Raw genomic sequence first — 288,358 nt, forward strand, 5'->3', positions numbered from 1 at the left:
AGCAGCGCACTCTTTGAACAAAAAGCCAGCAGCGCACGATAAAAAATAAAAGAACGATCCAGGCTTTTTTAGCGCCAGCAATACATCCAATCGGTTGATTGGAGCCTGGCTAAAGAAAAGTTTTTTTTTGGCCTTTCCCACTCTCTACATCTGCATTGTCGGCTTCGGCTTGGTTTAACTAACGTGAGTTTTTTAAATAAAAAAAACACCGAGTACATGCGTATAGAAATCAAGTCGTCTACAAGGCTGTTGAAGTATGCATCTTACAAAAGGATTCTGAATTTATTCATTACAGAGTCCGTATAAATAAAAAAAATACTGAAAAAAGGAGCCCATGTACAACTCGCACGCCATCATGGATATATATATAGCTTAGCTGCGACGGGAATGATCATCGATGTTGTTTTGTCTCCCGATCCCTCCAAGATGCGATGCCGCGCTCGGCTCCATAGCCGTCACATGAGATGTAGATGTTGCTCCTCGTGAGATGTAGAAATCGCCGGGGGACATCCAAGCATGAGGTGGATGGCCAAATCACTGGAGAAGATTACAATGTCGTATCAGGATTTTTTTTTCAATTACAATGAATTCATTTTTATAAGGGGCGAAAATAGTTAGGGGTGTGCAAGGATTTATTTCTTCCGTTGCAACGCACACACATATTTGTTTTATATATATATATATATATATATATATATATTAAAATTTGTGAATATTTTTTTAATCAACTAATCTTTTTTAAAATTTGTAAAATTTTTTTTAAAAAAATTTTGTGAACTTTTTTAGTACTCCCTCCATTTTTGTATACAAGGTCACCCGCAAACTAATAATAGTTTGTATACAAGGCCACAAACCCATATTACAGGTACCAAGGCAAAAGTAAATGTGTGCTTAAGCCAATATTGCAAGCTAGCTTGTCTCCTTGTTTGTCGTGTTAATTAATGCATATTTTTCTGTCCCACCAACAACAAGCCAATGCTCTCACTCCTTTTGGTTGATTAATGAGGGGCACGCAAGCCAAACTTCTCACACCCACATGCATGCAAGGGATAATTAATGTCCTTCTTTGCTAGTACGAGACAAATACCATCAATTTTATCTCGATTAGTGTTTGTGGCCTTGTATAGTTGCAAATTGTAATTTTGATTGTGGTAAAAATGGAGGAATATTTGTTAATATTTTTTAAAATCTATAAATTTTTTCAACAATATTTTCAAAAGTAACAGAAAAAACTGATAGGTTTCTTTCTTGAAATGAAAGACCATCAGCAAAAAACACAAGCAAGAAACCCAGCAAACAACCGGGCGCGCGGAGATAGCAAGTGAGCGAGCGAATAGACGGGGCAAGATTAGTGGGTCGTGGTTCATCGGCGACGCCTATGCCCTATAGGGGCAATCAAACGCTAAAGAGGAGTTCTCATCGTTCGGCTATCGAATCCGTGGCGACTGTCTGACCCTCTTTTCTAGCCCCAAGCATGAGCGATTATCTCCACCACACAAGGTCATCAGATACATTGGTTTTTATTCCAGTTAGCTAGAACATAATCGAACTAACCAACTTAATTAATTTACTTAAATATATTCTCAAATATTTTATAGTTGCAATAACATTCTATATGCATTCAGTTTTGTAGGGTTACACATGCACCATATGCAGATGAGATGATGGTGATGTAAGCATTACAAAGTTGGTGCAGGGAAGGGCTCACGAATGCAACAAGCTAGAGTGTAATGACAAAGTTCATCGTGCTAGGATTGATCACATTCATCGTGAATAGATGGAGAACATGACCACCAATTATGATGATGGCGAATAGAAAAGGTGGCAACATGAATGTCTGCTAGGGTGCGTGGATATTTTTTTTTCCGTTGCAACGCACATGCATATTTGCTAGTCCTTCTCAAGCTTGGCATCGGCAGGTTTCGACTCCGATCTTGGTCCCATGTTCCACGCCTCCACTTTGTGGCATGTTGGGGACGGTTGCTCCTGTCGGTCCTGGACTGATCACTAGATGAATGGCTAACCCTTGAGATCGCACCTCTCATTCTCTCATTTATGCCCTCGTCAAGCTCTCCTTGTTGCACGAGGGTTTGTATTGTTTATCGTGATTTGAAGGCATTCGATGGTCCAGTACGCCAACCTTTGACACCATCTTTGGCCTCTCCCTCTCTCTCTCTCTCTGAGTTCTATTGGTCAACAAGCCACCAAGTCTTTCGATGCGACACTTTTCTTGAGCTCTATCCCGAATTCCTACCTATGTCTCATCTGCAAAACATGGGTGTTGTTGCACATCAAGATTTTCCTCTGGCTCGCCCTCTAGAATAGGTGTTGGACGGCCAACCGCCTGGCTCCACGAGGTCGGCCGCATTGTTCCGTATGAGACCAGGAGTTAGATAACATGCAACACCTGTTGGTTGGATGCTCATTCTCTAGGTAGCTATGGCATGAAATCCTCTCCTGGTGCAGATCCACTATTATTGCCTATCCAAGACTTCCCCTTGAAGTTGTGGTGGGTGGGCCCCTTTCATCAGACATCGGATGCCCATTGCAAGGGATTCGCCTCCATCATGGTGCTTACGGCCTGCTAGCTTTAGAAGCACAGAAACAACTACAACTTCCATGACAAGCGCCCTTTGTGAGGCACCTGATCCTAACCATTCAAGAGGATGTGCACCTTTGGGAAGCCAAGGGTTCAGATATGATCCTACCAGCGAGGTAGCTATGGTTCTGTGGGGCCGAGCATCCCTCTTTTGTTCTGTTCATGCGATCACATCATGTTGTCTTTTGTGTACGTGGATTTGCGCATTTTCCTGCCTATGTTTTCTCATACTCCTATCAACGGAATGATACACAAGTTTTGCATATTCGCAGCGGGCATCGGGTCAGGCACGACGATGGACAAGGTGGGCGCGCTCCAGTGGATCCATCGTAGTGGCGGCGGAAGGTGGAAAGAGCGTGGGTCGCTGCTTCAGGGGTTGACTTGACAAAGCGTCAAAAACTTGCATGGGAAAAGAGAGGGTGGATTGCGAAATCGCGAGGGCATCAACTGGTTTTTTTTGAATTTTCACGGGGGGGGGGGGGGATTTCCTCACCTGAATGGTATTCATTTGCCTACAGGGCTTTGCAGCCCATCGCAAGATAGGGTCCAAGTGGACCAGAATTACAGGGGGCACAGGGAGAAGAGATGAGAAAAAAGACACACACCAACATTACACAGAGCAGGGGAGAACAAGAGGGAAAGCACAACGATGAGCACCGCCAGTGTGATCTAATGGCATCGGGCAACCAAGACTAAACCCAGACACTACACCGTCGACGCAATCGAAAGGCCCCATACATCCGAGACTGCACAACGCCGCGACACCACCTGTGTCGTGGGGCACATTCGAAGGGACACATGAGTCCAATATGGCGCCACGGCACCTCTGTGCCATCGGTGTAGTCGAAGGGCATCGCTAGGAAAACCAGCCCATGACACTGCACCGTCGACGCAATCGAAAGCCACCACGCAACCGAGACTGCACAACGCCACGACACCACTTGTGTCGGGGGTACATTCGAAAGGTTGCGTGAGGCCAAGACGACGCCACGGCCCCTGTGTGCCATCGGCATAGTCGCTGGGCACCGCCTAGCAGAGACACACCAAGGAGCACTCAAGCACGACACACACCACCGTCGACTCCAGACCGGCCACACCACCGCCACCATCCACACCAACCCACAACCACCAACCTCAAGCCGGCAAAACACCATCCCAGACCTTAGGCGAGCAACATGGAGCAGCGCCTCCAAGACAGACGCCACCAAGGTGGTAACAACATCGAGGATGCCGCCGTCGTTCGATCCAGGAGCTGGATCAAAGGCTTTCACCCGGAGAATGAACAGAGTAGGCGAGGAACCAATGCACGACACAACTGCACCTCCAAGGAGGGATCGACACCACAGGGCGCCGCTGCCGCCGGTGCCGATCAAAGCCGACATAGGGCTTTCGCCCTTTTGCGTTGCCCTCGCCACCCAGGCTGAACCACGTCATAATCGAGACCGGAGGCAGCACCGCACGGGGCTGCCAACCCCTGTGACAACAGCCACCGAGCGCCCGCAGGTCCAACACCAGGCCACCGAAGCAGGCACAAACGGATGGAACTAAGCAAGGCACGCCGGAGGTGTCAGATCCGCGGGAGGCCGCGGCAGCCAGGAGATACCTTTGCCGCCCGACTTGGATCTGTCCAGAAGAGAGGGAGTGGCTGGGCATGCTACCTCTTGAGCACTGCGTTGGTTTTCCCCGAAGAGGAAGGGATGATGCAGCAAAGTAGCGTAAGTATTTCCGTCAGTTTTTGAGAACCAAGGTATCAATCCAGTAGGAGGCTACGCGCGAGTCCCTCGTACCTGCACAAAACAAATAAATCCTCGCAACCAACGCAAATAGGGGTTGTCAATCCCTATAAGGCCACTTACAAGAGTGAGATCTGATAGATATGATAAGATAATATTTTTGGTATTTTTATGATAAAGATGCAAAGTAAAATAAAGGCAAAGTAAATAGCAAAGGAAATAACTAAGTAGTAGGAGATTAATATGATGAAGATAGACCTGGGGGCCATAGGTTTCACTAGTGGCTTCTCTCGAGAGCATAAGTATTCTACGGTGGGTGAACACAAATTACTGTTGAGCAATTGACAGAATTGAGCATAGTTATGAGAATATCTAGGTATGATCATGTATATAGGCATCACGTCCGAGACAAGTAGACCGACTCCTGCCTGCATCTACTACTATTACTCCACTCATCGACCGCTATCCAGCATGCATCTAGAGTTTTAAGTTAAAAACAGAGTAACGCCTTAAGCAAGATGACATGATGTAGAGGGATAGACTCATGCAATATGAAGAAAACCCCATCTTGTTATCCTCGATCGCAATAATACAATACGTGCCTTGCTGCCCCTACTGTCTCTGGGAAAGGACACCGCAAGATTGAACCCAAAGCTAAGCACTTCTCCCATTGCAAGAAAGATCAATCTAGTAGGCCAAACCAAACTGATAATTCGAAGAGACTTGCAAAGATAACCAATCATATATAAAAGAATTTAGAGAAGATTCAAATATTGTTCATAGATAGACTTGATCATAAACCCACAATTCATCGGTCTCAGCAAACACACCGCAAAAAGAAGATTACATCGAATAGTTCTCCACAAGAGAGGGGGAGAACATTGTATTGAGATCCAAAAAGAGAGAAGAAGCCATCTAGCTACTAACTATGGACCCGTAGGTCTGAGGTAAACTACTCACACTTCATCGGAGGGGCTATGGTGTTGATGTAGAAGCCCTCCGTGATCGATGCCCCCTCCGGCTGGCTCCGAAACAGGCCCCAAGATGGGATCTCGTGGATACAGAAAGTTGCGGTGGTGGAATTAGGTTTTTGGCTCCGTATCTAATCGTTTGGGGGTACGTAGGTATATATAGGAGGAAGGAGTACGTCGGTGGAGCAACAGGGGGCCCACGAGGGTGGAGGGCGCGCCTGGGGTAGGCAGGCACGCCCCCCTACCTCGTGGCCTCCTATTTTCTTTCTTGACGTAGGGTCCAAGTCTCCCGGGTCTTGTTCGTTGAGAAAATCACGTTCCCGAAGGTTTCATTCCGTTTGGACTCCGTTTGATATTCCTTTTCTTTGAAACCCTAAAATAGGCAAAAAAACAACAATTCTGGGCTGGGCCTCCGGTTAATAGGTTAGTCCCAAAAAATAATATAAAAGTGGATAATAAAGCCCAATAATGTCCAAAACAGTAGATAATATAGCATGGAGCAATCAAAAATTATAGATACGTTGGAGACGTATCAAGCATCCCCAAACTTAATTCCTGCTCGTCCTCAAGTAGGTAAATGATAAAAACAGAATTTTTGATGCGAAGTGTGTTGGAAATATGCCCTAGAGGCAATAATAAATTGGTTATTATTATATTTCCTTGTTCATGATAATCGTTTATTATCCATGCTAGAATTGTATTGATAGGAAACTCAGATACATGTGTGGATACATAGACAACACCATGTCCCTAGTAAGCCTCTAGTTGACTAGCTCGTTGATCAATAGATGGTTACGGTTTCCTAACCATGGACACTGGATATCATTGATAACGGGATCACATCATTAGGAGAATGATGTGATGGACAAGACCCAATCCTAAGCCTAGCACAAGATCATGTAGTTCGTATGCTAAAGCTTTTCTAATGTCAAGTATCATTTCCTTAGACCATGAGATTGTGCAACTCCCGGATACCGTAGGAGTGCTTTGGGTGTGCCAAACGTCACAACGTAACTGGGTGGCTATAAAGGTACACTACAGGTATCTCCGAAAGTGTCTGTTGGGTTGGCACGAATCGAGACTGGGATTTGTCACTCCGTGTAAACAGAGAGGTATCTCTGGGCCCACTCGGTAGGACATCATCATAATGTGCACAATGTGACCAAGGAGTTGATCACGGGATGATGTGTTATGAAACGAGTAAAGAGACTTGCCGGTAACGAGATTGAACAAGGTATCGGGATACCGACGATCGAATCTCGGGCAAGTATCGTACCGCTAGACAAAGGGAATTGTATACGGGATTGATTAAGTCCTTGACATCGTGGTTCATCCGATGAGATCATCGTGGAACATGTGGGAGCCAACATGGGTATCCAGATCCCGCTGCTGGTTATTGACCGGAGAGTCATCTCGGTCATGTCTGCATGTCTCCCGAACCCGTAGGGTCTACACACTTAAGGTTCGGTGACGCTAGGGTTATAGAGATATTAGTATGCGGTAACCCGAATGTTTTTCGGAGTCCCGGATGAGATCCCGGATGTCACGAGGAGTTCCGGAATGGTCCGGAGGTAAAGAATTATATATAGGAAGTGCTATTTTGGGCATCGGGACAAGTTTCGGGGTCACCGGTATTGTACCGGGACCACCGGAAGGGTCCCGGGGGTCCACCGGGTGGGGCCACCTGCCCCCGGGGCCACATGGGCTGTAGGGGGTGCGCCTTGGCCTATATGGGCCAAGGGCACCAGCCCCAAGAGGCCCATGTGCCAAGAGAAGAGGGAAAGGAAGAGTCCTAAAGGGGGAAGGCACCTCCGAGGTGCCTTGGGGAGGAGGGACTCCTCCCCTGGCCGCACCCTTCCTTGGAGGAAGGGCCAAGGCTGCGCCTCCCCCCTCTCCCTTGGCCCTATATATTGTGGGGGGAAGGGAGGGCAACCATACCTAAGCCCTGGCGCCTCCCTCTCCCTCCCATGACACATCTCCCTCCTCCCGCAGCGCTTGGCGAAGCCCTATTGGAATCCCGCTACTTCCACCACCACGCCGTCGTGCTGCTGGATCTCCATCAACCTCTCCTCCCCCCTTGCTGGATCAAGAAGGAGGAGACGTCGCTGCTCCGTACGTGTGTTGAGCGCGGAGGTGCCGTCCGTTCGGCGCTAGGATCATCGGTGATTTGGATCACGACGAGTACGACTCCATCAACCCCGTTCTCTTGAACGCTTCCGCGCGCGATCTACAAGGGTATGTAGATCCACTCCTCCCTCGTTGCTAGATGACTCCATAGATAGATCTTGGTTACACGTAGGAAAATTTTGAATTTATGCTACGTTCCCCAACAAAGTGCTACTTGGCATAATTTTAATGTAATTCTTCTTAATTGTGGTATCAATATTCAGATTCAAAAGATTCAAGACAAAAGTTCATATTGACATAAAAATAATAATACTTCAAGCATACTAACTAAGCAATTATGTCTTCTTAAAATAACATGGCCAAAGAAAGTTCATCCCTACAAAATCATATAGTTTAGTCATGTTTCATTTTCGTCACACAAGAATGCTCTCATCATGCACAACCCCGATGATAAGCCAAGCAATTGTTTCATACTTTAGTAATCTCAAACCTATAAACTTTCACGCAATATATGAGCGCGAGCCATGGACATAGCACTATGGGTGAAATAGAATATAATGAGGGGGGTTATGTGGAGAAGACAAAAAAGGAGAAAGTTTCACATTAACGAGGCTAATCAATGGGCTATGGAGATGCCCATCGATTGATGTTAATGCAAGGAGTAGGGATTGCCATGCAACGGATGCACTAGAGCTATAAATGTATGAAAGCACAACAAAAGAAAACTAAGTGGGTGTGCATCCAACTTGCTTGCTCACGAAGACCTAGGGCACTTGAGGAGGCCCATTGTTGGAATATACAAGCCAAGTTCTATAACGAAAACTCCCACTAGTATATGAAAGTGACAAAACAAGAGACTCTCTATCATGAAGATTAAGGTGCTACTTTGAAGCAAAAGTGTGGCAAAGGATAGTAACATTGTCCCTTCTCTCTTTTTCTCTCATTTTTTTTTCTTTTTTGGGACTTCTCCTTTTTTTATGGCCTTTCTCTTTTTTTTTATTCCTCACTTGGGACAATGCTCTAGAAAATGATGATCATCACACTTCTATTTATTTACAACTCAATGATTACAACTCGATACTAGAACAAAGATGACTCTATATGAATGCCTCCGGCGGTGTACCGGGATATGCAATGGACCAAGAGTGACATGTTTGAAAGAATTATGAATGATGGCTTTGCCACAAATACTATGTCAACTACATGATCATGCTAAGCAATATGACAATAATGAATGTGTCATGATGAACGGAATGATGGAAAGTTGCATGGCAATATATCTCGGAATGGCTATGGAAATGCCATAATAGGTAGGTATGGTGGCTGTTTTGAGGAAGATATAAGGAGGTTTATGTGTGAAAGAGCGTATCATATCACGGGGTTTGGATGCACCGGCGAAGTTTGCGCCAACTCTCAATGTGAGAAAGGGCAATGCACGGTACCGAAGAGGCTAGCAAGGATGGAAGGGTGAGAGTGTGTATAATCCATGGACTGAACATTAGTCATAAAGAACTCACATACTTATTGCAAAAATATACAAGTAATCAAAAACCTCGGCACTACGCGCATGCTCCTAGGGGGATAGATTGGTAGGAAAAGACCATCGCTCGTCCCTGACCAAACTCATAAGGAAGACAATCAAATAACACCTCATGTTTAAAATTTGTTGCATAACGTTTACCATACGTGCATGCTACGGGACTTGCAAACTTCAACACAAGTATTTCTCAATTTCACAACTATTCAACTAACATGACTTTGATATTATTACCTCCATATCTCAAAACAATCATCAAGCATCAAACTTCTCTTAGTATTCAAAACACTCTTAAGAAAATTTTACTAACTTTGAATAACTAGAATATTAGGATTTTAAGCAAATTACCATGCTATTAAGACTCTCAAAATAATGTAAGTGAAGCATGAGAGATTAATAGTTTCTATAAAACAAATCTACCACTGTGCTCTAAAAGATATAAGTGAAGTACTAGAGCAAAACTATATAACTCAAAAGATATAAGCGAAGCACATAGAGTATTCTAACAAATTCCAAATCATGTATGGCTCTCTCAAAAGGTGTGTACAGAAAGGATGATTGTGGTAAACTAAAAAGCAAAGACTCAAATAATACAAGACGCTCCAAGAAAAACACATATCATGTGGCGAATAAAAATATAGCTCCAAGTAAAGTTACCGATAGAAGTAGACGAAAGAGGGGATGCCTTCCGGGGCATCCCCAAGCTTTGGCTTTTAGGTGTCCTTAGATTATCTTGGTGGTGCCATGGGCATCCCCAAGCTCAGGCTCTTGCCACTCCTTGTTCCATAATCCATCAGATCTTTACCCAAAACTTGAAAACTACACAACACAAAACTTAAAGTAGAAAATCTCATGAGCTCCGTTAACGAAAGAAAATAAAAGACCACTTCAAGGTATTGTAATGAACTCATTATTTATTTATATTGTTGTTATAACTACTGCATTCCAACTTCTCTATGGTTTATAAACTATTTTACTAGCCATAGATTCATCAAAATAAGCAAACAACACACGAAAAACAGAATCTGTCAAAAACAAAACAGTCTGTAGTAATCTGTAGCTAGCGCAAGATCTGGAACACCAAAAATTCTAAAATAAATTTCTGGACGTGATGAATTTATCTCTTAATCATCTGAAAAATAATTAACTAAATAGCACTTTCCAAATAAAAATGACGGCAGTTCTCGTGAGCGCTAAAGTTTCTGTTTTTACAGCAAGTTTAACAAGACTTTCCCCAAGTCTTCCCAACGGTTCTACTTGGCACAAACACTAATTAAACACAAAAAACACAACCAAAACATAGGCTAGATAAATTATTTACTACTAAACAGGAGCAAAAATTAAGGAATGAAAATAAAATTGGGTTGCCTCCGAACAAGCGCTATCGTTTAACGCCCTAGCTAGGCATAACAAGCAAGAATAGATTTAGGTATTGCCATAATAGTAAGATAGATTATTAAAACTCATTTCATATTCTCTACGTTTGGCAGCAAGTTTTCTTTGAGGCAAGCAAAATTAATCAAAAGGGCTAAATTTAATGGGACAAAAGTCCCCAAGATCAACCTTGGGAGGTATAGGTTCCTCCTTTGGTCCTTCATATTGCACAACCAATTCATCATTATAAGCATTCTTTTGACAGAACTTTGTGAGCCTATATTCAAGAGAATATCCTAGTTCATTATTTCTAATAGCCAAATCATCATTAAGTTCAGAAATTTTATCAACTAAAACATTGGTTGGAACCCTTTTTCTAAGATTTTCATTGAAAGCAACACAGTCTAGAGATTGAAAACACATTATTTCTTCTTGATCAAAGAGGATAGCCTCTATGGGAGGACGGCAAGCGTCCACCCTATAATGTGAAAAGATTTCTTTGGCCTCTTTTATTATGAATCTAAACTCATGAGCCAAAAATATAGTAGCGGCACGCTTAACAGAAGAATGCTCAATATTAGAAAATTCCAGAAAAATCCTTTGTATGGAAGGATGCATGTGCATGAATTGTCTTTCAAGTTCAACTACAAGCATGGCAATAGCGTCCGCAAGACTACTAGTTCTATAAAGGATAGAACTACCCATAGAAGGTAAAGCACCAGCACAAGTAAAGAAATCTTGAATAACTCCTTTTCCAATAATATTACCACTACCAACACGGAAACTTTTTGTATGTAAGATGGTGGGTTCTTTAGTAGGAGCATCAGAATTTTTCATGATATTATTATCGATAATAGTTTCCCCAATTTCAGACATAGAGGCAGAAGGTAAAGGACTAGCCATAACAACAAGCAAACAAACTAACACACAAGCAAACAAAAAGCAAGCGGGCAAAAAGAGGCAAATAGAGAAAGAGAGGGAGGATAGAGAGAGAGAGGGCGAATAAAACGGCAAGGGTGAAGTGGGGGAGAGGAAAACGAGAGGCAAATGGCAAATAATGTAATGTGGGAGATAAGGGTATGTGATGGGTACTTGGTATGTTGACTTTTGCGTAGACCTCCCCGGCAACGGCGCCGGAAATCCTTCTTGCTACCTCTTGAGCACTGCGTTGGTTTTCCCCGAAGAGGAAGGGATGATGCAGCAAAGTAGCATAAGTATTTCCCTCAGTTTTTGAGAACCAAGGTATCAATCCAGTAGGAGGCTACGCGCGAGTCCCTCGTACCTGCACAAAACAAATAAATCCTCGCAACCAACGTAAATAGGGGTTGTCAATCAGTATAAGGCCACTTACGAGAGTGAGATTTGATAGATATGATAAGATAATATTTTTGGTATTTTTATGATAAATATGCAAAGTAAAATAAAGGCAAAGTAAATAGAAAAGGAAATAACTAAGTAGTAGGAGATTAATATGATGAAGATAGACCCGGGGGCCATAGGTTTCACTAGTGGCTACTCTCGAGAGCATAAGTATTCTACGGTGGGTGAACAAATTACTGTTGAGCAATTGACAGAATTGAGCATATTTATGAGAATATCTAGGTATGATCATGTATATAGGCATCACGTCCGAGACAAGTAGACCGACTCCTGCTTGCATCTACTACTGTTACTCCACTCATCGACCACTATCCAACATGCATCTAGAGTATTAAGTTAAAAACAAAGTAACGCCTTAAGCAAGATGACATGATGTAGAGGGATAGACTCATGCAATATGAAGAAAACCCCATCTTGTTATCCTCAATGGCAACAATACAATACGTGCCTTGCTGCCCCTACTGTCACTAGGAAAGGACACCACAAGATTGAACCCAAAGCTAAGCACTTCTCCCATTGCAAGAAAGATCAATCTAGTAGGCCAAACCAAACTGATAATTCGAAGAGACTTGCAAATATAACCAATCATACATAAAAGAATTCAGAGAAGATTCAAATATTGTTCATAGATAGACTTGATCATAAACCCACAATTCATCGATCTCAACAAACACACCGCAAAAAGAAGATTACATCGAATAGTTCTCCACAAGAGAGGGGGAGAACATTGTATTGAGATCCAAAAAGAGAGAAGAAGCCATCTAGCTACTAACTATGGACCCGTAGGTCTGAGGTAAACTACTCACACTTCATCGGAGGGGCTATGGTGTTGATGTAGAAGCCCTCCGTGATCGATGCCCCCTCCGGCGGAGCTCCGGAATAGGCCCCAAGATGGGATCTCGTGGATACAGAAAGTTGCGGCGGTGGAATTAGGTTTTTGGCTCCGTATCTGATCATTTGGGGGTACGTAGGTATATATAGGAGGAAGGAGTACGCCGGTGGAGCAACAGGGGGCCCACGAGGGTGGAGGGCGCGCCTGGGGTAGGCAGGCACGCCCCCTACCTCGTGGCCTCCTCTTTTCTTTCTTGACGTAGGGTCCAAGTCTCCCGGGTCTTGTTCGTTGAGAAAATCACGTTCCCGAAGGTTTCATTCCGTTTGGAATCCGTTTGATATTCCTTTTCTTCGAAACCCTAAAATAGGCAAAAAAATAGTGGGCTGGGCCTCCGGTTAACAGGTTAGTCCCCCCCAAAAAATAAAAGTGGATAATAAAGCCCAACAATGTCCAAAACAATAGATAATATAGCATGGAGCAATCAAAAATTATAGATACGTTGGAGACGTATCAGGGCACCACCCACGCCCCGCCCCCACGCCGCCCGAGCAGCCGCAGAAGGCATGGGCACCTTGCCGAGGCCCGAGACAGCAGCCCCCACGCCACAACCAGCCACGACCTAGATCCGGCGCGCCGGCCAGATCCGCCGCCGGGGGGCCGCCCGCGTGCGCCACGACCATGCGCCAGAGAGCATGGCCCGCGCCACTGCGACGCCACCCAGCATCCCCGAGCACACACTGCTCGCCCTCGACGCGGAGCTAGGCAGAAGCCGCACCTGAGATGACCCCGGTGAACCAGCCACCCACGCGTCCACCGTGGGCTGTCCCCAAGGCACCTTCAGAGCGAGGGGGCGCAAGGGAGGGGGCCGGCGACGGCGCCTGAACTGTTCCCCGAGTCGCCCAAGCGGAGCGACGCAGGGTCAATATTTTGGTGTTCTACTTCATCAGCTGGGTTTTCGATGGGTCCAAACAGTTGGAGCTCCCAGTCCACTCAACTTCTCTGCTCCGTTCTCGTCTTCTCCACTTCTCCGAATCTCTGTGCTCCTCCACCATGGCCAAGTCCGGCGATGAGTCCGGCAGCGAGTCAAATCCCATGGACCGGGACGATCTCGTGAAAGAGGAGGACTTTGGTTCTGGCAGGGATGCGCCCGACGACGCGGAGCTCATGCTCCACCTCGCTGTTGAGCAGTCGCGGCTCGACATCGGTGGAAGCTTGAGCTCAGTGGCTTCCACCGCCAGCCCCTCCAGGCCGTTCCCTTCTCCCTTCTCCCTCTGCCCCGCTCCAGATTCGGAGCAGGGCGGCCCCTCCCTTCCCCTCCGGTTCTGACACCGCCCGGGAAGCACTTGGTGATCGTGCCCGTGGCTCCGGTGCACATGCGCATACTGGATTCGAAGGTGAAGGCCTCCCGGCATGAGCGGCAGTGGGCGGTGGCCACGGTGGAGCTCGGCTTCTCCGGGCAGCGCGCACCCTCCATGCTGGTGGATCCGGAGGAGGCGCTCCTCCGCAAGGTTATGCGACGCTTGCTCACCACGGCGGAGACTGACGCGAAGAGCCTTCGGTGGTAGAACACAAAGCGCTCCACCTCGGACTAGAGGCTTCAGAGCACCTCGCGAGGCAGAAGGAGAGCGCCAAGGCGAAGGCGGCATGCCATGCCCGGGATTAGAGCCACGCCATTTGTTGTCTTGCGAGATACATCTCCTCTGCGTCGGAGAGCGGCACCACTAGCTCGGACGACTACGACAACAACGATCCTCTCACTGCGGACGCATATACACGGAGGAGATGGACCACCGTGCCGCCGACCGCAAGGGCAAGGGCCCGGCCATGAAGTGGTGATCTCGCCCTCCGCATACTCCTTTTTTATTTCGAGTTTAATCCAGTGAACTTTGTCTATTTTGGGTCTGATTAGTCACACAAGACAAGGATTTAGACAGCTTCGGGCCCCGGGAAACATCATCCGATAATAGCCCTACATGCTGTTTGTGGCTAGGTCTTATTATGCTCATGAGGGAGACGCCGCATAAGCCGGCTCCCCTTTAGTTGTGTCTAGCCTTAATGATTATTTTATCCTCTCCCCTCTTGGGGTGCCCTGCCCCTCCTTATATATGTTGAAGGGGCGGGTTACATGACTAGTCCTAGTAGGATTAGGATTACTCTATTACAAGTGGAGTCCTAGTCTTGCTTCCTTTGTAGGAGAATATTCCTTATGCCTTTCCTCTTAAGCCGGCCCACCTTCATATGAACCGGCATACTGGGTGAGGGAGTCCTGGATTAGGGGGTCTCCGGACAGCCGGACTATATCCTTTGGCCGGACTGTTGGACTATGAAGATACAAGATTGAGGACTTCGTCCCGTGTCCGGATGGGACTTTCCTTGGCGTGGAAGGCAAGCTTGGCAATACGGATATGTAGATCTCCTCCCTTGTAACCGACTCTGTGTAACCCTAGCCCCCTTCGGTGTCTATATAAACCGGAGGGTTTAGTCCGTAGGACAAGATACAATCATACCATAGACTAGCTTCTAGGGTTTAGCCTCTACGATCTCGTGGTAGATCAACTCTTGTAATACCCATATCATCAAGAACAATCAAGCAGGACATAGGGTATTACCTCCATCAAGAGGGCCCGAACCTGGGTAAAACATCGTGCCCCCTGCCTCCTGTTACCATCCGCCTTAGATGCACAGTTCGGGACCCCCTACCCGAGATCCGTCGGTTTTGACACCGACATTGGTGCTTTCATTGAGAGTTCCACTGTGCCGTCACCATAAGGCTCGATGGCCCCTTCGATTATCGATAACAATGCGGTCCAGGGTGAGATTTTCCCCCCGGACAGATCTTCGTATTCGGCATCTTCGCACTGCGGGCCAATTCACATGGCCATCTGGAGCAGATCGAGAACTACGCCCCTGGCCATCAGGTCAGGGGTGGAAACTTAAACTATACTGCCGACATCCGCGGAGACTTGATCTTCGATGGACTCGAGCCCATGTCAGGTGCGCCACATAATCACGACGAGCATGACGTAACTCTACCGTCAGACAGTGTTCGGGAGATCGCATCTGCAACTACTCCGGCCATCGACCTGGAGTAAATCGCGCCATCCGAGAGCGGAGGGATAGACCCCGCCATGGAGGCCGCACTCTCAGTGGCGATAGAGTCAGATACTGACTTCACCCCTTACGAGAGCCGTGTCGCTGAACCACTGGATTCATATCCGGCCACGGACTCCTAGCCGCTTGCATCTGTGCCCATCGAATGCGGCTGGGCGCCGATCATGGAGTTCACCTCCGCGGATATTTTTCAGCACTCGCCTTTCTGCGATGTGCTAAATTCATTAAGGTCTCTCTCCTTGTCAGGAGAACCTTGGCCGAACTATGTCCGGCTAGAATGGGATGCGGAGGACGGAGAGATTCGCTGCCCACCCACCACCCAATTAGTAGCCACTGTCGATGATTTAACCGACATGCTCGACTTTGATTCCGAAGACATCGACGGTATGGACGACGATGCAGGAACCACCGCCCACAGGGCGCTGGACCGCTACCTCATCATATGATATATACATGGTGGACACCCCCAAAGAAGGCAATGGCGACGAGACAGCGGAGGATGACCCCTCCAAGAAGCAACTCAAGCGCTGACGTCAGCGGCGCCGCTCTAAGTCCCGCCACAGCAAAAGTAGTGATACCGGCACAGGAGACAATAACACTCTGGATAGTGCCGAAGACAACCACAATCCCCTCTAGCATGATGTAGAGCCGGAGGATGAACAAGCTAGCCCTCCAGAGCAGGCAACAGATGGAGAACTGGAGGAGGATAATTACATGCCTCTCTCTGAAGACGAGGCAAGCCTCGGCGACGAAGAATTTATCATGCCCGAGGATCCCGTCGAGCAGGAGCACTTCAAGCGCCAGCTTATAGCCACAGCAATTCGCCTGAAGAAAATGCAACAATAGCTTCAAGCTGATCAAGACTTGCTAGCAGACAGATGGACCGAAGTGCTTGCAACCGAGGAATTCGAACTTGAGCACCACTCCAAGAGTTACCCAAAACGCAGGTTGCTACCTCACCTCGAGAAGGAAGCATTGAAACCTCCATCACCAGTGTACGATGCGGCTGACCGGCCATGGCGTGGCCAAGCCGGAGAGGCGTTTCATCCCAAAGTTCAGCCCGCACCCCGCCGCCACTCAACCAAAAATACCTAGGCCCGGGGCAACACACGGGACCTGGACAGTAAGGCAAAACTCGCGAGGTCAATATACGGGTCATGGGCACGTGCGCCAACGCGGGACGATGATTGTCGCGCCGGATACACCAAAGGTAAATCCGGCCGGGCCGAATACATCACACAAGACTCATATGAACTGCGTCGTGATATAGCCCGGCATAGAGGCACCGCACACCCCCTATGCTTCATTGATGAAGTTATGGATCACGAATTCCCGGAGGGTTTTAAACCGGTAAATATCGAATCATATGATTGTACAACAGATCCCGCTGTATGGATTAAGGATTTCCTCCTTCACATCCACATGGCTCGCGGTGATGATCTACATGCCATCAAATACCTCCCACTAAAACTCAAAGGACCAGCTCGGCATTGGCTGAATAGCTTGCTAGCAGACTCCGTCGGCAGTTGGGAGGACTTGGAAGACACATTCCTTGACAACTTCCAGGGCACTTATGTGCGACCACCGAATGCTGATGACTTGAGCCATATAACTCAACAACCAGGGGAATCGGGCAAACAATTCTGGACGCGGTTCCTGACTAAGAAAAACCAAATTGTCGACTGTCCGGACGCAGAGGCCCTAGCGGCATTCAAGCACAACATCCATGACGAGTGGCTTGCCCGCCACCTCGGCCAAGAGAAGCCGAAGTCTATGGCAGCCCTCAGGATAATCATGAACCGCTTTTGCGCAGGCGAGGATAGCTGGCTGGCTCGAAGCAACAACACATCAAGGAATCCGGGCACTTCGGATACCAAAGATGCCAATGGCAGACCACGTCATAACAGACCAAAGCGCCGCAATAACGGCGATAACACCGAGGATACGACAGTCAATGCCGGATTCAGAGGCACTAGATCCGGTCAGCGGAAAAAGCCATTTAAAAGAAGTACTCTGGCTCCGTCCAGTTTGGATCACATACTGGATCGCTCATGTCAAATCCACGACACCCCTGACAAGCCAGCCAATCACACCAATAGAGAATGCTGGGTGTTCAAGCAGGCCAGCAAGTTAAATGCCGAAAACAAGGACAAGGGGCTGCATAGTAATGACAAGGAGGAGCCCCGGCCGCTGAACACGGGAGGACAGAAGGGGTCCCCCCTACAAGTGAAGACGGTGAACATGATATAAGCAACCCACATTCCCAAAAGGGAGTGGAAGCGTGCACTAAGGGACATCTATGCGATGGAGCCCGTCGCCCCAAAGTTTAACCCATGGTCCGCTTGCCCGATCACCTTTGGTCGTAGGGACCACCCCACTTGTATCCATCATGGCGGATCCGCCGCACTGGTCCTAGACCCCATCATCGACGGATTTCACCTCACCTGAGTCCTTATGGACGGCGGCAATAGCCTGAACCTGCTCTATCAGGATACAGTGCGAAAAATGGGTATAGATCCCTCGAGGATCAAACCCACCAAAACCACCTTTAGGGGCATCATCCCAGGTGTAGAGGCCTATTGCACGGGCTCAATCACACTGGAAGTGGTCTTCGGATCTCCGGATAACTTCCGAAGTGAGGAGTTAATCTTCGATATCATCCCGTTTCGCAGTGGCTATCACACACTGCTCGGGCGAACTGCATTTGCAAAATTCAATGCAGTACCGCATTACGCATAGCTCAAGCTCAAGATGCCAGGACCTAGGGGGGTCATAACAGTGAATGGAAACACAGAACGCTTGCTCCGCACGGAAGAGCACACTGGGACCCTTGCAGCAGAAGCACAAAGCAACCTTTTAAGGCAAACCACTAATTTGGCGATACAACCCCCGGACACCTTCAAGCGAGTTCGGAGTAAACTGCAACAGGATCGCCTGGCACGTTCAGAGCTCGCCTAGCAATTCGGCCCCCATCCCAGTCCCAGTCAAGCGACGAAATCCGTATCACGCGTACATAATTACGCACCGAAAATACCATGGACATAGGCGGGGGCATGATCAGGGCACGTCCCGCAATGCGGCTTAACCGCCCAAGGGGCTGTATACCTTTATCATTTTTTCTCTTTCAGGATATAACTCTCTGGAAGCACTGTCCGGCAGTACGATGGCCGGACACACTACATGAAGGAAAAACCAAGGAGGCAATAAGCTAAGATGTACACGGGAACCCTCAGGTGGTCTCTAATAATAATCGATATACCCGGTTTCTACTATCTATACGCAGCTTGCCCTTGGATAGGCCATGTAAAATATTCCTACTGTTTGCTTATTGCATCACTTGTACCAATACGCTTTGGCGTATTATTTAAATAACAATGCATAGCATTAGTCTATTATTGCATTATTCATCCTTTTTTTCTTATATGTTCATTTACGACAATCCGTACCCGTACATTTGGGTACGGTTAGTATGCCAGGGCCTTTTGCTTCTCCATAATACGGCGTAAGAAGTCTGAACACTTTCGACAGTGCGGCACCCCGAACTTATAGCATTATATGCATCAGCTCCGAGTCATGTCTTTGGTCAAATGTTGGGTTTGCCCGGCTCCCATGGTTTGGTACCTTACGTTCTGCTATATCGGCTAAGGTAGCGGTGGGAGAACTATTGCGATTGTGTCCCGGTTCTTCCGGACGAACACCTCAGTAGAGAAAGCCGAAAACTGACTGTCATGATAAGGCGAGAGCTGGTCGCTGTTCGAGAGGTCTCAAGTCCTTAACGACTTTTTCCGCTTCGGGCGAGGAGTCAGCCTTGTCCGGCTTAGGCGTGTATAGCGCCCCAAATTCGGCCTTCTGAATACTAGGGGCTTCGCCAAAATTTAAAATTGTAGACTTCTATGGCTAAGTGAGAGTGATAAAGCCCTATAGTCCGATTTCCTGGTTCGTTGGGCTGAACACCTCCCTTGAAGGACCCAAAATTGGGGTAAAGAGTGCTCAGGTTTATCCCGAACACCCCAGTACTAGTTACATGGGGGGCAGAAGCCGACGACTGGCCAACTCTCAGATTTTATAAACGGCCGCACAGAAGGTAATATTTTAAATTAAAAAAGCGTCGCATGTCGCCTATGAACTCGTTTCATATTACAGGATGACATGAGCATGTTCATTCAAAAATTACATCCCTGGCACATTCATCCGCCACAAGGCGGGAACCCTTCAGGACACTCTCATAATACATTTCGGGGCAGCGATGCTACTTGCCCTCTGGCAGCCCCTCCTTCACCAGCTTCACGGCGTCCAGCTTCGCCCAGTGCACCTTCGCCCAGGAAAAAGCCATGCGCGCACCCTCGATGTAGACGGACTACTTTAGAACTTCAAGCCGTTGGCAGGCATCCCCAAGCCACCTCACCAGACCGAAGTAGCTGCCATGCAGGGGCTCGCCAGGCCACATCCGGACTATAAGGCCCCTCACGGCCCGTTCGGCCGCCTTGTGAAGCTCGACCAATTGCTTCAGCTGGTCGCTCAAGGGCACGTGGTGTTCGGTCCGAGTATACTGAGACCAGAACAAATTTCCGTCGAGCTCCCCTCCTAAGCTCGGTAAAACTCCGCGGTATCCAGTACACAGTGGGGAAGATCTGTGAACGCCCATGGAGAGCTCCAAACTCGGGTAAGTAAAAGGAAAGTTTCCTCCACATGCTTGCTTTGCATAATGAATGCCTTACCCGCTGCTATCTTCTTCACCGCATCAATCTCCTGGAGGGCCTTGTGGGCTTCAGCCTTGGCGCTCCGGGCACTTTTAAGCGCCTGCGCGAGCTCGGACTCTCGCATCTTAGAGTCAAGCTCCAAGGACTCATGCTTTTTGGCGAGAGCCTCGAGCTCTTGCTGCACCTCGCCTACTCAGCACTACTAGGAAAACGCCTACTAGTGGCGCACCAGTTTTTCCTACTAATGGCGCACTACTGGTGCGCCACTAGTACCACGCCACTAGTATTATATACTAATGGCGCACCACGGGTGCGCCATTGGTATCTGGTATACTAATGGCGCACCACGCCGTGCGCCATTAGTATACACGAACATGCGCCATTAGTATGCCTCCCAGGGGGCCATATTTACCCATGTGCTTTGGCATACTAATGGCGCACTGTGGGGTGATGCACCATTAGTATCCTTTGGCATACTAATGGCGCACTGTGTAGTGATGCGCCATTAGTATCCTTCGGCATACTAATGGCGCACTTTCAGATGATGCGCCATTAGTATGAATATTAGGTTTTTTTACTTTTCTGATTTTTGCACAGGTTACAAAATATATTATTGGACAGAATATAGACAGCACCACACAGCAACAGCAGATTCATCGAATACAATAGAAGCTTAGTCTCCGAATACAATTCATCATATTAGTCTCCGAATTCAAAAGACCGAACAAAGATAGAACATTACAAGTCTCCAGCCTGTGAGTAGCGAGTTTGTCTTCACATTACAAGTCGATATCGATCATCTAAACTACCATCACATAGAAGGGAGCTGCGGTCATCACGATGAGCATCATCGCAATGAAACTGGTCTTCATCTGGTTCCTCCAACGCTCCCTCCTCTCTCTCGCTAGATAGCGAGCATATCTAGATTCCGCCTCCGCCCTAGTGGTGTACCCTTTGTAACTGTTACCGCTGAAACGGTGAACCTGTCTCTGACACTCCTCCCAGTCATCGTAGACTTCGGGAACCTTACCCTTGTACACGACATACGACGACATCTCTATGCACAAGCCAAACAACAGACAATACATGAGCAATATATAAGTATGCAACAAAAGGATTGGAAGAGAAAAGCAAGACATTAATAGCATGATTCATGGTCCTACTAATAAGTAGCATCGATTACATCTAAGTTGAACGACTATCCAAACGAAAGAGACATACAATTCATTAAAGTTTAATTACAACATGAGCCAATCAATGTTTCAGAACTACACATAGCATCACTACTTTCGACTCGACTCATGGGACCGGAGCGTGGATGAAGCTGCCATCTGTCGTGATGGTCATGAAATCGCGGGCGTTGTCAGCCTGCATTTGTAGCGTTGTGTCTATCTCACTATTTGGACGGTTGATATCTGAGGTAGAACTGCCCCGAGGTATGAAGGACATCTTGATGGATGATTTTCGCAAACTCCGACTGGATGCGAAAGAATTCTTGTCTGATGTCCGCGTCCTGGATTGCCGACAAGCTCGCGGCCCAATCTTTGAGATTATCTGGTAGCAGAAGGTGATGATGGTCCCGTACGATCGCCCGCATGTGATGGAGGGCATAGTAGTCATCCTTCTGACCGCCAGGCGGCTGCTTGACGCAGCAGAACTTAGTATTGTGGGCGAACACGTGCCTGCCGTACCTACGAACTGGCCTGGTGAAGGTGCCTCCAGATTTGGCGTAGCCGGGGAGAACATCATCAAGAACTTTCTTGATATTTGTATAGTCTATCTTGGAGTCACGGTCCGGGTCGAAATACGTGGCCATGGAATATTTCGGGCTTAAGAGGATGAGTGTGCAATGTGTGTCACTGCACAGAACACGGAATGTTAGAAAAAAACGATTGAAATCTAAGAAATGATATGTTACGGGGTGGTTAAGGGATGACTTACTCGGGAAAGTAAGACACGAGGAAGTTATCCTTATCTTGGTTTGCTAGAATGATGCCTTTGAGGTGTGAATTCGCGACTTGGCGGTCCCCAGCGCTGCCCAAGAGCTTGGCACGCATGTAGAAGGGGTCGACTATCACGATCTTTGGGGTCTTGTCTCTAATGATCCGCATCTCCATACTCAGCGAAAACAGCCGAACGAAGGTGTAGTGCAGCGGATGAAGGTTAAACATAGCAAAGATGTCATCAAACCGTAGGACGATCGTACCCCCGATGGCGCCATCCACAAAGCCCTTGCCCTATGACACATTGGCCACGAAACCGGGTATGCCACATCATTCTCTCTGAGACGCCGCTTCTCCAAAGAAAGAACACCGTCATGCAGACTCCGCATAGCACCGGTTGCAGCATTGAGCATATTTGTCGGTAGCATCGCCCTACTCGCCACGTGCACCCTCCTCGAGATATCCTTAGGTGAAGGTGGCCCTTCCTGAGCACGGATCGTACTCGGTGCTGGCTGGCTCGCACCAGCGTCCTTTTTAGCCTTTCGTTTCCGTCCCTTCTTCTTGATCTGCTATAATGGGACCGAGTTCTGCTCATAGACCGCCTTCTTGAGCATGTTGGGGCTGATAATATTTCACACCTCAGCTATCTGAGGCTCGGTGAAGGCGGCAGCTGGAGGCGTCTCCTGATAACTGAACGCCAGACGACGCCTGTTGCAATTGGGTTTCTCCGCCGTACCAGCTAGCTCACGGTCGTCTTGGTTGGGTTCTTGAGAAGGAGGCCCGCAGAACTCGTCACCGTACCCATGTTCTGCAAAGTACTTATCGACGTTTGTAAATGTACTATCGTCGTTGTCATCGTCGTCCGGATCCTGTGCCATATGCATGTCCGGATCCTGTGCCATAGGGATGCCCGGCATGTCCGGTAGTGTTGCGGCGTTCTTGCCATGGCTTGGCGCCGGCACGACTGGCGGTCTTGTCTGTGGGGTGGTGTCCCCTACCCCCAAACGAATCTGGCTCTTCGGCCAAAGCAGGGCCAGCTTACGTAGGCGCTGAGGGCCATCTCATCTTCTTCGTCGGCCCCAGCGGGTCGAATCGAAGGTAACAGCTCGTCGCAGCCTGGCAGCACCCGAACCACTGTTGGGTTTCGTAGTAATTTCAAAAAATTTCCTACGCACACGCAAGATCATGTGATGCATAGCAACGAGAGGGCAGAGTGTTGTCTACGTACCCAACGCAGACCGACTACGGAAGAGCTGACACGACGTAGAGGAAGTAGTCGTACGTCTTCACGATCCAACCGATCAAGCACCGAAACTACGGCACCTCCGAGTTCGAGCACACGTTCAGCTCGATGACGATCCCCGGACTCCGATCCAGCAAAGTGTCGGGGAAGAGTTCCGTCAGCACGACGGTGTGGTGACGATCTTGATGAACTATAGCACAAGGCTTCGCCTAAACTCCGCTAAGTATTATCGAGGAATATGGTGGCAGGGGACACCGCACACGGCTAAGGAATAGATCACGTGGATCAACTTGTGTGTCTAGAGGTGCCCCCTGCCTCCGTATATAAAGGAGCCAAGGGGGAGAGGTGCGCCGGCCAGGAGGAGGGAGCAGGAGGAGTCCTCCTCCTACCGGGAGTAGGACTCCCCCCCAATCCTATTCCAACTAGGATTCCCAAGGGGGAAAGAGGGAGAGGGGTGGCCGGCCACCTCTCCTAGTCCTAATAGGACTAGGGGAGGGGGGGGGGGAGGCGCGCAGCCCTTATGGGCAGCCCTTTCACCTTTCCACTAAGGCCCACTAAGGCCCATATGATTCCCGGGGGGTTCCGGTAACCTCCCGGTACTCCGGTAAAATCCCGATTTCACCCGGAACACTTCCGATATCCAAACATAGGCTTCCAATATATTAATCTTTACGTCTCAACCATTTCGAGACTCCTCGTCATGTCTGTGTTCACATCCGGGACTCCGAACAACCTTCGGTACATCAAAATGCATAAACTCATAATATAACTGTCATCGTAACCTTAAGCGTGCGGACCCTACGGGTTCGAGAACAATGTAGACATTACCGAGACACGTCTCCGGTCAATAACCAACAGCGGGACCTGGATGCCCATATTGGCTCCTACATATTCTACGAAGATCTTTATCGGTCAGACCGCATAACAACATACGTTGTTCCCTTTGTCATCGGTATGTTACTTGCCCGAGATTCGATCGTCGGTATCCAATACCTAGTTCAATCTCGTTACCGGCAAGTCTCTTTACTCGTTCCGTAATACATCATCTCACAACTAACATATTAGTTGTAATGCTTGCAAGGCTTATGTGATGTGTATTACCGAGAGGGCCCAGAGATACCTCTCCGACAATGGGAGTGACAAATCCTAATCTCGAAATACGCCAACCCAACATCTACCTTTGGAGACACCTGTAATGCTCCTTTATAATCACCCAGTTACGTTGTGACGTTTGGTAGCACCCAAAGTGTTCCTCCGGCAAACGGGAGTTGCATAATCTCATAGTCATAGGAACATGTATAAGTCATGAAGAAAGCAATAGCAACATACTAAACGATCGGGTGCTAAGCTAATGGAATGGGTCATGTCAATCAGATCATTCAACTAATGATGTGACCTCGTTAATCAAATAACAACTCATTGTTCATGGTCAGGAAACATAACCATCTTTGATTAACGAGCTAGTCAAGTTTAGGCATACTTAGTGACACTTTGTTTGTCTATGTATTCACACATGTATTATGTTTCCGGTTAATACAATTCCAGCATGAATAATAAACATTTATCATGATTATAAGGAAATAAATAATAACTTTATTATTGCCTCTAGGGCATATTTCCTTCAGTCTCCCACTTGCACTAGAGTCAATAATCTAGATTACAATGTAATGATTCTAACACCCACGGAGCCTTGGTGCTGATCATGTTTTGCTCGTGGAAGAGGCTTAGTCAACGGGTCTGCAACATTCAGATCCATATGTATCTTGCAAATCTCTACGTCTCCCACCTGGACTAGATCCCGGATGGAGTTGAAGCGTCTCTTGATGTGTTTGGTCCTTTTGTGAAATCTGGATTCCTTTGCCAAGGCAATTGCACCAGTATTGTCACAAAAGATTTTCATTGGACCCGATGCATTAGGTATGACACCTAGATCGGATATGAACTCCTTCATCCAGACTCCTTCGTTCACTGCTTCCGAAGTAGCTATGTACTCCGCTTCACATGTAGATCCCGCTACGACGCTTTGTTTAGAACTGCACCAACTGACAGCTCCACCGTTTAATGTAAACATGTATCCGGTTTGCGATTTAGAATCGTCCGGATCAGTGTCAAAGCTTGCATCAACGTAACCTTTTACGGTGAGTTCTTTGTCACCTCCATATACGAGAAACATATCCTTAGTCCTTTTCAGGTATTTCAGGATGTTCTTGACCGCTGTCCAGTGATCCACTCCTGGATTACTTTGGTACCTCCCTGCTAAACTTATAGCAAGGCACACATCAGGTCTGGTACACAGCATTGCATACATGATAGATCCTATGGCTGATGCATAGGGAACATCTTTCATATTCTCTCTACCTTCTGCAGTGGTCGGGCATTGAGTCTTACTCAACTTCACACCTTGTAACACAGGCAAGAACCCTTTCTTTGCTTGATCCATTTTGAACTTCTTCAAAATTTTGTCAAGGTATGTGCTTTGTGAAAGTCCAATTAAGCGTCTAGATCTATCTCTATAGATCTTAATGCCTAATATGTAAGCAGCTTCACCGAGGTCTTTCATTGAAAAACTTTTATTCAAGTATCCCTTTATGCTATCCAGAAATTCTATATCATTTCCAATCAGCAATATGTCATCCACATATAATATCAGAAATGCTACAGAGCTCCCACTCACTTTCTTGTAAATACAGGCTTCTCTGAAAGTCTGTATAAAACCAAATGCTTTGATCACACTATCAAAACGTTTATTCCAACTCCGAGAGGCTTGCACCAGTCCATAAATGGATCGCTGGAGCTTGCACACTTTGTTAGCTCCCTTTGGATCGACAAAACCTTCCGGTTGCATCATATACAACTCTTCTTCCAGAAATCCATTCAGGAATGCAGTTTTGACATCCATCTGCCAAATTTCATAATCATAAAATGCGGCAATCGCTAACATGATTCGGACGGACTTAAGCATCACTACGGGTGAGAAGGTCTCATCGTAGTCAATCCCTTGAACTTGCCGAAAACCTTTTGCGACAAGTCGAGCTTTGTAGACAGTAACATTACCATCAGCGTCAGTCTTCTTCTTAAAGATCCATTTATTCTCAATTTCTTGCCGATCATCGGGCAAGTCAACCAAAGTCCATACTTTGTTCTCATACATGGATCCCATCTCAGATTTCATGGCTTCAAGCCACTTTGCGGAATCTGGGCTCACCATCGCTTCTTCATAGTTCGTAGGTTCATCATGATCTAGTAGCATGACTTCCAGAACAGGATTACCGTACCACTCTGGTGTGGATCTTACTCTGGTTGATCTACGAGGTTCGGTAGTATCTTGATCTGAAGTTTCATGATCATTATCCTTGGCTTCCTCACTAACTGGTGTAGGTGTCACTGAAACAGTTTTCTGTGATGAATTACTTTCCAGTAAGGGAGCAGGTACAGTTACCTCGTCAAGTTCTACTTTCCTCCCACTCACTTCTTTCGAGAGAAACTCCTTCTCTAGAAAGGATCCATTCTTAGCAACGAATGTCTTGCCTTCGGATCTGTGATAGAAGGTGTACCCAACAGTTTCCTTTGGGTATCCTATGAAGACACATTTCTCCGATTTGGGTTCGAGCTTATCAGGTTGAAGCTTTTTCACATAAGCATCGCAGCCCCAAACTTTAAGAAACGACAACTTTGGTTTCTTGCCAAACCACAGTTCATAAGGCGTCGTCTCAACCGATTTTGATGGTGCCCTATTTAACGTGAATGCAGCCGTCTCTAGAGCATAACCCCAAAACGATAGCGGTAAATCAATAAGAGACATCATAGATCGCAGCATATCTAGTAAAGTACGATTACGACGTTCGGACACACCATTACGCTGTGGTGTTCCGGGTGGCGTGAGTTGCGAAACTATTCCACAGTTTTTCAAATGTACACCAAACTCGTAACTCAAATATTCTCCTCCACGATCAGATCGTAGAAACTTTATTTTCTTGTTACGATGATTTTCAACTTCACTCTGAAATTCTTTGAACTTTTCAAATGTTTCAGACTTATGTTTCATTAAGTAGATATATCCATATCTGCTTAAATCATCTGTGAAGGTGAGAAAATAACGATATCCGCCATGAGCCTCAATATTCATCGGACCACATACATCGGTATGTACGATTTCCAACAAATCTGTTGCTCTCTCCATAGTACCGGAGAACGGTGTTTTAGTCATCTTGCCCATGAGGCACAGTTCGCAAGTACCAAGTGATTCATAATCAAGTGGTTCCAAAAGTCCATCAGTATGGAGTTTCTTCATGCGCTTTACACCGATATGACCTAAACGACAGTGCCACAAATAAGTTGCACTTTCATTATCAACTCTGCATCTTTTGGCTTCAACATTATGAATATGTGTATTACTACTATCGAGATTCAAAAAATAGACCACTCTTCAAGGGTGCATGACCATAAAAGATATTACTCATATAAATAGAACAACCATTATTCTCTGATTTAAATGAATAACCGTCTCGCATTAAACAAGATCCAGATATAATGTTCATGCTCAACGCTGGCACCAAATAACAATTATTTAGGTCTAATATTAATCCCGAAGGTAGATGTAGAGGTAGCGTGCCGACCGCGATCACATCGACTTTGGAACCGTTTCCCACACGCATCGTCACCTCGTCCTTTGCCAGTGCCCGCTTATTCCGTAGTCCCTGTTTCGAGTTGCAAATATTAGCAACAGAACCAGTATCAAATACCCAGGTGCTACTGTGAGCTCTAGTAAGGTACACATCAATAACATGTATATCACATATACCTTTGTTCACCTTGCCATCCTTCTTATCCGCCAAATACTTGGGGCAGTTCCGCTTCCAGTGACCAGTCTGCTTGCAGTAGAAGCACTCAGTTTCAGGCTTAGGTCTAGACTTGGGTTTCTTCTCCTGAGCAGCAACTTGCTTGCCGTTCTTCTTGAAGTTCCCCTTCTTCTTCCCTTTGCCCTTTTTCTTGAAACTAGTGGTCTTGTTAACCATCAACACTTGATGCTCCTTCTTGATTTCTACCTCCGCAGCTTTCAGCATCGCGAAGAGCTTGGGAATAGTCTTGTTCATCCCTTGCATATTATAGTTCATCACGAAGCTCTTGTAGCTTGGTGGCAGTGATTGGAGAATTCTGTCAATGACGCAATCATCCGGAAGATTAACTCCCAATTGAATCAAGTGATTATTATACCCAGACATTTTGAGTATATGCTCACTGACAGAACTGTTCTCCTCCATCTTGCAGCTATAGAACTTATTGGAGACTTCATATCTCTCAATCCGGGCATTTGCTTGAAATATTAACTTCAACTCCTGGAACATCTCATATGCTCCATGACGTTCAAAACGTCGTTGAAGTCCCGATTCTAAGCCGTAAAGCATGGCACACTGAACTATCGAGTAGTCATCAGCTTTGCTCTGCCAGACGTTCATAACATCTGGTGTTGCACCAGCAGCAGGCCTGGCACCCAGCGGTGCTTCCAGGACGTAATTCTTCTGAGCAGCAATGAGGATAATCCTCAAGTTACGGACCCAGTCCGTGTAATTGCTACCATCATCTTTCAACTTTGCTTTCTCAAGGAACGCATTAAAATTCAACGGAACAACAGCATGAGCCATGTATCTACAATCAACATAAACAAGCAAGATACTATCAGGGACTAAGTTAATGATAAATTTAAGTTCAATTAATCATATTACTAAAGAACTCCCACTTAGATAGACATCCCTCTAATCTTCTAAGTGATTACGTGATCCAAATCAACTAAACCATAACCGATCATCACGTGAGATGGAGTAGTTTTCAATGGTGAACATCGTTTATGTTGATCATATCTACTATATGATTCACGCTCGACCTTTCGGTCTCCGTGTTCCGAGGCCATATCTGCATATGCTAGGCTCGTCAAGTTTAACCTGAGTATTCTGCTTGTGCAAAAACTGGCTTGCACCCGTTGTAGATGGACGTAGAGATTATCACACCCGATCATCACGTGGTGTCTGGGCACGACGAACTTTGGCAACGGTGCATACTCAGGGAGAACACTTCTTGATAATTTAGTGAGAGATCATCTTATAATGCTACCGTCAATCAAAGCAGGATAAGATGCATAAAAAGATAAACATCACATGCAATCAATTTAAGTGATATGATATGGCCATCATCATCTTGTGCTTGTGATCTCCATCTCCGAAGCACCGTCATGATCACCATCGTCACCGGCGCGACACCTTGATCTCCATCGTAGCATCGTTGTCGTCTCGCCAATCTTATGCTTCCATGACTATCACTACCGTTTAGTAATAAAGTAAAGCATTACATCGCGATTGTATTGCATACAATAAAGCGACAACCATATGGCTCCTGCCAGTTGCCGATAACTCGGTTACAAAACATGATCATCTCATACAATAAAATTCAGCATCATGCCTTGACCATATCACATCACAACATGCCCTGCAAAAACAAGTTAGACGTCCTCTACTTTGTTGTTGCAAGTTTTACGTGGCTGCTACGGGCTTAAGTAAGAACCAATCTCACCTACGCATCAAAACCACAACGATAGTTTGTCAAATAGACTCCATTTTAACCTTTGCAAGGACCGGGCGTAGCCATACTTGGTTCAACTAAAGTTGGAGAGACAGTCGCCCGCAAGCCACCTGTGTGCAAAGCACGTCGGGGGAACCGGTCTCGCGTAAGCGTACGCGTAAGGTTGGTCCGGGTTGTCTCGTCCAACAATGCCGCCGAACCAAAGTATGACATGCTGGTAGGTAGTATGACTTATATCGCCCACAACTCACTTGTGTTCTACTCGTGCATATAACATCAACATAGATAACCTGGCTCGGATGCCATTGTTGGGTTTCGTAGTAATTTCAAAAATTTTCCTATGCACACGCAAGATCATGTGATGCATAGCAACGAGAGGGGAGAGTGTTGTCTACATACCCAACGTAGACCGACTGCGGAAGCGCTGACACGACGTAGAGGAATTAGTCGTACGTCTTCACGATCCAACCGATCAAGCACCGAAACTACGACACCTCCGAGTTCGAGCACACGTTCAGCTCGATGACGATCCCCGGACTCCGATCCAGCAAAGTGTCGGGGAAGAGTTCCGTCAGCACGACGACGTGGTGACGATCTTGATGAACTACAGCAGCAGGGCTTCGCCTAAACTCCGCTACAGTATTATCGAGGAATATGGTGGCAGGGGACACCGCACACGGCTAAGGAATAGATCACGTGGATCAACTTGTGTGTCTAGAGGTGCCCCCTGCCTCCGTATATAAAGGAGCCAAGGGGGAGAGGTGCGCCGGCCAGGAGGAGGGCGCAGGAGGAGTCCTACTCCTACCGGGAGTAGGACTCCCCCCCAATCCTATTCCAACTAGGATTCCCAAGGGGGAAAGAGGGAGAGGGGTGGCCGGCCACCTCTCCTAGTCCTAATAGGACTAGGGGAGGGGGAGGCGCGCAGCCCTTATGGGCAGCCCTTTCACCTTTCCACTAAGGCCCACTAAGGCCCATATGATTCCCGAGGGGTTCCGGTAACCTCCCGGTACTCCGGTAAAATCCCGATTTCACCCGGAACACTTCCGATATCCAAACATAGGCTTCCAATACATCAATCTTTACGTCTCGACCATTTCGAGACTCCCCGTCATGTCCGTGATCACATCCGGGACTCCGAACAACCTTCGGTACATCAAAATGCATAAACTCATAATATAACTGTCATCGTAACCTTAAGCGTGCGGACCCTACGGGTTCGAGAACAATGTAGACATGACTGAGACACGTCTCCGGTCAATAACCAACAGCGGGACCTGGATGCCCATATTGGCTCCTACATATTCTACGAAGATCTTTATCGGTCAGACCGCATAACAACATACGTTGTTCCCTTTGTCATCGGTATGTTACTTGCCCGAGATTCGATCGTCGGTAACCAATACCTAGTTCAATCTCGTTACCGGCAAGTCTCTTTACTCGTTCCGTAATACATCATCTCACAACTAACATATTAGTTGTAATGCTTGCAAGGCTTATGTGATGTGTATTACCGAGAGGGCCTAGAGATACCTCTCCGACAATGGGAGTGACAAATCCTAATCTCGAAATACGCCAACCCAACATCTACCTTTGGAGACACCTGTAATGCTCCTTTATAATCACCCAGTTACATTGTGACGTTTGGTAGCACCCAAAGTGTTCCTCCGGCAAACGGGAGTTGCATAATCTCATAGTCATAGGAACATGTATAAGTCATGAAGAAAGCAATAGCAACATACTAAACGATCGGGTGCTAAGCTAATGGAATGGGTCATGTCAATCAGATCATTCAACTAATGATGTGACCTCGTTAATCAAATAACAACTCATTATACATGGTCAGGAAACATAACCATCTTTGATTAACGAGCTAGTCAAGTAGAGGCATACTTAGTGACACTTTGTTTGTCTATGTATTCACACATGTATTATGTTTCCGGTTAATACAATTCCAGCATGAATAATAAAAATTTATCATGATTATAAGGAAATAAATAATAACTTTATTATTGCAACCATATGGAGCTAATTACGCGGGGGATGTATTCCTTACCAGAACAAGCTCAAGCGCCCTGGTCTTTGGATCCGTGGTAAGCTCCTTTGTTACTGGGCCCCCCTTGTACCGGGCCCTGAGAAAGTTCCTGGTCTGCTTGTCATGGTAATTCTTGAAGCGGGGCGGTAGGCCTTGCTCGGCACGCTCCACGTCCTCCTTGTCCCATATAGGCTCCGCCACTCTGTAACCGCCGGGACCGAGTTGGTGGACCTCTAAGTTCAACTTCCGCATTTCTTTCCCCAATCACTTGATTCAGTGGTTGCGCTGCTCTCGCACTTCATCTTGAACTCCTTGTAGTCATCTTCTCTCATCAAAGGATATTTCGCCTTGATCTTCTCATAACTATCACCTTTTTCAATCATTGCCTTCACTGTCCTTTTCCAAGTAGACAGGGCCGTGCTCATCCTCGTGAGGGCGGCACCGTTCACTTTATTACCTGAGAGGCGTGTGTTTGCAAACTCAGCGGGGAACTTGTATCGTTCGTGCAGCTTCGTGAAGAGGAGGCTGCGCAAATTCCCTCGGTCCTTATGCCTTAGGTTCTCGGTGTTGATCGAGACGGTGCTCCAGAGAATGCACCCGAGCTGAACCGAGTACCCCTTGATTACTTGTTTGGGCGCCGTCGGATGCCCGTCGGAGTTCACTTCAGTAAATTCCTCCCTGACGGTGCCGAGCATGCTCGGGCGCCGGTCCTTCCGTTGCCTCTTCAGTTGGCTGCCATCTGTGCATGCGCCGCCATCATCAGTGGTGGCATCTGCAGCGCCATCATCAATGGTGTCATCCCCGACGCCGCTAGGGGTCGTGTAGTCAGGATCGGTGTCTTCCGCGGTGTCCTCATAGCGGTGAGGTTCTTCCTCCAACTCCTGGGACAGCTCCCAAAATTGCTTGCTGCCCGAACCGCCGACCTTGTCGTTGTGGGCCATGTTTCGCTCTAAATAGGAAAAAAGTTTGGTCAAAAAGTTGGTTATTGTCAAGGAACAAGATCATGGTCTCATCATTTAGGGTTTGTCGACACCGAGGCATCCTAAAAGCTAAGCTTTTATCATTTATGGTTTGTCGACGCCGAGGCACCCTAAAAGCCTAAGCGTACATCATTTAGGTTCTCGTCGCGACATCGAGGCACCCTAAAAGCTAAGTTGGGCCTAATCATTTGGCTCTATTGCCACCTATGGTTTAATGCAGCAAGAATAAAGGGGCAGTTGATCCTACTTAATTAAGTACTAAGATACCCCGACCCATGCATTAGTAGCAAGTACCCCATATGTCCGATTTTTAGCAAAGTCATGCTAAAATTCACGGAAAATTTCAGCATGACCTTTGCTGAAAATAGGACATATGGAGTACCCGAATTTGCCGGAACGGAAGTTAATCGACATTCCGGCAAACTCAAGGGCCTCTCGGGGTACCTGCAAAATCATCATGACACGAAGGTCGGAGACAAAACCTAGCAAACTAGCACCACAATGTGCCTCTACTTTCATATGGATGAAAAGGCCACAGACCATATGGTCCTCTGCTTTCATATGGACAAAAATCAGGTCAACTTGGACCATGGCAATTTACTTTCATGGAGCATGTGCATTGAGTCTAGAAGCAAAGACTCTACAGTGAAATGAAGAAAAACCTTGGAAATATATTTATGATAACTCTGAATGGATCAGAAGGTGCAGATGCACTTGTAAAAAAAGGTATGCATTTGCAGCAGCTTTGTTCTGATGATGACACCATTCTGTTAATAAGGCAAGATACACATACATACAGGTAGGAGCTGCAGCTATCAATTGCAATCTGACCACCATTATAATATGTGCCTCCAAAACCTAGTACTGAAAGGTGGAAGCAGGGCAAGAAAAAAGTGTTGCTGATGAAGCAGAGATGGCTGGCTCCATTGACGCACACATCAATGGGCCTCCCAAATTAAACTGGCCACCCAGCCAGCTAGCTAATGATACTAGCCCATGATTATGCCCTGTTTTTACCCATGCACAACTCTCTTTTCTTTTTTGTAGCCCAAGGTATCCACCAAATAAGATCCAATTAAAAAGAAAAAAGTTGAGTTGTCTGCTTCAAAAAAATATGTTGTCCCAGTGTTGAAAGATGGACCAACTGTATGAAATACCACCAGAGATTATAGTTGGTAGCGATAATCAGTATCAAGTTATTCAGAGAAAAGAACATTTTGGGGAGCTTTTTTAGCATATTTGTTATGGTTCCTGTGGAAACTCTCATCTTTGATATTCTAATGATACATGGCCATTGTCATTGAAGATGTCATGAATCATCTCTAGAGAAGTTCAATCACCTAGTACTAACAAAACATCCATACATTACTAATGAATTTTGTTTCCAGGTGACAATTAAAACCTAGTACTGAATTTACTAATGAACTGATGATGCAGAGAAGCGTAGGAACAAAACCTAGTACTGAATCAGACTGGACAGATCAAATGTGCTCTTGAGATTGAACGAGATCGATCTAGGGTTTGAGCGAGGCTCACCAGGAGACGGCGAAGACGGCGAAGCAGAGGCAGCGGGTGACGCCGGAGACCAGCAGCTGCGCGAGGAGGAGCACGAAGAAGGCGCAGACGCCATAGACGGTGGAGGCGTCGGTGTCATAGAGGCAGTAGGAGCGCTCGTCGTACTCGTCCGGCACCACCTTGCCCTGCGAGACAGAGAAGGGGCCGTCAGCCCCGGCGCAGGCGGGGGGCAAGGGAAGGAGGAGGGGTGGGAGGGTCGGGGGGGGGGGGGCGTACGGTGCTGCGTCGCTGCTCGGCGCCGATGGCGAGGAGGAAGGCAAAGATGTTGAGGAAGATGAGAAAGCCGCAGAGCGCGAGGGAGGCCGGCGGGGGTCGGGGCGGTGGGGGTGGGGGCACGGGGGTCGGGGGTGGAGTCCGGCGGGGGTCGGGGCGGCGGCGTCGTGGGTCGGGGCAGCGCGCGGGTGGATCTGGCGAGGGAGAGAGGGACGAAGGGGATCTGTCGAGGGAGAGGGAGGAATTAGCTAGGGGGGAAGCTTACTAATGGCGCACCCCCCGTCGGTGCGCCATTAGTAATCTTTTTTATATAGCAATGGCGCACCAGCAGGAGGTGCGCCATTAGTAAACTTTTTTTATATAGCAATGGCGCACCAGCCAGAGGTGCGCCATAAGTAAATTTTTTTGTTGCATCTAATAATTTTTAAGAAAATGAATATGAATATGAAACCGTAATAATTTTTATAAAAACAGTAATATTTTTTTAAAAAATATCATCAAATTTGTTATTTGAAAATATTTATGAATATGAAAAAATATCATCAAATTTATTATTTGAAAATATCATCAAATTTGTTATTTGAAAATATAATCAAATTTGTTTTTTTGGATTTTTAGTTGCATTCATTTGTGACGGTGGAGCGGGGAGGGTGCGGTGGGTCGGCTGCGGCGGTGGAGTGGGGGAGGGTGCGGGGGGTCGTCGGCGGCGGTGGAGCGGGGGAGGGTCCGGTGGGTCGTCGGCGGCGGTGGAGCGGGGGGTGCTCGGCGGCGGTGGAGCGGGCCGGGGAGGGTGCGGTTGGTCGGCGGCAGCGGTGGAGCGGGGGAGGGTGCGGTGGGTCGTCGGAGGCGGTGGAGCTAGCGGGGGAGGGTGCGGGGGGGGGGGGGGGTCGAGATCGAGATGGAGGGGGATAGCGATCGAGATGGATGGGGATAGCGATCGAGATGGAGGGGGATCGAGATCGAGTGTCCTCATGAATATTCAATATTTTTTTCATATTGAATATGAAAAAATATCATCAAATATGAAAAAATATTCATGAATTCAAAAAGTGCCCATGAAATTTAAAAATATTCATGAGTTCAAAAAGTGTCCATGTAATACAATCAAGAAATGAAGACTATGATTTAAATACAACCGATCTTAGCTAGCTATCTGTTCACAATCTTCTTGCCCTTATTTTTCGTAAATGGAGTTCTTCTCTTGAACGAACGTCCTTTAGGTAGGTGGTCCTGCTTCTTCTTGTGGTGTATGCTGCTACTTCATCGTCGTCGTCATGTTCGATCTTCAGGTCGCCGTACTTGTCGAAGTCTTGCTCATCTGCCACTCCATCCATTCCAATGATCTTCCTTTTGCCTCTCCTCACGACAACATGACTGGGCTTTGACGGGTCGGTAATGAAGAAGCATTGATCCACTTGGGAAGCCAGTACCCATGGCTCATTTTTCGCGGTGACGTTTGCGCCCGCGGTCTTGGATTTGGCTTCGGGTATAACCATGGTGGTGAAATACCGGTCTTCTTTTAGGACGCTCTTGGCCCATCTGACACGGAACATCGGGACCTTCTCTCCAGTGTAGCTCAGCTCCCAGATCTCCTCGATCCTTCCGTAGTATCTGTCCTTGTCATTACCGGTGTAGGATTCCATCGTTACCCCGGAGTTCTGATAACCATCGCTCTTCATGTCCTTGTCCTCAGTGTAGAATGTGTAGCCGTTGATATCGTACGCCTCATAGGTCATCAGGTTGTGCTCGGCGCCCTGTGACAAGGCGAATATGAGTTGTTCTTCTGCGGAAGAATCCTCATGTAAATGGTACGACAGAAGCTTCTGCTTGAACCAACGCGTGAAACATGAGTTGTGCTCTTTGATTATATCTCTATCCGTCCTCTATTGGCCTCGGTCATTGTACGTCTTCTCAATAAAGGTTTTGTGCTCTACCACCCAAGGATCGACCACGTCTATGTGTTGTAGCGCGACTAGGTTTGCTCTTTCAAAGTCGGCGAGTCGACCCTCGAAGTCGACATGCATTTCGCGGCGACCCTCACGGTGACCCCATCCAGCAAGCCTGCTGAGGTGCCTGTTGACGGGCAGACCAACGGGGTTCTCGATGCCTAGATAATTCGTGCAGTAGGAGATGCACTCTTCGGTCAGAAAGCCCCTGGCTATGCTTCCCTCTGGACGTGACATGTTGCGAACATATCCTTTGATGACACCATTCATCCATTCGAATGGCATCATGCTGTGCAGGAACGTCGGCCCGAGTTGGATGATATCCTCCATGATATAGACCAGCAGATGCACCATAACGTCGAAGAATGCGGGCGGGAAGTACATCTCAAGCTCGCATAGTATCACCACGATCTCTTCCTGTAGCCTTCTGAGTTGCCTCACGCCAACCGACTTCCGAGAGATGACGTCGAAAAAGTTGCATAGGCCAAATAGCGTTTCACGGACGTGCGCGTCCATGATCCCACAGATTGCAACTGGAAGTATCTGCGTCATCAGCACGTGACAGTCGTGAGACTTCATCCGCTGAACTTCTGCTTCGCTGGGTCTAGGTATCTTCTTATCTTCCCCGCGTAACCGTAAAGAAGTTTTACTCCTACGAGACAGGTGAAAAACTGCTCGATCTCCTCCTGAATTAGAGTGAAGCACGCGGGAGGGTAGTCATTTCCGGTCTTCTTGGCCTTTTTGCCTTTGTGACGACTTTCTGTGTTCTGCTTCGCCTCATCATCATCATCATCATCATCATCATTAGCGTGAAGCTCCTGCCTGATGCCCATTGATTTCAAGTCTGCCCTTGCTTTTGGCCCATCTTTGGTCCTCTCTGGCATGTTGAGCAGGGTACCAAGCAGACTCTCGCACACGTTCTTCTTGATATGCATGACATCAAGGCTGTGAGGCACACGGTGGATCTTCCAGTACGGCAAGTCCCAGAAAACAGACCTTGTTTTCCATACCTTCAGCAGCGGCTCTGGCGCCTTTCACTTGTTTCCCAGCTCTGGCGCCTTTTGCTTCTTTCCCGGCAGTGGGCAATCTTTCCAATTTTTCAACAGCTCATCTATTTCCTCGCCGCTCCTCGTACGCGGGCGTCTTCGGGGTTCGGTTTCACCATCGAACAGATCCTTGCATTTCCTCCATGGGTCATCGTCGCGAAGCCACCCTCGATGTCCCATGAACACGGTTTTCAAAGACCCGGGATCTCTATCTAGCTAGCGATACGTTGTGTCATCCATGCACCTGACGCATCCAGAAAATCCATGGACCACCTGCCCTGCAAGATATCCGTAACCGAGATAGTCGTGCACCGTCGTGAGCAGTGCGGCTCTCATAGAGAAATATTCTTTCTCTGCGGCGTCCCACGTATTGGCTGGCGTTTTCCACAGCGTGTCTAGCTCCTCTTTCAGCAGCCCCAGATACAGATTGATCTCGTTCCCTGGTTGTTTTGGCCCTTCAATTAGCATACTCATGTGAATGTACTTCCTCTTCATGCACAACCAGGGGGGAGGTTATACATCCACACAAACACAGGCTAGGTGCTATGTGTGCTTCTTTGGCTGCCAAACGGACTCCATCGGTGCTCATGCCCAGCACGATGTTCCTTGGATCGTTCCCAAATTCTGGGTCTTCGAAGTTCAACGCTTGCCACTGGCTCGCATCCTTAGGGTGACTCAGCATCTTGTCTTTTTTATTTATCTTCGGATCATTTCCGTCATCTTCCCGCTTCTTCTCCTCCCTATCCCATGCCAACGCAGGAGCTTTGCTACCTTAGGGTCCGTGAAATACCGCTACAGACGAGGAGTGATCGGAAAGTACCACACCACTTTGCGAGGAGCTTTCTTCCTCTTCTTGTATCGAGTGACGCTGCACACCGGACATATGGTAGACTTTGCGTGCTCGTCCCGATAAATGATGCAATTGTTCATGCACACATGGTATATCACATGCGGTAAATCTAGAGGACACACTATTTTCTTCGCCTCCTCGAAACTGGTCGGGCACTTGTTCCCCTTGGGAAGATGTTCGTGCCAGAATGACATGTTCTCGTCGGAGCATGCGTCGGTCATTTTGTGTTTTACCTTCATCTCCAGAGCCATGAGCGTTACTTTCAGGCGGGTATCCTCGGGCCTGCATCCTTCATACAATGGAGTAACCGCGTCTATCTCCAGTTGATCCAGCTTGGCTTTCTCTCGGGCGGCAGCTCTTGCGTTATCTGTCTGCTTGAGAAGCAGCTCTTGAATATGAGGGTCCTGCACCCAGCCTCCATCATCGTCTGCTCCGGCATCTTCATCTTCATGATCATGCCCTTCGTCTTGATCTTCCTCATCATCATGTGCGGCATCTTCTACATGATGATTGTGTATAGCATCACCGTTGTGATCATGTCCTGGAGATTCTTCGTCTTCTCGCCCGCCTGAGCCGTGGTGGTTGTCTTGCTGCCCTTCCTCATTTCTTGCCCAGCCCCCATGGACGACTTCATAGTCATATTCATCACCTTCCCACCGATAGCCATCCATGAAACCACACAAGAGTAGGTGGTCCCGCACCTGCCCGGAATCCGGGTCCGCAATAAGGCTCTTCATCTTGCATCTTCGACACAGACATCTTATCTCCGTCTCGTTCTTTTGAAGCATCTCGGCCTTCGCGGAGCTCAAAAACCGATTCACGATGCCTTCAGTCATCGTGCGGACCATGGTCGCCTGCGGGGTAGAGCAAAACAATATTTTAGAACCAAGAAATTTTTTGGCATGACTTTCCCTAAAAATAGGACCAAAAAGAATGCATAGTGCCAAAATTCTCACCGAAACCGAAATGAATCAACATTCTGGCAAAATATTGGCAACTATCGCATTTCAAATACCGGTACCTGCAAACACAAACATATATGCAACACCACAAACATATGCAACACCACAAACATACATAGATCTAGCTAGGCCACAAAAAGTGCGTGTGCACGTTGTTGGAGCGAGCTAGGGAGAAAAAAGTAGATCTACAACATAGAGATAGCTTTCCCCTTACTTACCTATCAAAAAAAGGTAACTTAACCACTTAAATTTTGATGAATCTATGGTGCAAATGAGGTGAGGAGGAGGAGGAGGCAGCCGACACAAGCTTGGAGAAGGAGATGGAGGGAATGAAGTGGGAAAGTGAGTGTGTAGGTGTGGTTGTCCAAAATATCTAGCTGGTCCGAGTTTACTAATGGCACACCACCCACTCATGTGCCATTAGTAACCCTACATACTAATGGCGCACCTGCTGGTGGTGCGCCATTAGTAGGTTTGCAAAAAAATAATAAAAAATATATATACTAATGGCGCACCGTGGCAGAGTGCGCCATTACTAGTTTAAACTAGTAATGGCGCACTATGCCACGGTGCGCCATTATTAGTTTTGCAAAAAAAAAGAACAAAAAAATACAGTAGTGGCGCACTTGGTTGTTGGTGCGCCATTACTAGTTAGAACTAGTAATGGCGCACTGTGCCTGGATGCACCATTAATATGTTTGGAAAAATGGAAAAAGAGTTTTTGTTACTAGTGGCGCATCATGTGTCTGGTGCGCCATTAGTGTCTTCCACACTAATGGCGCACCAGCACATGGTGCGCCATTGGTATATAGTAGTGGCGCACCACGTGTCTGGTGCACCATTAGTGTCAATTTCATCTATAGCCCTTTTCCTAGTAGTGCGGGCTTCTTGCTTCTCCCGCTCAATGCGCTCCTTGGCCGCTTTGTGTTCGGCCTCGGACAGTGCCTTCTTCAGGGTCTCCACCTCGGTCGTGGCCCCTGGCAAATCTATGATGATGCTATTACTTTACACCAGAACTTCCTTTTAAATATATAGACAAAGGTATTTCTTAGCTTTGCTCTCCTCGAGCTGCCTCTTGGTAAGGCCGAGCTTTTCCTCGGTCCGCTCCAGGTCCTGCTTCAGTGCAGAGACCTCCACAGTACGTGCGGCAGCGGCTAGCAGTGAAGCCTGCACATACACATTGACATATTCTGATTAGACTCATGAGTTATCATTTGATCCTCTATTTGGCCTTTCTTCGCGAACGCCAAACAGAGCATCAGGGGTTACTGTCTATACGTTAATATTTTCCTATACTTTTATTACTTACCTCAAAGCCTGTTAGGAGGCTGGCACAAGCTTCGGTCAGTCTGTTTTTGGCGGACTGAACTTCCTCAATCACCGCACTCATGATAGTGCGGTGCTCTTCGTCGATGGAAGCGCCGCGAAGCGCTTCCGGCAAGTTGTCCGGTGCCTCTGGGTGAACAGAGGCCACCGGCATGGGTGGCTTGCCCCTCTTAATGAGGGGACGCCTGCTGGAGTCCGGAACCACCAAAGGTTCCGACGCAGTGTTCGCCTGGGAGCCGAACTTGGAGCCCGTGGGGACTTTGCTCCCTTTGCGCCCAGGGTCCGGAAGGTCGCCTCGAGGCACCCCCAGGACTACCTCCCTTTGGACCCGTGCCTATTGAGACAACACCTTGACGTTGTCCGTAGGGCAAGGGGTGGAGGCGGTCGGAAGTGAACCACTTTTCATATCCGACGAGTCCAAAGAACCGTCTCACGAAGATACGTCGATACGGGCTAGGGACGGGCTGCACGATCATATTCAGCATAAGTAGAAGCAGAGTAATGAAACTTTCCATGAATTACTATGGTATCCGGATACTTACGACTTCGCCTGGGGCTTGTCCCTGGGGAACCACTCGTCGTCACTATGGGCGGCCGTAGTGGAGCAGTCCGGACGGACGGTCCATCCCTTCTTGGACCCTTTGGCCTCCCCGGTGGGGTCGACCTTCCTTTTCTTGTCTCCCCCGGCTGGGGGGGGGGAGAACTTTCCTCCTCCTCCTCCTCGTCTTCGTGGGAGGAGTGCGCGTCGGAGTCATCGGACGATGAGTCCGATACAACCTTATGCCGGAGACCCTTTCGGGTCCCCATGGCCTTCTTCTTGGTCTTCTTCACCGGCACCTCGTAAGGTGCTGGAGTCAGCATCTCCATTAGGAGAGCGTCTGCATGATCTTCGGGCAGGGGGTCTGGGCAATCTAGCTGCTCCGCTCTCTTTATCCAGTCCTATTAATGACATGGAAGCTTAGATCCTGCACATGACTTAACTGGGGCAAATAAATACCCTGTGAGATATAAAAAACTTACCGGATTGGCGCGGCGCTTTGCGCTGAGTCTGCGGTCCTTGGTGAGGGAAGGAGGTACCTCAGCGCCCTTGAATAGCACCCTCTAGACGTCCCCGTGAATCATGCCATAGAGCTCTCGCAGCGTCTGGTGCTTGGCCGGGTCGAACTCCCACAAATTGAATGCCCGTCGTTGACGCGGGGGGATCCGGCGGAAGAGCATGACCTGGACCATGTTGACGAGCTTGATTTTCTTGCTCTTCATGTTCTTGATGCAGGTCTGGCCCAGGACAGGCCCTTCTCTTTCCAGGAGGTGAGCCGTGTGGGGATTTCGGATCGAAATCTGGGGGCCGCCACCCAGTTGGAGTCGCGCGGCTCGGTGATGTAGAACCACCCCGATCGCCACCCCTTTATGGTATCCACATAGGTGCCCTTGAGCCAGGTGACATTAGGCATTTTGCCCACCATGGTGCCTCCGCAATCTGCTTGCTGGCCAACCACCACCTTCGGTTTGACATTGAAGGTCTTCAGCCATAGGCCGAAGTGGGGCCTGATGCGGAGGAAGGCCTCGCACACGACGATAAACGCCGAGATGTTGAGGATGAAATTGGGGGCCAGATCATGAAAATCCAACCCGTAGTAAAACATGAGCCCGCGGACAAACGGGTGGAGGGAAATCCCAGTCCACGGACGAAGTGGGTAATAAAAACTACCCTCTCATAAGGTTCGGGCGTAGGGATGACCTGCCCTGCATCTGGCAGCCGGTGCGCGATATCCTCAGCCAGATATCCGGCTGCCCATAACTTTGCAATGTGCTCCTCCATGATGGAGGAGACCATCCACTTGCCTCCTGCTCCGGACATGCTTGGAGTGGTTTGAGAAGAAGAACGCGAGCTTGGGCGCTGGAGCTTGACTGCGTGAGAATGGATAAGCAAGGGGGTAGAAGGCGTGGGTAAAAGGGGTGAAACCTTGTCCTTTTATAAGGGCGGAAGAGGCGATGCGCCTCCCCACTTGCCTGATAAAATCGTTTATTCCCCAGGCGCCGTAATTGATGGTGCGGTTGGGTTACCCACGTCCGTATTGATGAGAATCCCGTAATAAGGGGGACACGATCCCTGCTTTGACAAGACGTGTCAAGAAAACCGCCCCGCGTTATGTGCGGTGCTGGTTGTGAAAAACGGTTCGAATAATGACCAGGCCATGGCATGATGTCATGCTGTCAAACGTGTCAGCAGATTGGATTTGTGGAAATATTATTCTCTCTACGGTGGTATGTGGAACTTGTTTCGCAGAGCCGGACACTATCCTTGTGTTCAAAACCTTCTATGGAGTATTCAGAGGAGGAACCCGCCTTGCAATGCTGAAGAAAAAAACTGTGCACCGGATTCATCGTCATTGAAGCCTGGTTCAGGGGCTACTGAGGGAGTCCTAGATTAGGGGTTCTCCGGACAGACGGACTATATCCTTTGGCCGGACTGTTGGACTATGAAGATACAAGATTGAAGACTTCGTCCCGTGTCCGGATGGGACTTTCCTTGGCGTGGAAGGCAAGCTTGGCAACACGGATATGTAGATCTCCTCCCTTGTAACCGACTCTGTGTAACCCTAGCCCCCTCTGGTGTCTATATAAACCGGAGGGTTTAGTCCGTAGGACAAGATACAATCATACCATATGCTAGCTTCTAGGGTTTAGCCTCTACGATCTCGTGGTAGATCAACTCTTGTAATACTCATATCATTAAGAACAATCAAGCAGGACGTGGGGTATTACCTCCATCAAGAGGGCCCGAACCTGGGTAAAACATCGTGTCCCCTGCCTCCTGTTACCATCTGCCTTAGACGCACAGTTCGGGACCCCCTACCCAAGATCCGCCGGTTTTGACACCGACACTGGGCCTTGGGCCTTGTCGTCCATCTGACCCACCCGCCAGGTTACTAATGAGTCGCCAAGATTGGGCGGGTTACCCGTGAGTCGCCAAGCTCCGGGCGGGTCACCAGTGAGTCGCCAAGATCCATCCGGGTCATACATCCAGCCGGGTTACACCGCGGGGTATATCCCCGATATTATCCCCCAGTTTAATTTGGATTTATCCATGTTAAACTAATCTGCAATATAAACACAAGAACAAATTTGACAGGTTGTGCTCTGGGTTAAATATTTTGTAAGCCGGCACCTGATCATCCTTAAATCCTTGTCATTTCCTCCTTCTAGAAAATCCGGGTCAATAGACCAGTTTCATAATCAATTTGCTTGTAGAAGAAATATTGTAAATAAAGAATCCATTTGATTCAGCCTTCAATGCTCCGACTTGACAAAAATCACTAGTAGAAAACAGGGCTTTGGTCCAGGCCGGGTCAGCCCATTAGTCCCGGTTCAGTCCAGAACCGGGACCAATGGGGGCATTAGACCTGGTTCGTGAGCCCAGGGGGCCGGCCGGGCCACGTCGGCCATTGGTCCCGGTTCATCTGGACCTTTTGGTCCCGGTTGGTGGGACGAACCGGGACCAATGGGCCTCGCTCTTGGCCCACCACCATTGGTCCCGGTTGATGGCTTGAACCGGGACCAAAGTCTCCCCTTTATTCCCGGTTCATGCCACCAACCTGGACCAATGAGGTGCCTATATATACCCCCTCGCGTAAGAGCAGAGCACACTGCTCTGTTTTTTTCTGGCCGAGGGGGAGAGGGCTTGGTGGTGCTCTAGCTCACCTCCTATGCACACAAGGTGTTCGATGGAATGCCCGAGCCACACTACTTAAGCTTTCTCCTCTCCAAGCTCGACCTCCAAGCTCCATTTTCCTCAATATTTGTCTAGATTTAGCGGTCCGTCACGCCCCGTCCCCGTCTTCACCGCCGTCGATCACCCGCGCCGAGCTCATCGCCGGCACCACCGTGGTGAGCCTCTTGTTCTTATCTTCTTTCTGAAAGGAAAAATATTCTTACTTGTATGTTTACATAGATACTTGTATTATTTTCTTACTTTTATTATTGCATCTTATATAGTGCGATGGTTTTGGTATCCGCCCCCGTCGGCCCTCGTCCTGTCTATGATTCGGATGTGGTATATATATTATCATTATAACTATTGGTTCATTTATTGTTTATGAAAATTATGCCGACCAACGTGACATAGATTTTATTTATGTAGGATGTATGTGAATCGGAAATGCCAACCGACCCTATTGTTGAGAGGTTAAATTTAGTTGAAGAAGAAAACAATTTGTTGAAGGAAAAAATAAAAAAATTGAGGAGGAGAAGATGATATTGGAGTTGCATGGTGCGGAAGTCGTCGATGATCACTAGTTCAAGATGGATGCAATGCGCTTGAAGATTAGAAAGATTAGAAAATATGCCACTCATACCGAGGCTTGGTATCATTATGCCGTTGGGTCAATTGTTACCTTGGTTGCGATTATGATCGCATTTGTTTTCGCATTGAAATGTTTTACATAGTTTCAATGTATGGTTTAATTAATTAGATGCTCTGGAGAGCTATATGTTGTTAGATGAGAACTATGTATGCACTTTGGTTTTAATGTGATGATGAACTTCTATTAATTTGGACACTTAGTTATATATAATGCACGCATATGAACCAGCAATGGATGTACGGTGACAGACACACCTCCGAGTACATTAAGGGCGTGCATGAGTTTCTCGATGCGGCTGAGGCAAACAAGCAGAATGGTTTTATGTGTTTTCCATGCACTGAATGTGGGAATACGAGGTCTTACTCTAACCGGAAAATCCTTCACTCCCACCTGCTTTACAAGGGTTTCATGCCACACTATAATGTTTGGACGAGGCACGGAGAAATAGGGGTTATGATGGAAGACGGCGAAGAAGAAGAGTACGATGACAACTATGTGCCCCCTGAATACGGTGATGCTGCAACAGGGGGAGCTGGTGAAGATCAAGAGGAACCAAACGATGTGCCCAATGATGCTGCAACGGGTGAAGCTGCTGAAGATCAAGAGGAACCAGACGATGTGCCCGATGATGATGATCTCCGCCGGGTCATTGTCGATGCAAGGACGCAATGCGAAAGTCAAAAGGAGAAGCTGAAGTTCGATCGCATGTTAGAGGATCACAAAAAAGGGTTGTACCCCAATTGTGAAGATGGCAACACAAAGCTCGGTACCGTACTGGAATTGCTGCAGTGGAAGGCAGAGAATGCTGTGGCTGATAAAGGATTTGAGAAGCTACTGAAAATATTGAAGAAGAAGCTTCCAAAGGATAACGAATTGCCCGACAGTACATAAGCAGCAAAGAAGGTCGTATGCCCTCTAGGATTGGAGGTGGAGAAGATACATGCATGCCCTAATGACTGCATCCTCTACCACGGTGCATACAAGGATCTGAACACATGCCCGGTATGCGGTGCATTGCGGTATAAGATCAGACGAGATGACCCTGGTGATGTTGACGGCGAGCCCCCAGGAAGAGGGTTCCTGCGAAGGTGATGTGGTATGCTCCTATAATACCACGGTTGAAACGTCTGTTCAGAAACGAAGAGCATGCCAAGTTGATGCGATGGCACAGTGAGAACCGGAAGAAATATGGGAAGTTGAGAGCACCCGCTGACGGATCGCAGTGGAGAAAAATTGAGAGAAAGTACTGGGATGAGTTTGCAAAGGACCCAAGGAATGTATAGTTTGCTTTAAGCGCGGATGGCATTAATCCTTTCGGGGAGCAGAGCAGCAATCACAGCACCTGGCCCGTGACTCTATGTATGTATAACCTTCCTCCTTGGATGTGCATGAAGCGGAAGTTCATTATGATGCCAGTTCTCATCCAAGGCCCTAAGCAACCCGGCAACGACATTGATGTGTACCTAAGGCCATTAGTTGAAGAAATTTTACAGCCGTGGAATGGAAACGGTGTACATACGTGGGATGAGCACACACATGAGGAATTTAACCTAAAGGCGTTGCTGTTCGTGACCATCAACGATTGGCCCGCTCTCAGTAACCTTTCAGGACAGACAAACAAAGGATACCACGCATGCACGCACTGTTTAGATGACACTGAAAGTATATACCTGGACAAATGCAGGAAGAATGTGTACCTGGGCCATCGTCAATTTCTTCCAACCAACCATCAATGTCGAAAGAAAGGCAAGCATTTCAAAGGCGAGGCAGATCACCGGAAGAAGCCCGCCATGTGTACCGGTGATCACATACTTGCTATGGTCAATGATTTACATGCAATCTTTGGAAAGGGTCCCGGCGGACTAGCTGTTCCGAATGACGCTGAGGGACACGCACCCATGTGGAAGAAGAAATCTATATTTTGGGACCTACCCTACTGGAAAGACCTAGAGGTCCGCTCTTCAATCGACGTGATGCACGTGAGAAGAACCTTTGCGTGAACCTGCTAGGCTTCTTGGGCGTGTATGGGAAGACAATAGATACACCTGAGGCACGGGAGGACCTGCAACGTTTGCACGAAAAAGACGGCATGCCTCCGAAGCAGTATAAAGGTCCTGCCAGCTATGCTCTTACGAAAGAAGAGAAACAAATCTTCTTTGAATGCCTGCTCAGTATGAAGGTCACTACTGGCTTCTCGTCGAATATAAAGGGAATAATAAATATGCCAAAGAAAAATTTTCAGAACCTAAAGTCTCATGACTGCCACGTGATTATGACGCAACTGCTTCCGGTTGCATTGAGGGGGCTTCTACCGGAAAACGTCTGGTTAGCCATTGTGAAGCTATGTGCATTCCTCAATGCAATCTCTCAGAAGGTGATCGATCCAGAAATCGTACCAAGGCTAAGGAGTGATGTGGCGCAATATCCTGTCAGTTTCAAGCTGGTGTTCCCACCATCCTTCTTCAATATCATGACGCACGTCCTAGTTCATCTAGTCGATGAGATTGTCATCCTGGGGCCCGTATTTCTACACAATATGTTCCCCTTTGAGAGGTTCATGGGAGTCCTAAAGAAATATGTTCGTAACCGCGCTAGGCCAGAAGGAAGCATCTCCATGGGCCATCAAACAGAGGATGTTATCGGGGTTTGTGTTGACTTCATTCCCGGCCTTAAGAAGATAGGTCTCCCTAAATCGCGGTATGAGGGGAGACTGACTGGAAAAGGCACTCTTGGAAGTGACTCAATAATATGCAGGGACGGATATTCTTGGTCTCAAGCACACTACATAGTTCTACAGAACTCTACCTTGGTGACCCCGTATGTCGATGAACACAAGAACAGTCTGCGCTCCAAACACCCGGAGCAGTGCGACGACTGGATTACATGTGAACACATCAGGACTTTCAATAGTTGGTTGGAAACACGTCTCAGAGGTGACAAAACTGTTTGTGATGAGTTGTACTTGTTGTCCAGGGACCATCTTTGACTGTATTGACTTACAAAGGATACGAGATAAATGGGAATACATTTTACACGATCGCCCAAGATCAAAAGAGCACCAACCAAAACAGCGGTGTCCGCTTTGATGTAGCAACCGAGAGCAGAAAGGACACATATTATGGTTACATAGTGGACATATGGGAACTTGACTACGGACATGATTTTAAGGTCCCTTTGTTTAAGTGCAAATGGGTCAATCTGTCAGGCGGTGGGGTACAGGTAGACCCACAGTACGGAATGACAATAGTGGATCTGAAAAATCTTGGGTACACTGACGAACCGTTCGTCCTAGCCAATGATGTGGCACATGTTATCTATGTGAAGGACATGTCTACCAAACCGAGAAAAAGAAAAGATAAGGAAGCGAATACATCATACGATGAGCCAAAGCGCCACATAGTTCTTTCAGGAAAAAGGGACATCCTGGGAGTGGACGGCAAGACAGACATGTCTGAAGATTATGAAAAGTTTCATGAAATTCCTCCCTTCAATGTCAAGGCTGACCCAAGCATCCTGATAAACGATGAAGATTATCCATGGTTACGGCGCAATAAGCAAGTGACACAAGCGAAGAAAAAGTGAAGACTTTCTCCCGCAACTATTATGATGATACCATGCCAACTTTGTAACACACGAGTATGCTATGCCAACTTTTTCAGAGTTCATTTGAAAACTATGAATTTAGGTCGAATTTTCTCTATAGGTGCATCTATGTTCATTTTTTAGTAAAGTTAATCACAAACTTGTGATTCACACAAATTTCAAAGAATTCAAATTTTAACTATTCAAATTTGAAAACTAATGGCACTAATAGAAAGTTTATAATTTTTCTAAAACTAATGACACTAACAGAAAGTTTATAATTTTGCTGACCTAAAAGCAAAAAGAAATAAAAAATAAAGCAAAAAACAAAAGAAAATAAATAATGTAGAAAACAAAACAAAAAATCTGGAAAACAAAAAAATAGCAACAATAAGTATTTTTTTGTAAATAGAAACAAAATAAAATAAATAAAGCAACAAAGAAAACAAAAAAACTAAAAAAATGTTTTCAAATTTGAAAACTAATGGCACTAACAGAAAGTTTATAATTTTTCTAAAACTAAAAGCAAAAAGAATAAAAAATAAAGCAAAAAACAAAAGAAAATAAATAATGCAGAAAACAAAACAAAAAAACTGGAAAAAATAGCAACAATAAGTATTTTGTTGTAAGTAGAAACAAAATAAAATAAATAAAGCAACAAAGAAAACTAAAAAACTAAAAAAATGTTTTCAAATTTGAAAACTAATGGCACTAACAGAAAATTCATAATTTTTCTAAAACTAAAAGCAAAAAGAATTAAAATATAAAGCAAAAAAAAGAAAATAAATAATGCAAAAAACAAAACAAAAAACTAGAAAAAAATAGCAACAATAAGTATTTTGTTGTAAGTAGAAACAAAATAAAATAAATAAAGCAACAAAGAAAAAAAGTGCCACCTACTGGGCCCCCACGGCCCGAATACGACTAGAAACCCTACCATGGCTAGGATTCAGGCCCGCAGGAGGCCCAGTAGGCCCACAAGCACAGAGCGCAGGGTTAGGCCCGAAAGCCTGCATTTGAGAGGAGCTCGAGAGGGAAGGCGCAGTAGCGCTTATAAACCACTCTCGAGCTCTCTCAGCTAGCGAGGTGGGACTAAAGTTTTGGCGCGGGGCAGCACAAGGCCTTTGGTCCCGGTTGGTGCCAGCAACCGGGACTAAAGGGGGCATTGGTCACGGTTCGTGGCACAAACCGTGATCAGTGCCCCCTTTAGTCCCGGTTGGTGCTAGGCCTTTGGTCCCGGTTGGTAGCACCAACCGGGACTAAAGGGGGGCATTGATCACGGTTTGTGCTACGAACCGTGACCAATGCCTTCGGTATATAACCAGGACTTGTGAAATTTTCAGATTTCCCTCGCCAGTTGCCCCTGACGTCACTGACCTCCTCGACGCCGCCAGGCTGCCCCGACCCCGCACGGCGCCCCCGCCGTCACTCGCGCCCATTGTCGCCGTCGCCCGGACCCTCGCCGGCCGTCGCCCGCGCCCGTCGTCACCGTCGCCCGCGCCCTCGCCCGCAACCTCGTCGCCCGCGCCCGTCGTCGCCGTCCCCCGCGCCCGTCGTCGCCGTCCCCCGCGCCCTCGCCGGCCGTCCCTTGCCCCGACGCGTCGCCGCCTCTGTGAGCACCGCGCCTCTGCCGCCCCCGTGCATTTTTTTAATTATACATGTTTTTACATGTTTTTAGGTTTTCATATATATATATATGTATATATGTATCTTTTAGATATATGTTTTTGTATTTATGTTCATATATGTTTTTTTATGTATGTTCATATAGGTATATATGTATGTATTTTTTCAATTGTAATGATGTTTTAAAAATACATATATGCAAAAGTTACATTTTTTATTAGAAACATTTTATCTATATATGTTCTCTGATTTAGTACATTTTAGGTTAGTTTCATTTTAAAAAAAGTTATATATATTTAGGAAGAAGGAATAGAAGGAAGAAGAATGAAGAAAATGTTTTATATATGAGGGTCGAGAGGGGGTCGACGGTCGAGAGGGGGTCGATGGTCGAGAGGGGGTCGTCGAACATGAGAGGAAGAAAAGGATAAAAAAAGAAGAGGAAGAAGAAAAAAAAAGAGGAGAAGAAAAAAAAGAGGAGAAGAAAGAATAGAGGAGATCTTCTCCTCTATTCTTTCTTCTCCTTTTTTTTCTTCTTCTTCTCCTCTATTCTTTCTTCTCCTCTTTTTTTTCTTCTTCTTCCTCTTTTTTTATCAGGAACGAGGGTCGTCGAGGGTCGCCGAACATGAGAGGAAGAAGAGAATAAAAAAAGAAGAGGAAAAAGAAAAAAAAAGAGGAGAAGAAAGAATAGAGGAGTTCTTACTTGCTATTTAGGGTTTCCTCTACCGTTTGGCGACCCTCGACGACCCTCGTTTCCGATAAAAAAAGAGGAAGAAGAAGAAAAAAAGAGGAGAAGAAATCTTTCTTCTTCTCTTTTTTTTTCTTCTTCTTCCTCTTTATTTTATCGGGAACGAGGGTCGTCGAGGGTTTTTCTTCTCCTCTTTTTTTTCTTCTTCTTCCTCTTTTTTTATCGGAAACGAGGGTCGTCGAGGGTCAGGGTCGCCGAGCGGTAGAGGAAACCCTAAATAGCAAGTATCGTCGCTGTGAGATACATGTGGCCATCGGTGTCGGACACTACATCCACGTCCCACAAGTGACGCGGGCTTCGACACCCATGTCACTTGTGGGACGTGGATGTAGTGTCCGACACCGACGTCCACATGTATCTCACACCCACGATACTTGCTATTTAGGGTTTCCTCTACCACTCGGTGACCCTCGTTCTTGATAAAAAAAAGAGGAAGAAGAAGAAAAAAGAGGAGAAGAAAGAATAGAGGAGTTCTTACTCCTCTATTCTTTCTTCTCCTCTTTTTTTTGTTCTTCCTCTTCTTTTTTTATCCTTGAAGCGTTGTCAAGGCCACCCCAAACCCTAGAGAAGCAGCGTCGAGGCCACCCCAAACCCTAGAGAAGCAGCATCGAGGCCACTAATTAATATTAGTTCTACGTCTGCCACTAATATATCCATCTATCATGTTTGAATAATAATTGCCATGTTGTAAATATTTGTAGAAACTATGGACACCGCCCGAGACGAAGTACAAGAAGAGTTGTTGGGGGACATAATTGCACGAGGAAGTGATGCCGTCTTCTCGTTGTTTCTCAACGACACCGATGGTCTGGAAGTAGCTGGCTATGATTATGATGGCTCCGGTGACCTAATGCCGGTGCAAGAAGGAGACCGTGAGGACAGCTCCGGTGACCCAATGCCGGTGCAAGAAGGAGACCGTGATGACGTCTCCGGTGACCAAACCGAGTCCGGCCAGGTATATATATTAGTTAAGCTTCTGCTGACTAGCTAATTGATGCATTCATTATTTTGGTATGTACACATATTAATTAAGTCTTTGTTCTTTTTTCTAGCCCTCCGGATCGAGCACAACTTCGGTAAAGAGACGAGGCCCGAAGAAAAAGTTGAGCTCGGATGAAAAGTTTGAGATCACAGCAATCGCGCCCGATGGCCAACCGATTGAACCCCTCCGGACAAAGAGCGCATTTGTTGCTCAGTGCGGGGTTTTTGGTTAGGGACAAGATCCCGATCAGCATCCAACAATGGTTAAAGCCGGCTACAGAAGACCCTGAGGTGTCTTATGTCAATGATATGCAGAAAAATGATCTTTGGACTGAGCTGAAGTCAAATTTCACCCTACCGCAAGAGGATGATCCGGAGAAGCCAGTTAAAGAGCAATTAACCAAGTCTTTTGCTCTTAAGAGGATGGCAGAACTATTCAGGAGGTGGAAGAAAGAGCTGAATAAGTTTGTCGAAAATAAAGAGACACCAGAATTCAAGGGCAGATATGAGAAGATGAGAGATCACTGGCCCGCATTTGTGGCCCATAAGACATCAGAAAAGAGTAAGAAGATGTCGGCGACAAACAAGCAAAATACTACAAAGAAGAAGCATCACCATCGCACGGGGTCAGGTGGCTACCTCGTAGCCCGGCCTAAGTGGGCCAAGACTGAGAATGATCTGGCTGATAAAGGGATCGAACCAGAGACAATTAACTGGCCAGACCGTTGCCGGACTTGGTTCTTCGGGGCTGGCGGAACCTTGGACCCTGTATCAGGGAAGTGCATTTGGACGAATGATCAAATGGACATACCAGTCAAGAAGCTTCAGCAGTATATCGAAGCAGCGCAGCAAGGGACGCTCGTTCCAGACAGAGAGAACGACGAGCTCACAATGGCCCTCGGGAATCCTGAGCACCCTGGACAGACACGAGGCACGCCAGGCTCCATTCCGTGGAAGGTTGGGTTTTCGGACGCAGGCGGTTACAAATGCCAGGAGAGGAGGAAAAAAGTGCAGCAGCCCCAAATGCAGGCGCTGCAAGCAAGGGTACAAGCGAAAGAGGAACGAGAAGCAAATCGCAGCAAACGAACTGCCGAAGCTTCCCCCGAAGCTACCCCGCCATCTCAGCGGAGAAGCAGCGTGGCTTCCACCGAGCTGCTTCAGCCGGAGCATGTCTTGATGGCTCCTGCCAGCTATCCCGTGGATGCTATCACGGAGTCTCAAAATTGCCACCTTATGACGCAATGGATTAATATGAAGGTCAAGGCGGCTGTTGGCTCTGTTTTTCCTACCGAACCCGGCACAACTTTTCACTGCCGGCCGATTCCAGAAGGATATGCTAGGGTGATGGTGGATGAAATAACGGAGGGATTTGAGGACCTCCAGCTTGACCACCCTACCGGTGAAGGGGAGACTCGGCTGGGTTCTGCTCTGAAGACTCCATGCCTATGGCGGAAGGAGCTCATCAACCTTCCGAACTGGACGCCTTCGCCTCCTCCTCCTCCGGTGAGTCAGGGCACTCCGCCTCCTCCACCACCTCCTCCTCCGGCGAGTGACGATCAGGGCACTCGGCCGGCTCCTTCTCCGGCGCGTGGCGGCACTCCGCCTCCTTCTTCGCCTGCGCCGGTGCGCCCGAGCAGCCAGCCTCCTCCTTCTCCACCTCGTTAGCAAGGGCGGAAGAGACATTCCGCCGCTCCGGCTGCTCCGGCACGTCGTAGTCCTTCTCCTCCGCCTCGTAAGAAAGTAAAGAAGACAACCACTCCGTCTGTTCTGCCGGCGTCTAGCAGTAGAGCCAGAGGCGGGAGGACATACAGATTCGGTCCTTCTCTGAAGACTCCAGAGAAGTTACCATACAAGAGGACCCTAGAGGAGAACGCCGAGATCGCGCGAGAAGAAGTGAGGAACTTCTTTGAATGGGTGAAAGCAAAGAAACATTCACCTCCAGAGGAGAAGGTAGATCCGGTGAAAGCGAAGCGCACTCTGCTTGCCCTGACAAAACCACCCAAGTCTCCGCCGAAAGGAAACTATGAGCGCATTATTGGAAAGGAAGTTGCCGAAGCGGAGTGGTCGGGAAGTACTGTCAGTGATCAAAGGCTGAAAGAACGACGAGTTGGGAAACAAATTGCACAGCTCGGCGAACAAGCGAAGCAATCGTGCCCCCCGCTCAAGGTGCCTAGCGACATCGTCGCTAATGATCAGAGGATGGTGCCCGGTTATAGCAATCTTGGAGATTACCTGCCCGATGATGTACATTATGATTTCATGGAGGTGTGGATACAAAGATACGAGTATGGGAAGCCTCTCGTCAAAGATGAAAGATCTCTATCAACGATGATGCGAAGATTGCATGATTGGTACTTGAAAATTTGCAAAGAGTCTGGGGGGAGGAGTACTTTGTATGTGAGAGTTAAAAAGGAGCATGACCTCGTTGGAATTGATCTCTTGCCTGTTCCATTTGAGGAGTTCTTTCAGTTTTTCAATCAATTGGCCCTCGATAAAGCAACGGTCACCTGCTACTGTCTGTAAGTAGTACTACTTCTGTCATTAAGTCTCTCTATATATCTCAGCTCTTTCATTGCATGTATTTATAATTATCCTCAGTATATTATGCAGATTGAAGATTGTCGAATTGAAGAAACGACAAATCGGTGATATTGGGTTCATTAACACAAATATCATATATGCAACTCAGGTTAAATTTCATGCCACAGATACCGAGGCCAACTTGCTACGATCATTGGTAATAAATGAAAACAAAGATATAATACTCTTTCCTTACAACTTCAAGTGAGTGTTACTGTCTTGTGCGTATTCGGTTTCCCTTATATATTAGTCAAGGTTATAGTAATGTAATTGATGAGTTATGCATGCGTGTGCAGTTTCCACTATATTCTCCTAGAGATTAAGCTTGAGCAGGGACTAGTAACTGTCTTAGACTCAAGACGAAAAGATCCCCAGGACTATGCGGACATGACTCAAATGCTCGAGAAGTAAGTTAAATCGATCATTATCCACCATATCAGCAACTTTGTTCATTTCCTGATATATCAAGTAATTGTTTTCTTTGTCTGGCAGGGTTTGGAAAAAATTCACCAAAAAAGCTCCGGGGCTCCCGAAGAAGCTGCAATTTAGACACCCGAAAGTAAGTACTATAGTAGCATGTTCCGCGCATCTCCTATTGATTCAAGCGCTAGTTTCATCAATACCATTTGGCATTCTTGCTTATCAGTTTGATTGACCTCTATTTCTTATAAAGTGGTTGTGGCAGGAACAAGGGAATGATTTCTGTGGATACTACGTTTACGAGTCCATCCGCCACACGATCTGTGAGCGGGGCTACTCTGACGAACAATATGAAGTGCGTAAATAACAACATTCACAATTTTATTTTATTACCATCATTTGTGTTGAGTTTCATTCATTCATATATATATATATATATATATATATATATGTATTGACCCCCTTCTTCAAATTAGATGTTTCGGAAGCGGGATGAACTCCTAGCACCAGCTCGCATGCGAGCAATTCAAGAGGAATTGGCGGCATTCTTTCTTGACCACATGATCGCTGAAGATGGAGAATACTATGTGGACCATGAGTCCGTATGTTAGGAGATTATATTTGTAAGAGATAATTATTGTATATATGTAGCCGGTAGTGTCGGATAGATATACGAGAACTTGTTGTTCGACCAATCTCTCGGAGAAGGAGAGGTGGTCGATATCACTTCTCTCTGTATGCATATATGTTCATGACGATCTTCTATTTCCTTCGTTTGCTTACTAGCTAGCTAGCGTGTCTAGTCCTCTCTATACATATGTATAGTACGTAGCATCGACCAAGCACGGACATAAGAGAGGACACTTCTCTCTATTAATTATAGCTAGCTAACACAATATATGAAACACCTAAATTAACCCCCCAAAACCACCAAACCCCCCCTTCAAAAAAAACAAAAACCCCAGCCACAGAAATGCTGACGCGTGGATGCCTATTGGTCCCGGTTGGTGCCACCAACCGGGACCAAAGGCTCTCCTGCCTGGGCTCCGCACACAGGCCACGTGGAGGCCCATCTATCCCGGTTCTGGATTGAACCGGGACTAAAGGGACAGGGCATTAGTACCGACCCTTTAGTCCCGGTTCAGGAACCGGGACAAAAGGCCCTTACGAACCGGGACAACAGGGCCCTTTTTCTACTAGTGAATATTGGTCTTCAAATCTTCAACTGATATTCAGCCGGCTTGAAAATATAGACCTTGCCGAGCTATGATTTTCAAAATCGTCAGGTTATAAAAACTGATAATTCCAGGTCATGATTGTTCCCAATGCTAGTTCATGATTGTTGCCAATGCTGGTTCATGATTATTGATGACGCCGGGTTGTGATTGTTGCAGACACCGGGTCATAATGATTGGTGACGCCGGGTCAATCTGGTTTGCTCAAAACTGAGAATTTGAGAATATTTCTCCCTTATATCCGTGTTACCTGTAGCCCCCAAGTCTTGAGTAGAGTAAAGTGATGACTTAAGACTTGCTTCAATATAAATACTGCCACTTTGAAGAAATCCATGTTGTTCATCTTAGTCACTAGTAAAGACTGAATACTCCATATATGTAGCCCCCAAGTGCCGGGTTGTCATGCTTGCAGGAACCCGGGACTTGAATTTTTGCGAGGAGCAATTGGTAGCCCCTAAGGGCCGTCTTTTTACAATGTGATGAGTCGGGTCTTCAATAAGGTGAGCAAAAAATGACTTTGGATTAGCCCCCAAGTGCCATGGTGCATGCTGGCAGTGACATGGGACTTGTATATTTGATGTAATCTTAACTTGAATAATGTAGCCCCCAAGTGTCGGGTCATAAGCCTGCAGCGACTCCAGACTATTCATTCCATTGTAGAATAAATTATATCCATTGATAAAATAATATCCATTGCGCTGAAGCGGCTTTGAAAACCTCAATCATAATATTGGTTATTGATAACCATAATAAAAATCCAGCCATGTTGGCTATTCAAGATTTGAATAATATAATCCGTCGAGGGCATTGACCCGTAGGCATGCAATAGCATGATTTTGATTGCTCAAGGCAAATATATCCTGTCAACTTAACACCCTTTATCAGGACGGGTTATCAAAACCCCAAATATGCTCAAATATGAGTCATAAAGATTAAGGCTACATGGCCTGAATTGTTTTAAACAAGGATGAACTCAAAATGTTCAAATAGAAATAATAAATCAGAAAAAACAAGGCTTTCATAGGCCGCCGAGCCTAAATATCAAGTGCTTTCAAGGGCCGCATAACCACTGAGTTAAACCTTCATGCAAACCTTATAAGCCGGACCTCACACAACCAATCGTCGTTTTAACTTTGACTAGTTTAGGGTCTGTATAAGATTGACTTGTGAAAAGTATGGCAGGCCCTTCCACGATTACCTGGGCGGAGTGGCAGACTTAAAAAGGCAGGATAACCAGGGGTTTTAGGTGAATACACCTGGCTTCCAAGCCTCGCTTTTAAGCCTATTACAAGGGTCATAAAAACTCTTGTCCTTTAGAACAAAGAGCCCCAAGCAATATTTTTGAGCTGTGCTCAATGGAAACCTATGTTTGAGTTGTGCTTTTGCAACAGACTCTCTTTGGTCCCTTTAACCTGGGTAGCAAGCCCCCAAGTGTTTTGTAAGCATGGCGTATAAGCCGGATCAAAGGGTAATCAGGAAACTCCCATGTGACCATAATAAGATAAGCCCATAAGGCAGGATACCTATGTTTGAACCGCGCATCATGGCAATAGGTTTTCTTTGGCAACCTTTAATTTTTATGAGAACTCGAACTTGCAAGAGATGAATTTCTTTTTCAACCGGAGTTTTAAACCAGATATTAAGAGCTTCAAAGCTTTGTGAAAGACAGGTTTCTCTTGAACCGGATTTTAAACCGACATTCTTCATTTTGAGCCAGAAATTTTCTGACGGCCTTTAAGTTTTTATCAATATGGTAGTAGCTTCCGGGACCGGGTTATTTTTCCCTCCAATTGACCCGGGGTTCTTGAATTGGCTGAAACTGGTAAAATTTGCAAAATTTACCGAGTCATGTCTGTGTAGGCCCCAAGTCTTAAGACGGCTCAAGGAGTTGGCTTGAGATTCCCCATACTTGACCGTGATATAAATCGGCATATAGTTGGACAGCGAAATGCTGAAATGTGTTGAAGCTGAAGGCGAGTTAATGATATGCGCAACACTCATTGCATATCTTTAGCGTTGATAACGCGATGTAAATCCATAGAAAATTGAGGTTGACCTCAGCGGGTTATAAATGATCCCATATGAGCTGTGTCAGTAACTCGGCCAATGGTTCATCCCTGCTGGTTGTTGAAGTTAACCAAACTGCAGTGGCGGCGACTTGTGTGCCTGTCCATTGAACCATCTGATGTAGATAGAGGCTGACAATATATTGTGACTTGCTCCAGAATTGTTGGAATAGACCGGACCACGGGGCGGTGGCTTGCACATATTCATTGGGCAGCTTGCATGAACAGGGTGTGACCCTGATATATTGATACAGATTGGTCGACAATGGCGGCAATTTGAGCTCGTTCATTAAGCAGTACAGAACATCCGTGCAGAATGATGTTGTCGTGAACTCATATCCGGTATAACAGCACTTCGGAGTGAATAATTCGCACGACAAAAGACCTCACCATGTTTGCCATAAACTTGGAACAATTTGTCTTGCGCATAAAAATACTAAAGGTAGAATAATTGTTCTTGTAGGAATTAAAGTATAATGATGAAATAAATAAGGCGGATAGCACCTGGTATTTTTATCGGATGAACGCAGACTGAGCAAATAATCCCTTGTTCTCCTGGTGTCCATGTCCGTAGATTTATTCCAGGTGGATGTAAGAGCATTACTAGGAGAACCCTTAAACTCTCAAACCCTCACTAGCGTTTTAATGGTCTAAAAATGATCTTTTTGTGCACTTTTACGGGTTGAAAAACAGGGGCAAAGATTAGAACCCTCAAACCCAACCCTTATAACGGAATATTCCCCATGAACGACATTGTCGTTGCGCGCGGGAGGTCGACGGGGCGACCGCCGGCGACGGAGGCGACTAACAGTGGCGGTCGCGGGCGTGGGCGCGGGAGTTGGGAGGATTTTTCCCTCCCGCACGAGTATAACCGTCAAATGAGGGTTGGGGTAGGTTTTGCCCCCCAACCTTTACTTTTGAGGATTGGGAAAGGGTTTGAGGGTTGGACTTTTAAAAAAATTTGAGGATTTGAGGATTAAGGGGTTCTAGTTTACGGCTTTTTTTGACAAAAACTGTAAAAAAACAGTTATTTTTAGGGGTTTGAAGATTTGAGGGCTCTACTAGAAATGCTCTAACAGTTGTGCTGACACTGACACTGGACTAGTACTGATAGCAATTTCTCCAACTGATGCCCTCCACGTACTATGAAGTGCCACCTTAGAAGCAGTCAAACCAATGGAGTTTGAACTTTTCTTCCGGCCCCGTTGGGCAGTCAACACGCGATAGCCATATAGCCACTCAGCCGCCGGGGGGGGGGGGGGGGGGGGGGGGCGGGGCTGCGAAGACAGGATCCCGCGAAAACAAGCAGGGTCGGCTCGCGGCGATTGACCGCACCAGCGGGGATGCAATGGTGACTTAAGGTGAAGTCTTAGCCGAGGAGCGGTGAGGTAGAGGCGAGGCAGCGCCCGAAGGCGGCAGAGAGGGAGGCAGCCAGGCAACGGCGGCTCACAACGGCCGGCGGCGGGTGATGCAAGCTGGATGACTCAGTAGACGGGTTGAAGCAGACCGCGGCAACAACAGTGGTGGAGGCGAGATAGTAGTCAGCGGCCGCGGCAGAGATGAAGAAAATCAGGTAGGCCAAGTCATTGAATCGTCCCGTAAGATGTCACGTAGCGTACAGCTAGCGGCTTGATGAATTTCCTCCCTTTTTGGAAGCTCCATGTAATGTGCATGTAGTGCGAAAGCATGCCAGTATCTAATTTTTTTTGTCTTTGCGTAGTAGTGCTATCCTTCATGTGCGTGTATGTAATGAATCTCCTCACACCATAGAGTAACAGCACACCTTTGGATTGATGGGAAGCAGCAGCAGCCGGACGGACGCATCGACTCGAGGTCCTCGCAGAGCGAATGCAGATTTTGTGAGTTTATGCACCCGGGCCTCACTATCCTAGCACTTCAATGTTGCTTTAAGATCTGTGCTACAGAACTATCTTATTACATGAAATTTTTTCCTTTCTGTTCCTCTCATATAAAACATGTCTTGAATTTCAAACTTTGCAGTACAACCTAACTTTGTAACTAGAATGTGAGATAAAACTTGTAGATTTTTTTGTCCGACATAAATATGAAAAATAAGATTTTTTTAATCAAACAAATCTCATTTTGTATATTTATGTTGGACCAAAAAATCTGTAAGTTTTATCCCACATTCTACATAGAAAGCTTTGTTGTGCTGCAAAGTTGAAGTACAAATACATGTTCTATACGTATGAGAGAAACAAAAAAGAGAAAATTATTTGCACGAATCGTGATGCAGGAATGAGTGGTTGGATAAGGAATACCCGGATGCATAGGCTCTAAAACATGTTTTCGCTCGCAGAGCGGCTCAAAGGACAAAGGCGGCCGGAGGGTTACGCGCGAGAGAGGAAAAAAACGGATGGCTTGATACGCCAGAGGTGAAGCGAGCAGGCGCGTGGAGGCAGGTCGCCGCAAGGAGAAGCTCGAGGTGGTGGCGAGATGCAGCGAGGATGAACGGGCGGCTCGTCGACGCAGGGCCACGGGCCCAGCTCTGGCGGTGTTGACTTAGAGGCGCCGCTATAGAGGCGGCGCCCTCGAGGCCGGCGGATCGACGGAGGTGCATCCTAGCAGCAGGAGTTCTCGAGGTCACTCGGCGAAAATGACGACTTGGCAGGAGATTCATGGTGCCTCGAGACCACCGCGCGGGTGGCGGCTGAATGAGGCCGGGGGCGACCTGCCAGCGACTTAGCGAAGGTGGCTTGAGGTCGGGGTGGCCCGGGCGGCAACTCTGGCGGCGAGGCAACGAGGCAGGCAGGCGCGCTCGAAACGGGCGTGAATCCAGCGAGACGGGTCAATAGGTGCGACCAGCTGGTCTCCGTACTGGCGGCGAGTTTTCTTGGCGACTTGACAAGTCTGAGTAATGACTACATCAGTTTCCGGGTTATCTCTGCTTTCCGGGTCGTGGCTATATCTATTCGGATTTGCTATTTTACAATCGACTGTTTTTTAATTTGTTGACATTCAAATCTCTGTCCGTTTGTTCTTGCGCAGAGATTCACGCTGGGAGGTGTGGTTTTCGGGCCGGTTTTCTGTTTGTCGGGCACGGTTTTTATTTCGTCCCAACCCATTAAGGCCGCCCCGATCCTTCACCATCATGTTTTTCCCTTTTTTGATTTTTCTCTGTGTCTTTTTCCATTTTCATTTGGGCGGCCGCGTGAAAAGAAGGCAGAGAGGAGGGTGAGAGAGGAAGAGGCGCTCGACGGCTTGAGCGGCGGAGGAGCGGAGGCGATTCCTGTGGTTCATGTCGATTCCGAGATCCTCTTCCGCTCGAGCTTGATTACTCTTCCCTTTCTCTTCGTTCCTCGGCTGCCCCGGTTGTTTTTTCTCGTCTCTCTCTCTTCCCTGTGTGATCTAGGTCTCTTCTCTGTTTCTGCTAGTGTAGCTTCGAGATCTATGTGTGTTCTGGTGTTGGATTGATGGATGGTGTATGTTGCTGCCCGTGTTTGGTGTAGGTTTCGTTGCTCTTGTAGATTTCCCCATGGCTACTGATGTGTTTGTGTAAGATCTATGTAATCGATGTGATTCCTCTATTTAGGCCTTTAGCTATTTCTTGTTTGAATCCCCTCTGGTGTAGGCGCTGGTAGGTGTTTCGCTTCATGTAGTCGTTGGTAGGTGTCTAGATTTATGGATTTTGTTGGGGGTTTTCTTGTGGTTAGGGTTGGTGATTTTGCTCTGGTAAGGGGGCCTTTGTATTGCTTCGTGTGGCTCGTCCTTTGGATTATCCCTTGTATCCTCTTGATTTTTTGTTCTAGATGTATGTAATTTGGGGTAGGTTAGATGTAGGTGTTTGTTTCTCTGGTTTAGGATTTCCTCAGTGTATCATAATTTTAGAGATTAGTACTACTATATTTTCTTTGGCAGTATGATTCTTCAGTGGATGTCCCTGATTGTGTTTTTTCGCTAATCCCCTGTGTTCTAGCCCTGCTATTGCCCTTATGTTGTTAGTCTTAGACCCCTCCAGTGCATTTTTTCAATTTCCTTTGTATTAGAGTGCAAGCTTAGATATTAATGTGTACTTTCAGTAGTATTTTCGTCGGTAAATCCTATGCACTTAGTCATTGGCAGCATTTTTCATGTGCTTACAACGTAGTTCATGTTCTTGCCCTGAATTTTTGTGTAGGGTTTTCATTACACTGTAATATTCATCTGATTTTGCAGTGTAATTCCCATGGTTAGTCAGTGTATTTTGTAGATATATTACAATGTCATTTACCCCTGAATTACACTGTAATTCCCATGAATTTCCTCTTTATTTTCATTTTTCTTAGGCTACTTCTTTTACACTGTAATATTCATGTGATTTGTAGTGTAATTCCCATGCTTACTCACTGTATTCTTTAGTTATATTACAATGTAATTTACCCCAGAATTCCACTGTAATCCCCATGAATTTCATGTAGGTTTTCATTTCTTAGGCTTCTTCATCACACTAAGTGTAATTTTCAGAACTATGGTCCCTCTAGGCTACTAGGTTTGATGTGTATTGCATCCATTTTTAGAACTTTTTTTTGGTCTGCTGCTTAACTTGCAATTTCACAGCAAGTGTAATTTCAGGGGCAATGAATACTGTAAATTCAGGTCAATTACAATGAAATCAGTGTAATTTCAGTGCACTTGCACTGTAATTTGAGGTGTACTCATGTCAATTACTAATTTATAGTGGTATAATCTACAGTTCTTACAGTCGTTATATGCAGCAGATTTTTTCATAATTTTCAAGGTGTACTCATGTTAATTACAGTGCTATTTTTGTTCTACTATTGATCTACATTGTTTTCATGTACACCCCCCCCCCCCCTCATTGTTCTGGTGGTTTGGCAACGGGTCTAGTTGAGTGCAACCCGTTTGGCCAATGTAATATTTACACAGTATTTTCTTAAAAGTCCTAGTAGTAATGCCATTGTAATATTTACACAGTATCAGTGAAGTTCTGTGTAAATACAATCACCGATTATCTATAAGTTCCTATCATAATGTCACTGTAATGTTCAAACAGTGTGTATGTAAGTACTGTGTAAATACACGGTAATTTTTAAGAAGTTTCAGTGCTAATTTTGACTTAAGTTGTGTGTATCTAGATTGTAGCTCTTAAGATACACTGCAAGTAGATTCTAAGTAGACTATAATGACAGTGTAATTATCACTGTAATTTTCTCTCTCTCAAATGACAGTGTAAGTTCTGTGTGAATCCACTATGATCATTGTTTTCATATTTTTTGTAAGTTCCAGTCATAATGTCACTGTAATAATCACACGGTACGAGTGTAAGTTCTGTGTAAATGCACTGTAATTCTGGAAGTTCCGGTGCTAATTTGACTTGCAAATTTTGTCTATTAAGACTTCAACTCTAAGTAGACTGCAAGTTACCAGCAGATTGTAATGGCGATCTAATTATCACTGCAATTTTCTCCCAAATGACTGTAACTGGATTGTATGTTGACGCCACTGATGCCAGACCTACAAACAGTAGGTTGATGGATCTGTAGGGCTTTTTTGGGCTGTGGTAGCGCGATAGTTGTAGCTTACATTTGTTTGAAACCGGGTCCAGTTCCAACCCGGTCAGGATTGGTCTTTTAGCATTGACATGCACATAGCGGAGATACACAAAAAGGAGACGCACAAATATGTACAAGTGTCATCCTATTATTGGTTGGAAAACTTGACTGATGCCCAAATGATTTTCAGTCAAACGTCAAATAGACACCTATATCTATTTGTCTTTGACTTGCATGGCAGCCGCTGTAGCAAATACCAATTTGTCTTCGGATTCGAGTCCCCGGGTCATGTTTTCTGTTGCGCTCGGAGGTCAGCGGAGGAGGCCAGGCACAGCGGCGGGTCAGCATCTGAGCCGGGGGAGGCTGACTCTTGGGTGGCGGCTCGCGCATTGAAAACAGCGACTCAGAGGTGTCGTCTTGAGGTGGACAGCAGCTTGAGGTGCAAGCGGCGGAGGTGGGAATCACAACCGCGATTTGTTCAAGGTACAAACTCGTCGACGGCCCGGCGATTGGCAGCAACAGAGACGACGACTCACGGCGCCGGCGGTTTAAAAGCTGGGGCGTGACCCGGAGCAGACGACAACTCGACACAAAGTTGATTCAATGTAGGCGGCGCTTGCAGCGACGAACCGGCGGCAGTGGCTCCGAGGCGGAAACAGGTTGAAGTGCGTCAGCAACGGCTCGGGGACGCGCTCCGGCGACCATGGTGGCGGTGACTCTCCGGAATAGCGCGCGAATCAGATGGCAGATTAAGGCGACATCAGTGATGGAGGTGGCTCGCTGGCACGGCCACGGCAGAAGCATGCCGACGCGTGATGAGGCAGAGGGCAACTCAGAGTGGAGTCGCAGAGTCGAAGGCGACTCAGATCGGACTGGCTCCTTGGTGAGTTAGGCGAAGACCGCGGCGTTTTGGAGTAGTAACTTGGAGCAGAGGTCACGGCAATGGAAGCAGGCTGATGCGGAGTCGAAGCCTCAAGGCTGTACCCGCAGCCACGGGCTGTTCGCGGCGGCGGGGGCCAGCCACCAGCTGGACACGAGGCAAGGTTGAGAACGGGGCGGGTGAACGGAGGAGCCCAAGTCTGAGCACAATTTGATCCCGGGTCGTGGCCCTTTTCCTTATAGCATCTCCAACAGCCGCACAATGCGCGGTGCTTAAAAAACAGGTTTACAACGCGTAAGTAAATTTTTTAGAGCGCTAGAAGACGTTTGCTCCAACAAGCGCTGCAAAATATGCTGCGCGCGCGAGTCCAACGGTCCCAATCAAGCGGTCCCATCTGCAGCAGCTCAGAGTTTGCAGCGCGCGCGACCGGGCGCACCAAATATGCTGCGCGCGATGCCTTTTTGATGCGTGCGCTGCATTATTATAGCGCACGCGCGCTTTTTATGCGTCTGTTGGAGATTACAAACCGGGTCCGCGCGCGCTAAAAACAATTTTTATATCGCGCGGCGCTCATATAGCGCTTCTGTTGGAAATGCTCTTAGTTCTTTTTTTTTCTCTTTTTGCTTGATCTTCACGTGGGTACATGGGTCTCTGACTCTCTGACTCTCTGTACATAGGCTGTTTTTTCTTCTTTTTTTTTTGTAAACCGGACAAGTAGCACCAGTTGATTTACGCCAATTAGTCTTGGATTAACCCCAGCAGCAAACATCTATCTGTTCGTTTGACCGATCACCACAGACACGTGCGGCAGCGCATAAGCTGAAACCCTAGCTTCTCTTGTATCTGAATTTTGTATATGCCGCCGTTGAAAAGTTCTTTGATCTTGATGGATGAACTTGTAGTTGATGTGAATCCTTCCATGCTGAATCTTTCTTCATTCAAAAATTTGCGAACTGTTTGTTCTCCCCTTCTATCAATGGAATGATATGCTCCGCGCGTATTCGCGAATTTTTTGGCGAACTTCTCGATCCCTCGAAATGTCCCTCCAAGAACTCAACACCACCGTGCGCAGGCCCCACGGTGGGCGCCAACTGTCGTGGAATTGTCACGGCAGATGTCCTAGTGTGAGGACTTGTCGTGAGGCCAACGCATATATGCGGTAGCTTGAAGGGGTTGGTCGGAATCGAGAGACGCAAGGCGGATCAACACATAAGACAAGGATTTAGACAGCTTCGGGCCCTGGGAAACATCATCCGGTAATAGCCCTACATGCTGTTTGTGGCTAGGTCTCATTATCATCACGAGGGAGTCGTCGTAAACGGGCTCTCCTAGTTATGTCTAGCCCTAAGATTATTTCTCCCTCCCCCCTTATATAAGTTGAAGGGGCAGGTTGCATGTAGATTCCAACTCGGATTAAGACTTAAACTATTCTGACTTCTCTTCATGAGCTTCTTAACGTCCTGGGCTTCATAACGTCTCGGGCTTATTAACCCCAGGCGACTCTGTCTGCCGGGTTATGACTGTCTGTCGGGTTATGATTGTTTGCCGGGTTATGACTGTCTCCCGGGTTATGATTGTCTGCCGGGTTATGATTGGCTTAACCCTTGCCGGGTTATCATCTGACCGAACACCTGTCAGGTTATCATCTGACTTAACTCCTGTCGGGTTATCATCTGACTTAACACCTGTCGGGTTATCATATGACTTAACATCTGCCGGGTTATCATCTGACTTAACTGTCAGCCGTTTACCACCTGCCGGTTTACCGTCTGTCTTAGCCATCTGCCTTAACTGTCTGTCTTAACTGTCTGCCGGTTCACCATCCGCCGGTTTACCAAGTCCCAGCCGGGTTATGACTCCGGCCGGGTCATACCGCGGGGTATATCCCCGACATTATCAATTTGGATTTATCCATGTTAAACTGATCCAGATCATCCTTATGTCCTTGTCATTTCCTTCTTCTAGAAAATCCGGGTTAATAGGCCATTGTGAAGAATAATTCATTTGACTCAGCTCCCAATGCTTAACAAAAATATTGGTCCTTGAAATCCTCATCTGAGCTTCAGTCGGCTTAAGGATGTAGAACATGCCGGTTTATACATATTGATGGCACCAGGTCATAATTATAGTTAACATCAAGCTTGAAAATATACCTCTTATATGCCTATCACTTGTAGCCCCCAAGTCTTAAGAAGGTAGCGTAGCATCAACTTAAGACTTGCTTAGAAATATATATGTCACAATCTTGAAGACATCCGATTTGTTCATCTCAGTCACGAGCCATAAACTGAATATTCCCATGTATGTAGCCCCCAAGTGTCGGATTGTCATGCTTGCAGCAACCTAGGACTTGAAATTGCCTTATGCTCATGAAAACTTCAACCAGTATAGCCCCCAAGGGCCGGATCATTATGTAATAATGAGCAGGGACTTTGATATATACTTCAATGAAAATAACATCTTATAATATAGCCTCCATCGTAGGGCTTGAACCCAGGCCCACAAGGTTTAAGAGCTTTGTGCTTTATCAACTGAGCAATGGACCCTTCAATATAATGGATTTAACTTGTGTACCTTGAATTGTTGATAGGAGCAATTGGTAGTCCCCAAGGGCCGGCTCATTATGATGTGATGAGTCGGGTCTTCAATAAGGCCAGTAAAAATGACTTTGCATTAGCCCCCAAGTGCCATGGTGCATGCTGACAGTGACATGGGACTTGCACATTTGATGAAATCTCAATTTGAATAATGTAGCCCCCAAGTGCCGTGTCGTAAGCCTGCTTCGGACTATTCCCTCCATTGTAGAATAAATCATATCCATTGATAACATAATAGCCATTGCGCTAAAGTGACTTTAAAAACCTCAATCATAATACTGGTTATTGATAACCATTATAAAAATCCAGCCATGTTGGCTATTAAAGATTTGAATAATATAACCTGGTTTGAAAACCGGTTCCTGCCATATTAACCGGTATATCCATGCACATATGATACATGCTATGATGATGCAATGTATAATGCAATATATGATGATGTATGTGTATGATCAAGAGGGTTTAAGCTATGGTTCATATACGACCAGAGCCCCCAAATAGTCATAATTGTGGCATTGCGCCGATCAAGAGGTGTAGCTATGGTTCGAATACGACCAAGCCCCCAAGTGATTTCCATGGTGGCCTTACGCCGATCAAGAGGTGTAGCTATGGTTCGAATACGACCAAGCCCCCAAGTGATTTCCCTAGTGGCCTTACGCCAATCAAGAGGTGTAGCTATGGTTCGAATACGACCAAGCCCCCAAGTGATTATGTGGGCTGTGCCCAAGGGGTACCTATGTTTCAGCTGTGCTGTTCAACAGACTCTCTCTGGTCCCTTTAATCCAGTCATTAAGCCTCCAAGTAAACCAGAGCCATGCTCATATGAAGTTATAATATTGGCTTGATAGCCGGATTACCAAGGTAATTAGAGCTATGCTCTTATAATATGGGCTTGATAGCCGGATTACCGAAGTAACCAGAGCTGTGCTCTTATAATATGGGCTTGATAGCCGGATTACCGAAGTAACCAGAGCTGTGCTCTTATGATATGGGCTTGATAGCCGAATTACCAAGATAACCAGAGCTGTGCTCTTATGAAATTATCATATTGGCTTGATAGCCGAATTACCATATTGGCTTGATAGCTGGAATTAGGAGGGTAGTAACGCTCTGTTCTCTTTGGTGAATACACCTATGTTTGAACAGGAAGCCCCCAAATGACATATAATGAGCCTCAAAACTTTGTGGGAGATAAATTTCCCTTGAACCGGAATTTGAAACGGAATCTTTCCTTATAAACCGGAACTCTTTCTTTGAGCTGGAACCTTCAGATTACTCGGCACTGTTTAAGCCGGAAATTGTCTGACGACCTTCAAATTTGCACCAATATGGCGGTTTTATGGTCCTGATATGTCAGGACAGTTAATATCCACCGTGGGGTTGATGATCAGCATGGTGAAGCTAAAATCAATCATGGCCGAGTCGGCCACGGCAGTAGGTAGATGAGCCGACCGCAGTAATGTAAGCCGAGATTTTGTGATTGTCATATACTTTTTAAGCCGGAATTTTTCTGACGACCTTTAAACTTTTATCAATATAACAGTAGCCTCTGGGACCGGGTTATCTTTCCCTTCAACGTCCTGGGGCACTTGAATTTGCTGAAACTGAAAATACTTGCTGAGTCATATCATTGTAGGCCCCGAGTCTTAAGACGACTCGAGAAGTTGGCTTGAGACTCTCTGTCGGTGTCAAAACTGGCGGATCTCGGTACGGGGTCCCGAACTGTGCGTCTAGGCCGGATGGTAACAGGAGGCAAGGGACACGAAGTTTTACTCAGGTTCGGGCCCTCTCGATGGAGGTAAAACCCTACGTCCTGCTTGATTAATATTGATGATATGGGTAGTACAAGAGTAGATCTACCACGAGATCGGAGAGGCTAAACCCTAGAAGCTAGCCTATGGTATGATTGTTGTTCTGTATGTTGTCCTACGGACTAAAACCCTCTGGTTTGTATAGACATCGGAGAGGGTTAGGGTTACACAAAGTCGGTTACAATGGTTGGAGTTCTGAAGGTATAGTCCGGCCATCCGGACACCCCCTAATCCAGGACTATACCTTCATCCAGACTCCTGGACTATGAAGATACAAGATTGAAGACTTTGTCCCGTGTTCGGAAGGGACTTTCCTTGGCGTGGAAGGCAAGCTTGGCGATACGGATATGCAGATCTCCTACCATTGTAACCGACTTTGTGTAACCCTAACCCTCTCCGGTGTCTATATAAACCGGAGGGTTTTAGTCCGTAGAACAACATACACAACAACAATCATACCATAGGATAGCTTCTAGGGTTTAGCCTCTCCGATCTCGTGGTAGATCTACTCTTGTGCTACCCATATCATCAATATTAATCAAGCATGACGTAGGGTTTTACCTCCATCGAGAGGGCCCGAACCTGGGAAAAATTTCATGTCCCTTGACTCCTGTTACCATCCGGCCTAGACGCACAGTTCGGGAACCCCTACCCGAGATCCGCCGGTTTTGACACCGACATTGGTGCTTTCATTGAGAGTTCCTCTGTGTCGTCGCCGTCAGGCTTGATGGCTCCTACGATCATCGATAGTGATGCGGTCCAGGGTGAAACTTGTCATCCCGGACAGATCTCTGTCTTCGGCGGCTTTGCACTGCGGGCCAATTCACTTGCCCATCTGGAGCAGATCGAAAGCTATGCCCCTGGCCGTCAGGTCAGATTTGGAAGTTTAAACTACACGACTGACATCCGTGGGGACTTGATCTTCGACGGATTCGAGCCACTTCCGAGCGCGCAGCACTGCCACGACGAGCATGATCTAGCTCTGCCACCTAACAGTGCCCTGAAGGCCGCACCCACATCGGCTTCGACCCTTAATTCAGAGCCAACTGCGCCGATCGAGGATGGGTGGATGGACGCCGCCTCGGGGGCTGCGATCCTAGCGGCGATCGAGCCGAACACCAGCCCCGCACTCCACGAGACTCGTGATTCCAAGGAGCCGGACTCCTCTCTGGACTCCAAAACATTCGCGCCTCTGCCGATCGAATCCGATTGGGCGCTGATCATGGAGTTTACTGCCGCGGACATCTTTCAGCACTCGCCCTTTGGCGATATTATGAAATCACTAAAGTCTCTCTCTTTATCAGGAGAGCCCTGGCCGGACTACGCTCAGCGAGATTGGGTTACGGACGATGAAGAAATTCAAAGCCCACCCACCACCCACTTTGTAGCCACTGTCGACGATTTAACCGACATGCTCGACTTCGACTCCGAAGACATCGACGGTATGGACGCCGATGAAGGAGACGATGAAGAACCAGCGCCTATTGGGCCCTGGAACGCCACCTCGTCATATGATGTATACATGGTGGACGCACCAAAAGATGACGACGAGGAGCGGAAGGAAGCACCGAAGGCTTGTTCCCTCGAAAAGCAGTCAAAGCGGCGATGCAAGCGCCGCCTCAAATCCCGCCTCGACAGAAATAGCGATCACACAGACCCAGCACTGGAGCAGGGCGAACCGCTGCCGGACAACGGCAATCAGGATAATCAAACCGAACAAACAAATCCTATCAAGGATAATGGCCCGGACGACATAACGCCGGACAGGCACCTGGAGCAGCAGACTGCCCGTAAAAGGCTTGTTGCCATCGCGAGGAGTCTGAAAATGCAGAAGCAAAGGCTCAAGGCCGCGCAAGACACACTCCAAATCAGATGGAGTAAAATACTCAACACAACAGCAAGGTACGGCGACAATCGCCCCTCCAAAAGCTACCCAAAGCAGAAGCTGCTACCCGAATTCGATGAGGAGGCCTCAGACCCCCCACAACCAAATATCAAAGCAGCCACCTGGTCGGATAGACGACCCCTCTACCAACACAGAGCGGCATACAACGCCGCTCACAATACAACACGCGACCCATGCGAGGGCTCGCACCCCAAGGACGGTGCAACAAGATCCATCTATGAACCACACAAGCGCGCCCCAGCATACAATGCAACACAACAAACATCCGAACAACGCGGTACACCCAGCTACAGGGGTGCCGCACACCCCCTATGTTTCACCGATGAGGTGCTGGACCATGAATTTCCAGAGGGATTCAAGCCCGTAAACATAGAGGCATACGATGGAACAACAGACCCTGGGGTCTGGATTGAGGACTACATCCTCCATATCCATATGGCTCGAGGAGATGATCTCCACGCCATCAAGTACTTACCCCTCAAGCTCAAAGGGCCAGCTCGGCACTGGCTCAAAGGCCTCCCTGAAAGCTCCATTGGAAGTTGGGAAGAGCTCAAAGACGCCTTTTGGGCAAATTTTCAAGGGACTTATGTCCGACCTCCGGATGCGGACGATTTGAGTCATATAACTCAACAGCCCGGAGAGTCAGCCCGAAAGCTTTGGAACAGGTTTCTTACTAAAAAGAATCAGATTGTCGACTGTCCGGATGCCGAAGCCTTGGCAGCTTTCAAGCATAGTGTCCGTGACGAATGGCTCGCCAGACACCTCGGCCAAAATAAGCCGAGAACGATGGCCGCATTAACAAACCTCATGACCCACTTTTGTGCGGGTGAGGACAACTGGCTAGCCCGATGCAGCACCAGCGACCCCAGTACATCTGAAGTTAGAGATGGAAATGGGAAATCATGGCGCAACAGCAAAAACAAACGCCGGAATAAAGAAGACATCACGAAGGGCACGGCAGTAAATGCCGGATTCAAAAGCTCTCGGCCAGGTCAAAAGCCGCCCCCTAAAGGCACAAGGGATTTACTGTCCAGCCTCAACAAAATTCTGGACCAAGTATGTCAGATCCATGGTACCCCTGGTAAACCTGCTAATCATACCCACAGAGAATGTTGGGTCTTCAAGCAGTCCGGCAAGCTCAACGCCGTACATAAGGGGGAGGATACACCAAGTGAAGATGAGGACGAGCCTCCCAAGCAAGACACGGCGGAACAAAAGAAATTTCCACCAGAAGTCAAAACAGTAAACGTGTTACACAAGATCAAGGGAAAAAACAACACGGCACTCCCAGGAAAATATACCCAAGTGCCTGTCACCACGAAGTCCTGCCACAGGTTGTCTCAACCAATCACTTTCGACTATCGCAATTACTCAGCAAGTATCCGACACGCAGGATGGGCTGCCCTGGTATTAGACCCAGTAATTGGCAGATATCACTTCACACGAGTCTTGATGGACGGCGACAGCAGCCTAAACTTAATATATCAGGATACAATCCGCGGGATGGGGTTAGACACCACACAAGTTCGCCATAGCAATACTACCTTTAAAGGAGTAACGCCAGGCCCAAGGGCTCATTGTACGGGCTCCCTCCTACTACAGGTTATATTCGGCTCCCCCGATAACTTCTGTCACGAGCATTTAACCTTCCACATCGCTCCGTTTCAAAGTGGCTATCAAGCACTGCTCGGACGCGAAGCTTTCGCTCGCTTTAATGCAATACCACACTACGCCTCCCTCACACTCAAGATGCCCAGTCCACGTGGCATCATTTCAGTGAACGGAAATATCAAGCGATCTCTGCGCGCCGAAGAGAGTGAGGCTGCCTTAGCAGCCGCACACTAAAGGCGCCCGGACCAGTGAAAGCATCCAAATAGGTCATCAAGACCTCAGACACAACTAATCAAGTCCGGCGCCGCTATTTATACCGAATAAGTGGTCACACCCCTATTTGTCAATACAAGGGGCTCAACGCGCGCAGATAAGTGGTAATTTCTTATCATCTTGAATTATACATGATTTCTTTCAAACCTATCTTTTTGCATGACAAGTTTTTCACTTAACTTCCTCTCTTTTACAGACGATCATCGTGCTACACCCGTCCAGGATACGGCACAACGGAGACACAGGCGTAGACGTGCAGCAGGGACCCGCTCCAAGGATTCTTTTTAGATTAAGACCCTGCGTAAACCTTTTTTACTGTCTCTTGTTGATACATATCCACCGTTGAGAAGGATGCCGACGTCTTGGCATGTGGCCACGCCAGAACAATGCACGTACCTGGACACAAGGGGCTTCTTACAAAGGCCATTATTTAGGCCCGGTTTATACCACAAAGACCGAATACCTTAGGGAGTGTTCGGCGTCGCGAGTTTGGCCCTATATGCATCAGCTCTGAATCATTATCTTTGGTCAAATGTTGGGTTCGCCCGGCTCCTGTGTTTTGGTGCCTTATGTTCCACTTTACTGGCTAAGGTAGTACCAGGAGAACTACTGCGACTATGCCCTGGTTCATCAGGACAAGCACCTCAGTAGAGAAAGCCGAAAACTGACTGTCATGATAGAGTGTGAGACTGGTTAACCACTCGATGACCTATGGGAATGTTAGAATTCCTCTGCCTTAACGAAGGGCCGTTTTCCAGCCAGGCATGTATGCACCCCGGAATCGGGAGAGTGCGGAGCCACCAGGGGCTATCTAGTAGCCCCACTGTCAAACTCCTATGGCAAAGTGAAAGTGCTAAAGCATTATAGTCCGGTTGCCTCGCTCGCTCCGCTATCACCTCCTTAATAGGACCAAGACGTTGGGTTAAGTGTGAACGTGTGTTTTTGCGAGCACCTCCGCATTATATGCGTGGGGGTTGAAACCGACGACTGCAATCTTTCAGGTTATACACATGTATACATAAACGGCCGCCCAGGAGGCATCATATTACTTTCAGGCAAAAGTATAAAATAGCCTTATAAAAATTTAAAAAAGCATTTCGCTTACAATGAGATTACATATCACTCAAACATAATATTTTTTGAGCACTGGGTCTCTATCAAACGGGCACCCTCAAGAACTTCTTCAAAGTAGTGCTCAGCAGCCTTTCGACCTATAGCCGACTCCCGCGCTGCAACATTGGTAGCATCCATCTCCGCCCAGTATGCCTTAACACGGGCAAAGGCCATCCGTGCGCCCTCTATGCACGCCGACCTCTTCATCGCATTAATGCGTGGCACCACGTCAAGGAACTGCTGCACCAAGTTGAAATAGCTGTTCGGTTTTGACCTTTCCGGCCATAGCTGATCCACAACAGACCTCATGGAGAGTCCGGACAACCTATTTAGTTCGGCCCATTCGGCTAATTGGTCAGTCAATGAAAGTGGACGCTCGGGAGAATGGAATTGTCTCCAAAACAGCTGGTCTTCTTCACGGTCCGTCTGACCCTGGAAGTACGTGGCCGCATCGGCAGCGCTCGCCGCCAAATGCATATACACATCCTCCGAACTCCACAGCCGATCCAGAGGGGCATACCGTGGATCTCCGAACTTCCACCGCAACATAAAGGATTTCCCAGCTACAATATCCCCGGCTTCCCGCAGCTCCTCCTTCTTTGCCCTCATAGCAGAGCGGAGGTCTTTTATCGTCGCAGCAGCCTTCTCAAGGTCCGATGGATTCGCTTGGTTTTCCTTTTCAAGAACCCGGCAACGGTCGGCGACGGCTTTTAATTCTATGGCCATCTTGGCCATCTTGTCTCGGCTCTCGCCATGCGCGGCCTTCTCGGCTTGCAACTCTTCGGCCGCCTTCAAAGCAGCCGCATTACCCAACCTCGCTTGTTCCTTGGCTCGGGCAAGTTCTGCCTGCAAGGCTTCAACAGTTGCAGCTCCATCTGCAGTCACAACATATTAAAGATGCTGGCATCATGCGGCTCTTCCTATTGTGGCATTTACCAGATAATGACACTCACCCTGTGCCTCGTCAAGCCTTTTGTTAACAAGCTCGATGTCAGCGTCTGCCGCATCCAACTGCCGTTCTAAATGGGCAAACTCGCTAGTCTGGCTAGCCACCGGAGCTTCCATCACCTGCACATAGAGGCAGTATGGTTATTACCTGGGAATATGATCCTCTGTTCATCGTCGTTTCCGACGACAACCAGAGTCTCAGGGGCTACTATCTGCACAGGGCACACCTAGCATGTGCAGGACTATCATACATTCTTTTACGTACCTCAAAGCCTGTCAGTAGACTCATAAAAGCTTCATGCAATCCGCTTTCAGCGGACGATATTCTCTCCATCACCGTATTCATCAGCACACAGTGTTCATCTGAGATGGACGCTCGCCCCACCAACTCCCTCAGAACATTCGATCGCACACTAGACGGTGCCGGACTCTTTTGTCTGCTCTCTTCGGGAGCCGGACACTGGGAGCTTTGGGGGTCAATGGGATTATCTTCCGGCCTCACCGGACTCGGAGAGGCCCTCCGCGACGACACTTCAGGGTCACCCGCTTCCGGAGCGGAGGAGTCTGGAGGAGGCATTTTGCTCTCCATCATCTCTGGAAGAAGATCCCCCGAAGACGAGCTCATTTGAGAGGGGCTAAGGCCCGAACAGCAAAAATATATGCGGTCGTTATTCCCTCAGAAGAAAAAGATGGCATATCTGTACTATTAAAGTATTTCGGGTCACTTACGACTCGCGGGAGAATTGATCCCCCCACGGACTTTGTGCGGAAACAGCGCCCCCCAAGGTAGGACCCTCTGTGGGAGACTTCTTCTCCCGTTTGGAAGCTTCGGCTTCTGAATCCCCGGGCGCAGTCCTTTTCCTCTTCTGGTCGTCTTCCTTCATGGAGACGCTCGCTCCCTCGGTTAGAATGGGCAGCGTTGGGGGCCCGTGTCCGCCAGTATTATCCTCCACAATATCTTCCTTCAAGGGCTCCGGGCAAGGTGCGGTCTGGAGCATCTTTTCCAATACCGGATTTTCCAAACCCTCAGGGAGGGGGGCCGAACACCGAATCAACTTCGCCTTTGTTAGCCAGTCCTGGTCAAAAAGAGAACTCTCAGAAATAACTTCGTAACAAAGGAGAGATAGTATGTTCGGCCGGAAGATGCCTTACCTGTTCGGCGGCGCGGTTACTACTCAGGCCCACGTCCTCGGTGATTTCCGGCACTCCACCTGAGGTCCGAAGAATGACTTGTAAATCTCCTCATGCGTCAGGCCGAGAAAATTTTGAATGACACGCATTCCCTTGGGATTGAACTCCCACAGGCGAAGAGGCTGGTGTTTGCAAGGCTGGACTTGACGAACCAGCATAACTTGTATTACCGCAACCAAACTGAAATCTCCATTGAAGAGATCTCGAATGCGGCTTTGCAGTATAGGCACGTCATTGGCTGGACCCCAGCTCAGACCTCTGCTGATCCATGACATCAGTTGTGGTAGAGGGCCTGAGCATAAAACAGGGGCGACCGCCCACTTGGCACTCCTAGGAGCCGTGATGTAGAACCACTCCTGTTGCCACAATTCAGACACCTCTGGGATGGAACCTTTGGGCCACGGAGCTCCCGTCATCTTGCGTATTGAGGCACCTCCACACGCTGCATGTTGCCCCTCGATCGTCTTCGGCTTTACTTCAAAGGTCTTGAGACATAGGCCAAAGTGAGGGGTAACTCGGAGGAAGGCCTCGCACACGACAATAAATGTCGTGATATGAAGAAAGGAGTCCGGAGCTAGATCATGGAAGTCTAGCCCGTAATAAAACATCAAACCCCTGACGAAAGGATCCAGAGCAAGGCCTAGACCTCAGAGGAAGTGGGAGACGAACACGACGTTCTCGTTGGGTTCAGGGGTGGGGATGGCCTGCCCTCGGGGAGGCAGCCGATGCAAAATCTCGGCGGTCAGATATCTGGCCTCCCTGAACTTTTTGATGTCTTCTTCCATGACGGAGGAAGGCACCCATCGGCCTTGAAGGCTAGATCCGGACATGACTGAAGGTTCGGAGCACCTGACCTGAACTTTGGGTGCTTGAGCTTGAGGTGGGGGAAGGATTTGATTGAGCACGGGAGGGAAAAAATAAAAGCCTTGTCCCTTTATAAAGAGGGTGAATATCAAGCGTCCTCTCCGTGTTCGTTTGGACTTTCCTATAATCTGGGAGTCCTAGAAGCGGTTGGGTTACCCATGCCCGTACTGATGAGAATCCCAGAATAAGGGGACACGATCTCTGCTTTAACAAGACGTGCCAAGGAAACCGCCTCACATGACGCGCTGAGGAGGGATAATGAAACGACTCGGATAAAGGCTTGGCCGTGGTGTGTCACACTACGGAATACGTCAGCAGATTAGATTTGTGTAAATATTATTCTCTCTATGGCAATATGTGGAAACTTATTTTGCAGAGCCGGACACTATCTTTGTGTTAAAAATCTTCTATGAAGTACTTGGAGGAGGAACCCGCCTTGCAATGCCGAAGACAATCTGCGCGCCGGACTCGTCGTCATTGAAGCCTGGTTCAGGGGCTACTGAGGGAGTCCTGGATTAGGGGGTGTCCGGATGGCCAGACTATACCTTCAGCTGGACTCCTGGACTATGAAGATACAAGATTGAAGACTTTGTCCCGTGTCCGGAAGGGACTTTCCTTGGCGTGGAAGGCAAGCTTGGCGATATGGATATGCAGATCTCCTACCATTGTAACCGACTTTGTGTAACCCTAACCCTCTCCGGTGTCTATATAAACCGGATGGTTTTAGTCCATAGGACAACATACACAACAACAATCATACCATAGGCTAGCTTCTAGGGTTTAGCCTCTCCGATCTCGTGGTAGATCTACTCTTGTACTACCCATATCATCAATATTAATCAAGGAGGACGTAGGGTTTTACCTCCATCGAGAGGGCCCGAACCTGGGTAAAACTTCGTGTCCCTTGCCTCCTGTTACCATCCGGCCTAGATGCACAGTTCGGGACCCCCTACCCGAGATCCGCCTGTTTTGACACTGACAACGGGCCTTCAATCTGTGGGAGTTCAACCCGGCGCAGCACCAAACTCTGAACAGGCTCTTCGACACGACGTACGAAGATGTCTGGAAGGTGCTTTTCAAGGGCGCCGAGGCTCCCGCATCTACTACCGAGGATCACGTATTCAGCGTGCAGCGTCACGCCAGCGCGGTATGTTATTTGTGCCTTTTACAGGGTGTTAGTTTTTCATAGTTTAACTCTTTGCGGGATCTAAACTCCCTTACCTTTGACAGGTTTGGCAGGCGAAGTCCGGACAGATCGACTGTCCGGCTCCTTTGCCCGAAGACCCAACCGATGCCCGCTTGGCGAAACTGCTGGTTCCGGCACCCCATGTGGTGCCGGAGAAGAAGGCCAAGAAGAAGGCCACGGGGACCCGAAAGAGTGCCCGGCGCCCGGAGGTGTCGGATTCATCATCCGACGACTCCAAGATGTACTCCTCCCACGAAGACGAGGAGGAGGAAGAAGAGACCTCTCCCCTTCCAGCGGGGGAAGGGAAGAAAAGGAAGGCCGCCCCAACTGGGGAGGCCGAAGGGTCCAAGTAGGGGAAAACCCTTCATCCGGACTACTCCACCAACGCCGACGACGGCGAAGAGGAGTGGCCGCTCAGGGCCAAGCCCATGGCGAAATCGGAAGTATCCGAATACCAGAGTAATTATAGTATTCCTTTATTGCACAACTTTCCCTTATGTCGAATATGATTATGCAGCCCACCCAAAGACCGGCTCGACGCGTCGTCGAGCGGTTCACTGGACTCGTCGGATGTGAATTCGCTTCCGACGGCTTCCTCCCCCCGCCCTATGAACGACGCCAAAGTGTTGTCCCAACAGGTTCCAAGCCGGGAGGAGGTGGTCCTGGAGGCGCCGCAGGGCGACCACCCGGACTCCAGGAGTAAAGGGGATAAAACCCCCCAGTGCTCCAAGTCCGGCTCTAGGCCGGACACCACTCCGGAACCTTCAAAGGTTCCAGAGTCCGGCGGGCGACCTCCTTCCAAGAGGAGCAAGCCCTCCATGCCAGTGACCCCCGTCCAACCGGAGGCGCCGGACAGTCTGTTGGAGGTGCTCGAAGGCGCCTCCATCAACGAGGAGCACCGCACCATTATGAGTGCGGTGGTCCAGAAGGTTCAGTCTGCCAAGAGCGGACTGACTGAAGCTTGTAATAATCTTTTAACAGGCTTTGAGGTAAGTAAAGAATATGTAAATAATATTACCGCATAGACAGTAGCCCCTGATGCTCTGTTTGGCGTTCGGGAGGAAAAGCCGAATAAAGGATCAAATAAAATTCGCAGGAGTCTAACAAAAAGGAGTCAATATGCGTATGCAGGCTTCTCTGCTGGCGTCCGCCGCACTGACAGCGGAAGTGGACATGCTAAAGCAGAACCTCGAGCAGTCCGAGCAAGAGCTCGGGCGTGCCAAGAAGCAGCTCGAGGACAAGGAAGGTAAGAAAAACCTTGTTTAAATATATATAAAAAAAGGTGCAATTGCAAAAAATGACAGGATTATCATGGCTATTGTAGGGGCCACATCTGAGGTGGCGACCCTTAAGCGAGCGCTGCTCGAGGTCGAGAAGAGGGCGGCCATGGAGCGCACCGAGCGGGAGAAGTATGAGGCCGAGGTTGGCAAGGTGCGGCAGGAGCTCCAGGCTCTCATGGAAAAACATGAGAGTTTGGAGCTTGACTCAAAGACGCGAGCCTCCGAGGTCGCGGTGGCTATTGAAAATGCCAAGGCTGCCAAGGCCGAATCCCAGAAGACCCTCCAGGAGTTGGATGAGGTGAAAAAGATAGCAGCGGGTAAGGCATTCTTTATGCAAAGTATACACGTAAACGTAAGTAACTCGTTACTTACCTGAATCCGGAGCTCTCCAGGAGCATTCGCAGATCTGCCCCGTAGCGTGTCCGATGCCGCCGCATTCTATCGAGCCGAGGAAGGCAGCTCGACAGAGAAGGTTTCTTGTCTCAGTATGCTGAGGCCGGACACCCTGTGCCCCTGAGCGACCAGCTGAAGCAACTGGTCGAGTTCCACAAGGCGGCCGAACAGGCCATGAAGGGCCTCATAGTTCGGCTGTGTCCTGGAGAGGCTCTGCCTGGGAGCTATTTCGGGCTGGTGCGGCGGCTGATGGGGGCTTGTCCAAGGCTCGAAATCATCAAGCGCTCCGGCTGCATTGGAGGCGCCCGTAGGGCCCTTGCCCGTGCTAAGGTGCATTGGGGCAAGCTGGATGCTGAGAAGCTTGTGAAGGACCGGCCACCGCCGGGGAAGGAGCATCGCAAGCCCGAGAATTATTATAAGGATGTTCTGAAGGGTGCCTGCCTTATGGTGGATGAATGTTCCAGGGATGTAATTTTTGAGTAAAACTCGCTCGTTTTATCCTGTGCGCTGAAAACTTGTTCATATGTGCTAAGCAATGCTGTTTGAATTTAAAATATTACCTTCTGTGCGGCTGTTTATCAATTCTGAGAGATGGCGAGTCGTCGGCTTCTGTCCCCGTGCGGCTAGTGTTGGGGTGTTCGGGGATAAACCTGAGCGCTCTTTTTCCCATGTTTGGGTCCTTCGACGGAGGCGCTCAGCACAACGAACGAGGCAATCGGACTATAATGCATGAACACTCTCACTTAGCCATAGAATTCAATAATTTTAAATTTCGGCGAAGCCCCTGGTATTCGGAAGACCGAGTTCGGGGCGCTATCCACGCCTTGGCCGGACAGAGCCGACTCCTCGCTCTAAGCGGCATAAGTCTTTAGGGACTCAAAAAACCTCTCGAACAGCGACCAGCTCTCGCTTCATCATGACAGTCAGTTTTAGCTTTCTCTACTGAGGTGCTCGACCCAGCTCAACTGGGGCACAATCGCAGTAGTTCTCCTAGTGCTACCTTAGCCGATATAGCGGAACGTAAGGCACCAAAACATAGGAGCCGAGCAAACCCAACTATTGACCCAAGACATGATTCGGAGCCGATGCATATAATGCTATAAGTTCGGGGTGCCGCACTTGTTAAAGTGTTCGGACTTCTCACACCATATTGAGGGGGTACTAAAGCCCCTGGCGTATTTTGGCCGTACCAAAGTGTACGGGTGCAACATGTCGTTAAGGAACATATATTTGTAAAAAAAGGTAATGCAAAAATAGACAAAAGCTATGCATTGTTTATTAAAAAGGGCTGCGATCAAAGCAGAACGATACAAATAATGCGATAAGCAAAAGTTGGACTATTTAACATGTTCGTTCCAGGGGCAGGCTGCGGAATGGTATGCGAAACAGGTATACTGTTCGTGATAGAGACCACCTGGGAGTTCCGTAATGCGGCATGGCTTGTCTGCTTCCCTGGTTCTTGCATCATTTGTGCGGCAATTGAACTGCCGAACAGGTCTTCCGAAGAGTGGAGTCCTGAAAGTAAGAGAAAATTTAAAAAATTGGCAGCCCCTGGTGCGGTTTAAGCCGTGTTTCGGGCGTGCCGTGATGGTGCCCCTCCCCCTGTACCCATGGTATTTCTAGAGCGTAGTTATGTACGCGAAGCACTGGTGTCTCATTTTTGCAAGGGCTGGGGTTGGGGCCGCATTGCTACGCCTGCTCGGAACGTGCCAGGCGGTCTTGTTGTAGGTTACTCCGGGCGCGCTTGACGGTGTCCGAACGTTTAATGGCCGGACTGGAGAACTGCCTGTTGAGGCTGCTTTGTACTTCTGCTGCAAGGGCCGCCGTGTGCTCCTCCGTTCGGAGGGAGCGTTCGGTATTTCCATTGACCGTAATTACTCCTCGAGGGCCTGGCATCTTGAGCTTAAGGTATGCGTAGTGCGGTACCGCATTGAACTTGGCGAATGCGGTTCGCCCGAGCAGTGCGTGATAGCCACTGCGAAATGGGACTATGTCGAAGATTAACTCCTCACTTCGGAAATTATCCGAAGATCCGAAGACCACATCAAGTGTGACTGAGCCTGTACAGTTGGCCTCTACACCTGGTATTACGCCTTTAAAGGTCGTTTTGGTGGGCTTAATCCTCGAGGGATCTATGCCCATTTTCCGCACTTTATCCTGGTAAAGCAGGTTCAGACTGCTGCCACCTCCATAAGGACTCTAGTGAGATGAAATCCGTCAATAATTGGGTCTAGAACCAATGCGGCGAATCCGCCATGACGGGTGCTAGTGGGATGGTCCCTTCGATCAAAGGTGATCGGGCAGGGGGACCATGAGTTGAACTTTGGGGCGACTGGCTCTACCGCATATACGTCCCTTAACGCGCGCTTCCGCTCCCTCTTGGGGATGTGGGTTGCGATTATCATGTTCACCGTCCGCACTTGTGGGGGAAAACCCTTCTATCCACTGTTGTTCAGCGGCCGGGGCTCTTCGCCGTCATCGCTATCCAGCCCCTTGTTAGTATTTTCGGCATTTAACTTGCCTGCCTGCTTGAACACCCAACAATCCCTGTTGGTGTGATTGGCCAGCTTTTCGGGGGTGCCGTGTATCTGGCACAAGCGGTCGAGTATTCAGTCCAAACTGGACGGCCCCCTAGGATTTCTTTTGAATGGCTTTTTCCGCTGACCGGATTTATAGCCTCTGAATCCGGCGTTAACTACCATATCCACAGGGTTGTCGCCGTTAATGTGGCGCTTCTTCTTGTTGCAAGGCGACCTGCCACTATTGTCCCTGGTATCCGAATTACCAGGGTTCTTGGTCATGTTGTTGCTACGAGCAAGCCAGCTGTCTTCTCCCGCGAAAAGCGGGTGATGAGTCCAGATGGCAACGGGGACGAAACCCATCGGGTTTTGCCTTCCCAAACCCATCCCCACGAGAAAATCGCAATCCCGTCCCCGTCCCCATCACTGTGCACGGGGCTAGTTTTCCGCCCGTCCCCTAAACCCATCGGGTTTCGGGGAACCCGCGGGGAACCCACGAGAAAATCAAAATATTTAAACAAACATAGTGGCGACAAAGAATAACATTTCAACAGCAAAATAAGCACATTTCAGCAGCATAACTAGAGCAAATTTCAAAAAAAAACAACCCGACTTGGGATGTGAAGAGGCCACCATTGAGTTCGTCACCGGTGGCGACGCCCTTTCTCCAGATCAGACCGGCGGCAGGGGAGAAGACGTGGAGGGAGGAGGCTCGCCGGCGCAGATCGTGGTCGGCGGATCTTGCGAGATGGGATCGAGCCAGGCGGCGCCTGGGGTCCTAGGTTTAGGGTTAGGTATTATGTGGGAGAGAGAGATGAGGGCTCGAGCGAGGGGGAAATGAGCGAGGGGGAAAGGAGCGGGCGATACTGGCTGTTTGGCCTTCGACACTAGGGGGTGGGGGGCTCGGTAGTTTTGGGTTGGGCCGTGCAGGAGCACTGGTTGGTAAAAAATGTATTTTGCCGGGTTTGCCAGGTTTCGGGTCGGGGACTACCGAAACGGGTGCAAACCCACGAAACGTGTCGGGTTGTATAATGTGCCCAACAACAGCCCCGTGGGGATGAAAAGACGCCCATCCCCGTCCCCTAATAGGGTAAAAACCCACGGGGACGCGGGTTTCGGGGCCCTGTTGCCATCTTAAGTCATGAGTGTCGTGAGTGCTGCCATAGATTTCGGCTTTTCCTGTCCAAGGTGCCGGGCAAGCCACTCGTCATGGATATTGTGTTTGAAGGCTGCTAGGGCCTCTGCGTCCGGACAGTCAACTATTTGATTTTTCTTTGTTAGGAACCGTGTCCAGAATTGCCTGGCCGATTCCTCTGGCTGCTGAATTACGTGGCTTAGGTCATCGACGTCTGGTGGTCGCACATAAGTGCCCTGGAAATTATCGAGGAATGCGGCTTCCAGGTCCTCCCAACAACCGATTGATTCTGCTGGCAAGCTGTTAAGCCAATGCTGAGCTGGTCCTTTAAGCTTGAGTGGGAGGTATTTGATGGCGTGGAGATCATCGCCGCGGGCCATGTGGATATGAAGGAGATAATCCTCGATCCATACCGCAGGATCTGTTGTGCCATCATATGATTCGATGTTTACGGGTTTGAAACCCTCGAGGATTTGATGATGCATTACTTCGTCTGTGAAGCATAGTGGGTGTGCGGCGCCTCTATACTGGGCTATATCACGACGGATTTGTCTACTGTGTTCGGCCCTGTCGGATTTGTGTCCGGCGTGACGGTTACCGTCTTGAGTCGTGGGGCGCCCACGCGATCCATAGATCGATCTTGTTTGCCTTGCCTTGTCCTCCAACATATCTCGCAGGTCAGGCGCATTTTCCCATGCCTTGGTACGGGGTGCGGCTTGAGTGGAGGGCCGAGAGGCCTCTCTGTCGCGGCCACGAGGTGGCCGGTCGGCCGTATCAAGTGCTAGTGATGTAGGTTTAAGTGCTTCCTCCTCTAATCGGGGTAGCAACCTGCGCTTTGGGTAGCTCTTGGAGGGGCGTTCGAGTTCATGCTCTTCGGCCACAAGGACTTCAGTCCATCTGTCGACTAGCAAATCTTGATCAGCTCTAAGCTGTTGCTATTTTTTCTTGAGGCTTCTTGCCGTGGCCGTAAGCCTGTGTTGAAAACGCTCTTGCTCGACGGGATCCTCTGGCACGACGAATTCGTCGTCGTCAAGGCTTGCCTCGTCCTCAGAGGGAGGCGTATAATTATCGTCCTCGACCTCTGTGTCTGCCGCTCTCTCGTGAGGGCTGGCTTCTCTATCCTCCTGTGCTGAATCTTGCTGGAGGGGGTTTTCTTCGGCACTCTCCGGAGTATTATTATCTCCCGTGCCGGAATCACCGTGTTTGCTTTGGCGGGATTTTGAGCGGCGCCGCTGACGTCGGCGCTTAGGCTGTTTCTTGGAGGGGTCATCCTCTGCTATTCCATCGCCATCTCCTTCTTTTGGGGTGTCCACCATGTATATGTCGTATGACGAGGTGGCTTTCCGGGGCCCAATAGGCGCTGGTTCTTCATCGTCTCCTGCATCGGCGTCCATACCGTCGATGTCTTCGAAGTCGAAGTCGAGCATGTCGGTTAAATCGTCGACAGTGGCTACAAAGTGGGTGGTGGGTGGGCTTTGAATTTCTTCATCGTCCGTATCCCAACCTTGCTGACCGTAGTCCGGCCAGGGCTCTCCTGATAAAGAGAGAGACTTTAGCGTCTTCAGAATATCGCCGAAAGGCGAGTGCTGAAAGATGTCTGTGGCAGTAAACTCCATGATCGGCGCCCCAATCGGATTCGATCGGCAGGGGCGCGGAGGGTTCGGAGTCCGGAGAGGAGTCCGGCTCCTTGGAGTCACGAGTCTCGCGGAGTGCAGGGCTGGTGTTCGGCTCGATCAACGTTGGGATCGCAGCCCCCAAGGCGGCGTCCAACCACCCATCCTCGATCGACGCAGTTGGCTCCGAATTAAGGGTCAAAGCCGATGCGGGTGCGGCCTCCAGGGCACTGTTCGGCGGCAGAGGTAGATCATGCTCGTCGTGACAGTGCGGCGCGCTCGGTAGTGGCTCGAATCCGTCGAGGATCAAGTCCCCGTGGATGTCAGCCATGTAGTTTAAACTTCCAAATCTGACCTGACGGCCAGGGGCATAGCTTTTGATCTGCTCCAGATGGCCAAGTGAATTGGCTCGCAGTGCGAAGCCGCGGAAGATGAAGATCTGTCCAGGGAGGAAGGTCTCACCCTGGACTGCATCGCTATTGATGATCGTAGGAGCCATCAAGCCTAACGGCGATGACACAGAGGAACTCTCAATGAAAGCACCAATGTCGGTGTCAAAACCGGTGGATCTCGGGTAGGGGGTCCCGAACTGTGCGTCTAGGCCGGATGGTAACAGGAGGCAAGGGACACGAAGTTTTACCCAAGTTCGGGCCCTCTTGGTGGAGGTAAAACCCTACGTCCTGCTTGATTAATATTGATGATATGTGTAGTACAAGAGTAGATCTACCATGAGATCGGAGAGGCTAAATCCTAGAAGCTAGCCTATGGTATGATTGTTGTTCTGTATGTTGTCCTACGGACTAAAATCCTCCGGTTTATATAGACACCGGAGAGGGTTAGGGTTACACAAAGTCGGTTACAATGGTAGGAGATCTGCATATCCGTATCGCCAAGCTTGCCTTCCACGCCAAGGAAAGTCCCTTTCGGACACGGGATGAAGTCTTCAATCTTGTATCTTTATAGTCCAGGAGTCCGACTGAAGGTATAGTCCGGCCATCTGGACACCCCTTAATCCAGGACTCCCTCACTCTCCATGCTTGACCATGATGTACACCAACATATAGTAGAACGGCGAAACGCTGTAATATGTTAAAGCCAGAGGCAAGGTAGTGAGTTGATGATCTTTGCAGCACTCATTGTATATCTTTAGCGTTAATAACGTGATATGAATCCACAGAAGGTTGAAGTCGATCATGGCGGATTATAAATGATCCCATTGGAATTGTGTCAGTAACCCGGCCAGTGGGTCATCCACGCTGATTGTTGAAATTACCCAAACTGCAGCGGCAATGATTTGTACTCCAATTCATTGAGCCATCCGGTGGAAGCTGATAATATATTATGATCTGCTCCAGATTTGTTGAAACAGACCGGGCCGCAGGAGTGTTACTTGCTTGCGCTCATTAAGCAGCTCATGCAGATGGGTGCAGTTCCGGTGTGTTGATGTAGACTAGACCACAAGGGCGGCAGCGTAAGTGCTTCTCGGCCGCGGCCGGCTCATCTGCCTGCTGCCGCGGCTGAGAGGAAGCTGCTCGCGGTGCAGTCGGAGAAGCGCCGGCGAGTCGAACGACGAGGGCGTGACGACTCTGTTTCCGGGTCGTGGCTCTACTCATATCCATGTCGTGATCGTAACCAGTTAAGAAAAGTCAAACGCTCGTGTACCAGTCCGGCTTATTGTGTGCTACGTGGGATTCGATCCCTAATTTTTTTTAGTCTTGAGTAGAAACAAGAATAGAGCAAGCACTCATGGCACGACCATGCAGCAGCTGATCGGACGTGTCTTCTTCAGAATCTTGTAGGAACCAATGACTCGAATAATCAGATGGATTGCATGAAGGCGGCGGTAGGCGACTCCTTGACAGTGCTGGCTCACTAGGAGACCACGGGTGGCTTGAGTCCGCGCTGGCAGAGGTGGCGGTTTAAGCGGGCGGCGTTTCATCGCGATGTTGGCAGGCCGCAGTAGCAGGTGCAGCCGAGGAGCAATGGCTCGGGGCCGCGGCAACACGCAACAGAAGGCGATGTCTCTAGGCCATGGGTTGCCGTGGCGGTTATCATCATAGCATGATGTAGTGGCGGCTCAAGGTATGGCGCAGTGCACGACGGCAAATCGGAGGAGCGGCGAGGCACGACGGCGACTCGGGCGAGTGACGAAGCGCGGCGGCGACTCGGGCGTGAGGCCAGGCGCGTCCCGTGGTGGCCGAAGAGACCGGGTTGTATTGGGGAGACGACTGTACAGCGACTCGCAGGGCTCGGCGGCCTAACGCGGCGGCTCTATGATTACTTAGGGTCAACCACGGCGGGTCGTTGAACGGGCGAAAAGTACAGAACAATAGTAAACCGGACATCAGTCAAAGCAGGTCAACATTGTTTTATGAGTCCTTATAGAGATCCACTTCCGGGTCGTAGCTGGTTTGTCCCTCCATGATGCCATATTCTCTGTGAATAGCAGTCAGCCGGGTCTTTTCTCGATAATCAGGTCATCTAATAGATGTTTCGTTTGTTGACTGTAGCATAGAACAAATGTCTCCGGATTTTGACGGATCGTCGGGTTACGTTTATCCACGTGTAACCTTAATTTTCTCTTGGACCTCAAATCTCAAAGATGGCAAATCCAAACTGATGAATTTGAATCTGACATAGATCCCTCTAAACTGGCTCCTCTTTATACGGAAAATTGCAAACTTCTCAATCCCTGTGAGAGATCCCTCCAAGAACTCAACACCACCGTGCGCGGGCCCCACGATGGGCGCCAACTGTCGTGGAATTGTCATGGCAGATGTCCTAGTGTGAGGACTTAGTCGTGATGCCAATGCTTCTATGTAGTAGCTTGAGAGGGGTTGAGCGGAATCGAGAAACGCAACATAAGACAAGGGTTTAGACAGCTTCGGCCCCCGGGAAACATCATCCGGTAATAGCCCTACATGCTGTTTGTGGCTAGGTCTCATTATCATCACGAGGGAGTCGCCGTAAACCTACTCTGCTAGTTATGTCTAGCCCTAAGAGATTATTTCTCTCTCCCCCTTGGAGTGCGCTGCCCCTCCTTATATAAGTTGAAGGGGCAGGTTACATGTAGAGTCCAACTCGGATTAAGACTTAAACTATTCTGACTTCTCTTCATGGGCTTCTTAACGTCCTGGGCTTCATAACTTCTTGGGCTTATTAACCCCACATGACTCTGTATGCCGGGTTATGACTGTCTGTCGGGTTATGACTGTCTGTCGGGTTATGAGTGTCTGTCGGGTATAATTGTCTGCCGGGTTATGATTGTTTTAACCCCTGCCGGGTTATCATCTGACTGAACACATGTCGGGTTATCATCTGACTTAACTCCTGTCGGGTTATCATCTGACTTAACACCTACAGGGTTATCATCTGAATTAACATCTGCCAGGTTATCATCTGACTTAACTTTCAACCGGTTTACCACCTTCCGGTTTACCGTCTGTGTTAGCCATCTGCCTTAACTGTCTGTCTTAACTGTCTGCCAGTTTACCATCCACCGGTTTACCAAGTCCCAGCCGTGTTATGACTCCGGCAGGGTCATACCGCGGGGTATATCCCAACAATTTCCTCATGGAAGAATCGCTAGCCTTGCTAAAAAGGAAACTATAATAATAGGTGAGCAGGTGTGTTAGGATGACATCACCTTATCGGGTTAAAGGCCAATGTCAGATCTGATTGGCGTTAGGATACCTCAGACTCTTGTTTCCTGAGAAGAAAAGGTGCAACACAAATTGACGAGATGACATTGCAAGATTCTCGGGAAATGAACTATGGAAGCAAGTTCTGAGTCATGAGTTCGTCATTAAACCAAGGAGAGGATGAGGAGGTGGCTGATGAACTTAGCGACAATTCATTGAGATTTCCAAAAGATGGATTTCCACAATGATGTGAACAAGGAGATAACATTTTTCTGGTCAAAATATATAATGAGGTATGCTCGAGGAAAACATACACAATTAAACATTGGTTGAAAAGTGCACTCGAAATATGGGCTTAGGTAGCATGATCAATCTTTAGAATGGTGATTCGATAACCAATGGTCTAAGAATGAAATGTCGACCATTAGCTTCAAAGCAATAGGGTCGCTAGAAGTTTTGAATTTGTACATCCAAGTTCAATTGTCAGTTTCTCGGTTGAAAACAACACGGGGACCAAGAAGGAATGATGATGGTGAGAAGTATGACTTGTATCAAGAATTCTCAAGAGGTGGTAAAATTCCCGCGACATTCTTGACATAAAAGGTGGTAATATTCTAAGGTAAAGAAGAACAAATGCTGGATAGCAAGGAACTCAAGGTATAACACAAAACAAAAACAAGTTTGTGTTGGAGGGAAGGCAATAAAGTGGAAGATGAAAACACAAATCATCAAGGGAAAGGATGGCATTTCTCATCATGAATTCGATTGATATCCTGGAAGAGCTCATAAGGTTGATGATGATCACGACACATTTGTCGAGAGATTTCATGAAGATGTAATCGATCGGCGACGACATCAAGTCAAAGGAATGATGAAGCGAAGGGTTATTGGAACCATGGGTATGACACAAACTCGGAAATCAAGTTTGTGGTTCAAGGTGAAATGATAAGACAAGGAAATCGACGTAAGCTTAGCTTATTGTTGAAAATTATGCTCCGGGAAGAAGGACCAGGTAGCACAGTTAAAAGGATTAGGCTAGAAATGACGTGATCGAGTACAAACTCGTCAGTAAAGAGGATTACTAATAGTTGTTTAATCGCGATGCGGACTCGATTCAGTTATCGGTGTCCTTGAGTGTCTAATGACTCGGAGCCCGTGAAAAATTGGAACCAGTGAGAATGTAGTACTTGATGGAGAACTCATAAGAAGTTATGCAGTTCCGTGATAATCTCGAGATACCAGGGTGTAGTACTTGATGAAAGATCAAAGTAAAGGTTGGACTGGTGTATTGATCCATAGAAGACAAGTGCTTAAACTTGCCTGAGAAATGGGATCAAAGAAGAACATATGGTTGGAACCACAATTGCAAAGGATCAATTCGCCGATACCAATGGATATTATATCAAGGAAATAGTTATTATTACAAGAAGCTTCCATGATAGGATCTACATCATGTCCATGGGCATGAACACAAGTTCAAGGTCGACTCCCACTTCTTCAATGCATGGCCATTCATTCACTGCTCTATTAAAAATGATTTGAGTGTGAAAGCGTAACTAGTGAATTATCAAAGGAGTATGACCCGTGAAAACTTTCGGGTTGACACAGATTAGGGAAGGCATTGGTTCAACCCATCGGGGCATCTTATGAACATATACCACAAACTTCGGAGTAAATAATACAAGCTCGAAAGTAGAGTATGGTAATCAAAGCAGAGGATACAAATTACCAAAGACATTATATACCCATGGAAAGACTCACAAGGTTATTGAATATGAAGTACACTGTCGGATAATAATCCAACAAAGGATCTGACGGTCCATAATGGAGCTGATGTGAGCATTGGCACACAACCAGTGGAAGAAACAATGCAAAGGCATTGAATTATAGAAACATCTGACTAAATCAAAGCTCAGGAGCAATAGGCTGTTGAGGATTTTGAGAAAACCGAATAATATTCCAAAGAATTTTGTGAAACACATGAACAACTGAGGGTGAGCGAATCTTCGATAAGTGTGAGGAATTATTCGTAGAGGTATTCATGCGGCAAAGACCCATAGGGATATATCGGTGGTACGAGATTGCAAAAGCCACGGGCACATAGTCTCGAGAGAACTTCAGAGAGTATCTTCGGAATCTTCTGGTGCAGCAAGCGATCACCTGGAGTGAGGGCCTCTCTGGAAGAAAGTATTTTCGAGAACCTAAAGTTAGTTCTTTTTGCAAAATCATTTAACCTGAATAGAAGAGAGATCAGACACTACTAGAAAAAGGGCTATAGATGGGATTGACACTAATGGCGCACCAGACAAGCGGTGCGCCATTAGTATATACTAATGGCGCACCACCTTCTGATACGCCATTAGAGTTGAAACTACTAATGGCGCACCTGGCCCAGGGTGCGCCATTAGTATCAATCTTTTTTAACTAGTGCGCCTGTCCAAACATACTAATGGCGCATCCAGACACAGTGCGCCATTACTAGTTGTAACTAGTAATGGCGCACCTGCCGGAAAGTGCGCCACTAATGTTGTTTTTTCTATTATATTTTTTATTCCCTTTTTTGCAAAACTACTAATGGCGCACTGTTACACCGTGCGCCATTACTAGTTTAAACTAGTAATGGCGCACTGTGGAACAATGCGCCATTAGTATGTTTTTTTTTTGCAAAACTACTAATGGGGCACCACCAGAAGGTGCGCCATTAGTAACCTGGATTACTAATGGCGCATTTGGAGTTGGTGCGCCATTAGTAAGTGGGCAGCAACAAGATATTTTGGACAGCCTCTCCTACCCACACTCACTTTCTCCCCACTTCATTCTCTCCACCTCCTCCTTGTCTCGGGTGCCTCCTCTTTTTCACCTCATTTCCACCATAGATTCATTCAATTTAAGTGGTTAAATTACCTTGTTTTGATAGGTAAGTAAAGGGGGAAGCTATATTTATGTTGTTCTCCCTACAACAATGTGCACATGCACGTTTTATGGCCTAGCTAGATCTATGTATGTTCGTGGTGTTGCATATGTTTGTGGTGTTGCATATGTGTTTGTGTTTGGAGGTGTACCGGTATTTGAAATGCGATAGTTGCCAATATTTTGCCGGAATGTTGATTCATTTCCGTTTCGGCGAGAATTTTGGCATTAAGCATTCTTTTTGGTCCTATTTTTAGGGAAAGTCATGCCAAATTTTTTCTTGGTTCTAAAATATCGTTTTGCTCTAACCCGCAGGCGACCATGGTCCGCATGATGACCGAAGGCATCGTGAATAGGTTTTTGAGGTCCGCGAAGGCCGAGATGCTTCAAAAGAACGAGACAGAGATAAGATGTCCGTGTCGAAGATGCAAGCCGAAGAGCCTTATTGCGGACCCGGAATCCGGGCAGGTGCGGGACCACCTGCTCTTGCGTGGTTTCATGGATGGCTATCGGTGGCAAGGTGATGAAGATGACTATGAAGTCGTCCATGGGGGCCGGGTAAGAAATGAGGAAGGGCAGCAAGACAACCACCGCGGCTCGGGTGGGCGAGAAGACGAAGAATCCCCAGGAGATGATCATGACGGTGATGCTGTACACAGTCATCATGTAGAAGATGCAGGACATGATGATGAGGAAGATGCCGGAGCAGACGACGGGCATGATCATGAAGATGATGATGCCGGCGGAGCAGACGATGCTGGACCATCGATGGGCTGGGTGCAGAACCCTCATATTCAAGAGCTGCTTCTCAAGCAGACGGATAACGCAAGAGCTGCCGCCCGAGAGAAAGCCAAGATGGATCAACTTGAGTTAGACGCGGTTACTCCATTGTATGAAGGATGCAGGCCCGAGGATACCCGCCTGAAAGTAACGCTCATGGCTCTGGAGATGAAGGTAAAACACAAAATGACCGACGCATGCTTCGATGAGAACATGTTATTCTGGCACGAACGTCTTCCCAAGGGGAACAAGTGCCCGACCAGTTTGGAGGAGGCGAAGAAAATCGTGTGTCCTCTGGATTTACCGCACGTGAAATACCATGTGTGCATGAACAATTGCATCATTTATCGGGACGAGCACACGGAGTCTACCATATGTCCGGTGTGCGGCGTCACTCGATACAAGAAGAGGAAGAAAGCTCCTCGAAAAGTGGTGTGGTACTTTCCGATCACTCCTCGTCTGCAGCGGTATTTCGCGGACCCTAAGGTAGCAAAGCTCCTGCGTTGGCACGCGGATAGGGAGGAGAAGAAGCGAGAAGATGACGCAAATGATCCGGAGATAGATAAAAAGACAAGATGCTGATTCACCCTAAGGATGCGAGCCAGTGGCAAGCGTTGAACTTCGAAGACCTAGAATTTGGGAACGATCCAAGGAACATCGTGCTGGGCGCGAGCACCAATGGAGTCAATCCGTTTGGCAGCCAGAGAAGCACACATAGCACCTGGCCTGTGTTTGTGTGGATGTACAACCTTCCCCCTGGTTGTGCATGAAAAGGAAGTACATTCACATGAGTATGCTAATTGAAGGACAGAAACAACCAGGGAACGACATCAATCTGTATCTGGGGCTGCTGAAAGAGGAGCTTGACACGCTGTGGAAAACGCCAGCCAATACGTGGGATGCCATAGAGAAAGAATATTTCCCTATGAGAGCCGCGCTGCTCACGATGGTGCACGACTATCTCGGTTACGGATATGGCGCGGGGCAGGTGGTCCATGGATTTTCTGGATGCGTCAGGTGCATGGATGACACAACGTATCGCCAGCTAGATAGAGATCCCGGGTCTTCGAAAACAGTGTTCATGGGACATAGAAGGTGGCTTCGCGATGATGACCCGTGGAGAAAACGCAAGGATCTATTCGATGGTGAAACCGAACCCCGAGGACGCCCGCGTACGAGGAGCGGCGAGGAAATAGACGAGCTGTTAAAAAATTGGAAAGACTGCCCACTGCTGGGAAAGAAGCAAAAGGCGCCAGAGCCGGGAAAGAAGCGAAAGGCGCCAGAGCCGCTGCTGAAGGTATGGAAAACGAGGTCTGTTTTCTGGGACTTGCCGTACTGGAAGATCCACCGTGTGCCTCACAGCCTTGATGTCATGCATATCACGAAGAACGTGTGCGAGAGTCTGCTTGGTACCCTGCTCAACATGCCAGAGAGGACCAAAGATGGGCCGAAAGCAAGGGCAGACTTGAAATCAATGGGTATCAGGCAGGAGCTTCACGCTATATATATATGATGATGATGATGATGATGATGATGATGATGATGAGGCGAAGCAGGACACGGAAAGTCGTCGCAAAGGCAAAAAGGCCAAGAAGACCGGAAATGACTACCCTCCCGCGTGCTTCACTCTAAGTCAGGAGGAGATCGAGCAGTTTTTCACCTGCCTCATAGGAGTAAAACTTCCTTACGGTTACGCGGGGAAGATAAGCAGATACCTAGACCCAGCGAAGCAGAAGTTTAGCGGGATGAAGTCTCCCGACTGTCACGTGCTGATGACGCAGATACTTCCAGTTGCAATCCGTGGGATCATGGACACGCACGTCCGTGAAACCCTATTTGGCCTATGCAACTTTTTCGACGTCATCTCTCGGAAGTCTGTTGGCGTGAGGCAACTCAGAAGGCTACAGGAAGAGATCGTGGTGATACTATGCGAGCTTGAGATGTACTTCCCGCCCGCATTCTTCGACGTTATGGTGCATCTGCTGGTCCATATCATGGACGATATCATCCAACTCGGGCCGACGTTCCTGCACAGCATGATGCCGTTCGAAAGGATGAATGGTGTCATCAAAGGATACGTTCGCAACATGTCACGTCCAGAGGGAAGCATAGCCAGGGGCTTTCTGACCGAAGAGTGCATCTCCTACTGCACGAATTATCTAGGCATCGAGAACCCCGTTGGTCTGCCCGTCAACAGGCACCTCGGCAGGCTCGCTGGATGGGGTCACCGTGAGGGTCGTCGCGAAATGCATGTCGACTTCGAGGGTCGACTCGCCGACTTTGAAAGAGCAAACCTAGTCGCGCTACAACACATAGACGTGGTCGATCCTTGGGTGGTAGAGCACAAAACCTTTATTAAGAAGACGTACAATGACCGAGGCCAACAGAGGACGGACGGAGATATACTCAAAGAGCACAACTCATGTTTCACGCGTTGGTTCAAGCAGAAGCTTCTGTCGTACCCTTTACATGAGGATTCTTCCGCGGAAGAACAACTCATATTCGCCTTGTCACAGGGCGCCGAGCACAACCTGATGACCTATGAGGCGTACGATATCAACGGCTACACATTCTACACCGAGGCCAAGGACATGAAGAGCGATGGTTATCAGAACTCCGGGGTAACGATGGAATCCTACACTGGTAACGACAAGGACAGATACTACGGAAGGATCGAGGAGATCTGGGAGCTGAGCTACGCTGGAGAGAAGGTCCCGATGTTCCGTGTCAGATGGGCCAAGAGCGTCCTAAAAGAAGACCGGTATTTCACCACCATGGTTATACCCGAAGCCAAATCCAAGACCGCGGGCGCAAATGTCACCGCGAAAAATGAGCCATGGGTACTGGCTTCCCAAGTGGACCAATGCTTCTTCATTACCGACCCGTCAAAGCCCAGTCGTGTTGTCGTGAGGAGAGGCAAAAGGAAGATCATCGGAATGGATGGAGTAGCCAATGAGCAAGACTTCGACAAGTACGGCGACCCGACGATCGAACATGACGACGAAGATGAAGTAGCAGCATACACCACAAGAAGAAGCAGGACCACCCTACCTAAAGGACGTCCGTTCCACAGAAGAACTCCATTTGCGAAAAAGAAGGGCAAGAAGATTGTGAACACATAGCTAGCTAAGATCGATTGTATTTAAATCGTAGCCTTCATTTCTCGATTGTATTTCATGGGCACTTTTTGAACTATCATGAATATTTTTAAATTTCATGGACACTCGATCTCGATCCCCCTCCATCTTGATCGCTATCCCACCTCGCCAGATCCGGTCCCCCTCGCCGCCGAGCACCCCCCGGTCCACCGGCCGCCGCCGCCGACCCCCCGCACCCTCGATTCCCCTACTCAACCACCGCCGCCGACCCCCCGCACCCCTCCCCTACTCAACCACCGCCGCCGACCCCCCCGCACCCTGCGCACCCTCCCCCGCTCCACCAGCATTACTGTTTGATGATATTTTTAAAAAAATTATTACTGTCTTATAAAAAAATATTACTGTTACTATCTTATAAAAAAATATTACTGTTATGATTTAAACAAGTTTAAAAAACTATTACCATCTTATAAAAAAAATACTAATGGCGCACCACGGTGAGGTGCGCCATTAGTATGGATGTACTTATGGCGCACCGAGGGGTGGTGCGCCATTAGTATTGTGCCATTGCTATAAGAAAAAAAACTACTATCGGACAAGGAGTTTTTAGCTAGGCGACGAGTAAAAATTTCTGTAGCTTGGCGACGAGTCTAGAGTCCCAGAGTATAGACGAGGAATAAAAGATCCTAATACCATCCAGTGGCGACGTGGGCACGTAAGCCACAGAGCCATGTTAGTAAACGTTTCCATGACTAGACTCGACTTCGGACAAGTAGTTTGGAAGGGCGATTCCTACAGGCAGTCGGCTCTGATACCAACTTATGATGCCCCTGATTCAATCGTACACTAATCATACATGCAAACGTGTAGGATCAAGATCAGGGACTCACGAGAAGATATCACAACACAACTCTAAAAATAAAATAAGTCATACAAGCATCATATTACAAGCCAGGGGCCTCGAGGGCTCGAATACAAGAGCTCGATCATAGACGAGTTAGCGGAATCCACAATATCTGAGTACAGACATAAGTTAAACAAATTGCCATAAGATGGCTAGCACAAACTGGGATACATATCTAAAGAGGCACAGGCCTCCTACCTAGGATCCTCCTAAACTACTCCTGGTCATCGTTGGTGGACTGAACATAGTAGTAGGCACCTCTAGTGTAGTAGGAGTCGTTGTCGACGGTGGTGTCTCACTCCTGGGCTCCAGCATCTGGTTGCGACAACCAGGTATAGAAAGGGGAAAAAGGGGAGGAAAGCAACCGTGAGTACTCATCCAAAGTACTCGCAAGAAAGGATCTACACTACATATGCATTGATATCAATGAGATGGATAGTATCTATGGACTGAACTACACAATGCCAGAATAAGAGGCGGGTAGCTATTCCTATCAAAGACTATGCTTCTGGCAGCCTCCTTCTTGAAACAGTAGAAGAGAGTAGATGGTAAGTTCACCAAGTAGCATCGTATAGCATAATCCTACCCGGTGATCCTCTCCTCGTCGCCCTGTTAGAGAGTGATCACCGGGTTATATCTGGCACTTGAAAGGGTGTATTTATTAAGTATCTGGTTCTACTTGTCATAAGGTCAAGGTACAACTCCAGGTCGTTCTTTTAACAAGGGGCCCGGCTATTCGAATAGATAAACTTCCCTGCAGGGGTGCACCACATAGCCCAACACGCTCGATCCCCTTTGGCCGGACACACTTTTCTGGATCATGCCCGGCCTCAGAAGATCAACACGTCACAGCCCCACCTAGGCACAACAGAGAGGTCAGCACGCCGGTCTAAATCCTATGGCGCAGGGGTCTGGGCCCATCGCCCATTGCACACCTGCACGTTGCGTGGGTAGCCGGAAGCAGACCTATCGTCCCTAATACAAGAGCAGGCATTCCAGTCCAATCCAGCGCGCGCCACTCAGTCGCTGATGTCAAGAAGGCTTCGGCCGATACCACGACGTTGAGTGCTCATAACTGTTCCCGTGTATTGGGTTAGTGCGTATAGGCCATTGGCCAGACTCAGATCAAATACCAAGATCTTGTTAAGCGTGTTAATTGATGTAACCGCGGATGCCGACCAGGGCCAGGCCCACCTCTCACCTAGGTGGTCTCAACCTGCCATGTCGCTCCGCCACAAAGTAATAGTCTGGGGCCGTTCGGAACCCAGGCCCACCACTATCGGGATGGAAGCACCTGTCCTTTCAGCCCCCATATCCAAATCACTTGCGGGTACTCAACGAGCCGACCCGACTTTAGTCACAACATGTGTCATATGTAAACATGTATAGTATATACCCGTGATCACCACCCGATGTGATCACGACCCGATAGTATAGCATAGCACACGGACAAGAGTGTAGGTCCACTGATGGAATACTAGCATCCTATACTAAGCATTTAGGATTGTAGGTAAGGATAACAACTGTAGCAACAATGACATGCTATGTAGCAGAATAAGATTAACCGAAAGCAGTAACATGCTACACTAATCCATTGCAAGTAGTAGAGAGAAGAATTAGGTGATATCGGGTTGATCAAGGGGGGGGGGCTTGCCTGGTTGCTCTGGCAAGAAGGAGGGGTCGTCGTCGATGTAGTCGATAACAGGGGTATCGGCAAAAGTCTCAGGGTCTACCAGAAAGAAGTAACAGAGGGGGAACACAATAAATAACAAAGCAATCGAAGCATCACAAAGCATAACATGGCAATGCGCGGTGCTAGGTGTGCCCAAACGCGGCAGTAGGTGATACCGACAAAGGGCGGAAACATCCGAGATAGTATTCCCGGTGTTTGACGTTTTCGAACAGATGAACCGAAGGGGGAAAGTTGCGTGTTTGCTATGATAGGGGTGTGTGGCGGACGAATGGGCTGCGCATCCAAATTCATCTCGTCGTTTTGAGCAACTTTCATGTACAAAGTTTTTCCATCCGAGCTACAGTTTATTTTATATTAATTGAAAAATATTTAATCATTTTTGTACGTATTTATCTAATTAATTCTAACATTATCCAGAATAGTGTATGCTGATGTCAACATGATGCAATGCTGAGGTCATCAGTCAATAGTGCGGTTGACTTGGTTAACTAACGTGTGGGTCCCGGTTGTCATAGACTGTTAGCTAATTAACCTAGTTAATTAGTTTAATCTAAACAGATTAATTAGGTTAAGTTAAATAAATAAGTTAAATAATTCATTCATTTATTAATTAACTTAATTACTATTTACTTTTTTCTAATTCTTCTTTTCTTTTTTTTCTAAAAGGGGCTGGGCCCCTTTGGTCATTGACCCAGCGCAACCGGGGCGGGTAAACGGGTGCTGTGCGGCGTGTTCTCAGACTAAGCCCCAGGGGTGCAGGTGTGGCCAGAGTGGAGCCCCGGGGCGCTGGAAGCCGGAGATTGCGGGGAGCGGCGAGCTGGGAGGCGGTCTCGCGGGCGTGGACGGCCGGTGAGGGAGTCCTGGATTAGGGGGTGTTCGGACAGCCGAACTATACCTTCAAGCCGGACTCCTGGACTATGAAGATACAAGATTGAAGACTTTGTCCCGTGTCCCGAAGGGACTTTCCTTGGCGTGGAAGGCAAGCTTGGCGATACGGATGTTCAAATCTCCTACCATTGTAACCGACTCTATGTAACCCTAACCCTATCCGGTGTCTATATAAACCGGAGGGTTTTAGTCCGTAGGACGACATACCCACACCATCGATATTAATCAAGCAAGACGTAGGGTTTTACCTCCATCGAGAGGGCCCGAACCTGGGTAAAACTTCGTGTCCCCTGCCTCCTGTTACCATCTGGCCTAGACGCACAGTTCGGGACCCCCTACCTGAGATCCGCCGGTTTTGACAGCGACATTGGTGCTTTCATTGAGAGTTCCTCTGTGCCGTCGCCATCAGGCCCGATGGCTCCTACGATCGTCAATGGCGATGCGGTCCAGGGTGAGACCTTCCTCCCCGGACAGATCTTCGTCTTTGGCGGCTTTGCACTGCGGGCAGATTCACTTGGCCATCTAGAGCAGATCGACAGCTACGCCCCTGGCCGTCAGGTCAGATTCGGAAGTTTAAACTACACGGCCGACATCCGCGGGGAATTGATCTTCGAAGGATTCAAACCACTTCCGAGCGCGCCGCACTATCACGACAAGCATGATCTAGCTCTGCCGCCGAACAGTGCCCTGGAGGCCGCACCTGAATCGGCTCCGGCCCCTGGTTTGGAGCCGACCGCGCCGATCGAGGATGGGCGGTTGGACGCCGCCTCGGGGGCTGCGATCCCAATGGCGGTTGAGCCGAACACCAGCCCCGTACTCTGCAAGACTCGTGATTCCATGGATCCGGATTCTTCTCCGGACTCCGAACCCTCCGCGCCCCTGCCGAGCGAATCCGATTGGGTGCCGATCATGGAGTTCACGGCCGCGGACGTCTTTCAGCACTCGCCTTTCGGCGATATCCTGAAGTCACTAAAATCTCTCTCTTTATCAGGAGAACCCTGGCCAGACTACGGTCAGCAAGGTTGGGATTCGGATAATGAAGAAATTCAAAACCCACCCACCACCCACTTGGTAGCCACCTTCGACGATTTAAGCGACATGCTCGACTTCAACTGCGACGACATCGACGGTATGGACGCCGATGAAGGAGACGATGAAGAATCAGCGCCTATCGAGCCCTGGAACGCCACCTCGTCATATGACGTATACATGGTGGACGCACCCAAAGATGACGGCGAGGAACGGAAGGACGCACCGAAGGATTGTTCCCTCGAAAAGTAGTCAAAGCAGCGATGCAAGTGCCGCCCCAAATCCCGCCTCGACAGAAATAGCAATCACACTGATCCAGCGCTGGAGCAGGGCGAACCGCTGCCAGACAACGGCAATCCGGATAATCAAACCGAACAAACAAACCCTATCAATGATAATGGTCCAGATGACACAACGCCGGACAGGCACTCGGAGCAGCAGACTGCCCGTAAAAGGCTCGTCGCCACCGCAAGGAGCCTCAAAAAGCAGAAGCGAAGGCTCAAGGCTGCGCAAAACACGCTCCAGTTCAGATGGAGCAAAATACTCAACACTGCAGCAAGGTACGGCGACAATCGTCCCTCCAAGAGCTACCCAAAGCGGAAGTTGCTACCCGAATTCAATGAGGAGGCCTCAGACCCCCCAAACCAAATATCAAAGCAGCCACCTGGTCGGATAGACGACCCCTATACCACCACAGAACGGCATTCAACGCCACTCACAATACAACACGCGATCCATGCGAGGGCTCGCACCCAAAGGACGGCGCAACAAGATCCATCTATGGACCACGCAAGCGCGCCCCAGCATACAATGCAACACAACAAGCATCCGAACAACGCGGCACACCCAACTATAGGGGTGCCGCACACCCCCTATGTTTCACTGATGAGGTGCTGGACCACGAATTCCCAGAGGGATTCAAGCCCGTAAACATAGAGGCATACGACGGAACAACCGACCCTGGGGTCTGGATTGAGGACTATATCCTTCATATACATATGGCTCGAGGGGATGATCTCCATGCCATCAAGTACTTACCTCTCAAACTCAAAGGGCCAGCTCGTCACTGGCTCAAAGGCCTCCCCGAAAGCTCCATTGGAAGTTGGGAAGAGCTCGAAGACGCCTTTCAGGCAAACTTTCAAGGGACTTATGTCCGACCTCCGGATGCGGACGACTTGAGTCATATAACTCAACAGCCCGGAGAGTCAGCCCGAAAACTTTGGAACAGGTTCCTTACTAAAAAGAACCAGATTGTTGATTGTCCAGACGCCGAAGCCTTAGAGGCTTTCAAGCACAGCGTCTGCGACGAATGGCTCGCCAGGCACCTCGGCCAAAATAAGCCGAGAACGATGGCTGCATTAACAAACCTCATGACTCGCTTCTGCGCGGTGAGGACAGCTGGCTAGCCAGATGCAGCACCAGCGACCCCAACACATCTGAAGTTAGAGATGGAAACGGGAAATCACGGTGCAACAGCAATAACAAACGCCGGAATAAAGAAGACAGCATGAAGGGCACGGCAGTAAATGCCGGATTCAAAGTCCCTCGGCCAAACCAAAAGCCGCCCTCCAAAGGCACCAGAGATGAACTGTCCAGCCTCAACAAAATTCTGGACCAAGTATGTCAGATCCATAGTACCCCTAGCAAACCTGCTAATCATACCCACAGAGAATGTTGGGTCTTCAAGCAGTCCGGCAAGCTTAACGCCATACACAAAGGGGAAGATACACCAAGTGAAGACGAGGACGAGCCTCCCAATCAAGACAAGGGGGAACAAAAGAAATTTCCACCCGACGTCAAAACAGTAAACGTGTTACACATGATCAAGAGAAAAAACAATGCGTCACTCCCCGAAAAATATACCCAAGTGCCCATCACCGCGAAGTCCCGCCACTGGTCGTCTCAACTGATCACCTTCGACCACCGTGATTACGCATCAAGTATCCGACACGCAGGATGGGCTGCACTGGTATTAGACCCAGTAATTGGCGGATACCACTTGACATGAGTCCTGATGGATGGCGGTAGTAGCCTAAACCTAATATATCAGGATACAATCCGCGGGATGGGGTTAGACCCAACACAAATTCGCCATAGCAATACTACCTTGAAAGGAGTAACGCCAGGCCCAGGGGCTCGTTGTACGGGCTCCCTCCTACTACAAGTTATATTCGGCTCCCCTGATAACTTCCGTCACGACCATTTAACTTTTCACATCGCTCCGTTTAAAAGTGGCTATCAAGCACTACTTGGACGCGAAGCTTTCGCTCGCTTTAATGCAATACCACACTACGCCTACCTAACACTCAAGATGCCCGGTCCACGTGGCATCATTTTAGTGCACGGAAGTATCAAGCGATCTCTGCGCGCCGAAGAGAGTGAGGATGCCTTAGCAGCCGCACACTAAAGGCGCCCGGATCAGCAAAAGCATCCCATAGGTCGTCAATACCTCAGAGACAACTAACCAAATCCGGCGCCGTTACTCATATCAAATAAACGGTCACACCCCTATCTTTCAAAAGTACAAGGGGCTCAACGCACGCAGACGAGTGGTGATTTCTTCTTATCTTGAATTATACTTGGTTTCTTTAGAAAAATATCCTTTTGCACGACAACCTTTTTACCTAAATTCCTCTCTTTTACAGATAGTCATCGTGCTACACCCGTCCAGGACACGGCACAACGGAGACACAGGCGCAGACGTGCAGCAGGGACCCGACCCAAGGATTGTTTTTAGATTAAGACCCTGTGTAAACCTTTTTTACTGTCTCTTGTTGATACATATCCACCGTTGAGAGGGATGCTAACGTTTTGGCATGTGGCCACGCTAGAACAATGCATGTACCTGGACACAAGGTGCTTCTTACAAAGGCCATTCCTCAGGCCCGGTTTATACCACAAAGACCGAATACCTTAGGGAGTATTCGGCGTCGCGAGTTTGGCCCCATATGCATCAGCTCCGAATCATTGTCTTTGGTCAAATGTTGGGTTTGCGCGGCTCCTGTGTTTTGGTGCCTTACGTTCCGCTTTACCGGCTAAGGTAACACCAGGAGAACTACTGCGATTGTGCCCTGGTTCATCCGGACGAGCACCTCAGTAGAGAAAGCCGAAAACTGACTGTCTTGATCTAGCGTGAGACTGGTCAACCACTCGATGACCCATGGGAATGTTAAAATTCCTCCACCTTAACGAAGGGCCACTTTCCGGCCAGGCATATACGCACCCCAGGATCGGGAGAGTGCGGAGCCACCAGGGGCTATCTAGTAGCCCCACTGTCAAACTCCTATGGCTAAGTGAAAGTGTTAAAGCATTATAGTTCGGTAGCCTCGCTTGCTCCGCTATCACCTCCTTAAAAGGACCAAGACGTTGGGTTAAGTGTGAACGTGTGTTTCTGCGAACACCTCCGCATTATATGCGTGGGGGTTGAAGCCGACGACTGCAATCTTTCAGGTTATACACATGTATACATAAATGGCCACCCAGGAGGCATCACATTACTTTCAGGCAAAAGTATAAAAGTAGCCTCATAAAAATTTAAAAAGCATTTCGCTTACAATGAGATTACATGTCAATCAAACATAATATTTTTTGAGCACTGGGTCTCTATCAAACGAGCACCCTCAAGAACTTCCTCAAAGTAGTGCTCAGCAGCCCTTCGACCTACGGCCGAATCATGCGCTGCAACAGCGGTAGCATCCATCTCTGCCCAGTATGCTTTAGCACGGGCAAAGGCCATCCGTGCGCCTTCTATGCATGCCGACCTCTTCATCGCATTTATGCGCGGCACCACATCGAGGACCTGCTGCACCAAGCTGAAATAGCTGCTCGGTTTTAACCTTCCGGGCCATAGTTGATCCACAACAGACCTCATGGAGAGTCCGGATAACCTATTTAGTTCGGCCCATCCAGCTAATTGGTCCGTCAATGAAAGCGGACGCTCGGGAGAAAGGAATTGCTTCCAAAACAGCTGGTCTACTTCACGGTCCGTCTGACTCTGGAAGTACTTGGCCGCATCGGCAGCGCTCGCCGCCAAATCCATATACGCATCCTCCGAACTCCACAGCCGATCCAGAGGCGCATACCGTGGATCTCCGTACTTCCTCTGCAGCATAAAGGACTTTCCAGCTACAATATCCCCGGCTTCCCGCAGCTCCTCCTTCTTTGCCCTCATAGCAGAGCGGAGGTCTTTTCCCGTTACAACAGCCTTCTCAAGGTCCGATACCTTCGCCTGGTTTTCCTTTTCAAGAGCCCGGCAACGGTCTACGGCGGCTTTTAATTCTATGGCCATATTAGCCATATTCTTCCTGCTCTCGCCATGTGCGGCCTTCTCGGCTCGCAACTCTTCGGCCGCCTTCAAAGCAGCCGCATTACCCAATCTTGCTTGTTCCTTGGCTCGGGCAAGTTCCACCCGCAAGGCTTCAACAGTGGCTGCTCCATCTGCATTCATAACATGTTAAAAACACTGGCATCATACTCTTCCTATTTGGCGTTTACCAGACAAGGATCCTTACCCTGCGCCTCGTCAAGCCTTCTGTTAACAAGCTCGATGTCGGCATCTGCTGCATCCAACCTCCGTTCTAAACGGGCAAACTGGCTAGTCCGGCTGGCCACCGGAGCTTCCATCTCCTGCACATAAAGGCATTATGGTTATTACTTGGGAATATGATCCTCCATTCATCATCGTTTCCGACGACAACCAGAGACTCAGGGGCTATTATCTACACAGGGCACACCTAGCATGTGCAGGACTATTACACATCCCTTTTCACGTACCTCAAAGCCTGTCAGTAGACTCATAAAAGCTTCATGCAATCTGCTTTCGGCGGACGATATCCTCTCCATCACCATATTCATCAGCACACGGTGATCATCTGAGATGGCCGCTCGCCCCACCAACTCCCTCAAAACGTCCGATCGCACACTAGACGGCACCGGACTCTTTTGTCTACCCTCTTCGGGAGCCGGACACTGGGAGCCTCGAGGATCGATTGGATCACCTTCTGGCCTCTCCGCACTCGGAGAGGCCCTCCGTGACGACACTTCAGGGTCGCCCGCTTCCGGAGCGGAGGAGTCTGGAGGAGGCGTCTCGCTCTCCATCATCTCTGGAAGAAGATCCCCCGAAGACGAACGCATTTCAGAGGGGCTAAGGCCCGAACTGCACAAATACATGCGGTGGTTATTTTCTCAGAAGAAAAAATATGGCATATCTGTACCACTAAAGTTTTCGGGTCACTTACGAATCCCGGGAGAATTGATCCCCCCGCGGACTTTGTGCGGCAGCACCGCCCCCCGAGGTAGGGCCCCCGGTAGAAGATTTCTTCTCCCGTTTGGAAGCTTCGGCTTCCGAATTCCCGGGCGCAGTCCTTTTCCTTTTCAGGTCGTCTTCCTTCATGGAGACGCTCGCTCCCTAGGTTAGAATAGGCAGCATTGGGGGCCCGCATCTGCCCGCGTCACCCTCCACAGTCTCTTCCTTCAAGGGATCCGGGCAAGGTGCGATCTGGAGCATCTTTTCCAATACCGGATTCTCCAAGCCTTCAGGGAGGGGGGCCAAACACCGAATCAATTTCGCCTTTGTTAGCCAGTCCTGGTCGGAAAAGCAAACTCTCAATAACTTCACAACGAAGGAACGATAATGCGTTTGGCCAGAAGATTCTTTACCTGTTCGGCGGCGCGGTTACTGCTCAGGCCCACGTCCTCGGTGATTTCCGGACACTCTACTTGATGTCCGAAGAATGACTTATACATATCCTCGTGCGTCAGGCCGAGAAAATTTTGAATGGCACGCGGACCCTCGGGATTGAACTCCCACAAGCGAAGGGGCCGACGTTTGCAGGGCTGGACTTGACAAACCAGCATAACTTGTATTACCGCGACCAAGCTGAGGTCTCCGTTGAAGAGATCTCGAATGCAGCTTTGCAGTAAAGGCACGTCCTTGGCTGGACCCCAGCCTAGTCCTCTGCTGATCCATGACATCAGTCGTGGTGAAGGGCCCGAGCGAAAAACGGGGGCGGCCGCCCACTTGGCACTTCTAGGAGTCGTGACGTAGAACCACTCATGTTGCCACAATGCAGACACCTCTGGGATGGAACCTTTGGCCCACGAAGCTCCCGTCATCTTGCGTATTGAGGCGCCTCCACACTCTGCATGTTACCCTTCGATCACCATCGGCTTTACTTCAAAGGTCTTGAGCCATAAGCAGAAGTGGGGGGTAACCCGGAGGAAGGCCTCGCATACGACAACAAAAGTCATGATATGTAGGAAGGAGTCTGGAGCTAGATCATGGAAATCTAGCCTGTAATAAAACATCAAGCCCCTGACGAAAGGATCCAGTGCAAAACCTAGACCCCGGAGGAAGTGGAGGACGAACACAACGCTCTCGTTGGGTTTGGGAGAGGGGATGGCCTGCCCCCGGAGAGGCAGCCGATGCGATATTTCGGCGGTTAGATACCTGGCCTCCTTAAACTTTTTGATGTCTTCTTCTGTGACGGAGGAGGGCATCCATCGGCCTTGAAGGCTGGATCCGGACATGACTGAAGGTTCGGAGCACCTAACCTGAGCTTTGGGCGTTTGAGCTTGAGGCGGGGGAAGGATTCGATTGAGCACGGGAGGGAAAAGTAAAAGCTTTGCCCTTTTATAGAGAGGGTGGATATCAAGCGTCCTCCCCGTGTCCGTTTGGACTTGCCTATGATCTAGGAATCCTAGAAGCGGTTGGGTTACCCACGCCCATATTGATGATAATCCCGTAATGAGGGGACACGATCTCTGCTTTGACAAGACGTGCCAAGGAAACCGCCTCGCATAACGGGCTGAGGTGGGATAGTGAAACGATTTGGATAAAGGATTGGCCGTGGCGTGTCACACCACGGAACACGTCAGCAGATTAGATTTGTGTTAATATTATTATTGTCTCTATGGCAATATGTGGAAACTTATTTTTCAGAGCCGGACACTATCTTTGTGTTCAAGATCTTTTATGAAGTATTTGGAGGAGGAACCCGCCTTGCAATGCCGAAGACAATTTGCACGCGGACTCGTCGTCATTGAAGCCTGGTTCAGGGGCTACTGAGGGAGTCCTGGATTAGGGGCTGTTCGGATAGTCGAACTATACCTTCAAGCCGGACTCCTGGACTATGAAGATACAAGATTGAAGACTTTGTCCCGTGTCCGGAAGGGACTTTCCTTGGCGTGGAAGGCAAGCTTGGCGATACGGATGTTCAGATCTCCTACCATTGTAACCGACTCTATGTAACCCTAACCCTATCCGGTGTCTATATAAACCGGAGGGTTTTAGTCCGTAGGATGACATACACATCAACAATCATACCATAGGCTAGCTTCTACGGTTTAGCCTCTCTGATCTCGTGGTAGATCAACTCTTGTAATACCCACACCATCAATATTAATCAAGCAGGATGTAGGGTTTTACCTCCATCGAGGGGGCCCGAACCTGGGTAAAACTTCGTGTCTCCTGCCTCCCGTTACCATCTGGCCTAGACGCACAGTTCGGGACCCCCTACCCGAGATCCGCCAGTTTTGACACCGACAGCCGGCACGGCCGCGATGTGGCGGGCGAGCTAGAGCAGGGAGCTGCTCGGGGCAGGGCATGCCAACGGGCCCCGGGTGCAGGCGCGCCCGGCAGGGCAGGTGCTACCTCTTGAGCATGCGTTGGTTTTCCCTTGAAGAGGAAAGGGTGATGCAGCAAAGCAGCGTAATTATTTTCCTCAATTTTTTAGAACAAAGGTATCAATAAAGTAGGAGACCACGCGCGAGTCACCTCGTACCTACACAAACAAATAAGAACCTCGCAACCAACGCGATAAAGGGGTTGTCAATCCCTTCACGGCCACTTGCAAGAGTGAGATCTGATAGATATAATAATAGTAAGATAAATAGTTTTAGTATTTTTATGATATAGACTGGAAGTAAAGATTGCAAAATAAAATAGATTGGAAACTTATATGATGGAAAATAGACCCGGGGGCCATAGGTTTCACTAGTGGCTTCTCTCACGATAGCATAAGTATTACGGTGGGTGAACAAATTACTGACGAGCAATTGATATAATTGAGCATAGTTATGAGAATATCTAAGCATGATCATGTATATAGGCATCACGTCCGCGACAAGTGGACCGAAACGATTCTGCATCTACTACTATTACTCCACACATCGACCGCTATCCAGCATGCATCTAGAGTATTAAGTTCATAAGAACAGAGTAACGCATTAGGTAAGATGACATGATGTAGAGGGATAAACTTAAGCAATATGATATAAACCCCATCTTGTTATCCTCGATGGCAACAATACAATATGTGTCTTTTCCCCTACTGTCACTAGGATCGAGCACCGCAAGATTGAAGCCAAAGCTAAGCACTTCTCCCATTGCAAGAAAGATCAATCTAGTAGGCCAAACCAAACTGATAATTCAAAGAGACTTGCAAAGATAACCAATCATACATAAAAGAATTCAGAGAAGATTCAAATATTGTTCATAGATAATCTTGATCATAAACCCACAATTCATCGGATCTTGACAAACACACCGCAAAAAGAGTTACATCGAATAGATCTCCAAGAGAATCGAGGAGAACTTTGTATTGAGATCCAAAGAGAGAGAGAAGAAGCCATCTAGCTACTAACTATGGACCCGAAGGTCTGAGGTAAACTACTCACACATCATCGGAGAGGCTATGGTGTTGATGTAGAAACCCTCTGTGCTCAATGCCCCCTACGGCGGAGCGCCGGAAAAGGCCCCAAGATGGGATCTCACGGGTACAGAAGGTTGCGGCGGTGGAATTAGGTTTTCGTGGTGCTCCTGGATGTTTTTGGGGTACGTAGATATATATAGGAGGAAGAAGTAGGTCGGTGGAGCAACAAGGGGCCCACAAGGGTGGAGGGCGTGTCCAGGGGGGGCGCACCCCCTGCCTCGTGGCCGCCTTGTTGATTGTTTGACATCCACTCCAAGTCCACTGGATCACGTTTGTTCCAAAAATCACGTTCCGGAAGGTTTCATTCCGTTTGGACTCCGTTTGATATTCTTTTTCCGCGAAACACTGAAATAGGCAAGAAAACAACAATTTGGGCCGGGCCTCCAGTTAATAGGTTAGTCCCAAAAATAATATAAAAGTGTATAAATAAGCCCATTAAACACCCAAAACAGAATATATAATAGCATGGGGCAATCAAAATTATAGATACATTGGAGACATATCAGCAGGACGCGGCGTCGAGCGCGCGCGTGCGAGGCGGAATGATGCAGGGCCGCGGTCGTGCGGCATAGGCGACGAGCGAGGAAGGATGGGGTGGGGCGCGGCGGTCGGTCGGAGCGGGGCGGTGAGGCTACATGTGGGTTAGGCGTGGCGTCGACGAGCGCAGCGGTTGGCCGAGATGGCAGGGGCGCGAGCGGGGCGCCGTGGTGGTGAAGTAGTGCGGGGCCGGTGGCCATTAGGGACAGCAGCAGGGCCATGGCGCAGACGACGGGCACGGTTGGATCTGGAAACGGGAGCGGAGGGGGAGAGGAGAGGGGCGATGCTCATGGGCGGTGCAGAGGATCGGGCGGCGAGGCGCGATGAAGCGACTCGGGGAGGAGGCGAGGACGAGCAGTCCGGCGAGGAGGAGGATGTGGTCAGCGACAAACACGACGGGGTCGAGGTGGTGGTGGTCGGCAACGGCAGCTGGCACTGGGTGGTGCATTGGCCTCGGGCGCGATCGATGACGAGCGGCGATGGGGTCGGGGCACCGCGTCCCCGATCTAGATCCAAGGGAGGAGAAGGAGTGCGAGGGGGGTCATTGGGGACGAGGACGGCGCAGTGCTGTCGACATCAAGCAGTGAGGCGAGGTGAGGGGCGCCCGATCCAGATCCAAAATGGGGGAGACGGAAGAGTGGCGTCAGGAGGGGTTAGGGTTTGGACGAGGCAGGCCATATAGGCCAGTGGGGTTTGCGGGGTGGGTTGGCTGCCTGCAGCCGAGGCCTAGTTGGTCGGGGGGGGGGGGATCTGCTGTTTATTTCTTTTGTTTTATTTTTTTACGTTTTCTTTTCTGTTTCTTTATTTCTCCTCCGATTTGCCTTTAGTTTAGGTAGCAAATGAATTTTGGTGAACATGAAACTTGGCACATAAGTATTGGGTCATATAATTTCCTTGCACACAAAGTTTCAAATCATTTTAAAAAGGATTCATATTTGTTTACTTTTAAAAGGTTAATTTAAATGTTGTTTGTTCCGGTTTTAATTATCTGAGAGGCATATAAACATTCCCAAAATGTTGTTTGATGTTTGTTAATTTGTTAGTGAATATTTACAACCTTTTGAACATTTTTAATTCACTGTTTTATGGAATTATAATTTGACTTGTTATTTGAATTTGAATTTGATCTTAGTTTGAAATAGGTGCAGTTTAGCAAAATTTTAATCATGATGACCTGGCATCATTAACAGGGGTTTACTGTAGCTTAACTATCGGGGTGTCACAGGCCGGATCCACCGGATCTTGACCGGATCTAGCGTCCCCCGCCTCCCTCGGCTTGTCCTGGACCTCGCCCCGCCGCCGACCCCGCCATGGCTAGAGATCGAGCTGGGAAGCTCGTCCCGCTCCCCTCACTCGCCTTCCGTGTGGGCCCCGCAAGCCCAGGCTCAGCCGCGGCCAGCAATCGGCCTAGCCGGCTTTGCTCGGCCAGGCCTCCTCCTCACCGACCTGGGCCAGGCCCAGCTAGGTGAGCGCCCATTCTCCCCTATCCTGCGCCCTGTGTGTTGAATAACTATCCAACGCTCATTTCTGACTTAGCCTTTTCTTTTTCATTAAGTCCCTGTTTCTGTTATATCATATATGCATCTTGTGAGGCTCGTAACTTTGTGCATGTTGTTCCTATGGTGATGTTCTTTATATGAAAATGATCTGCTCAGAGTTCTGTTCATGATGGTGTGCTTTGCATTCATATTAGAGTTCATCTTTCCATGTTAATCTTCGTTGCAAAAGTGCTATATGCTGTAAACTACTGAAAACTGTCATAACTTGCCCTTTTGTCATTTTCGAGTGATTTAATGCATGCATCATATGAGCATTTTGTCAACATGAGTTTAGTGCATTTTTATGTCCTCTTTCTTGTGGTATTTAGCTAATGCCATGATAAGCCCTGTGATGACTAGCACAAGCTTGTGAAGTAGGGTTGTGACTCCCCGAGACCATTGCGCCAGGTGTCTTCCAGTTATTCGTTGTCATTGCCATGTCATTCGCTTGCGTGTTGCATCTTGCCATGTCATCATGTGCATTGCATCATAATATTTTTCAAACCTTGCATTCGTCCGGGTTTCTTAGTTCTTTCCGTTGCCCGTTCTGAGCCCAGACACACTTGCACGCGCCCGCAGCACGTCCGAAATATTATTTTATAGGTGGCCGGAAAATGTTCTCGGAATGGGTTGAAAGTTGGCGTGTGGTCTTATTATAGTGTAGATAGACCGCCTGTCAAGTTTCATCGCATTTGGAGTCTGTTTGATGCCCCAACGAATTACTATAGCGGCAGTATAGCCGGTCTTTTCGTCGGACGTTTTCGGTCTCCGGAAACTGTGTTGGGCTGCATCTCTGCCCTCTTCTCTCAGACCAACCCGCTCTCCATAGTCAACATGGCCCATGCCTACGCCTCTTCACGTCCGGAGCCGTCCAATGTGATCGCACGGTCCGGAAACAACTCTTTGCTCAGTGCACAAACCCCCTCGCGCGCGTGTCTGAAACTTCCCCGAACGCAACCCGGACAGTCGTCACCGTTGGGTCCGGATCATCCCCAAACATCTACAAAATGTCTCTGTTTTCTTATTTGGACTCCTCTAACCTTTTATTCTCGATCGTACGATTATGATCGAAGGGATCTGATAGCCCCTAAATTAATACACCTGCTATATATACACAAGGTCCAACCCTAAAAATTAGGAACCTTGTCCCATCCTCCCAGCCGCCGCCGCCGCCGCTCCAAGATCTTCCTCAGGATCCCAGCGCAGCCAAGCCTCCACCTTCTCCAAATTCCCACGCCATCGCCACTCTCTTCCTCTGTGGATTTCAGCACTAGCCACCTCCTCCTTTGGGATCTTCCCCGATCCATCCAGCGCCTCCACCAAATCACAGAGACCAACCAGCCCCCTCTCGATCCCGTAGGAGCCCGAGCTCCTCTGCCCAACAGCGCCCGAGCTAGTCCTCGAGCACGACACCGCCCCTACCGAGCACGAGCGACCAGCCAGGAACTCCCCTGCCGTCTCTGTTTTCTCTCCTCCTCCTCTTTGTTCCTCCCTCCGTGGCGCCATCGCCGCCGGTGAACCCAACACCAGGACCTCCCCAGCCCTCCTTCTCTTGCTTGGCCCGAACCTCACTGCTGGTGACCTCGTTCCTCTACCTTCCCAGTTTTTCTTTCAATTCCCCTCGTTCCTCTCCCTCACCCCGCAGCCATGGTGCTTCGAAGGTCCCATCCATGGCCGCCCGATGGAGTTCAGCGCCGCCGACCGCAAGACTCGGCTGCCTCATCTTCGTCTACGACCGGATCCGCCATCCTCGCACGTATCCGCGCCGCCTGCAGCCGCGCCAACACACCGCCGCTGCTCTGCTTCTTCTTGAGCAGAGGAGCGCCCGCAAACCTGTCCCTCGCCCCCTCATCTGCCCGCGTTGACCGCGTCTGCGCCCTGTCAACCCGTGGACCCAACCTCTTGCCGCTCCAGGCCGCCGCACCTGTAGTCCCTCGCCTTGCCGCCTCTTTGCCCCACTCACCGGAGTTCTGCTCCCAGCCGCCGCGCCCCTGCTTCCTCTACAGTGAAGACGAGCAGGTTGACTCCCTCTAGTTTGACCGAGCGGCCTCCCTACTCGCGTGGGCTACACTCTTCCAGCAAGGCCCGTGGCCCAATGTGAGCAGTCGTCCCTCTAAGCACTATCGGGCCAGCCAGATTCGGCCCGCGTGTTTTTTCCAGATCTGTGAATTTTGCGATTATCCGGTGTTTGCCAGTTTTGCAGTCTCGCCCTCAAACATCATGCATATCATAACTTAATAACCGTGCATCGGTTTAAAATGAATTATATATGAAACTTGACTAGAATTTCTATCTAGTTTAATAATATCGAACTTTCAATCATGTTTGACATGTTTATTTTGCTGTTTGATTAAATTTGCTCTAATAACATGCTAAAATGATTTAATTCATAACTAATTAACCGTAGCTCCGAATTTAATAAACTTTATATGTAAATGGGGTAGTGATACGTCTCCAACGTATCTATAATTTTTGATTGCTCCATGCTATATTATCTACTGTTTTGGACTATATTGGGCTTTATTTTCCACTTTTATATTATTTTTTGGACTAACCTATTAACCGGAGGTCCAGCCCAGAATTGTTGTTTTTTTGCCTATTTCAGTGTTTCGAAGAAACAGAATATCAGACGGAGTCCAAACGGAATAAAATCTTTGGGAACGTGATTTTCTCACTGAACGTGTTCCAGGAGACTTGGACCCTGCTCCAAGGAACAAAAGAGGCGGACACGAGGGTGGGGGGCGCCCCCCCTAGGGCGCGCCCCCTGCATCGTGGGCCCCTCGGTGCTCCTCCGGCGTACTTCTTCCTCCTATATATACACACGTACCCCCAAACGATCAGAACAGGAGCCAAAAACCTAATTCCACCGCCGCAATTTTCTGTATCCACGAGATCCCATCTTGGGGCCTGTTCCGGAGCTCCGCCGGAAGAGGGCCGTCATCACGGAGGGCTTCTACATCATCCTAGCCTCTCCGATGAAGTGTGAGTAGTTTACCTCAGACCTTTGGGTCGATAGTTAGTAGCTAGATGGCTTCTTCTCTCTTTTTGGATCTCAATACAATGTTCTCCCCCTCTCTTGTGGAGATCTATTTGATGTAATCTTCTTCTTTTGCGGTGTGTTTGTTGAGATCGATGAATTGTGGGTTTATGATCAAGTCTATTTATGAACAATATTTGAATCTTCTCTGAATTCTTTTATGTATGATTGGTTATCTTTGCAAGTCTCTTCGAATTATCCGTTTGGTTTGGCCAACTAGATTGGTAGTTCTTGCCATGGGAGAAGTGCTTAGCTTTGGGTTCGATCTTGCGGTGTTCTTTCCCAGTGACAGAAGGGGCAGCAAGACACGTATTGTATCGTTGCCATCGAGGATAACAAGATGAGGTTTATTTCATATTGCATGAATTTATCTCTCTACATCATGTCATCTTGCTTAAAGCACTACTCTGTTTTTAACTTAATACTCTAGATGCATGCTAGATAGCGGTCGATGAGTGGAGTAATAGTAGAGTAGATGCAGAATCGTTTCGATCTACTTGTCACGGACGTGATGCCTATATACATGATCATGCCTAGATATTCTCATAACTATGCTCAATTCTGTCAATTGCTCAACAGTAATTTGTTCACCCACCGTAGAAAACTTATGCTCTCGAGAGAAGCCACTAGTGAAACCTATGGCCCCCGGGTCTATTCTCAACATATCAATCTCCATCACTTTAATCTTGTTTTGTTTTTTACTTTGCCTTTTACTTTTCACTTTGTGTTGTGTAGGTACGAGGGACTTGCGCGTGGCCTCCTACTGGATTGATACCTTGGTTCTCAAAAACTGAGGGAAATACTTACGCTACTCTGTTGCATCATCCCTTCCTCTTCGGGGAAAACCAACGCAAGCTCAAGACATAGCAAGAAAGATTTCTAGCGCCGTTGCCAGGGAGTCTACGCAAAAAGTCAACATAACAAGTACCCATCACAATCCTTATCTCCCGCATTACATTATTTGCCATTTTCCTCTCGTTTTCCTCTCCCCCCAATTCACCCTTGTCGTTTTATTCGCCCTCTCTCTCCCTATCCTCCCTCTCTATTTGCTTCTTTTTGCCCATTTGCTTTTGTTTGCTCGTGTGTTAGATTGCTTGTTTGTCGTGATGGCTCAAGATACTACCAGATTGTGTGACTTCACCAATACCAACAATAATGATTTTCTTAGCACTCTGATTGCTCCTCTTGCCAATACTAAATCTTGTGAAATCAATACTGCTTTGTTGAATCTTGTTATGAAAGATCAATTCGTCGGCCTTCCTAGTGAAGATGCCGCTACTCATCTGAATAGCTTCATTGATTTATGTGATATGCAAAAGAAAAAAGATGTCGATAATGATGTCGTTAAATTGAAGCTAGTTCCTTTTTTGCTTAGAGATCGTGCTAAAGCTTGGTTTTCATCTTTGCCTAAAAATAGTATTTTCCCTCCCGCTAAGATCATCTCTCTTAGAAACGATATTATGAATTTTAAGCAACTTGATCATGAAAATGTTGCACAAGCTTGGGAGAGAATGAAATTAATGATATGTAATTTCCCTACTCATGGTTTAAATTTGTGGATGATTATACAAAAATTTTATGGCGGATTGAATTTTGCTTCTAGAAATCTTTTAGACTCGGCCGCGGGAGGCACTTTTATAGAAATCACTTTAGGAGATGCTACTAAACTCCTAGATAATATTATGGTTAATTATTCTCAATGGCATACTGAAAGATCTTCTAATAAAAAATTGCATGCGATAGAAGAAATCAATGTTTTGAGTGGAAAGATGGATGAACTTATGAAATTATTTTCTACTAAGGGTGTTTCTTCTAATCCTAATGATATGCCTTTGTCTACCTTCATTGATAATAACAATGAATCTATGGATGTGAATTTTGTTGGTAGGAATAATTTTGGTAACAACGCTTATAGAGGGAATTTTAATCCTAGGCCTTATCCTAGTAATCCTTCTAATAATTATTGGAATTCCTACAACAACTCTTATGGAAATTATAATAAGATGCCCTCTGATTTTGAATCTAATATTAAATAATTTATTTCTTCGCAAAACAATTTTAATGCTATGATTGAAGAAAAATTGCTTAAGATTGATGATTTGGCTAGGAACGTTGATAGAATTGCTCTTGATGTTGATGCTTTGAAACTTAGATCTATTCCACCTAAGCATGATATTAATGAGTCTCTAAAAGCCATGAGAATTTCAGTTGATGAGTGTAAAGAAAGAACCGCTAGGATGCGTGCTTCCAAAGATGCCTTTATTAAAGCGTGTTCTTCAAATTCTTATGAAAATCAAGATGAAGATCTAAAAGTTATTGATGTCTCCCTTATCAAATATTTGTTTTAAAATATGAATCTTGATGAAACTGAATATGATCTTCCTTTACCTAGAAGGCGTTCCAAAAATTCGGAGTATTTAGATCTTTATGATGAAATTGACGAAAGTGGGATTGAAAGAAATAAAAATTTACATGTTGCTAAACCCACTATATTGGATTTCAAGGAATTTAATTATGAAAGTTGGTCTTTGATTGATTGTATTTCCTTGTTGCAATCCGTGCTAAATTCTCCGCATGCTTATAGTCAAAAGAAAGCCTTCACCGAACATATTGTTGATGCCTTGATGCAATCTTATGAAGAAAAACTTGAGTTGAAAGTCTCTATCCCTAGAAAACTCTATGATGAGTGAGAACCAACTATCAAAATTAAAATTAAAAATCATGATTTTTATGCTTTGTTTGATTTGGGTGCTAGTGTCTCCACTATCCCCAAAACTTTGTGTGATTTGCTAGATTTCCGCGATCTTGATGATTGCTCCCTAAACTTGCATCTTGAGGATTCCACTATTAAGAAACCTATGGGAAGAATTAATGATGTTCTTATTGCTGCAAATAGGAATTATGTTCCCGTAGATTTCATTGTTCTGGATATAGATTGCAATCTTTCTTGCCCTATTATTCTTGGTAGACCTTTCGTTAGAACGGTTGGTGCGATTATTGATATGAAGGAAGGGAATATTAGATTCTAATTTCCATTAAAAAAGGGCATGGAACACTTTCCAAGTAAGAAAATAAAATTGCCATATGAAACCATCATGAGAGCCACTTATGGATTGCCTTCCAAAGATGGCAATACCTAGATCTATCCTCGCTTTTATGCCTAGCTAGGGGGGTTAAACGATAGCGCTTGTTGGGAGGCAACCCAATTTTATTTTTTTTGTTTTTTGTGTTTTTCTTCTGTTAGGGAATAAATAACCCATCTACCCTCTGTTTGGATGTGGTTTTGTGTTTTAATTAGTGTTTGTGCCAAGCTAGACCTATTGGATCTTCTTGGATGATAGTTATTTGATCTTGCTGTAATTTCCAGAAACTTTGCGTTCAGTGCCCGAATTACTAAAAATCATCAGAACGTGATAAAATACTAATTCCAATTGCTTATGATCAATAAACTAATTATCTAGGTCTTCTAATTTTGGTAGATTTTTTGGAGTTCCAGAAGTTTGCGTTAGTTATAGATTACTATAGACTGTTCTGTTTTTGACAGTTCTGTTTTTCGTGTGTTGTTTGCTTATTTTGATGAATCTATGGTTAGTAAAATAGTTTATAATCCATAGAGAAGTTGGAATACAGTAGGTTTAACACAAAAATGAATAAATAATGAGTTCGTCACAGTACCTTGAAGTGGTTTTATGTTTTCTTTCTCTAACGGAGCTCACGAGATTTCTATTGAGTTTTGTGTTGTGAAGTTTTCAAGTTTTGGGTGACTTCTTTTGATGGACTATGGAACAAGGAGTGGCAAGAGCCTAAGCTTGGGGATGCCCATGGCACCCCAAAGATAATCCAAGGACACCAAAAAGTCAAAGCTTGGGGATGCCCCGGAAGGCATCCCCTCTTTCGTCCACTTCCATCGGTAATTTACTTGGAGCTATATTTTTATTCACCAACATGATATGTGTTTTGCTTGGAGCGTCTTGTATTATATGTGTCTTTGTTTGTTAGTTTGCCACAATCATCCTTGCTGTACACACCTTTTTAGAGAGCCATACTTGAATTGAAATTTGATAGAATACTCTATGTGCTTCACTTAAATCTTTTGAGCTATGTAGTTTTGCTCTATGCACTTCACTTATATCTTTTGAGCGTTATAATTTTGCTCTATGTGCTTCACTTAGATCTTTTAGAGCACGGTGGTGGTTTGTTTTAAAGAAACTATTGATCTCTCATGCCTCACTTAAATTATTTTGAGAGTCTTAATAGCATGGTAATTTTCTTAATATAAATATGCTTGGTGTTCAAGATATGTGAAATTTTCTTTTGAATGCATTGAATACTAAGAGAAGATTGAAGCATGATAATTGTTTAGAGTTACAGAGGTGATAATATTAGAGATATGCTAGTTTAGTAGTTGTGAATTTAAAGAATACTTGTGTTAAAGTTTGTGATTCCCGTAGCATGCACGTATGGTGAACCGTTATGTGATGAAGTCGGAGCATAATTTATTTATTGATTGTATTCCTTATGAGTGGTGGTCGGGGATGAGCGATGGTCTTTTCCTACCAATCTATCCCCCTAGGAGCATGCGCGTAATACTTTTCTTTGATAACTTCTAGATTTTTGCAATAAGTATATGAGTTCTTTATGATTAATGTTGAGTCCATGGATTATATGCACTTTTTCCCATCCTTCCACCCTTGCTAGCCTCTCTAATACCGCGCACCTTTCGCCGGTATCATACACCCACCATATACCTTCCTCAAAATAGCCACCATACCTACCTATCATGGCATTTACATAGCCATTCCGAGATATATTGCCATGCAACTTTCCACCTTTCCGTTTATTATGACACGCTCCATCATTGTCATATTGCTATCATGATCATGTAGTTGACATCGTATTTGTGGCAAAGCCACCATTCATAATTCTTTCATACATGTCACTCTTGATTCATTGCATATCCCTGTACTCTGCCGGAGGCATTCATATAGAGTCATATTTGTTCTAAGTATCGAGTTGTAATTGTTGAGTTGTAAGAAAAATAAAAGTGTGATGATCATCATTTTCTAGAGCATTGTCCCAAGTGAGGAAAGGATGATGGAGACTATGATTCCCCCATAAGTCGGGATGAGACTCCGGACGAAAAAAAGAGGCCATAAAAAAAGATAAAAGGCCCAAATAAAAAATGAGAGAAAAGGAGAGAAGGGACAATGTTACTATCCTTTTACCACACTTGTGCTTCAAAGTAGCACCATGATCTTCATGATAGAGAGTCTCTCGTTATGTCACTTTCATATACTAGTGGGAATTTTTCATTATAGAACTTGGCTTGTATATTCCAATGATGGGCTTCCTCAAATTGCCCTAGGACTTCGTGAGCAAGCGAGTTGGATGCACACCCACTTAGTTTCTTTTGATGAGCTTTCATATACTTATAGCTCTAGTGCATCCGTTGCATGGAAATCCCTACTCACTCATATTGATATCTATTGATGGGCCTCTCCATAGCCCGTTGATATGCCTAGTTGATGTGAGACTATCTTCCCCTCTTTTTTTCTTCTCCACAACCACCATTCTATTCCACATAGTGCTATGTCCATGGCTCACGCTCATGTATTGCGTGAAGATTGAAAAAGTTTTGAAAAATTTAGAGTATGAAACAATTGCTTGGCTTGTCATCGGGGTTGTGCATGATTTAAATACTTTGTGTGGTGAAGATAGAGCATAGCCAGACTATATGATTTTGTAGGGATAACTTTCTTTGGCCATGTTATTTTGAGAAGACATAATTACTTTATTAGTATGCTTGAAGTGTTATTATTCTTTATGTCAATATGAACTTTTGTCTTGAATCTTTCTAATCTGAATATCCATACCACAATTAAGAAATTTTGCATTGAAATTATGCCAAGTAGCATTCCGCATCAAAAATTCTCTTTTTATCATTTACCGACTCGAGGACGAGCAGGAATTAAGCTTGGGGATGCCTGATACGTCTCCAACGTATCTATAATTTTTGATTGCTCCATGCTATATTATCTAATATTTTGGATTATATTGGGCTTTATTTTCCACTTCTATATTATTTTTGGGACTAACCTATTAACCGGAGGCCCAGCCCAGAATTGCTGTTTTTTTGCCTATTTCAGTGTTTCGAAGAAACAGAATATCAGACGGAGTCCAAACGGAATAAAATCTTGGGGAACATGATTTTCTCACCGAACGTGATCCAGGAGAGTTGGACCCTGCTCCAAGGAACAAAAGAGGCGGTCACGAGGGTGCGGTGGGCCCCTCGGTGCTCCTCCGGCGTACTTCTTCCTCCTATATATACACACGTACCCCCAAACGATCAGAACAGGAGCCAAAAACCTAATTCCACCGCCGCAACTTTCTGTATCCACGAGATCCCGTCTTGGGGCCTGTTCCGGAGCTCCGCCGGAAGAGGGCCGTCATCACGGAGTGCTTCTACATCATCCTAGCCTCTCCGATGAAGTGTGAGTAGTTTACCTCAGACCTTCGGGTCCATAGTTAGTAGCTAGATGGCTTCTTCTCTCTTTTTGGATCTCAATACAATGTTCTCCCCCTCTCTTATGGAGATCTATTCGATGTAATCTTCTTCTTTTGCGGTGTGTTTGTTGAGACCGATGAATTGTGGATTTATGATCAAGTCTATCTATGAACAATATTTGAATCTTCTCTGAATTCTTTTATGTATGATTGGTTATCTTTGCAAGTCTTTTTGAATTATCCGTTTGGTTTGGCCAACTAGATTGGTAGTTCTTGCCATGGGAGAAGTGCTTAGCTTTGGGTTCGATCTTGCGGTGTTCTTTCCCAGTGACAGAAGGGGCAGCAAGACACGTATTGTATCGTTGCCATCGAGGATAACAAGATGGGGTTTAATTCATATTGCATGAATTTATCTCTCTACATCATGTCATCTTGCTTAAAGCGTTACTCTGTTTTTAACTTAATACTCTAGATGCATGCTGGATATCGGTCGATGAGTGGAGTAATAGTAGTAGATGCAGAATCATTTCGATCTACTTGTCACGGACATGATGCCTATATACACGATCATGCCTAGATATTCTCATAACTACGCTCAATTCTGTCAATTGCTCAACCGTAATTTGTTCACCCACCGTAGAAAACTTATGCTCTCGAGAGAAGCCACTAGTGAAACCTATGGCCCCCGGGTCTATTCTCATCATATCAATCTCCATCACTTTAATCTTGTTTTGTTTTTTACTTTGCCTTTTACTTTTCACTTTGTATCTTTATATCAAAAATACCAAAAATATTATCTATTGGATCTCACTTCCGTAAGTGACCGTGAAGGGATTGACAACCCCTAATCGCGCTGGTTGCGTTGAGCTCTTTGTGTCGTGTAGGTACGAGGGACTTGCGCGTGGCCTCCTACTGGATTGATACCTTGGTTCTCAAAAACTGAGGGAAATACTTACGCTACTCTGCTGCATCATCCCTTCCTCTTCGGGGAAAACCAACGCAAGCTCAAGACATAGCAGGTAGAAAAATGCCTAGTTTAACATGGTGGTTTTACTTTGCATGTTTAACAACTCTAAAATATGGTTTAGGGTAGAACAGTACCAAATCCATTAATATGCACATGAGGATTTTCCAGACTTGTTGCTTGTTGTTCCGGCCTCATCTAAACTTGCCTAGATAGGTGGTTTTACTTTGCTTCACTGCTTGCCATGCTAAAAAACATTTAATACTGTTGAGTACATAAACGAGATCGAACTAAATAAGTCATGTGGTGTTTCGTCAATATGCAACTCGTTGCATATTGAGCTCCACTTAATTTGTAGGATTGTTTGTGCATTTTTCCATGCCATGCCCTGATTAAACCGGACATGCATCATACTTGGTTGTGCATCATGCCATGATTATGTGTTGGTTGTTTATTATGTTGTTTGCTTCTTTCCGGGTTGCTTCTCGCGTTAGCTTCGGTTTCGTTCCGGAGTTGTGTGGATCCGTTCGACAACGTCCGTTCGTCTTCTTCCTTGCGGGATCTCAGGCAAGATGACCATACCTTCGAAATCACTTCTATCTTTGCTTGCTAGTTGCTCGCTCTATTTCTATGCCGCGATACCTACCACTTGTTTATGAAGCCTCCCAAATTGCCATGATAGCCTCTAACCTTTTTCAACCATCCTAGCAAACCGTTGTTTGGCTATGTTACCGCTTTTGCTCAGCCCCTCTTATAGCGTTGCTAGTTGCAGGTGAAGATGAAGTTTGTTCCATGTTGGAACATGGATATGTTGGGATATCACAATATCTCTTATTTGATTAATGCATCTATATACTTGGTAAAGGGTGGAAGGCTCGGCCTTATGCCTGGTGTTTTGTTCCACTCTTGCCGCCCTAGTTTCCGTCATACCGGTGTTATTGTTGGGTTTCGTAGTAATTTCAAAAAATTTCCTACATACACGCAAGATCATGTGATGCATAGCAACGAGAGGGGAGAGTGTTGTCTACGTACCCAACGCAGACCGACTGCGGAAGCGCTGACATGACGTAGAGGAAGTAGTCGTACGTCTTCACGATCCAACCGATCAAAAACCGAAACTACGGCACCTCTGAGTTCGAGCACACGTTCAGCTTGATGACGATCCCCGAACTCCGATCCAGCAAAGTGTCGGGGAAGAGTTCCGTCAGCACGACGGCGTGGTGACGATCTTGATGAACTACAGCAGCAGGGCTTCGACTAAACTCTGCTACAGTATTATCGAGGAATATGGTGGCAGGGGGCACCGAACACGGCTAAGGAATAGATCACGTGGATCAACTTGTGTGTCTAGAGGTGCCCCCTGCCTCCCTATATAAAGGAGCCAAGGGGGAGAGGTGCGCCGGCCAGGAGGAGGGCGCAGGAGGAGTCCTACTCCTACCGGGAGTAGGACTCCCCCCCAATCCTATTCCAACTAGGATTCCCAAGGGGGAAAGAGGGAGAGGGGTGGCCGGCCAACTCTCCTAGTCCTAATAGGACTAGGGGAGGGGGGGAGGCGCGCAGCCCTTATGGGCAGCCCTTTCACCTTTCCACTAAGGCCCACTAAGGCCCATATGATTCCCGGGGGGTTCCGGTAACCTCCCGGTACTTCGGTAAAATCCCGATTTCACCCGGAACACTTCCAATATCCAAACATAGGCTTCCAATATATCAATATGTACGTCTCGACCATTTCGAGACTCCTCGTCATGTCTGTGATCACATCCGGGACTCCGAACAACCTTCGGTACATCAAAATGCATAAACTCATAATATAACTGTCATCGTAACCTTAAGCGTGCGGACCCTACGGGTTCGAGAATAATGTAGACATGACCGAGACACGTCTCCGGTCAATAACCAATAGCGGGACCTGGATGCCCATATTGGCTCCTACATATTCTACGAAGATCTTTATCGGTCAGACCGCATAAAAACATACGTTGTTCCCTTTGTCATCGGTATGTTACATGCCCGAGATTCGATCATCGGTATCCAATACCTAGTTCAATCTCGTTACCGGCAAGTCTCTTTACTCGTTCCGTAATACATCATCTCACAACTAACATATTAGTTGTAATGCTTGCAAGGCTTATGTGATGTGTATTACCGAGAGGGCCCAGAGATACCTCTCCGACAATCGGAGTGACAAATCCTAATCTCGAAATACACCAACCCAACATCTACCTTTGGAGACACCTGTAATGCTCCTTTATAATCACCCAGTTACGTTGTGACGTTTAGTAGCACCCAAAGTGTTCCTCTGGCAAACGGGAGTTGCATAATCTCATAGTCATAGGAACATGTATAAGTCATGAAGAAAGCAATAGCAACATACTAAACGATCGGGTGCTAAGCTAATGGAATGGGTCATGTCAATCAGATCATTCAACTAATGATGTGACCTCGTTAATCAAATAACGACTCATTGTTCATGGTCAGGAAACATAACCATCTTTAATTAACGAGCTAGTCAAGTAGAGGCATACTAGTGACACTTTGTTTGTCTATGTATTCACACATGTATTATGTTTCCGGTTAATACAATTCTAGCATGAATAATAAACATTTATCATGATTATAAGGAAATAAATAATAAATTATTATTGCCTCTAGGGCATATTTCCTTCAGTCTCCCACTTGCACTAGATTCAAAAATCTAGATTACACTGTAATGATTCTAACACCCATGGAGCCTTGGTGCTGATCATGTTTTGCTCGTGGAAGAGGCTTAGTTAACGGGTCTGCAACATTCAGATCCGTATGTATCTTGCAAATCTCTATGTCTCCCACCTGGACTAGATCCCGGATGGAGTTGAAGCGTCTCTTGATGTGTTTGGTCCTTTTGTGAAATCTGGATTCCTTTGCCAAGGCAATTGCACCAGTATTGTCACAAAAGATTTTCATTGGACCCGATGCATTAGGTATGACACCTAGATCGGATATGAACTCCTTCATCCAGACTCCTTCGTTCGCTGCTTCCGAAGCATCTATGTACTCCGCTTCACATGTAGATCCCGCTATGACGCTTTGTTTAGAACTGCACCAACTGACAGCTCCACCGTTTAATGTAAACACGTATCCGGTTTGCGATTTAGAATCGTCCGGATCAGTGTCAAAGCTTGCATCAACGTAACCTTTTACGGTGAGCTCTTTGTCACCTCCATATACGAGAAACATATCCTTAGTCCTTTTCAGGTATTTCAGGATGTTCTTGACCGCTGTCTAGTGATCCACTCCTGGATTACTTTGGTACCTCCCTGCTAAACTTATAGCAAGGCACACATCAGGTCTGGTACACAACATTGCATACATGATAGATCCTATGGCTGATGGATAGGGAACATCTTTCATATTCTCTCTATCTTCTGCAGTGGTCGGGCATTGAGTCTTACTCAACTTCACACCTTGTAACACAGGCAAGAACCCTTTCTTTGCTTGATCCATTTTGAACTTCTTCAAAATTTTGTCAAGGTATGTGCTTTGTGAAAGTCCAATTAAGCGTCTTGATCTATCTCTATAGATCTTAATGCCTAATATGTAAGCAGCTTCACTGAGGTCTTTCATTGAAAAACTTTTATTCAAGTATCCCTTTATGCTATCCAGAAATTCTATATCATTTCCAATCAGCAATATGTCATCCACATATAATATCAGAAATGCTACAGAGCTCCCACTCACTTTCTTGTAAATACAGGCTTCTCCGAAAGTCTGTATAAAACCAAATGCTTTGATCACACTATCAAAACGTTTATTCCAACTCCAAGAGGCTTGCACCAGTCCATAAATGGATTGCTGGAGCTTGCACACTTTGTTAGCTCCCTTTGGATCGACAAAACCTTCCAGTTGCATCATATACAACTCTTCTTCCAGAAATCCATTCAGGAATGCAGTTTTGACATCCATCTGCCAAATTTGATAATCATAAAATGCGGCAATCGCTAACATGATTCGGACGGACTTAAGCATCGCTACGGGTGAGAAGGTCTCATCGTAGTCAATCCCTTGAACTTGTCGAAAACCTTTTGCGACAAGTCGAGCTTTGTAGACAGTAACATTACCATCAGCGTCAGTCTTCTTCTTAAAGATCCATTTATTCTCAATTGCTTGCCGATCATCGGGCAAGTCAACCAAAGTCCATACTTTGTTCTCATACATGGATCCCATCTCAGATTTCATGGCTTCAAGCCACTTTGCGGAATCTGGGCTCACCATCGCTTCTTTATAGTTCGTAGGTTCATCATGATCTAGTAGCATGACTTCCAGAACAGGATTACCGTACCACTCTGGTGCGGATCTTACTCTGGTTGATCTACGAGGTTCGGTAGTATCTTGATCTGAAGTTTCATGATCATTATCATTGGCTTCCTCACTAACTGGTGTAGGTGTCACTGAAACAGTTTTCTGTGATGAATTACTTTCCAGTAAGGGAGCAGGTACAGTTACCTCGTCAAGTTCTACTTTCCTCCCACTCACTTCTTTCGAGAGAAACTCCTTCTCTAGAAAGGATCCATTCTTAGCAACGAATGTCTTGCCTTCGGATCTGTGATAGAAGGTGTACCCAACAGTTTCCTTTGGGTATCCTATGAAGACACATTTCTCCGATTTGGGTTCGAGCTTATCAGGTTGAAGCTTTTTCACATAAGCATCGCAGCCCCAAACTTTAAGAAACGACAACTTTGGTTTCTTGCCAAACCATAGTTCATAAGGCGTCGTCTCAACGGATTTTGATGGTGCCCTATTTAACGTGAATGTAGCCGTCTCTAGAGCATAACCCCAAAACGATAGCGGTAAATCAACAAGAGACATCATAGATCGCACCATATCTAGTAAAGTACGATTACGACGTTCGGACACACCATTACGCTGTGGTGTTCCGGGTGGCGTGAGTTGTGAAACTATTCCATAGTTTTTCAAATGTACACCAAACTCGTAACTCAAATATTCTCCTCCACGATCAGATCGTAGAAACTTTATTTTCTTGTTACGATGATTTTCAACTTCACTCTGAAATTCTTTGAACTTTTCGAATGTTTCAGACTTATGTTTCATTAAGTAGAAATATCCATATCTGCTTAAATCATCTGTGAAGGTGAGAAAATAACGATATCCGCCACGAGCCTCAATATTCATCGGACCACATACATCGGTATGTACGATTTCCAACAAATCTGTTGCTCTCTCCATAGTACCGGAGAACGGTGTTTTAGTCATCTTGCCCACGAGGCACGGTTCGCAAGTACCAAGTGATTCATAATCAAGTGGTTCCAAAAGTCCATCAATATGGAGTTTCTTCATGCACTTTACACCGATATGACCTAAACGACAGTGCCACAAATAATTTGCACTTTCATTATCAACTCTGCATCTTTTGGCTTCAACATTATGAATATGTGTATTACTACTATCGAGATTCAAAAAATAGACCACTCTTCAAGGGTGCATGACCATAAAAGATATTACTCATATAAATAGAACAACCATTATTCTCTGATTTAAATGAATAACCGTCTCGCATTAAACAAGATCCAGATATAATGTTCATGCTCAACGCTGGCACCAAATAACAATTATTTAGGTCTAATATTAATCCCGAAGGTAGATGTAGAGGTAGCGTGCCGACCGCGATCACATCGACTTTGGAACCGTTTCCCACGCGCATCGTCACCTCGTCCTTTGCCAGTGCCCGCTTATTCCGTAGTCCCTATTTCGAGTTGCAAATATTAGCAACAGAACCAGAATCAAATACCCAGGTGCTACTGTGAGCTCTAGTAAGGTACACATCAATAACATGTATATCACATATACCTGTGTTCACCTTGCCATCCTTCTTATCCGCCAAATACTTGGGGCAGTTCCGCTTCCAGTGACCAGTCTGCTTGCAGTAGAAGCACTCAGTTTCAGGCTTAGGTCCAGACTTGGGTTTCTTCTCCTGAGCAGCAACTTGCTTGCCGTTCTTCTTGAAGTTCCCCTTATTCTTCCCTTCGCCTTTTTTCTTGAAACTAGTGGTCTTGTTAACCATCAACACTTGATGCTCCTTCTTGATTTCTACCTCCGTAGCTTTCAGCATCGCGAAGAGCTTGGGAATAGTCTTGTTCATCCCTTGCATATTAGAGTTCATCACGAAGCTCTTGTAGCTTGGTGGCAGTGATTGGAGAATTCTGTCAATGACGCAATCATCCGGAAGATTAACTCCCAATTGAATCAAGTGATTATTATACCCAGACATTTTGAGTATATGCTCACTGACAGAACTGTTCTCCTCCATCTTGCAGCTATAGAACTTATTGGAGACTTCATATCTCTCAATCCGGGCATTTGCTTGAAATATTAACTTCAACTCCTGGAACATCTCATATGCTCCATGACGTTCAAAATGTCGTTGAAGTCCCGATTCTAAGCCGTAAAGCATGGCACACTGAACTATCGAGTAGTCATCAGCTTTGCTCTGCCAGACGTTCATAACATCTGGTGTTGCACCAGCAGCAGGCCTGGCACCCAGCGGTGCTTCCAGGACGTAATTCTTCTGAGCAGTAATGAGGATAATCCTCAAGTTACGGACCCAGTCCGTGTAATTGCTACCATCATCTTTCAACTTTGCTTTCTCAAGGAACGCATTAAAATTCAACGGAACAACAGCACGAGCCATCTATCTACAATCAACATAAACAAGCAAGATACTATCAGGGACTAAGTTCATGATAAATTTAAGTTCAATTAATCATATTACTAAAGAACTCCCACTTAGATAGACATCCCTCTAATCTTCTAAGTGATTACGTGATCCAAATCAACTAAACCATAACCGATCATCACGTGAGATGGAGTAGTTTTCAATGGTGAACATCGTTTATGTTGATCATATCTACTATATGATTCACGCTCGACCTTTCGGTCTCCGTGTTCCAAGGCCATATCTGCATATGCTAGGCTCGTCAAGTTTAACCTGAGTATTCTGCTTGTGCAAAAACTGGCTTGCACCCGTTGTAGATGGTCGTAGAGCTTATCACACCCGATCATCACGTGGTGTCTGGGCACGACGAACTTTGGCAACGGTGCATACTCAGGGAGAACACTTCTTGATAATTTAGTGAGAGATCATCTTGTAATGCTACCGTCAATCAAAGCAAGATAAGATGCATAAAAAGATAAACATCACATGCAATCAATTTAAGTGATATGATATGGCCATCATCATCTTGTGCTTGTGATCTCCATCTCCGAAGCACCGTCATGATCACCATCGTCACCGGCGCGACACCTTGATCTCCATCGTAGCATCGTTGTCGTCTCGCCAATCTTATGCTTCCATGACTATCACTACCGTTTAGTAATAAAGTAAAGCATTACATCGCGATTGTATTGCATACAATAAAGCGACAACCATATGGCTCCTGCCAGTTGCCGATAACTCGGTTACAAAACATGATCATCTCATACAATAAAATTCAGCATCATGCCTTGACCATATCACATCACAACATGCCCTGCAAAAACAAGTTAGACGTCCTCTACTTTGTTGTTGCAAGTTTTACGTGGCTGCTACGGGCTTAAGTAAGAACCAATCTCACCTACGCATCAAAACCACAACGATAGTTTGTCAAATAGACTCTGTTTTAACCTTCGCAAGGACCAGGCGTAGCCATACTTGGTTCAACTAAAGTTGGAGAGACAGTCGCCCGCAAGACAGCTGTGTGCAAAGCACGTCGGGGGAACCGGTCTCGCGTAAGCGTACGCGTAAGGTTGGTCCAGGTCGTCTCGTCCAACAATGCCGCCGAACCAAAGTATGACATGCTGGTAGGTAGTATGACTTATATCCCCCACAACTCACTTGTGTTCTACTCGTGCATATAACATCAACATAAATAACCTGGCTCGGATGCCACTGTTGGGTTTCGTAGTAATTTCAAAAAATTTCCTACGCACACGCAAGATCATGTGATGCATAGCAACGAGAGGGGAGAGTGTTGTCTACGTACCCAACGCAGACCGACTGCGGAAGCGCTGACACGACGTAGAGGAAGTAGTCGTACGTCTTCATGATCCAACCGATCAAGCACCGAAACTACGGCACCTCCGAGTTCGAGCACACGTTCAGCTCGATGACGATCCCCGGACTCCGATCTAGCAAAGTGTCCAGGAAGAGTTCCGTCAGCACGACGGTGTGGTGACGATCTTGATGAACTACAGCAGCAGGGCTTCGCCTAAACTCCGCTGCAGTATTATCGAGGAATATGGTGGCAGGGGACACCGCACACGGCTAAGGAATAGATCACGTGGATCAACTTGTGTGTCTAGAGGTGCCCCCTGCCTCCGTATATAAAGGAGCCAAGGGGGAGAGGTGCGCCGGCCAGGAGGAGGGCGCAGGAGGAGTCCTACTCCTACCGGGAGTAGGACTCCCCCCCCAATCCTATTCCAACTAGGATTCCCAAGGGGGAAAGAGGGAGAGGGGTGGCCGGCCACCTCTCCTAGACCTAATAGGACCAGGGGAGGGGGGAGGCGCGCAGCCCTTATGGACAACCCTTTCACCTTTCCACTAAGGCCCACTAAGGCCCATATGATTCCCGGGGGGTTCCGGTAACCTCCCGGTACTCCGGTAAAATCCCGATTTCACCCGGAACACTTCCGATATCCAAACATAGGCTTCCAATATATCAATCTTTACGTCTCGACCATTTCGAGACTCCTCGTCATGTCCGTGATCACATCCGGGACTCTGAACAACCTTCGGTACATCAAAATGCATAAACTCATAATATAACTGTCATCGTAACCTTAAGCGTGCGGACCCTACGGGTTCGAGAACAATGTAGACATGACCGAGACACGTCTCCGGTCAATAACCAACAGCGGGACCTGGATGCCCATATTGGCTCCTACATATTCTACGAAGATCTTTATCGGTCAGACCGCATAACAACATACGTTGTTCCCTTTGTCATCGGTATGTTACTTGTCCGATATTCGATCGTCGGTATCCAATACCTAGTTCAATCTCGTTACCGGCAAGTCTCTTTACTCGTTCCGTAATACATCATCTCACAACTAACATATTAGTTGTAATGCTTGCAAGGCTTATGTGATGTGTATTACCGAGAGGGCCCAGAGATACCTCTCCGACAATCGGAGTGACAAATCCTAATCTCGAAATATGCCAACCCAACATCTACCTTTGGAGACACCTGTAATGCTCCTTTATAATCACCCAGTTACGTTGTGATGTTTGGTAGCACCCAAAGTGTTCCTCCGGCAAACGGGAGTTGCATAATCTCATAGTCATAGGAACATGTATAAGTCATGAAGAAAGCAATAGCAACATACTAAACGATCGGGTGCTAAGCTAATGGAATGGGTCATGTCAATCAGATCATTCAACTAATGATGTGACCTCGTTAATCAAATAACAACTCATTGTTCATGGTCAGGAAACATAACCATCTTTGATTAACGAGCTAGTCAAGTAGAGGCATACTTAGTGACACTTTGTTTGTCTATGTATTCACACATGTATTATGTTTCCGGTTAATACAATTCCAGCATGAATAATAAACATTTATCATGATTATAAGGAAATAAATAATAACTTTATTATTGCCTCTAGGGCATATTTCCTTCAACCACTTCAACCCTATACACTGCGGGTGGCATCGGATTACCGTGGAACACGGGGTTGCCCAGTTGAACGATTCTTCCCTTGGTGACATCGACCAACCCGCCGCCCACGAAGTGTAGGAGAGTGCAAGGAACATCGGCGGCGCCCTGCGAAAACATGTAGGGCGTCAGGGATGCCCAGTAAAAGGCAAGGAGATGAAGTCATCGGCCAAGAGGCTTAGTTACCATGATGCCGTCGAACTCGGCTAATGTCGAGGCACCGCCAACGGCGGGCTTGCAACTGACGGAGGGGCCACTTGCTGGCGAGGTGCCGGCCGGCGTACACCCAGGTGCATTAAGCTCCAATGCCCGTGCCGGCGCCGGAGACACGAATACCGCCTCCGCCGGAGACACCAATGGCGCCGCCGGAGACACCAATGGCGCCGCTGCGCGTTGTGCGAGTTGCTGGCCGTGAAGCTGGGAACCGGGGGGAGGCCCCTGTTGGCCGCCCACAATCCACGTCGTCAGCCCATGAATCAACGTAGGCACCATGGCGTTGAGCGTCGTTCTCAATTGTTGTTGCACTTGCTCTTGGACAATCTCCGGAATCCGCGCCACTTGTGCCTTGAGTGCTTCAACCTCGCGCGACTGGCTTACCGAGCTGGTCTTTTTCTCCTTTCACCCACCAGCGGTATAGTATGACGACCATTTTGTGGACAAGCCTTTGCCGGCCACACGACCAGCCGATGTCTGCTTACTGAGCTTATCCTTGTTTTTCATTACGTTGAAAGCCCTATTTAAAGGGGTGTCGAATGGGGAGCTCTGAGACGACCCCTCGCTACTGCTTTCATTGTCCTGCGGAAGGAACGTGAACCATTTAGAAATATTGGGAATTAATTAGAATGCAACCATATGGAGCTAATTACGCGGGGGATGTATTCCTTACCAGAACAAGCTCAAGCGCCCTGGTCTTTGGATCCGTGGTAAGCTCCTTTGTTACTGGGTCCCCCTTGTACCGGGCCCTGAGAAAGTTCCTGGTCTGCTTGTCACGGTAATTCTCGAAGTGGGGCGGTAGGCCTTGCTCGGCACGCTCCGCGTCCTCCTTGTCCCATATAGGCTCCACCACTCTGTAACCGCCGGGACCGAGTTGGTGGACCCCTAAGTTCAACTTCCGCATTTCTTTCCCCACTGACTTGATTCAGAGGTTGCGCTGCTCTCGCACTTCATCTTGAACTCCTTGTAGTCATCTTCGCTCATCAAAAGATATTTCGCCTTGATCTTCTCATAACTATCACCTTTTTCAAACATTGCCTTCACCGTCTTTTTCCAAGTAGACAGGGCCGTGCTCATCCTCGTGAGGGCGGCACCGTTCACTTTATTACCTGAGAGGCGTGTGTTTGCAAGCTCAGCGGGGAACTTGTATCGTTCGTGCAGCTTCGTGAAGAGGAGGCTGCGCAAATTCCCTCGGTCCTTATGCCTTAGGTTCTCGGTGTTGATCGAGACGGTGCTCCAGAGAATGCACCCGAGCTGAACCGAGTACCCCTTGATTACTTGTTTGGGCGCCGTCAGATGCCCGTCGGAGTTCACTTCAGTAAAGTCCTCCCTGACGGTGCCGAGCATGCTCGGGTGCCGGTCCTTCCTTTGCCTCTTCAGTTGGCTGCCATCTGTGCGTGCGCCGCCATCATCAGTGGTGGCATCTGTAGCGCCATCATCAATGGTGTCATCCTCGACGCCGCTAGGGGTCGTGTAGTCAGGATCGGTGTCTTCCGCGGCGTCCTCATAGCGGTGAGGTTCTTCCTCCAACTCCTGGGACAGCTCCCAAAATTGCTTGCTGCCCGAACCGCCGACCTTGTCGTTGTGGGCCATGTTTCGCTCTAAATAGGAAAAAAGTTTGGTCAAAAAGTTGGTTATTGTCAAGGAACAAGATCATGGTCTCATCATTTAGGGTTTGTCGACACCGAGGCATCCTAAAAGCTAAGCTTTTATCATTTAGGGTTTGTCGACGCCGAGGCACCCTAAAAGCCTAAGCGTACATCATTTAGGTTCTCGTCGCGACACTGAGGCACCCTAAAAGCCAAGGTTTCATCATTTATGGTTTGTCGACTCTAAGTTGGGCCTAATCACTTGGCTCTATTGCCACCTATGGTTTAATGCAGCAAGAATAAAGGGGCAGTTGATCCTACTTAATTAAGTACTAAGATACCCCGACCCATGCATTAGTAGCAAGTACCCCATATGTCCGATTTTTAGCAAAGTCATGCTAAAATTCACGGAAAATTTCAGCATGACCTTTGCTGACATATGGAGTACCCGAATTTGCCGGAACGGAAGTTAATCGACATTCCGGCAAACTCAAGGGCCTCTCGGGGTACCTGCAAAATCATCATGACACGAAGGTCGGAGACAAAACCTAGCAAACTAGCACCACAATGTGCCTCTACTTTCATATGGATGAAAAGGCCACAGACCATATGGTCCTCTGCTTTCATATGGACAAAAATCAGGTCAACTTGGACCATGGCAATTTACTTTCATGGAGCATGTGCATTGAGTCTAGAAGCAAAGACTCTACAGTGAAATGAAGAAAAACCTTGGAAATATATTTATGATAACTCTGAATGGATCAGAAGGTGCAGATGCACTTGTAAAAAAAGGTATGCATTTGCAGCAGCTTTGTTCTGATGATGACACCATTCTGTTAATAAGGCAAGATACACATACATACAGGTAGGAGCTGCAGCTATCAATTGCAATCTGACCACCATTATAACATGTGCCTCCAAAACCTAGTACTGAAAGGTGGAAGCAGGGCAAGAAAAAAGTGTTGCTGATGATGCAGAGATGGCTGGCTCCATTGACGCACACAATCAATGGGCCTCCCAAATTAAACTGGCCACCCAGCCAGCTAGCTAATGATACTAGCCCATGATTATGCCCTGTTTTTACCCATGCACAACTCTCTTTTCTTTTTTGTAGCCCAAGGTATCCACCAAATAAGATCCAATTAAAAAGAAAAAAGTTGAGTTGTCTGCTTCAAAAAAATATGTTGTCCCAGTGTTGTAAGATGGACCAACTGTATCAAATACCACCAGAGATTATAGTTGGTAGCGATAATCAGTATCAAGTTATTCAGAGAAAAGAACATTTTGGGGAGCTTTTTTAGCATATTTGTTATGGTTCCTGTGGCAACTCTCAGCTTTGATATTCTAATGATACATGGCCATTGTCATTGAAGATGTCATGAATCATCTCTAGAGAAATTCAATCACCTAGTACTAACAAAACATCCATACATTACTAATGAATTTTGTTTCCAGGTGACAATTAAAACCTAGTACTGAATTTACTAATGAACTGATGATGCAGAGAAGCGTAGGAACAAAACCTAGCACTGAATCGGACTGGACAGATCAAATGTGCTCTTGAGATTGAACGAGATCGATCTAGGGTTTGAGCGAGGCTCACCAGGAGACGGCGAAGACAGTGAAGCAGAGGCAGCGGGTGACACCGGAGACCAGCAGCTGCGCGAGGAGGAGCACGAAGAAGGCGCAGACGCCATAGATGGTGGAGGCGTCGGTGTCGTAGAGGCAGTAGGAGCTCTCGTCGTACTCGTCCGGCACCACCTTGCCCTGTGAGACAGAGAAGGGGCCGTCAGCCCCGGCGCAGGCGGGGGGCAAGGGAAGGAGGAGGGGTGGGAGGGTCAGGGGGGGCGTACGGTGCTGCGGCGCTGCTCGGCGCCGACGGCGAGGAGGAAGGCGAAGATGTTGAGGAAGATGAGAAAGCCGCAGAGCGCAAGGGAGGCCGGCGGGGGTCGGGGCGGCGGGGGTGGGGGCGCGGGGGTCGGGGGTGGAGTCCGGCGGGGGTCGGGGTGGCGGCGTCATGGGTCGGGGCAGCGCGCGGGTGGATCTGGCGAGGGAGAGAGGGACGAAGGGGATCTGGCGAGGGAGAGGGAGGAATTAGCTAGGGGGGAAGCTTACTAATGGCGCACCACCCGTCGGTGCGCCATTAGTAATCTTTTTTATATAGCAATGGCGCACCAGCAGGAGGTGCGCCATTAGTAAACTTTTTTATATAGCAATGGCGCACCAGCCAGAGGTGCGCCATAAGTAAATTTTTTTGTTGCATCTAATAATTTTTAAGAAAATGAATATGAATATGAAACCGTAATAATTTTTATAAAAATAGTAATATTTTTTTAAAAAATATCATCAAATTTGTTATTTGAAAATATTTATGAATATGAAAAAATATCATCAAATTTATTATTTGAAAATATCATCAAATTTGTTATTTGAAAATATAATCAAATTTGTTTTTTTGGATGTTTAGTTGCATTCATTTGTGACGGTGGAGCGGGGAGGGTGCGGTGGGTCGGCTGCGGCGGTGGAGTGGGGGAGGGTGCGGGGGGTCGTCGGCGGCGGTGGAGCGGGGGAGGGTGTGATGGGTCATCGGCGGCGGTGGAGCGGGGGGTGCTCGGCGGCGGTGGAGCGGGCCGGGGAGGGTGCGGTTGGTCGGCGGCGGCTGTGGAGCGGGGGAGGGTGCGGTCGGTCGGCGGCGGTGGAGCTAGCGGGGGAGGGTGCGGGGGGGGGGGGGGGGGTCGAGATCGAGATGGAGGGGGATAGCGATCGAGATGGATGGGGATAGCGATCGAGATTTAAATACAACCGATCTTAGCTAGCTATCTGTTCACAATCTTCTTGCCCTTATTTTTCGTAAATGGAGTTCTTCTCTTGAACGAACGTCCTTTAGGTAGGGTGGTCCTACTTCTTCTTGTGGTGTATGCTGCTACATCATCGTCGTCGTCATGTTCGATCTTCGGGTCGTCGTACTTGTCGAAGTCTTGCTCATCTGCTACTCCATCCATTCCAATGATCTTCCTTTTGCCTCTCCTCACGACAACATGACTGGGCTTTGACGGTTCGGTAATGAAGAAGCATTGATCCACTTGGGAAGCCAGTACCCATGGCTCATTTTTTGCGGTGACGTTTGCGCCCGCGGTCTTGGATTTGGCTTCGGGTATAACCATGGTGGTGAAATACCGGTCTTCTTTTAGGACGCTCTTGGCCCATCTGACACGGAACATCGGGACCTTCTCTCCAGTGTAGCTCAGCTCCCAGATCTCCTCGATCCTTCCGTAGTATCTGTCCTTGTCGTTACCGGTGTAGGATTCCATCGTTACCCCGGAGTTCTGATAACCATCGCTCTTCATGTCCTTGTCCTCAGTGTAGAATGTGTAGTCGTTGATATCGTACGCCTCATAGGTCATCAGGTTGTGCTCGGCGCCCTGTGACAAGGCAAATATGAGTTGTTCTTCTGCGGAAGAATCCTCATGTAAAGGGTACGACAGAAGCTTCTGCTTGAACCAACGCGTGAAACATGAGTTGTGCTCTTTGATTATATCTCCATCCGTCCTCTATTGGCCTCGGTCATTGTACGTCTTCTCAATAAAGGTTTTGTGCTCTACCACCCAAGGATCGACCACGTCTATGTGTTGTAGCGCGACTAGGTTTGCTCTTTCAAAGTCGGCGAGTCGACCCTCGAAGTCGACATGCATTTCGCGGCGACCCTCACGGTGACCCCATCCAGCAAGCCTGCCGAGGTGCCTGTTGACGGGCAGACCAACGGGGTTCTCGATGCCTAGATAATTCGTGCAGTACGAGATGCACTCTTCGGTCAGAAAGCCCCTGGCTATGCTACCCTCTGGACGTGACATGTTGCGAACATATCCTTTGATGACACCATTCATCCATTCGAACGGCATCATGCTGTGCAGGAACGTCTGCCCAGTTGGATGATATCCTCCACTATATGGACCAGCAGATGCACCATAACGTCGAAGAATGCGGGCGGGAAGTACATCTCAAGCTCGCATAGTATCACCCTGATCTCTTCCTGTAGCCTTCTGAGTTGCCTCACGCCAACCGACTTCCGAGAGATGACGTCGAAAAAGTTGCATAGGCCAAATAGCGTTTCACGGACGTGCGCGTCCATGATCCCACAGATTGCAACTGGAAGTATCTGCGTCATCAGCACGTGACAGTCGTGAGACTTCATCCGCTGAACTTCTGCTTCGCTGGGACTAGGTATCTGCTTATCTTCCCCGCGTAACCGTAAAGAAGTTTTACTCCTACGAGGCAGGTGAAAAACTGCTCGATCTCCTCCTGACTTAGAGTGAAGCACGCGGGAGGGTAGTCATTTCCGGTCTTCTTGTCCTTTTTGCCTTTGTGACGACTTTCTGTGTTCTGCTTCGCCTCATCATCATCATCATCATCATCATTAGCGTGAAGCTCCTGCCTGATGCCCATTGATTTCAAGTCTGCCCTTGCTTTTGGCCCATCTTTGGTCCTCTCTGGCATGTTGAGCAGGGTACTAAGCAGACTCTCGCACATGTTCTTCGTGATATGCATGACATCAAGGCTGTGAGGCACACGGTGGATCTTCCAGTACGGCAAGTCCTAGAAAATAGACCTCGTTTTTCATACCTTCAGCAGCGGCTCTGGCGCCTTTCACTTCTTTGCCAGCTCTGGCGCCTTTTGCTTCTTTCCCGGCAGTGGGCAATCTTTCCAATTTTTCAACAGCTCGTCTATTTCCTCGCCGCTCCTCGTACGCGGGCGTCTTCGGGGTTCGATTTCACCATCGAACAGATCCTTGCGTTTCCTCCATGGGTCATCGTCGCGAAGCCACCCTTGATGTCCCATGAACACGGTTTTCAAAGACCCGGGATCTCTATCTAGCTGGCGATACGTTGTGTCATCCATGCACCTGACGCATCCAGAAAATCCATGGACCACCTGCCCCGCAAGATATCCGTAACCGATATAGTTGTGCACCGTCGTGAGCAGTGCGGCTCTCATGTGAATGTACTTCCTCTTCATGCACAACCAGGGTGGAGGTTATACATCCACACAAACACAGGCTAGGTGCTATGTGTGCTTCTTTGGCTGCCAAACGGACTCCATCGGTGCTCATGCCCAGCACGTTGTTCCTTGGATCGTTCCCAAATTCTAGGTCTTCGAAGTTCAACGCTTGCCACTGGCTCGCATCCTTAGGGTGACTCAGCATCTTGTCTTTTTTATTTATCTTCGGATCATTTCCGTCATCTTCCCGCTTCTTCTCCTCCCTATCCCATGCCAACGCAGGAGCTTTGCTACCTTAGGGTCCGTGAAATACCGCTACAGACGAGGAGTGATCGGAAAGTACCACACCACTTTGCGAGGAGCTTTCTTCCTCTTCTTGTATCGAGTGACGCCGCACACCGGACATATGGTAGACTTTGCGTGCTCATCCCGATAAATGATGCAATTGTTCATGCACACATGGTATATCACGTGCGGTAAATCTAGAGGACACATGATTTTCTTCGCCTCCTCGAAACTAGTCAGGCACTTGTTCCCCTTGGGAAGATGTTCGTGCCAGAATGACATGTTCTCGTCGAAGCATGCGTCGGTCATTTTGTGTTTTACCTTCATCTCCAGAGCCATGAGCGTTACTTTCAGGCGGGTATCCTCGGGCCTGCATCCTTCATACAATGGAGTAACCGCGTCTATCTCCAGTTGATCCAGCTTGGCTTTCTCTCGGGCGGCAGCTCTTGCGTTATCTGTCTGCTTGAGAAGCAGCTCTTGAATATGAGGGTGCTGCACCCAGCCTCCATCGTCGTCTGCTCCGGCATCTTCATCTTCATGATCATGCCCTTCGTCTTGATCTTCCTCATCATCATGTACGGCATCTTCTACATGATGATTGTGTATAGCATCACCGTTGTGATCATGTCCTGGAGATTCTTCGTCTTCTCACCCGCCCGAGCCGCGGTGGTTGTCTTGCTGCCCTTCCTCATTTCTTGCCCAGCCACCATGGACGACTTCATAGTCATATTCATCACCTTGCCACTGACAGCCATCCATGAAACCACACAAGAGTAGGTGGTCCCGCACCTGCCCAGAATCCGGGTTCGCAATAAGGCTCTTCAGCTTGCATCTTCGACACAGACATCTTATCTCCGTCTCGTTCTTTTGAAGCATCTCGGCCTTCGCGGAGCTCAAAAACCTATTCATGATGCCTTCAGTCATCGTGCGGACCATGGTCGCCTGCGGGGTAGAGCAAAACAATATTTTAGAACCAAGAAATTTTTTGGCATGACTTTCCCTAAAAATAGGACCAAAAAGAATGCATAGTGCCAAAATTCTCGCCGAAACCGAAATGAATCAACATTCCGACAAAATATTGGCAACTATCGCATTTCAAATACCGGTACCTGCAAACACAAACATATATGCAACACCACAAACATATGCAACACCACAAACATACATAGATCTAGCTAGGCCACAAAAAGTGCATGTGCACGTTGTTGCAGCGAGCTAGGGAGAAAAAAGTAGATCTACAACATAAAGATAGCTTTCCCCTTACTTACCTATCAAAAAAAGGTAACTTAACCACTTAAATTTTGATGAATCTATGGTGCAAATGAGGTGAGGAGGAGGAGGCAGCCGACACAAGCTTGGAGAAGGAGGTGGAGGGAATGAAGTGGGAAAGTGAGTGTGTAGGTGTGGTTGTCCAAAATATCTAGCTGGTCCCAGGTTACTAATGGCGCACCACCCACTCATGCGCCATTAGTAACCCTACATACTAATGACGCACCTGCTGGTGGTGCGCCATTAGTAGGTTTGCAAAAAATATATATATATATATATACTAATGGCGCACCGTGGCAGAGTGCGCCATTACTAGTTTAAACTAGTAATGGCGCACTATGCCATGGTGCGCCATTATTAGTTTTGCAAAAAAAAGAATAAAAAAATATAGTAGAGGCGCACTTGGTTGTTGGTGCGCCATTACTAGTTAGAACTAGTAATGCCGCACTGTGCCTAGATGCGCCATTAATATGTTTGGAAAAATGGAAAAAAAAAATTTGTTACTAGTGGCGCATCATGTGTCTGGTGCGCCATTAGTGTCTTCCACACTAATGGCGCACCAGCACATGGTGCGCCATTAGTATATAGTAGTGGCGTACCACGTGTCTGGTGCACCATTAGTGTCAATTTCATCTATAGCCCTTTTCCTAGTAGTTCGGGCTTCTTGCTTCTCCCGCTCAATGCGCTCCTTGGCCGCTTTGTGTTCGGCCTCGGACAGCGCCTTCTTCAGGGTCTCCACCTCGGTCGTGGCCCCTGGAAAATCTATGATGATGCTATTACTTTACACCAGAACTTCCTTTTAAATATATAGACAAAGGCATTTCTTAGCTTTGCTCTCCTCGAGCTGCCTCTTGGTAAGGCCGAGCTTTTCCTCGGTCCGCTCCAGGTCCTGCTTCAGTGCAGAGACCTCCGCAGTACGTGCGGCAGCGGCCAACAGTGAAGCCTGCACATACACATTGACATATTCTGATTAGACTCATGAGTTATCAATTGATCCTCTATTTGGCCTTTCTTCGCGAACGCCAAACAGAGCATCAGGGGCTACTGTCTATACGGTAATATTTTTCCTATACTTTTATTACTTACCTCAAAGCCTGTTAGGAGGCTGGCACAAGCTTCGGTCAGTCCGTTTTTGGCGGACTGAACTTCCTCAATCACCACACTCATGATAGTGCGGTGCTCTTCGTCGATGGAAGCGCCGCGAAGCGCTTCCAGCAAGTTGTCCGGTGCCTCTGGGTGAACAGAGGCCACCGGCATGGGTGGCTTGCCCCTCTTAATGAGGGGACGCCTGCTGGTGTCCGGAACCACCAAAGGTTCTGACGCAGTGTTCGCCTGGGAGCCGAACTTGGAGCCCGTGGGGACTTTGCTCCCTTTGCGCCCAGGGTCTGGAAGGTCGCCTCGAGGCGCCCCAGGGACTACCTCCCTTTGGACCTGTGCCTATTGAGACAACACCTTGATGTTGTCCGTAGGGCAAGGGGTGGAGGCGGTCGAAAGTGAACCACTTTTCATATCCGACGAGTCCAAAGAACCGTCTCACGAAGATACGTCGATACGGGCTAGGGACGGGCTGCACGATCATATTCAGCATAAGTAGAAGCAGTGTAATGAAACATTCCATGAATTACTATGGTATCCGGATACGTACGACTTCGCCTGGGGCTTGTCCCTGGGGAACAACTCGTCGTCACTATGGGTGGCCGTAGTGGAGCAGTCCGGACGGACGGTCCATCCCTTCTTGGACCCTTTGGCCTCCCCGGTGGGGTCGACCTTCCTTTTCTTGTCTCTCACAGCTGGGGGGGAGAACTTTCCTCCTCCTCCTCCTCGTTTTCGTGGGAGGAGTGCGCGTCGGAGTCATCGGACGATGAGTCCAATACAACCTTATGCCAGAGACCCTTTCGGGTCCCCATGGCCTTCTTCTTGGTCTTCTTCACCGGCACCTCGTAAGGTGCTGGAGTCAGCATCTCCGTTAGGAGAGCGTCTGCATGATCTTCGGGCAGGGGGTCTGGGCAATCTAGCTGCTCCGCTCTCTTTATCCAGTCCTATTAATGACATGGAAGCTTAGATCCTGCACATGACTTAACTGGGGCAAATAAATACCCTGTGAGATATAAAAAACTTACCGGATTGGCGCGGCGCTTTGCGCTGAGTCTGCGGTCCTCGGTGAGGGAAGGAGGTACCTCAGCGCCCTTGAATAGCACCCTCTAGACGTCCCCGTGCATCGTGCCATAGAGCTCTCGCAGCGTCTTTTGCTTGGCTGGGTCGAACTCCCACAAATTGAATGCCCGTCGTTGACGCGGGGGGATCCGGCGGAAGAGCATGACCTGGACCATGTTGACGAGCTTGATTTTCTTGCTCGTCATGTTCTTGATGCAGGTCTGGCCCAGGACATGCCCTTCTCTTTCCAGGAGGTGAGCCGTGTGGGGATTTCGGATTGAAATCTGGGGGCCGCCACCCAGTTGGAGTCGCGCGGCTCGGTGATGTAGAACACCCCGATCGCCACCCCTTTATGGTATCCACATAGGTGCCCTTGAGCCAGGTGACATTAGGCATTTTGCCCACCATGGTGCCTCCGCACTCTGCTTGCTGGCCAACCACCACCTTCGGTTTGACATTGAAGGTCTTCAGCCATAGGCCGAAGTGGGGCCTGATGCGGAGGAAGGCCTCGCACACGACGATAAACGCCGAGATGTTGAGGATGAAATTGTGGGCCAGATCATGAAAATCCAACCCGTAGTAAAACATGAGCCCGCGGACAAACGGGTGGACGGAAATCCCAGTCCACGGACGAAGTGGGTAAGGAAAACTACCCTCTCATAAGGTTCGGGCGTAGGGATGACATGCCCTGCATCTGGCAGCCGGTGCACGATATCCGCAGCCAGATATCCGGCTGCCCGTAACTTTGCAATGTGCTCCTCCATGACGGAGGAGACCATCCACTTGCCTCCTGCTCCGGACATGCTTGGAGTGGTTTGAGAAGAAGAACGCGAGCTTGGGCGCTGGAGCTTGACTGCGTGAGAATGGATAAGCAAGGGGGTAGAAGGCATGGGTAAAAGGGGTGAAACCTTGTCCTTTTATAAGGGCGGAAGAGGCGATGCGCCTCCCCACTTGCCTGATAAAATCGTTTATTCCCCAGGCGCCGTAATTGATGGTGCGGTTGGGTTACCCACGTCCGTATTGATGAGAATCCCGTAATAAGGGGGACACGATCCCTGCTTTGATAAGACGTGTCAAGAAAACCGCCCCGCGTTATGTGCGGTGCTGGTTGTGAAAAACGGTTCGAATAATGACCAGGCCATGGCGTGATGTCATGCTATCAAACGTGTCAGCAGATTGGATTTGTGGAAATATTATTCTCTCTACGGTGGTATGTGGAACTTGTTTCGCAGAGCCCGACACTATCCTTGTGTTCAAAACCTTCTATGGAGTATTCGGAGGAGGAACCCGCCTTGCAATGCTGAAGACAAAAACTGTGCACCGGATTCATCGTCATTGAAGCCTGGTTCAGGGGCTACTGAGGGAGTCCTAGATTAGGGGTTCTCCGGACAGACGGACTATATCCTTTGGCCGGACTGTTGGACTATGAAGATACAAGATTGAAGACTTCTTCCCGTGTCCGGATGGGACTTTCCTTGGCGTGGAAGGCAAGCTTGGCAATACGGATATGTAGATCTCCTCCCTTGTAACCGACTCTGTGTAACCCTAGCCCCCTCTGGTGTCTATATAAACCGGAGGGTTTAGTCCGTAGGACAAGATACAATCATACCATAGGCTAGCTTCTAGGGTTTAGCCTCTACGATCTCGTGGTAGATCAACTCTTGTAATACTCATATCATTAAGAACAATCAAGTAGGACGTAGGGTATTACCTCCATCAATAGGGCCCGAACCTGGGTAAAACATTGTGTCCCCTGCCTCCTGTTACCATCTGCCTTAGACGCACAGTTCGGTACCCCCTACCCAAGATCCGCCGGTTTTGACACCGACACTGGGCCTTGGGCCTTGTCGTCCATCTGACCCACCCGCCAGGTTACTAATGAGTCGCCAAGATTGGGCGGGTTACCTGTGAGTCGCCAAGCTCCGGGCGGGTCACCAGTGAGTCACCAAGATCCATCCGGGTCATACATCCAGCTGGGTTACACCGCGGGGTATATCCCCGATATTATCCCCCAGTTTAATTTGGATTTATCCATGTTAAACTAATCTGCAATATAAACACAAGAACAAATTTGACAGGTTGTGCTCTGGGTTAAATATTTTGTAAGTCGGCACCTGATCATCCTTAAATCCTTGTCATTTCCTCCTTCTAGAAAATCCGGGTCAATAGACCAGTTTCATAATCAATTTGCTTGTAGAAGAAATATTGTAAATAAAGAATCCATTTGATTCGGCCTTCAATGCTCCGACTTGACAAAAATCACTAGTAGAAAACAGGGCTTTGGTCCAGGCCGGGTCAGCCCATTAGTCCCGGTTCAGTCCAGAACCGGGACCAATGGGGGCATTAGACCTGGTTCGTTAGCCCAGGGGGCCGGCCGGGCCACGTCGGCCATTGGTCCCAGTTCATCTAGACCTTTTGGTCCCGGTTGGTGGGACGAACCGGGACCAATGGGCCTCGCTCCTAGCCCACCACCATTGGTCCCGGTTGGTGGCTTGAACCAGGACCAAAGTCTCCCCTTTAGTCCCGGTTCATGCCACCAACCTGGACCAATGAGGTGCCTATATATACCCCCTCGCGTAAGAGCAGAGCACACTACTCTGTTTTTTTTCTGGCCGAGGGGGAGAGGGCTTGGTGGTGCTCTAGCTCACCTCCTATGCACACAAGGTATTCGATGGAATGCCCGAGCCACACTACTTAAGCTTTCTCCTCTCCAAGCTCGACCTCCAAGCTTCATTTTCCTCAATATTTGTCTAGATTTAGCGGTCCATCACGCTCCGTCCCCGTCTTCACCGTCGTCGATCACCCGCGCCGAGCTCATCGCCGGCACCACCATGGTGAGCCTCTTGTTCTTATCTTCTTTCTGAAAGGAAAAATATTCTTACTTGTATGTTTACATAGATACTTGTATTATTTTCTTACTTTTATTATTGCATCTTATATAGTGCGATGGTTTTGGTATCCGCCCCCGTCGGCCCTCGTCCTGTCTATGATTCGGATGTGGTATATATATTATCTTTATAACTATTGGTTCATTTATTGTTTATGAAATTTATGCCGACCAACGTGACATAGATTTTATTTATGTAGGATGTATGTGAATCGGAAATGCCAACCGACCCTATTGTCGAGAGGTTAAATTTAGTTGAAGAAGAAAACAATTTGTTGTAGGAAAAAATAAAAAAAATTGAGGAGGAGAAGATGATATTGGAGTTGCATGTTGCGGATGTCGTCGATGATCACAAGATCAAGATGGATGCAATGCGCTTGAAGATTAGAAAGATTAGAAAATATGCCATTCATACCGAGGCTTGGTATCATTATGCCGTTGGATCAATTGTTACCTTGGTTGCGATTATGATCGCATTTGTTTTCGCATTGAAATGTTTTACATAGTTTCAATGTATGGTTTAATTAATTAGATGCTCTGGAGAGCTATATGTTGTTAGATGAGAACTACGTATGCACTTTGGTTTTAATGTGATGATGAACTTCTTTTAATTTGGACACTTAGTTATATATAATGCACGCAGATGAACCAGCAATGGATGTACGGTGACAGACACACCTCCGAGTACATTAAGGGCGTGCATGAGTTTCTCGATGCGGCTGAGGCAAACGAGCAGAATGGTTTTATGTGTTTTCCATGCACTGAATGTGGGAATACGAGGTCTTACTCTAACCAGAAAATCCTTCACTCCCACCTGCTTTACAAGGGTTTCATGCCACACTATAATGTTTGGACGAGGCACGGAGAAATAGGGGTTATGATGGAAGACGACGAAGAAGAAGAGTACGATGACAACTATGTGGCCCCTGAATACGGTGATGCTGCAACAGGGGGAGCTGGTGAAGATCAAGAGGAACCAAACGATGTGCCCAATGATGCTGCAATGGGTGAAGCTGCTGAAGATCAAGAGGAACCAGACGATGTGCCCGATGATGATGATCTCCGCCGGGTCATTGTCGATGCAAGGACGCAATGCGAAAGTCAAAAGGAGAAGCTGATGTTCGATCGCATGTTAGAGGATCACAAAAAAGGGTTGTACCCCAATTGCGAAGATGGCAACACAAAGCTCGGTACCGTACTGGAATTGCTGCAGTGGAAGGCAGAGAATGCTGTGGCTGATAAAGGATTTGAGAAGCTACTGAAAATATTGAAGAAGAAGCTTCCAAAGGATAACGAATTGCCCGACAGTACATAAGCAGCAAAGAAGGTCGTATGCCCTCTAGGATTGGAGGTGGAGAAGATACATGCATGCCCTAATGACTGCATCCTCTACCAAGGATCTGAACACATGCCCGGTATGCGGTGCATTGCGGTATAAGATCAGACGAGATGACCCTGGTGATGTTGACGGCGAGCCCCCAGGAAGAGGGTTCCTGCGAAGGTGATGTGGTATGCTCCTATAATACCACGGTTGAAACGTCTGTTCAGAAACGAAGAGCATGCCAAGTTGATGCGATGGCACAGTGAGAACCGGAAGAAATATGGGAAGTTGAGAGCACCCGCTGACGGGTCGTAGTGGAGAAAAATCGAGAGAAAGTACTGGGATGAGTTTGCAAAGGACCCAAGGAATGTATAGTTTGCTTTAAGCGCGGATGGCATTAATCCTTTTGGGGAGCAGAGCAGCAATCACAGCACCTGGCCCGTGACTCTATGTATGTATAACCTTCCTCCTTGGATGTGCATGAAGCGGAAGTTCATTATGATGCCAGTTCTCATCCAAGGCCCTAAGCAACCCGGCAACGACATTGATGTGTACCTAAGGCCATTAGTTGAAGAAATTTTACAGCCGTGGAATGGAAACAGTGTACATATGTGGGATGAGCACACACATGAGGAATTTAACCTATAGGCGTTGCTGTTCGTGACCATCAACGATTGGCCCGCTCTCAGTAACCTTTCAGGACAGACAAACAAAGGATACCACGCATGCACGCACTATTTAGATGACACTGAAAGTATATACCTGGACAAATGCAGGAAGAATGTGTACCTGGGCCATCGTCAATTTCTTCCGACCAACCATCAATGTCGAAAGAAAGGCAAGCATTTCAAAGGCGAGGCAGATCACCGGTGATCACGTACTTGCTATGGTCAATGATTTACACGCAATCTTTGGAAAGGGTCCCGGCGGACTAGCTGTTCCGAATGACGCTGAGGGACACGCACCCATGTGGAAGAAGAAATCTATATTTTGGGACCTACCCTACTGGAAAGACCTAGAGGTCTGCTCTTCAATCGACGTGATGCACGTGAGAAGAACCTTTGCGTGAACCTGCTAGGCTTCTTGGGCGTGTATGGCAAGACAATAGATACACCTGAGGCACGGGAGGACCTGCAACGTTTGCACGAAAAAGACGGCATGCCTCCGAAGCAGTATAAAGGTCCTGCCAGCTACGCTCTTACGAAAGAAGAGAAACAAATCTTCTTTGAATGCATGCTCAGTATGAAGGTCACTACTGGCTTCTCGTCGAATATAAAGGGAATAATAAATATGCCAGAGAAAATTTTTCAGAACCTAAAGTCTCATGACTGCCACGTGATTATGACGCAACTGCTTCCGGTTGCATTGAGGGGGCTTCTACCGGAAAACGTCTGGTTAGCCATTGTGAAGCTATATGCATTCCTCAATGCAATCTCTCAGAAGGTGATCGATCCAGAAATCGTACCAAGGCTAAGGAGTGATGTGGCGCAATATCCTGTCAGTTTCAAGCTGGTGTTCCCACCATCCTTCTTCAATATCATGACGCACGTCCTAGTTCATCTAGTCGACGAGATTGTCATCCTGGGGCCCGTATTTCTACACAATATGTTCCCCTTTGAGAGGTTCATGGGAGTCCTAAAGAAATATGTTCGTAACCGCGCTAGGCCAGAAGGAAGCATCTCCATGGGCCATCAAACAGAGGATGTTATCGGGGTTTGTGTTGACTTCATTCCCGGCCTTAAGAAGATAGGTCTTCCTAAATCGCGGTATGAGGGGAGACTGACTGGAAAAGGCACTCTTGGAAGTGACTCAATAATATGCAGGGACAGATATTCTTGGTCTCAAGCACACTACATAGTTCTACAGAACTCTACCTTGGTGACCCCGTATGTCGATGAACACAAGAACAGTCTGCGCTCCAAACACCCGGAGCAGTGCGACGACTGGATTACATGTGAACACATCAGGACTTTCAATAGTTGGTTGGAAACACGTCTCAGAGGTGACAACACTGTTTGTGATGAGTTGTACTTGTTGTCCAGGGGACCATCTTTGACTGTATTGACTTACAAAGGATACGAGATAAATGGGAATACATTTTACACGATCGCCCAAGATCAAAAGAGCACCAACCAAAACAGCGGTGTCCGCTTTGATGTAGCAACCGAGAGCGGAAAGGACACATATTATGGTTACATAGTGGACATATGGGAACTTGACTACGGACATGATTTTAAGGTCCCTTTATTTAAGTGCAAATGGGTCAATCTGTCAGGAGGCGGGGTACATGTAGATCCATAGTACGGAATGACAAAAGTGGATCTGAAAAATCTTGGGTACACTGACGAACCGTTCGTCCTAGCCAATGATGTGGCACATGTTATCTATGTGAAGGACATGTCTACCAAACCGAGAAAAAGAAAAGATAAGGAAGCGAATACATCATACGATGAGCCAAAGCGCCACATAGTTCTTTCAGGAAAAAGGGACATCCTGGGAGTGGACGGCAAGACAGACATGTCTGAAGATTATGAAAAGTTTCATGAAATTCCTCCCTTCAATGTCAAGGCTGACCCAAGCATCCTGATAAACGATGAAGATTATCCATCGTTACGGCGCAATAAGCAAATGACACAAGCGAAGAAAAAGTGAAGACTTTCTCCCGCAACTATTATGATGATACCATGCCAACTTTGTAACACACGAGTATGCTATGCCAACTTTTTCAGAGTTCATTTCAAAACTATGAATTTAGGTCGAATTTTCTCTATAGGTGCATCTATGTTCATTTTTAGTAAAGTTAATCACAAACTTGTGATTCACACAAATTTCAAAGAATTCAAATTTTAACTATTCAAATTTGAAAACTAATGGCACTAATAGAAAGTTTATAATTTTTCTAAAACTAATGGCACTAACAGAAAGTTTATAATTTTGCTGACCTAAAAGCAAAAAGAAATAAAAAATAAAGCAAAAAACAAAAGAAAATAAATAATGTAGAAAACAAAACAAAAAATCTGGAAAACAAAAAAATAGCAACAATAAGTATTTTTTTGTAAATAAAAACAAAATAAAATAAATAAAGCAACAAAGAAAACAAAAAAAACTAAAAAAATGTTTTCAAATTTGAAAACTATTGGCACTAAAAGAAAGTTTATAATTTTTCTAAAACTAAAAGCAAAAAGAATAAAAAATAAAGCAAAAAACAAAAGAAAATAAATAATGCAGAAAACAAAACAAAAAAACTGGAAAAAATAGCAACAATAAGTATTTTGTTGTAAGTAGAAACAAAATAAAATAAATAAAGCAACAAAGAAAACTAAAAAACTAAAAAAATGTTTTCAAATTTGAAAACTAATGGCACTAACAGAAAATTCATAATTTTTCTAAAACTAAAAGCAAAAAAGAATTAAAATATAAAGCAAAAAAAAGAAAATAAATAATCCAGAAAACAAAACAAAAAACTAGAAAAAATAGCAACAATAAGTATTTTGTTGTAAGTAGAAACAAAATAAAATAAATAAAGCAACAAAGAAAAAAAAGTGCCACCTACTAGGCCCCCACGGCCCGAATACGACTAGAAACCCTACCATGGCCAGGATTCAGGCCCGCAGGAGGCCCAGTAGGCCCACAAGCACAGAGCGCAGGGTTAGGCCCGAAAGCCTGCATTTGAGAGGAGCTCGAGAGGGAAGGCGCAGTAGCGCTTATAAACCACTCTCGAGCTCTCTCAGCTAGCGAGGTGGGACTAAAGTTTTGGCGCGGGGCAGCACAAGGCCTTTGGTAATGGTTGGTGCCAGCAACCGGGACTAAAGGGGGCATTGGTCACGGTTTGTGGCACAAACCGTGATCAATGCCCCCCTTTAGTCCCGGTTGGTGCTAGGCCTTTTGTCCCGGTTGGTAGCACCAACCGGGACTAAAGGGGGGCATTGGTCACGGTTTGTGCCAAGAACCGTGACCAATGCCTTCGGTATATAACCAGGACTTGTGAAATTTTCAGATTTCCCTCGCCAGTTGCCCCTGACGTCGCCGACCTCCTCGACGCCGCCAGGCTGCCCCGACGCCGCACGCCGCCCCTGCCGTCGCCTGCGCCCATCGTCGCCGTCGCCCGGACCCTTGCCGGCCGTCGCCCGCGCCCGTCATCACCGTCGCCCGCGCCCTCGCCCGCGCCCTCTTCGCCCGCGCCCGTCGTCGCCGTCGCCCGCGCCCTCGCCGGCCGTCCCTTGCCCCGACGCGTCGCCGCCTCTGTGAGCACCGCGCCCCCGCCGCCCCCGCCGCCGCCGTGCATTTTTTTAATTATACATGTTTTTTACATGTTTTTAGATTTTCACATATATATATATATATGTATATATGTATCTTTTAGATATATGTTTTTGTATTTATGTTCATATATGTTTTTTATGTATGTTCATATAGGTATATATGTATGTATTTTTTCAATTGTAATGATGTTTTAAAAATACATATATGCAAAAGTTAGATTTTTTTATTAGAAACGTTTTATCTATATATGTTCTCTGATTTAGTACATTTTAGGTTAGTTTCAGTTTAAAAAAAGTTATATATATTTAGGAAGAAGGAATAGAAGGAAGAAGAAGGAAGAAAATGTTTTATATATGAGGGTCGAGAGGGGGTCGACGGTCGAGAGGGGGTCGAGAGGGGGTCGTCGAACATGAGAGGAAGAAAAGGATAAAAAAAGAAGAGGAAGAAGAAAAAAAAAAGAGGAGAAGAAAAAAAAGAGGAGAAGAAAGAATAGAGGAGATCTTCTCCTCTATTCTTTCTTCTCCTTTTTTTCTTCTTCTTCTCCTCTATTCTTTCTTCTCCTCTTTTTTTTCTTCTTCTTCCTCTTTTTTTATCAGGAACGAGGGTCGTCGAGGGTCGCCGAATAGGAGAGGAAGAAGAGGATAAAAAAAGAAGAGGAAAAATAAAAAAAAAGAGGAGAAGAAAGAATAGAGGAGTTCTTCTCCTCTATTCTTTCTTCTCCTCTTTTTTTTCTTCTTCTTCCTCTTTTTTTTATCAGAACGAGGGTCGTCGAGGGTCACCGAGGGGTCGAGGGTCGAGAGGGGGTCGACGGTCGCTGAGGGGTCGAGGGTCGAGAGGGGGTCTAGGGTTGCCGAGGGGTCGAGGGTCGTCGAACATGAGAGGAAGAAGAGGATAAAAAAAGAAGAGGAAGAAGAAAAAAAAGAGGAGAAGAAAGAATAGAGGAGTTCTTCTCCGCTATTCTTTCTTCTCCTCTTTTTTTTCTTCTTCTTCCTCTTTTTTATCGAGAACGAGGGTCGTCGAGGGTCGCCAAGCGGTAGAGGAAACCCTAAATAGCAAGTATCGTCGGTGTGAGATACATGTGGCCGTCGGTGTCGGACAGTACATCCACGTCCCACAAGTGATGCGGGCTTCGATGCCCACGTCACTTGTGGGACGTGGATGTAGTGTTCGACACCGACGGCCACATGTATCTCACACCACGATACTTGCTATTTAGGGTTTCCTCTACCGTTCGGCGACCCTCGACGACCATCGTTTCCGATAAAAAAAGAGGAAGAAGAAGAAAAAAAGAGGAGAAGAAATCTTTCTTCTTCTCTTTTTTTTCTTCTTCCTCTTTATTTTATCGGGAACGAGGGTCGTCGAGGGTTTTTCTTCTCCTTTTTTTTCTTCTTCTTCCTCTTTTTTTATCGGAAACGAGGGTCGTCGAGGGTCAGGGTCGCCGAGCGGTAGAGGAAACCCTAAATAGCAAGTATCGTCGCTGTGAGATACATGTGGCCGTCGATGTCGGACACTGCATCCACGTCCCACAAGTGACGCGGGCTTCGACACCCACGTCACTTGTGGGACGTGGATGTAGTGTCCGACACCGACGTCCACATGTATCTCACACCCACGATACTTGCTATTTAGGGTTTCCTCTACCGCTCGGTGACCCTCCACGATCCTCGTTCCTGATAAAAAAAAGAGGAAGAAGAAGAAAAAAGACGAGAAGAAAGAATAGAGGAGTTCTTACTCCTCTATTCTTTCTTCTCGTCTTTTTTTTGTTCTTCCTCTTCTTTTTTTATCCTTGAAGCGTTGTCAAGGCCACCCCAAACCCTAGAGAAGCAGCGTCGAGGCCACCCCAAACCCTAGAGAAGCAGAGTCGAGGCCACTAATTAATATTAGTTCTACGTTTGCCACTAATATATCCATCTATCATGTTTGAATAATAGTTGCCATGTTGTAAATATTTGTAGAAACTATGGACACTGCCCGAGACGAAGTACAAGAAGAGTTGTTGGGGGACATAATCGCACGAGGAAGTGATGCCGTCTGCTCATTGTTTCTCAACGACACTGATGGTCTGGAAGTAGCTGGCTATGATTATGATGGCTCCGGTGACCTAATGCCGGTGCAAGAAGGAGACCGTGAGGACAACTCCGGTGACCCAATGCCGGTGGAAGAAGGAGACCGTGATGACGTCTCCGGTGACCAAACCGAGTCCGGCCAGGTATATATATTAGTTAAGCTTCTGCTGACTAGCTAATTGATGCATTCATTATTTTGGTATGTACACATATTAATTAAGTCTTTGTTCTTTTTTCTAGCCCTCCGGATCGAGCACAACTTCGGTAAAGAGACAAGGCCCGAAGAAAAAGTTGAGCTCGGATGAAAAGTTTGAGATCATAGCAATCGCGCCCGACGGCCAACCGATTGAACCCCTCCGGACAAAGAGCGCATTTGTTGCTCAGTGCGGGGTTTTTGGTTAGGGACAAGATCCCGATCAGCATCCAACAATGGTTAAAGCCGGCTACAGAAGACCCTGAGGTGTCTTATGTCAATGATATGCAGAAAAATGATCTTTGGACTGAGCTGAAGTCAAATTTCACCCTACCGCAAGAGGATGATCCGGAGAAGCCAGTTAAAGAGCAATTAATCAAGTCTTTTGCTCTTAAGAGGATGGCAGAACTATTCAGGAGGTGGAAGAAAGAGCTGAATAAGTTTGTCGAAAATAAAGAGACACCAGAATTCAAAGGCAGATATGAGAATATGAGAGATCACTGGCCCGCATTTGTGGCCCACAAGACATCAGAAAAGAGTAAGAAGATGTCGGCGACAAACAAGCAAAATACTAGAAAGAAGAAGCATCACCATCGCACGGGGTCAGGTGGCTACCTCGTAGCCCGGCCTAAGTGGGCCAAGACTGAGAATGATCTGGCTGATAAAGGGATCGAACCAGAGACAATTAACTGGCCAGACCATTGCCGAACTTGGTTCTTCGGGGCTAGCGGAACCTTGGACCCTGTATCAGGGAAGTGCATTTGGACGAATGATCAAATGGACATACCAGTCAAGAAGCTTCAGCAGTATATCGAAGCAGCGTAGCAAGGGACGCTCGTTCCAGACAGAGAGAACGACGAGCTCACAATGGCCCTCGGGAATCCTGAGCACCCTGGACAGACACGAGGCATGCCAGGCTCCATTCCGTGGAAGGTTGGGTTTCCGGACGCAGGCGGTTACAAATGCCAGGAGAGGAGGAAAAAAGTGCAGCAGCCCCAAATGCAGGCGCTGCAAGCAAGGTTACAAGTGATAGAGGAACGAGAAGCAAATCGCAGCAAACGAACTGCCGAAGCTTCCCCCGAAGCTACCCCGCCATCTCAGCGGAGAAGCAGCGTGGCTTCCACCGAGCTGCTTCAGCCGGAGCATGTCTTGACGGCTCCTGCCACATGAGCTGCTTCCACCAAGCAAGGATACTACGTTTGCGAGTCCATCCGCCACACGATCTGTGAGCGGGGCTACTCTGACGAACAATATGAAGTGCGTAAATAACAACATTCACAATTTTATTTTATTACCATCATTTGTGTTGAGTTTCATTCATTCATATATATATATATATATATATATATATATATATATATGTATTGACCCCCTTCTTCAAATTAGATGTTTCGGAAGCGGGATGAACTCCTAGCACCAGCTCGCATGCGAGCAATTCAAGAGGAACTGGCGGCATTCTTTCTTGACCACATGATCGCTGAAGACGGAGAATACTATGTGGACCATGAGTCCGTATGTTAGGAGATTATATTTGTAAGAGATAATTATTGTATATATGTAGCCGGTAGTCTCGGATAGATATACGAAAACTTGTTGTTCGACCAATCTCTCGGAGAAGGAGAGGTGGTCGATATCACTTCTCTCTGTATGCATATATGTTCATGATGATCTTCTGTTTCCTTCGTTTGCTTACTAGCTAGCTAGCGTGTCTAGTCCTGTCTATACATATGTATAGTACGTAGCGTCAACCAAGCACGGACATAAGAGAGGACACTTCTCTCTATTAATTATAGCTAGCTAACACAATATATGAAACACCTAAATTAACCCCCCAAAACCACCAAACCCCCCCTTCAAAAAAAACAAAAACCCTAGCCACAGAAATGCTGACGCACCGGGACCAAAGGCTCTCCTGCCTGGGCTCCGTACACAGGCCACGTGGAAGCCCATCTATCCCGGTTCTGGATTGAACTGGGACTAAAGGGACAGGGCATTAGTACCGACCCTTTAGTCCCGGTTCAGGAACCGGGACAAAAGGCCCTTACGAACTGGGACAACAGGGCCCTTTTTCTACTAGTGAATATTGGTCTTCAAATCTTCAACTGATATTCAGCCGGCTTGAAAATATAGACCTTGCCAAGCTATGATTTTCAAAATCGTCGGGTTATAAAAACTAATAATTCCAAGTCATGATTGTTCCCAACGCCGGTTCATGATTGTTGCCAATGCTGGTTCATGATTATTGATGACGCCGGGTTGTGATTGTCGCAGACACCGGGTCATAATGATTGGTGACGCCGGGTCAATCTGGTTTGCTCAAAACTGAGAATTTGAGAATATTTCTCCCTTATATCCGTGTTACCTGTAGCCCCCAAGTCTTGAGCAGAGTAAAGTGATGACTTAAGACTTGCTTCAATATAAATACTGCCACTTTGAAGAAATCCATGTTGTTCATCTTAGTCACTAGTAAAGACTGAATACTCCATATATGTAGCCCCCAAGTGCCGGGTTGTCATGCTTGCAGCAACCCGGGACTTGAATTTTTGCGAGGAGCAATTGGTAGCCCCTAAGGGCCGGCTTTTTACAATGTGATGAGTCGGGTCTTCAATAAGGTGAGCAAAAAATGACTTTGGATTAGCCCCCAAGTGCCATGGTGCATGCTGGCAGTGACATGGGACTTGTATATTTGATGTAATCTCAACTTGAATAATGTAGCCCCCAAGTGCCGGGTCATAAGCCTGCAGCGACTCCAGACTATTCATTCCATTGTAGAATAAATTATATCCATTGATAAAATAATATCCATTGTGCTGAAGCGGCTTTGAAAACCTCAATCATAATATTGGTTATCGATAACCATAATAAAAATCCAGCCATGTTGGCTATTCAAGATTTGAATAATATAATCCGTCGAGGGCATTGACCCGTAGGCATGCAATAGCATGATTTTGATTGCTCAAGGCAAATATATCCTGTCAACTTAACACCCTTTATCAGGACGGGTTATCAAAACCCCAAATATGCTCAAATATGAGTCATAAAGATTAAGGCTACATGGCCTGAATTGTTTTAAACAAGGATGAACTCAAAATGTTCAAATAGAAATAATAAATCAGAAAAAACAAGGCTTTCATAGGCCGCCGAGCCTAAATATCAAGTGCTTTCAAGGGCCGCATAACCACTGAGTTAAACCTTCATGCAAACCTTATAAGCCGGACCTCACACAACCAATCGTCGTTTTAACTTTGACTAGTTTAGGGTCTGTATAAGATTGACTTGTGAAAAGTATGGCAGGCCCTTCCACGATTACCTGGGCGGAGTGGCAGACTTAAAAAGGCAGGATAACCAGGGGTTTTAGGTGAATACACCTGGCTTCCAAGCCTCGCTTTTAAGCCTATTACAAGGGTCATAAAAACTCTTGTCCTTTAGAACAAAGAGCCCCAAGCAATATTTTTGAGCTGTGCTCAATGGAAACCTATGTTTGAGTTGTGCTTTTGCAACAGACTCTCTTTGGTCCCTTTAACCTGGGTAGCAAGCCCCCAAGTGTTTTGTAAGCATGGCGTATAAGCCGGATCAAAGGGTAATCAGGAAACTCCCATGTTTGAACCGCGCATCATGGCAATAGGTTTTCTTTGGCAACCTTTAATTTTTATGAGAACTCGAACTTGCAAGAGATGAATTTCTTTTTCAACCGGAGTTTTAAACCAGATATTGAGAGCTTCAAAGCTTTGTGAAAGACAGGTTTCTCTTGAACCGGATTTTAAACCGACATTCTTCATTTTGAGCCAGAAATTTTCTGACGGCCTTTAAGTTTTTATCAATATGGTAGTAGCTTCCGGGACCGGGTTATTTTTCCCTCCAATTGACCCGGGGTTCTTGAATTGGCTGAAACTGGTAAAATTTGCAAAATTTACTGAGTCATGTCTGTGTAGGCCCCAAGTCTTAAGACGGCTCAAGGAGTTGGCTTGAGATTCCCCATACTTGACCGTGATATAAATCGGCATATAGTTGGACAGCGAAATGCTGAAATGTGTTGGAGCTGAAGGCGAGTTAATGATATGCGCAACACTCATTGCATATCTTTAGCGTTGATAACGCGATGTAAATCCATAGAAAATTGAGGTTGTCCTCGGCGGGTTATAAATGATCCCATATGAGCTGTGTCAGTAACTCGGCCAATGGTTCATCCCTGCTGGTTGTTGAAGTTAACCAAACTGCAGTGGCGGCGACTTGTGTGCCTGTCCATTGAACCATCTGATGTAGATAGAGGCTGACAATATATTGTGACATGCTCCAGAATTGTTGGAATAGACCGGACACGGGGCGGTGGCTTGCACATGTTCATTGGGCAGCTTGCATGAACAGGGTGTGACCCTGATATATTGATACAGATTGGTCCACAATGGCGGCAATTTGAGCTCGTTCATTAAGCAGTACAGAACATCCGTGCAGAATGATGTTGTCGTGAACTCATATCCGGTATAACAGCACTTTGGAGTGAATAATTCGCACGACAAAAGACCTCACCATGTTTGCCATAAACTTGGAACAATTTGTCCTGCGCATAAAAATACTAAAGGTAGAATAATTGTTCTTGTAGGAATTAAAGTATAATGATGAAATAAATAAGGCGGATAGCACCTGGTATTTTTATCGGATGAACGCAGACTGAGCAAATAATCCCTTGTTCTCCTGGTGTCCATGTGCGTAGATTTATTCCTGGTGGATGTTAGAGTATTACTAGGAGAACCCTCAAACTCTCAAACCCTCACTAGCGTTTTAAGGGTCCAAAAATGATCTTTTTGTGCACTTTTACGGGTTGAAAAACAGGGGCAAAGATTAGAACCCTCAAACCCAACCCTTATAACGGAATATTCCCCATGAACGACATTGTCGTTGCGCGCGGGAGGTCGACGGGGCGGCCGCCGGCGACGGAGGCGACTAGCAGTGGCGGTAGCGGGCGTGGGCGCGGGAGATGGGAGGATTTTTCCCTCCCGCGCGAGTATAACCGTCAAATGAGGGTTGGGGTAGGTTTTGCCCCCAACCCTTACTTTTGAGGATTGGGAAAGGGTTTGAGGGTTGGACTTTTAAAAATATTTGAGGGTTTGAGGATTAAGGGGTTCTAGTTTACGGCTTTTTTTCGACAAAAACTATAAAAAAAACAGTTATTTTTAGAGGTTTGAAGATTTGAGGGCTTTATTAGTAATGCTCTAACAGTTGTGCTGACACTGACACTGGACTAGTACTGATAGCAATTTGTCCAACTGATGCCCTCCACGTAGTATGAAGCGCCACCTTAGAAGCAGTCAAACCAATGGAGTTTGAACTTTTCTTCCAGCCCCGTTGGGCAGTCAACACGCGATAGTCATATAGCCACTCAGCCGGGGGGGGGGGGGGGGGGGGGGGGCGCTGCGAAGACAGGATCCGCGAAAACAAGCGGGGCGACTCGGAGGCTGGAGGCACAGCAGCAGCCAAGGTAGGCAACTCAACGCGGCTCCGGCGACTCAAACACGCGGCAGGAGCGGCTCAGCCGCGAATGCAATGGTGACTTAAGGTGAAGTCTTAGCCGAGGAGCGGTGAGGTAGAGGCGAGGCAGCGCCCGAAGGCGGCAGAGAGGGAGGCAGCCAGGCAACGGCGGCTCACAACGGCCGGCGGCGGGTGATGCAAGCTGGATGACTCAGTAGACGGGTTGAAGCAGACCGCGGCAACAACAGTGGTGGAGGCGAGATAGTAGTCAGCGGCCGCGGCAGAGATGAAGAAAATCAGGTAGGCCAAGTCATTGAATCGTCCCGTAAGATGTCACGTAGCGTACAGCTAGCGGCTTGATGAATTTCCTCCCTTTTTGGAAGCTCCATGTAATGTGCATGTAGTGCGAAAGCATGCCAGTATCTAATTTTTTTTGTCTTTGCGTAGTAGTGCTATCCTTCATGTGCGTGTATGTAATGAATCTCCTCACACCATAGAGTAACAGCACACCTTTGGATTGATGGGAAGCAGCAGCAGCCGGACGGACGCATCGACTCGAGGTCCTCGCAGAGCGAATGCAGATTTTGTGAGCTTATGCACCCGGGCCTCACTATCCTAGCACTTCAATGTTGCTTTAAGATCTGTGCTACACAACTATCTTATTACATGAAATTTTTTCCTTTCTGTTCCTCTCATATAAAACATGTCTTGAATTTCAAACTTTGCAGTACAACCTAACTTTGTAACTAGAATGTGAGATAAAACTTTTAGATTTTTTTGTCCGACATAAATATGAAAAATAAGATTTTTTTTAATCAAACAAATCTCATTTTGTATATTTATGTTGGACCAAAAAATCTGTAAGTTTTATCCCACATTCTACATAGAAAGCTTTGTTGTGCTGCAAAGTTGAAGTACAAATACATGTTCTATACGTATGAGAGAAACAAAAAAGAGAAAATTATTTGCACGAATCGCGATGCAGGAATGAGTGGTTGGATAAGGAATACCCGGATGCATAGGCTCTAAAACATGTTTTCGCTCGCAGAGCGGCTCAAAGGACAAAGGCGGCCGGAGGGTTACGCGCGAGAGAGGAAAAAATCGGATGGCTTGATACGCCAGAGGTGAAGCGAGCAGGCGCGTGGAGGCAGGTCGCCGCAAGGAGAAGCTCGAGGTGGTGGCGAGATGCAGCGAGGATGAACGGGCGGCTCGTCGACGCAGGGCCACCGGCCCAGCTCTGGCGGTGTTGACTTAGAGGCGCCGCTATAGAGGCGGCGCCCTCGAGGCCGGCGGATCGACGGAGGTGCATCCTAGCAGCAGGAGTTCTCGAGGTCGCTCAGCGAAAATGACGACTTGGCAGGAGATTCACGGTGCCTCGAGACCACCGCGTGGGTGGCGGCTGAATGAGGCCGGGGGCGACCTGCCAGCGACTTAGCGAAGGTGGCTTGAGGTCGGGGTGGCCCGGGCGGCAACTCTGGCGGCGAGGCAACGAGGCAGGCAGGCGCGCTCGAAACAGGCGTGAATCCAGCGAGACGGGTCAATAGGCGCGACCAGCTGGTCTCCGTACTGGCGGCGAGTTTTCTTGGCGACTTGACAAGTCTGAGTAATGACTACATCAGTTTCCGGGTTATCTCTGCTTTCCGGGTCGTGGCTATATCTATTCGGATTTGTTATTTTACAATCGACTGTTTTTTAATTTGTTGACATTCAAATCTCTGTCCGTTTGTTCTTGTGCAGAGATTCACGCTGGGAGGTGTGGTTTTCGGGCCGGTTTTCTGTTTGTCGGGCACGGTTTTTATTTCGTCCCAACCCATTAAGGCCGCCCCGATCCTTCACCATCATGTTTTTCCCTTTTTTGATTTTTCTCTATGTCTTTTTCCATTTTCATTTGGGCGGCCGCGTGAAAAGAAGGCAGAGAGGAGGGTGAGAGAGGAAGAGGCGCTCGACGGCTTGAGCGGCGGAGGAGCGGAGGCGATTCCTGTGGTTCATGTCGATTCCGAGATCCTCTTCCGCTCGAGCTTGATTACTCTTCCCTTTCTCTTCGTTCCTCGGCTGCCCCGGTTGTTTTTTCTCGTCTCTCTCTCTTCCCTGTGTGATCTAGGTCTCTTCTCTGTTTCTGCTAGTGTAGCTTCGAGATCTATGTGTGTTCTGGTGTTGGATTGATGGATGGTGTATGTTGCTGCCCGTGTTTGGTGTAGGTTTCGTTGCTCTTGTAGATTTCCCCATGGCTACTGATGTGTTTGTGTAAGATCTATGTAATCGATGTGATTCCTCTATTTAGGCCTTTAGCTATTTCTTGTTTGAATCCCCTCTGGTGTAGGCGCTGGTAGGTGTTTCGCTTCATGTAGTCGTTGGTAGGTGTCTAGATTTATGGATTTTGTTGGGGGTTTTCTTGTGGTTAGGGTTGGTGATTTTGCTCTGGTAGGGGGCCTTTGTATTGCTTCGTGTGGCTCGTCCTTTGGATTATCCCTTGTATCCTCTTGATTTTTTGTTCTAGATGTATGTAATTTGGGGTAGGTTAGATGTAGGTGTTTGTTTCTCTGGTTTAGGATTTCCTCAGTGTATCATAATTTTAGAGATTAGTACTACTATATTTTCTTTGGCAGTATGATTCTTCAGTGGATGTCCCTGATTGTGTTTTTTCGCTAATCCCCTGTGTTCTAGCCCTGCTATTGCCCTTATGTTGTTAGTCTTAGACCCCTCCAGTGCATTTTTTCAATTTCCTTTGTATTAGAGTGCAAGCTTAGATATTAATGTGTACTTTCAGTAGTATTTTCGTCGGTAAATCCTATGCACTTAGTCATTGGCAGCATTTTTCATGTGCTTACAACGTAGTTCATGTTCTTGCCCTGAATTTTTGTGTAGGGTTTTCATTACACTGTAATATTCATCTGATTTTGCAGTGTAATTCCCATGGTTAGTCAGTGTATTTTGTAGATATATTACAATGTCATTTACCCCTGAATTACACTGTAATTCCCATGAATTTCCTCTTTATTTTCATTTTTCTTAGGCTACTTCTTTTACAGTGTAATATTCATCTGATTTGTAGTGTAATTCCCATGCTTACTCACTGTATTCTTTAGTTATATTACAATGTAATTTACCCCAGAATTCCACTGTAATCCCCATGAATTTCATGTAGGTTTTCATTTCTTAGGCTTCTTCATCACACTAAGTGTAATTTTCAGAACTATGGTCCCTCTAGGCTACTAGGTTTGATGTGTATTGCATCCATTTTTAGAACTTTTTTTTGGTCTGCTGCTTAACTTGCAATTTCACAGCAAGTGTAATTTCAGGGGCAATCAATACTGTAAATTCAGGTCAATTACAATGAAATCAGTGTAATTTCAGTGCACTTGCACTGTAATTTGAGGTGTACTCATGTCAATTACTAATTTACAGTGGTATAATCTACAGTTCTTACAGTCGTTATATGCAGCAGATTTTTTCATAATTTTCAAGGTGTACTCATGTTAATTACAGTGCTATTTTTGTTCTACTATTGATCTACATTGTTTTCATGTACACCCCCCCCCCCCCTCATTGTTCTGGTGGTTTGGCAACGGGTCTAGTTGAGTGCAACCCGTTTGGCCAATGTAATATTTACACAGTATTTTCTTAAAAGTCCTAGTAGTAATGCCATTGTAATATTTACACAGTATCAGTGAAGTTCTGTGTAAATACAATCACCGATTATCTATAAGTTCCTGTCATAATGTCACTGTAATGTTCAAACAGTGTGTATGTAAGTACTGTGTAAATACACAGTAATTTTTAAGAAGTTTCAGTGCTAATTTTGACTTAAGTTGTGTGTATCTAGATTGTAGCTCTTAAGATACACTGCAAGTAGACTCTAAGTAGACTATAATGACAGTGTAATTATCACTGTAATTTTCTCTCTCCCAAATGACAGTGTAAGTTCTGTGTGAATCCACTGTGATCATTGTTTTCATACTTTTTGTAAGTTCCAGTCATAATGTCACTGTAATAATCACACGGTACGAGTGTAAGTTCTGTGTAAATGCACTGTAATTCTGGAAGTTCCGGTGCTAATTTGACTTGCAAATTTTGTCTATTAAGACTTCAACTCTAAGTAGACTGCAAGTTACCAGCAGATTGTAATGGCAATCTAATTATCACTGCAATTTTCTCCCAAATGACTGTAACTGGATTGTATGTTGACGCCACTGATGCCAGACCTACAAACAGTAGGTTGATGGATCTGTAGGGCTTTTTTGGGCTGTGGTAGCGCGATAGTTGTAGCTTACATTTGTTCCAGTTCCAACCCGGTCAGGATTGGTCTTTTAGCATTGACATGCACATAGCAGAGATACACAAAAAGGAGACGCACAAATATGTACAAGTGTCATCCTATTATTGGTTGGAAAACTTGACTGATGCCCAAATGATTTTCAGTCAAACGTCAAATAGACACCTATATCTATTTGTCTTTGACTTGCACGGCAGCCGCTGTAGCAAATACCAATTTGTCTTCGGATTCGAGTCCCCGGGTCATGTTTTCTGTTGCGCTCGGAGGTCAGCGGAGGAGGCCAGGCACAGCGGCGGGTCAGCATCTGAGCCGGGGGAGGCTGACTCTTGGGTGGCGGCTCGCGCATTGAAAACAGCGACTCAGAGGTGTCGTCTTGAGGTGGACAGCAGCTTGAGGTGCAAGCGGCGGAGGTGGGAATCACAACCGTGATTTGTTCAAGGTACAAACTCGTCGACGGCCCGGCGATTGGCAGCAGCAGAGACAACGACTCACGGCGCCGGCGGTTTAAAAGCTGGGGCGTGACCCGGAGCAGACGACAACTCGACACAAAGTTGATTCAATGTAGGCGGCGCTTGCAGCGGCGAACCGGCGGCAGTGGCTCCGAGGCGGAAACAGGTTGAAGTGCGTCAGCAACGGCTCGGGGACGCGCTCCGGCGACCATGGTGGCGGTGACTCTCTGGAATAGCGCGCGAATCAGATGGCAGATTAAGGCGACATCAGTGATGGAGGTGGCTCGCTGGCACGGCCACGGCAGAAGCATGCCGACGCGAGATGAGGCAGAGGGCAACTCAGAGTGGAGTCGCAGAGTCGAAGGCGACTCAGATCGGACTGGCTCCTTGGTGAGTTCGGCGAAGACCGCGGCGTTTTGGAGTAGTAACTTGGAGCAGAGGTCACGGCAATGGAAGCAGGCTGATGCGGAGTCGAAGCCTCAAGGCTGTACCCGCAGCCACGGGCTGTTCGCGGCGGCGGGGGCCAGCCACCAGCTGGACACGAGGCAAGGTTGAGAACGGGGCGGGTGAACGGAGGAGCCCAAGTCTGAGCACAATTTGATCCCGGGTCGTGGCCCTTTTCCTTATAGCATCTCCAACAGCCGCACAATGCGCGGTGCTTAAAAAACAGGTTTACAACGCGTAAGTAAATTTTTTAGAGCGCTAGAAGACGTTTGCTCCAACAAGCGCTGCAAAATATGCTGCGCGCGAGTCCAACGGTCCCAATCAAGCGGTCCCATCTGCAGCAGCTCAGAGTTTGCAGCGCGCGCGACCGGGCGCACCAAATATGCTGCGCGCGATGCCTTTTTGATGCGCGCACTGCATTATTATAGCGCACGCGCGCTTTTTATGCGTCTGTTGGAGATTACAAACCGGTTCCGCGCGCGCTAAAACCAGTTTTTATATCGCGCGGCGCTCATATAGCGCTTCTGTTGGAAATGCTCTTAGTTCTTTTTTTTTCTCTTTTTGCTTGATCTTGACGTGGGTACATGGGTCTCTGACTCTCTGACTCTCTGTACATAGGCTGTTTTTTCTTCTTTTTTTTTGTAAACCGGACAAGTAGCACCAGTTGATTTACGCCAATTAGTCTCGGATTAACCCCAGCAGCAAACATCTATCTGTTCGTTTGACCGATCACCACAGACACGTGCGGCAGCGCATAAGCTGAAACCCTAGCTTCTCTTGTATCTGAATTTTGTATATGCCGCTGTTGAAAAGTTCTTTGATCTTGATGGATGAACTTGTAGTTGATGTGAATCCTTCCATGCTGAATCTTTCTTCATTCAAAAATTTGCGAACTGTTTGTTCTCCCCTTCTATCAATGGAATGATATGCTCCGCGCGTATTCGCGAATTTTTTGGCGAACTTCTCGATCCCTCGAAATGTCCCTCCAAGAACTCAACACCACCGTGCGTAGGCCTCACGGTGGGCGCCAACTGTCGTGGAATTGTCACGGCAGATGTCCTAGTGTGAGGACTTGTCGTGAGGCCAACGCATATATGCGGTAGCTTGAAGGGGTTGGTCGGAATCGAGAGACGCAAGGCGGATCAACACACAAGACAAGGATTTAGACAGCTTCGGGCCCTGGGAAACATCATCCGGTAATAGCCCTACATGCTGTTTGTGGCTAGGTCTCATTATCATCACGAGGACTTGAAATTGCCTTATGCTCATGAAAACTTCAACCAGTATAGCCCCCAAGGGCCGGGTCATTATGCAATAATGAGCAGGGACTTTGATATATACTTCAATGAAAATAACATCTTATAATATGGCCTCCATCGTAGGGCTTGAACCCAGGCCCACAAGGTTTAAGAGCTTTGTGCTTTATCAACTGAGCAATGGACCCTTCAATATAATGGATTTAACTTGTGTACCTTGAATTGTTGATAGGAGCAATTGGTAGTCCCCAAGGGCCGGCTCATTATGATGTGATGAGTCGGGTCTTCAATAAGGCCAGCAAAAATGACTTTGCATTAGCCCCCAAGTGCCATGGTGCATGCTGACAGTGACATGGGACTTGCACATTTGATGAAATCTCAATTTGAATAATGTAGCCCCCAAGTGCCGTGTCGTAAGCCTGCAGCGACTTCGGACTATTCCCTCCATTGTAGAATAAATCATATCCATTGATAACATAATAGCCATTGCGCTAAAGTGACTTTAAAAACCTCAATCATAATACTGGTTATTGATAACCATTATAAAAATCCAGCCATGTTGGCTATTAAAGATTTGAATAATATAACCTGGTTTGAAAACCGGTTCCTGCCATATTAACCGGTATATCCATGCACATATGATACATGCTATGATGATGCAATGTATAATGCAATATATGATGATGTATGTGTATGATCAAGAGGGTTTAAGCTATGGTTCATATACGACCAGAGCCCCCAAATAGTCATAATTGTGGCATTGCGCCGATCAAGAGGTGTAGCTATGGTTCGAATACGACCAAGCCCCCAAGTGATTTCCATGGTGGCCTTACGCCGATCAAGAGGTGTAGCTATGGTTCGAATACGACCAAGCCCCCAAGTGATTTCCCTAGTGGCCTTACGCCAATCAAGAGGTGTAGCTATGGTTCGAATACGACCAAGCCCCCCAGTGATTATGTGGGCTGTGCCCAAGGGGTACCTATGTTTCAGCTGTGCTGTTCAACAGACTCTCTCTGGTCCCTTTAATCCAGTCATTAAGCCTCCAAGTAAACCAGAGCCATGCTCATATGAAGTTATAATATTGGCTTGATAGCCGGATTACCAAGGTAATTAGAGCTATGCTCTTATAATATGGGCTTGATAGCCGGATTACCGAAGTAACCAGAGCTGTGCTCTTATAATATGGGCTTGATAGCCGGATTACCGATGTAAACAGAGCTGTGCTCTTATGATATGGGCTTGATAGCCGAATTACCAAGATAACCAGAGCTGTGCTCTTATGAAATTATCATATTGGCTTGATAGCCGAATTACCATATTGGCTTGATAGCTGGAATTAGGAGGGTAGTAATGCTCTGTTCTCTTTGGTGAATACACCTATGTTTGAACAGGAAGCCCCCAAATGACATATAATGAGCCTCAAAACTTTGTGGGAGATAAATTTCCCTTGAACCGGAATTTGAAACGGAATCTTTCGTTATAAACCGGAACTCTTTCTTTGAGCTGGAACCTTCAGATTACTCGGCACTGTTTAAGCCGGAAATTGTCTGACGACCTTCAAATTTGCACCAATATGGCGGTTTTATGGTCCTGATATGTCAGGCCAGTTAATATCCACCGTGGGGTTGATGATCAGCATGGTGAAGCTAAAATCAATCATGGCCGAGTCGGCCACGGCAGTAGGTAGATGAGCCGACCGCAGTAATGTAAGCCGAGATTTTGTGATTGTCATATACTTTTTAAGCCAGAATTTTTCTGACGACCTTTAAACTTTTATCAATATAACAGTAGCCTCTGGGACCGGGTTATCTTTCCCTTCAACATCCTGGGGCACTTGAATTTGCTGAAACTGAAAATACTTGCTGAGTCACATCATTGTAGGCCCCGAGTCTTAAGACGACTCGAGAAGTTGGCTTGAGACTCTCTGTCGGTGTCAAAACTGGCGGATCTCGGGTAGGGGGTCCCGAACTGTGCGTCTAGGCCGGATGGTAACAGGAGGCAAGGGACACGAAGGTTTACCCAGGTTCGGGCCCTCTCGATGGAGGTAAAACCCTACGTCCTGCTTGATTAATATTGATGATATGGGTATTACAGGAGTAGATCTACCACGAGATCGGAGAGGCTAAACCCTAGAAGCTAGCCTATGGTATGATTGTTGTTCTGTATGTTGTCCTACGGACTAAAACCCTCTGGTTTGTATAGACATCGGAGAGGGTTAGGGTTACACAAAGTCGGTTACAATGGTTGGAGATCTGCATATCCGTATCGCCAAGCTTGCCTTCCACGCCAAGGAAAGTCCCTTCCGGACACGTGACGAAGTCTTCAATCTTGTATCTTCATAGTCCAGGAGCCCGGCTGAAGGTATAGTCCGGCCATCCGGACACCCCCTAATCCAGGACTATTCCTTCATCCAGACTCCTGGACTATGAAGATACAAGATTGAAGACTTCGTCCCGTGTCCGGAAGGGACTTTCCTTGGCATGGAAGGCAAGCTTGGCGATACGGATATGCAGATCTCCTACCATTGTAACCGACTTTGTGTAACCCTAACCCTCTCCGGTGTCTATATAAACCGGAGGGTTTTAGTCCGTAGAACAACATACACAACAACAATCATACCATAGGCTAGCTTCTAGGGTTTAGCCTCTCCCATCTCGTGGTAGATCTACTCTTGTGCTACCCATATCATCAATATTAATCAAGCATGACGTAGGGTTTTACCTCCATCGAGAGGGCCCGAACCTGGGTAAAACTTCATGTCCCTTGCCTCCTGTTACCATCCGGCCTAGACGCACAGTTCGGGAACCCCTACCCGAGATCCGCCGGTTTTGACACCGACATTGGTGCTTTCATTGAGAGTTCTTCTGTGTCGTCGCTGTCAGGCTTGATGGCTCCTACGATCATCGATAGTGATGCGGTCCAGGGTGAAACTTGTCATCCCGGACAGATCTGTGTCTTCGGCGGCTTTGCACTGCGGGCCAATTCACTTGCCCATCTGGAGCAGATCGAAAGCTATGCCCCTGGCCGTCAGGTCAGATTTGGAAGTTTAAACTACATGACTGACATCCGTGGGGACTTGATCTTCGACGGATTCGAGCCACTTCCGAGCGCGCCGCACTGCCACGACGAGCATGATCTAGCTCTGCCACCTAACAGTGCCCTGAAGGCCGCACCCACATCGGCTTCGACCCTTAATTCAGAGCCAAGTGCGCCGATCGAGGATGGGTGGATGGACGCCGCCTCGGGGGCTGCGATCCTAGCGGCGATCGAGCCGAACACCAGCCCCGCACTCCGCGAGACTCGTGATTCCAAGGAGCCGGACTCCTCTCTGGACTCCAAAACATTCACGCCTCTGCCGATCGAATCTGATTGGGCGCTGATCATGGAGTTTACTGCCGCGGACATCTTTCAGCACTCGCCCTTTGGCGATATTATGAAATCACTAAAGTCTCTCTCTTTATCAGGAGAGCCCTGGCCGGACTACGCTCAGCTAGATTGGGATACGGACGATGAAGAAATTCAAAGCCCACCCACCACCCACTTTGTAGCCACTGTCGACGATTTAACCGACATGCTCGACTTCGACTCCGAAGACATCGACGGTATGGACGCCGATGAAGGAGACGATGAAGAACCAGCGCCTATTGGGCCCTGGAACGCCACCTCGTCATATGATGTATACATGGTGGACGCACCAAAAGATGACGACGAGGAGCGGAAGGACGCACCGAAGGCTTGTTCCCTCGAAAAGCAGTCAAAGGGGCAACGCAAGCGCCGCCCCAAATCCCGCCTCGACAGAAATAGCGATCACACAGACCCAGCGCTGGAGCAGGGCAAACCGCTGCCGGACAACGGCAATCAGGATAATCAAACCGAACAAACAAATCCTATCAAGGATAATGGCCCGGACGACATAACGCCGGACAGGCACCCGGAGCAGCAGACTGCCCGTAAAAGGCTTGTTGCCATCGCGAGGAGTCTGAAAAAGCAGAAGCAAAGGCTCAAGGCCGCGCAAGACACACTCCAAATCAGATGGAGTGAAATACTCAACACAACAGCAAGGTACGGCGACAATCGCCCCTCCAAGAGCTACTCAAAGCAGAAGCTGCTACCCGAATTCGATGAGGAGGCCTCAGACCCCCCACAACCAAATATCAAAGCAGCCACCTGGTCGGATAGACGACCCCTCTACCAACACAGAGCGGCATACAACGCCGCTCACAATACAACACGCGACCCATGCGAGGGCTCGCACCCCAAGGACGGTGCAACAAGATCCATCTATGAACCACACAAGCGCGCCCCAGCATACAATGCAACACAACAAACATCCGAACAACGCGGTACACCCAGCTACAGGGGTGCCGCACACCCCCTATGTTTCACCGATGAGGTGCTGGACCATGAATTTCCAGAGGGATTCAAGCCCGTAAACATAGAGGCATACGATGGAACAACAGACCCTGGGGTCTGGATTGAGGACTACATCCTCCATATCCATATGGCTCGAGGAGATGATCTCCACGCCATCATGTACTTACCCCTCAAGCTCAAAGGGCCAGCTCGTCACTGGCTCAAAGGCCTCACCGAAAGCTCCATTGGAAGTTGGGAAGAGCTCAAAGACGCCTTTCGGGCAAATTTTCAAGGGACTTATGTCCGACCTCCGGATGCGGACGATTTGAGTCATATAACTCAACAGCCCGGAGAGTCAGCCCGAAAGCTTTGGAACAGGTTTCTTACTAAAAAGAATCAGATTGTCGACTGTCCGGATGCCGAAGCCTTGGCAGCTTTCAAGCATAGTGTCCGTGACGAATGGCTCGCCAGACACCTCGGCCAAAATAAGCCGAGAACGATTGCCGCATTAACAAACCTCATGACCCACTTTTGCACGGGTGAGGACAACTGGCTAGCCCGATGCAGCACCAGTGACCCCAGTACATCTGAAGTGAGAGATGGAAATGGGAAATCATGGCGCAACAGCAATAACAAACGCCGGAATAAAGAAGACATCACGAAGGGCACGGCAGTAAATGCCGAATTCAAAAGCTCTCGGCCAGGTCAAAAGCCGCCCCCTAAAGGCACCAGGGATTTACTGTCCAGCCTCAACAAAATTCTGGACCAAGTATGTCAGATCCATGGTACCCCTGGTAAACCTGCTAATCATACCCACAGAGAATGTTGGGTCTTCAAGCAGTCCGGCAAGCTCAACGCCGTACATAAGGGGGAGGATACACCAAGTGAAGATGAGGACGAGCCTCCCAAGAAAGACATGGCGGAACAAAAGAAATTTCCACTAGAAGTCAAAACAGTAAACGTGTTACACAAGATCAAGGGAAAAAACAACACGGCACTCCCAGAAAAATATACCCAAGTGCCTGTCACCACGAAGTCCTGCCACTGGTCGTCTCAACCAATCACTTTCGACTATCGCAATTAATCAGCAAGTATCCGACACGCAGGATGGGCTGCCCTGGTATTAGACCCAGTAATTGGCAGATATCACTTCACACGAGTCTTGATGGACGGCGGCAGCAGCCTAAACTTAATATATCAGGATACAATCCGCGGGATGGGGTTAGACACCACACAAATTCGCCATAGCAATACTACCTTTAAAGGAGTAACGCCAGGCCCAAGGGCTCATTGTACGGGCTCCCTCCTACTACAAGTTATATTCGGCTCCCCCGATAACTTCTGTCACGAGCATTTAACCTTCCACATCGCTCAGTTTCAAAGTGGCTATCAAGCACTGCTCGAACGCGAAGCTTTCGCTCGCTTTAATGCAATACCACACTACGCCTCCCTCACACTCAAGATGCCCAGTCCACGTGGCATCATTTCAGTGAACGGAAATATCAAGCGATCTCTGCGCGCCGAAGAGAGTGAGGCTGCCTTAGCAGCCGCACACTAAAGGCGCCCGGACCAGTGAAAGCATCCAAATAGGTCATCAAGACCTCAGACACAACTAATCAAGTCCGGCGCCGCTATTTAAACCGAATAAGTGGTCACACCCCTATTTGTCAATACAAGGGGCTCAACGCGCGCAGATAAGTGGTAATTTCTTATCATCTTGAATTATACATGATTTCTTTCAAACCTATCTTTTTGCATGACAAGTTTTTCACTTAACTTCCTCTCTTTTACAGACGATCATCGTGCTACACCCGTCCAGGATACGGCACAACAGAGACACAGGCGTAGACGTGCAGCAGGGACCCGCTCCAAGGATTCTTTTTAGATTAAGACCCTGCGTAAACCTTTTTTACTGTCTCTTGTTGATACATATCCACCGTTGAGAAGGATGCCGACGTCTTGGCATGTGGCCACGCCAGAACAATGCACGTACCTGGACACAAGGGGCTTCTTACAAAGGCCATTATTTAGGCCCGGTTTATACCACAAAGACCGAATACCTTAGGGAGTGTTCGGCGTCGCGAGTTTGGCCCTATATGCATCAGCTCCGAATCATTATCTTTGGTCAAATGTTGGGTTCGCCCGGCTCCTGTGTTTTGGTGCCTTATGTTCCGCTTTACTGGCTAAGGTAGTACCAGGAGAACTACTGCGACTATGCCCTGGTTCATCAGGACAAGCACCTCAGTAGAGAAAGCCGAAAACTGACTGTCATGATAGAGTGTGAGACTAGTTAACCACTCGATGACCTGTGGGAATGTTAGAATTCCTCCGCCTTAACGAAGGGCCGTTTTCCGGCCAGGCATGTATGCACCCCGGAATCGGGAGAGTGCGGAGCCACCAGGGGCTATCTAGTAGCCCCACTGTCAAACTCCTATGGCAAAGTGAAAGTGCTAAAGCATTATAGTCCGGTTGCCTTGCTCGCTCCGCTATCACCTCCTTAATAGGACCAAGACGTTGGGTTAAGTGTGAACGCGTGTTTTTGCGAGCACCTCCGCATTATATGCGTGGGGGTTGAAACCGACGACTGCAATCTTTCAGGTTATACACATGTATACATAAACGGCCGCCCAGGAGGCATCATATTACTTTCAGGCAAAAGTATAAAAATAGCCTTATAAAAATTTAAAAAAGCATTTCGCTTACAATGAGATTACATATCACTCAAACATAATATTTTTTGAGCACTGGGTCTCTATCAAACGGGCCCCCTCAAGAACTTCTTCAAAGTAGTGCTCAGCAGCCTTTCGACCTATAGCCGACTCCCGTGCTGCAACATTGGTAGCATCCATCTCCGCCCAGTATGCCTTAACACGGGCAAAGGCCATCCATGCGCCCTCTATGCACGCCGACCTATTCATCGCATTAATGCGCGGCACCACGTCTAGGAACTGCTGCACCAAGTTGAAATAGCTGTTCGGTTTTGACCTTTCCGGCCATAGCTGATCCACAACAGACCTCATGGAGAGTCCGGACAACCTATTTAGTTCGGCCCATTCGGCTAATTGGTCAGTCAATGAAAGTGGACGCTCGGGAGAATGGAATTGTCTCCAAAACAGCTGGTCTACTTCACGGTCCGTCTGACCCTGGAAGTACGTGGCCGCATCGGCAGCGCTCGCTGCCAAATCCATATACACATCCTCCGAACTCCACAGCCGATCCAGAGGGGCATACCGTGGATCTCCGAACTTCCACCGCAACATAAAGGATTTCCCAGCTATAATATCCCCGGCTTCCCGCAGCTCCTCCTTCTTTGCCCTCATAGCAGAGCGGAGGTCTTTTTTCGTCGCAGCAGCCTTCTCAAGGTCCGATGGCTTCGCTTGGTTTTCCTTTTCAAGAACCCGGCAACGGTCGGTGACGGCTTTTAATTCTATGGACATCTTGGCCATCTTGTCTCGGCTCTCGCCATGCGCGGCCTTCTCGGCTTGCAACTCTTCGGCCGCCTTCAAAGCAGCCGCATTACCCAACCTCGCTTGTTCCTTGGCTCGGGCAAGTTCTGCCTACAAGGCTTCAACAGTTGCAGCTCCATCTGCAGTCACAACATATTAAAGATGCTAGCATCATGCGGCTCTTCCTATTGTGGCATTTACCAGATAATGACACTCACCCTGTGCCTCGTCAAGCCTTTTGTTAACAAGCTCGATGTCAGTGTCTGCCGCATCCAACTGCCGTTCTAAATTGGCAAACTCGCTAGTCCGGCTAGCCACCGGAGCTTCCATCACCTGCACATAGAGGCAGTATGGTTATTACCTGGGAATACGATCCTCTGTTCATCGTCGTTTCCGACGACAACCAGAGTCTCAGGGGCTACTATCTGCACAGGGCACACCTAGCATGTGCAGGACTATCATACATTCTTTTACGTACCTCAAAGCCTGTCAGTAGACTCATAAAAGCTTCATGCAATCCGCTTTCAGCGGACGATATTCTCTCCATCACCGTATTCATCAGCACACAGTGTTCATCTGAGATGGACGCTCGCCCCACCAACTCCCTCAGAACATTCGATCGCACACTAGACGGTGCCGGACTCTTTTGTCTGCTCTCTTCGGGAGCCGGACACTGGGAGCTTCGGGGGTCAATGGGATTATCTTCCGGCCTCACCGGACTCGGAGAGGCCCTCCGCGACGACACTTCAGGGTCACCCGCTTCCGGAGCGGAGGAGTCTGGAGGAGGCATTTCGCTCTCCATCATCTCTGGAAGAAGATCCCCCGAAGACGAGCTCATTTGAGAGGGGCTAAGGCCCGAACTGCAAAAATATATGCGGTGGTTATTCCCTCAGAAGAAAAAGATGGCATATCTGTACTATTAAAGTATTTCGGGTCACTTATGACTCGCGGGAGAATTGATCCCCCCACGGACTTTGTGCGGCAACAGCGCCCCCCAAGGTAGGACCCTCTGTGGGAGACTTCTTCTCCCGTTTGGAAGCTTCGGCTTCTGAATCCCCGGGCGCAGTCCTTTTCCTCTTCTGGTCGTCTTCCTTCATGGAGACGCTCGCTCCCTCGGTAAGAATGGGCAGCGTTGGGGGCCCGTGTCCGCCCGTATTATCCTCCATAGTATCTTCCTTCAAGGGCTCCGGGCAAGGTGCGGTCTGGAGCATCTTTTCCAATACCGGATTTTCCAAACCCTCAGGGAGGGGGGCCGAACACCGAATCAACTTCGCCTTTGTTAGCCAGTCCTGGTCAAAAAGAGAACTCTCAGAAATAACTTCGTAACAAAGGAGAGATAGTATGTTCGGCCGGAAGATGCCTTACCTGTTCGGCGGCGCGGTTACTACTCAGGCCCACGTCCTCGGTGATTTCCGGCACTCCACCTGAGGTCCGAAGAATGACTTGTAAATCTCCTCGTGCGTCAGGCCGAGAAAATTTTGAATGACACGCATTCCCTCGGGATTGAACTCCCACAGGCGAAGAGGCCGGTGTTTGCAAGGCTGGACTTGACGAACCAGCATAACTTGTATTACCGCAACCAAACTGAAATCTCCATTGAAGAGATCTCGAATGCGGCTTTGTAGTATAGGCACGTCATTGGCTGGACCCCAGCTCAGACCTCTGCTGATCCATGACATCAGTTGTGGTGGAGGGCCCGAGCATAAAACAGGGGCGACCGCCCACTTGGCACTCCTAGGAGCCGTGATGTAGAACCACTCCTGTTGCCACAATTCAGACACCTCTGGGATGGAACCTTTGGGCCACAGAGCTCCCCATCTTGCGTATTGAGGCACCTCCACACGCTGCATGTTGCCCCTCGATCGTCTTCGGCTTTACTTCAAAGGTCTTGAGCCATAGGACAAAGTGAGGGGTAACTCGGAGGAAGGCCTCGCACACGACAATAAATGTCGTGATATGAAGAAAGGAGTCCGGAGCTAGATCATGGAAGTCTAGCCCGTAATAAAACATCAAACCCCTGACGAAAGGATCCAGAGCAAGGCCTAGACCTCGGAGGAAGTGGGAGACGAACACGACGTTCTCGTTGGGTTTAGGGGTGGGGATGGCCTGCCCTCGGGGAGGCAGCCGATGCAAAATCTCGGCGGTCAGATATCTGGCCTCCCTGAACTTTTTGATGTCTTCTCCATGACGGAGGTAGGCATCCATCGGCCTTGAAGGCTAGATTCGGACATGACTGAAGGTTCGGAGCACCTGACCTGAACTTTGGGTGCTTGAGCTTGAGGTGGGGGAAGGATTCGGTTGAGCACGGGAGGGAAAAAATAAAAGCCTTGTCGCTTTATAAAGAGGGTGAATATCAAGCGTCCTCTTCGTGTTCGTTTGGACTTTCCTATAATCTGGGAGTCCTAGAAGCGGTTGGGTTACCCACGCCCGTACTGATGAGAATCCCGGAATAAGGGGACATGATCTCTGCTTTAACAAGACGTGCCAAGGAAACCGCCTCGCATGACGCGCTGAGGAGGGATAATGAAACGACTCGGATAAAGGCTTGGCCGTGGTGTGTCACACTACGGAATACGTCAGCAGATTAGATTTGTGTAAATATTATTCTCTCTATGGCAATATGTGGAAACTTATTTTGCAGAGCCGGACACTATCTTTGTGTTAAAAATCTTCTATGATGTACTTGGAGGAGGAACCCGCCTTGCAATGCCGAAGACAATCTGCGCGCCGGACTCGTCGTCATTGAAGCCTGGTTCAGGGGCTACTGAGGGAGTCCTGGATTAGGGGGTATCCGGATGGCCGGACTATACCTTCAGCTGGACTCCTGGACTATGAAGATACAAGATTGAAGACTTTGTCCCGTGTCCGGAAGGGACTTTCCTTGGCGTGGAAGGCAAGCTTGGCGATATGGATATGCAGATCTCCTACCATTGTAACCGACTTTGTGTAACCCTAACCCTCTCCGGTGTCTATATAAACCGGATGGTTTTAGTCCATAGGACAACATACACAACAACAATCATACCATAGGCTAGCTTCTAGGGTTTAGCCTCTCCGATCTCGTGGTAGATCTACTCTTGTACTACCCATATCATCAATATTAATCAAGCAGGACGTAGGGTTTTACCTCCATCGAGAGGGCCCGAACCTGGGTAAAACTTCGTGTCCCTTGCCTCCTGTTACCATCCGGCCTAGACGCACAGTTCGGGACCCCCTACCCGAGATCCGCCGGTTTTGACACTGACAACGGGCCTTCAATCTGTGGGAGTTCAACCTGGTGCAGCACCAAACTCTGAACAGGCTCTTCGACACGACGTACGAAGATGTCTGGAAGGTGCTTCTCAAGGGCGCCGAGGCTCCCGCATCTACTACCGAGGATCACGTATTCAGCGTGCAGCGTCACGCCAGCGCGGTAAGTTGTTTGTGCCTTTTACAGGGTGTTAGTTTTTCATAGTTTAACTCTTTGCGGGATCTAAACTCCCTTACCTTTGACAGGTTTGGCAGGCGAAGTCCGGACAGATCGACTGTCCGGCTCCTTTGCCCGAAGACCCAACCGATGCCCGCTTGGCGAAACTGCTGGTTCCGGCACCCCATGTGGTGCCGGAGAAGAAGGCCAAGAAGAAGGCCACGGGGACTCGAAAGAGTGCCCGGCGCCCGGAGGTGTCGGATTCATCATCCGATGACTCCAAGATGTACTCCTCCCACGAAGACGAGGAGGAGGAATAAGAGACCTCTCCCCTTCCAGCGGGGGAAGGGAAGAAAAGGAAGGCCGCCCCAACTGGGGAGGCCGAAGGGTCCAAGAAGGGGAAAACCCTTCCTCCGGACTACTCCACCAACGCCGACGACGGCGAAGAGGAGTGGCCGCTCAGGGCCAAGCCCATGGCGAAATCGTAAGTATCCGAATACCAGAGTAATTATAGTATTCCTTTATTGCACAACTTTCCCTTATGTCGAATATGATTATGCAGCCCACCCAAAGACCGGCTCGACGCGTCGTCGAGCGGTTCACTGGACTCGTCGGATGTGAATTCGCTTCCGACGGCTTCCTCCCCCCGCCCTATGAACGACGCCAAAGTGTTGTCCCAACAGGTTCCAAGCCGGGAGGAGGTGGTCCTGGAGGCGCCGCAGGGCGACCACCCGGACTCCAGGAGTAAAGGGGATAAAACCCCCCAGTGCTCCAAGTCCGGCTCTAGGCCGGACACCGCTCCGGAACCTTCAAAGGTTCCAGAGTTCGGCGGGCGACCTCCTTCCAAGAGGAGCAAGCCCTCCATGCCGGTGACCCCTGTCCAACCGGAGGCGCCGGACAGTCTGTTGGAGGTGCTCGAAGGCGCCTCCATCAACGAGGAGCACCGCACCATTATGAGTGCGGTGGTCCAGAAGGTTCAGTCTACCAAGAGCGGACTGACTTAAGCTTGTAATAATCTTTTAACAGGCTTTGAGGTAAGTAAAGAATATGTAAATAATATGACCGCATAGACAGTAGCCCCTGATGCTCTGTTTGGCGTTCGGGAGGAAAAGCCGAATAAAGGATCATATAATATTCGCAGGAGTCTAACAAAAAGGAGTCAATATGTGTATGCAGGCTTCTCTGCTGGCGTCCGCCGCACTGACAGCGGAAGTGGACATGCTAAAGCAGAACCTCGAGCAGTCCGAGCAAGAGCTCGGGCGTGCCAAGAAGCAGCTCGAGGACAAGGAAGGTAAGAAAAACCTTGTTTAAATATATATAAAAAAAGGTGCAATTGCAAAAAATTACAGGATTATCGTGGCTATTGTAGGGGCCACGTCTGAGGTGGCGACCCTTAAGCGAGCGCTGCTCGAGGTCGAGAAGAGGGCGGCCACGGAGCGCACCGAGCGGGAGAAGTATGAGGCCGAGGTTGGCAAGGTGCGGCAGGAGCTCCAGGCTCTCATGGAAAAACATGAGAGTTTGGAGCTTGACTCAAAGACGCGAGCCTCCGAGGTCGCGGTGGCTATTGAAAATGCCAAGTCTGCCAAGGCCGAATCCCAGAAGACCCTCCAGGAGTTGGATGAGGTGAAAAAGATAGCAGCGGGTAAGGCATTCTTTATGCAAAGTATACACGTAAACGTAAGTTACTTGTTACTTACCTGAATCCGGAGCTCTCCAGGAGCATTCGCAGATCTTCCCCGTAGCGTGTCCAATGCCGCCGCATTCTATCGAGCCAAGGAAGGCAGCTCGACAGACAAGGTTTTCTTGTCTCAGTATGCTGAGGCCGGACACCCTGTGCCCCTGAGCGACCAGCTGAAGCAACTGGTCGAGCTCCACAAGGCGGCCGAACAGGCCATGAAGGGCCTCATAGTTCGGCTGTGGCCTGGAGAGGCTCTGCCTGGGAGCTATTTCGGGCTGGTGCGGCAGCTGATGGGGGCTTGTCCAAGGCTCGAAATCATCAAGCGCTCCCTCTGCATTGAAGGCGCCCATAGGGCCCTTGCCCGTGCTAAGGTGCATTGGGGCAAGCTGGATGCTGAGAAGCTTGTGAAGGACGGGCCACCGCCGGGGAAGGAGCATCGCAAGCCCGAGAATTATTATAAGGATGTTCTGAAGGGTGCCTGCCTTGTGGCGGATGAATGTTCCAGGGATGTAATTTTTGAGTAAAACTCGCTCGTTTTATCCTGTGCGCTGAAAACTTGTTCATATGTGCTAAGCAATGCTGTTTGAATTTAAAATATTACCTTCTGTGCGGCTGTTTATCAATTCTGAGAGATGGCGAGTCGTCGGCTTCTGTCCCCGTGCGGCTAGTGTTGGGGTGTTCGGGGATAAACCTGAGCGCTCTTTTTCCCATGTTTGGGTCCTTCGACGGAGGCGCTCAGCACAACGAACGAGGCAATCGGACTATAATGCGTGAACACTCTCACTTAGCCATAGAATTCTATAATTTTAAATTTCGGCGAAGCCCCTGGTATTCGGAAGACCGAGTTCGGGGCGCTATCCACGCCTTGGCCGGATAGAGCCGACTCCTCGCTCTAAGAGGCATAAGTCTTTAGGGACTCGAAAAACCTCTCGAACAGCGACCAGCTCTCGCTTCATCATGACAGTCAGTTTTAGCTCTACTGAGGTGCTCGACCCAGCTCAACTGGGGCACAATCGCAGTAGTTCTCCTAGTGCTACCTTAGCCGATATAGTGGAACGTAAGGCACCAAAACATAGGAGCCGAGAAAACCCAACTATTGACCCAAGACATGATTCGGAGCCGATGCATATAATGCTATAAGTACGGGGTGCCGCACTTGTTAAAGTGTTCGGACTTCTCACACCATATTGAGGGGGTACTAAAGCCCCTGGCGTATTTTGGCCGTACCAAAGTGTACGGGTGCAACATGTCGTTAAGGAACATATATTTGTAAAAAAAGGTAATGCAAAAATAGACAAAAGCTATGCATTGTTTATTAAAAAGGGCTGCGATCAAAGCAGAACGATACAAATAATGCGATAAGCAAAAGTTGGACTATTTAACATGTTCGTTCCAGGGGCAGGCTGCGGAATGGTATGCGAAACAGGTATACTGTTCGTGATAGAGACCACCTGGGAGTTCCGTAATGCGGCATGGCTTGTCTGCTTCCCTGGTTCTTGCATCATTTGTGCGGCAATTGAACTGCCGAACAGGTCTTCCGAAGAGTGGATTCCTGAAAGTAAGGGAAAATTTAAAAAATTGGCAGCCCCTGGTGCGGTTTAAGCCGTGTTTCGGGCGTGCCGTGATGGTGCCCCTCCCCCTGTACCCATGGTATTTCTAGAGCGTAGTTATGTACGCGAAGCACTGGTGTCTCATTTTTGCAAGGGCTGGGGTTGGGGCCGCGTTGCTACGCCTGCTCGGAACGTGCCAGGCGGTCTTGTTGTAGGTTACTCCGGGCGCGCTTGACGGTGTCCGGACGTTTAATGGCCGGACTGGAGAACTGCCTGTTGAGGCTGCTTTGTACTTCTGCTGCAAGGGCCGCCGTGTGCTCCTCCGTTCGGAGGGAGCATTCGGTGTTTCCATTGACCGTAATTACTCCTCGAGGGCCTGGCATCTTGAGCTTAAGGTATGCGTAGTGCGGTACCACATTGAACTTGGCGAATGCGGTTCGCCCGAGCAGTGCGTGATAGCCACTGCGAAATGGGACTATGTCGAAGATTAACTCCTCACTTCGGAAATTATCCGGAGATCCGAAGACCACTTCAAGTGTGACTGAGCCTGTACAGTTGGCCTCTACACCTGGTATTACGCCTTTAAAGGTCGTTTTGGTGGGCTTAATCCTCGAGGGATCTATGCCCATTTTCCGCACTGTATCCTGGTAAAGCAGGTTCAGACTGCTGCCACCTCCATAAGGACTCTAGTGAGATGAAATCCGTCAATAATTGGGTCTAGAACCAATGCGGTGAATCCGCCATGACGGGTGCTAGTGGGATGGTCCCTTCGATCAAAGGTGATCGGGCAGGGGGACCATGAGTTGAACTTTGGGGCGACTGGCTCTACCGCATATACGTCCCTTAACGCGCGCTTCCGCTCCCTATTGGGGATGTGGGTTGCGATTATCATGTTCACCGTCCGCACTTGTGGGGGAAAACCCTTCTGTCCACTGTTGTTCGGCGGCCGGGGCTCTTCGCCGTCATCGCTATCCAGCCCCTTGTCAGTATTTTCAGCATTTAACTTGCCTGCCTGCTTGAACACCCAACAATCCCTGTTGGTGTGATTGGCCAGCTTTTCGGGGGTGCCGTGTATCTGGCACAAGCGGTCGAGTATTCGGTCCAAACTGGACGGCCCCCTAGGATTTCTTTTGGATGGCTTTTTCCGCTGACCGGATTTATAGCCTCTGAATCCGGCGTTAACTACCATATCCACAGGGTTGTCGCCGTTAATGTGGAGCTTCTTCTTGTTGCGACGCGACCTGCCACTACTGTCCCTGGTATCCGAATTACCAGGGTTCTTGGTCATGTTGTTGCTACGAGCAAGCCAGCTGTCTTCTCCCGCGAAAAGCGGGTGATGAGTCCAGATGGCAACGGGGACGAAACCCATCGGGTTTTGCCTTCCCAAACCCATCCCCACGAGAAAATCGCAAACCCGTCCCCGTCCCCATCACTGTGCGCGGGGCTAGTTTTCCGCCCGTCCCCTAAACCCATCGGGTTTCGGGGAACCCTCGGGGAACCCACGAGAAAATCAAAATATTTAAACAAACATAGTGGCGACAAAGAATAACATTTCAACAGCAAAATAAGCACATTTCAGCAGCATAACTAGAGCAAATTTCAACAAAAAACAACCCGACTTGGGATGTGAAGAGGCCACCATTGAGTTCGTCACCGGTGGCGACGCCCTTTCTCCAGATCAGACCGGCGGCAGTGGAGAAGACGTGGAGGGAGGAGGCTCGCCGGCGCAGATCGTGGTCGGCGGATCTTGCGAGATGGGATCGAGCCAGGCGGCGCCTGGGGTCCTAGGTTTAGGGTTAGGTATTATGTGGGAGAGAGAGATGAGGGCTCGAGCGAGGGGGAAATGAGCGAGGGGGAAAGGAGCGGGTGATACTGGCTGTTTGGCCTTCGACACTAGGGGGTGGGGGGCTCGGTAGTTTTGGGTTGGGCCGTGCAGGAGCACTGGTTGGTAAAAAATGTATTTTGCCGGGTTTGCCGGGTTTCAGGTCGGGGACTACCGAAACGGGTGCAAACCCACGAAACATGTCGGGTTGTATAATGTGCCCAACAACAGCCCCGTGGGGATGAAAAGACGCCCATCCCCATCCCCTAATAGGGTAAAAACCCAAGGGACGCGGGTTTCGGGGCCCCGTTGCCATCTTAAGTCATGAGTGTCGTGAGTGCTGCCATAGATTTCGGCTTTTCCTGTCCAAGGTGCCGGGCAAGCCACTCGTCATGGATATTGTGTTTGAAGGCTGCTAGGGCCTCTGCGTCCGGACAGTCAACTATTTGATTTTTCTTTGTTAGGAACCGTGTCCAGAATTGCCTGGCCGATTCCTCTGGCTGCTGAATTACGTGGCTTAGGTCATCGGCGTCTGGTGGTCGCACATAAGTGCCCTGGAAATTGTCGAGGAATGCGGCTTCCAGGTCCTCCCAACAACCTATTGATTATGCTGGCAAGCTGTTAAGCCAATGCTGAGCTGATCCTTTAAGCTTGAGTGGGAGGTATTTGATGGCGTGGAGATCATCGCCGCGGGCCATGTGGATATGAAGGAGATAATCCTCGATCCATACCGCAGGATCTGTTGTGCCATCATATGATTCGATGTTTACGGGTTTGAAACCCTCGGGGATTTGATGATGCATTACTTCGTCTGTGAAGCATAGTGGGTGTGCGGCGCCTCTATACTGGGCTATATCACGACGGATTTGTCTACTGTGTTCGGCCCTGTCGGATTTGTGTCCGGCGTGACGGTTACTGTCTTGAGTCGTGGGGCGCCCACGCGATCCATAGATCGATCTTGTTTGCCTTGCCTTGTCCTCCAACATATCTCGCAGGTCAGGCGCATTTTCCCATGCCTTGGTACGGGGTGCGGCTTGAGTGCAGGGCCGAGAGGCCTCTCTGTCGCGGCCACGAGGTGGCCGGTCGGCCGTATCAAGTGCTAGAGATGTAGGTTTAAGTGCTTCCTCCTCTAATCGAGGTCGCAACCTGCGCTTTGGGTAGCTCTTGGAGGGGCGTTCGAGTTCATGCTCTTCGGCCACAAGGACTTCAGTCCATCTGTCGACTAGCAAATCTTGATCAGCTCTAAGCTGTTGCTGTTTTTTCTTGAGGCTTCTTGCCGTGGCCATAAGCCTGTGTTGAAAACGCTCTTGCTCGACGGGATCCTCTGGCACGACGAATTCGTCATCGTCAAGGCTTGCCTCGTCCTCAGAGGGAGGTGTATAATTATCGTTCTCGACCTCTGTGTCTACCGCTCTCTCGTGAGGGCTGGCTTCTCTATCCTCCTGTGCTGAATCTTGCTGGAGGGGGTTTTCTTTGGCACTCTCCGGAGTATTATTATCTCCCGTGCCGGAATCGCCGTGTTTGCTTTGGCGGGATTTTGAGCGGCGCCGCTGACGCCGGCGCTTAGGCTGTTTCTTGGAGGGGTCATCCTCTGCTGTTCCATCGCCATCTCCTTCTTTTGGGGTGTCCACCATGTATATGTCGTATGACGAGGTGGCTTTCCGGGGCCCAATAGGCGCTGGTTCTTCATCGTCTCCTGCATCGGCGTCCATACCGTCGATGTCTTCGAAGTCGAAGTCGAGCATGTCGGTTAAATCGTCGACAGTGGCTACAACGTGGGTGGTGGGTGGGCTTTGAATTTCTTCATCGTCCGTATCCCAACCTTGCTGACCGTAGTTCGGCCAGGGCTCTCCTGATAAAGAGAGAGACTTTAGCGTCTTCAGAATATCGCCGAAAGGCGAGTGCTGAAAGATGTCTGCGGCAGTAAACTCCATGATCGGCGCCCCAATCGGATTCGATCGGCAGGGGCGCGGAGGGTTCGGGGTCCGGAGAGGAGTCCGGCTCCTTGGAGTCACGAGTCTCGCGGAGTGCAGGGCTGGTGTTCGGCTCGATCGCCGTTGGGATCGCAGCCCCCAAGGCGGCGTCCAACCACCCATCCTCGATCGACGCAGTTGGCTCCGAATTGAGGGTCAAAGCCGATGCGGGTGCGGCCTCCAGGGCACTGTTCGGTGGCAGAGGTAGATCATGCTCGTCGTGACAGTGCGGCGCGCTCGGTAGTGGCTCGAATCCGTCGAGGATCAAGTCCCCGTGGATGTCAGCCATGTAGTTTAAACTTCCAAATCTGACCTGACGGCCAGGGGCATAGCTTTTGATCTTCTCCAGATGGCCAAGTGAATTGGCCCGCAGTGCGAAGCCGCCGAAGATGAAGATCTGTCCAGGGAGGAAGGTCTCACCCTGGACTGCATCGCTATTGATGATCGTAGGAGCCATCAAGCCTAACGGCGACGACACAGAGGAACTCACAATGAAAGCACCAATGTCGGTGTCAAAACCGGTGGATCTCGGGTAGGGGGTCCCGAACTGTGCGTCTAGGCCGGATGGTAACAGGAGGCAAGGGACACGAAGTTTTACCCAAGTTCGGGCCCTCTTGGTGGAGGTAAAACCCTACGTCCTGCTTGATTAATATTGATGATATGGGTAGTACAAGAGTAGATCTACCACGAGATCGGAGAGGCTAAATCCTAGAAGCTAGCCTATGGTATGATTGTTGTTCTGTATGTTGTCCTACGGACTAAAACCCTCTGGTTTATATAGACACCGGAGAGGGTTAGGGTTACACAAAGTCGGTTACAATGGTAGGAGATCTGCATATCCGTATCGCCAAGTTTGCCTTCCACGCCAAGGAAAGTCCCTTTCGGACACGGGATGAAGTCTTCAATCTTGTATCTTCATAGTACAGGAGTCCGACTGAAGGTATAGTCCGGCCATCCGGACACCCCTTAATTCAAGACTCCCTCACTCTCCATGCTTGACCATGATGTACACCGACATATAGTAGAACGGCGAAACGCTGTTATATGTTAAAGCCAGAGGCAAGGTAGTGAGTTGATGATCTTTGCAGCACTCATTGTATATCTTTAGCGTTAATAACGTGATATGAATCCACAGAAGGTTGAAGTCGATCATGGCGGATTATAAATGATCCCATTGGAATTGTGTCAGTAACCCGGCCAGTGGGTCATCCACGCTGATTGTTGAAATTACCCAAACTGCAGCGGCAACGATTTGTACTCCAATTCATTGAGCCATCCGGTGGAAGCTGATAATATATTATGATCTGCTCCAGATTTGTTGAAACAGACCGAGCCGCAGGAGCGTTACTTGCTTGCGCTCATTAAGCAGCTCATGCAGATGGGTGCAGCTCCGGTGTGTTGATGTAGACTAGACCACAAGGGCGGCAGCGTAAGTGCTTCTCGGCCGCGGCCGGCTCATCTGCCTGCTGCCGCGGCTGAGAGGAAGCTGCTCGCGGTGCAGTCGGAGAAGCGCTGGCGAGTCGAACGACGAGGGCGTGACGACTCTGTTTCCGGGTCGTGGCTCTACTCATATCCATGTCGTGATCGTAACCAGTTAAGAAAAGTCAAACGCTCGTGTACCAGTCCGGCTTATTCTGTGCTCCGTGGGATTCGATCCATAATTTATTTTAGTCTTGAGTAGAAACAAGAATAGAGGAAGCACTCATGGCACGACCATGCAGCAGCTGGTCGGACGCGTCTTCTTCAGAATCTTGTAGGAACCAATGACTCGAATAATCAGATGGATTGCATGAAGGCGGCGGTAGGCGACTCCTTGACAGTGCTGGCTCACTAGGAGACCACGGGTGGCTTGAGTCCGCGCTGGCAGAGGTGGCGGTTTAAGCGGGCGGCGTTTCATCGCGATGTTGGCAGGCCGCAGTAGCAGGTGCAGCCGAGGAGCAATGGCTCGGGGCCGCGGCAACATGCAACAGAAGGCGATGTCTCTAGGCCATGGGTTGCCGTGGCGGTTATCATCATAGCATGATGTAGTGGCGGCTCAAGGTATGGCGCAGTGCACGACGGCAACTCGGAGGAGCGGCGAGGCACGACGGCGACTCGGGCGAGTGACGAAGCGCGGCGGCGACTCGGGCGTGAGGCCAGGCGCGTCCCGTGGTGGCCGAAGAGACCGGGTTGTATTGGGGAGACGACTGTACAGCGACTCGCAGGGCTGGGCGGCCTAACGCGGTGGCTCTGTGATTACTTAGGGTCAACCACGGCGGGTCGTTGAACGGGCGAAGGTACAGAACAATAGTAAACCGGACATCAGTCAAAGCAGGTCAACATTGTTTTATGAGTCCTTATAGAGAACCACTTCCGGGTCGTAGCTGGTTTGTCCCTCCATGATGCCATATTCTCTGTGAATAGCAGTCAGCCGGGTCTTTTCTCGATAATCAGGTCATCTAATAGATGTTTCGTTTGTTGACTGTAGCATAGAACAAATGTCTCCGGATTTTGACGGATCGTCGGGTTACGTTTATCCACGTGTAACCTTAATTTTCTCTTGGACCTCAAATCTCAAAGATGGCAAATCCAAACTGATGAATTTGAATCTGACATAGATCCCTCTAAACTGGCTCCTCTTTATATGGAAAATTGCAAACTTCTCAATCCCTGTGAGAGATCCCTCCAAGAACTCAACACCACCGTGCGCGGGCCCCACGATGGGCGCCAACTGTCGTGGAATTGTCATGGCAGTTGTCATAGTGTGAGGACTTAGTCGTGATGCCAATGCATCTATGTAGTAGCTTGAGAGGGGTTGAGCGGAATCGAGAAACGCAACATAAGACAAGGGTTTAGACAGCTTCGGTCCACGGGAAACATCATCCGGTAATAGCCCTACATGTTGTTTGTGGCTAGGTCTCATTATCATCACGAGGGAGTCGCCGTAAACCTACTCTCCTAGTTATGTCTAGCCCTAAGAGATTATTTCTCTCTCCCCCTTGGAGTGCGCTGCCCCTCCTTATATAAGTTGAAGGGGCAGGTTACATGTAGAGTCCAACTCGGATTAAGACTTAAACTATTCTGACTTTTCTTCATGGGCTTCTTAACGTCCTGGGCTTCATAACGTCTTGGGCTTATTAACCCCACATGACTCTGTATGCCGGGTTATGACTGTCTGTCGGGTTATGAGTGTCTGTCGGGTATAATTGTCTGCCGGGTTATGATTGTTTTAACCCCTGCCGGGTTATCATCTGACTGAACACATGTCGGGTTATCATCTGACTTAACTCCTGTCGGGTTATCATCTGACTTAACACCTACAGGGTTATCATCTGAATTAACATCTGCCAGGTTATCATCTGACTTAACTTTCAACCGGTTTACCACCTTCCGGTTTACCGTCTGTGTTAGCCATCTGCCTTAACTGTCTGTCTTAACTGTCTGCCAGTTTACCATCCACCGGTTTACCAAGTCCCAGCCGTGTTATGACTCCGGCAGGGTCATACCGCGGGGTATATCCCAACAATTTCCTCATGGAAGAATTGCTAGCCTTGCTAAAAAGGAAACTATAATAATAGGTGAGCAGGTGTGTTAGGATGACATCACCTTATCGGGTTAAAGGCCAATGTCAGATCTGATTGGTGTTAGGATACCTCAGACTCTTGTTTCCTGAGAAGAAAAGGTGCAACACAAATTGACGAGATGACATTGCAAGATTCTCGGGAAATGAACTATGGAAGCAAGTTCTGAGTCATGAGTTCGTCATTAAACCAAGGAGAGGATGAGGAGGTGGCTGATGAACTTAGCGACAATTCTTTGAGATTTCCAAAAGATGGATTTCCACAATGATGTGAACAAGGAGATAACATTTTTCTGGTCAAAATATATAATGAGGTATGCTCGAGGAAAACGTACACAATTAAACATTGGTTGAAAAGTGCACTCGAAATATGGGCTTAGGTAGCATGATCAATGTTTAGAATGGTGATTCGATAACCAATGGTCTAAGAATGAAATGTCGACCATTAGCTTCAAAGCAATAGGGTCGCTAGAAGTTTTGAATTTGTACATCCAAGTTCAATTGTCAGTTTCTCGGTTGAAAACAACACGGGGACCAAGAAGGAATGATGATGGTGAGAAGTATGACTTGTATCAAGAATTCTCAAGAGGTGGTAAAATTCCCGCGACATTCTTGACATAAAAGGTGGTAATATTCTAAGGTAAAGAAGAACAAATGCTGGATAGCAAGGAACTCAAGGTATAACACAAAACAAAAACAAGTTTGTGTTGGAGGGAAGGCAATAAAGTGGAAGATGAAAACACAAATCATCAAGGGAAAGGATGGCATTTCTCATCATGAATTCGATTGATATCCTGGAAGAGCTCATAAGGTTGATGATGATCACGACACATTTGTCGAGAGATTTCATGAAGATGTAATCGATCGGCGACGACATCAAGTCAAAGGAATGATGAAGCGAAGGGTTATTGGAACCATGGGTATGACACAAACTCGGAAATCAAGTTTGTGGTTCGAGGTGAAATGATAAGACAAGGAAATCGACGTAAGCTTAGCTTATTGTTGAAAATTGTGCTCCGGGAAGAAGGACCAGGTAGCACAGTTAAAAGGATTAGGCTAGAAATGACGTGATCGAGTACAAACTCGTAAGTAAACAGGATTACTAATAGTTGTTTAATCGCGATGCGGACTCGATTCAGTTATCGGTGTCCTTGAGTGTCTAATGACTCGGAGCCCGTGAAAAATTGGAACCAGTGAGAATGTAGTACTTGATGGAGAACTCATAAGTTATGCAGTTTCGTGATAATATCGAGATACCAGGGTGTAGTACTCGATGAAAGATCAAAGTAAAGGTTGGACTGGTGTATTGATCCATAGAAGACAAGTGCTTAAACTTGCCTGAGAAATGGGATCAAAGAAGAACATATGGTCGGAACCACAATTGCAAAGGATCAATTCGGCGATACCAATGGATATTATATCAAGGAAATAGTTATTATTACAAGAAGCATCCATGATAGGATCTACATCATGTCCATGGGCATGAACACAAGTTCAAGGTCGACTCCCACTTCTTCAATGCATGGCCATTCATTCACTGCTCTATTAAAAATGATTTGAGTGTGAAAGCGTAACTAGTGAATTATCAAAGGAGTATGACCCGTGAAAACTTTCGGGTTGACACAGATTAGGGAAGGCGTTGGTTCAACCCATCAGGGCATCTTATGAACATATACCACAAACTTCGGAGTAAATAATACAAGCTCGAAAGTAGAGTATGGTTATCAAAGCAGAGGATACAAATTACCAAAGACATTATATACCCATGGAAAGACTCACAAGGTTATTGAATATGAAGTACACTGTTGGATAATAATCCAACAAAGGATCTGACGGTCCATAATGGAGCTGATGTGAGCATTGGCACACAACCAGTGGAAGAAACAATGCAAAGGCATTGAATTATAGAAACATCTGACTAAATCAAAGCTCAGGAGCAATAGGCTGTTGAGGATTTTGAGAAAACCGAATAATATTCCAAAGAATTTTGTGAAACACATGAACAACTGAGGGTGAGCGAATCTTCGATAAGTGTGAGGAATTATTCATAGAGGTATTCATGCGGCAAAGACCCATAGGGATATATCGGTGGTACGAGATTGCAAAAGCCACGGGCACATAGTCTCGAGAGAACTTCAGAGAGTATCTTCGGAATCTTCTGGTGCAGCAAGCGATCACCTGGAGTGAGGGCCTCTCTGGAAGAAAGTATTTTCGAGAACCTAAAGTTAGTTCTTTTTGCAAAATCATTTAACCTGAATAGAAGAGAGATCAGATACTACTAGAAAAAGGGCTATAGATGGGATTGACACTAATGGCGCACCAGACAAGCGGTGCGCCATTAGTATATACTAATGGCGCACCACCTTCTGATACGCCATTAGAGTTGAAACTACTAATGGCGCATCTGGCCCAGGGTGCGCCATTAGTATCAATCTTTTTTAACTAGTGCGCCTGTCCAAACATACTAATGGCGCATCCAGACACAGTGCGCCATTACTAGTTGTAACTAGTAATGGCGCACCTGCCGGAAAGTGCGCCACTAATGTTGTTTTTTCTATTATATTTTTTATTCCCTTTTTTGCAAAACTACTAATGGCGCACTGTTACACCGTGCGCCATTACTAGTTTAAACTAGTAATGGCGCACTGTGGAACAATGCGCCATTAGTATGTTTTTTTTTGCAAAACTACTAATGGGGCACCACCAGAAGGTGCGCCATTAGTAACCTGGATTACTAATGGCGCATTTGGAGTTGGTGCGCCATTAGTAAGTGGGCAGCAACCAGATATTTTGGACAGCCTCTCCTACCCACACTCACTTTCTCCCCACTTCATTCTCTCCACCTCCTCCTTGTCTCGGGTGCCTCCTCTTTTTCACCATTTCCACCATAGATTCATTCAATTTAAGTGGTTAAATTGCCTTGTTTTGATAGGTAAGTAAGGGGGGAAGCTATATTTATGTTGTTCTCCCTACAACAATGTGCACATGCACGTTTTATGGCCTAGCTAGATCTATGTATGTTCGTGGTGTTGCATATGTTTGTGGTGTTGCATATGTGTTTGTGTTTGGAGGTGTACCAGTATTTGAAATGCGATAGTTGCTAATATTTTGCCGGAATGTTGATTCATTTCCGTGTCGGCGAGAATTTTGGCATTAAGCATTCTTTTTGGTCCTATTTTTAGGGAAAGTCATGCCAAATTTTTTCTTGGTTCTAAAATATCGTTTTGCTCTACCCCGCAGGCGACCATGGTCCGCATGATGACCGAAGGCATCGTGAATAGGTTTTTGAGGTCCGCGAAGGCCGAGATGCTTCAAAAGAACGAGACAGAGATAAGATGTCCGTGTCGAAGATGCAAGCTGAAGAGCCTTATTGCGGACCCGGAATCCGGGCAGGTGCGGGACCACCTGCTCTTGCGTGGTTTCATGGATGGCTATCGGTGGCAAGGTGATGAAGATGACTACGAAGTCGTCCATGGGGGCCGGGCAAGAAATGAGGAAGGGCAGCAAGACAACCACCGCGGCTCGGGCGGGCGAGAAGATGAAGAATCCCCAGGAGATGATCATGACGGTGATGCTGTACACAGTCATCATGTAGAAGATGCAGGACATGATGATGAGGAAGATGCTGGAGCAGACGACGGGCATGATCATGAAGATGATAATGCCGGCGGAGCAGACGACGCTGGACCATCGATGGGCTGGGTGCAGGACCCTCATATTCAAGAGCTGCTTCTCAAGCAGACGGATAACGCAAGAGCTGCCGCCCGAGAGAAAGCCAAGATGGATCAACTTGAGTTAGACGCGGTTACTCCATTGTATGAAGGATGCAGGCCCGAGGATACCCGCCTAAAAGTAACGCTCATGGCTCTGGAGATGAAGGTAAAACACAAAATGACCGACGCATGCTTCGATGAGAACATGTCATTCTGGCACGAACGTCTTCCCAAGGGGAACAAGTGCCCGACCAGTTTGGAGGAGGCGAAGAAAATCGTGTGTCCTCTGGATTTACCGCATGTGAAATACCATGTGTGCATGAACAATTTCATCATTTATCGGGACGAGCACACGGAGTCTACCATATGTCCGGTGTGCGGCGTCACTCGATACAAGAAGAGGAAGAAAGCTCCTCGAAAAGTGGTGTGGTACTTTCCGATCACTCCTCGTCTGCAGCGGTATTTCGCGGACCCTAAGGTAGCAAAGCTCCTGCGTTGGGACGCGGATAGGGAGGAGAAGAAGCGAGAAGATGACGCAAATGATCCGGAGATAGATAAAAAGACAAGATGCTGAGTCACCCTAAGGATGCGAGCCAGTGGCAAGCGTTGAACTTCGAAGACCTAGAATTTGGGAACGATCCAAGGAACATCGTGCTGGGCGCGAGCACCGATGGAGTCAATCCGTTTGGCAGCCAGAGAAGCACACATAGCACCTGGCCTGTGTTTGTGTGGATGTACAACCTTCCCCCTGGTTGTGCATGAAAAGGAAGTACATTCACATGAGTATGCTAATTGAAGGACAGAAACAACCAGGGAACGACATCAATCTGTATCTGGGGCTGCTGAAAGAGGAGCTTGACACGCTGTGGAAAACGCCAGCCAATACGTGGGATGCCACAGAGAAAGAATATTTCCCTATGAGAGCCGCGCTGCTCACGATGGTGCACGACTATCTCGGTTACGGATATGGCGCGGGGCAGGTGGTCCACGGATTTTCTGGATGCGTCAGGTGCATGGATGACACAACGTATCGCCAGCTAGATAGAGATCCCGGGTCTTCGAAAACCGTGTTCATGGGACATAGAAGGTGGCTTCGCGATGATGACCCGTGGAGAAAATGCAAGGATCTATTCGATGGTGAAACCGAACCCCGAGGACGCCCGCGTACGAGGAGCGGCGAGGAAATAGACGAGCTGTTGAAAAATTGGAAAGACTGCCCACTACCGGGAAAGAAGCAAAAGGCGCCAGAGCCGGGAAAGAAGCGAAAGGCGCCAGAGCCGCTGCTGAAGGTATGGAAAACGAGGTCTGTTTTCTGGGACTTGCCGTACTGGAAGATCCACCGTGTGCCTCACAGCCTTTATGTCATGCATATCACGAAGAACGTGTGCGAGAGTCTGCTTGGTACCCTGCTTAACATGCCAGAGAGGACCAAAGATGGGCCGAAAGCAAGGGCAGACTTGAAATCAATGGGCATCAGGCAAGAGCTTCACGCTATATATATATGATGATGATGATGATGAGGCGAAGCAGGACACGGAAAGTCGTCGCAAAGGCAAAAAGGCCAAGAAGACCGGAAATGACAACCCTCCCGCGTGCTTCACTCTAAGTCAGGAGGAGATCGAGCAGTTTTTCACCTGCCTCGTAGGAGTAAAACTTCCTTACGGTTACGCGGGGAAGATAAGCAGATACCTAGACCCAGCGAAGCAGAAGTTCAGCGGGATGAAGTCTCACGACTGTCACGTGCTGATGACGCAGATACTTCCAGTTGCAATCCGTGGGATCATGGACGCGCACGTCCGTGAAACCCTATTTGGCCTATGCAACTTTTTCGACGTCATCTCTCGGAAGTCTGTTGGTGTGAGGCAACTCAGAAGGCTACAGGAAGAGATCGTGGTGATACTATGCGAGCTTGAGATGTACTTCCCGCCCGCATTCTTCGACGTTATGGTGCATCTGCTGGTCCATATCATGGACGATATCATCCAACTCGGGCCGACGTTCCTGCACAGCATGATGCCGTTCGAAAGGATGAATGGTGTCATCAAAGGATACGTTCGCAACATGTCACGTCCAGAGGGAAGCATAGCCAGGGGCTTTCTGACCGAAGAGTGCATCTCCTACTGCACGAATTATCTAGGCATCGAGAACCCTGTTGGTCTGCCCGTCAACAGGCACCTCGGCAGGCTCGCTGGATGGGGTCACCGTGAGGGTCGTCGCGAAATGCATGTCGACTTCGAGGGTCGACTCGCCGACTTTGAAAGAGCAAACCTAGTCGCGCTACAACACATAGACGTGGTCGATCCATGGGTGGTAGAGCACAAAACCTTTATTAAGAAGACGTACAATGACCGAGGCCAACAAAGGACGGACGGAGATATACTCAAAGAGCACAACTCATGTTTCACGCGTTGGTTCAAGCAGAAGCTTCTGTCGTACCCTTTACATGAGGATTCTTCCGCGAAAGAACAACTCATATTCGCCTTGTCACAGGGCGCCGAGCACAACCTGATGACCTATTAGGCGTACGATATCAACGGCTACACATTCTACACCGAGGCCAAGGACATGAAGAGCGATGGTTATCAGAACTCCGGGGTAACGATGGAATCCTACACTGGTAACGACAAGGACAGATACTACGGAAGGATCGAGGAGATCTGGGAGCTGAGCTACGCTGGAGAGAAGGTCCCGATGTTCCGTGTCAGATGGGCCAAGAGCGTCCTAAAAGAAGACCGGTATTTCACCACCATGGTTATACCCGAAGCCAAATCCAAGACCGCGGGCGCAAATGTCACTGCGAAAAATGAGCCATGGGTACTGGCTTCCCAAGTGGACCAATGCTTCTTAATTACCGACCCGTCAAAGCCCAGTCGTGTTGTAGTGAGGAGAGGCAAAAGGAAGATCATCGGAATGGATGGAGTAGCCAATGAGCAAGACTTCGACAAGTACGGCGACCCGACGATCGAACATGACGACGATGATGAAGTAGCAGCATACACCACAAGAAGAAGCAGGACCACCCTACCTAAAGGACGTCCGTTCCACAGAAGAACTCCATTTGCGAAAAAGAAGGGCAAGAAGATTGTGAACACATAGCTAGCTAAGATCGATTGTATTTAAATCGTAGCCTTCATTTCTCGATTGTATTTCATGGGCACTTTTTGAACTATCATGAATATTTTTAAATTTCATGGACACTCGATCTCGATCCCCCTCCATCTTGATCACTATCCCACCTCGCCAGATCCGGTCCCCCTCGCCGCCGAGCACCCCCCGGTCCACCGGCCGCCGCCGCCGACCCCCCGCACCCTCGATTCCCCTACTCAACCACCGCCGCCGACCCCCCGCACCCCTCCCCTACTCAACCGCCGCCGCCGACCCCCCCGCACCCCGCGCACCCTCCCCCGCTCCACCAACATTACTATTTGATGATATTTTTAAAAAAATTATTACTGTCTTATAAAAAAATATTACTGTTACTATCTTATAAAAAAATATTACTGTTATGATTTAAACAAGTTTAAAAAACTATTACCATCTTATAAAAAAAATACTAATGGCGCACCACGGTGAGGTGCGCCATTAGTATGGATGTACTTATGGCGCACCGAGGGGTGGTGCGCCATTAGTATTGTGCCATTGCTATAAGAAAAAAAACTACTATCGGACAAGGAGTTTTTAGCTAGGCGACGAGTAAAAATTTCTGTAGCTTGGCGACGAGTCTAGAGTCCCAGAGTATAGACGAGGAATAAAAGATCCTAATACCATCCAATGGCGATGTGGGCACGTAAGCCACAGAGCCATGTTAGTAAACGTTTCCAATGACTAGACTCGACTTCGGACAAGTAGTTTGGAAGGGCGATTCCTACAGGCAGTCGGCTCTGATACCAACTTATGATGCCCCTGATTCAATCGTACACTAATCATACATGCAAACGTGTAGGATCAAGATCAGGGACTCATGAGAAGATATCACAACACAACTCTAAAAATAAAATAAGTCATACAAGCATCATATTACAAGCCAGGGGCCTCGAGGGCTCGAATACAAGAGCTCGATCATAGACGAGTTAGCGGAATCCACAATATCTGAGTACAGACATAAGTTAAACAAATTGCCATAAGATGGCTAGCACAAACTGGGCTACATATCTAAAGAGGCACAGGCCTCCTGCCTAGGATCCTCCTAAACTACTCCTGGTCATCGTTGGTGGACTGAACGTAGTAGTAGGCACCTCTAGTGTAGTAGGAGTCGTTGTCGACGGTGGTGTCTCACTCCTGGGCTCCAGCATCTGGTTGCGACAACCAGGTATAGAAAGGGGAAAAAGGGGAGGAAAGCAACCGTGAGTACTCATCCAAAGTACTCGCAAGAAAGGATCTACACTACATATGCATTGATATCAATGAGATGGATAGTATCTATGGACTGAACTACAGAATACCAGAATAAGAGGCGGGTAGCTATTCCTATCAAAGACTATGCTTCTGGCAGCCTCCATCTTGAAACAGTAGAAGAGAGTAGATGGTAAGTTCACCAAGTAGCATCGTATAGCATAATCCTACCCGGCGATCCTCTCCTCGTCGCCCTTTTAGAGAGTGATCACTGGGTTATATCTGGCACTTGAAAGGGTGTGTTTTATTAAGTATCTGGTTCTACTTGTCATCAGGTCAAGGTACAACTCCAGGTCGTTCTTTTAACAAGGGGCCCGGCTATTCGAATAGATAAACTTCCCTGCAGGGGTGCACCACATAGCCCAACACGCTCGATCCCCTTTGGCCGGACACACTTTTCTGGATCATGCCCGGCCTCAGAAGATCAACACGTCACAGCCCCACCTAGGCACAACAGAGAGGTCAGCACGCCGGTCTAAATCCTATGGCGCAGGGGTCTGGGCCCATCGCCCATTGCACACCTGCACGTTGCGTGGGTAGCCGGAAGCAGACCTATCGTCCCTAATACAAGAGGAGGCATTCCAGTCCAATCCAGCGCGCGCCACTTAGTCACTGATGTCAAGAAGGCTTCGGCCGATACCACGCCGTTGAGTGCTCATAACTGTTCCCGTGTAGTGGGTTAGTGCGTATAGGCCATTGGCCAGACTCAGATAAAATACCTAGATCTTGTTAAGCGTGTTAATTGATGTAACCGCGGATGCCGACCAGGGCCAGGCCCACCTCTCACCTAGGTGGTCTCAACCTGCCATGTCACTCCGCCACAAAGTAATAGTCTGGGGCCGTCCGGAACCCAGGCCCACCACTATCGGGATGGAAGCACCTGTCCTTTCAGCCCCCATATCCAAATCACTTGCGGGTACTCAACGAGCCGACCCGACTTTAGTCACAACATGTGTCATATGTAAAGATGTATAGTATATACCCGTGATCACCACCCGATGTGATCACGACCCGATAGTATAGCATAGCACACGGACAAGAGTGTAGGTCCACTGATGGAATACTAGCATCCTATACTAAGCATTTAGGATTGTAGGTAAGGATAACAACTGTAGCAACAATGACATGCTATGTAGCAGAATAAGATTAACCGAAAGCAGTAACATGCTACACTACTCCATTGCAAGCAGTAGAGAGAAGAATTAGGTGATATCGGGTTGATCAAGGGGGGGGGGGGCTTGCCTGGTTGCTCTGGCAAGAAGGAGGGGTCATCGTCGATGTAGTCGATAACAGGGGTATCGGCAACAGTCTCAGGGTCTACCAGAAAGAAGTAACAGAGGGGGAACACAATAAATAACAAAGCAATCGAAGCATCACAAAGCATAACATGGCAATGCGCGGTGCTAGGTGTGCCCAAACGCGGCAGTAGGTGATACCGACAAAGGGCGGAAACATCCGAGATAGTATTCCTGGTGTTTGACGTTTTCGAACAGATGAACCGGAGGGGGAAAGTTGCGTGTTTTCTATGATAGGGGTGTGTGGCGGACGAATGGGCTGCGCATCCAAATTCGTCTCGTCGTTTTGAGCAACTTTCATGTACAAAGTTTTTCCATCCGAGCTATAGTTTATTTTATATTAATTTAAAAATATTTAATCATTTTTGTACGTATTTATCTAATTAATTCTAACATTATCCAGAATAGTGTCTGCTGATGTCAACATGATGCAATGCTGAGGTCATCAGTCAACAGTGCGGTTGACTTGGTTAACTAACGTGTGGGTCCCGGTTGTCATAGACTGTTAGCTAATTAACCTAGTTAATTAGTTTAATCTAAACAAATTAATTAGGTTAAGTTAAATAAATAAGTTAAATAATTCATTCATTTATTAATTAACTTAATTACTATTTACTTTTTTCTAATTCTTCTTTTCTTTTTTTTCTAAAAGGGGCTGGGCCCCTCTGGTCATTGACCCAGCGCAACCGGGGCGGGTAAACGGGTGCTGTGCGGCGTGTTTTCAGACTAAACCCCAGGGGTGCAGGTGTGGCCAGAGTGGAGCCCCGGGGCGCTGGAAGCCGGAGATTGCGGGGAGCGGCGAGCTGGGAGGCGGTCTCGCGGGCGTGGACGACCGGTGAGGGAGTCCTGGATTAGGGGGTGTTCGGATAGCCGAACTATACCTTCAAGCTGGACTCCTGGACTATGAAGATACAAGATTGAAGACTTTGTCCCGTGTCCCGAAGGGACTTTCCTTGGCGTGGAAGGCAAGCTTGGCGATACGGATGTTCAGATCTCCTACCATTGTAACCGACTCTATGTAACCCTAACCCTATCCGGTGTCTATATAAACCGGAGGGTTTTAGTCCGTAGGACGACATACCCACACCATCGATATTAATCAAGCAAGACGTAGGGTTTTACCTCCATCGAGAGGGCCCGAACCTGGGTAAAACTTCGTGTCCCCTGCCTCCTGTTACCATCCGGCCTAGACGCACAGTTCGGGACCCCCTACCTGAGATCCGCCGGTTTTGACACCGACATTGGTGCTTTCATTGAGAGTTCCTCTGTGCCGTCGCCGTCAGGCCCGATGGCTCCTACGATCATCAATGGCGATGCGGTCCAGGGTGAGACCTTCCTCCCCGGACAGATCTTCGTCTTTGGCGGCTTTGCACTGCGGGCCGATTCACTTGGCCATCTAGAGCAGATCGACAGCTACGCCCTTGGCCGTCAGGTCAGATTCGGAAGTTTAAACTACACGGCCGACATCCGCGGGGACTTGATCTTCGAAGGATTCGAACCACTGTCGAGCGCGCCGCACTATCACGACGAGCATGATCTAGCTCTGCCGCCGAACAGTGCCCTGGAGGCCGCACCTGCATCGGCTCCGGCCCCTGGTTTGGAGCCGACCGCGCCGATCGAGGATGGGCGGTTGGACGCCGCTTCGGGGGCTGCAATCCCAATGGCGGTTGAGCCGAACACCAGCCCCGTACTCTGCAAGACTCGTGACTCCATGGATCCGGATTCTTCTCCGGACTCCGAACCCTCCGCGCCCCTGCCGAGCGAATCCGATTGGGCGCCGATCATGGAGTTCACGGCCGCGGACGTCTTTCAGCACTCGCCTTTCGGCGATATCCTAAAGTCACTAAAATCTCTCTCTTTATCAGGAGAACCCTGGCCAGACTACGGTCAGCAAGGTTGGCATTCGGATAATGAAGAAATTCAAAACCCACCCACCACCCACTTGGTAGCCACCGTCGAAGATTTAAGCGACATGCTCGACTTCAACTCTGACGACATCGACGGTATGGACGCCGATGAAGGAGACGATGAAGAATCAGCGCCTATCGATCCGTGGAACGCCACCTCGTCATATGACGTATACATGGTGGACGCAAACAAAGATGACGGCGAGGAACGGAAGGATGCACCGAAGGATTGTTCCCTCGAAAAGCAGTCAAAGCAGCGATGCAAGTGCCGCCCCAAATCCCGCCTCGACAGAAATAGCAATCACACTGATCCAGCGCTGGAGCAGGGCGAACCGCTGCCAGACAACGGCAATCCGGATAATCAAACCGAACAAACAAACCCTATCAATGATAATGATCCAGACGACACAACGCCGGACAGGCACTCGGAGCAGCAGACTGCCCGTAAAAGGCTCGTCGCCACCGCAAGGAGCCTCAAAAAGCAGAAGCGGAGGCTCAAGGCTGCGCAAAACACGCTCCAGTTTAGATGGAGCAAAATACTCAACACTGCAGCAAGGTACGGCGACAATCGTCCCTCCAAGAGCTACCCAAAGTGGAAGCTGCTACCCGAATTCAATGAGGAGGCCTCAGACCCCCCACAACCAAATATCAAAGCAGCCACCTGGTCAGATAGACGACCCCTCTACCACCACAGAACGGCATTCAACGCCACTCACAATACAACACGCGACCCATGCGAGGGCTCGCACCCAAAGGACGGCGCAACAAGATCCATCTATGGACCACGCAAGCGCGCCCCAGCATACAATGCAACACAACAAGCATCCGAACAACGCGGCACACCCAACTATAGGGGTGCCGCACACCCCCTATGTTTCACCGATGAGGTGCTGGACCACGAATTCCCAGAGGGATTCAAGCCCGTAAACATAGAGGCATACGACGGAACAACCGACCCTGGGGTCTGGATTGAGGACTATATCCTTCATATACATATGGCTCGAGGGGATGATCTCCATGCCATCAAGTACTTACCTCTCAAACTCAAAGGGCCAGCTCGTCACTGGCTCAAAGGCCTCCCCGAAAGCTCCATTGGAAGTTGGGAAGAGCTCGAAGACGCCTTTCAGGCAAACTTTCAAGGGACTTATGTCCGACCTCTGGATGCGGACGACTTGAGTCATATAACTCAACAGCCCGGAGAGTCAGCCCAAAAACTTTGGAACAGGTTCCTTACTAAAAAGAACCAGATTGTTGATTGTCCGGACGCCGAAGCCTTAGTGGCTTTCAAGCACAGCGTCTGCGACGAATGGCTCGCCAGGCACCTCGGCCAAAATAAGCCGAGAACGATGGCTGCATTAACAAACCTCATGACCCGCTTCTGCGCGGTGAGGACAGCTGGCTAGCCAGATGCAGCACAAGCGACCCCAACACATCTGAAGTTAGAGATGGAAACGGGAAATCACGGTGCAACAGCAATAACAAACGCCGGAATAAAGAAGACAGCACGAAGGGCACGGCCGTAAATGCCGGATTCAAAGTCCCTCGGCCAAACCAAAAGCCGCCCTCCAAAGGCACTAGAGATGAACTGTCCAGCCTCAACAAAATCTGGACCAAGTATGTCAGATCCATAGTACCCCTAGCAAACCTGCTAATCATACCCACAGAGAATGTTGGGTCTTCAAGCAGTCCGGCAAGCTTAACGCCATACACAAAGGGGAAGATACACCAAGTGAAGACGAGGACGAGCCTCCCAATCAAGACAAGGGGGAACAAAAGAAATTTCCACCCGACGTCAAAACAGTAAACGTGTTACACGTGATCAAGAGAAAAAACAATGCCTCACTCCCCGAAAAATATACCCAAGTGCCCATCACCGCGAAGTCCCGCCACTGGTCGTCTCAACCGATCACCTTTGACCACCGTGATTACGCATCAAGTATCCGACATGAAGGATGGGCTGCACAGGTATTAGACCCAGTAATTGGCGGATACCACTTGACATGAGTCCTGATGGATGGCGGCAGTAGCCTAAAACTAATATATCAGGATACAATCCGCGGGATGGGGTTAGACCCAACACAAATTCGCCATAGCAATACTACCTTGAAAGGAGTAACGCCAGGCCCAGGGGCTCGTTGTACGGGCTCCCTCCTACTACAAGTTATATTCGGCTCCCCTGATAACTTCCGTCACGACCATTTAACTTTTCACATCGCTCCGTTTAAAAGTGGCTATCAAGCACTACTTGGACGCGAAGCATTGCTCGCTTTAATGCAATACCACACTACGCCTACCTAACACTCAAGATGCCCGGTCCACGTGGCATCATTTTAGTGCACGGAAGTATCAAGCGATCTCTGCGCGCCGAAGAGAGTGAGGATGCCTTAGCAGCCGCACACTAAAGGCGCCCGGATCAGCAAAAGCATCCCATAGGTCGTCAAGACCTCAGACACAACTAACCAAATCTGGCGCCGTTACTCATATCAAATAAACGGTCACACCCCTATCTTTCAAAAGTACAAGGGGCTCAACGCACGCAGACGAGTGGCGATTTGTTCTTATCTTGAATTATACTTGGTTTCTTTAGAAAAATATCCTTTTGCACGACAACCTTTTTACCTAAATTCCTCTCTTTTACAGATAGTCATCGTGCTACATCTGTCCAGGACACGGCACAACGGAGACACAGGCGCAGACGTGCAGCAGGGACCCGACCCAAGGATTGTTTTTAGATTAAGACCCTGCGTAAACCTTTTTTACTGTCTCTTGTTGATACATATCCACCGTTGAGAGGGATGCTAACGTTTTGGCATGTGGACACGCCAGAACAATGCATGTACCTGGACACAAGGTGCTTCTTACAAAGGCCATTCCTCAGGCCCAGTTTATACCACAAAGACCGAATACCTTAGGGAGTATTCAGCGTCGCGAGTTTGGCCCCATATGCATCAGCTCCGAATCATTGTCTTTGGTCAAATGTTGGGTTTGCCCGGCTCCTGTGTTTTGGTGCCTTACGTTCCGCTTTACCGGCTAAGGTAGCACCAGGAGAACTACTGCGATTGTGCCCTGGTTCATCCGGACGAGCGCCTCAGTAGAGAAAGCCGAAAACTGACTGTCTTGATCTAGCGTGAGACTGGTCAACCACTCGATGACCCATGGGAATGTTAAAATTCCTCCACCTTAACGAAAGGCCGCTTTCCGGCCAGGCATATACGCACCCCAGGATCGGGAGAGTGCGGAGCCACCAGGGGCTATCTAGTAGCCCCACTGTCAAACTCCTATGGCTAAGTGAAAGTGTTAAAGCATTATAGTTCGGTAGCCTCGCTCGCTCCGCTATCAGCTCCTTAAAAGGACCAAGACGTTGGGTTAAGTGTTAACGTGTGTTTCTGCGAACACCTCCGCATTATATGCGTGGGGGTTGAAGCCGACGACTGCAATCTTTCAGGTTATACACATGTATACATAAATGGCCACCCAGGAGGCATCACATTACTTTCAGGCAAAAGTATAAAAGTAGCCTCATAAAAATTTAAAAAGCATTTCGCTTACAATGAGATTACATGTCAATCAAACATAATATTTTTTGAGCACTGGGTCTCTATCAAACGAGCACCCTCAAGAACTTCCTCAAAGTAGTGCTCAGCAGCCCTTCGACCTACGGCCGAATCCTGTGCTGCAACAGCGGTAGCATCCATCTCTGCCCAGTATGCTTTAGCACGGGCAAAGGCCATCCATGCGCCTTCTATGCACGCCGACCTCTTCATCGCATTTATGCGCGGCACCACATCGAGGACCTGCTGCACCAAGCTGAAATAGCTGCTCGGTTTTGACCTTCCGGGCCATAGTTGATCCACAACAGACCTCATGCAGAGTCCGGACAACCTATTTAGTTCGGCCCATCCGGCTAATTGGTCCGTCAACGAAAGCGGACGCTCGGGAGAAAGGAATTGCTTCCAAAACAGCTGGTCTACTTCACGGTCCGTCTGACTCTGGAAGTACTTGGCCGCATCGGCAGCGCTCGCCGCCAAATCCATATACGCATCCTTCGAACTCCACAGCCGATCCAGAGGCGCATACCGTGGATCTCCGTACTTCCTCTGCAGCATAAAGGACTTTCCGGCTACAATATCCCCGGCTTCCTACAGCTCCTCCTTCTTTGCCCTCATAGCAGAGCGGAGGTCTTTTCCCGTTACAACAGCCTTCTCAAGGTCCGATACCTTCGCCTGGTTTTCCTTTTCAAGAGCCCGGCAACGGTCTACGGCGGCTTTTAATTCTACAGCCATATTAGCCATATTCTTCCGGCTCTCGCCATGTGCGGCCTTCTCGGCTCGCAACTCTTCGGCCGCCTTCAAAGCAGCCGCATTACCCAATCTTGCTTGTTCCTTGGCTCGGGAAAGTTCCACCCGCAAGGCTTCAACAGTGGCTACTCCATCTGCATTCATAACATGTTAAAAACACTGGCATCATACTCTTCCTATTTGGCGTTTACCAGACAAGGATCCTTACCCTGCGCCTCGTCAAGCCTTCTGTTAACAAGCTCGATGTCGGCATCTGCCGCATCCAACCTCCGTTCTAAACGGGCAAACTGGCTAGTCCGGCTGGCCACCGGAGCTTCCATCTCCTGCACATAAAGGCATTATGGTTATTACTTGGGAATATGATCCTCCGTTCATCATCGTTTCCGACGACAACCAGAGACTCAGGGGCTATTATCTACACAGGGCACACCTAGCATGTGCAGGACTATTACACATCCCTTTTCACGTACCTCAAAGCCTGTCAGTAGACTCATAAAAGCTTCATGCAATCTGCTTTCGGCGAACGATATCCTCTCCATCACCATATTCATCAGCACACGGTGATCATCTGAGATGGCCGCTCGCCCCACCAACTCCCTCAAAACGTTCGATCGCACACTAGACGGCACCGGACTCTTTTGTCTACCCTCTTCGGGAGCCGGACACTGGGAGCCTCGAGGATCGATTGGATCACCTTCTGGCCTCTCCGCACTCAGAGAGGCCCTCCGCGAGGACACTTCAGGGTCGCCCGCTTCCGGAGCGGAGGAGTCTGGAGGAGGCGTCTCGCTCTCCATCATCTCTGGAAGAAGATCCCCCGAAGACGAACTCATTTGAGAGGGGCTAAGGCCCGAACTGCACAAATACATGCGGTGGTTATTTTCTCAGAAGAAAAAAGATGGCATATCTGTACCACTAAAGTTTTCGGGTCACTTACGAATCCCGGGAGAATTGATCCCCCCGCGGACTTTGTGCGGCAGCACCGCCCCCCGAGGTAGGGCCCCCGGTAGAAGATTTCTTCTCCCGTTTGGAAGCTTCGGCTTCTGAATTCCCGGGCGCAGTCCTTTTCCTTTTCAGGTCGTCTTCCTTCGTGGAGACGCTCGCTCCCTCGGTTAGAATAGGCAGCATTGGGGGCCCGCATCTGCCCGTGTCACCCTCCACAGTCTCTTCCTTCAAGGGATCCGGGCAAGGTGCGGTCTGGAGCATCTTTTCCAATACCGGATTCTCCAAGCCTTCAGGGAGGGGGGCCGAACACCGAATCAATTTCACCTTTGTTAGCCAGTCCTGGTCGAAAAAGCAAACTCTCAATAACTTCACAACGAAGGAACGATAATGTGTTTGGCCAGAAGATTCTTTACCTGTTTGGCGGCGCGGTTACTGCTCAGGCCCACGTCCTCGGTGATTTCCGGACACTCTACTTGATGTCCGAAGAATGACTTATACATATCCTCGTGCGTTAGGCCGAGAAAATTTTGAATGGCACACGGACCCTCGGGATTGAACTCCCACAAGCGAAGGGGCCGACGTTTGCAGGGCTGGACTTGACAAACCAGCATAACTTGTATTACCGCGACCAAGCTGAGGTCTCCGTTGAAGAGATCTCGAATGTAGCTTTGCAGTAAAGGCACGTCCTTGGCTAGACCCCAGCCTAGTCCTCTGCTGATCCATGACATCAGTCGTGGTGAAGGGCCCGAGCGAAAAACGGGGGCGGCCACCCACTTGGCACTTCTAGTAGTCGTGACGTAGAACCACTCATTCTCCACACTCTGCATGTTACCCTTCGATCACCATCGGCTTTACTTCAAAGGTCTTGAGCCATAAGCAGAAGTGGGGGGTAACCCGGAGGAAGGCCTCGCATACGACAACAAAAGTCGTGATATGTAGGAAGGAGTCCGGAGCTAGATCATGGAAATCTAGCCTGTAATAAAACATCAAGCCCCTGACGAAAGGATCCAGTGCAAAACCTAGACCCCGGAGGAAGTGGAGGACGAACACAACGCTCTCGTTGGGTTTGGGAGAGGGGACGGCCTGCCCCCGGAGAGGCAGCCGATGCGATATTTCGGCGGTTAGATACCTGGCCTCCTTCAACTTTTTGATGTCTTCTTCCGTGACGGAGGAGGGCATCCATCGGCCTTGAAGGCTGGATCCGGACATGACTGAAGGTTCGGAGCACCTAACCTGAGCTTTGGGCGTTTGAGCTTGAGGCGGGGGAAGGATTCGATTGAGCACGGGAGGGAAAAGTAAAAGCTTTGCCCCTTTATAGAGAGGGTGGATATCAAGCGTCCTCCCCGTGTCCGTTTGGACTTGCCTATGATCTAGGAATCCTAGAAGCGGTTGGGTTACCCACGCCCATATTGATGATAATCCCGTAATGAGGGGACACGATCTCTGCTTTGACAAGACGTGCCAAGGAAACTGCCTCGCATAACGGGCTGAGGTGGGATAGTGAAACGATTTGGATAAAGGATTGGCCGTGGCGTGTCACACCACGGAACACGTCAGCAGATTAGATTTGTGTTAATATTATTATTGTCTCTATGGCAATATGTGGAAACTTATTTTTCAGAGCTGGACACTATCTTTGTGTTCAAGATCTTTTATGAAGTATTTGGAGGAGGAACCCGCCTTGCAATGCCGAAGACAATTTGCGCGCCGGACTCGTCGTCATTGAAGCCTGGTTCAGGGGCTACTGAGGGAGTCCTGGATTAGGGGGTGTTCGGATAGTCGAACTATACCTTCAAGCCGGACTCCTGGACTATGAAGATACAAGATTGAAGACTTTGTCCCGTGTCCGGAAGGGACTTTCCTTGGCGTGGAAGGCAAGCTTGGCGATACGGATGTTCAGATCTCCTACCATTGTAACCGACTCTATGTAACCCTAACCCTATCCGGTGTCTATATAAACCGGAGGGTTTTAGTCCGTAGGACGACATACACATCAACAATCATACCATAGGCTAGCTTCTACGGTTTAGCCTCTCTGATCTCGTGGTAGATCAACTCTTGTAATACCCACACCATCAATATTAATCAAGCAGGATGTAGGGTTTTACCATCATCGCGGGGGCCCGAACCTGGGTAAAACTTCGTGTCCCCTACCTCCCGTTACCATCTGGCCTAGACGCACAGTTCGGGACCCCCTACCCGAGATCCGCCGGTTTTGACACCGACAGCTGGCACGGCCGCGATGTGGCGGGCGAGCTAGAGCAGGGAGCTGCTCGGGGCAGGGCATGCCAACGGGCCCCGGGTGCAGGCGCGCCCGGCAGGGCAGGTGCTACCTCTTGAGCATGCGTTGGTTTTCCCTTGAAGAGGAAAGGGTGATGCAGCAAAGCAGCGTAATTATTTTCCTCAATTTTTTAGAACAAAGGTATCAATAAAGTAGGAGACCACGCGCGAGTCACCTCGTACCTACACAAACAAATAAGAACCTCGCAACCAACGCGATAAAGGGGTTGTCAATCCCTTCACGGCCACTTGCAAGAGTGAGATCTGATAGATATAATAATAGTAAGATAAATAGTTTTAGTATTTTTATGATATAGACTGAAAGTAAAGATTGCAAAATAAAATAGATTGGAAACTTATATGATGGAAAATAGACCCGGGGGCCATAGGTTTCACTAGTGGCTTCTCTCACGATAGCATAAGTATTACGGTGGGTGAACAAATTACTGACGAGCAATTGATAGAATTGAGCATATTTGTGAGAATATATAAGCATGATCATGTATATAGGCATCACGTCCGCGACAAGTGGACCGAAACGATTCTGCATCTACTACTATTACTCCACACATCGACCGCTATCCAGCATGCATCTAGAGTATAAAGTTCATAAGAACAGAGTAACGCATTAGGTAAGATGACATGATGTAGAGGGATAAACTTAAGCAATATGATATAAACCCCATCTTGTTATCCTCGATGGCAACAATACAATATGTGTCTTTTCCCCTACTGTCACTAGGATCGAGCACCGCAAGATTGAAGCCAAAGCTAAGCACTTCTCCCATTGCAAGAAAGATCAATCTAGTAGGCCAAACCAAACTGATAATTCAAAGAGACTTGCAAAGATAACCAATCATACATAAAAGAATTCAGAGAAGATTCAAATATTGTTCATAGATAATCTTGATCATAAACCCACAATTCATCGGATCTTGACAAACACACCGCAAAAAGAGTTACATCGAATAGATCTCCAAGAGAATCGAGGAGAACTTTGTATTGAGATCCAAAGAGAGAGAGAAGAAGCCATCTAGCTACTAACTATGGACCCGAAGGTCTGAGGTAAACTACACACACATCATCGGAGAGGCTATGGTGTTGATGTAGAAGCCCTCTGTGCTCAATGCCCCCTACGGCGGAGCGCCGGAAAAGGCCCCAAGATGGGATCTCACGGGTACAGAAGGTTGCGGCGGTGGAATTAGGTTTTCGTGGTGCTCCTGGATGTTTTTGGGGTACGTAGATATATATAGGAGGAAGAAGTAGGTCGGTGGAGCAACAAGGGGCCCACAAGGGTGGAGGGCGTGTCCAGGGGGGGCGCACCCCCTGCCTCGTGGCCGCCTTGTTGATTGTTTGACATCCACTCCAAGTCCACTGGATCACGTTTGTTCCAAAAATCACGTTCCCGAAGGTTTCATTCCGTTTGGACTCCGTTTGATATTCTTTTTCCGCGGAACACTGAAATAGGCAAGAAAACAACAATTTGGGCTGGGCCTCCAGTTAATAGGTTAGTCCCAAAAATAATATAAAAGTGTATAAATAAGCCCATTAAACACCGAAAACAGAATATATAATAGCATGGGGCAATCAAAAATTATAGATACATTGGAGACGTATCAGCAGGACGCGGCGTCGAGCGCGCGCGTGCGAGGCGGAATGATGCAGGGCCGCGGTCGTGCGGCATAGGCGACGAGTGAGGAAGGATGGGGTGGGGCGCGGCGGTCGGTCGGAGCGGGGCGGTGAGGCTACGTGTGGGTTAGGCGTGGCGTCGACGAGCGCAGCGGTTGGCCGAGATGGCAGGGGCGCGAGCGGGGCGCCGTGGTGGTGAAGTAGTGCGGGGCCGGTGGCCATTAGGGACAGCAGCAGGGCCATGGCGCAGACGACGGGCGCGGTTGGATCTGGAAACGGGAGCGGATGGGGAGAGGAGAGGGGGATGCTCATGGGCGGTGCAGAGGATCGGGCGGCGAGGCGCGATGAAGCGAGTCGGGGAGGAGGCGAGGATGAGCAGTCCGGCGAGGAGGAGGATGTGGTCAGCGACAAACACGACGGGGTCGAGGCGGTGGTGGTCGGCAACGGCAGCTGGCACTGGGTGGTGCATTGGCCTCGGGCGCGATCGATGACGAGCGACGATGGGGTCGGGGCACCGCGTCCCCGATCTAGATCCAAGGGAGGAGAAGGAGTGCGAGGGGGGTCATTGGGGACGAGAACGGCGCAGTGCTGTCGACATCAAGCAGTGAGGCGAGGTGTGGGGCGCCCGATCCAGATCCAAAATGGGGGAGACGGAAGAGTGGCGTCAGGAGGGGTTAGGGTTTGGACGAGGCAGGCCATATAGGCCAGTGGGGTTTGCGGGGTGGGTTGGCTGCCTGCAGCCGAGGCCTAGTTGGTCGGGGGGGGATCTGCTGTTTATTTCTTTTGTTTTATTTTTTTACCTTTTCTTTTCTGTTTCTTTATTTCTCCTCCGATTTGCCTTTAGTTTAGGTAGCAAATGAATTTTGGTGAACATGAAACTTGGCACATAAGTATTGGGTCATATAATTTCCTTGCACACAAAGTTTCAAATCGTTTTAAAAAGGATTCATATTTGTTTACTTTTAAAAGGTTAATTTAAATGTTGTTTGTTCCGGTTTTAATTATCTGAGAGGCATATAAACATTCCCAAAATGTTGTTTGATGTTTGTTAATTTGTTAGTGAATATTTACAACCTTTTGAACATTTTTAATTCACTGTTTTATGGAATTATAATTTGACTTGTTATTTGAATTTGAATTTGATCTTAGTTTGAAACAGGTGCAGTTTAGCAAAATTTTAATCATGATGACCTGGCATCATTAACAGGGGTTTACTGTAGCTTAACTATCGGGGTGTCACAGGCCGGATCCACCGGAGCTTGACCGGATCTAGCGTCCCCCGCCTCCCTCGGCTTGTCCTGGACCTCGCCGCGCCGCCGACCCCGCCATGGCTAGAGATCGAGCTGGGAAGCTCGTCCCGCTCCCCTCGCTCGCCTTCCGTGTGGGCCCCACAAGCCCAGGCTCAGCCGCGGCCAGCAATCGGCCTAGCCGGCTTTGCTCGGCCAGGCCTCCTCCTCACCGACCTGGGCCAGGCCTAGCTAGGTGAGCGCCCATTCTCCCCTATCCTGCGCCCTGTGCGTTGAATAACTATCCAACGCTCATTTCTGACTTAGCCTTTTCTTTTTCATTAAGTCCCTGTTTCTGTTATATCATATATGCATCTTGTGAGGCTCGTAACTTTGTGCATGTTGTTCCTATGGTGATGTTCTTTATATGAAAATAATCTGCTCAGAGTTCTGTTCATGATGGTGTGCTTTGCATTCATATTAGAGTTCATCTTTCCATGTTAATCTTCGTTGCAAATGTGCTATATGCTGTAAACTACTGAAAACTGTCATAACTTGCCCTTTTGTCATTTTCGAGTGATTTAATGCATGCATCATATGAGCATTTTGTCAACATGAGTTTAGTGCATTTTTATGTCCTCTTTCTTGTGGTATTTAGCTAATGCCATGATAAGCCCTGTGATGACTAGCACAAGCTTGTGAAGTAGGGTTGTGACTCCCCGAGACCATTGCGCCAGGTGTCTTCCAGTTATTCGTTGTCATTGCCATGTCATTCGCTTGCGTGTTGCATCTTGCCATGTCATCATGTGCATTGCATCATAATATTTTTCAAACCTTGCATTCGTCCGGGTTTCTTAGTTCTTTCCGTTGCCCGTTCTGAGCCCAGACACACTTGCACGCGCCCGCAGCATGTCCGAAATATTATTTTATAGGTGGCCGGAAAATGTTCTCGGAATGGGTTGAAAGTTGGCGTGTGGTCTTATTATAGTGTAGATAGACCGCTTGTCAAGTTTCATCGCATTTGGAGTCTGTTTGATGCCCCAACAAATTACTATAGCGGCAGTATAGCTAGTCTTTTCGTCGGACGTTTTCGGTCTCCGGAAACTGTGTTGAGCTGCATCTCTGCCCTCTTCTCTCAGACCAACCCGCTCTCCATAGTCAACATGGCCCATGCCTATGCCTCTTCACGTCCGGAGCCGTCCAATGTGATCGCACGGTCCGGAAACCCCTCTTTGCTCAGTGCACAAACCCCCTCGCGCGCGTGTCTGAAACTTCCCCGAACGCAACCCGGACAGTCGTCACCGTTGGGTCCGGATCATCCCCAAACATCTACAAAATGTCTCTGTTTTCTTATTTGGACTCCTCTAACCTTTTATTCTCGATCGTACGATTATGATCGGAGGGATCTGATAGCCCCTAAATTAATACACCTGCTATATATACACAAGGTCCAACCCTAAAAATTAGGAACCTTGTCCCATCCTCCCAGCCGCCGCCGCCGCCGCTCCAAGATCTTCCTCAGGATCCCAGCGCAGCCAAGCCTCCACCTTCTCCAAATTCCCACGCCATCGCCACTCTCTTCCTCCGTGGATTTCAGCACTAGCCACCTCCTCCTTTGGGATCTTCCCCGATCCATCCAGCGCCTCCACCAAATCACAGAGACCAACCAGCCCCCTCTCGATCCCGTAAGAGCCCGAGCTCCTCTGCCCAACAGCGCCCGAGCTAGTCCTCGAGCACGACACCGCCCCTACCGAGCACCAGCGACCAGCCAGGAACTCCCCTGCTGTCTCTGTTTTCTCTCCTCCTCCTCTTTGTTCCTCCCTCCGTGGCGCCATCGCCGCCGGTGAACCCAACACCAGGACCTCCCCAGCCCTCCTTCTCCTGCTTGGCCCGAACCTCACCGCTGGTGACCTCGTTCCTCTACCTTCCCAGTTTTTCTTTCAATTCCCCTCGTTCCTCTCCCTCACCCCGCAGCCATGGTGCTTCACAGGTCCCATCCATGGCCGCCCGATGGAGTTCAGCGCCGCCGACCGCAAGACTCGGCTGCCTCATCTTCGTCTACGACCGGATCCGCCATCCTCGCACGTATCCGCGCCGCCTGCAGCCGCGCCAACACACCGCCACTGCTCTGCTTCTTCTTGAGCAGAGGAGCGCCCGCAAACCTGTCCCTCGCCCCCTCATCTGCCCGCGTTGACCGCGTCTGCGCCTGTCAACCCGTGGACCCAACCTCTTGCCGCTCCAGGCCGCCGCACCTGTAGTCCCTCGCCTTGCCGCCTCTTTTCCCCACTCACCGGAGTTCTGCTCCCAGCCGCCGCACCCCTGCTTCCTCTATAGTGAAGACGAGCAGGTTGACTCCCTCTAGTTTGACCGAGCGGCCTCCGTACTCGCGTGGGCTACACTCTTCCAGCAAGGCCGATGGCCCAATGTGAGCAGTCGTCCCTCTAAGCACTATCGGGCCAGCCAGATTCGGCCCGCGTGTTTTTTCCAGATCTGTGAATTTTGCGATTATCCGGTGTTTGCCAGTTTTGCAGTTTCGCCCTCAAACATCATGCATATCATAACTTAATAACCGTGCATCGGTTTAAAATGAATTATATATGAAACTTGACTAGAATTTCATCTAGTTTAATAATATCGAACTTTCAATCACGTTTGACATGTTTATTTTGCTGTTTGACTAAATTTGCTCTAATAACATGCTAAAATGATTTAATTCATAACTAATTAACCGTAGTTCCGAATTTAATAAACATTATATGTAAATGGGGTAGTGATACGTCTCCAACGTATCTATTATTTTTGATTGCTCCATGCTATATTATCTACTGTTTTGGACTATACTGGGCTTTATTTTCCACTTTTATATTATTTTTTGGACTAACCTATTAACCGGAGGCCCAGCCCAGAATTGTTGTTTTTTTTGCCTATTTCAGTGTTTCGAAGAAACAGAATATCAGACGGAGTCCAAACGGAATAAAATCTTTGGGAACGTGATTTTCTCACCGAACGTGTTCCAGGAGACTTGGACCCTGCTCCAAGGAACAAAAGAGGCGGACACGAGGGTGGGGGGCGCCCCCCCTAGGGCGCGCCCCCTGCATCGTGGGCCCCTCGGTGCTCCTCCGGCGTACTTCTTCCTCCTATATATACACACATACCCCCAAACGATCAGAACAGGAGCCAAAAACCTAATTCCACCGCCGCAATTTTCTGTATCTACGAGATCCCATCTTGGGGCCTGTTCCGGAGCTCCGCTGGAAGAGGGCCGTCATCACGGAGGGCTTCAACATCATCCTAGCCTCTCCGATGAACTGTGAGTAGTTTACCTCAGACCTTCGGGTCCATAGTTAGTAGCTAGATGGCTTCTTCTCTCTTTTTGGATCTCAATACAATGTTCTCCCCCTCTCTTGTGGAGATCTATTTGATGTAATCTTCTTCTTTTGCGGTGTGTTTGTTGAGACCGATGAATTGTGGGTTTATGATCAAGTCTATTTATGAACAATATTTGAATCTTCTCTGAATTCTTTTATGTATGATTGGTTATCTTTGCAAGTCTCTTCGAATTATCCATTTGGTTTGGCCAACTAGATTGGTAGTTCTTGCCATGGGAGAAGTGCTTAGCTTTGGGTTCGATCTTGCGGTGTTCTTTCCCAGTGACAGAAGGGGCAGCAAGACACGTATTGTATCGTTGCCATCGAGGATAACAAGATGAGGTTTATTTCATATTGCATGAATTTATCTCTCTACATCATGTCATCTTGCTTAAAGCATTACTCTGTTTTTAACTTAATACTCTAGATGCATGCTAGATAGCGGTCGATGAGTGGAGTAATAGTAGAGTAGATGCAGAATCGTTTCGATCTACTTGTCACGGACGTGATGCCTATATACATGATCATGCCTAGATATTCTCATAACTATGCTCAATTCTGTCAATTGCTCAACAGTAATTTGTTCACCCACCGTAGAAAACTTATGCTCTCGAGAGAAGCCACTAGTGAAACCTATGGCCCCCGGGTCTATTCTCAACATATCAATCTCCATCACTTTAATCTTGTTTCGTTTTTTACTTTGCCTTTTACTTTTCACTTTGCATCTTTATATCAAAAATACCAAAAATATTATCTATTGGATCTCACTTCCATAAGTGACCATGAAGGGATTGACAACCCCTAATCGTGTTGGTTGCGTTGAGCTCTTTGTGTTGTGTAGGTACGAGGGACTTGCGCGTGGCCTCCTACTGGATTGATACCTTGGTTCTCAAAAACTGAGGGAAATACTTACGCTACTCTGCTGCATCATTCCTTCCTCTTCGGGGAAAACCAACGCAAGCTCAAGACATAGCAAGAAAGATTTCTGGCGCCGTTGCCAGGGAGTCTACGCAAAAAGTCAACATAACAAGTACCCATCACAATCCTTATCTCCCGCATTACATTATTTGCCATTTTCCTCTCGTTTTCCTCTCCCCCCAATTCACCCTTGTCGTTTTATTCGCCCTCTCTCTCCCTATCCTCCCTCTCTATTTGCCTCTTTTTGCCCATTTACTTTTGTTTGCTCGTGTGTTAGATTGCTTGTTTGTCGTGATGTCTCAAGATACTACCAGATTGTGTGACTTCACCAATACCAACAATAATGATTTTCTTAGCACTCTGATTGCTCCTCTTGCCAATACTGAATCTTGTGAAATCAATACTGCTTTGTTGAATCTTGTTATGAAAGATCAATTCGTCGGCCTTCCTAGTGAAGATGCCGCTACTCATCTGAATAGCTTCATTGATTTATGTATATGCAAAAGAAAAAAGATGTCGATAATGATGTCGCTAAATTGAAGCTAGTTCCTTTTTTGCTTAGAGATCGTGCTAAAGCTTGGTTTTCATCTTTGCCTAAAAATAGTATTTTCCTCCCGCTAAGATCATCTCTCTTAGAAACGATATTATGAATTTTAAGCAACTTGATCATGAAAATGTTGCACAAGCTTGGGAGAGAATGAAATTAATGATATGTAATTGCCCTACTCATGGTTTAAATTTGTGGATGATTATACAAAAATTTTATGGCGGATTGAATTTTGCTTCTAGAAATCTTTTAGACTCGGCCGCGGGAGGCACTTTTATAGAAACCACTTTAGGAGATGCTACTAAACTCCTAGATAATATTATGGTTAATAATTCTCAATGGCATACTGAAAGATCTTGTAATAAAAAATTGCATGCGATAGAAGAAATCAATGTTTTGAGTGGAAAGATGGATGAACTTATGAAATTATTTTCTACTAAGGGTGTTTCTTCTAATCCTAATGATATGCCTTTGTCTACCTTGATTGAGAATAACAATGAATCTATGGATGTGAATTTTGTTGGTAGGAATAATTTTGGTAACAACGCTTATAGAGGGAATTTTAATCCTAGGCCTTATCCTAGTAATCCTTCTAATAATTATTGGAATTCCTACAACAACTCTTATGGAAATTATAATAAGATGCCCTCTGATTTTGAATCTAATATTAAATAATTTATTCCTTCGCAAAACAATTTTAATGCTAGGATTGAAGAAAAATTGCTTAAGATGATTTGGCTAGGAACATTGATAGAATTGCTCTTGATGTTGATGCTTTGAAACTTAGATCTATTCCACCTAAGCATGATATTAATGAGTCTCTAAAAGCCATGAGAATTTCAATTGATGAGTGTAAAGAAAGAACCGCTAGGATGCGTGCTTCCAAAGATGCCTTTATTAAAGCGTGTTCTTCTAATTCTTATGAAAATCAAGATGAAGATCTAAAAGTTATTGATGTCTCCCCTATCAAATCTTTGTTTTGCAATATGAATCTTGATGAAACTGAATATGATCTTCCTTTACCTAGAAGGCGTTCCAAAAATTCGGAGTATTTAGATCTTTATGATGAAATTGACGAAAGTGGGATTGAAAGAAATAAAAATTTACATGTTGCTAAACCCACTATATTGGATTTCAAGGAATTTAATTATGAAAGTTGGTCATTGATTGATTGTATTTCCTTGTTGCAATCCGTGCTAAATTCTCCGCATGCTTATAGTCAAAAGAAAGCCTTCACCGAACATATTGTTGATGCCTTGATGCAATCTTATGAAGAAAAACTTGAGTTGAAAGTCTCTATCCCTAGAAAACTCTATGATGAGTGAGAACCAACTATCAAAATTAAAATTAAAAATCATGAGTTTTATGCTTTGTATGATTTGGGTGCTAGTGTCTCCACTCTCCCCAAAACTTTGTGTGATTTGCTAGATTTCCGCGATCTTGATGATTGCTCCCTAAACTTGCATCTTGAGGATTCCACTATTAAGAAACATATGGGAAGAATTAATGATGTTCTTATTGTTGCAAATAGGAATTATGTGCCCGTAGATTTGATTGTTCTGGATATAGATTGCAATCCTTCTTGCCCTATTATTCTTGGTAGACCTTTCGTTAGAACAGTTGGTGCGATTATTGATATGAAGGAAGGGAATATTAGATTCTAATTTCCATTAAAAAAGGGCATGGAAAACTTTCCAAGTAAGAAAATAAAATTGCCATATGAAACCATCATGAGAGCCACTTATGGATTGCCTTCCAAAGATGGCAATACCTAGATCTATCCTCGCTTTTATGCCTAGCTAGGGGGGTTAAACAATAGCGCTTGTTGGGAGGCAACCCAATTTTATTTTTTTTGTTTTTTGTGTTTTTCTTCTGTTAGGGAATAAATAACCCATCTACCCTCTGTTTGGATGTGGTTTTGTGTTTTAATTAGTGTTTGTGCCAAGCTAGACCTATTGGATCTTCTTGGATGATAGTTATTTGATCTTGCTGTAATTTCCAGAAACTTTGCGTTCAGTGCCCGAATTACTAAAAATCATCAGAACGTGATAAAATACTGATTCCAATTGCTGATGATCAATAAACTAATTATCTAGGTCTTCTAATTTTGGTATATTTTTTGGAGTTCCAGAAGTTTGCGTTAGTTATAGATTACTACAGACTGTTCTGTTTTTGACAGTTCTGTTTTTCGTGTGTTGTTTGCTTATTTTGATGAATCTATGGTTAGTAAAATAGTTTATAATCCATAGAGAAGTTGGAATACAGTAGGTTTAACACAAAAATAAATAAATAATGAGTTCTTCACAGTACGTTGAAGTGGTTTTATGTTTTCTTTCTCTAACGGAGCTCACGAGATTTCTATTGAGTTTTGTGTTGTGAAGTTTTCAAGTTTTGGCTGACTTCTTTTGATGGACTATGGAACAAGGAGTGGCAAGAGCCTAAGCTTGGGGATGCCCATGGCACCCCAAAGATAATCCAAGGACACCAAAAAGTCAAAGCTTGGGGATGCCCCGGAAGGCATCCCCTCTTTCGTCCACTTCCATCGGTAATTTACTTGGAGCTATATTTTTATTCACCAACATGATATGTGTTTTGCTTGGAGCGTCTTGTATTATATGTGTCTTTGTTTGTTAGTTTGTCACAATCATACTTGCTGTACACACCTTTTTAGAGAGCCATACTTGAATTGAAATTTGATAGAATACTCTATGTGCTTCACTTAAATCTTTTGAGCTATGTAGTTTTGCTCTATGCACTTCACTTATATCTTTTGAGCGTTATAATTTTGCTCTATGTGCTTCACTTAGATCTTTTAGAGCACGGTGGTGGTTTGTTTTAAAGAAACTATTGATCTCTCATGCCTCACTTAAATTATTTTGAGAGTCTTAATAGCATGGTAATTTGCTTAATATAAATATGCTTGGTGTTCAAGATATGTGAAATTTTCTTTTGAATGCGTTGAATACTAAGAGAAGATTGAAGCATGATAATTGTTTAGAGATACGGAGGTGATAATATTAGAGATATGCTAGTTTAGTAGTTGTGAATTTAAAGAATACTTGTGTTAAAGTTTGTGATTCCCGTAGCATGCACGTATGGTGAACCGTTATGTGATGAAGTTGGAGCATAATTTATTTATTGATTGTATGCCTTATGAGTGGCGGTCGGGGACCAGCGATGGTCTTTTCCTACCAATCTATCCCCCTAGGAGCATGCACGTAATACTTTGCTTTGATAACTTCTAGATTTTTGCAATAAGTATATGAGTTCTTTATGACTAATGTTGAGTCCATGGATTATATGCACTTTTTCCCATCCTTCCACCCTTGCTAGCCTCTCTAATACCGCGCACCTTTCGCCGGTATCATACACCCACCATATACCTTCCTCAAAATAGCCACCATACCTACCTATCATGGCATTTACATAGCCATTCCGAGATATATTGCCATGCAACTTTCCACCTTTCCGTTTATTATGACACGCTCCATCATTGTCATATTGCTAGCATGATCATGTAGTTGACATCGTATTTGTGGCAAAGCCACCATTCATAATTCTTTCATACATGTCACTCTTGATTCATTGCATATCCCGGTACTCTGCCGGAGGCATTCATATAGAGTCATATTTGTTCTAAGTATCGAGTTGTAATTGTTGAGTTGTAAGAAAAATAAAAGTGTGATGATCATCATTTTCTAGAGCATTGTCCCAAGTGAGGAAAGGATGATGGAGACTATGATTCCCCCATAAGTCGGGATGAGACTCCGGACGAAAAAAAGAGGCCATAAAAAAAGATAAAAGGCCCAAATAAAAAAATGAGAGAAAAGGAGAGAAGGGACAATGTTACTATCCTTTTACCACACTTGTGCTTCAAAGTAGCACCATGATCTTCATGATAGAGAGTCTCTCGTTATGTCACTTTCATATACTAGTGGGAATTTTTCATTATAGAACTTGGCTTGTATATTCCAATGATGGGCTTCCTCAAATTGCCCTAGGACTTCGTGAGCAAGCGAGTTGGATGCACACCCACTTAGTTTCTTTTGATGAGCTTTCATATACTTATAGCTCTAGTGCATCCGTTGCATGGAAATCCCTACTCACTCATATTGATATCTATTGATGGGCCTCTCCATAGCCTGTTGATACGCCTAGTTGATGTGAGACTATCTTCCCCTCTTTTTTTCTTCTCCACAACCACCATTCTATTCCACATAGTGCTATGTCCATGGCTCACGCTCATGTATTGCGTGAAGATTGAAAAAGTTTTGAAAAATTTAGAGTATGAAACAATTGCTTGGCTTGTCATCGGGGTTGTGCATGATTTAAATACTTTGTGTGGTGAAGATAGAGCATAGCCAGACTATATGATTTTGTAGGGATAACTTTCTTTGGCCATGTTATTTTGAGAAGACATAATTACTTTATTAGTATGCTTGAAGTGTTATTATTCTTTATGTCAATATGAACTTTTGTCTTGAATCTTTCTAATCTGAATATCCATACCAAAATTAAGAAATTTTGCATTGAAATTATGCCAAGTAGCATTCCGCATCAAAAATTCTCTTTTTATCATTTACCGACTCGAGGACGAGCAGGAATTAAGCTTGGGGATGCCTGATACGTCTCCAACGTATCTATAATTTTTGATTGCTCCATGCTATATTATAGAATTGCTGTTTTTTGCCTATTTCAGTGTTTCGAAGAAACAGAATATCAGACGGAGTCCAAACGGAATAAAATCTTGGGGAACGTGATTTTCTCACCGAACGTGATCCAGGAGACTTGGACCCTGCTCCAAGGAACAAAAGAGGCGGTCACGAGGGTGGGGTGGGCCCCTCGGTGCTCCTCCGGCGTACTTCTTCCTCCTATATATACACACGTACACCCAAACGATCAGAACAGGAGCCAAAAACCTTATTCCACCGCCGCAACTTTCTGTATCCACGAGATCCCGTCTTGGGGCCTGTTCCGGAGCTCCGCCGGAAGAGGGCCGTCATCACGGAGGGCTTCTAGATCATCCTAGCCTCTCCGATGAAGTGTGAGTAGTTTACCTCAGACCTTCGGGTCCATAGTTAGTAGCTAGATGGCTTCTTCTCTCTTTTTGGATCTCAATACAATGTTCTCCCCCTCCCTTATGGAGATCTATTCGATGTAATCTTCTTCTTTTGCGGTGTGTTTGTTGAGACCGATGAATTGTGGATTTATGATCAAGTCTATCTATGAACAATATTTGAATCTTCTCTGAATTCTTTTATGTATGATTGGTTATCTTTGCAAGTCTTTTCGAATTATCCATTTGGTTTGGCCAACTAGATTGGTAGTTCTTGCCATGGGAGATGTGCTTAGCTTTGGGTTCGATCTTGCGGTGTTCTTTCCCAGTGACAGAAGGGGCAGCAAGACACGTATTGTATCGTTGCCATCAAGGATAACAAGATGGGGTTTAATTCATATTGCATGAATTTATCTCTCTACATCATGTCACCTTGCTCAAAGCGTTACTCTGTTTTTAACTTAATACTCTAGATGCATGCTGGATATCGGTCGATGAGTGGAGTAATAGTAGTAGATGCAGAATCATTTCGATCTACTTGTCACGGACATGATGCCTATATACACGATCATGCCTAGATATTCTCATAACTACGCTCAATTCTGTCAATTGCTCAACAGTAATTTGTTCACCCACCGTAGAAAACTTATGCCCTCGAGAGAAGCCACTAGTGAAACCTATGGCCCCCGGGTCTATTCTCATCATATCAATCTCCATCACTTTAATCTTGTTTTGTTTTTACTTTGCCTTTTACTTTTCACTTTGTATCTTTATATCAAAAATACCAAAAATATTATCTATTGGATCTCACTTCCGTAAGTGACCGTGAAGGGATTGACAACCCCTAATCGCGTTGGTTGCGTTGATACCTTGGTTCTCAAAAACTGAGGGAAATACTTACGCTACTCTGCTGCATCATCCCTTCCTCTTCGGGGAAAACCAACGCAAGCTCAAGACATAGCAGGTAGAAAAATGCCTAGTTTAACATGGTGGTTTTACTTTGCATGTTTAACAACTCTAAAATATGGTTTAGGGTAGAACAGTACCAAATCCATTAATATGCACATGAGGATTTTCGAGACTTGTTGCTTGTTGTTCCGGCCTCATCTAAACTTGCCTAGATAGGTGGTTTTACTTTGCTTCACTGCTTGCCATGCTAAAAAACATTTAATACTGTTGAGTACATAAACGAGATCGAACAAAATAAGTCATGTGGTGTTTCGTCAATATGCAACTCGTTGCATATTGAGCTCCACTTAATTTGTAGGTTTGTTTGTGCATTTTTCCATGCCATGCCCTGATTAAACCGGACATGCATCATACTTGGTTGTGCATCATGCCATGATTATGTGTTGGTTGTTTATTATGTTGTTTGCTTCTTTCCGGGTTGCTTCTCGCGTTAGCTTCGGTTTCGTTCCGGAGTTGTGTGGATCCGTTCGACTACGTCCGTTCGTCTTCTTCCTTGCGGGATCTCAGGCAAGATGACCATACCTTCGAAATCACTTCTATCTTTGCTTTCTAGTTGCTCGCTCTATTTCTATGCCGCGATACCTACCACTTGTTTATGAAGCCTCCCAAATTGCCATGATAGCCTCTAACCTTTTTCAACCATCCTAGCAAACCGTTGTTTGGCTATGTTACCGCTTTTGCTCAGCCCCTCTTATAGCGTTGCTAGTTGCAGGTGAAGATGAAGTTTGTTCCATGTTGGAACATGGATATGTTGGGATATCACAATATCTCTTATTTGATTAATGCATCTATATACTTGGTAAAGGGTGGAAGGCTCGGCCTTATGCCTGGTGTTTTGTTCCACTCTTGCCGCCCTAGTTTCCGTCATACCGGTGTTATTGTTGGGTTTCGTAGTAATTTCAAAAAATTTCCTACGTACACGCAAGATCATGTGATGCATAGCAACGAGAGGGGAGAGTGTTGTCTACGTACCCAACGCAGACCGACTGCGGAAGCGCTGACACGACGTAGAGGAAGTAGTCGTACGTCTTCACGATCCAACCGATCAAGCACCGAAACTACGGCACCTCCGAGTTCGAGCACACGTTCAGCTTGATGACGATCCCCGAACTCCGATCCAGCAAAGTGTCGGGGAAGAGTTCCGTCAGCACGACGGCGTGGTGACGATCTTGATGAACTACAGCAGCAGGGCTTCGACTAAACTCCGCTACAGTATTATCGTGGAATATGGTGGCAGGGGGCACCGCACACGGCTAAGGAATAGATCACGTGGATCAACTTGTGTCTCTAGAGGTGCCCCCTGCCTCCCTATATAAAGGAGCCAAGGGGGAGAGGTGCGCCGGCTAGGAGGAGGGCGCAGGAGGAGTCCTACTCCTACCGGGAGTAGGACTCCCCCCCCAATCCTATTCCAACTAGGATTCCCAAGGGGGAAAGAGGGAGAGGGGTGGCCGGCCACCTCTCCTAGTCCTAATAGGACTAGGGGAGGGGGGAGGCGCGCAGCCCTTATGGGCAGCCCTTTCACCTTTCCACTAAGTCCCACTAAGGCCCATATGATTCCCGGGGGGTTCCGGTAACCTCCCGGTACTTCGGTAAAATCCCGATTTCACCCGGAACACTTCCGATATCCAAACATAGGCTTCCAATATATCAATCTTTACGTCTCGACCATTTCGAGACTCCTCGTCATGTCTGTGATCACATCCGGGACTCCGAACAACCTTCGGTACATCAAAATGCATAAACTCATAATATAACTGTCATCGTAACCTTAAGCGTGCGGACCCTACGGGTTCGAGAACAATGTAGACATGACCGAGACACGTCTCCGGTCAATAACCAGTAGCGGGACCTGGATGCCCATATTGGCTCCTACATATTTTACGAAGATCTTTATCGGTCAGACCGCATAACAACATACGTTGTTCCCTTTGTCATCGGTATGTTACATGCCTGAGATTCGATCATCGGTATCCAATACCTAGTTCAATCTCGTTACCGGCAAGTCTCTTTACTCGTTCCGTAATACATCATCTCACAACTAACATATTAGTTGTAATGCTTGCAAGGCTTATGTGATGTGTATTACCGAGAGGGCCCAGAGATACATCTCCGACAATCGGAGTGACAAATCCTAATCTCGAAATACACCAACCCAACATCTACCTTTGGAGACACCTGTAATGCTCCTTTATAATCACCCAGTTACGTTGTGACGTTTGGTAGCACCCAAAGTGTTCCTCCGGCAAACGGGAGTTGCATAATCTCATAGTCATAGGAACATGTATAAGTCATGAAGAAAGCAATAACAACATACTAAACGATCGGGTGCTAAGCTAATGGAATGGGTCATGTCAATCAGATCATTCAACTAATGATGTGACCTCGTTAATAAAATAACAACTCATTGTTCATGGTCAGGAAACATAACCATCTTTGATTAACGAGCTAGTCAAGTAGAGGCATACTAGTGACACTTTGTTTGTCTATGTATTCACACATGTATTATGTTTCCGGTTAATACAATTCTAGCATGAATAATAAACATTTATCATGATTATAAGGAAATAAATAATAACTTTATTATTGCCTCTAGGGCATATTTCCTTCAGTCTCCCACTTGCACTAGATTCAAAAATCTAGATTACACTGTAATGATTCTAACACCCATGGAGCCTTGGTGCTGATCATGTTTTGCTCGTGGAAGAGGCTTAGTCAACGGGTCTGCAACATTCAGATCCGTATGTATCTTGCAAATCTCTATGTCTCCCACCTGGACTAGATCCCGGATGGAGTTGAAGCGTCTCTTGATGTGTTTGGTCCTTTTGTGAAATCTGGATTCCTTTGCCAAGGCAATTGCACCAATATTGTCACAAAAGATTTTCATTGGACCGGATGCATTAGGTATGACACCTAGATCGGATATGAACTCCTTCATCCAGACTCCTTCGTTCGCTGCTTCCGAAGCAGCTATGTACTCCGCTTCACATGTAGATCCCGCTACGACGCTTTGTTTAGAACTGCACCAACTAACAGCTCCACCGTTTAATGTAAACACGTATCCGGTTTGCGATTTAGAATCGTCCGGATCAGTGTCAAAGCTTGCATCAACGTAACCTTTTACGGTGAGCTCTTTGTCACCTCCATATACGAGAAACATATCCTTAGTCCTTTTCAGGTATTTCAGGATGTTCTTGACCGCTGTCCAGTGATCCACTCCTGGATTACTTTGGTACCTCCCTGCTAAACTTATAGCAAGGCACACATCAGGTCTGGTACACAGCATTGCATACATGATAGATCCTATGGCTGATGCATAGGGAACATCTTTCATATTCTCTCTATCTTCTGCAGTGGTCGGGCATTGAGTCTTACTCAACTTCACACCTTGTAACACAGGCAAGAACCCTTTCTTTGCTTGATCCATTTTGAACTTCTTCAAAATTTTGTCAAGGTATGTGCTTTGTGAAAGTCCAATTAAGCGTCTTGATCTATCTCTATAGATCTTAATGCCTAATATGTAAGCAGCTTCACCGAGGTCTTTCATTGAAAAACTTTTATTCAAGTATCCCTTTATGCTATCCAGAAATTCTATATCATTTCCAATCAGCAATATGTCATCCACATATAATATCAGAAATGCTAAAGAGCTCCCACTCACTTTCTTGTAAATACAGGCTTCTCCGAAAGTCTGTATAAAACCAAATGCTTTGATCACACTATCAAAACGTTTATTCCAACTCCAAGAGGCTTGCACCAGTCCATAAATGGATCGCTGGAGCTTGCACACTTTGTTAGCTCCCTTTGGATCGACAAAACCTTCCGGTTGCATCATATACAACTCTTCTTCCAGAAATCCATTCAGGAATGCAGTTTTGACATCCATCTGCCAAATTTCATAATCATAAAATGCGGCAATCGCTAACATGATTCGGACGGACTTAAGCATCGCTACGGGTGAGAAGGTCTCATCGTAGTCAATCCCTTGAACTTGGCGAAAACCTTTTGCGACAAGTCGAGCTTTGTAGACAGTAACATTACCATCAGCGTCAGCCTTCTTCTTAAAGATCCATTTATTCTCAATTGCTTGCCGATCATCGGGCAAGTCAACCAAAGTCCATACTTTGTTCTCATACATGAATCCCATCTCAGATTTCATGGCTTCAAGCCACTTTGCGGAATCTGGGCTCACCATCGCTTCTTTATAGTTCGTAGGTTCATCATGATCTAGTAGCATGACTTCCAGGACAGGATTACCGTACCACTCTGGTGCGGATCTTACTCTGGTTGATCTACGAGGTTCGGTAGTATCTTGATCTGAAGTTTCATGATCATTATCATTGGCTTCCTCACTAACTGGTTTAGGTGTCACTGAAACAGTTTTCTGTGATGAATTACTTTCCAGTAAGGGAGCAGGTACAGTTACCTCGTCAAGTTCTACTTTCCTCCCACTCACTTCTTTCGAGAGAAACTCCTTCTCTAGAAAGGATCCATTCTTAGCAACGAATGTCTTGCCTTCGGATCTGTGATAGAAGGTGTACCCAACAGTTTCCTTTGGGTATCCTATGAAGACACATTTCTCCGATTTGGGTTCGAGCTTATCAGGTTGAAGCTTTTTCACATAAGCATCGCAGCCCCAAACTTTAAGAAACGACAACTTTGGTTTCTTGCCAAACCACAGTTCATAAGGCGTCGTCTCAACGGATTTTGATGGTGCCCTATTTAACGTGAATGTAGCCGTCTCTAGAGCATAACCCCAAAATGATAGCGGTAAATCAGTAAGAGACATCATAGATCGCACCATATCTAGTAAAGTACGATTACAACGTTCGGACACACCATTACGCTGTGGTGTTCCGGGTGGCGTGAGTTGCGAAACTATTCCATAGTTTTTCAAATGTACACCAAACTCATAACTCAAATATTCTCCTCCACGATCAGATCGTAGAAACTTTATTTTCTTGTTACGATGATTTTCAACTTCACTCTGAAATTCTTTGAACTTTTCAAATGTTTCAGACTTATGTTTCATTAAGTAGATATATCCATATCTGCTTAAATCATCTGTGAAGGTGAGAAAATAACGATATCCGCCACGAGCCTCAATATTCATCGGACCACATACATCGGTATGTACGATTTCCAACAAATCTGTTGCTCTCTCCATAGTACCGGAGAACGGTGTTTTAGTCATCTTGCCCACGAGGCACGGTTCGCAAGTACCAAGTGATTCATAATCAAGTGGTTCCAAAAGTCCATCAATATGGAGTTTCTTCATGCACTTTACACCGATATGACCTAAACGACAGTGCCACAAATAAGTTGCACTTTCATTATCAACTCTGCATCTTTTGGCTTCAACATTATGAATATGTGTATTACTACTATCGAGATTCAAAAAATAGACCACTCTTCAAGGGTGCATGACCATAAATGATATTACTCATATAAATAGAACAACCATTATTCTCTGATTTAAATGAATAACCATCTTGCATTAAACAAGATCCATATATAATGTTCATGCTCAACGCTGGCACCAAATAACAATTATTTAGGTCTAATATTAATCCCGAAGGTAGATGTAGAGGTAGCGTGCCGACCGCGATCACATCGACTTTGGAACCGTTTCCCACGCACATCGTCACCTCGTCCTTTGCCAGTGCCCGCTTATTCCGTAGTCCCTGTTTCGAGTTGCAAATATTAGCAACAGAACCAGTATCAAATACCCAGGTGCTACTGCGAGCTCTAGTAAGGTACACATCAATAACATGTATATCACATATACCTTTGTTCACCTTGCCATCCTTCTTATCCGCCAAATACTTGGGGCAGTTCCGCTTCCAGTGACCAGTCTGCTTGCAGTAGAAGCACTCAGTTTCAGGCTTAGGTCCAGACTTGGGTTTCTTCTCCTGAGCAGCAACTTGCTTGCCGTTCTTCTTGAAGTTCCCCTTATTCTTCCCTTTGCCTTTTTTCTTGAAACTAGTGGTCTTGTTAACCATCAACACTTGATGCTCCTTCTTGATTTCTACCTCCGTAGCTTTCAGCATCGCGAAGAGCTTGGGAATAGTCTTGTTCATCCCTTGCATATTAGAGTTCATCACGAAGCTCTTGTAGCTTGGTGGCAGTGATTGGAGAATTCTGTCAATGACGCAATCATCCGGAAGATTAACTCCCAATTGAATCAAGTGATTATTATACCCAGACATTTTGAGTATATGCTCACTGACAGAACTGTTCTCCTGCATCTTGCAGCTATAGAACTTATTGGAGACTTCATATCTCTCAATCCGGGCATTTGCTTGAAATATTAACTTCAACTCCTGGAACATCTCATATGCTCCATGACGTTCAAAACGTCGTTGAAGTCCTGATTCTAAGCCGTAAAGCATGGCACACTGAACTATCGAGTAGTCATCAGCTTTGCTCTGCCAGACGTTCATAACATCTGGTGTTGCACCAGCAGCAGGCCTGGCACCCAGCGGTGCTTCCAGGCCGTAATTCTTCTGAGCAGTAATGAGGATAATCCTCAAGTTACGGACCCAGTCCGTGTAATTGCTACCATCATCTTTCAACTTTGCTTTCTCAAGGAACGCATTAAAATTCAACGGAACAACAGCACGAGCCATCTATCTACAATCAACATAAACAAGCAAGATACTATCAGGGACTAAGTTCATGATAAATTTAAGTTCAATTAATCATATTACTAAAGAACTCCCACTTAGATAGACATCCCTCTAATCTTCTAAGTGATTACGTGATCCAAATCAACTAAACCATAACCGATCATCACGTGAGATGGAGTAGTTTTCAATGGTGAACATCGTTTATGTTGATCATATCTACTATATGATTCACGCTCGACCTTTCGGTCTCCGTGTTCCGAGGCCATATCTGCATATGCTAGGCTCGTCAAGTTTAACCCGAGTATTCTGCTTGTGCAAAAACTGGCTTGCACCCGTTGTAGATGGACGTAGAGCTTATCACACCCGATCATCACGTGGTGTCTGGGCACGACGAACTTTGGCAACGGTGCATACTCAGGGAGAACACTTCTTGATAATTTAGTGAGAGATCATCTTATAATGCTACCGTCAATCAAAGCAAGATAAGATGCATAAAAAGATAAACATCACATGCAATCAATTTAAGTGATATGATATGGCCATCATCATCTTGTGCTTGTGATCTCCATCTCTGAAGCACCGTCATGATCACCATCGTCACCGGCGCGACACCTTGATCTCCATCGTAGCATCGTTGTCGTCTCGCCAATCTTATGCTTCCATGACTATCACTACCATTTAGTAATAAAGTAAAGCATTACATCGCAATTGTATTGCATACAATAAAGCGACAACTATATGGCTCCTGCCAGTTGCCGATAACTGGGTTACAAAACATGATCATCTCATACAATAAAATTCAGCATCATGCCTTGACCATATCACATCACAACATGCCCTGCAAAAACAAGTTAGATGTCCTCTACTTTGTTGTTGCAAGTTTTACGTGGCTGCTACGGGCTTAAGTAAGAACCAATCTCACCTACGCATCAAAACCACAATGATAGTTTGTCAAATAGACTCTGTTTTAACCTTCGCAAGGACCGGGCGTAGCCATAGTTGGTTCAACTAAAGTTGGAGAGACAGTCGCCCGCAAGACAGCTGTGTGCAAAGCACGTCGGGGGAACCGGTCTCGCGTAAGCGTACGCGTAAGGTTGGTCTGGGTCGTCTCGTCCAACAATGCCGCCGAACCAAAGTATGACATGCTGGTAGGTAGTATGACTTATATCGCCCACAACTCACTTGTGTTCTACTCGTGCATATAACATCAACATAAATAACCTGGCTCGGATGCCACTGTTGGGTTTCGTAGTAATTTCAAAAAATTTCCTACGCACACGCAAGATCATGTGATGCATAGCAACGAGAGGGGAGAGTGTTATCTACGTACCCAACGCAGACCGACTGCGGAAGCGCTGACACGACGTAGAGGAAGTAGTCGTACGTCTTCACGATCCAACTGATCAAGCACCGAAACTACGGCACCTCCGAGTTCGAGCACACGTTCAGCTCGATGACGATCCCCGGACTCCGATCTAGCAAAGTGTCGGGGAAGAGTTCCGTCAGCACAACGGCGTGGTGACGATCTTGATGAACTACAGCAGCAGGGCTTCGCCTAAACTCCGCTACAGTATTATCGAGGAATATGGTGGCAGGGGACACCGCACACGGCTAAGGAATAGATCACGTGGATCAACTTGTGTGTCTAGAGGTGCCCCCTGCCTCCGTATATAAAGGAGCCAAGGGGGAGAGGTGCGCCGGCCAGGAGGAGGGCGCAGGAGGAGTCCTACTCCTACCGGGAGTAGGACTCCCCCCCCCAATCCTATTCCAACTAGGATTCCCAAGGGGGAAAGAGGGAGAGGGGTGGCCGGCCACCTCTCCTAGTCCTAATAGGACTAGGGGAGGGGGGGAGGCGCGCAGCCCTTATGGGCAGCCCTTTCACCTTTCCACTAAGGCCCACTAAGGCCCATATGATTCCCGGGGGGTTCCGGTAACCTCCCGGTACTCCGGTAAAATCCCGATTTCACCCGGAACACTTCCGATATCCAAACATAGGCTTCCAATATATCAATCTTTACGTCTCGACCATTTCGAGACTCCTCGTCATGTCCGTGATCACATCCGGGACTCCGAACAACCTTCGGTACATCAAAATGCATAAACTCATAATATAACTGTCATCGTAACCTTAAGCGTGCGGACCCTACGGGTTCGAGAACAATATAGACATGACCGAGACACGTCTCCGGTCAATAACCAACAGCGGGACCTGGATGCCCATATTGGCTCCTACATATTCTACGAAGATCTTTATCGGTCAGACCGCATAACAACATACGTTGTTCCCTTTGTCATCGGTATGTTACTTGTCCGAGATTCGATCGTCGGTATCCAATACCTAGTTCAATCTCGTTACCGGCAGGTCTCTTCACTCGTTCCGTAATACATCATCTCACAACTAACATATTAGTTGTAATGCTTGCAAGGCTTATGTGATGTGTATTACCGAGAGGGCCCAGAGATACCACTCCGACAATCGGAGTGACAAATCCTAATCTCGAAATATGCCAACCCAACATCTACCTTTGGAGACACCTGTAATGCTCCTTTATAATCACCCAGTTACGTTGTGACGTTTGGTACCACCCAAAGTGTTCCTCCGGCAAACGGGAGTTGCATAATCATGTAGTCATAGGAACATGTATAAGTCATGAAAAAGCAATAGCAACATACTAAACGATCGGGTGCTAAGCTAATGGAATGGGTCATGTCAATCAGATCATTCAACTAATGATGTGACCTCGTTAATCAAATAACAACTCATTGTTCATGGTCAGGAAACATAACCATCTTTGATTAACAAGCTAGTCAAGTAGAGGCGTACTTAGTGACACTTTGTTTGTCTATGTATTCACACATGTATTATGTTTCCGGTTAATACAATTCCAGCATGAATAATAAACATTTATCATGATTATAAGGAAATAAATAATAACTTTATTATTGCCTCTAGGGCATATTTCCTTCAACCACTTCAACCCTATACACTGCGGGTGGCATCGGATTACCGTGGAACACGGGGTTGCCCAGTTGAACGATTCTTCCCTTGGTGACATCGACCAACCCGCCGCCCACGAAGTGTAGGAGAGTGCAAGGAACATCGGCGGCGCCCTGCGAAAACATGTAGGGCGTCAGGGATGCCCAGTCAAAGGCAAGGAGATGAAGTCATCGGCCGAGAGGCTTAGTTACCATGATGCCGTCGAACTCGGCTAATGTCGAGGCACCGCCAACGGCGGGCTTGCAACTGACGGAGGGGCCGCTTGCTGGCGAGGTGCCGGCCGGCGTACACCCAGGTGCATTAAGCTCCAATGCCCGTGCCGGCGCCGGAGACACGAATACCGCCTCCACCGGAGACACCAATGGCGCCGCCGGAGACACCAATGGCGCCGCCGCGCGTTGTGCGAGTTGCTGGCCGTGAAGGTGGGAACCGGGGGGAGGCCCCTGTTGGCCGCCCACAATCCACGTCGTCAGCCCATGAATCAACGTAGGCACCATGGCGTTGAGCGTCGTTCCCAATTGTTGTTGCACTTGCTCTTGGACAATCTCCGGAATCCGCGCCACTTGTGCCTTGAGTGCTTTAACCTCGCACGACTGGCTTTCCGAGCTGGTCTTTTTCTCCTTTCGCCCACCAGCGGTATAGTATGACGACCATTTTGTGGACAAGCCTTTGCCGGCCACACGACCAGCTGATGTCTGCTTACGGAGCTTATCCTTGTTTTTCATTACGTTGAAAGCCCTATTTAAAGGGGTGTCGAATGGGGAGCTCTGAGACGACCCCTCGCTACTGCTTTCATTGTCCTGCGGAAGGAACGTGAACCATTTAGAAATATTAGGGATTAATTAGAATGCAACCATATGGAGCTAATTACGCGGGGGATGTATTCCTTACCAGAACAAGCTCAAGCGCCCTGGTCTTTGGATCCGTGGTAAGCTCCTTTGTTACTGGGTCCCCCTTGTACCGGGCCCTGAGAAAGTTCCTGATCTGCTTGTCACGGTAATTCTCGAAGCGGGGCGGTAGGCCTTGCTCGGCACGCTCCGCGTCCTCCTTGTCCCATATAGGCTCCGCCACTCTGTAACCGCCGGGACCGAGTTGGTGGACCCCTAAGTTCAACTTCCGCATTTCTTTCCCGACTGACTTGATTCAGAGGTTGCGCTGCTCTCGCACTTCATCTTGAACTCCTTGTAGTCATCTTCGCTCATCAAAAGATATTTCGCCTTGATCTTCTCATAACTATCACCTTTTTCAACCATTGCCTTCACTGTCCTTTTCCAAGTAGACAGGGCCGTGCTCATCCTCGTGAGGGCGGCACCGTTCACTTTATTACGTGAGAGGCGTGTGTTTGCAAGCTCAGCGGGGTACTTGTATCGTTCGTGCAGCTTCGTGAAGAGGAGGCTGCGCAAATTCCCTCGGTCCTTATGCCTTAGGTTCTCGGTGTTGATCGAGACGGTGCTCTAGAGAATGCACCCGAGCTGAACCGAGTACCCCTTGATTACTTGTTTGGGCGCCGTCGGATGCCCGTCGGAGTTCACTTCAGTAAATTCCTCCCTGACGGTGCCGAGCACGCTCGGGCGCCGGTCCTTCCTTTGCCTCTTCAGTTGGCTGCCATCTGTGTGTGCGCCGCCATCATCAGTGGTGGCATCTGCAGCGCCATCATCAATGGTGTCATCCCCGACGCCGCTAGGGGTCGTGTAGTCAGGATCGGTGTCTTCCGCGGCGTCCTCATAGCGGTGAGGTTCTTCCTCCAACTCCTGGGACAGCTCCCAAAATTGCTTGCTGCCCGAACCGCCGACCTTGTCGTTGTGGGCCATGTTTCGCTCTAAATAGGAAAAAAGTTTGGTCAAAAAGTTGGTTATTGTCAAGGAACAAGATCATGGTCTCATCATTTAGGGTTTGTCGACACCGAGGCATCCTAAAAGCCAAGCTTTTATCATTTAGGGTTCGTCGACGCCGAGGCACCCTAAAAGCCTAAGCGTACATCATTTAGGTTCTCGTCGCGACACCGAGGCACCCTAAAAGCCAAGGTTTCATCATTTAGGGTTTGTCGACTCTAAGTTGGGCCTAATCACTTGGCTCTATTGCCACCTATGGTTTAATGCAGCAAAAATAAAGGGGCAGTTGATCCTTCTTAATTAAGTACTAAGATACCCCGACCCATGCATTAGTAGCAAGTACCCCATATGTCCGATTTTTAGCAAAGTCATGCTAAAATTCACGGAAAATTTCAGCATGACCTTTGCTGACATATGGAGTACCCGAATTTTCCGGAACGGAAGTTAATCGACATTCCGGCAAACTCAAGGGCCTCTCGGGGTACCTGCAAAATCATCATGACACGAAGGATGGAGACAAAACCTAGCAAACTAGCACCACAATGTGCCTCTACTTTCATATGGATGAAAAGGCCACAGACCATATGGTCCTCTGCTTTCATATGGACAAAAATCAGGTCAACTTGGACCATGGTAATTTACTTTCATGGAGCATGTGCATTGAGTCTAGAAGCAAAGACTCTACAGTGAAATGAAGAAAAACCTTGGAAATATATTTATGATAACTCTGAATGGATCAGAAGGTGCAGATGCACTTGTAAAAAAAGGTATGCATTTGCAGCAGCTTTGTTCTGATGATGACACCATTCTGTTAATAAGGCAAGATACACATACATACAGGTAGGAGCTGCAGCTATCAATTGCAATCTGACCACCATTATAACATGTGCCTCCAAAACCTAGTACTGAAAGGTGGAAGAAGGGCAAGAAAAAAGTGTTGCTGATGATGCAGAGATGGCTGGCTCCATTGACACACACAATCAATGGGCCTCCCAAATTAAACTGGCCACCCAGCCAGCTAGCTAATGATACTAGCCCATGATTATGCCCTGTTTTTACCCATGCACAACTCTCTTTTCTTTTTTGTAGCCCAAGGTATCCACCAAATAAGATCCAATTAAAAAGAAAAAAGTTGAGTTGTCTGCTTCAAAAAAATATGTTGTCCCAGTGTTGTAAGATGGACCAACTGTATCAAATACCACCAGAGATTATAGTTGGTAGCGATAATCAGTATCAAGTTATTCAGAGAAAAGAACATTTTGGGGAGCTTTTTTAGCATATTTGTTATGGTTCCTGTGGCAACTCTCAGCTTTTATATTCTAATGATACATGGCCATTGTCATTGAAGATGTCATGAATCATCTCTAGAGAAATTCAATCACCTAGTACTAACAAAACATCCATACATTACTAATGAATTTTGTTTCCAGGTGACAATTAAAACCTAGTACTGAATTTACTAATGAACTGATGATGCAGAGAAGCGTAGGAACAAAACCTAGTACTGAATCGGACTGGACAGATCAAATGTGCTCTTGAGATTGAACGAGATCGATCTAGGGTTTGAGCGAGGCTCACAGGAGACGGCGAAGACGGCGAAGCAGAGGCAGCGGGTGACACCGGAGACCAGCAGCTGCGCGAGGAGGAGCACGAAGAAGGCGCAGACGCCATAGACGGTGGAGGCGTCGGTGTCGTAGAGGCAGTAGGAGCTCTCGTCGTACTCGTCCGGCACCACCTTGCCCTGCGAGACAGAGAAGGGGCCGTCAGCCCCGGCGCAGGCGGTGGGCAAGGGAAGGAGGAGGGGTGGGAGGGTCAGGGGGGCGTACGGTGCTGCGCCGCTGCTCGGCGCCGACGGCGAGGAGGAAGGCGAAGATGTTGAGGAAGATGAGAAAGCCGCAGAGCGCGAGGGAGGCCGGCGGGGGTCGGGGCGGCAGGGGTGGGGACGCGGGGGTCGGGGGTGGAGTCCGGCGGGGGTCGGGGCGGCGGCGTCATGGGTCGGGGTAGCGCGTGGGTGGATCTGGCGAGGGAGAGAGGGACGAAGGGGATCTGGCGAGGGAGAGGGAGGAATTAGCTAGGGGGGAAGCTTACTAATGGCGCACCCCCCGTCGGTGCGCCATTAGTAATCTTTTTTATATAGCAATGGCGCACCAGCAGGAGGTGCGCCATTAGTAAACTTTTTTATATAGCAATGGCGCACCAGCCAGAGATGCGCCATAAGTAAATTTTTTTGTTGCATCTAATAATTTTAAGAAAATGAATATGAATATGAAACCGTAATAATTTTTATAAAAATAGTAATATTTTTTTAAAAAATATCATCAAATTTGTTATTTGAAAATATTTATGAATATGAAAAAATATCATCAAATTTATTATTTGAAAATATCATCAAATTTGTTATTTGAAAATATAATCAAATTTGTTTTTTTTGGATTTTTAGTTGCATTCATTTGTGACGGTGGAGCGGGGAGGGTGCGGTGGGTCGGCTGCGGCGGTGGAGTGGGGGAGGGTGCGGGGGGTCGGCGGCGGCGGTGGAGCGGGGGAGGGTGCGATGGGTCATCGGCGGCGGTGGAGCGGGGGGTGCTCGGCGGCGGTGGAGCGGGCCGGGGAGGGTGCGGTTGGTCGGCGGTGGCGGTGGAGCGGGGGAGGGTGCGGTGGGTCGTCGGCGCCGGTGGAGCTAGCGGGGGAGGGTGCGGGGGGGGGGGGGGGGGTTGAGATCGAGATGGAGGGGGATAGCGATCGAGATGGATGGGGATAGCGATCGAGATGGAGGGGGATCGAGATCGAGTGTCCTCATGAATATTCAATATTTTTTCATATTGAATATGAAAAAAATCATCAAATATGAAAAAATATTCATGAATTCAAAAAGTGCCCATGAAATTTAAAAATATTCATGAGTTCAAAAAGTGTCCATGTAATACAATCAAGAAATGAAGACTATGATTTAAATACAACCGATCTTAGCTAGCTATCTGTTCACAATCTTCTTGCCCTTATTTTTCGTAAATGGAGTTCTTCTCTTGAACGAACGTCCTTTAGGTAGGGTGGTCCTGCTTCTTCTTATGGTGTATGCTGCTACTTCATCGTCGTCGTCATGTTCGATCTTCGGGTCGCCGTACTTGTCGAAGTCTTGCTCATCTGCTACTCCATCCATTCCAATGATCTTCCTTTTGCCTCTCCTCACGACAACATGACTGGGCTTTGACGGGTCGGTAATGAAGAAGCATTGATCCACTTGGGAAGCCAGTACCCATGGCTCATTTTTTGCGGTGACGTTTGCGCCCGCGGTCTTGGATTTGGCTTCGGGTATAACCATGGTGGTGAAATACCGGTCTTCTTTTAGGACACTCTTGGCCCATCTGACACGGAACATCGGGACCTTCTCTCCAGTGTAGCTCAGCTCCCAGATCTCCTCGATCCTTCCATAGTATCTGTCCTTGTCGTTACCGGTGTAGGATTCCATCGTTACCCTGGAGTTCTGATAACCATCGCTCTTCATGTCCTTGTCCTCAGTGTAGAATGTGTAGCCGTTGATATCGTACGCCTCATAGGTCATCAGGTTGTGCTCGGCGCCCTGTGACAAGGCGAATATGAGTTGTTCTTCTGCGGAAGAATCCTCATGTAAAGGGTACGACAGAAGCTTCTGCTTGAACCAACGCGTGAAACATGAGTTGTGCTCTTTGATTATATCTCCGTCCGTCCTCTATTGGCCTCGGTCATTGTACGTCTTCTCAATAAAGGTTTTGTGCTCTACCACCCAAGGATCGACCATGTCTATGTGTTGTAGCGCGACTAGGTTTGCTCTTTGAAAGTCGGCGAGTCGACCCTCGAAGTCGACATGCATTTCGCGGCGACCCTCACGGTGACCCCATCTAGCAAGCCTGCCGAGGTGCCTGTTGACGGGCAGACCAACGGGGTTCTCGATGCCTAGATAATTCGTGCAGTAGGAGATGCACTCTTCGGTCAGAAAGCCCCTGGCTATGCTTCCCTCTGGACGTGACATGTTGCGAACATATCCTTTGATGACACCATTCATCCATTCGAACGGCATCATGCTGTGCAGGAACGTCTGCCCGAGTTGGATGATATCCTCCACTATATGGACCAGCAGATGCACCATAACGTCGAAGAATGCGGGCGGGAAGTACATCTTAAGCTCGCATAGTATCACCACGATCTCTTCCTGTAGCCTTCTGAGTTGCCTGACGCCAACCGACTTCCGAGAGATGATGTCGAAAAAGTTGCATAGGCCAAATAGCGTTTCACGGACGTGCGCGTCCATGATCCCACAGATTGCAACTGGAAGTATCTGCGTCATCAGCACGTGACAGTCGTGAGACTTCATCCGCTGAACTTCTGCTTCGCTGGGTCTAGGTATCTGCTTACCTTCCCCGCGTAACCGTAAGGAAGTTTTACTCCTATGAGGCAGGTGAAAAACTGCTCGATCTCCTCCTGACTTAGAGTGAAGCACGCGGGAGGGTAGTCATTTCCGGTCTTCTTGTCCTTTTTGCCTTTGTGACGACTTTCTGTGTTCTGCTTCGCCTCATCATCATCATCATCATCATTAGCGTGAAGCTCCTGCCTGATGCCCATTGATTTCAAGTCTGCCCTTGCTTTTGGCCCATCTTTGGTCCTCTCTGGCATGTTGAGCAGGGTACCAAGCAGACTCTCGCACACGTTCTTCGTGATATGCATGACATCAAGGCTGTGAGGCACACGGTGGATCTTCCAGTACGGCAAGTCCCAGAAAACAGACCTCGTTTTCCATACCTTCAGCAGCGGCTCTGGCGCCTTTCACTTCTTTCCCAGCTCTGGCGCCTTTTGCTTCTTTCCCGGCAGTGGGCAATCTTTCCAATTTTTCAACAGCTCGTCTATTTCCTCGCCGCTCCTCGTACGCGGGCGTCTTCGGGGTTCGGTTTCACCATTGAACAGATCCTTGCGTTTCCTCCATGGGTCATCGTCGCGAAGCCACCCTCGATGTCCCATGAACACAGTTTTCAAAGACCCAGGATCTCTATCTAGCTGGCGATACGTTGTGTCATCCATGCACCTGACACATCCAGAAAATCCATGGACCACCTGCCCCGCAAGATATCCGTAACTGAGATAGTTGTGCACCGTCGTGAGTAGTGCGGCTCTCATAGGGAAATATTCTTTCTCTGCGGCGTCCCACGTATTGGCTGGCGTTTTCCACAGCGTGTCTAGCTCCTCTTTCAGCAGCCCCAGATACAGATTGATGTCGTTCCCTGGTTGTTTTGGCCCTTCAATTTGCATACTCATGTGAATGTACTTCCTCTTCATGCACAACCAAGGGGGAGGTTATACATCCACACAAACACAGGCTAGGTGCTATGTGTGCTTCTTTGGCTGCCAAACGAACTCCATCGGTGCTCATGCCCAGCACGATGTTCCTTGGATCGTTCCCAAATTCTGGGTCTTCGAAGTTCAACGCTTGCCACTGGCTCGCATCCTTAGGGTGACTCAGCATCTTGTCTTTTTTATTTATCTTCGGATCATTTCCGTCATCTTCCCGCTTCTTCTCCTCCCTATCCCATGCCAACGCAGGAGCTTTGCTACCTTAGGGTCCGTGAAATACCGATACAGACGAGGAGTGATCGGAAAGTACCACACCACTTTGGGAGGAGCTTTCTTCCTCTTCTTGTATCGAGTGACGCCGCACACCGGACATATGGTAGACTTTGCGTGCTCGTCCCGATAAATGATGCAATTGTTCATGCACACATGGTATATCACGTGCGGTAAATCTAGAGGACACACGATTTTCTTCGCCTCCTCGAAACTGGTCGGGCACTTGTTCCCCTTGGGAAGATGTTCGTGCCAGAATGACATGTTCTCGTCGAAGCATGCGTCGGTCATTTTGTGTTTTACCTTCATCTCCAGAGCCATGAGCGTTACTTTCAGGCGGGTATCCTCGGGCCTGCATCCTTCATACAATGGAGTAACCGCATCTATCTCCAGTTGATCCAGCTTGGCTTTCTCTCGGGCGGCAGCTCTTGCGTTATCTGTCTGCTTGAGAAGCAGCTCTTGAATATGAGGGTCCTGCACCCAGCCTCCATCATCGTCTGCTCCGGCATCTTCATCTTCATGATCATGCCCTTCGTCTTGATCTTCCTCATCATCATGTCCGGCATCTTCTACATGATGATTTTGTATAGCATCACCGATATGATCATGTCCTGGAGATTCTTCGTCTTCTCGCCCGCCCGAGCCGCGGTGGTTGTCTTGCTGCCCTTCCTCATTTCTTGCCCAGCCCCCATGGACGACTTCATAGTCATATTCATCACCTTGCCACCGACAGCCATCCATGAAACCACGCAAGAGTAGGTGGTCCCGCACCTGCCCGGAATCCGGGTCCGCAATAAGGCTCTTCAGCTTGCATCTTCGACACAGATATCTTATCTCCGTCTCGTTCTTTTGAAGCATCTCGGCCTTCGCGGAGCTCAAAAACCTATTCACGATGCCTTCGGTCATCGTGCGGACCATGGTCGCCTGCGGGGTAGAGCAAAACAATATTTTAGAACCAAGAAATTTTTTGGCATGACTTTCCCTAAAAATAGGACCAAAAAGAATGCATAGTGCCAAAATTCTCGCCGAAACCGAAATGAATGAACATTCCGACAAAATATTGGCAACTATCGCATTTCAAATACCGGTACCTGCAAACACAAACATATATGCAACACCACAAACATATGCAACACCACAAACATACATAGATCTAGCTAGGCCACAAAAAGTGCATGTGCACGTTGTTGGAGCGAGCTAGGGAGAAAAAAGTAGATCTACAACATAAAGATAGCTTTCCCCTTACTTACCTATCAAAAAAAGGTAACTTAACCACTTAAATTTTGATGAATCTATGGTGCAAATGAGGTGAGGAGGAGGAGGCAGCCGACACAAGCTTGGAGAAGGAGGTGGAGGGAATGAAGTGGGAAAGTGAGTGTGTAGGTGTGGTTGTCCAAAATATCTAGCTGGTCCCAGGTTACTAATGGCGCACCACCCACTCATGCGCCATTAGTAACCCTACATACTAATGGCGCACCTGCTGGTGGTGCGCCATTAGTAGGTTTGCAAAAAAAAATAAAAAATATATATATACTAATGGCGCACCGTGGCAGAGTGCGCCATTACTAGTTTAAACTAGTAATGGTGCACTATGCCATGGTGCGCCATTATTAGTTTTGCAAAAAAAGAATAAAAAAGTATAGTAGTGGCGCACTTGGTTGTTGGTGCACCATTACTAGTTAGAACTAGTAATGGCGCACTGTGCCTGGATGCGCCATTAATATGTTTGGAAAAATGGAAAGAAAGTTTTTGTTACTAGTGGCGCATCATGTGTCTGGTGTGCACCATTAGTGTCAATTTCATCTATAGCCCTTTTCCTAGTAGTTCGGGCTTCTTGCTTCTCCCGCTCAATGCGCTCCTTGGCCGCTTTGTGTTCGGCCTCGGACAGCGCCTTCTTCAGGGTCTCCACCTCGGTCGTGGCCCCTGGAAAATCTATGATGATGCTATTACTTTACACCAGAACTTCCTTTTAAATATATAGACAAAGGCATTTCTTAGCTTTGCTCTCCTCGAGCTGCCTCTTGGTAAGGCCGAGCTTTTCCTCGGTCCGCTCCAGGTCCTGCTTCAGTGCAGAGACGTCCGAAGTACGTGCGGTAGCGCCCAGCAGTGAAGCCTGCACATACACATTGACATATTCTGATTAGACTCATGAGTTATCAATTGATCCTCTATTTGGCCTTTCTTCGCGAACGCCAAACAGAGCATCAGGGGCTACTGTCTATACAGTAATATTTTTCCTATACTTTTATTACTTACCTCAAAGCCTGTTAGGAGGCTGGCACAACCTTCGGTCAGTCCGTTTTTGGCGGACTGAACTTCCTCAATCACCGCACTCATGATAGTGCGGTGCTCTTCGTCGATGGAAGCGCCGCGAAGCGCTTCCAGCAAGTTGTCCGGTGCCTCTGGGTGAACAGAGGCCACCGGCATGGGTGGCTTGCCCCTCTTAATGAGGGGACGCCTGCTGGTGTCCGGAACCACCAAAGGTTCCGATGAAGTGTTCGCCTGGGAGCCGAACTTGGAGCCCGTGGGGACTTTGCTCCCTTTGCGCCCAGGGTCTGGAAGGTCGCCTCGAGGCGCCCCCAGGACTACCTCCCTTTGGACCCGTGCCTATTGAGACAACACCTTGATGTTGTCCGTAGGGCAAGGGGTGGAGGCGGTCGAAAGTGAACCACTTTTCATATCCGACGAGTCCAAAGAACCGTCTCACGAAGATACGTCGATACGGGCTAGGGACAGGCTGCACGATCATATTCAGCATAAGTAGAAGCAGTGTAATGAAACATTCCATGAATTACTATGGTATCCGGATACTTACGACTTCGCCTGGGGCTTGTCCCTAGGGAACCACTCGTCGTCACTATGGGCGGCCGTAGTGGAGCAGTCCGGACGGACGGTCCATCCCTTCTTGGACCCTTTGGCCTCCCCGGTGGGGTCGACCTTCCTTTTCTTGTCTCCCCCGGCTGGGGGGAGAACTTTCCTCCTCCTCCTCCTCGTTTTCGTGGGAGGAGTGCGCGTCGGAGTCATCGGACGATGAGTCCGATACAACCTTATGCCAGAGACCCTTTCGGGTCCCCATGGCCTTCTTCTTGGTCTTCTTCATCGGCACCTCGTAAGGTGCTGGAGTCAGCATCTCCGTTAGGAGAGCGTCTGCATGATCTTCGGGCAGGGGGTCTGGGCAATCTAGCTGCTCCGCTCTCTTTATCCAGTCCTATTAATGACATGGAAGCTTAGATCCTGCACATGACTTAACTGGGGCAAATAAATACCCTGTGAGATATAAAAAACTTACCGGATTGGCGCGGCGCTTTGCGCTGAGTCTGCGGTCCTCGGTGGGGGAAGGAGGTACCTCAGCGCCCTTGAATAGCACCCTCTAGACGTCCCCGTGCATCGTGCCATAGAGCTCTCGCAGCGTCTGTTGCTTGGCTGGGTCAAACTCCCACAAATTGAATGCCCGTCGTTGACGCGGGGGGATCCGGCGGAAGAGCATGACCTGGACCATGTTGACGAGCTTGATTTTCTTGCTCGTCATGTTCTTGATGCAGGTCTGGCCCAGGACAGGCCCTTCTCTTTCCAGGAGGTGAGCCATGTGGGGATTTCGGATCGAAATCTGGGGGCCGCCACCCAGTTGGAGTCGCGCGGCTCGGTGATGTAGAACCACCCCGATCGCCACCCCTTTATGGTATCCACATAGGTGCCCTTGAGCCTGGTGACATTAGGCATTTTGCCCACCATGATGCCTCCGCACTCTGTTTGCTGGCCAACCACCACCTTCGGTTTGACATTGAAGGTCTTCAGCCATAGGCCGAAGTGGGGCCTGATGCGGAGGAAGGCCTCGCACACGACGATAAACGCCGAGATGTTGAGGATGAAATTGTGGGCCAGATCATGAAAATCCAACCCGTAGTAAAACATGAGCCCGCGGACAAACGGGTGGAGGGAAATCCCAGTCCACGGACGAAGTGGGTAAGAAAAACTACCCTCTCATAAGGTTCGGGCGTAGGGATGACCTGCCCTGCATCTGGCAGCCGGTGCGCGATATCCGCAGCCAGATATCTGGCTGCCCGTAACTTTGCAATGTGCTCCTCCATGACGGAGGAGACCATCCACTTGCCTCCTGCTCCGGACATGCTTGGAGTGGTTTGAGAAGAAGAACGCGAGCTTGGGCGCTGGAGCTTGACTGCGTGAGAATGGATAAGCAAGGGGGTAGAAGGCGTGGGTAAAAGGGGTGAAACCTTGTCCTTTTATAAGGGCGGAAGAGGCGATGCGCCTCCCCGCTTGCCTGATAAAATCGTTTATTCCCCAGGCGCCGTAATTGATGGTGCGATTGGGTTACCCACGTCCGTATTGATGAGAATCCCGTAATAAGGGGGACACGATCCCTGCTTTGACAAGACGTGTCAAGAAAACCACCCCGCGTTATGTGTGGTGCTGGTTGTGAAAAACGGTTCGAATAATGACCAGGCCATGGCGTGATGTCATGCTGTCAAACGTGTCAGCAGATTGAATTTCTGGAAATATTATTCTCTCTACGGTGGTAGGTGGAACTTGTTTCGCAGAGCCGGACACTATCGTTGTGTTCAAAACCTTCTATGGAGTATTCGGAGGAGGAACCCGCCTTGCAATGCTGAAGACAAAAACTGTGCGCCGGATTCATCGTCATTGAAGCCTGGTTCAGGGGCTACTGAGGGAGTCCTAGATTAGGGGTTCTCCGGACAGATGGACTATATCCTTTGGCCGGACTGTTGGACTATGAAGATACAAGATTGAAGACTTCTTCCCGTGTCCGGATGGGACTTTCCTTGGCGTGGAAGGCAAGATTGGCAATATGGATATGTAGATCTCCTCCCTTGTAACCGACTCTGTGTAACCCTAGCCCCCTCTGGTGTCTATATAAACCGGAGGGTTTAGTCCGTAGGACAAGATACAATCATACCATAGGCTAGCTTCTAGGGTTTAGCCTCTACGATCTCGTGGTAGATCAACTCTCGTAATACTCATATCATTAAGAACAATCAAGCAGGACGTAGGGTATTACCTCCATCAAGAGGGCCCGAACCTGAGTAAAACATCGTGTCCCCTGCCTCCTGTTACCATCTGCCTTAGACGCACAGTTCGGTACCAACTACCCAAGATCCGCCGGTTTTGACACCGACACTGGGCCTTGGGCCTTGTCGTCCATCTGACCCACCCGCCAGGTTACTAATGAGTCGCCAAGATTGGGCGGGTTACCCGTGAGTCGCCAAGCTCCGGGCGGGTCACCAGTGAGTCGCCAAGATCCATCCGGGTCATACATCCAGCCGGGTTACACCGCGGGGTATATCCCCGATATTATCCCCCAGTTTAATTTGGATTTATCCATGTTAAACTAATCTGCAATATAAACACAAGAACAAATTTGACAGGTTGTGCTCTGGGTTAAATATTTTGTAAGTCGGCACCTGATCATCCTTAAATCCTTGTCATTTCCTCCTTCTAGAAAATCCGGATCAATAGACCAGTTTCATAATCAATTTGCTTGTAGAAGAAATATTGTAAATAAAGAATCCATTTGATTCGGCCTTCAATGCTCCGACTTGACAAAAATCACTAGTAGAAAACAGGGCTTTGGTCCAGGCCGGGTCAGCCCATTAGTCCCGGTTCAGTCCAGAATCGGGACCAATGGGGGCATTAGACCTGGTTCGTGAGCCCAGGGGGGCGGCCGGGCCACGTCGGCCATTGGTCCCAGTTCATCTGGACCTTTTGGTCCCGGTTGGTGGGACGAACCGGGACCAATGGGCCTCGCTCCTGGCCCACCACCATTGGTCCCGGTTGGTGGCTTGAACCGGGACCAAAGTCTCCCCTTTAGTCCCGGTTCATGCCACCAACCTGGACCAATGAGGTGCCTATATATACCCCCTCGCGTAAGAGCAGAGCACACTGTTCTGTTTTTTTTCTGGCCGAGGGGGAGAGGGCTTGGTGGTGCTCTAGCTCACCTCCTATGCACACAAGGTATTCGATGGAATGCCCGAGCCACACTACTTAAGCTTTCTCCTCTCCAAGCTCGACCTCCAAGCTCCATTTTCCTCAATATTTGTCTAGATTTAGCGGTCCATCACGCCCCGTCCCCGTCTTCACCGCCGTCAATCACCCACGCCGAGCTCATCGCCGGCACCACCGTGGTGAGCCTCTTGTTCTTATCTTCTTTCTGAAAGGAAAAATATTCTTACTTGTATGTTTACATAGATACTTGTATTATTTTCTTACTTTTATTATTGCATCTTATATAGTGCGATGGTTTTGGTATCCGCCCCCGTCGGCCCTCGTCCTGTCTATGATTCAGATGTGGTATATATATTATCTTTATAACTATTGGTTCATTTATTGTTTATGAGATTTATGCCGACCAACGTGACATAGATTTTATTTATGTAGGATGTATGTGAATCGGAAATGCCAACCGACCCTATTGTCGAGAGGTTAAATTTAGTTGAAGAAGAAAACAATTTGTTGAAGGAAAAAATAAAAAAAATTGAGGAGGAGAAGATGATATTGGAGTTGCATGTTGCGGATGTCGTCGATGATCACAAGATCAATATGGATGCAATGCGCTTGAAGATTAGAAAGATTAGAAAATATGCCATTCATACCGAGGCTTGGTATCATTATGCCGTTGGATCAATTGTTACCTTGGTTGCGATTATGATCGCATTTGTTTTCGCATTGAAATGTTTTACATAGTTTCAATGTATGGTTTAATTAATTAGATGCTCTAGAGAGCTATATGTTGTTAGATGAGAACTATGTATGCACTTTGGTTTTAATGTGATTATGAACTTCTATTAATTCGGACACTTAGTTATATATAATGCACGCAGATGAACCAGCAATGGATGTACGGTGACAGACACACCTCCGAGTACATTAAGGGCGTGCATGAGTTTCTCGATGCGGCTGAGGCAAACAAGCAGAATGGTTTTATGTGTTTTCCATGCACTGAATGTGGGAATACGAGGTCTTACTCTAACCGGAAAATCCTTCACTCCCACCTGCTTTACAAGGGTTTCATGCCACACTATAATGTTTGGACGAGGCACGGAGAAATAGGGGTTATGATGGAAGACGGCGAAGAAGAAGAGTACGATGACAACTATGTGCCCCCTGAATACGGTGATGCTGCAACAGGGGGAGCTGGTGAAGATCAAGAGGAACCAAACGATGTGCCCAATGATGCTGCAATGGGTGAAGCTGCTGAAGATCAAGAGGAACCAGACGATGTTCCCGATGATGATGATCTCCGCCGGGTCATTGTCGATGCAAGGACGCAATGCGAAAGTCAAAAGGAGAAGCTGAAGTTCGATCGCATGTTAGAGGATCACAAAAAATGGTTGTACCCCAATTGCGAAGATGGCAACACAAAGCTCAGTACCGTACAGGAATTGCTGCAGTGGAAGGCAGAGAATGCTGTGGCTGATAAAGGATTTGAGAAGCTACTGAAAATATTGAAGAAGAAGCTTCCAAAGGATAACGAATTTCCCGACAGTACATAAGCAACAAAGAAGGTCGTATGCCGTCTAGGATTGGAGGTGGAGAAGATACATGCATGCCCTAATGACTGCATCCTCTACCACGGTGCATACAAGGATCTGAACACATGCCCGGTATGCGGTGCATTGCGGTATAAGATCAGACGAGATGACCCTGGTGATGTTGACGGCGAGCCCCCAGGAAGAGGGTTCCTCCGAAGGTGATGTGGTATGCTCCTATAATACCACGGTTGAAACGTCTGTTCAGAAACGAAGAGCATGCCAAGTTGATGCGATGGCACAGTGAGAACCGGAAGAAATATGGGAAGTTGAGAGCACCCGCTGACGGGTCGTAGTGGAGAAAATCGAGAGAAAGTACTGGGATGAGTTTGCAAAGGACCCAAGGAATGTATAGTTTGCTTTAAGCACGGATGGCATTAATCCTTTCGGGGAGCAGAGCGGCAATCACAGCACCTGGCCCGTGACTCTATGTATGTATAACCTTCCTCCTTGGATGTGCATGAAGCGGAAGTTCATTATGATGCCAGTTCTCATCCAAGGCCCTAAGCAACCCGGCAACGACATTGATGTGTACCTAAGGCCATTAGTTGAAGAAATTTTACAGCCGTGGAATGGAAACGGTGTACATATGTGGGATGAGCACACACATGAGGAATTTAACCTAAAGGCGTTGCTGTTCGTGACCATCAACGATTGGCCCACTCTTAGTAACCTTTCAGGACAGACAAACAAAGGATACCACGCATGCACGCACTATTTAGATGACACTGAAAGTATATACCTGGACAAATGCAGGAAGAATGTGTACCTGGGCCATCGTCAATTTCTTCCGACCAACCATCAATGTCGAAAGAAAGGCAAGCATTTCAAAGGCGAGGCAGATCACCAGAAGAAGCCCGCCATGCGTACCGGTGATCACGTACTTGCTATGGTCAATGATTTACACGCAATCTTTGGAAAGGGTCCCGTCGGACTAGCTGTTCCGAATGACGCTGAGGGACACGCACCCATGTGGAAGAAGAAATCTATATTTTGGGACCTACCCTACTGGAAAGACCTAGAGGTCCGCTCCTCAATCGATGTGATGCACGTGAGAAGAACCTTTGCGTGAACCTGCTAGGCTTCTTGGGCGTGTATGGGAAGACAATAGATACACCTGAGGCACGGGAGGACCTGCAACGTTTGCACGAAAAAGACGGCATGCCTCCGAAGCAGTATAAAGGTCCTGCCAGCTACGCTCTTACGAAAGAAGAGAAACAAATCTTATTTGAATGCCTGCTCAGTATGAAGGTCACTACTGGCTTCTTGTCGAATATAAAGGGAATAATAAATATGCCAGAGAAAAATTTTCAGAACCTAAAGTCTCATGACTGCCACGTGATTATGACGCAACTGCTTCCGGTTGCATTGAGGGGGCTTCTACCGGAAAATGTCTGGTTAGCCATTGTGAAGCTATGTGCATTCCTCAATGCAATCTCTCAGAAGGTGATCGATCCAGAAATCGTACCAAGGCTAAGGAGTGATGTGGCGCAATATCCTGTCAGTTTCAAGCTGGTGTTCCCACCATCCTTCTTCAATATCATGACGCACGTCCTAGTTCATCTAGTCGACGATATTGTCATCCTGGGGCCCGTATTTCGACACAATATGTTCCCCTTTGAGAGGTTCATGGGAGTCCTAAAGAAATATGTTCGTAACCGCGCTAGGCCAGAAGGAAGCATCTCCATGGGCCATCAAACAGAGGATGTTATTGGGGTTTGTGTTGACTTCATTCCCGGCCTTAAGAAGATAGGTCTCCCTAAATCGCGGTATGAGGGGAGACTGACTGGAAAAGGCACTCTTGGAAGTGACTCAATAATATGCAGGGACGGATATTCTTGGTCTCAAGCACACTACATAGTTCTACAGAACTCTACCTTGGTGACCCCGTATGTCGATGAACACAAGAACAGTCTGCGCTCCAAACACCCGGAGCAGTAACACGACTGGATTACATGTGAACACATCAGGACTTTCAATAGTTGGTTGGAAACACGTCTCAGAGGTGACAACACTGTTTGTGATGAGTTGTACTTGTTGTCCAGGGGACCATCTTTGACTGTATTGACTTACAAAGGATACGAGATAAATGGGAATACATTTTACACGATCGCCCAAGATCAAAAGAGCACCAACCAAAACAGCGGTGTCCGCTTTGATGTAGCAACCGAGAGCAGAAAGGACACATATTATGGTTACATAGTGGACATATGGGAACTTGACTACGGACATGATTTTAAGGTCCCCTTATTTAAGTGCAAATGGGTCAATCTGTCAGGAGGCGAGGTACATGTAGATCCATAGTACGGAATGACAAAAGTGGATCTGAAAAATCTTGGGTACACTGACGAACCGTTCGTCCTAGCCAATGATGTGGCACATGTTATCTATGTGAAGGACATGTCTACCAAACTGAGAAAAAGAAAAGATAAGGAAGCGAATACATCATACAATGAGCCAAAGCGCCACATAGTTCTTTCAGGAAAAAGGGACATCCTGGGAGTGGACGGCAAGACAGACATGTCTGAAGATTATGAAAAGTTTCATGAAATTCCTCCCTTCAATGTCAAGGCTGACCCAAGCATCCTGATAAACGATGAAGATTATCCATGGTTACGGCGCAATAAGCAAATGACACAAGCTAAGAAAAAGTGAAGACTTTCTCCCGCAACTAGTATGATGATACCATGCCAACTTTGTAACACACGAGTATGCTATGCCAACTTTTTCAGAGTTCATTTGAAAACTATGTATTTAGGTCGAATTTTCTCTATAGGTGCATCTATGTTCATTTTTTAGTAAAGTTAATCACAAACTTGTGATTCACACAAATTTCAAAGAATTCAAATTTTAACTATTCAAATTTGAAAACTAATGGCACTAATAGAAAGTTTATAATTTTTCTAAAACTAATGGCACTAACAGAAAGTTTATAATTTTGCTGACCTAAAAGCAAAAAGAAATAAAAAATAAAGCAAAAAACAAAAGAAAATAAATAATGTAGAAAACAAAACAAAAAATCTGGAAAACCAAAAAAATAGCAACAATAAGTATTTTTTTGTAAATAGAAACAAAATAAAATAACTAAAGCAACAAAGAAAACAAAAAAACTAAAAAATGTTTTCAAATTTGAAAACTAATGGCACTAACAGAAAGTTTATAATTTTTCTAAAACTAAAAGCAAAAAGAATAAAAAATAAAGCAAAAAACAAAAGAAAATAAATAATGCAGAAAACAAAACAAAAAACTGGAAAAAATAGCAACAATAAGTATTTTGTTGTAAGTAGAAACAAAATAAAATAAATAAAGCAACAAAGAAAACTAAAAAACTAAAAAAATGTTTTCAAATTTGAAAACTAATGGCACTAACAGAAAATTCATAATTTTTCTAAAACTAAAAGAAAAAAAGAATTAAAATATAAAGCAAAAAAAAGAAAATAAATAATGCAGAAAACAAATCAAAAAACTAGAAAAAATAGCAACAATAAGTATTTTGTTGTAAGTAGAAACAAAATAAAATAAATAAAGCAAGAAAGAAAAAAAAAGTGCCACCTACTGGGCCCCCATAGCCCGAATACGACTAGAAACCCTACCATGGCCAGGATTCAGGCCCGCAGGAGGCCCAGTAGGCCCAGAAGCACAGAGCGCAGGGTTAGGCCCGAAAGCCTGCATTTGAGAGGAGCTCGAGAGGGAAGGCGCAGTAGCGCTTATAAACCACTCTCGAGCTCTCTCAGCTAGCGAGGTGGGACTAAAGTTTTGGCGCGGGGCAGCACAAGGCCTTTGGTCCCGGTTGGTGCCAGCAACCGGGACTAAAGGGGGCATTGGTCACGGTTCGTGGCACAAACCGTGATCAATGCCCCCCTTTAGTCCCGGTTGGTGCTAGGCCCTTTGTCCCGGTTGGTAGCACCAATCGGGACTAAAGGGGGGCATTGGTCACGGTTTGTGCCACGAACCGTGACCAATGCCTTCGGTATATAACCAGGACTTGTGAAATTTTCAGATTTCCCTCGCCAGTTGCCCCTGACGTCGCCGACCTCCTCGACGCCGCCAGGCTGCCCCGACGACGCCACCCCTGCCGTCGCCTGCGCCCATCGTCGCCGTCGCCCGGACCCTCGCCGGCCGTCGCCCGCGCCTGTCGTCACCGTCGCCCGCGCCCTCGCCCGCGCCCTCGTCGCCCGCGCCCGTCGTCACCGTCGCCCGCGCCCTCGCCCGCGCCCTCGTCGCCCGCGCCCGTCGTCGCATTCGCCCACGCCCTCACCGGCCGTCCCTTGCCCCGACGCGTCGCCGCCTCTGTGAGCACCGCGCCTCTGCCGCCCCCGCCGCCGCCGTGCATTTTTTAATTATACATGTTTTTTACATGTTTTTAGATTTTCATATATATATATATATATGTATATATGTATCTTTTAGATATATGTTTTTGTATTTATGTTCATATATGTTTTTTATGTATGTTCATATAGGTATATATGTATGTATTTTTTCAATTGTAATGATGTTTTAAAAATACATATATGCAAAAGTTAGATTTTTTTTATTAGAAACGTTTTATCTATATATGTTCTCTGATTTAGTACATTTTAGGTTAGTTTCATTTTAAAAAAAGTTATATATATTTAGGAAGAAGGAATAGAAGGAAGAAGAAGGAAGAAAATGTTTTATATATGAGGGTCGAGAGGGGGTCGACGGTCGAGAGGGGGTCGAGAGGGGGTCGTCGAACATGAGAGGAAGAAAAGGATAAAAAAAGAAGAGGAAGAAGAAAAAAAAGAGGAGAAGAAAAAAAAGAGGAGAAGAAAGAATAGAGGAGATCTTCTCCTCTATTCTTTCTTCTCCTTTTTTTTCTTCTTCTTCTCCTCTATTCTTTCTTCTCCTCTTTTTTTTCTTCTTCTTCCTCTTTTTTTTATCAGGAACGAGGGTCGTCGAGGGTCGCCGAACATGAGAGGAAGAAGAGGATAAAAAAAGAAGAGGAAAAAGAAAAAAAAGAGGAGAAGAAAGAATAGAGGAGTTCTTCTCCTCTATTCTTTCTTCTCCTCTTTTTTTTCTTCTTCTTCCTCTTTTTTTATCGGAAACGAGGGTCGTCGAGGGTCATCGAGGGGTCGAGGGTCGAGAGGGGGTCTAGGGTCGCCGAGGGGTCGAGGGTCGTCGAACATGAGAGGAAGAAGAGGATAAAAAAAGAAGAGGAAGAAGAAAAAAAAGAGGAGAAGAAAGAATAGAGGAGTTCTTCTCCGCTATTCTTTCTTCTCCTCTTTTTTTTCTTCTTCTTCCTCTTTTTTTATCGGGAACGAGGGTCGTCGAGGGTCGCCGAGCGGTAGAGGAAACCCTAAATAGCAAGTATCGTCGGTGTGAGATACATGTGGCCGTCGGTGTCGGACAGTACATCCACGTCCCACAAGTGATGCGGGCTTCGACGCCCACGTCACTTGTGGGACGTGGATGTAGTGTTCGACACCGATGGCCACATGTATCTCACACCACGATACTTGCTATTTAGGGTTTCCTCTACCGTTCGGCGACCCTCACGACCCTCGTTTCCGATAAAAAAAGAGGAAGAAGAAGAAAAAAAGAGGAGAAGAAATCTTTCTTCTTCTCTTTTTTTTCTTTTTCCTCTTTATTTTATCGGGAACGAGGGTCGTCGAGGGTTTTTCTTCTCCTCTTTTTTTTTGTTCTTCCTCTTCTTTTTTTATCCTTGAAGCGTTCTCAAGGCCACCCCAAACCCTAGAGAAGCAGCGTCGAGGCCACCCCAAACCCTAGAGAAGCAGCGTCGAGGCCACTAATTAATATTAGTTCTACGTTTCCCACTAATATATCCATCTATCATGTTTGAATAATAGTTGCCATGTTGTAAATATTTGTAGAAACTATGGACACCGCCCGAGACGAAGTACAAGAAGAGTTGTTGGGGGACATAATCGCACGAGGAAGTGATGCCGTCTGCTCGTTGTTTCTCAACGACACTGATGGTCTGGAAGTAGCTGGCTATGATTATGATGGCTCCGGTGACCTAATGCCGGTGCAAGAAGGAGACCGTGAGGACAGCTCCGGTGACCCAATGCCGGTGCAAGAAGGAGACCGTGATGACGTCTCCGGTGACCAAACCGAGTCCGGCCAGGTATATATATTAGTTAAGATTCTGCTGACTAGCTAATTGATGCATTCATTATTTTGGTATGTACACATATTAATTAAGTCTTTGTTCTTTTTTCTAGCCCTCCAGATCGAGCACAACTTCGGTAAAGAGACGAGGCCCGAAGAAAAAGTTGAGCTCGGATGAAAAGTTTGAGATCATAGCAATCGCGCCCGACGGCCAACCGATTGAACCCCTCCGGACAAAGAGCGCATTTGTTTGTCAGTGCGGGGTTCTTGGTTAGGGACAAGATCCCGATCAGCATCCAACAATGGTTAAAGCCGGCTACAGAAGACCCTGAGGTGTCTTATGTCAATGATATGCAGAAAAATGATCTTTGGACTGAGCTGAAGTCAAATTTCACCCTAGCGCAAGAGGATGATCCGGAGAAGCCAGTTAAAGAGCAATTAATCAAGTCTTTTGATCTTAAGAGGATGGCAGAACTATTCAGGAGGTGGAAGAAAGAGCTGAATAAGTTTGTCGAAAATAAAGAGACACCAGAATTCAAGGGCAGATATGAGAATATGAGAGATCACTGGCCCGCATTTGTGGCCCACAAGACATCAGAAAAGAGTAAGAAGATGTCGGCGACAAACAAGCAAAATACTACAAAGAAGAAGCATCACCATCGCACGGGGTCAGGTGGCTACCTCGTAGCCCGGCCTAAGTGGGCCAAGACTGAGAATGATCTGGCTGATAAAGGGATCGAACCAGAGACAATTAACTGGCCAGACCATTGCCGGACTTGGTTCTTCGGGGCTGGCGGAACCTTGGACCCTGTATCAGGGAAGTGCATTTGGACGAATGATCAAATGGACATACCAGTCAAGAAGCTTCAGCAGTATATCGAAGCAGCGTAGCAAGGGACGCTCATTCCAGACAGAGAGAACGACGAGCTCACAATGGCCCTCGGGAATCCTGAGCACCCTGGACAGACACGAGGCATGCCAGGCTCCATTCCGTGGAAGGTTGGGTTTCCGGACGCAGGCGGTTACAAATGCCAGGAGAGGAGGAAAAAAGTGCAGCAGCCCCAAATGCAGGCGCTGCAAGCAAGGTTACAAGCGATAGAGGAACGAGAAGCAAATCGCAGCAAACGAACTGCCGAAGCTTCCCCCGAAGCTACCCCGCCATCTCAGCGGAGAAGCAGCGTGGCTTCCACCGAGCTGCTTCAGCCGGAGCATGTCTTGACGACTCCTGCCAGCTATCCCGTGGATGCTATCACGGAGTCTCAAAATTACCACCTTATGACACAATGGATTAATATGAAGGTCAAGGCGGCTGTTGGCTCTGTTTTTCCTACCGAACCCGGCACAACTTTTCACTGCCGGCCGATTCCAGAAGGATATGCTAGGGTGATGGTGGATGAAATAACGGAGGGATTTGAGGACCTCCAGCTTGACCACCCTACCGGTGAAGGGGAGACTCGGCTGGGTTCTGCTATGAAGACTCCATGCCTATGGCGGAAGGAGCTCATCAACCTTCCGAACTGGATGCCTTCGCCTCCTCCTCCTCCGGTGAGTCAGGGCACTCCGCCTCCTCCACCGCCTCCTCCTCCGGCGAGTGATGATCAGGGCACTCGGCCGGCTCCTTCTCCAGCGCATGGCGGCACTCCGCCTCCTTCTCCGCCTGCGCCGGTGCGCCCGAGCAGCCAGCCTCCTCCTTCTCCACCTCGTCAGCAAGGGCAGAAGAGACCTTCCGCCGCTCCGGCTGCTCCGGCACGTCGTAGTCCTTCTCCTCCGCCTCGTAAGAAAGTAAAGAAGACAACCGCTCCGTCTGCTCTGCCGGCGTCTAGCAGTACAGCCAGAGGCGGGAGGACATACAGATTCGGTCCTTCTCTGAAGACTCCAGAGAAGTTACCATACGAGAGGACCCTCGAGGAGAACGCCGAGATCGCGCGAGAAGAAGTGAGGAACTTCTTTGAATGGTTGAAAGCAAAGAAACATTCACCTCCAGAGGAGAAGGTAGATCTGGTGAAAGCGAAGCGCACTCTAGCTGCCCTGACAAAACCACCCAATTCTCCGTCGAAAGGAAACTATGAGCGCATTATTGGAAAGGAATTTGCCAAAGCGGAGCGGTCGGGAAGTACTGTCAGTGATCAAAGGCTGAAAGAACGACGAGCTGGGAAACCAATTGCATAGCTCGGCGAACAAGCGAAGCAATCGTGCCCCCCGCTAAAGGTGCCTAGCGACATCGTCGATAATGATCCGAGGATGGTGCCCGGTTATAGCAATCTTGGAGATTACCTGCCCGACGATGTACATTATGATTTCATGGAGGTGTAGGTACAAAGATACGAGTATGGGAAGCCTCTTGTCAAAGATGAAAGATCTCTATCAACGATGATGCGAAGATTGCATGATTGGTACTTGAAAATTTGCAGAGAGTCTGGGGGGAGGAGTACTTTGTATGTGAGAGTTAAAAAGGAGCATGACCTCGTTGGAATTGATCTCTTGCCTGTTCCATTTGAGGAGTTCTTTCAGTTTTTCAATCAATTGGCCCTCGATAAAGCAACGGTCACCTGCTACTGTCTGTAAGTAGTACTACTTCTGTCATTAAGTCTCTCTATATAGCTCAGCTCTTTCATTGCATGTATTTATAATTATCCTCACTATATTATGCAGATTGAAGATCGTCGAATTGAAGAAACGACAAATCGGTGATATTGGGTTCATTAACACAAATATCATATATGCAACTCAGGTTAAATTTCATGCCACAGATACCGAGGCCAACTTGCTACGATCATTGGTAATAAATGAAAACAAAGATATAATACTCTTTCCTTACAACTTCAAGTGAGTGTTACTGTCTTGTGTGTATTCGGTTTCCCTTATATATTCGTCAAGGTTATAGTAATGTAATTGATGAGTTATGCATGCGTGTGCAGTTTCCACTATATTCTCCTAGAGATTAAGCTTGAGCAGGGACTAGTAACTGTCTTAGACTCAAGACGAAAAGATCCCCAGGACTATGCGGACATGACTCAAATGCTCGAGAAGTAAGTTAAATCGATCATTATCCACCATATCAGCAACTTTGTTCATTTCCTGATGTATCAAGTAATTGTTTTCTTTGTCTGGCAGGGTTTGGAAAAAATTCACCAAAAAAGCTCTGGGGCTCCCGAAGAAGCTGCAATTTAGACACCCGAAAGTAAGTACTATAGTAGCATGTTCTGCGCATCTCCTATTGATTCAAGTGCTAGTTTCATCAATACCATTTGGCATTCTTGCTTATCAGTTTGATTGACCTCTATTTCTTGTAAAGTGGTTGTGGCAGGAACAAGGGAATGATTTCTGTGGATACTACGTTTGCGAGTCCATCCGCCACACGATCTGTGAGCGGGGCTACTCTGACGAACAATATGAAGTGCGTAAATAACAACATTCACAATTCTATTTTATTACCATCATTTGTGTTGAGTTTCATTCATTCATATATATATATATATATATATGTATGTATTGACCCCCTTCTTCAAATTAGATGTTTCGGAAGCGGGATGAACTCCTAGCACCAGCTCGCATGCGAGCAATTCAAGAGGAATTGGCGGCATTCTTTCTTGACCACATGATCGCTGAAGACGGAGAATACTATGTGGACCATGAGTCCGTATGTTAGGAGATTATATTTGTAAGAGATAATTATTGTATATATGTAGCCGGTAGTCTCGGATAGATATACGAGAACTTGTTGTTCGACCAATCTCTCGGAGAAGGAGAGGTGGTCGATATCACTTCTCTCTGTATGCATATATGTTCATGATGATCTTCTGTTTCCTTCGTTTGCTTACTAGCTAGCTAGCGTGTCTAGTCCTCTCTATACATATGTATAGTACGTAGCGTCAACCAAGCACGGACATAAGAGAGGACACTTCTCTCTATTAATTATAGCTAGCTAACACAATATATGAAACACCTAAATTAACCCCCCAAAACCACCAAACCCCCCCTTCAAAAAAAACAAAAACCCCAGCCACAGAAATGCTGACGCGTGGATGCCTATTGGTCCCGGTTGGTGCCACCAACCGGGACCAAAGGCTCTCCTGCCTGGGCTCCGCACACAGGCCACATGGAGGCCCATCTATCCCGGTTCTGGATTGAACTGGGACTAAAGGGACAGGGCATTAGTACCGACCCTTTAGTCCCGGTTCAGGAACCGGGACAAAAGGCCCTTACGAACCGGGACAACAGGGCCCTTTTTCTACTAGTGAATATTGGTCTTCAAATCTTCAACTGATATTCAGCCGGCTTGAAAATATAGACCTTGCCAAGCTATGATTTTCAAAATCGTCGGGTTATAAAAACTGATAATTCCAGGTCATGATTGTTCCCAACGCTGGTTCATGATTGTTGCCAATGCTGGTTCATGATTATTGATGACGCCGGGTTGTGATTGTTGCAGACACCGGGTCATAATGATTGGTGACGCCGGGTCAATCTGGTTTGCTCAAAACTGAGAATTTGAGAATATTTCTCCCTTATATCCGTGTTACCTGTAGCCCCCAAGTCTTGAGCAGAGTAAAGTGATGACGTAAGACTTGCTTCAATATAAATACTGCCACTTTGAAGAAATCCATGTTGTTCATCTTAGTCACTAGTAAAGACTGAATACTCCATATATGTAGCCCCCAAGTGCCGGGTTGTCATGCTTGCAGCAACCCGGGACTTGAATTTTTGCGAGGAGCAATTGGTAGCCCCTAAGGGCCGGCTTTTTACAATGTGATGAGTCAGGTCTTCAATAAGGTGAGCAAAAAATGACTTTGGATTAGCCCCCAAGTGCCATGGTGCATGCTGGCAGTGACATGGAACTTGTATATTTGATGTAATCTCAACTTGAATAATGTAGCCCCCAAGTGCCGGGTCATAAGCCTGCAGCGACTCCAGACTATTCATTCCATTGTAGAATAAATTATATCCATTGTGCTGAAGCGGCTTTGAAAACCTCAATCATAATATTGGTTATCGATAACCATAATAAAAATCCAGCCATGTTGGCTATTCAAGATTTGAATAATATAATCCGTCGAGGGCATTGACCCGTAGGCATGCAATAGCATGATTTTGATTGCTCAAGGCAAATATATCCTGTCAACTTAACACCCTTTATCAGGACGGGTTATCAAAACCCCAAATATGCTCAAATATGAGTCATAAAGATTAAGGCTACATGGCCTGAATTGTTTTAAACAAGGATGAACTCAAAATGTTCAAATAGAAATAATAAATCAGAAAAAACAAGGCTTTCATAGGCCGCCGAGCCTAAATATCAAGTGCTTTCAAGGGTCGCATAACCACTGAGTTAAACCTTCATGCAAACCTTATAAGCCGGACCTCACACAACCAATCGTCGTTTTAACTTTGACTAGTTTAGGGTCTGTATAAGATTGACTTATCAAAAGTATGGCGGGCCCTTCCACGATTACCTGGGCGGAGTGGCAGACTTAAAAAGGCAGGATAACCAGGGGTTTTAGGTGAATACACCTAGCTTCCAAGCCTCGCTTTTAAGCCTATTACAAGGGTCATAAAAACTCTTGTCCTTTAGAACAAAGAGCCCCAAGCAATATTTTTGAGCTGTGCTCAATGGAAACCTATGTTTGAGTTGTGCTTTTGCAACAGACTCTCTTTGGTCCCTTTAACCTGGGTAGCAAGCCCCCAAGTGTTTTGTAAGCATGGCGTATAAGCCGGATCAAAGGGTAATCAGGAAACTCCCATGTGACCATAATAAGATAAGCCCATAAGGCAGGATACCTATGTTTGAACCGCGCATCATGGCAATAGGTTTTCTTTGGCAACCTTTAATTTTTATGAGAACTCGAACTTGCAAGAAATGAATTTCTTTTTCAACCGGAGTTTTAAACCAGATATTGAGAGCTTCAAAGCTTTGTGAAAGACAGGTTTTTCTTGAACCGGATTTTAAACCGACAGTCTTCATTTTGAGCCAGAAATTTTCTGACGGCCTTTAAGTTTTTATCAATATGGTAGTAGCTTCCGGGACCGGGTTATTTTCCCCTCCAATTGACCCGGGGTTCTTGAATTGGCTGAAACTGGTAAAATTTGCAAAATTTACTGAGTCATGTCTGTGTAGGCCCCAAGTCTTAAGACGGCTCAAGGAGTTGGCTTGAGATTCCCCATACTTGACCGTGATATAAATCGGCATATAGTTGGACAGCGAAATGCTGAAATGTGTTGAAGCTGAAGGCGAGTTAATGATATGCGCAACACTCATTGCATATCTTTAGCGTTGATAACGCGATGTAAATCCATAGAAAATTGAGGTTGACCTCGGCGGGTTATAAATGATCCCATATGAGCTGTGTCAGTAACTCGGCCAATGGTTCATCCCTGCTGGTTGTTGAAGTTAACCAAACTGAAGTGGCGGCGACTTGTGTGCCTGTCCATTGAACCATCTGATGTAGATAGAGGCTGACAATATATTGTGACTTGCTCCAGAATTGTTGGAATAGACCGGACCACGGGGCGGTGGCTTGCACATGTTCATTGGGCAGCTTGCATGAACAGGGTGTGACCCTGATATATTGATACAGATTGGTCCACAATGGCGGCAATTTGAGCTCGTTCATTAAGCAGTACAGAACATCCGTGCAGAATGATGTTGTCGTGAACTCATATCCGGTATAACAGCACTTCGGAGTGAATAATTCGCACGACAAAAGACCTCACCATGTTTGCCATAAACTTGGAACAATTTGTCCTGCGCATAAAAATTCTAAAGGTAGAATAATTGTTCTTGTAGGAATTAAAGTATAATGATGAAATAAATAAGGGGGATAGCACCTGGTATTTTTATCGGATGAACGCAGACTGAGCAAATAATCCCTTGTTCTCCTGGTGTCCATGTACGTAGATTTATTCCGGGTGGATGTAAGAGTATTACTAGGAGAACCCTCAAACTCTCAAACCCTCACTAGAGTTTTAAGGGTCCAAAAATGATCTTTTTGTGCACTTTTACGGGTTGAAAAACAGGGGCAAAGATTAGAACCCTCAAACCCAACCCTTATAACGGAATATTCCCCATGAACGACATTGTCGTTGCGCGCGGGAGGTCGACGGGGCGGCCGCCGGCGACGGAGGCGACTAGCAGTGGCGGTCGCGGGCATGGGCGTGGGAGTTGGGCGGATTTTTCCCTCCCGCGCGAGTATAACCGTCAAATGAGGGTTAGGGTAGGTTTTGCCCCCCAACCCTTACTTTTGAGGATTGGGAAAGGGTTTGAGGGTTGGACTTTTAAAAAAAATTGAGGATTTGAGGATTAAGGGGTTCTAGTTTACGGCTTTTTTTTTGACAAAAACTGTAAAAAAACAGTTATTTTTAGGGGTTTGAAGATTTGAGGGCTCTACTAGTAATGCTCTAACAGTTGTGCTGACACTGACACTGGACTAGTACTGATCCGGCAAGTCTCGTCCGCGAAAACAAGCGGGGTCGGCTCGCTGCGATTGACCGCACCAGCGGGGATGCAATGGTGACTTAAGGTGAAGTCTTAGCCGAGGAGCGGTGAGGTAGAGGCGAGGCAGCGCCCGAAGGCGGCAGAGAGGGAGGCAGCCAGGCAACGGCGGCTCACAACGGCCGGCGGCGGGTGATGCAAGCTGGATGACTCAGTAGACGGGTTGAAGCAGACCGCGGCAACGACAGTGGTGGAGGCGAGATAGTAGTCAGCGGCCGCGGCAGAGATGAAGAAAATCAGGTAGGCCAAGTCATTGAATCGTCCCGTAAGATGTCACGTAGCGTACAGCTAGCGGCTTGATGAATTTCCTCCCTTTTTGGAAGCTCCATGTAATGTGCATGTAGTGCGAAAGCATGCCAGTATCTAATTTTTTTGTCTTTGCGTAGTAGTGCTATCCTTCATGTGCGTGTATGTAATGAATCTCCTCACACCATAGAGTAACAGCACACCTTTGGATTGATGGGAAGCAGCAGCAGCCGGACCGACGCATCGACTTGTCGCAGAGCCAATGCAGATTTTGTGAGCTTATGCACCCGGGCCTCACTATCCTAGCACTTCGATGTTGCTTTAAGATCTGTGCTACACAACTATCTTATTACATGAAATTTTTTCCTTTCTGTTCCTCTCATATAAAACATGTCTTGAATTTCAAACTTTGCAGTACAACCTAACTTTGTAACTAGAATGTGAGATAAAACTTTTAGATTTTTTTGTCCGACATAAGTATGAAAAATAAGATTTTTTTAATCAAACAAATCTCATTTTGTATATTTATGTTGGACCAAAAAATCTGTAAGTTTTATCCCACATTCTACATAGAAAGCTTTGTTGTGCTGCAAAGTTGAAGTACAAATACATGTTCTATACGTATGAGAGAAACAAAAAAGAGAAAATTATTTGCACGAATCGTGATGCAGAAATGAGTGGTTGGATAAGGAATACCAGGATGCATAGGCTCTAAAACATGTTTTCGCCCGCAGAGCGGCTCAAAGGACAAAGGCGGCCGGAGGGTTACGCGCGAGAGAGGAAAAAAAGGATGGCTTGATACGCCAGAGGCGAAGCGAGCAGGCGCGTGGAGGCAGGTCGCCGCAAGGAGAAGCTCGAGGTGGTGGCGAGATGCAGCGAGGATGAACGGGCGGCTCGTCGACGCAGGGCCACGGGCCCAGCTCTGGCGGTGTTGACTTAGAGGCGCCGCTATAGAGGCGGCGCCCTCGAGGCCGGCGGATTGACGGAGGTGCATCCTAGCAGCAGGAGTTCTCGAGGTCGCTCGGCGAAAATGACGACTTGGCAGGAGATTCACGGTGCCTCGAGACCACCGCGCGGGTGGCGGCTGAATGAGGCCGGGGCGACCTGCCAGCGACTTAGCGAAGGTGGCTTGAGGTCGGGGTGGCCCGGGCGGCAACTCTGGCGGCGAGGCAACGAGGCAGGCAGGCGCGCTCGAAACGGGCGTGAATCCAGCGAGACGGGTCAATAGGCGCGACCAGCTGGTCTCCGTACTGGCGGCGAGTTTTCATGGCGACTTGACAAGTCTGAGTAATGACTACATCAGTTTCCGGGTTATCTCTGCTTTCCGGGTCGTGGCTATATCTATTCGGATTTGCTATTTTACAATCGACTGTTTTTTAATTTGTTGACATTCAAATCTCTGTCCGTTTGTTCTTGCGCAGAGATTCACGCTGGGAGGTGTGGTTTTCGGGCCGGTTTTCTGTTTGTCGGGCACGGTTTTTATTTCGTCCCAACCCATTAAGGCCGCCCTGATCCTTCACCATCATGTTTTTCCCTTTTTTGATTTTTCTCTGTGTCTTTTTCCATTTTCATTTGGGCGGCCGCGTGAAAAGAAGGCAGAGAGGAGGGTGAGAGAGGAAGAGGCGCTCGACGGCTTGAGCGGCGGAGGAGCGGAGGCGATTCCTGTGGTTCATGTCGATTCCGAGATCCTCTTCCGCTCGAGCTTGATTACTCTTCCCTTTCTCTTCGTTCCTCGGCTGCCCCGGTTGTTTTTTCTCGTCTCTCTCTCTTCCCTGTGTGATCTAGGTCTCTCCTCTGTTTCTGCTAGTGTAGCTTCGAGATCTATGTGTGTTCTGGTGTTGGATTGATGGATGGTGTATGTTGCTGCCCGTGTTTGGTGTAGGTTTCGTTGCTCTTGTAGATTTCCCCATGGCTACTGATGTGTTTGTGTAAGATCTATGTAATCGATGTGATTCCTCTATTTAGGCCTTTATCTATTTCTTGTTTGAATCCCCTCTAGTGTAGGCGCTGGTAGGTGTTTCGCTTCATGTAGTCGTTGGTAGGTGTCTAGATTTATGGATTTTGTTGGGGGTTTTCTTGTGGTTAGGGTTGGTGATTTTGCTCTGGTAGGGGGCCTTTGTATTGCTTCGTGTGGCTCGTCCTTTGGATTATCCCTTGTATCCTCTTGATTTTTTGTTCTAGATGTATGTAATTTGGGGTAGGTTAGATGTAGGTGTTTGTTTCTCTGGTTTAGGATTTCCTCAGTGTATCATAATTTTAGAGATTAGTACTACTATATTTTCTTTGGCAGTATGATTCTTCAGTGGCTGTCCCTGATTGTGTTTTTTCGGTAATCCCCTGTGTTCTAGCCCTGCTATTGCCCTTATGTTGTTAGTCTTAGACCCCTCCAGTGCATTTTTTCAATTTCCTTTGTATTAGAGTGCAAGCTTAGATATTAATGTGTACTTTCAGTAGTATTTTCGTCGGTAAATCCTATGCACTTAGTCATTGGCAGCATTTTTCATGTGCTTACAACGTAGTTCATGTTCTTGCCCTGAATTTTTGTGTAGGGTTTTCATTACACTGTAATATTCATCTGATTTTGCAGTGTAATTCCCATGGTTAGTCAGTGTATTTTGTAGATATATTACAATGTCATTTACCCCTGAATTACACTGTAATTTCCATGAATTTCCTCTTTATTTTCATTTTTCTTAGGCTACTTCTTTTACACTGTAATATTCATCTGATTTGTAGTGTAATTCCCATGCTTACTCACTGTATTCTTTAGTTATATTACAATGTAATTTACCCCAGAATTCCACTGTAATTCCCATGAATTTCATGTAGGTTTTCATTTCTTAGGCTTCTTCATCACGCTAAGTGTAATTTTCAGAACTATGGTCCCTCTAGGCTACTAGGTTTGATGTGTATTGCATCCATTTTTAGAACTTTTTTTTGGTCTGCTGCTTAACTTGCAATTTCACAGCAAGTGTAATTTCAGGGGCAATCAATACTGTAAATTCAGGTCAATTACAATGAAATCAGTGTAATTTCAGTGCACTTGCACTGTAATTTGAGGTGTACTCATGTCAATTACTAATTTATAGTGGTATAATCTACAGTTCTTATAGTCGTTATATGCAGCAGATTTTTTCATAATTTTCAAGGTGTACTCATGTTAATTACAGTGCTATTTTTGTTCTACTATTGATCTACATTGTTTTCATGTACACCCCCCCCCCCCCCCCCCCTCATTGTTCTGGTGGTTTGGCAACGGGTCTAGTTGAGTGCAACCCGTTTGGCCAATGTAATATTTACACAGTATTTTCTTAAAAGTCCTAGTAGTAATGCCATTGTAATATTTACACAGTATCAGTGAAGTTCTGTGTAAATACAATCACCGATTATCTATAAGTTCCTGTCATAATGTCACTGTAATGTTCAAACAGTGTGTATGTAAGTACTGTGTAAATACACGGTAATTTTTAAGAAGTTTCAGTGCTAATTTTGACTTAAGTTGTGTGTATCTAGATTGTAGCTCTTAAGATACACTGCAAGTAGACTCTAAGTAGACTATAATGACAGTGTAATTATCACTGTAATTTTCTCTCTCTCAAATGACAGTGTAAGTTCTGTGTGAATCCACTGTAATCATTGTTTTCATACTTTTTGTAAGTTCCAGTCATAATGTCACTGTAATAATCACACGGTACGAGTGTAAGTTCTGTGTAAATGCACTGTAATTCTGGAAGTTCCGGTGCTAATTTGACTTGCAAATTTTGTCTATTAAGACTTCAACTCTAAGTAGACTGCAAGTTACCAGCAGATTGTAATGGCGATCTAATTATCACTACAATTTTCTCCCAAATGACTGTAACTGGACTGTATGTTGACGCCACTGATGCCAGACCTACAAACAGTAGGTTGATGGATCTGTAGGGCTTTTTTGGGCTGTGGTAGCGCGATAGTTGTAGCTTACATTTATTTGAAACCGGGTCTAGTTCCAACCCGGTCAGGATTGGTCTTTTAGCATTGACATGCACATAGCGGAGATACACAAAAAGGAGACGCACAAATACGTACAAGTGTCATCCTATTATCGGTTGGAAAACTTGACTGAAGCCCAAATGATTTTCAGTCAAACGTCAAATAGACACCTATATCTATTTGTCTTTGACTTGCACGGCAGCCGCTGTAGCAAATACCAATTTGTCTTCGGATTCGAGTCCCCGGGTCATGTTTTCTGTTGCGCTCGGATGTCAGCGGAGGAGGCCAGGCACAGCGGCGGGTCAGCATCTGAGCCGGGGGAGGCTGACTCTTGGGTGGCGGCTCGCGCATTGAAAACAGCGACTCAGAGGTGTCGTCTTGAGGTGGACAGCAGCTTGAGGTGCAAGCGGCGGAGGTGGGAATCACAACCGCGATTTGTTCAAGGTACAAACTCGTCGACGGCCCGGCGATTGGCAGCAGCAGAGACGACGACTCACGGCGCCGGCGGTTTAAAAGCTGGGGCGTGACCCGGAGCAGACGACAACTCGACACAAAGTTGATTCAATGTAGGCGGCGCTTGCAGCGGCGAACCGGCGGCAGTGGCTCCGAGGCGGAAACAGGTTGAAGTGCGTCAGCAACGGCTCGGGGACGCGCTCCGGCGACCATGGTGGCGGTGACTCTCCGGAATAGCGCGCGAATCAGATGGCAGATTAAGGCAACATCAGTGATGGAGGTGGCTCGCTGGCACGGCCACGGCAGAAGCATGCCGACGCGAGATGAGGCAGAGGGCAACTCAGAGTGGAGTCGCAGAGTCGAAGGCGACTCAGATAGGACTGGCTCCTTGGCGAGTTAGGCGAAGACCGCGGCATTTTGGAGTAGTAACTTGGAGCAGAGGTCACGGCAATGGAAGCAGGCTGATGCGGAGTCGAAGCCTCAAGGCTGTACCCGCAGCCGCGGGCTGTTCGCGGCGGCGGGGGCCAGCCACTAGCTGGACACGAGGCAAGGTTGAGAACGGGGCGGGTGAACGGAGGAGCCCAAGTCTGAGCACAATTTGATCCCGGGTCGTGGCCCTTTTCCTTATAGCATCTCCAACAGCCGCACAATGCGCGGTGCTCAAAAAACAAGTTTACAACGCGTAAGTAAATTTTTTAAAGCGCTAGAAGAAGTTTGCTCCACCAAGCGCTGCAAAATATGCTGCGCGCGCGAGTCCAACGGTTCCAATCAAGCGGTCCCATCTGCAGCAGCTCAGAGTTTGCAACGCGCACGACCGGGCGCATCAAATATGCTGCGCGCGATGCCTTTTTGATGCGCGCGCTGCATTAGTTATAGCGCACGCGCGCTTTTTATGCGTCTGTTGGAGATTACAAACCGGGTCTGCACGCGCTAAAAGCAGTTTTTATATCGCGCGGCGCTCATATAGCGCTTCTGTTGGAAATGCTCTTAGTCCTCTTTTTTTTCTCTTTTTACTTGATCTTCACGTGGGTACATGGGTCTCTGACTCTCTGACTCTCTGTACATAGGCTGTTTTTTCTTCTTTTTTTTGTAAACCGGACAAGTAGCACCAGTTGATTTACGCCAATTAGTCTCGGATTAACCCCAGCAGCAAACATCTATCTGTTCGTTTGACCGATCACTACAGACACGTGCGGCAGCGCACAAGCTGAAACCCTAGCTTCTCTTGTATCTGAATTTTGTACATGCCGCCGTTGAAAACTTCTTTGATCTTGATGGATGAACTTGTAGTTGATGTGAATCCTTCCATGCTGAATATTTCTTCATTCAAAAATTTGCGAACTGTTTGTTCTCCCCTTCTATCAATGTAATGATATGCTCCGCGCGTATTCGCGAATTTTTTTGGCGAACTTCTCGATCCCTCGAAATGTCCCTCCAAGAACTCAACACCACCATGCGCAGGCCCGCCGGTGGGCGCCAACTATCGTGGAATTGTCACGGCAGATGTCCTAGTGTGAGGACTTGTCGTGAGGCCAACGCATCTATGCGGTAGCTTGAAGGGGTTGGTCGGAATCGAGAGACGCAAGGCGGATCAACACACAAGACAAGGATTTAGACAGCTTCGGGCCCTGGGAAACATCATCTGGTAATAGCCCTACATGCTGTTTGTGGCTAGGTCTCATTATCATCACGAGGGAGTCGTCGTAAACGGGCTCTCCTAGTTATGTCTAGCCCTAAGATTATTTCTCCCTCCCCCCTTATATAAGTTGAAGGGGCAGGTTGCATGTAGAGTCCAACTCGGATTAAGACTTAAACTATTCTGACTTCTCTTCATGAGCTTCTTAACGTCCTGGGCTTCATAACGTCTCGGGCTTATTAACCCCAGGCGACTCTGTCTGCCGGGTTATGACTGTCTGTCGGGTTATGATTGTCTGCCGGGTTATGATTGTCTCCCGGGTTATGATTGTCTGCTGGGTTATGATTGGCTTAACCCTTGCCGGGTTATCATCTGACCGAACACCTGTCAGGTTATCATCTGACTTAACTCCTGTCGGGTTATCATCTGACTTAACACCTGTCGGGTTATCATATGACTTAACATCTGCCGGGTTATCATCTGACTTAACTGTCAGCCGTTTACCACCTGCCGGTTTACCGTCTGTCTTAGCCATCTGCCTTAACTGTCTGTCTTAACTGTCTGCCGGTTCACCATCCGCCGGTTTACCATGTCCCAGCCGGGTTATGACTCCGTCCGGGTCATACCGTGGGGTATATCCCCGACATTATCAATTTGGATTTATCCATGTTAAACTGATCCTGATCATCCTTATGTCCTTGTCATTTCCTTCTTCTAGAAAATCCGGGTTAATAGGCCATTGTGAAGAATAATTCATTTGACTCAGCTCCCAATGCTTAACAAAAATATTGGTCCTTGAAATCCTCATCTGAGCTTCAGTCGGCTTAAGGATGTAGAACATGCCAGTTTATACATATTGATGGCACCGGGTCATAATTATAGTTAACATCAAGCTTGAAAATATACCTCTTATATGGCTATCACTTGTAGCCCCCAAGTCTTAAGAAGGTAGCGTAGCATCAACTTAAGACTTGCTTAGAAATATATATGTCACAACCTTCAAGACATCCGATTTGTTCATCTCAGTCACGAGCCATAAACTGAATATTCCCACGTATGTAGCCCCCAAGTGCCGGATTGTCATGCTTGCAGCAACCTAGGACTTGAAATCGCCTTATGCTCATGAAAACTTCAACCAGTATAGCCCCCAAGGGCCGGGTCATTATGCAATAATGAGCAGGGACTTTGATATATACTTCAATGAAAATAACATCTTATAATATAGCCTCCATCGTAGGGCTTGAACCCAGGCCCACAAGGTTTAAGAGCTTTGTGCTTTATCAACTGAGCAATGGACCCTTCAATATAATGGATTTAACTTGTGTACCTTCAATTGTTGATAGGAGCAATTGGTAGTCCCCAAGGGCCGGCTCATTATGATGTGATGAGTCGGATCTTCAATAAGGCCAGTAAAAATGACTTTGCATTAGCTCCCAAGTGCCATGGTGCATGCTGACAGTGACATGGGACTTGCACATTTGATGTAATCTCAATTTGAATAATGTAGCCCCCAAGTGCCGGGTCGTAAGCCTGCAGCGACTTCGGACTATTCCCTCCATTGTAGAATAAATCATATCCATTGATAACATAATAGCCATTGCGCTAAAGTGACTTTAAAAACCTCAATCATAATACTGGTTATTGATAACCATTATAAAAATCCAGCCATGTTGGCTATTAAAGATTTGAATAATATAACCTGGTTTCAAAACCGGTTCCTGCCATATTAACCGGTATATCCATGCACATATGATACATGCTATGATGATGCAATGTATAATGCAATATATGATGATGTATGTGTATGATCAAGAGGGTTTAAGCTATGGTTCATATACGACCAGAGCCCCCAAATAGTCATAATTGTGGCATTGCGCCGATCAAGAGGTGTAGCTATGGTTCGAATACGACCAAGCCCCCAAGTGATTTCCATGGTGGCCTTACGCCGATCAAGAGGTGTAGCTATGGTTCGAATACGACCAAGCCCCCAAGTGATTTCCCTAGTGGCCTTACGCCGATCAAGAGGTGTAGCTATGGTTCGAATACGACCAAGCCCCCAAGTGATTATGTGGGCTGTGCCCAAGGGGTACCTATGTTTCAGCTGAGCTGTTCAACAGACTCTCTCTGGTCCCTTTAATCCAGTCATTAAGCCTCCAAGTAAACCAGAGCCATGCTCATATGAAGTTATAATATTGGCTTGATAGCCGGATTACCAAGGTAATTAGAGCTATGCTCTTATAATATGGGCTTGATAGCCGGATTACCGAAGTAACCAGAGCTGTGCTCTTATAATATGGGCTTGATAGCCGGATTACCGAAGTAACCAGAGCTGTGCTCTTATGATATGGGCTTGATAGCCGAATTACCAAGACAACCAGAGCTGTGCTCTTATGAAATTATCATATTGGCTTGATAGCCGAATTACCATATTGGCTTGATAGCTGGAATTAGGAGGGTAGTAACGCTCTGTTCTCTTTGGTGAATACACCTATGTTTGAACAGGAAGCCCCCAAATGACATATAATGAGCCTCAAAACTTTGTGGGAGATAAATTTCCCTTGAACCGGAATTTGAAACGGAATCTTTCCTTATAAACCGGAACTCTTTCTTTGAGCTGGAACCTTCAGATTACTCGGCACTGTTTAAGCCGGAAATTGTCTGACGACCTTCAAATTTGCACCAATATGGCGGTTTTATGGTCCTGATATGTCAGGCCAGTTAATATCCACCGTGGGGTTGATGATCACCATGGTGAAGCTAAAATCAATCATGGCCGAGTCGGCCACGGCAGTAGGTAGATGAGCCGACCGCAGTAATGTAAGCCGAGATTTTGTGATTGTCATATACTTTTTAAGCCGGAATTTTTCGGACGACCTTTAAACTTTTATCAATATAACAGTAGCCTCTGGGACCGGGTTATCTTTCCCTTCAACGTCCTGGGGCACTTGAATTTGCTGAAACTAAAAAGACTTGCTGAGTCATATCATTGTAGGCCCCGAGTCTTAAGACGACTCGAGAAGTTGGCTTGAGACTCTCTGTCAGTGTCAAAACTGGCGGATCTCGGGTAGGGGGTCCCGAACTGTGCGTCTAGGCCGGATGGTAATAGGAGGCAAGGGACACGAAGTTTTACCCAGGTTCGGGCCCTCTCGATGGAGGTAAAACCCTACGTCCTGCTTGATTAATATTGATGATATGGGTAGTACAAGAGTAGATCTACCACGAGATCGGAGAGGCTAAACCCTAGAAGCTAGCCTATGGTATGATTGTTGTTCTGTATGTTGTCCTACGGACTAAAACCCTCTGGTTTGTACAGACATCGGAGAGGGTTAGGGTTACACAAAGTCGGTTACAATGGTAGGAGATCTGCATATCCGTATCGCCAAGCTTTCCTTCCACGCCAAGGAAAGTCCCTTCCGGACACGTGACGAAGTCTTCAATCTTGTATCTTCATAGTCCAGGAGCCTGGCTGAAGGTATAGTCTGGCCATCTGGACACCCCCTAATCCAGGACTATACCTTCATCCAGACTCCTGGACTATGAAGATACAAGATTGAAGACTTCGTCCCGTGTCCGGAAGGGACTTTCCTTGGCGTGGAAGGCAAGCTTGGCGATACGGATATGCAGATCTCCTACCATTGTAACCGACTTTCTGTAACCCTAACCCTCTCCGGTGTCTATATAAACCGGAGGGTTTTAGTCCGTAGAACAACATACACAACAAAAATCATACCATAGGCTAGCTTCTAGGGTTTAGCCTCTCCGATCTCGTGGTAGATCTACTCTTGTACTACCCATATCATCAATATTAATCAAGCATGACGTAGGGTTTTACCTCCATCGAGAGGGCCTGAACCTGGGTAAAACTTCATGTCCCTTGCCTCCTGTTACCATCCGGCCTAGACGCACAGTTCGGGACCCCCTACCCGAGATCCGCCGGTTTTGACACCGACATTGGTGCTTTCATTGAGAGTTCCTCTGTGTCGTCGCCGTCAGGCTTGATGGCTCCTACGATCATCGATAGTGATGCGGCCCAGGGTGAAACTTGTCATCCCGGACAGATCTCTGTCTTCGGCGGCTTTGCACTGCGGGCCAATTCACTTGCCCATCTGGAGCAGATCGAAAGCTATTCCCCTGGCCGTCAGGTCAGATTTGGAAGTTTAAACTACACGACTGACATCCGTGGGGACTTGATCTTCGACAGATTCAAGCCACTTCCGAGCGCGCCGCACTGCCACGACGAGCATGATCTAGCTCTGCCACCTAACAGTGCCCTGAAGGCCGCACCCACATCGGCTTCGACCCTTAATTCAGAGCCAACTGCGCCGATCGAGGATGGGTGGATGGATGCCGCCTCGGGGGCTGCGATCCTAGCGGCGATCGAGCCGAACACCAGCCCCGCACTCCGCGAGACTCGTGATTCCATGGAGCCGGACTCCTCTCTGGACTCCAAAACATTCGCGCCTCTGCCGATCGAATCCGATTGGGCGCTGATCATGGAGTTTACTACCGCGGACATCTTTCAGCACTCGCCCTTTGGCGATATTATGAAATCACTAAAGTCTCTCTATTTATTAGGAGAGCCCTGGCCGGACTACGCTCAACGAGATTGGGATACGGACGATGAAGAAATTCAAAGCCCACCCACCACCCACTTTGTAGCCACTGTCGACGATTTAACCGACATGCTCGAATTCGACTCCGAAGACATCGACGGTATGGACACCGATGAAGGAGACGATGAAGAACCAGCGCCTATTGGGCCCTGGAACGCTACCTCGTCATATGACGTATACATGGTGGATGAACCAAAAGATGACGACGAGGAGCGGAAGGACGCACCGAAGGCTTGTTCCCTCGAAAAGCAGTCAAAGCGGCGACGCAAGCGCCGCCCCAAATCCCGCCTCGACAGAAATAGCGATCACACAGACCCAGCGCTGGAGCAGGGCGAACCGCTGCCGGACAACGGCAATCAGGATAATCAAACCGAACAAACAAATCCTATCAAGGATAATGGCCCGGACGACATAACACCGGATAGGCACCCGGAGCAGCAGACTGCCCGTAAAAGGCTAGTTGCCATCGCGAGGAGTCTGAAAAAGCAGAACCAAAGGCTCAAGGCCGCGCAAGACACACTCCAAATCAGATGGAGTAAAATACTCAACACAGCAGCAAGGTACGGCGACAATCGCCCCTCCAAGAGCTACCCAAAGCAGAAGCTGCTACCCGAATTCGATGAGGAGGCCTCAGACCCCCCACAACCAAATATCAAAGCAGCCACCTGGTCGGATAGACGACCCCTCTACCAACACAGAGCGGCATACAACACCGCTCACAATACAACACGCGACCCATGCGAGGGCTCGCACCCCAAGGACGGTGCAACAAGATCCATCTATGGACCACACAAGCGCGCCCCAGCATACAATGCAACACAACAAACATCCGAACAACGCGGTACACCCAGCTACAGGGTGCCGCACACCCCCTATGTTTCACCAATGAGGTGCTGGACCATGAATTTCCAGAGGGATTCAAGCCCGTAAACATAGAGGCATACGATGGAACAACAGACCCTGGGGTCTGGATTGAGGACTACATCCTCCATATCCATATGGCTCGAGGAGATGATCTCCACGCCATCAAGTACTTACCCCTCAAGCTCAAAGGGCCAGCTCGTCACTGGCTCAAAGGCCTCCCCGAAAGCTCCATTGGAAGTTGGGAAGAGCTCAAAGACGCCTTTCGGGCAAATTTTCAAGGGACTTATGTCCGACCTCCGGATGCGGACGATTTGAGTCATATAACTCAACAGCCCAGAGAGTCAGCCCGAAAGCTTTGGAACAGGTTTCTTACTAAAAAGAATCAGATTGTCGACTGTCCGGATGCCGAAGCCTTGGCAGCTTTCAAGCATAGTGTCCGTGACGAATGGCTCGCCAGTCACCTCGGCCAAAATAAGCCGAGAACGATGGCCGCATTAACAAACCTCATGACCCACTTTTGCGCGGGTGAGGACAACTGGCTAGCCCGATGCAGCACCAGCGACCCCAGTACATCTGAAGTTAGAGATGGAAATGGGAAATCATGGCGCAACAGCAATTACAAACGCCGGAATAAAGAAGACATCACGAAGGGCACGGTAGTAAATGCCGGATTCAAAAGCTCTCGGCCAGGTCAAAAGCCGCCCCCTAAAGGCACCAGGGATTTACTGTCCAGCCTCAACAAAATTCTGGACCAAGTATGTCAGATCCATGGTACCCCTGGTAAACCTGCTAATCATACCCACAGAGAATGTTGGGTCTTCAAGCAGTCCGACAAGCTCAACGCCGTACATAAGGGGGAGGATACACCAAGTGAAGATGAGGACGAGCCTCCCAAGCAAGACACGGCGGAACAAAAGAAATTTCCACCAGAAGTCAAAACAGTAAACGTGTTACACAAGATCAAGGGAAAAAACAACACGGCACTCCCAGGAAAATATATCCAAGTGCCTGTCACCACGAAGTCCTGCCACTGGTCGTCTCAACCAATCACTTTCGACCATCGCAATTACTCAGCAAGTATCTGACACGCAGGATGGGCTGCCCTGGTATTAGACCCAGTAATTGGCAGATATCACTTCACACGAGTCTTGATGGACGGCGGCAGCAGCCTAAACTTAATATATCAGGATACAATCCGCGGGATGGGGTTAGACACAACACAAATTCGCCATAGCAATACTACCTTTAAAGGAGTAACGACAGGCCCAGGGGCTCATTGTACGGGCTCCCTCCTACTACAGGTTATATTCGGCTCCCCCGATAACTTCTGTCATGAGCATTTAACCTTCCATCGCTCCGTTTCAAAGTGGCTATCAAGCACTGCTCGGACACGAAGCTTTCGCTCGCTTTAATGCAATACCACACTACGCCTCCCTCACACTCAAGATGCCTAGTCCACGTGGCATCATTTCAGTGAACGGAAATATCAAGCGATCTCTGCGCGCCGAAGAGAGTGAGGCTGCCTTAGCAGCCGCACACTAAAGGCGCCCGGACTAGTGAAAGCATCCAAATAGGTCATCAAGACCTCAGACACAACTAATCAAGTCCGGCGCCGCTATTTATACCGAATAAGTGGTCACACCCCTATTTGTCAATACAAGGGGCTCAACGCGCGCAGATAAGTGGTAATTTCTTATCATCTTGAATTATACATGATTTCTTTCAAACCTATCTTTTTGCATGACAAGTTTTTCACTTAACTTCCTCTCTTTTACAGACGATCATCGTGCTACACCCGTCCAGGATACGGCACAACGGAGACACAGCGTAGATGTGCAGCAGGGACCCGCTCCAAGGATTCTTTTTAGATTAAGACCCTGCGTAAACCTTTTTTACTGTCTCTTGTTGATACATATCCACCGTTGAGAAGGATGCCGACGTCTTGGCATGTGGCCACGCCAGAACAATGCACGTACCTGGACACAAGGGGCTTCTTACAAAGGCCATTATTTAGGCCCGGTTTATACCACAAAGACCGAATACCTTAGGGAGTGTTCGGCGTCGCGAGTTTGGCCCTATATGCATCAGCTCCGAATCATTATCTTTGGTCAAATGTTGGGTTCGCCCGGCTCCTGTGTTTTGGTGCCTTATGTTCCGCTTTACTGGCTAAGGTAGCACCAGGAGAACTACTGCGACTATTCCCTCGTTCATCAGGACAAGCACCTCAGTAGATAAAGCCGAAAACTGACTGTCATGATAGAGTGTGAGACTGGTTAACCACTCGATGACCTGTGGGAATGTTAGAATTCCCCCGCCTTAACGAAGGGCCGTTTTCCGGCCAGGCATGTACGCACCCCGGAATCGGGAGAGTGCGGAGCCACCAGGGGCTATCTAGTAGCCCCACTGTCAAACTCCTATGGCAAAGTGAAAGTGCTAAAGCATTATAGTCCGGTTGCCTCGCTCGCTCCGCTATCACCTCCTTAATAGGACCAAGACGTTGGGTTAAGTGTGAACGCGTGTTTTTGCGAGCACCTCCGCATTATATGCGTGGGGGTTGAAATCGACGACTGTAATCTTTCAGGTTATACACATGTATACATAAACGGCCGCCCAGGAGGCATCATATTACTTTCAGGCAAAAGTATAAAAATAGCCTTATAAAAATTTAAAAAGCATTTCGCTTACAATGAGATTACATATCACTCAAACATAATATTTTTTGAGCACTGGGTCTCTATCAAACGGGCACCCTCAAGAACTTCTTCAAAGTAGTGCTCAGCAGCCTTTCGACCTATAGCCGACTCCCGCGCTGCAACATTGGTAGCATCCATCTCCGCCCAGTATGCCTTAACACGGGCAAAGGCCATCCATGCGCCCTCTATGCACGCCGACCTCTTCATCGCATTAATGTGCGGCACCACGTCAAGGAACTGCTGCACCAAGTTGAAATAGCTGTTCAGTTTTGACCTTTCCGGCCATAGCTGATCCACAACAGACATCATGGAGAGTCCGGACAACCTATTTAGTTCGGCCCATTCGGCTAATTGGTCAGTCAGTGAAAGTGGACGCTCGGGAGAATGGAATTGTCTCCAAAACAGCTGGTCTACTTCACGGTCCGTCTGACCCTGGAAGTACGTGGCCGCATCGGCAGCGCTCGCCGCCAAATCCATATACACATCCTCCGAACTCCACAGCCGATCCAGAGGGGCATACCGTGGATCTCCGAACTTCCACTACAACATAAAGGATTTCCCAGCTACAATATCCCCGGCTTCCCGCAGCTCCTCCTTCTTTGCCCTCATAGCAGAGTGGAGGTCCTCTTTCGTCGTAGCAGCCTTCTCAAGGTCCGATGGCTTCGCTTGGTTTTCCTTTTCAAAAACCCGGCAACGGTCGGCGACGGCTTTTAATTCTATGGCCATCTTGGCCATCTTGTCTCGGCTCTCGCCATGCGCGGCCTTCTCGGCTTGCAACTCTTCGGCCGCCTTCAAAGCAGCCGCATTACCCAACCTCGCTTGTTCCTTGGCTCGGGCAAGTTCTGCCTGCAAGGCTTCAACAGTTGCAGCTCCATCTGTAGTCACAACATATTAAAGATGTTGGCATCATGCGGCTCTTCCTATTGTGGCATTTACCAGATAATGACACTCACCCTGTGCCTCGTCAAGCCTTTTGTTAACAAGCTCGATGTCAGTGTCTGCCGCATCCAACTGCCGTTCTAAATGGGCAAACTCGCTAGTCCGGCTAGCCACCGGAGCTTCCATCACCTGCACATAGAGGCAGTATGGTTATTACCTAGGAATATGATCCTCTGTTCGTCGTCGTTTCCGACGACAACCAGAGTCTCAGGGGCTACTATCTGCATAGGGCACACCTAGCAAGGACTATCATACATTCTTTTACGTACCTCAAAGCCTGTAAGTAGACTCATAAAAGCTTCATGCAATCCGCTTTCAGCGGACGATATTCTCTCCATCACCGTATTCATCAGCACACAGTGTTCATCTGAGATGGCCGCTCGCCCCACCAACTCCCTCAGAACATTCGATCGCACACTAGACGGTGCCGGACTCTTTTGTCTTCTCTCTTCGGGAGCCGGACACTGGAAGCTTCGGGGGTCAATGGGATTATCTTCCGGCCTCACTGGACTCGGAGAGGCCCTCCACGACGACACTTCAGGGTCACCCGCATCCGGAGCGGAGAAGTCTGGAGGAGGCATTTCGCTCTCCATCATCTCTGGAAGAAGATCCCCCGAAGACGAGCTCATTTGAGAGGGGCTAAGGCCCAAACTGCAAAAATATATGCGGTGGTTATTCCCTCAGAAGAAAAAGATGGCATATCTGTACTATTAAAGTATTTCGGGTCACTTACGACTCGCGGGAGAATTGACCCCCCCACGGACTTTGTGTGGCAACAGCGCCCCCCAAGGTAGGACCCTCTGTGGGAGACTTCTTCTCCCGTTTGGAAGCTTCGGCTTCTGAATCCCCGGGCGCAGTCCTTTTCCTCTTCTGGTCGTCTTCCTTCATGGAGACGCTCGCTCCCTCAGTTAGAATGGGCAGCGTTGGGGGCCCGTGTCCGCCCGTATTATCCTCCACAGTATCTTCCTTCAAGGGCTCCGGGCAAGGTGCGGTCTGGAGCATCTTTTCCAATACCGGATTTTCCAAACCCTCAGGGAGGGGGGCCGAACACCAAATCAACTTCACCTTTGTTAGCCAGTCTTGGTCAAAAAGAGAACTCTCAGAAATAACTTCGTAACAAAGGAGAGATAGTATGTTCGGCCGGAAGATGCCTTACCTGTTCGGCGGCGCGGTTACTACTCAGGCCCACGTCCTCGGTGATTTCCGGCACTCCACCTGAGGTCCGAAGATTGACTTGTAAATATCCTCGTGCGTCAGGCCGAGAAAATTTTGAATGACATGCATTCCCTCGGGATTGAACTCCCACAGGCGAAGAGGCCGGTGTTTGCAAGGCTGGACTTGACGAACCAGCATAACTTGTATTACCGCAACCAAACTGAAATCTCCATTGAAGAGATCTCGAATGCGGCTTTGCAGTATAGGCACGTCATTGGCTGGACCCCAGCTTAGACCTCTGCTGATCCATGACATCAGTTGTGGTGGAGGGCCCGAGCATAAAACAGGGGCGACCGCCCACTTGGCACTCCTAGGAGCCGTGATGTAGAACCACTCCTGTTGCCACAATTCAGACACCTCTGGGATGGAACCTTTGGGCCACAGAGCTCCCGTCATCTTGCGTATTGAGGCACCTCCACACGCTACATGTTGCCCCTCGATCGTCTTTGGCTTTACTTCAAAGGTCTTGAGCCATAGGTCAAAGTGAGGGGTAACTCGGAGGAAGGCCTCGCACACGACAATAAATGTCGTGATATGAAGAAAGGAGTCCGGAGCTAGATCATGGAAGTCTAGCCCGTAATAAAACATCAAACCCCTGACGAAAGGATCCAGAGCAAGGCCTAGACCTCGTAGGAAGTGGGAGACGAACATGACGTTCTCGTTCGGTTCAGGGGTGGGGATGGCCTGCCCTCGGGGAGGCAGCCGATGCAAAATCTCGGCGGTCAGATATCTGGCCTCCCTGAACTTTTTGATGTCTTCTTCCGTGACGGAGGAAGGCACCCATCGGCCTTGAAGGCTAGATCCGGACATGACTGAAGGTTCGGAGCACCTGACCTGAACTTTGGGTGCTTGAGCTTGAGGTGGGGGAAGGATTCGATTGAGCACGGGAGGAAAAAAATAAAAGCCTTGTCCCTTTATAAAGAGGGTGAATATCAAGCGTCCTCTCCGTGTTCGTTTGGACTTGCCTATAATCTGGGAGTCCTAGAAGCGGTTGGGTTACCCACGCCCGTACTGATGAGAATCCCGAAATAAGGGGACATGATCTCTGCTTTAACAAGACGTGCCAAGGAAACCGCCTCGCATGACGCGCTGAGGTGGGATAATGAAACGACTCCGATAAAGGCTTGGCCGTGGTGTGTCACACTACGGAATACGTCAGTAGATTAGATTTGTGTAAATATTATTCTCTCTATGGCAATATGTGGAAACTTATTTTGCAGAGCCAGACACTATCTTTGTGTTAAAAATCTTCTATGAAGTACTTGGAGGAGGAACCCGCCTTGCAATGCCGAAGACAATCTGCGCGCCGGACTCGTCTTCATTGAAGCCTGGTTCAGGGGCTACTGAGGGAGTCCTGGATTAGGGGGTGTCCGGATGGCCGGACTATACCTTCAGCTGGACTCCTGGACTATGAAGATACAAGATTGAAGACTTTGTCCCGTTTCCGGAAGGGACTTTCCTTGGCGTGGAAGGCAAGCTTGGCGATACGGATATGCAGATCTCCTACCATTGTAACCGACTTTGTGTAACCCTAACCCTCTCCGGTGTCTATATAAACCGGATGGTTTTAGTCCATAGGACAACATACACAACAACATACCATAGGCTAGCTTCTAGGGTTTAGCCTCTCCGATCTCGTGGTAGATCTACTCTTGTACTACCCATATCATCAATATTAATCAAGCAGGACGTAGGGTTTTACCTCCATCGAGAGGGCCCGAACCTGGGTAAAACTTCGTGTCCCTTGCCTCCTGTTACCATCCGGCCTAGACGCACAGTTCGGGACCCACTACCCGAGATCCGCCGGTTTTGACACCGACAACGGTCCTTCAATCTGTGGGAGTTCAACCCGGCGCAGCACCAAACTCTGAACAGGCTCTTCGACACGACGTACGAAGATGTCTGGAAGGTGCTTTTCAAGGGCGCCGAGGCTCCCGCATCTACTACCGAGGATCGCGTATTCAGCGTGCAGCGTCACGCCAGCGCGGTAAGTTGTTTGTGCCTTTTACAGGTTGTTAGTTTTTCATAGTTTAACTCTTTGCGGGATCTAAACTCCCTTACCTTTGACAGGTTTGGCAGGCGAAGTCCGGACAGATCGACTGTCCGGCTCCTTTGCCCGAAGACCCAGCCGATGCCCGCTTGGTGAAACTGCTGGTTCCGGCACCCCATGTGGTGCCGGAGAAGAAGGCCAAGAAGAAGGCCACGGGGACTCGAAAGAGTGCTCGGCGCCCGGAGGTGTCGGATTCATCATCCGACGACTCCAAGATGTACTCCTCCCATGAAGACGAGGAGGAGGAAGAAGAGACCTCTCCCCTTCCAGCGGGGGAAGGGAAGAAAAGGAAGGCCGCCCCAACTGGGGAGGCCGAAGGGTCCAAGAAGGGGAAAACCCTTCCTCCGGACTACTCCAACAACGCCGACGACGGCGAAGAGGAGTGGCCACTCAGGGCCAAGCCCCTGGCGAAATCATAAGTATCCGGATACCAGAGTAATTATAGTATTCCTTTATTGCACAACTTTCCCTTATGTCGAATATGATTATGCAGCCCACCCAAAGACTGGCTCGACGCGTCGTCGAGCGGTTCACTGGACTCGTCGGATGTGAATTCGCTTCCGACGGCTTCCTCCCCCCGCCCTACGAACGACGCCAAAGTGTTTTCCCAACAGGTTCCAAGCCGGGAGGAGGTGGTCCTGGAGGCGCCGCAGGGCGACCTTCCGGACTCCCGGAGTAAAGGGGATAAAACCCCCCAGTGCTCCAAGTCCGGCTCTAGGCCGGACACTGCTCCGGAACCTTCAAAGGTTCCAGAGTCCGGCGGGCGACCTCCTTCCAAGAGGAGCAAGCCCTCCATGCCGGTGACCCCCGTCCAACCGGAGGCGCCGGACAGTCTGTTCGAGGTGCTCGAAGGCGCCTCCATCGACGAGGAGCACCGCACCATTATGAGTGCGGTGGTCCAGAAGGTTCAGTCTGCCAAGAGCGGACTGACTGAAGCTTGTACTAATCTTTTAACAGGCTTTGAGGTAAGTAAAGATTGTGTAAATAATATTACCGCATAGACAGTAGCCCCTGATGCTCTGTTTGGTGTTCGGGAGGAAAAGTCGAATAAAGGATCAAATAAAATTCGCAAGAGTCTAACAAAAAGGAGTCAATATGTGTATGCAGGCTTCTCTGCTGGCGTCCGCCGCACTGACAGCGGAAGTGGACATGCTAAAGCAGAACCTCGAGCAGTCCGAGCAAGAGCTCGGGCGTGCCAAGAAGCAGCTCGAGGACAAGGAAGGTAAGAAAAACCTTGTTTAAATATATATAAAAAAGGTGCAATTGCAAAAAATGACAGGATTATCGTGGCTATTATAGGGGCCACGTCTGAGGTGGCGACCCTTAAGCGAGCGCTGCTCGAGGTCGAGAAGAGGGCGGCCACAGAGTGCACTGAGCGCGAGAAGTATGAGGCCGAGGTTGGCAAGGTGCGGCAGGAGCTCCAGGCTCGCATGGAAAAACATGAGAGTTTGGAGCTTGACTCAAAGACACGAGCCTCCGAGGTCGCGGTGGCTATTGAAAATGCCAAGTCTGCCAAGGCCGAATCCCAGAAGACCCTCCAGGAGTTGGATGAGGTGAAAAAGATAGCGTGTCCGATGCCGTCGCATTCTATCGAGCCGAGGAAGGCAGCTCGACAGAGAAGGTTTTCTTGTCTCAGTATGCTGAGGCCGGACACCCTGTGCCCCTGAGCGACTAGCTGAAGCAACTGGTCGAGCTCCACAAGGCGGCCGAACAGGCCATGAAGGGCCTGATAGTTAGGCTGTGGCCTGGAGAGGCTCTGCCTGGGAGCTATTTCGGGCTGGTGCGGCGGCTGATGGGGGCTTGTCCAAGGCTCGAAATCATCAAGCGCTCCGTCTGCATTGAAGGCGCCCGTAGGGCCCTTGCCCGTGCTAAGGTGCATTGGGGCAAGCTGGATGCTGAGAAGCTTGTGAAGGACGGGCCACCGCCGGGGAAGGAGCATCGCAAGCCCGAGAATTATTATAAGGATGTTCTGAAGGGTGCCTGCCTTATGGCGGATGAATGTTCCAGGGATGTAATTTTTGAGTAAAACTCGCTCGTTTTATCCTGTGCGCTGAAAACTTGTTCATATGTGCTAAGCAATGCTGTTTGAATTTAAAATATTACCTTCTGTGCGGCTGTTTATCAATTCTGAGAGATGGCGAGTCGTCGGCTTCTGCCCCCGTGCCGCTAGTGTTGGGGTGTTCGGGGATAAACCTGAGCGCTCTTTTTCCCATGTTTGGGTCCTTCGATGGAGGCGCTCAGCACAACGAATGAGGCAATCGGACTATAATGCATGAACACTCTCACTTAGCCATAGAATTCTATAATTTTAAATTTCGGCGAAGCCCCTGGTATTCGGAAGACCGAGTTCGGGGCGCTATCCACGCCTTGGCCGGACAGAGCCGACTCCTCGCTATAAGCGGCATAAGTCTTTAGGGACTCGAAAAACCTCTCGAACAGCGACCAGCTCTCGCTTCATCATGACATTTAGTTTTAGCTTTCTCTACTGAGGTGCTCGACCTAGCTCAACTGGGGCACAATCGTAGTAGTTCTCCTAGTGCTACCTTAGCCGATATAGCGGAACGTAAGGCACCAAAACATAGGAGCCGAGCAAACCCAACTATTGACCCAAGACATGATTCGGAGCCGATGCATATAATGCTATAAGTTCGGGGTGCCGCACTTGTTAAAGTGTTCGGATTTCCCACACCATATTGAGGGGTACTAAAGCCCCTGGCGTATTTTGGCCGTACCAAAGTGTACGGGTGCAACATGTCGTTAAGGAACATATATTTGTAAAAAAAGGTAATGAAAAAATAGACAAAAGCTATTCATTGTTTACTAAAAAGGGCTGCGATCAAAGCAGAATGATACAAATAATGCGATAAGCAAAAGTTGGACTATTTAACATGTCCGTTCCAGGGGCAGGCTGCGGAATGGTATGCGAAACAGGTATACTGTTCGTGATAGAGACCACCTGGGAGTTCCGTAATGCGGCATGGCTTGTCTGCTTCCCTGGTTCTTGCATCGTTTGTGCGGCAATTGAACTGCCGAACAGGCCTTCCGAAGAGTGGAGTCCTGAAAGTAAGAGAAAATTTAAAAAATCGGCAGCCCCTGGTGCGGTTTAAGCCGTGTTTCGGGCGTGCCGTGATGGTGCCCCTCCCCCTGTACCCATGGTATTTCTAGAGCGTAGTTATGTACGCGAAGCACTGGTGTCTCATTTTTGCGAGGGCTGGGGTTGGGGCCGCATTGCTACGCCTGCTCGGAACGTGCCAGGCGGTCTTGTTGTAGGTTACTACGGGCGCGCTTGACGGTGTCCGGACATTTAATGGCCGGACTGGAGAACTGCCTGTTGAGGCTGCTTTGTACTTCTGCTGCAAGGGCCGCCGTGTGCTCCTCCGTTCGGAGGGAGCGTTCGGTGTTTCCATTGTCAGTAATTACTCCTCAAGGGCCTGGCATCTTGAGCTTAAGGTATGCGTAGTGCGGTATCGCATTCAACTTGGCGAATGCAGTTCGCCCGAGCAGGGCGTGATAGCCACTGCGGAATGGGACTATGTCGAAGATTAACTCCTCACTTCGGAAATTATCCGGAGATCCGAAGACCACTTCAAGTGTGACTGAGCCTGTACAGTTGGCCTCTACACCTGGTATTACGCCTTTAAAGGTTGTTTTGGTGGGCTTAATCCTCGAGGGATCTATGCCCATTTTCCGCACTGTATCCTGGTAAAGCAGGTTCAGGCTGCTGCCATTGTCCATAAGGACTCTAGTGAGATGAAATTCGTCAATAATTGGGTCTAGAACCAATGCGGCGAATCCGCCATGACGGGTGCTAGTGGGATGGTCCCTTCGATCAAAGGTGATCGGGCAGGGGGACCATGGGTTGAACTTTGGGGCGACTGGCTCTACCGCATATACGTCCCTTAACGCGCGCTTCCGCTCCCTCTTGGGGATGTGGGTTGCGATTATCATGTTCACCGTCCGCACTTGTGGGGGAAAACCCTTCTGTCCACTGTTGTTCGGCGGCCGGGGCTCTTCGCCGTCATCGCTATCCAGCCCCTTGTCAGTATTTTCGGCATTTAACTTGCCTGCCTGCTTGAACACCCAACAATCCCTGTTGGTGTGATTGGGCAGCTTTTCGAGGGTGCCGTGTATCTAGCACAAGCGGTCGAGTATTCGGTCCAAACTGGACGGCCCCCTAGGATTTCTTTTGAATGGCTTTTTCCGCTGACCGGATTTATAGCCTCTGAATCCGGCGTTAACTACCATATCCACAGGGTTGTCGCCGTTAATGTGGCGCTTCTTCTTGTTGCGACGCGACCTGCCACTACTGTCCCTGGTATCCGAATTACCAGGGTTCTTGGTCATGTTGTTGCTACGAGCAAGCCAGCTGTCTTCTCCTGCGAAAAGCGGGTGATGAGTCCAGATGGCAACGGGGACGAAACCCATCGGGTTTTGCCTTCCCAAACCCATCCCCACAAGATAATCGCAAACCCGTCCCCGTCCCCATCACCGTGCGCGGGGCTAGTTTTCCGCCCGTCCCCTAAACCCATGGGGTTTCGGGGAACCCGCGGGGAACCCACAAGAAAATCAAAATATTTAAACAAACATAGTGGCGACAAAGAATAACATTTCAACAGCAAAATAAGCACATTTCAGCAGCATAACTAGAGCACATTTCAACAAAAAACAACCCGACTTGGGATGTGAAGAGGCCACCATTGAGTTCGTCACCGGTGGCGACGCCCTTTCTCCAGATCAGACCGGCGGCAGGGGAGAAGAGGTGGAGGGAGGAGGCTCGCCGGTGCAGATCGTGGTCGGCGGATCTTGCGAGATGGGATCGAGCGAGGCGGCGCCTGGGGTCCTAGGTTTAGGGTTAGGTATTATGTGGGAGAGAGAGATGAGGGCTCGAGCGAGGGGGAAAGGAGCGAGGGGGAAAGGAGCGGGCGATACTGGCTGTTTGGCCTTCGACACTAGGGGGTGGGGGGCTCGGTAGTTTTGGGTTGGGCCGTGCAGGAGCACTGGTTGGTAAAAAATGTATTTTGCCGGGTTTGCCGGGTTTCGGGTTCGGGGACTACCGAAATGGGTGCAATCCCACGAAACGTGTCGGGTTGTATAATGTGCCCAACAACAGCCCCGTGGAGATGAAAAGACGCCCATCCCCATCCCCTAATAGGGTAAAAACCCGCGGGGACGCGGGTTTCGGGGCCCCGTTGCCATCTTAAGTCATGAGTGTCGTGAGTGCTGCCATAGATTTCGGCTTTTCCTGTCCAAGGTGCCGGGCAAGCCACTCGTCATGGATATTGTGTTTGGAGGCTGCTAGGGCCTCTGCGTGCGGACAGTCGACTATTTGATTTTTCTTTGTTAGGAACCGTGTCCAGAATTGCCTGGCCGATTCCTCTGGCTGCTGAATTACGTGGCTTAGGTCATCGGCGTCTGGTGGTCGCACATGAGTGCCCTGGAAATTGTCGAGGAATGCGGCTTCCAGGTCCTCCCAACAACCGATTGATTCTGCTGGCAAGCTGTTAAGCCAATGCTGAGCTGGTCCTTTAAGCTTGAGTGGGAGGTATTTGATGGCGTGGAGATCATCGCCGCGGGCCATGTGGATATGAAGGATATAATCCTCGATCCATACCGCAGGATCTGTTGTGCCATCATATGATTCGATGTTTACGGGTTTGATACCCTCGGGGATTTGATGATGCATTACTTCGTCTGTGAAGCATAGTGGGTGTGCGGCGCCTCTGTACTGGGCTATATCACGACGGATTTGTCTACTGTGTTCGGCCCTGCCGGATTTGTGTCCGGCGTGACGGTTACCGTCTTGAGTCGTGGGGCGCCCACGCGATCCATAGATCGATCTTGTTTGCCTTGCCTTGTCCTCCAACATATCTCGCAGGTCAGGCGCATTTTCCCATGCCTTGGTACGGGGTGCGGCTTGAGTGGAGGGCCGAGAGGCCTCTCTGTCGCGGCCACAAGGTGGCCGGTCGGCCGTATCAAGTGCTAGTGATGTAGGTTTAAGTGCTTCCTCCTCTAATCGGGGTAGCAACCTGCGCTTTGGGTAGCTCTTGGAGGGGCATTCGAGTTCATGCTCTTCGGCCACAAGGACTTCAGTCCATCTGTCGACTAGCAAATCTTGATCAGCTCTAAGCTGTTGCTGTTTTTTCTTGAGGCTTCTTGCCGTGGCCATAACCCTGTGTTGAAAACGCTCTTGCTCGACGGGATCCTCTGGCACGACGAATTCGTCGTCGGCAAGGCTTTCCTCGTCCTCAGAGGGAGGCGTATAATTATCGTCCTCGACCTCTGTGTCTGCCGCTCTCTCATGAGGGCTGGCTTCTCTATCCTCCTGTGCTGAATCTTGCTGGAGGGGGTTTTCTTCGGCACTCTCCGGAGTATTATTATCTCCCGTGCCGGAATCGTCGTGTTTGCTTTGGCGGGATTTTGAGCGGCGCCGCTGACGCCGGCGCTTAGGCTGTTTCTTGGAGGGGTCATCCTCTACTGTTCCATCGCCATCTCCTTCTTTTGGGGTGTCCACCATGTATATGTCGTATGACGAGGTGGCTTTCTAGGGCCCAATAGGCGCTGGTTCTTCATCGTCTCCTGCATCGGCGTCCATACCGTCGATGTCTTCGAAGTCGAAGTCGAGCATGTCGGTTAAATCATCGACAGTGGCTACAAAGTGGGTGGTGGGTGGGCTTTGAATTTCTTCATCGTCCGTATCCCAACCTTGCTGACCATAGTCCGGCCAGGGCTCTCCTGATAAAGAGAGAGACTTTAGCGTTTTCAGAATATCGCCGAAAGGCGAGTGCTGAAAGATGTCCGCGACAGTAAACTCCATGATCGGCGACCCAATCGAATTCGATCGGCAGGTGCGTGGAGGGTTCGGAGTCCGGAGAGGAGTCCGGCTCCTTGGAGTCACGAGTCTCGCGGAGTGCAGGGCTGGTGTTCGGCTCGATCGCCGTTGGGATTTCAGCCCCCAAGGCGGCGTCCATCCACCCATCCTCGATCTGACGTAGTTGGCTCCGAATTAAGGATCAAAGCCGATGCGGGTGCGGCCTCCAGGGCACTGTTCGGCGGCAGAGGTAGATCATGCTCGTCATGACAGTGCGGCGCGCTCGGCAGTGGCTCGAATCCGTCGAGGATCAAGTCCCCGTGGATGTCAGCCATGTAGTTTAAACTTCCAAATTTGACCTGATGGCTAGGGGCATAGCTTTTGATCTGCTCCAGATGGCCAAGTGAATTGGCCCGCAGTGCGAAGCCGCCGAATATGAAGATCTGTCCAGGGAGGAAGGTCTCACCCTGGACTGCATCGCTATTGATGATCGTAGGAGCCATCAAGCCTAACGGCGACGACACAGAGGAATTCTCAATGAAAGCACCAATGTCGGTGTCAAAACCGGTGGATCTCGGGTAGGGCGTCCCGAACTGTGCGTCTAGGCCGGATGGTAACAGGAGGCAAGGGACACGAAGTTTTACCCAGGTTCGGGCCCTCTTGGTGGAGGTAAAACCCTACGTCCTGCTTGATTAATATTGATGATATGGGTAGTACAAGAGTAGATCTACCATGAGATCGGAGAGGCTAAACCCTAGAAGCTAGCCTATGGTATGATTGTTGTTCTGTATGTTGTCCTACGGACTAAAACCCTCCGGTTTATATAGACACCGGAGAGGGTTAGGGTTACAGAAAGTCGGTTACAATGGTAGGAGATCTGCATATCCGTATCGCCAAGCTTGCCTTCCACGCCAAGGAAAGTCCCTTCCGGACACGGGATGAAGTCTTCAATCTTGTATCTTCATAGTCCAGGAGTCCGACTGAAGGTATAGTCCGGCCATCCAGACACCCCTTAATCCAGGACTCCCCCACTCTCCATGCTTGACCATGATGTACACCGACATATAGTAGAACGGCGAAACGCTGTAATATGTTAAAGCCAGAGGCAAGGTAGTGAGTTGATGATCTTTGCAGCACTCATTGTATATCTTTAGCGTTAATAACGTGATATGAATCCACAGAAGGTTGAAGTCGATCATGGCGGATTAAAAATGATCCCATTGGAATTGTGTCAGTAACCCGGCCAGTGGGTCATCCACGCTGATTGTTGAAATTACCCAAACTGCAGCGGCAACGATTTGTACTCCAATTCATTGAGCCATCCAGTGGAAGCTGATAATATATTATGATCTGCTCCAGATTTGTTGAAACAGACCGGGCCGCAGGAGCGTTACTTGCTTGCGCTCATTAAGCAGCTCATGAAGATGGGTGCAGCTCCGGTGTGTTGATGTAGACTAGACCACAAGGGCGGCAGCGCAAGTGCTTCTCGGCCGCGGCTGGCTCATCTGCCTGCTGCCGCGGCTGAGAGGAAGCTGCTCGCGGTGCGGTCGGAGAAGCGCCGGCGAGTCGAACGACGAGGGCGTGACGACTCTGTTTCCGGGTCGTGGCTCTACTCATATCCATGTCGTGATCGTAACCAGTTAAGAAAAGTCAAATGCTCGTGTACCAGTCAGGCTTATTGTGTGCTCCGTGGGATTCGATCCCTAATCATTTTTTAGTCTTGAGTAGAAACAAGAATAGAGCAAGCACTCATGGCACGACCATGCAGCAGCTGATCGGACGCGTCTTCTTCAGAATCTTGTAGGAACCAATGACTCGAATAATCAGATGGATTGCATGAAGGCGGCGGTAGGCGACTCCTTGACAGTGCTGGCTCACTAGGAGACCACGGGTGGCTTGAGTCCATGCTGGCAGAGGTGGCGGTTTAAGCGGGCGGCGTTTCATCGCGATGTTGGCAGGCCGCAGTAGCAGGTGCAGCCGAGGAGCAATGGCTCGGGGCCGCGGCAACACGCAACAGAAGGCGATGTCTCTAGGCCGTGGGTTGCCGTGGCGGTTATCATCATAGCATGATGTAGTGGCGGCTCAAGGTATGGCGCAGTGCACGACGGCAACTCGGAGGAGCGGCGAGGCACGACGGCGACTCGGGCGAGTGACGAAGCGCGGCGGCGACTCGGGCGTGAGGCCATGCGCGTCCCGTGGTGGCCGAAGAGACTGGGTTGTATTGGGGAGACGACTGTACAGCGACTCGCAGGGCTCGGCGGCCTAACGCGGCGGCTCTGTGATTACTTAGGGTCAACCACGGCGGGTCGTTGAACGGGCGAAGGTACAGAACAATAGTAAACCGAACATTAGTCAAAGCAGGTCAACATTGTTTTATGAGTCTTTATAGAGATCCACTTCCGGGTCGTAGCTGGTTTGTCCCTCCATGATGCCATATTCTCTGTGAATAGCAGTCAGCCGGGTCTTTTCTCGATAATCAGGTCATCTAATTGATGTTTCTTTTGTTGATTGTAGCATAGAACAAATGTCTCCGGATTTTGACGGATCGTCGGGTTACGTTTATCCACGTGTAACCTTAATTTTCTCTTGGACCTCAAATCTCAAAGATGGCAAATCCAAACTGATGAATTTGAATCTGACATAGATCCCTCTAAACTGGCTCCTCTTTATACGGAAAATTGCAAACTTCTCAATCCCTGTGAGAGATCCCTCCAAGAACTCAACACCACCGTGCGCGGGCCCCACGATGGGCGACAACTGTTGTGGAATTGTCATGGCAGATGTCCTAGTGTGAGGACTTAGTCGTGATGCCAATGCATCTATGTAGTAGCTTGAGAGGGGTTGAGCGGAATCGAGAAAAACAACATAAGACAAGGGTTTAGACAGCTTCGGCCCCCGGGAAACATCATCCGGTAATAGCCCTACATGTTGTTTGTGGCTAGGTCTCATTATCATCACGAGGGAGTCGCCGTAAACCTGCTCTCCTAGTTATGTCTAGCCCTAAGAGATTATTTCTCTCTCCCCCTTGGAGTGCGCTGCCCCTCCTTATATAAGTTGAAGGGGCAGGTTACATGTAGAGTCCAACTCGGATTAAGACTTAAACTATTCTGACTTCTCTTCATGGGCTTCTTAACGTCCTGGGCTTCATAACATCTCGGGCTTATAAACCCCACATGACTCTGTATGCCGGGTTATGACTGTCTGTCGGGTTATGACTGTCTGTCGGGTTATGAGTGTCTGTCGGGTATAATTGTCTGCCGGGTTATGATTGTTTTAACCCCTGCCGGGTTATCATCTGACTGAACACATGTCGGGTTATCATCTGACTTAACTCCTGTCGGGTTATCATCTGACTTAACTCCTGTCGGGTTATCATCTGACTTAACACCAACAGGGTTATCATCTAAATTAACATCTGCCAGGTTATCATCTGACTTAACTTTCAACCGGTTTACCACCTTCCGGTTTACCGTCTGTGTTAGCCATCTGCCTTAACTGTCTGTCTTAACTGTCTGCCGGTTTACCATCCACCGGTTTACCAAGTCCCAGCCGGGATAAGACTCCGGCAGGGTCATACCGCGGGGTATATCCCAACAATTTCCTCATGGAAGAATCGCTAGCCTTGCTAAAAAGGAAACTATAATAATAGGTCCTCTGAGCAGGTGTGTTAGGATGACATCACCTTATCGGGTTAAAGGCCAATGTCAGATCTGATTGGTGTTAGGATACCTCAGCCTCTTGTTTCCTGAGAAGAAAAGGTGCAACACAAATTGACGAGATGACATTGCAAGATTCTCGGGAAATGAACTATGGAAGCAAGTTCTGAGTCATGAGTTCGTCATTAAACCAAGGAGAGGATGAGGAGGTGGCTGATGAACTTAGCGACAATTCTTTGAGATTTCCAAAAGATGGATTTCCACAATGATGTGAACAAGGAGATAACATTTTTCTGGTCAAAATATATAATGAGGTATGCTCGAGGAAAACATACAAAATTAAACATTGGTTGAAAAGTGCACTCGAAATATGGGCTTAGGTAGCATGATCAATGTTTAGAATGGTGATTCGATAACCAATGGTCTAAGAATGAAATGTCGACCATTAACTTCAAAGCAATAGGGTCGCTAGAAGTTTTGAATTTGTACATCCAAGTTCAATTGTCAGTTTCTCGGTTGAAAACAACACGGGGACCAAGAAGGAATGATGATGGTGAGAAGTATCACTTGTATCAAGAATTCTCAAGAGGTGGTAAAATTCCCGCGACATTCTTGACATAAAAGATGGTAATATTCCAAGGTAAAGAAGAACAAATGCTGGATAGCAAGGAACTCAAGGTATAACACAAAACAAAAACAAGTTTGTGTTGGAGAGAAGGCAATAAAGTGGAAGATGAAAACACAAATCATCAAGGGAAAGGATGGCATTTCTCATCATGAATTCGATTGATATCCTGGAAGAGCTCATAAGGTTGATGATGATCACGACACATTTGTCGAGAGATTTCATGAAGATGTAACCGATCGGCGAGGACATCAAGTCAAAGGAATGATGAAGCGAAGGGTTATTGGAACCATGGGTATGACACAAACTCGGAAATCAAGTTTGTGGTTCGAGGTGAAATGATAAGATGAGGAAATCGACGTAAGCTTAGCTTATTGTTGAAAATTGTGCTCCGGGAAGAAGGACCAGGTAGCACAGGTAAAAGGATCAGGCTAGAAATGACGTGATCGAGTACAAACTCGTAAGTAAAGAGGATTACTAATAGTTGTTTAATCGCGATGCGGACTCGATTCAGTTATCGGTGTCCTTGAGTGTCTAATGACTTGGAGCCCATGAAAAATTGGAACCAGTGAGAATGTAGTACTTGATGGAGAACTCATAAGAAGTTATGCAGATCCGTGATAATCTCGAGATACCAGGGTGTAGTACTCGATGAAAGATCAAAGTAAAGGTTGGACTGGTGTATTGATCGATAGAAGACAAGTGCTTAAACTTGCGTGAGAAATGGGATCAAAGAAGAACATATGGTCGGAACAACAATTGCAAAGGATCAATTCGCCGATACCAATGGATATTATATCAAGGAAATAGTTATTATTACAAGAAGCTTCCATGATAGGATCTACATCATGTCCATGGGCATGAACACAAGTTCAAGGTCGACTCCCACTTCTTCAATGCATGGCCAATCATTCACTGCTCTATTAAAAATGATTTGAGTGTGAAAGCGTAACTAGTGAATTATCAAAGGAGTATGACCCGTGAAAACTTTCGGGTTGACACAGATTAGGGAAGGCGTTGGTTCAACCCATCGGGGCATCTTATGAACATATACCACAAACTTCGGAGTAAATAATACAAGCTCGAAAGTAGAGTATGGTTATCAAAGCAGAGGATACAAATTACCAAAGATATTATATACCCATGGAAAGACTCACAAGGTTATCGAATATGAAGTACACTGTCGGATAATAATCCAACAAAGGATCTGACGGTCCATAATCGAGCTGATGTGAGCATTGGCAAACAACCAGTGGAAGAAACAATGCAAAGGCATTGAATTATAGAAACATCTGACTAAATCAAAGCTCAGGAGCAATAGGCTGTTGAGGATTTTGAGAAAACCGAATAATATTCCAAAGAATTTTGTGAAACACATGAACAACTGAGGGTGAGCGAATCTTCGATAAGTGTGAGGAATTATTCGTAGAGGTATTCATGCGGCAAAGACCCATAGGGATATATCGGTGGTACGAGATTGCAAAAGCCACGGGCACATAGTCTCGAGAGAACTTCAGAGAGTATCTTCGGAATCTTTTGGTGCAGC

At 47.7% G+C, this 288,358-nt stretch overlaps 1 long non-coding RNA gene across 2 annotated transcripts; it reads left to right on the top strand.

Moving 5' to 3' along the window:
- Positions 1-44,672: 44,672 nt before the first annotated feature.
- Positions 44,673-242,653, top strand: LOC147978270 (uncharacterized). Of its 2 annotated transcripts, none has more exons than XR_015599565.1 (3): positions 44,673-44,941; positions 242,168-242,225; positions 242,313-242,653. It is a non-coding gene; the product is annotated as an uncharacterized LOC147978270 (long non-coding RNA). The 2 variants fall into 2 exon arrangements; XR_015599566.1 differs by lacking the exon at positions 44,673-44,941 and adding an exon at positions 242,023-242,059.
- The last annotated feature ends 45,705 nt before the right edge of the window (positions 242,654-288,358 follow it).

This window comes from Triticum urartu, chromosome 3A, assembly GCF_056163025.1.
Source record: "Triticum urartu cultivar PI428250 chromosome 3A, HENAU_Tu73, whole genome shotgun sequence".
NCBI lineage: Eukaryota > Viridiplantae > Streptophyta > Magnoliopsida > Poales > Poaceae > Triticum > Triticum urartu.